Source organism: Dicentrarchus labrax, unplaced genomic scaffold (assembly GCF_905237075.1).
Source record: "Dicentrarchus labrax unplaced genomic scaffold, dlabrax2021, whole genome shotgun sequence".
NCBI lineage: Eukaryota > Metazoa > Chordata > Actinopteri > Moronidae > Dicentrarchus > Dicentrarchus labrax.
In genome coordinates this window covers 3,296,775-3,585,132 of record NW_026136718.1, presented here as the reverse complement: position 1 = coordinate 3,585,132, position 288,358 = coordinate 3,296,775, and the positions used below count along the sequence as shown (strand labels likewise).

General features: G+C 41.9%; 11 protein-coding genes and 1 long non-coding RNA gene across 16 annotated transcripts in view; 9 read left to right on the top strand and 3 right to left on the bottom strand.

The window, feature by feature from the left end:
- Positions 1-29, top strand: part of sirt5 (sirtuin 5) — a 6,573-nt gene extending 6,544 nt beyond the window's left edge. For all 3 annotated transcript variants that reach the window (XM_051377320.1, XM_051377322.1, XM_051377321.1), the window contains exon 9: positions 1-29. This exon is cut by the window's left edge and continues 820 nt beyond it. The gene's annotated coding sequence lies outside the window, so the exon portion shown is untranslated.
- Positions 30-19,104: 19,075 nt separating this feature from the next.
- LOC127350890 (adenylate cyclase type 1-like) lies at positions 19,105-70,182 on the top strand. The gene is made up of 20 exons (XM_051377942.1): positions 19,105-21,266; positions 22,875-23,024; positions 27,713-27,831; positions 32,117-32,228; positions 39,441-39,568; positions 42,000-42,158; positions 43,910-44,051; positions 45,167-45,322; positions 49,775-49,969; positions 52,996-53,093; positions 53,323-53,407; positions 55,094-55,183; positions 56,577-56,833; positions 57,024-57,150; positions 58,282-58,398; positions 63,749-63,895; positions 64,363-64,461; positions 64,929-65,043; positions 66,438-66,562; positions 67,494-70,182. Exons 1-20 carry the CDS (start codon positions 20,652-20,654, stop codon positions 67,824-67,826), a joined length of 3,369 nt encoding a protein of 1,122 aa, XP_051233902.1. The 5' UTR covers positions 19,105-20,651; the 3' UTR covers positions 67,827-70,182.
- A 12,471-nt stretch (positions 70,183-82,653) lies between these two features.
- On the top strand, positions 82,654-85,514 carry igfbp1a (insulin-like growth factor binding protein 1a). Its single transcript, XM_051377947.1, is given in 5 exon segments — positions 82,654-83,252; positions 83,421-83,590; positions 83,905-84,033; positions 84,345-84,452; positions 84,454-85,514. Coding segments are annotated over 5 exon segments (798 nt in total). The 5' UTR covers positions 82,654-82,879; the 3' UTR covers positions 84,472-85,514.
- A 533-nt stretch (positions 85,515-86,047) lies between these two features.
- igfbp3 (insulin-like growth factor binding protein 3) lies at positions 86,048-107,364 on the bottom strand. Its single transcript, XM_051377946.1, has 4 exons — positions 106,857-107,364; positions 102,570-102,814; positions 99,840-99,959; positions 86,048-90,107 (listed from the first exon to the last, which is right to left on the bottom strand). The coding sequence occupies exons 1-4, from the start codon at positions 107,206-107,208 to the stop codon at positions 89,982-89,984; spliced, it is 843 nt and encodes a 280-aa protein (XP_051233906.1). The 5' UTR covers positions 107,209-107,364; the 3' UTR covers positions 86,048-89,981.
- Positions 107,365-145,059: 37,695 nt separating this feature from the next.
- On the bottom strand, positions 145,060-192,433 carry si:ch211-191a24.3 (tensin-3). The gene is made up of 27 exons (XM_051377941.1): positions 192,310-192,433; positions 187,606-187,781; positions 187,032-187,082; positions 186,834-186,956; positions 186,676-186,740; positions 184,816-184,899; positions 184,561-184,673; positions 183,593-183,653; positions 183,416-183,491; positions 182,259-182,388; positions 181,908-181,973; positions 180,216-180,320; positions 174,706-175,614; positions 168,662-168,792; positions 166,706-166,814; positions 166,557-166,625; positions 153,316-153,472; positions 152,034-152,488; positions 150,650-150,733; positions 150,363-150,494; positions 150,103-150,195; positions 149,496-149,573; positions 148,718-148,795; positions 148,415-148,583; positions 148,263-148,331; positions 147,747-147,776; positions 145,060-146,097 (listed from the first exon to the last, which is right to left on the bottom strand). The coding sequence occupies exons 2-27, from the start codon at positions 187,753-187,755 to the stop codon at positions 145,956-145,958; spliced, it is 3,729 nt and encodes a 1,242-aa protein (XP_051233901.1). The 5' UTR covers positions 187,756-187,781; positions 192,310-192,433; the 3' UTR covers positions 145,060-145,955.
- On the top strand, positions 184,584-185,703 carry LOC127350895 (uncharacterized). Its single transcript, XR_007880666.1, has 3 exons — positions 184,584-184,692; positions 184,787-184,922; positions 185,399-185,703. It is a non-coding gene; the product is annotated as an uncharacterized LOC127350895 (long non-coding RNA).
- A 2,812-nt stretch (positions 192,434-195,245) lies between the features above and the next one.
- LOC127350888 (PH domain leucine-rich repeat-containing protein phosphatase 1-like) lies at positions 195,246-215,524 on the top strand. The gene is given in 18 exon segments (XM_051377940.1): positions 195,246-197,136; positions 202,740-202,819; positions 202,821-202,937; positions 204,070-204,195; positions 204,361-204,509; positions 206,055-206,201; positions 207,372-207,599; positions 207,826-208,028; positions 208,123-208,183; positions 208,278-208,373; positions 209,643-209,798; positions 209,907-210,107; positions 210,792-210,954; positions 211,902-212,032; positions 212,115-212,231; positions 212,510-212,704; positions 212,893-213,130; positions 213,648-215,524. Coding segments are annotated over 18 exon segments (5,133 nt in total). The 5' UTR covers positions 195,246-195,572; the 3' UTR covers positions 214,809-215,524.
- Positions 215,525-216,995: 1,471 nt separating this feature from the next.
- Positions 216,996-221,547, bottom strand: si:ch211-191a24.4 (uncharacterized protein LOC100150331 homolog). 2 transcript variants are annotated; one of them, XM_051377943.1, is made up of 4 exons: positions 221,426-221,547; positions 220,864-221,009; positions 219,824-219,942; positions 216,996-219,223 (listed from the first exon to the last, which is right to left on the bottom strand). In XM_051377943.1, the coding sequence occupies exons 2-4, from the start codon at positions 220,962-220,964 to the stop codon at positions 218,565-218,567; spliced, it is 879 nt and encodes a 292-aa protein (XP_051233903.1). In that variant the 5' UTR covers positions 220,965-221,009; positions 221,426-221,547; the 3' UTR covers positions 216,996-218,564. The 2 variants fall into 2 exon arrangements, with proteins under 2 accessions (XP_051233903.1, XP_051233904.1); XM_051377944.1 differs by having other exon boundaries at positions 220,864-220,966; positions 221,426-221,536.
- Positions 221,548-224,369: 2,822 nt separating this feature from the next.
- On the top strand, positions 224,370-227,647 carry cunh8orf82 (chromosome unknown C8orf82 homolog). The gene is made up of 3 exons (XM_051377948.1): positions 224,370-224,636; positions 224,720-224,768; positions 225,983-227,647. Exons 1-3 carry the CDS (start codon positions 224,472-224,474, stop codon positions 226,447-226,449), a joined length of 681 nt encoding a protein of 226 aa, XP_051233908.1. The 5' UTR covers positions 224,370-224,471; the 3' UTR covers positions 226,450-227,647.
- Positions 227,648-228,956: 1,309 nt separating this feature from the next.
- Positions 228,957-239,113, top strand: naprt (nicotinate phosphoribosyltransferase). 2 transcript variants are annotated; one of them, XM_051377227.1, is made up of 13 exons: positions 228,957-229,334; positions 231,348-231,475; positions 231,808-231,890; positions 233,039-233,169; positions 233,424-233,539; positions 234,216-234,412; positions 235,778-235,915; positions 236,014-236,098; positions 236,181-236,261; positions 236,381-236,483; positions 237,316-237,473; positions 237,926-238,033; positions 238,139-239,113. In XM_051377227.1, exons 1-13 carry the CDS (start codon positions 229,085-229,087, stop codon positions 238,223-238,225), a joined length of 1,665 nt encoding a protein of 554 aa, XP_051233187.1. In that variant the 5' UTR covers positions 228,957-229,084; the 3' UTR covers positions 238,226-239,113. The 2 variants fall into 2 exon arrangements, with proteins under 2 accessions (XP_051233187.1, XP_051233186.1); XM_051377226.1 differs by having other exon boundaries at positions 228,958-229,334; positions 235,775-235,915.
- A 2,417-nt stretch (positions 239,114-241,530) lies between these two features.
- On the top strand, positions 241,531-275,554 carry LOC127350513 (1-phosphatidylinositol 4,5-bisphosphate phosphodiesterase gamma-1). The gene is made up of 32 exons (XM_051377220.1): positions 241,531-242,852; positions 253,851-254,000; positions 255,136-255,229; positions 257,355-257,402; positions 259,529-259,613; positions 260,392-260,472; positions 261,535-261,569; positions 262,619-262,691; positions 262,794-262,889; positions 262,981-263,099; positions 263,534-263,619; positions 263,785-263,905; positions 264,067-264,235; positions 264,770-264,889; positions 264,985-265,092; positions 265,165-265,349; positions 266,148-266,348; positions 266,450-266,569; positions 266,692-266,875; positions 267,685-267,762; positions 268,305-268,408; positions 268,495-268,591; positions 268,683-268,749; positions 268,966-269,132; positions 269,273-269,369; positions 269,455-269,679; positions 270,505-270,650; positions 270,742-270,856; positions 270,960-271,121; positions 271,776-271,864; positions 272,040-272,224; positions 272,872-275,554. The coding sequence occupies exons 1-32, from the start codon at positions 242,582-242,584 to the stop codon at positions 272,930-272,932; spliced, it is 3,939 nt and encodes a 1,312-aa protein (XP_051233180.1). The 5' UTR covers positions 241,531-242,581; the 3' UTR covers positions 272,933-275,554.
- A 9,852-nt stretch (positions 275,555-285,406) lies between these two features.
- LOC127350641 (alanine aminotransferase 2-like) overlaps positions 285,407-288,358 on the top strand; it is a 3,828-nt gene continuing 876 nt past the window's right edge. Inside the window, exons 1-9 of the mRNA XM_051377456.1 lie at positions 285,407-285,635; positions 285,856-285,945; positions 286,177-286,285; positions 286,395-286,528; positions 286,827-287,070; positions 287,163-287,242; positions 287,328-287,464; positions 287,887-288,061; positions 288,155-288,310. Coding sequence (XP_051233416.1) covers positions 285,531-285,635; positions 285,856-285,945; positions 286,177-286,285; positions 286,395-286,528; positions 286,827-287,070; positions 287,163-287,242; positions 287,328-287,464; positions 287,887-288,061; positions 288,155-288,310 — 1,230 coding nt within the window. The 5' untranslated portion in view covers positions 285,407-285,530. The remainder of the gene's footprint in view (positions 285,636-285,855; positions 285,946-286,176; positions 286,286-286,394; positions 286,529-286,826; positions 287,071-287,162; positions 287,243-287,327; positions 287,465-287,886; positions 288,062-288,154; positions 288,311-288,358) is intronic.

Here is a 288,358-nt window from a genome sequence, read left to right as displayed (position 1 = left end):
ATTCATATGAAATAAATGTATAAAGAGTGTCTCTGCAGAGCGTCCTCGCTGTGTTTCTAAAATACTGCATGAGTTGCAAATGATGCAATCAGAAATGAGTTTATTACCGCAGTGTGTGGTAGCAGAGTGTGCATTAACTGTACAGTCCTCCATATGTTCTAGGCGGCAGTCTGCTTCAGCTGAAGATGGGATTGTGCCTGACACTTCTGTGCTTGGCCACAACCAACCCCCCACTCCTATTGTCTCAGTATAAACACACACTGCACAGGCCGTGTCCAGTCCTGTGTTCATGTGCATTATGCTGCTGTCGTTTATAGCAGTGACTCCCAACCGGGGGGTATGTGGACAGATTGTGGAGTGGCTCACCCAATTTGTAAAAATAGACCATGGTGATTATGTAATATAAAATATCCACAAATATGTGTTGGAGGATAAAAATAAACCCACAAATAGGATTACAAATTGGTGCGATGCTGATCCCTTTCATTCACACAATAACCAATAAGCTACCAAACATCCCACCAACCTCAACACGACATGCTGCTGAAAGTATTGATTATATTTGGAAGATAGCCACTTGATTGTATATTAGCTTCAGCTGAACTTCAGGACACATATTTACAAAGAGTCACTTTTACTGGAGTCGTGTTCTCTTCAAGTCCTTTGTGAACAGGAGGAATCATTACAGCGTCCATAGAGAGCTTTTTCATTGGCCAACCCGGAAGTTAGCACAGCCTTGGTTCCTTCAACGAAAAGACAATGTTTCAATTGGATTACTGCATGATAAAGTTGTGTAATAATCTGCGAGGCCCAGACCCCAGAAACAAGTAAAAAGAATATACACACTAGGTCTATATCTCAGCATTTGGTTCAATTCTGTGAAGAAAAATAAATGTAATGTCTTCTAGATGAAGGGCCAAGCATCGGGGACAAGAAAACACTGACTCTGTCAAATAAAAAAGAATCCTATTAAGTTTGTATGATTGTTAAAAATAATAAACCAAATACATAATACAGACAGAATTAATAAAAAAAAGTCCCCTGAACAGGAAAGAATCTGCTCATTCAAATCGCTAATTTTACACAAACTTATTGGGTTAATGGTACAGTATTGAATATAATATAAAATATCTATAAAATATGTCACTTAGGTTGTCAGTTTACTAAATGATAGAAAATGGGTCCTTTATTAAAGATAAAGGTTTCAGGTGGTTATAAACCAATAAAAACATGCCTATGAATGTTATATTTCTGCCAATAGAGCCTTTTAAATAGTGTTAAATATAATCCCATTTAAAATCCATCAAACAGACATATGGAGCATGACAGGGTCGACATAGGGGGTACTTTATAGGGGTACTTCATACATCTGACAGGGTTGTTGAGGCACACAAAAGGTTGGGAACCACTGCTCAATACGTTCTCTGTTATTACAGGCAATCTTCTGCTTTGGCTGAAGATCTTATTGTTCCTGACACTTCCCTGCTTGACCCCCCTCCCCCCTCCCCGACTTCATCCATCATCTCCACATAAACACAGACCGTGCTCCGGCCAAGTCCAGCTCCCTAAACGCTCATTTGCAGTGGAGTGGCGGACGTCAACAGAGGTTATTAATATTTGGCTAATCTGATCCTGGTATTCGTATCAGCTGCAGGAAATCTCATCGCACCACCTCATTCCCTCTCTTCTCCTTTCTCTTCCCTCCTCTGCTTTCTCTCGGGCTTCATTTTTGGAAGTGCTGTTTTCCCTTTTCTGCTTTCATCTGTACATCTGCCATGTGTGTGGTGTTTGAGACGCCATGCATCCCCCCCCCCCCACTACTCCCCAGCTACGCCTCCATCACCTGCTCATTAGAGAGAGGATGATGGTCCGACGGTCCCCTATGACTCTGCTCCAAAAATAACAGAGCCAATTTCCCGCCTGTTAGGCGGCGATTTCACACCAATCTGAGTTGTACTGCCAGCTAGGCCTGTCGAGAGAGAGAGAGAGAGAGAGAGAGAGGAATAAGGAGGAAAAGAAAAGCGACGCAAGGAAAAGAAAAATGTAGGTCAGAGTGTAATGTGTCTGAAAATACAAGTTCTTTATCCCATAAACACCCCGCCCTCATCAGTCAGCAGAGGTGGAACGAAGTCCATTTCTCAAGAACTCACTCGCATACAATTTTAGCTATTTTGGGAGACTGTTGCAATTTTAAAGGAATAATCCTGCACATAACCCCCCAAAGAAACACAAATTGTAGTTTTTTACACGTTGTTTTCTTGCAGCTTTTGAACAAACAAGGTACAATTTGTTGATAAGCAACTTTGAAAATTGCTGCAAGGCAAAAAAAAAAAAAAATAAATCTTCGGACAAAGCCAGGCTAGTTGTTTCCCTTTGCTTCAAGTCTTTATGCTAAGCTAAGCTAATTGGCAGCTGGATCTATCTCTCAGCAAAGACGGCAAATACACATAATTTCCTAAAAATATGGTACTATTCCTTTAATTTAGTCTATTAATTAATTTAGTTTATAATGTGTAAATTCAGTTGAATAAAATTTTGCCCCAGGACTCAGTCCATGTATGATAATCATGTACTCTGTGTTTTACTATCAGATATACTTACTTGGCAGATTATGGTTTTACATGCAAAACATATTATGATCTATTTACAAAATAAGATAAAATAAGACAGTAATTAGTTACTCTTCTAGTTATATTACTTTTCTGCTGCTCCCTACAAAATTGGTAATTGTGTCTCTTTTGTTAAAATCACAGTAATGTGAATATTTCCAGCCGCTTCCAAACTAGTTTCCTCCACAATTACAAAAATGAATCTAAGGATGTGATTGAATTGTTGGATTTCAAATCAGTAGGAGGTGACAACAAAAGTAAGGTTGAAACTAATTATTTTTTGGGGGGTAACTGTAATATTATTACTAAACTTTATCAGTGAAGAGTTACAATACTAGTTACTGGGGAAAGTAATATCATTACTGTTATATTATTACTAGTATAATAGTCCCCATCCCCAACACAACCACTAACAACCCTGATTAGTTGGACTTCTTAGTCACTTTAAAATGCAGGACTTTTACTTGTAATGGAATTTTATTTTACCTTACTGTATTTCTAAATGAAAATGATGAGGCTGAAAACCACACAGTCTGCACCTTTCTTCCACCAGGATTGTCTATAAACACTTACACCACCAAAATAACTTGCTATATGCTAGATAATTCATCACACGGTGGCTTAAATGAGGGATTTTATGTGTGTATTTCTCCCTCCTTGGTGTGTGTGTGTGCGATGTAAACCAGTGTGAATTCCTTTATAAAATGATGGCGGCCTAGAAGAAGTGTTGCAATGAAAAGAAGAATTACAGCGTCCTCTCTTCAGCCAAGGCCAGAGCGAGGTTACGGTAAATATCTCCATCAATGTCACAGTGTCACCAGTCACCACGTCAGTGCGGTTATTTCCCCACCCGCCTCACGCCACCAGTTTTATGAGCTGTGTGCCCGCATGTGACCTCTAATGGACAGGGGCTTGTGTTTGTCTGCGAGCGGCTTGGAGGATGGAAGCAGTGTAGCTGATTTCCCAGAAGTCTGTCAGCTTTATTTTGTACAAACATTTGAAAATATTTCATTAGTATTTGTTCAGAATTATCACCTCGGGCCACATGTTTGGCTTTGTGTATTTCAGTAGCCGTTAGGGTCGTTAAAAGGAGAGAAAATAAGATGCAAAGCGACAGTGGATCATGAACAAAGTTTATATAGTCTGATATTTAAAAAGCAAATGAGTGCACAGAGCATTTATGTCCTATTTTGATCAATGTAGATGTTCATATTCCCACGTCACCGGGGACGTACCGCAGCTAATGCCAACACCTTGGGATACCTCGATTAAATGTACAGTATGTGTATGTATGTGTGTGTGTGTGAGTGTGTGTGAATAATTTGTCTCCCCACAACTTCTCGTTCAGCCGACAGAAATTCCAATTAGAGAATCTTTCCCTCCTTCTTCACACACTGGAGCATCATATTTTATTCATTCGTTTGGCAAACTGTGAAAGTGAATTAACTTTTGAGCCACGATCCCACAGACGCCCCCATCCCTCCATCCACCAACACACCTGAAACTCTCAGAGCTATTGATTTTTAATTCACTCTCAAGAAAACTTATACTTTATTCATTCTGGAGAGCGAGAGAGAGAGAGATAGAGAGAGGAAAAAAACACTTTAGCCAGAGGATCTGCAGTATGACTGTGTAGGATATGTGTATATTTCTCTTCTTGTGAGGACAAAGTGGAAGGATGGTTTTATTCATCACATTGAAAACTTTAATGATTAAACAAGTTTAATGAATGAATTAGCCTCAAGGACAGTGATCAGCATGGTTTAATGTTTGTGCACAAGCAATGCTCGTATACACACGTCTGCGCTCACGTACCTGTGAGGATATTCATTGACTAAACTTCAGTGATTTTCAACCTGCTTTGTAGACTCACTAAATGCTTCGCCCAGTAGATACTGAAGACTTTCTCCTCTCTTTTGGTGCTAAAACTGTGTGGGAATAATAAGAGAGAGGAACCTGCATTGCAGAACCAATCCAAAGACAGCGGAGACACACGGACGTCGTACAATACAACATTGCTCAGGACATTTTCAATGTTTTAAAAAGCTATCCCTATGTGACAAAGCAGCTCTATTTCACTACGGGGGGAGAATGAGAGGAGAGCACTGGTTCTGGTGAGGCGTTTCCTTGAAGTAACTGGCGTATGTTTGTTAGTGGCCATTCACACCACTGTTCAAGTAACTCCCCAGAAGATGGGTGGGCTTTGTATCATTACAATGTGGGTAGTATAGGCAAATAAACAATGTTCAACTTCCCTCCAGGTTGCACCGAGCTCCCCGCTCATTTGTTCGAACTACAGATTGTACTTCTGCATTCTTACATGCCCGCTGCCAGGAAGATAAAAGTGATATATATCTTAAGTTAGCAAGTTACTTCTGATAGCTAATGTGAGCAAAATGGAAGCTATTTAGCTAACTAACAATTGATGTAGATTATCTAGCTAGTTGTGACTATATTGTATGTATCGCGTTTATCTTTTAATCTTCAATATGTGGTGTGGCCCAGTGCATTCTGGTTGTTTAAGGTTTTCTACCATTCGAGCAAAAGGGAATAACACAGCCCTTTGTCTCTGTTTTCTATGATCATGTAGGGAAAATGTAAAACATATATGCATCTTTCTACTGCAAAGACAGCCCAGTTTAACTAACTAACTAACCAGCTTTCTAGTGGTGAAATACCCCTTTAATTGTCTCCCTGGCCCTAACGCTAACCTTAACCTCCAAACAGCACTTTGCAAAGGTGAGGACAGGACAAAACCTCTTCACTCTCCAAAATGTCCTCACTATTTAAACATTTCTTTCAAAAATGTCCTTATAATATATTCAATTTCCAAACTGTCCTCTCTCTCCACAAATGTCCTCTCTCTCCACAAATGTCCTCTTTTCAAAATTGTCCTCACGTTTCAAAACCGTCCTCACTTTGAAATATACCCTTACTTTGCCAAATATTTTCCAAATGTTCTGATGATCCAAATTTTCAGAAATGTCGCTGTAGTGCAAAGACATGCATTCAAAAATGTCCCTACTCTCCAAAACTGTCCTCGCTTTTCAAAATGACCTCACTTTCAAGGTCTACTAATCAGATTGGTCCACATACAGATAGAGGTTCAGGAGCGCGCGCACACACACACACACACACACACAGAGGTTGTTTACTGGCTCTACCATGGTAGAGTTGAGCTAATGTGTTGCTGTGGGAACTAAGATGTGTGTAGCGCCTCAGCAGAAGTAAGCCTGCAGCACTGCTACTGTATACACACTTTCCACATCATTTCTCACACACTGTTGAGCAGTAAAGGGGCACATGAGCCTCTGCACGTACACTTGGACATTTATCTCCAAAATGTCAACTTTTCATCTACTGAGAAAAAAGCCTTGTTAAAGCTCTGTGATTAATGATATGAAACACAGAGTTTGTTGACTGCAGCTCTACAGACTTGAGTGCTTTGCAGGGATGTTTTCTTAATCCTGTATGTCTGACCATTACTGCCCACACCCACAAACATTCTGACCATTCGCGCCTGCACAGTAGAGATTTTGTGTCTTCTCCTGTCCTGCAGGTGTAAATACGTTATTTTACTGCGTCAGTAACAACTGAGAAATATCTCCAAATGTCAGACTTGCTTTGCTTTGCTTTTGTTTGGCGCTAGCTAAATCCCAGGAGCAGCAATCAAAACTGCCCACTCCTGTGAGATTTGCGTTGGGTCTACAGATCATTTTAGTCCCTTAAAGGTCATTGTAGTTTGGTTTTACAGCACGTTTTGTGTCTGATAAACCCACTGCACGCTACCTTCAGCGGCAGCATCAAACAGGAGTCTGAGACCAAACCAGAGCTAAAATGAGAGCGAATATCAGACATTCATCAGGAGGACACAAATTTGACACCTGGAGGATGATAATGTTGCTATGTGTCTGTAACTGTGTCGGCAACTGCTACCATTTTAGCCAAAACAACTTCATTTAGTGGCACCTAGAAGTTTCAGATTACAACTAACTGAACAAGAATGAGAGCGGGCTGTGAGGTGTGTAGGAGAAACTACGGTGGCCACAAAACTCGCAATAAACAAAGGCCCCCAATTTACAGCCAGTGTTTGATTTGTCCATTCTAGACTACTGTAGAAACACGGCGGTTCAACATGGCAGACTCCATGGAAGGCGACACGCGGCATCTGTAAATAAAAACAGCTCGTTTTAAGGTAACGAAACACATTGATTCCTATATTCAGGTGATAATACACTGATTAAAACAAACATGATAACAAAGAAAGATAAATCCTCCTCAATTTAACATACTGGACCTTTAATAAGGTGAATTTACCTCAGAGCTGCTTGTCATTACTTTAACTTTATGTTCCACCTCATAGGACAAACAATAAGCTCAAATAATTCTGACATACTAGTCTTTTTGTCAGGACATTGCGTCAGCTTGTTTTCAGGTTTTTCTGCCCCCTTGTGACCAAAAATCAGCCTTTAAAAATCACCAAATTAAGTGATTTTGTTTTCATTTTCCACCAGACAGTGACAATATATATGTGAATGTCAGCCATTTTAATGGTGAAGATGTTTCCATTGTTTTGTTTTGTACGACAACAGTTATTCTTAGCACCTCTCTCCGAGTGTGTGTGTGTGTGTTTGCTGCAGAACAGTGTTGTTTAACAAGCTTAGCAGGATCAGGTGCTGAGTAATCTGCTGGTAATGAGGCTCAGTGGTGAGTGTGTGTGTGTGTGTGTGTGTGTGTGTGTGTGGGAGAGAGAGAGAGAGAGAGAGAGAGAGAGAGAGAGAGAAAGAGAGAGTGTGTGTATAGATGCATGGTAGCATTTGAGTGTGTGTCTTTCAATTATGACAGACCAAAACACACAGCTCTACATCTGTATTAGCTCAGTCAGAGTGTACCACATCCGTTTTCCTTTCAGTCTCTATTTCTGCACTCCCCACTCATCCTGCTTGATCTTCTGCTGCTACCAGCTACACGTGTGTGTGTGTGTGTGTGTGTGTGTTTGTGTGTGTGTGTGTATGTTGCTGTATGATTGCGTGCAAACATACATACATCTATGTTATCTATCTGTGTTGGGCAGGGTTTAACTGAATTAAGATGACTGAGGCTGGTGCTCTTCCCAATCGCCCCAGATTGGGCTTTGGAGTGAAAATCCTCCAGGGAAGCACTAATCCCTGACTGTCGGGAGCAATTTTTATTCCGTAAGCAAAGCTTTCTCGCTCTCTCTCTCTCTCTCTCTCTTGCTTGCTCCCTCTCTTGCTCGATCTCTCTATTTATAGCCCTCTTAAACTGCTCTGCGTGCCACTGTTTACATTTAGTGCCCCCACTCTTTAGATTTAGAGACCCCCCCCCACTCCTCCTCATGCTCCCTGTCCTCCCTTGGTTCCCCGGCAGAAGAATTAACAGCAGGACATCTCTATTGACTAGCATGCTCACATAAAGGAGGGGACGATGATGGACAGATAGAGAGATTATGAGGAAGAGGGCCAGACAGATAGAGGTAGAGAGAAGAGGAGGAAAGACGAGGGAGATGTAAAGTGACAAGCAGATCCGAATGTGTATTCCAGGCGGTCAGGCAAGCTGTCTGTGTTTTGAGAAGACAGACTGTGATAGAGAGGGGGAAGAGGCTGTGTTTTCAAGGGAAAGGGAGGAAGATAATGTGTGTTTGGTTTAGAGGAGCAAAGAAATGGACACACAGATTATGCTGATTTTTCAAGTGACAAACCATTAATGACAAGTGTAGTTTGTGAGGGTTTTGAACAAATTGACATAGGCTATTTGCCAGGAGTTACATGTGAAGATGGATACCACTCTCACGTCTGTGCAGTAAATATCTTGAGTTATATCTTCCGTGGCTGACAAATGAAGCACGGAAATAACAAAAACTGCAGTTCCTCCAAAGGCCACTTGAGGCTGGCTGCAGAAGTGAGTCAATCTCCTTAAGGCCCCATATTAAAATGCCCAACTTTACAGCAGAAATAAACATGTTTACAACCTGGTAATAAAAAAGGTTTCAGTCTCTATAGCTAATTTCCCCGTTCGTGGCAACTGTACAGGGTTGAATTTTTACATAGCTCAATGTAATTATTAAAGCTTAAAGTTATGGATAATTAAGGGCTGCTGGATGCCGTCACAGGTGGTTGTTTTCAGTAACCAATCTGCATTCAGCCCGCCTCAGCTCCACGTCTTTGCTCATCTTTGGATTAGCCAGAAACTGGCGGTGTCAGGACTACCGAGATGGCGACAGCTAGAGCTCTCCAGCTACAACGAACGCTCTTTTTCCTGTATTTAGATAGCCTACATGCTAGGCTTGTCTACGTTAAAAAGACTTTTGAAAAAGAAGAAGTTATAAGTAAATAAGTATAAGCATGTAGTCGCATCGTAAGTCAGATAATGATAGGAAAACTTTAACTAAGCTACATTCACATGCATCAGTTTGTGTACGGAGTAAACAAATGGAGATTTTGTTACCTTTGAACAGAGCCAGGCTAGTTGTTTCCCTCTGTTTCAATTCTAAATCATATTTCCCGAACAGACGTGAGAGTGGTGTCAATCTTCTCGTCTATCTCTCGAGAAGAAAGCGAATAAGTATTTTTCAAAATGTCCAACTATTCCTTTAACAACCTCAGGAAGATTTTTAAAAAACAAAACAAAACTTTAAACTCAAGGTCCACTTACAGTTTTTTCCCGAACTCTCAAACACGTCACATTGTGTTCCTGAGGAGAAGACTGAATTTTACAAATGCAAGCAAACTGCACAAATTACAGAGGTCAGCATTTCTCCTCCAGAATCATATTCCTGGTGCTGCGGTGCGTTTAATCCACATCACCGCACGAGGAGATACAATTAGCAAATAATATAATTGATTCGTTGAATAAATAAATGTGAAAAAAATCAAATCTTTTTCTGATGGGGTTGGGCTTGGAGAGCTTGAACTCTTGACCACAGTATTTTCTAAAATCCTCTGTACTGATAAACCTCATCCATTTATTGTTTGTTTATTTGTTGGGGACAATTCTGCAGATGTTTTATTGTCAATAAATCCCATGAAAAGACCAAAAACCAGCAACGTGTTCGTCTGTCTCTTAATACTTCCTGACTGCCCGGCCCTGTCTGTGGCTCTCACTCCAAGCCCGCTGGTTGTTACTGATGTATACAATTGGGTCACAAGTATATAGTTAAACGGAAAGTAAAAACTAAATAACTTCTGGTCACTGTAGTATTTAATAAACGTTACTCAAACTGGAGGAAATAGTGCGTTTGTTGGGGACTATTTTCCGTCATTTGGTGCTCTTGTGAGTGTTTGGGGCAGCAGGGACATATATGTGGGACTGAGACAAAATAAAGTGCAGTGTGTGTGTTCATGTAATGTCACCCAGTGCGACAGTGTGGCTCATTTATGTGTATTTAATACTTTTTAACAACAGTAGAGCTCTATAGCACAGAGGAAGAAGACAGGCTTTGATACACACACAATACTTGTTGGTAGGATCAGTTCATTGTTGCTTTGAGGTCTTTTTGTGGGATTTACTGGCAATAAAGAAATATATTATAGCACCAGACTTATCCTTTAAAATGACTTTCTAAAAATAGACTTTCTTTCATAGATTTCCACCAACGTTATAAGACCACGCTGTCGTCCCGTCCTCTTCCCCCGAGCCTTCCTGTTTGTTTCTGTGGAGGTCAGCTTGCCCCCTACAGCTGAGAAGTAGCAGTTTAAGGCAGCAGCTAACATTTAGCTCATTATGTAAATGCTAATCATCAGTTGTAGCACAGACCCCCAGGGGTTTAGAGATGCTCAGACACAACTAAGGCTGGCAAACCAGCATGCTGCATTAACAATTCTAGTACATAAACAAAGCGATTTACGGATTGCGAGGCTCCACGGTGTTAATCTGTCAGTTTTGTTCCCTGCACGCAGTAAAGCAGCGGTGATGTAAACTAGTTATGTCATTTAATGTGACGGAGCAGCCTCGTCCTCTGTGTATTTTACACTCAGATGAGGCACGCTTCCACTTGTGTTTCCTGCCCAGTGTCAATAACATAATCAGATGTGGGGCTCACAGCTGCTCTACCTGTGAGTGTGTCAGTGTGTGAGTGTGAGGAAAAACAGACAGAGGAATACAGTGCTGTGTGTGGACAGTGACACATTTCTTGTTGTGTTGGCTCTATCTTCCAGCACATTGGATTTGAAATGAAACGGGGCGGGGGGGGGGCAGCGTCTGACTTTCAGTGTTTTTTTTTTACTTTGTCTCGCTGCACTGTCCAAACACAAAATGGGGTTACTGCTGTTGTTTCAGTATGGACGTACACACCCTGACACACCTTATAGATGGTTTTGTATCTTCTTACCCAGCCAGTATTCCTTTGTATAATGCTCATATTGGACGCCCAGTGCCAACATTTGGTGTTAGTGAGATAGAAAGGGTGTGGAGGTCATGTGTGGGTCATCCGACTGTCATGTGGAAAACAAAATAAAACCAAAGAAACTGTGTTTGTTAGTCTTTCTACTGTTCCAACAACCACAAACTCTTAAATCACAGATATAGATGATAAAAACTGCAGTTTCAGTCGCCCTACTCAGCTGCATATGGAGCAGTCAGGCTACGGAAACAAACCACAGAGAGGCTACGATAGTAAGGCAGAGGGAGTGTTACGCCACTATATCTTTAAATAGCTAATAGTTGTTTGCGGCTACATTAATGTATTAAATCTCATATATATATATATATAACCTTTCACTACAGTTCCTTTTCCATTACCACAATCTTTTCTTAAACATAACCACGCCGAGACAAGTTCTGCACTGTAGTTATAAGGACGTTTGTCTGTTGCGATTGAGGCATTATTTTTACTTGATTTTGGCTTGAAAAACTGGTTCTGAATTGGATTATTTTAGGGTCCCGTATGTAACATTCAGGAGGATCTATTGGCAGAAATGGAATATAGTATTCATAGGTATTTTTTCATTAGTGTATAATCACGTCAGTATGAACTTGTTATGTTTTTGTTACCTTAGAATGAGATATTGATATCAACAGACACCACGGGACACCTGTGTGGACGTTGAACCGCCAGATATCTAAAGTAGCCCAGAACGGACAAACCGAACACTGGCTCTAGATACAGAAGGGGCCTTCACGTTTTTCGCATGTCTTACGGCCACTGTAGTTTCTCCTTCATGGTGGGAAGGGTAGGGTGAAGCGACAGTTGCGATCTGCAACTGGTACTTTAGTGCAACATCCAGTGTGCAACTACACCGCTAAATCTGCAACTGCAAACTGCAACCTCACAGGCATTACAGCGATTGGAAGAATTTGGATTAATTCTTTCTTTTAGAAGATCGGTTCCTCAATAGACACATAAAGTGCTTAACAATTTGTAAGATGTGAGCTGTGTTGATGATCACAGTGCTAGTTATGAAGGTTAGATGTATCAGCACTTCTGTGTAGCTAGAGTGTATTTGCGGCTCCACAGCTCTGCTCAGCTTTCCAGTTAGCTCCCGCTCATTAGCTCCTCCTCTGCCAGCTGAGAGCTCTGATCTGCAAACATTGATTGGGCTCAATAATTCACACCGCCGCTTTAATATTTGATGTGTGGAGCTATAATCTGTCGGGGATAAGTGCCAGTGTTAAGTGTGGAACACACATACACACACAGCTCCTGGTGGTTTGTGATTATGTCTGTGGCTTTCCCTCCTCTCTGTCTCCGAGCGGTTTCAGAGTGTCACTGAGCCGCTGCTGAATATTTGATGTGTCAGGTTGATTGTGAAGTCGACCCCAGACCGCGGTCACCGAGGGTTTCTCTGTCTCTCGGCCGGTTCCTGCATTGATCAGACTGGCCACCTGCTACTCCCTCATCTGAAAATAATATAACTATTGAACCGCACTCGCAGAACAGGTAGTACAAGAGAAAATACTTTTAACTCGCGTCAACATCTGGACTGTGAGAGCTGAAACCTTCATTACAGTCTGATCTGTTCTATTAATCTTTCTAAGCCTTCTTTTTGGTTTTTAGTGAAGAGGAACATTGTCAGGATTTAGCAGGTCTGTTAAAGTTAATGTCAATTCAGATCAATGAATTTATTCCGTCAATGTATCCGCGAAGACTCTCAGGCATTCAGGTCTGAGGATATCAAGTTGTCAGTTAAAGGCAACATTTGTGCAGAAAAATGTTAAGGGAGCAGACTTATTGTGATTTTATGAAGCTCTCAGTAACTACAAAGTTTTGACATCTCGTCTTTTACTTCTACTTCCAGTTCTGAACATGTTTGCCAACGACTGAGAGAAAGGTTCTGTCGGTGCAAGACTTCACACACAGTATCACTGTCTGCTTTTCTGTATTACCAACATTTCAGCTTCACTTCTTTTCAGTTTTACCTCCACATAAAGTGGTGAAGACAATCCGGATAAACTGAATCCGAAGTTGTTCTTGTTATAGCGACATCACTATATTTCCAGATTAGCCATCACGGTACTTTGGTGAGTATAGAGCGGTAACCCATAGAAGTGATTGTTAGAGCGCACGCCGCATGGTTGCAACCATCGCTGGGGCAATTCCGGCCAGCATGTCATACTCCTTTCTCTCCCCATTTCCTGACTGCCTCTTAACCAGTAGAGGCAAAAAATGACCCCCACACCCCAAAACAAAATCATACTCTCCAAAAATGTGCGTATTCTATATAAAAGGGCTACGTGTCTAAAACAAGTCTTTTGTCACTGTCATTTGCTGATCTTGTGTCCCCACTGTGAGGATGACATTGTTTGACAGTGCTTCCCAAAACATGTGACGCAAAAAAACAATTGTGTGACTGTTTTCTGATCTTCTGCCCACTGTTAAAGTTTGATTGAGGTATTTGTACACCCAACCATCCACTAAGACCTCCTACCACTTGCAGATTGCAACCAACACAATAATAATTGCCTTCAGAAAGTACGGTGGCCGCGAAACTCGAGGAAAAACGTGAAAAGCCCTGTCCTAGAGCCAGTGTTTGGTTTGTCCATTCTGGGTTAGACATGGCAGACTCTGTGGATACAAACAGCTCATTCTAAGGTAATAAAAACACAATTATTCTTATTTTCCTGTGATTATAATGAAAACATGCCTAAGAATATTATATTCCACTTCCGCCAATAGATCCTCCTTAATCTTACCCACTGGACCTTTAACACTTATAGACTGCAGTGTAGTCAACAGTTGATACATCCAGATACTCCGTCTCTACAGAAGCGTTTGAGGAACCATTTTAATCTTCCTGTGACTCACCTTTGGGATCCTTCCCAAATGATTAACAACCATGATGCTAATAATGTGCTGGTGCATCAAGAGAGGCTTTAAAAACATTATCTATATACATATAGAGTTCATATGTTGCAGGTCCGTCATTGGACATTCAAACAGGCTATAGAGGATCTTTCATGCCACATGCACACAGTATACACCATCTGTGTGACGTGTGATTGAGACAATTGTGTTTTCAGAAGCTTTGCTGAGAATAAGAGTTTGAGCAAAATCCATTTACCTTTTACTTGAGAGAAATCCTGCGCTGTATTCCACCAGGATGACCCTAATCCTACTTTACAGTCCACAGTGGCATGGAAGAAAGTCATTAGGTCGAGACTGCTGCTCCACAGGGAATTATTATTGTCATCATCCACCGTATGGTGAAGTCTTATTTAGTGTGGCTCAGAGGTGTCGGGAGAATTAAAAGCCTGCTTTTTCTTTTAAACTTCTGCTTATAAGCGGCGAGAGAACAGTTAGTCTGTTTAATCTGTTATCACCTTCAGCATCAGATTGAAGTGTTCTTTTGTGGCTTGGCAGGGAGATTTTATCATTCATTTGGATTCATCTGGAATTGTATCAATTCAGGATCGCATTCATATTTTAATCGTGTTCATGTAAAATTCCCTCACAAGCACTCCGAGGGAAATTCATAAAAAAACACTGACAATCTGCCAGGTTTTTTTTAACTTTCAAAGACGCAACTGGTGCCATATGAAAGAGTTCTGAAACTGTATGTGTTTGTATGAGTGTGTCTGTGTGCATGCAAGCAGACGTGTGTGTATGTGTGTGTGTGTGTGTGTGTGTGTGTGTGTGTGTGTGTGTGTGTGTGTGTGTGTGTGTGTGCGCGCGCGTGCATGCGTGTGTGTGTGTGTATTTAAATGATAGTTGCTTTGGAAATGTTTTTCAGCTTCCCTCCAACATCTCTTGCTGAGGGAGATGAGAGGAGCTGACACACAGAATTAAAAATATCTCTCAATAGCACTCCCACACACACACTGCAACCCGAGAGGCCACGCACACACACACACACACACATTTACACGCGCAAACACACATTAACACACAGCCTACTGCTGAACACTCTTTTTTTCTTGTGTCTCTCTCATCTTTTTCATTTCCCCTCTTGTGCATATGGATGCATACGTGCAATCTGCTGCCTGTTGAGCTCTTTAAAAATATGTTAAAGCAACAGTATGGAGGTTGTCACAGACAGATTTAAAGGATTAACTAGAATCTTTTTTCATCCGTTTTATCTTTTGACCTAAAGTGTTTGCATTTTCATACATGCTAACATCATGTAAAGATGTAAGATTGAATCCGTTTAGCACTCCAGAGTGATTGTGTGGACAAAAAAGGTTTACGAGGTCTTTTATTGGCTGTATAAATATCAGCTTTTATGCATGAGAGCTGGTTGCTGTGTTCATCTATTCCTGTCTTGCACATGAGAAGCATGGAGCTAATTGTGTTTGTATGAATGGCAGCAAGCAGGTTTATTCATGAATGCAAACAACACTGCAGCAGCAGCGGCTTCCTCAGCCCTGGTGGAGGGCTCCTATTCATGAATGTGCTGAAGATCCCAGTCTGCTAAGTTCCCATTTATCTGTCTCTGTGTATTGCTGCCAACTGGCTCCAATCACACACACACACACACACACACACACATCACACACACACACACACACACACACACACACACACACACACACCCAAGAACAGGAAATCACCTGGCTGTGATTGCGGGAGCGGGTTACCGGACAAATCAAAGCTGCGATCTCGGGGTCACCTGGTTCGTGGCGGTGTTGGACTTTGTCTGACATTTTGAAAGTTTATTATAAATTTATGTATTTACTCACACACACACACACACACACACACACACACACACACACACACACACACACACAGCTACCATTGCATGTCTACACCGTCATGGTTGTTTTTGCGTAGTTGGTGGGAAGGGGTTTGTGTGGTTCGGTCACCTCTGAAGCTTTCATCTGCACCACCCCGTCCTTCATGTCAGAGCCTCAATTTGGAGAAATGTCAGTGAGCACAATGAGCCGGCAGGGCAGGGCGCTGTGTCACCGCGGCGCAGACAGATACAAACACATCAGCTGCACTCATCATCTCAAACCACCTGAAAGAAAGTAAAGAAGAAAAGAGAGAGGAGAGAGAGAGAGAGAGGGAGAGAGAGAAAGGGAGACAAAAGATTGAGAGAGAGAGCCAGGGTGTCAGATTGGGAAACACCTCAGCGGCATATCAGTCACAACTGCTAGCCTTACTGCCTCTGTTGCCATGGCAACGGGGGACCGTCAGGCATCCTGGAGGGAGGGATGGTCCAAAAATCTGCAGCTGTCACTTACTTCAGGAGAGAGAGAAATGGAACCTGTGTGTGTGTGTGTGTGTGTGTGTGTGTGTGTGTGTGTGTGTGTGTGTGTGTGTGTGTGTGCTGCCTGGCTGCTGTATCACTTCACTTCATGGGGAAGATGCAAAACAGGAAAGATGAGACACTTTTGAATGAGCCAGTGGGGATGTGAGATGGAAAATAATGCTGCATTTTATGTTCCAAAACAATTTAAAGCAGTTTAAGCGCTGCACCGTGGACAGGTTTATTTATACAGCACCTTCTGTACGGGGACGCAGCTCAGAGAGTTTTAGACAGAAAAATAATTAGAGAGCGGAAGCAGAGAACTTAAATGGCTATTTTAGCACATTTAGACGCACCTATAAAGTACTAAAAAAGGAAAGTTTAAATTAAAATCTGCAAAAGTGATGAGGTAGCTGAAAGCCAGGCTAAAGCTAGGTGTTTTTTTAAGAGGTGCTTAAAGGCCTCAATTGATGATTCTGTCCTCGGATCCAGAGGGAGACAATACATTTTGGTTGAAGCAGCTTCAGCAAAACTCTTGTTTACTTTTGTTCCATTTCAGCTCAAAGGCTCGTCATCTATGCACACACAACCATCATATACACCTTGTTCAAGTTCATTCCTGACCTTGGAAATCATTTGTTGTAGGAAAAAACACAGATGCTGTATAACTGAAGACTGTATAATAAAAAAAAGGCCGTTTGGAGCTTAAAATCTTCATACTAACTGTAAGTGCAGGGACTTAACAACGCGAGTATGTGAGCTCTTTTCACTCTTAGCCGGAACACCAGAAAAAATCGTATTAGTCTCCCCTCAGATGAGGCTCAGATTGTCTTTCTTCGTACTGTTGTGATCTCGACTCTGCAGCCTATTGATTTAAAAGACGCTGGACGATAGTGAATATTGACCACATAGTAATTGACCGTGTGCATGTAGAGACTTTTTGTTAGGAGGGCCCAAAGTGCTTCACATTGACATGTTCATTGATGAGCTGGTCCATTGACTTCCTCAGAGATCTTAGCGATCTGACGCACATGTGCAACAAAAAGCAAGGTCATCGGTCAGGCCACCGAGACACCTGCATTTGTCTTCTGAAGGTACGTACGTGCACTATTCGATTTTAAAAGCCTGTTATTTTGGCTTCCTGTCTGATCGGTTAAGTTGTAAGATGTAATTAGGATGTAAAACTGTGAGGAGGAAGCACCACACTATGTAAAAAACACCTACTGATACAGGAGTTTATTAATATGTGAATCCTGGTCGATTCAATCCAACTGACACGTTACATCTCCTTTGCTTGAAGCTATAAAATGCTACATTTCCACATTAAAATGTCAATAAACTCTATGTTCTATATGTAGTTGAGTTGTGCTCTTACATTACCACAAATGTTTCCAACAATGTTCAAACTCAATCTGTCATTTTATTCAGGTAACGCTGCGTTTCACCGGTCGCCTGTCGATGGCGTCATATCCCCTTTGTGCCTGCGTCAGCGTTGTGGTTGTCTGCCAGAAGCTGTCATACATTGACTGTTTATCCAGTCTGAAGCCACATTGTTACCATCCACTGTTTAGATCTTGGTGCTTTTTAACCTCTAGATTTGAACCGGATGAAGGATTTTAGTCATCGGACGTCTGGATCTTAAGTTATCAGAGAAACAAGCTGAGCTAACGTTAGCAGCAGCTCGGCTCGCAGCCCCTCCGGGACGTCCTTTGTCTGTCCAACAGCGTGGGAGAAGCAGTGATTGTTAAGGTGGAACTGCTTTATTCAGTGTGTTTAGTGGTTTTAATCAGCGGGTCTGTTTGTTTTGGAGAGGAGGAGACCTCTGTGAACCTCCTGAACCATGAACACTGAAGGAATCCTAACCAGGAGAAGCTGCTATGACGGCAATGGTGGTGAAGACAACAACTCCCATGATCCCAGACTGCTTCATCAAACTTGGTCTTCTGTTTGAGACCTCCTACTCACAGAAATGATATGTGTGTGAACTATTTCTAGATGGTAAATCGGGCAAAACAGGCGACTGCCTTTGGGTAACTTCGTAGTAATTCTGTCATTTTGTTGGGGAATAGAAGCTGATGTGATAAGGAAAGTTTATTTGATTATTTTAGCTTCAGCTGTAGTAGTTAGTAATCTTCCTGAGGTTCACACACTGAAAATGTCCAAAGTCAATCAAAATGAACAGGTTCGGTTGTGAAGAACCTTTGTTGAAATCTAGCTTTAATACTGAATATTTTTAACTGATTATATTCCTCAATAGTGTTTCATCAGATTACCACACAGCAGACCTGGGGCTGTGTAATATTCCAGCATTAGAAGTCTGTACATTATCCACAGAGATGGGGTTAGTAACATTTATTTTCTCTCTGGGCCGTTGAAACAGGTTAATCTTGCCTGGGATAGAGTGTGAATCACTGGACGGATTCCTGTAAATTGTGTTACTGTATTCAACTAAATGTTATTATTATTAATCCCATTATACAACACTGTGTTGTATAGTCTTTTATGTATTATCATTACATGTTCTCGCTGATGTATGGTGCTGTACATTGAGAAGGCTGTTTCCTGTATCGAATATACAGGTGAATTAATTTAAAGGGAACATTAACACAAGTCTCTGTATCCTCTTTATTCTCCCAACTGATTCATCAAACCATTCACTGACCCTGCCATCTGCATTTGTCACAGTTTATTCACTCATTCATTCATTCATGTTTTTCCTGTAATTTGTTGCCAATCATAAATGATGTATGAACATGTTTTCAGTTTTGGATCTACTGCAGAAAACTGTGAATATGTAGTTCTAATTCATTTCACACTTTAATAATCTTTTATTATATAATTATCTCTATATCTTTAATTACATTTTCTCCATGTTGTACTTCTGCTGCTATAATGTTTGATAGTTAGCTGTTTATCTTTCCATATTTCATGTTTATATGTCCTTCTAGATAATATTAGTTCTTTTTTTACTGAAGTGGGCTTTTATTTTGTCGCTATTTGTTGTGCAACTACCTACATTTCAAAATATGACACTCATATACGAATAAATTACATATTTACATTATTTATATTTTGTATGGCTCCTCTCAGTTTAGATTCAAGCACATTTTTGGATATCCTCAAGATCTCTGCTCGTCATATTCTTATATAACATGTTTGGTTTTTTACTTTTCTTCATGTCAATTACTTTCGACTATATTTTTTTGCTCCTGCATTTGCTGCTATTCCCCCTCATTCCCCCACATTCTGCTAAATGATTCTGGGTGTAATTGCGTATTTATATATCATTCTTTGGGCGATACTGACTCACATTTTCCAGTGAAATCATTCATTCCATCAATATTTGTTCTGCAGCGACCGAGTTTCAACTTGAAGTGAAAACTCACAATTAAACAACCGACGGTGGTAGTGCAAAGGAATGCAGGGAACTTGCAAGAATGCATGCGCAAGATATGCACGTATGCACGAAGCATGCCCTCAACCATAACAACAGTGCATCACATTTTAAGATGCACGTCATCATTCTTACATTTTCACTGTTAATTCTGGAGAGAGAGAGAGAGAGAGAGAGAGAGAGAGAGAGAGAGAGAGCTATTTTTAGTCTCCAATGAGCGACTATTACCTTCTGTCTCCAACGGTTTGTTTCGGTTCATTCTCTGTGTCAAATGAGCACTTGACTCCGCAATAAAATATATGAGGGGAAGAGATGCGGGAAAGACCAAATTGTTGCTATATTGGACCATCCACCGGTGCAGCTGCTCTATTTTTAGCTGGGAACTACATCAGACTGCAGACACTGCGAGGGGAAATCACCAGCGCTGTTCTGCTGCTGTCTTCACCCAACAACCACTGACAGTGTGTGTGTGTGTGTGTGTGTGTGTGTGTGTGTGTGTGTGTGTGTGTGTGTGTGTGTGTGCAAGAGGAGACAGAAAGTATTGTCAAATGATGGTGTGTGTGTGTGTGTGTGTGTGTGTGTGTGTGTGACTGCTTGCTGATCCTCATGGTGAGGTGTTCTGACTATCATCGAGCGCAAGCGTGAGCCTTCATGTGAGTCCTGTTAGAGCGCAGGATCACCGGTAACCCGGTCTGAGGCACCGCAGGTGGTCCGCGAGAGAGAGAGAGAGGGGGAGAGAGAGAGAGAGAGAGAGAGAGAGAGAGAGAGAGAGAGAGAGAGGCGTGCTGCACATTGGTCGGGCTACTTTTCTGACGACACACCAACAATCGTCAACCTGTGGATAGGGCGCGCGCGGTGCTCTGCTGTCTCCACTGCCACCCTCTCCCCTCTGACACCGAGCCCGACATCCAGGACGCATGAACTGGGAGAGGGTGCCGGTTCGATTCCCGAGCGGAGGAGAGGAGCCGAAAAGTTGAGGGGGTCGTGCGCCATCATCCCCGCTTCATGAATGGCCGGAACATGGAGGAGATGCCATTCGAAAGAGTCAAGACCCGGCGGAGGAAGGGTCACTGCCCGGCCGGTGCACCCCTGGGCGCCATCGCCTGCGAGGACGAGTTCAACAGCCAGGAGCTGGAGGCTCTCTTCCAGAACTACAACCTGAAGCTGGAGCAGACCGCCACCCTCAAAGCGCTGGCGGTGCTCATCGTGGCCGCGTCGTCGCTGTCCCTGGTGGAGCTGCTGTCCAGCCCGCGTCTCACCTTGTCCAAGGGCTCCTACCCGGTGCACTGCGTGGTGTTCCTGTCGCTGTTCATCGTCACCAACGTCAAATACCTGCAGGTGACGCAGCTGCAGCAGATAGCGAAGCTGGCCCTGCTGTTCAGCTTCACCTTTGCGCTGCTCTGCTGCCCGTTCCCGCTGGCGCTCGGCACGTCGGAGCTGGTGAGCGCCGGTGCCCCTGAGCAAGGCGTGTGGCAGCTCATGCTGGTCACCCTCGTGGCTTACGTGCTGCTGCCGGTGCGGACGCTGCTGGCTGTGTTGTTCGGGGTGATGCTGGCTGCATCCCACTTCATTGTCATAGCGACGTCGGTCACGGGAAGGAAACAGAGGCTGTGGAGACCGGTAAGTTCTGCACCTGCATCCCGGTCTACTGCGTCAGTTCTTCCAGTTTTTTGGGGTTGTTTTGCACTTAAGCCATCATCATATCAAACAGTTGATAGGTTGAGGCCCCCTTTACACTCAAAAACTACAGTCAAAGTACCCCTGAGCAACTGCCCCAGTGTAGGAGTGCCGGGAATCTCCCAGCTGGGCTATGAAGTAGCTGTATGAATGCAAAGCGGTGCTGAGAAACAGCAAAACAGTATATTTACTCAACCGACTTCCCCAGGAGAGGAAAGGGTTAAAAACACCCTCCAGGGATCGATTCCAGCTCCAGGAAACTGGAGCTGTAGAACTGGAAACGAGCAGAAAGTTTCACTTTAGCGCAGCGCTGATGAAGCAGACCAGGAGCTGTCCAGCTGCCGGTGCTGAAACAGGCGGCGAGGGTCCTGCAGATCAACTAGTTAGTGCTGATCCTTGACTTGTCCTTGTGCCCCAGATTGCAGAGACATAGTATTTTTAGTTTTTATGACATGTTTTGCACACACTAACATCTTCTCTAATATGGTTTCTGAGATATTTCTGGTCCTATAAGACAGCGGTTCCCGGCCTTTCTGGCTTGTGACCCCTAAAATGAAGTCTACTCCTCAGATGACAAAGATCACTGGGTAGAGACCAGTTCAACCATACACTAATTCTTTATTCTCAAATTGTTTTATTTTTATTTAGGATGTAAAATCATCTAACAATCCATTAAGATTAGGAAAAAGTCAGAAAAATAAATGTAATTTTGTGTATCTGCACTATTTTCTGCTTTTCAATCCCGTGACCCTCTCCGGGACTCAGATTAGTTCCACAGACTGACTTCAGTGGTAGTAAAGCATTAAAGATGTGGTTCCTAACATGTTTGGCTTCTAAACACACATCAGATACGATAATCTTTTTTTGTATCTTATTTTTAGAGAAAATGTTGCCCAGTAACTGAGTAGAAAAATGGAAGAAATTAGAGAGAAAAGTCTGAAAAAATAACAATTTCACAACCTTCCAGTTTTATTTCTCTCTAACACCCCTCGGTTGCAGCCCCTCTGCACTCTAGCTGGAAGAGGTTCCTTCTTTTGGCTTTGCTCATTAGTTACAGTATGAGCTGGAGTGAAGTCTGTTTACGAGGTGGTGTCATCATAAAGAGAACATGGATCATCCATCTGGCTGTGCTGGATTAGAGTGTTTCTTTGACCTTTCAACTCTGACCTTTTTAGGAATTGACGACACAGAGTGGCTGCAGAGTTCATCATCCAAATGAAGTGTCCAGCACGATCGATAGTCTCTGATCATTAACCAATAATGCACTTCAGTTAGTGTAGCTTTTGTTCTTTAAGTCACACCTATAGGATTCATGTTGTAACCACTGCTGACCTTGATGTCTGCCGTTCAATCCATCTCATGGATTAATCAAGGATTGTGAAGGTCTAATCTAGCCAGGATGTATGATTGCGCACAGAGAAAACGCACATATGGACACGTGTGTTCCTCCAGGATCACATGCCACACACACACACACACACACACACACACACACACAGATTGCAGGCGCTGCCAGCTTTGTTTGACATGTCTGTTCTTGTTTGTGTGCAGCTGGTGGCCAACACGGTGCTGTTCACCAGCGTCAACTTGTCGGGGGTGTTTGTGAGGATTCTCACCGAGCGCACCCAGAGGAAAGTCTTCCTGCAGGCCCGCAACTGCATCGAGGAGAGGCTGCGGCTGGAGGATGAGAACGAGAAGCAGGTGAGGCACAGATGGATAGAAAAACAGCAGACATCCACACATTTCACCTCGTCTCCAGCGCGTATGTTCGGGAAATCTTCACAGTCTCTTGAGAAGTTTTTTTTTTAAAGGTTTCAGGTGCCAATGTATTCTAACAACCTGCCCACAGGCACGCAGTAACTATGACAGCAGCTATTTAAGGAAAGAACAATTACTGTGGCACATGCGCCAGTGCCACACATTCCCACCCCCACTGCGCACACCTACATGTAGCGATTTAACAAAAGGAGCAATCAGGCAACTTTAACACAGAGAAACACTTTGTTATGCGCCGCACCCTCCTCACCCGCCAATGTGCACGAAAAACCCACCTACACCAGTTGTTAAACAGAGAATTAATTATCCCATGTATGTAATATGCCACTATACACGTCTCACCTTCGTTATACACAACATTCGCGAGCGCACACGCACACTTAGCACCTGTGCTTTGTAGATTAGATGATGATGTGCTGTGTTTTCCCCCAGCAGTAACAGGCTCCCTTCTGACAGGTAATTACACAAGCAGATTGCTTTCATGGCCTCCCCACTCCAGTAAAGGTCACAGTTTATCTGGGTGAGTGAAACACGCACAGACCCCCTGATTGGGATCTATCAGCAGCCGGCCAACAGCCAGCAACCAGGCCGCTGTTATGTGCCCACGAACAAACGCCTCGGATTTGAATGTTCGCCCCCCCCATCAAACGGGGCCTCCGGTTATCACTCGGGTGTTTGCTCGGGTTTTTTTTGTTGCTTTGAGCCGGATCTATAGGTTGTATTGATTCCTGAACGTGCGCAGGCTATGTGCTGTATGTCTGGGTGGTAAATTGACTTCTCAGTTCAATAGCAATCTGAGAACCCAGAAGCAGTGTGCGGGGTCCTCAAGTGACGCGTTCAGGAACGCTGTGTGCGGCAAAAAACACAGTAAAGCACAGCCTCTGCTCCAAAAACACCCAAACACCGAAACAACAAAACCATGTTCATCTCAATCCCAACACAAGCTAAACTTATTATGAAATTCCCTCAGTTGTCATGGAGACTGATCTGTTGATGAGCTCAGTGGTTGTTAGGGCTTCTTCCATAGCAAGTTGAGGGGGCTTCTTGGAAACATTTACAAGCTTGTTCCAGGGCGTTTCAGCTGCTTTTGTTCCATCTGGTACAAACTCCATGGATGAAAGCTCCAGGAAAAAAAAGGTAGTATGTGGACCTTGAGTTGGGATTGCTTTGTCAAACTACCATTTCCATTAAATCCAATGTTATTTGATTTGCTAACTTAAGGAGTGGCTAAATTAAAGCGACTAAAATGACTCGGTCAAGGATTATGGAAAGGTCAAAGGTCACATCCAACCATCCTCGTCCATCTTTCTTTCCATCAGTTTTCTACCTAGTGAGTGAACCTTAAATAAAGATATTTTCATGCTTAAAGAAAGCGGGTTAAAACAAACGTTTGAAGGGTTCGAACAAACAACCACTGCTGTCATTTCTCTGGTGAGGAATCACTCAAACATTAACCACACGGTCAAAGTTTGATACAGTTCGCGCACCCAAGCACCCAGAAACCTCAGTGACATTTGGACCAAGCAACAAGAGTATGTTTCCAGTGTTCTGTACATTTATATGTTAGTTTTCTAATGCTATTGCCAATATAAATGATGAGGAATTGGCTCCATCAGAGTTAGGTATCCTCTGGCTGCATTAAATGGGCAGTGCTGCATCACTGACTTAAGATCAGTTTTGATCTTTTAAAACTTTATTTGAAATGGTCTCGTCTCTAAGCAAAGTCTAGAGGGGATGTAAGTGATTGTCCTGCTGGTTATGTCGGGGTATTGCAGTCTGGGATCCATATGCACTGTGATAAACTCTTCATTAGCTTTATGGATAATGTGATTTATCAGTTAAAGGTGTGAGGAATTAAAAGCAGCTGTAGCTCTTCCTATTTGTGCTAGCGTTGAATAAGGGTGTGAAGGCTGTCCTATAGACCAAACTTGCCTTGAGGCAGATATGATGAGGTATGCAGTTAGAGGCGCTCCATATTGTAGTCCACACAAAGATAACAGACTACAGCTAATTGTAAAAATAACTCAATTGGATTGATTTAATTTTAAAATAAGGTATGCTTTACACGACCACCCCAATAGCCTGCTATATCTATAATAAAAACAAAATAACGGCTCCATGCACTATAATACAGAGTTTTCATATTAAGATTTTCCTAAAGAAATATAATAAAGAAAAATGTTGTCTGTTTCATTTTCTGTCTGAGAGTAAGCCAAAAGTCCTCCAGACTAAACATTTAATCATTTTCCACTTTGTACAAACAAGTTGGATTCCAAATTGTTACATTTTTGTGGGAATTTCCCCTCCTTGTTAATCTGGAGGACGGGAAACCTTCATGTTAATGTGGGAGAAAGTGAGCTGGTGGTTCATTAATAAACCACAATGAGGAGAACCGTAGTCAAACAGAGCACACAGTGAATTAAACCAGGGGCACATCAGAGAAATGGAAATCACTCCTGTGCAATTATAACATGTTCAGGGAAGAGAAATGGAAGCGATTAATAAAGCAGGTAAATAAATTATCTTATTAAAACAACCACGTCTTCACATTTTGGTTATAGTGAGTTTTACACCTGACGTGTGCGTAGAAGTGCAAAGACACAAACACATCCCGGGTTCACACTCGGCCTCCATTAGTAAGTGTGATGGCTGTTTCTAAAAGCTGCTCTCCTGTTTGGTTCTTTTTTTTCATCCGCAGGTGAGGAGCAGTTGTGTGAATGGATGTATAATGTGAAACAGTGTTGGAGGGAGACACAGGAGAGCCCCGGCTGCTTTCATAACCCTGTCTCTCAACAGCTATTCAGCAGAGCTGCCTGATGATTCATTGTGCATTCACAACCATTTGACACCTTGCTAGAGTTGTACTTTGTGCTGCTGCAACTGAGATGATTCACACACAACAAAAACACATTGATCTGTGTAGACACTACAGTACCTCGGCTGCCTGCTGCTGAAGAGATTCAGTTAATCAACCGATTTGACGGAAAATGTATTTACTTTTTATTTAATCTGTTCATGTTTTAAAGTTGTACATTCATTTGAGGACCCAGAATCCCTATTGGATTAGATGATTGTGCACTTCATGATTAACAAGTGTTTCTTTTATATAACGAGACGGGAGGTGAAGGTGTGTAAGTTAGTTGATGGGCTGGATTCATTTGGAACCAGAGTCCGACTTCCCCGCTTCACCCTCTCTTTCCAAGCACGAAGGGGGGACTACAGGGGCCCATATATAGAGCCAGTGTTTGGTTTGTCCCTTCTGGGCTACTGTAGAGTCATGGCGGACTATACTGCAACCAGCAACCACACGGGGATGGTTGAGATGGTTTGGCTTTGTGGGGATGTTGTTCTGTCTTTATATACAGTCAGTGATTGTAATGCAGAAGGGTGGAGGGTCTGCAGATAAAGTTTACTTTTTATTTACCTGTCGTTAATGTTGCCTAACATAATTTATTTGCACTAACAAGTGATCTTTAACTGCACTATAGCTGCCAGTTATTGTAGAAAGCTAGAATTTAAAAAACAATGGCACTGGATGGAGAGAAACGTAACTGAACAAAATCAAAGGTTTTTCAGAATCATTGAATATCAACATTCGTGTCTGGGTACCTTTGGGTTTTGGACTGTTGGACAAGACTTGATCTTGATCTTGATAGATTAATTACACTCCTCTCTCCATGTGGTCCAACATTTCCCAAATTCCAGTAACTTTAGTTTTTGTTGCCAAAAATAGGCCGCAGACTATTGATTATATTCATCACTGACTAATGATTTGATGAATCCATTAACTGTTTAGTCTATAAAAAAAAGTCTATGTACTATAAGTAGTCTGACGTGATCGCAACAATTAACAAATTCAACCAATACCCAGGAATTCGGCGCATTTTATTCCAAACATCGCAACTTTTTCTACAAATTGTATCAATCGTTTTAGTTTCCTGTGGAAACTGTGTTACCTGTCACTTCCTCCTTTCTAGTTGTGAAGATGCAGACATATGTGACGTGACTGTTTCACATTTACCCTCCAAACTGTGATTTATTTTGTTCTCACTGAAGCAACTGGTTTGATTTTTAATGAATTATACAAAAAACAAATAAATCCAAACTATCTACCACTTTACTCCACAATTTCATTGCAAATAAATGCCTAAAAATACTACAACACACTGAAATAAAACATTTTAGGCCACACAATTACCTAAAAAATCGGCAATATCCTGTATAGAAAACAATATTCTAGTGTAATAAAAGCCACGGTAGCGTCCTCAAATTGTTTTGTCCGACCAACAAACAAAAACCCAAAGTGATTTAGTTTATGATCAGACAAGACAAACAGCAAATCTTCACAATTAAACAGCTGGAGCCAGGTAATGTTTTGCATTTAAACTGATCGCTTTATTGATTATCAGAATAATTAGTGATTCCTTGATAAATCTTGGCAGTGAGTAATGGCTATAGCTGTAATTGAGAGTGTTGATGTTTACACCAGAGCAAAGAGTTTATATTTATTTCCTTGACTCCAAACACACACACACTGTGTACGTCTATGTCCTCCCAGTTTAAAGTTAAAGTTAACGCTGCCTCCTCTCCTGTCCTAACCCCTCCCTCCGCAGGAGCGTCTGCTAATGAGCCTACTGCCCAGAAACGTTGCCATGGAGATGAAGGAGGACTTCCTGAAGCCGCCTGAGCGGATCTTTCACAAGATCTACATCCAACGTCATGACAATGTCAGGTACGGGGGTGTCATGACAACTGTGGACCGCAGAGGTGTGCGGAGGGGCTGGAGTGTTATGATCCAGGTGTCACCTGCTGTGACGTCAAGGTCAAGAATAGAAGGGGAGCCATTAAGATCAGCCATTAAGGCAGATGCAATCAAACTACGTAAAGGTTAGAAAGAGGAGAGGGGACAGAGCACAGCAGTAGATTAGAAAATGTTCATTTCCTCTGCCTCGTCTACAACGCATGGCGTTGTTGTTTTGGAGACAAAGCAGTGACTGATGAGCCAAAAGGACGTATTCTCTTTCTATAATCGTAACTCGAGGTCCACTTACTTATCTTTCCACTCAATCTCATCAGTGGGATTATCAGCAAGATGCAGACGACTATTTCCAAGTTAAAGAATTAACTTTATTGCTCAGGTTGTGTTTTTTTATTGTGACAAAATGGTGTGACATTTGTATGTCTATGACATTTTACCAGCAAAAGTTTTCCACTTTCACTAAAACGCTCAAAGGAAACAGGCTCTTTGTGGCATTATAGTGACTTTCAACTTATTGTTTAGCCGTTAGATCACAGCTTTACTGTCTCGGTTCACGCTCCCTGCTCTCATAGCGTTGTTTTCAGCCACAGCAGAGAGAAACTTAGAGACTAGCTGGAGCATTTAGCAGCTGAAGAGCAAGATATTTCCCTCAGGAGTTAGGAGAGACCCAAAAAACCTCCTTTCCTGTTCTTAGATACGCTATCTGCTCGGGTCACCTGTGTTGACATTTTGAAGATGGTTAAATGTTATACGGTCACAAGTTAGAACAAACAATTTATACAAGCTAGTTAGCTCACATTTTGCTAATATTAGCTAGCTTACTTGAGATATGTCACTTTCATCTTTTAACAAGCTTCAAGCACAGAGCCAAAAAGGGATGGGTCAATAAATGATAATATTGTGTAATAATGTTTGTTTCTGCTGCCCCCATGAGGCCCCCAAAAAATATCTGTTATTGCAATATTAATGACAAACTCCTCCCACATGATTCTTGTTTCCTTGGATTCGTCACAAGCTAATGTCCTTTTCAGATGAGAATGACCATCTGGCCCCTTATGTTGCTATCATAACTGCAGACTCTAGATACTAACATTAGACTGGCACAAGTAGATTACTTTAGTGTGAGAAGTGTCCATAACACAGTAGAGGACTATAAAAGTTAAACTGTTGACAATGATATAAAATGTTTATTAGATAACACCTTGTGGATTAATTGGATGGTGGATTAATCAAGCAGTGCAACGATTAGTGGATTAATCGATTTCTCAGCTAATCATTTAAATGATTTAACATAAACAAAATACCAAGACTTGCTGCTTTTCTCTGTTTTAAATCATTGTAAATTGAATATTTTGGACTATTGATCAGCGTTTTGAAGACGTCACTTTGGGTTCGGGGGAATTGTGATCACCATTTATCTCTAATTCCTGACATCTTATAAATACATCGATCAATTAATCAACAATTTTGCTAATAGATTAACTGTCAATGTCATTAATAAAGAAAGGTTCTAGTTTGGCTGATTCATCCCAGTTTTTATGTCACTGTCGGTTGAATCTCTGGGTTTTTGACTGTCGATCGCACACACAAAAAAAGAAGCAATTTGAGGACGCTCCCTTTGGTTCTGAGAAGTAGTGACAGGCATTTGTTTATTTATTTTCTCCCATGCATCATTTTTTGCAGCCCTGTCCCTGGAAATGTCCTCAGCCTTTTCAGCAGCCACCTCTATTGCACTCGTAATGAAGAAAATATTACAGAGCGTGAGAACCTGGCCTGACTTTGAGCTGATTGCATTGCGACGAGGCAGTAAAGAGAAGCAGAGAGCTGTATCAGTGCAGTTGAGTGTGGGAGTGGAGGGCTAGGTAGCATGTCAACAGCACTCCTGTCAAGAGACAATCCTCTCCACTCTCGGTCTCTTTTTTTTCCCTCTCTGTCTGTCTGTCTGTCTGTCTGTCTGTCTGTCTCTCTGTCTGTCTTCTCGGCTCCCACACTCAGCCACGGCTCGGGAACATCACCGCCTGTTCGCCAGCCTCGCTGGCACTTGGCCAAACATCACGCTGCTGCACCCAGTGAGCCAGCTCCCGCCCGTCTCCAGGGAGCTGCCACAAACACACACACACAGCAGTGAAGAAAAAAAAAACACCCCAAACATCAGCTTTATTTTGCCGAGCAGGGGCGTGACATCTCCCTGATCTGGCCCCCCCTTTGATGTGGCCCCGAGAACGTTTGATCGCATACCTATTTAGCTCCGCCACCGCTCTGCTCTCCTTCTTCCCCCACACACCCCCGCCTCCTGTCTCCCCCTCTGCCCTCCTCTCGCCTTATCCTCCTCACCCACCCCACACCGGCACGACCTGCAGTACAGCGCCATTCAAAGACACATCACACAACAGAGCTCTTGAGTCGAGCAGCAGTCGTGATCCCGGCTTTACATACATCAGGCCCCTGAGCGACTATACTGCGCTGCCAAAAAAGAGCAACTCAGTCACGATGCAGAGGAAGGGCCCCCTTTGTGCAACTAGAGCTGGGTATCGAACCATACCACTTACTGGGTAATGACCAAACTGTTGACCTAGCACAGAGCGTCAAAATACTGGAAGCTGGGACTGAACGTCTGGTTGTTCTCTGATCAGAAAGCTCCTGAGTTAAAGCAAAAGTCTGACCATTTAAAACCATTTTATTGAAGTAAACTTCATGTTTAGTTGTTGGTGCGTTTACCCGACAAAGACCTCTTGTGGGCCGTGTGAATTATGACTCTTGTTCAACGGCAAAAAACCTCCCAATGGAAGACAATAAAAAGAACTTTAAAGAAGTTCAAGCTAATTAACCTTTATCTATTGTGGAGGAAGAGCAGAAAACAAGCATACAAACTGAGCAGGATTCATCATCTGGGACCTTGAATGCAGGGGTGGATCTAGGATATATTCTAAATCAGGGGCCACAAAGGGGCCAGATGTTACACAGCGGGGGCCGGCTCTTTGTTTGTGTGTGCAGTCATAGATCTTAGGGTCTCTGGTGCAGGTCCAGTGCAATAGTTTCAAGGTAGATTTCTTTGAATTGGATTTCACAGGTTAAAATCAACCAAATCAGCCAATGAAGTTCTCTGAAGTGAACAAGGGTACTTCAGGGGCCAATCAAATTTCAGCTGTGGGGCCAATGCCCCCATGGCCCCGCTCTGGATGAATGAATGTACAAATTTTCATCCAACAGCAACTTACAGACCTACAAACCCACCAGCACTTACAGACCCAGCCGAGAGCCACTAGTGTGCCTGAAAACAACCAAAAACAGCCGACTGAGCCTTAAAGTTCATTCTCTCCTCATTTTCTCCCAGAGCTTCTAACCGCATCTCACAGTCTTATAGTCTGATAGACTTGAACAGTTGTCATGGAAATGGCTCATATAGGTCAACTGGAGTATCTCCATCCGCCGAGGAAGACGATAATGTACGATAATAGTTCTGGAAAAAGCTATTAGTGAGTTAAAATGGATTATTATTTTATTTAATATGTCAAAATCCTATTAATTAACTTTAGTAGCAGACATTTATAAAGACCCTCCTAGGGACGGGACATTGGGAATTAGCTGTAGCTATAAATGATACATTGCATGGGATAATTTTGAAGTTTTTTCTATTTAAACAGAAATAAGTAACAATTTTGTTATTTTGGAAGTAAATGAGAAATAAGGAAGTTTGTTCTTAAGAGTTTTGTTACGTTTTTTTAATTAAAACATTGTATCTGTGCACTGTAACATTTTAAATGATACCCAGCTCTACACAGCGCTCCAGCTCTGATGCCTTTACTCCCCTAGGAGCTGGGATTTTTTTTTCTTTTTGGACTGAGTCAATAAGATCCATAACACCTTGTTTTGTTGCCATCTGGCCTGCCTCTAAGCAAATGAATGAGGGGCTAAGTAGCTTTCAACACCTTCCTCATCCCCACTACAGCAGCTAGCCAGCAGCAGGCAATTTAACTCTGTAATTGATTTAGTGGTTGGCCTAAAAGACGCTTTCACTTATCAGGGATTGGATTATGGCACTCGCTGCTTCGCTTTTGATCGCCATTAGCCAATTTCTCGGTGAACTGTGGGTATTTTGTGTCAGAATGGGGAGAAAAAATACTAGTCTGTGCACTTAACACCTCATCTGTTTTTGTGTAGTATGAACTGCAGAGTCCTGGAGAACACAAGGAGGCATAATATTTAAAATCATCTGTCATGACAAGTTAATAATCTGTCTTCCTCTCTCTTCTGGCAGCATCCTGTTTGCAGACATTGTGGGTTTCACCAGCTTGGCTTCTCAGTGTACTGCTCAGGAACTGGTCAAGCTGCTCAACGAACTCTTTGGGAAGTTTGATGAGCTGGCTACAGTAAGTGTTCCTCCCCTCCCCCACTGCCAACCCCCTCAGTTCACATGCTTCATAAAGAGAATGATGACCTGAAGAGATAATGTGCTCAGTGTGATCAGTCTGCATCAAAATCTTTTCTCTGTAACACAGTTTCAGTTAAATGATAATAATTGATAGGCAGATGTGGGAAGCAACTTAACTAGTACTTCATTAGCCTTTTCAGGTATCTGTACTTTACGTTTTACTTTTACCTGACACATATTTCTGATTCACTGAATGTGACAAAACGCCTGTGAATCTGGTTCTTTCCAATCATCAGATAAGCATCTCTCAGATCAATGTTCCTCTTTGGAAAAAGCATAAAAATCTACATTTAAAACTAGCTTTAAGTAGCGGTGGTTTGCCATTAGCCATGTTGTTGTTTACTAGTTTACTTATTGTTTCCAAAATCAGACACCGGCTCAGTCTGGCCTAGCATACTGCAAAGTAGATTGATTGCAAAGTACATTTTCATACTGCACAGTACTATAAAGCAGGAGGTTCTGCATACTGCATACGTCAGTAGTATGTAGTAAGCAGTTTTCATTACAGCTATTTGTTAATGTCAATATCTTGATTATAGCAGCTTTAAATGTAGGTATTAAAGAATTATGACCATGATATGTACAGGGCGAATTAAAAAACAACATGTGAGTGTTTTTTGGTGCATAAAGTATGTAATGGTAACGTCTCTAAATGACTTAAAACATAGTCTGACTCACAGGAAGTAGACTGTGGGTGTGTGACTTGTTTTTGTATCAGTTTTATCCACTAAAAAGTTATTAAAACTTAACTAAAATGTTATTGATAACTATTAAATAAGTTATAAATGAGCCTGGCGATTCAAATGAATGCAAAAAAAACATGAATATCATGCATTATAGACAGACTTTCTCTCAGCACCTTTAACTCTTCCAGTGTCCCTGTACGAGCCTGCCATTGGCACCCATTTGTAAGGGCACTGTAGCCACTCAAAACGATTGTGATTGGTGATATTGATATATATATATATATCATGTATCGGTTTGAGCTCTAGTATGTTTCGGTTTTGGTTTCAGTGAGTACACAAGATGGTGCAACTTATGAAAAGCAAATTGAGTTATTTCAGTTAGTCTACAGTGGGGGCGGCGGGCTGGCTGGAATTGACTCCAAACAGTTGGTCGAGCTCCTGTTTCCGCCTGTTGTTCCTCTGCTACACAAAAAGCCTCCAAGAAAACGAAATGTATTATTTAGTCCTGGAGCTCATTTATTATGCCAAGCCATATATTGATCCAATAGTGAAAGTAAAGCTGGAGAGGCTGACTGACATTAAGGAGGAGGAGGAGGAGGAGGAGATGAAGGTCAAGAAGGAGAAGGAACTGGAAGGACGAGAGAGGGAGAGATGAGTGAACCGATTTTTAGACGGAGGGGAGATAAGGGCTGAGGAGGCGGAGTGTTTCTGTGTGTGTGTGTGTGTGTGTGTGTGTGTGTGTGTGTGTGTGTGTGTGTGTGAGCACTACTGGGACTACTGCACTTGATAAAGAGCGAGTGTGTGTATGGTAGCATTCACTGTACGTCAGTAAGCCTGTGTAGCGTTGTTCTCAGGAAAAGAAGATTAGGTGAGTGATAGGTTATCTGCCACCAGACTACTATAATCATATTAATGCTGCATGAGACACACACACACACACACACACACACACACACACACAGACACACACACACACACACACACACACACACACTCATCAGTTTGTACTGTAGAGATTCAGTGCAGAAACTACCTCAACGTATGCTCATAAACCCGTCCCGATGTTGGGATTGCAACAAGTAACGTAAATTCAACGCATTCTACGCAACATTGCAGATTAGACCATTAGATCATTGTAGTGTCATTAATTCATATTAGTCACCCCGTGCAAAACATTGAGCCAAACTACTAGCGATTTTATTCTCACTTCGATTTTTGATAAATTATACTAAAGAAAGTGCTACTATTTTTGGGTAAACACACAGTTAAATGGCCAGTGTGCAGGATTTAGTGGCATCTACGGGTGAAGTTTGAGATTGCAACTGACTGAAAACCGCTGCTGTCTGTATTTGACAACCTGGGAATGAGAACGGGCTGTGAAGTGTGTAGGACAAACTACAGTTTGGTTTGTCCATTCTGGGCTACTGTAGAAAAATGTTGGTTCAACATGGCGGCTTCTATAGAAAGTGACCGATGGTGTCTGTAGATAAAAACGTCTCATTCAAAGGTAACAAAAACACAACGATTGAACTATATTCAGGTAATTATACACTAATAAAAAAAAACCAAAAAAATAAAATATTTTTTTAAAAAAAAACCCTTATTTAAAAAAAAATTAAAAAAAAAAAAAAAAAAAAAAAAAAAAATTTTTGAAAAAAAAAAAAAAAAAAAAAAATCATTAAAAATGCAGCTTTAAAATAAATAAGAAAAGTCCTCACACAGCTCCAATTGTTGTTACTTTACTTTTTTTATAAATGATTTGTTTTTTTTTTACGACAGATGAATAATTTAATAATAAATGGCCCAAAAGTAAGTTTAAACTATAACATTTACTATAAAGTATCCCTTTCACTCAACCCCTCAGCGTGCCATGTACCCGAACTCTCGCCAAGAGATCTCTTCGGACAGTTTACACACACACACACACACACACACACACACACACACACACACACACACACACACACACACACACACATACATATAGGCACACACAAAAAGTCACATGATCAGCAGGATTATCCCTCTTGAGTTCATTCTGCATCTCTGCAATCACTCATGGCTTAACACGGGGGGGGTACAGAGGGAGAGAAAGAGCAAAGATAGTTGACATGTGGCCTGATATCAGTGCTCCAGCACTCACAAAGCCATTATATGGAAATCTTGTGATGAGATATATTGTTTGCATGTGTGTGTGTGTATCTGCAGCTGCATCCTAATTGAGATTTATACCCTGTCGTGTTAGCGAAGGAGAAATTCACTTTCAAACAGGCTCTGTCACAGCTGCTGAGCCTGCCTCACTGCCTTATGCTACACAACACGTTTATTCCCCGGAGGCTCAACCTAAAACTTTAACCTTAACAGACAAACGCCTAACATAACCTCTGCCTTCATCTAACCACGATGAAGACAGAAATAAATCAAGGCAAACTGGGGACACCGATTTTGCCCCCAATTAGACAAACTGCCTCCGATCAGCTGGTTTAACATCCCGACTTCAATTCAATTCAATTCAATTTTATTTGTATAGCGTCAATTCATAACAGAAGTTATCTCAGGACACTTTTCAAATAGAGCAGGTCTAGACCGAACTCTTTAAAACATTATTTACAGAGACCCAACAATACCACCATGAGCAAGACCTTGGAGACAAGGGCAAGGAAAAACTGCCTGTTAAAAGGCAGAAACCTAGGACAGATCCTTCGGCTCTAGGTGGGTGGTCGTCTGTCTTGACCTAATACTAACTGTAGTATTTATTGAAGATTCATCGTTAACATGTACAAACTGCGAGCGATCTGATAAATATGACTTAAACCAGCTTAGTGCGGTTCCTTTAATGGCAATTTGATGCTCAAGTCTCTGTAAAAGAATATTATGGTCAATGGTGTCAAATGCAGCACTAAGATCTAATAATACAAGTACATAGACAAGTCCATTGTCAGAAGAAGTCAGAAGGTCATTATTAACTTTAACCAGAGCTGTCTCTGTGCTGTGATGAACTCTAAATCCTGACTGAAAATCCTCAAATAAACTATTGTTATGTAAAAAGTCACACAACTCTTTGGCGACTACTTTCTCCAGAATCTTAGAGAGGAAGGGGAGGTTAGAAATCGGTCTATAGTTGGCTAAAACCCCTGGGTCAAGAGTGGGCTTTTTAAGAAGGGGTTTAATTACAGCTACTTTAAAGGACTGTGGTACATATCCTGATAATAAAGAAAGATTAATCATATCCAGTAAAGAAGTGCCAATTAAGGGAACAACTTCTTTAAGCAGCCTAGTTGGGGAGAAAACGTTTCTTGAATTTTTTAAGAACAGCCTAAATATATATCTAGTTTTGGGTCCTGAACTTGGGCCACTATAACTGTTGATGGCAGTTGGTGATTAATTTTTTTTTTAATAAAAATTTTTTTTTTAAAAAAAAACTTATTTAAATTTTTTTTTTTTTTTTTTTTGGTTTTTTTTTTTTTTAATTCTTCTGTCAGCCTGGCTACAGTGCTGAAGAGGAACCTAGGGTTATTCTTATTTTCTTCTATTAGTGCTGAGTAATAGGCTCCTCTGGCATTACGGAGGGCCTTTCTATAATTTTTAAGATTATCTTGCCAATTTGAGCGATATTCTGATAATTTGGAAGAGCGCCATTTCCTTTCAGATTTCCTAGCTATTTGTTTTAACTGGCGGGTTTGGTGGTTATACCAAGGTGCTAGTCTCCTATGTTTTAATTATTTCCTTTTTATAGGAGCGATAGAGTCTAATGTTGATCGTAGTGAGCCTGCAGCACTATCGACAAGATTATCAATTTCAGAGGGACTAAAGTCGTTATAGGACTCAGTTGAATTCAGACATGGCATTGAATTAAACACTGAAGGAATCTCCTCCTTAAATTTAGCTACAGCACTGTCAGATAGACATCTGCTGTAGGAAATTTTGCCTAATGGCTTATAATCTAATAATATGAATTCAAAAGTTATTAAATAATGGTCAGATAGGAAAGGATTATGTGGGAAGACTATTAAATGTTCAATATCAATGCCATATGATAAAACAAGGTCAAGAGTGTGATTAAAACAATGAGTTGGTTTATTTACACTCTGACAGAAGCCAATTGAGTCTATTAATGATATAAATTCGTTACTAAGGCTGTCATTGTTAACATCCACATGAATATTAAAATCACCTACAATAATTACTTTATCTGATTTAAGGACTAAACTTGATAGAAACTCTGAGAATTCAGATATAAAATCAGAGTACGGTCCAGGAGCGCGGTACACTATAACAAATAGAACTGGCTACAGTGTTTTCCAGTTTGGGTGAGAAAGACTAAGAACAAGGCTTTCGAATGAATTATAATTTAGTTTAGGTTTAGGGTCCATCAAAACACTCGAATCATATATGGCTGCTACTCCACCTCCTCGGCCAGTGCCTCGAGGAATGTGAGTATTAATATGACTGGGGCGGGGTGGATTCATTTAGGCTAACATACTCCTCGTGGGACAACCAGGTCTCAGTAAGACAAAGTAAATCAATATCATAATCTGATATTAATTCATTCACTAAAACAGCTTTAGAGGACAGAGACCTGATATTTAACAGCCCACATTTCAATCTCTTATTTTGTGCTACTGAGGAGTTAGTTTTAATTTTTATTAGATTTTTATGTTGAACTCCTCTTGTTTTTATTTCTTTAAATAATTTAGGTGGTCGGGGGACAGACACAGTCTCTATGGGGGTTTGGGTGGGTGACTGTTCTAAAGAAAGCGCAGAGAAGTGTGTAAGACAGCAGCTCTGCTTCCTGGTCCCAACTCTGGACTTGTCTCCAAAAAACACACACAGATACCCCTCTCTCTCTCTCTCTCTCTCTTTCTCTCTCTCGACATCTCTTGCTGTCAGCTGATAATTTCTCTCTCATTTCTGCACACACACACACACACACACACACACTTTCTGTTCCTAGCGCTGGGATAATCATCCACGTTCTGAATTCTCATATCCTCCCACGCCAGAATCTTTCTGCTCCCGTGAGCAGAAAACCAGAGCACCCCGTCTCCTCTCTTCTCATCTCCGCCTCTTACCCTGCAGTTGTCATGAATCCTCTGTATGTGTGTGTGTGTGTGTTTCTGTGTGTGTGTGTGTGTCTGTGTGTGTGTGTCTGTGCATGTGTGTGTTTGTCACTCAGAGGCTGCCTGCAGGCTAAGCTTTGTAGGGTCTACCATTACGATTTTCTGATGACTGTGAGTGATACAGTGCCAAATGGAAACCCTGTGTGTGTGTGTGTGACTAAACCGAAGTACCTGTACAGTCTGTCTGCGTGCAACCATGCTGCTGTTTGGGCTCTTCTGCAGGTATGTTTGTGTGTGCGTGTGTGTGGTCATGTTGTTTTAAAAGGTGTGTGTGTGTACTGGTGTTTGTGTGCGTGTCATCGTTGCAGAGTTTGTGCACAATGTGCACTGTGACAAATAGCTGATCTGTCTGGGAATGTGTGGGCGGGATTCTACTTCAAGAGCATGTCGGAGCAATTAGAGTTGGACTCAACTACTAACACACACATGGTTGCACAAATACACACACATCTGATTTACATGAGCAGAGATGAGCATCCGAGGAGTTTCTGTACAGTCGGATCTCATGTAAAAGTACGCTGTGTCTTTCAGCTGTTCAGTGCAGGAATGCTCTACAGATGTACCCACAGTGTCTTCAGTTTTTTTTTTTGTAAGACACACAAAACTTTGAATTCTTTCCCAAGAGTCATCCAGTTTAGCTTTTTATGAGAATAAGAAAAGGTTTAAAAATAGCAATAGCTCTGTTATAATTATTAACTGCTATATAAATGATGGACTATTAAGGCTGCTGTTACAGTCTGTGCTCTTAAGCTGTGTTTTAAGCTATGTAAATACCAGAGGTGGGACCAAGTCCTTGTTTCGCAAGTCACAAGTATGCCCCAAGTCCTAAACTTTGAGTTTCGAGTCCTAAACAAGTCCTGATGCACTCTTCACCAAACATAATGCCATTTTAACGACAGAAAGAACAAAATCAAACTATCTTCAGTATCGTTAGTTCTTCGTGGTTCTCTCCTGCAACTTGACTGGATGTTGTCAGATTGGGTCAAACAAAGTGGATTTGGGGAATTAAGTTTCGACTTACTGGGAAGTTGTTAACGTAAGTAGATTCTGAAAATAAAGGGAAATTAATGGATTCGAGGCGCGCTTTTAAATAAGTAATCTCAGGGCTTGAGGGGAAGGTAAATGTTAATGCTTTTGGCCTGGTCGTCATTGTTAATGAGAATTGGTTTTCAGTTGACTTAAGGGCTCAAGTGAAGATCCAAGTCGAGTTGCAAGTGGTTCAGCTGTTGTCATGGTAACCAATGGAAACATTTCTCTAGCATGACTGGCATTGTCCATCTGTTGGACGACAGTAGGTCGATTCAGACGATCATCTGTCCGTCTCGTTTGTGTGTGTGTCTGCAGGAGAATCACTGCCGGCGGATAAAGATCCTGGGCGACTGTTACTACTGTGTGTCGGGACTGACCCAACCCAAGGCAGACCACGCCCACTGCTGTGTGGAGATGGGACTGGACATGATTGACACGATCGCGTGAGTCACACACACACACACACACACACACACACACACACACACACACACACACACACATACACCTTCTCTTTAACATGCATCAGGGCGCCCACACATCTGTGCAGGTTTCATTTCATCTGCATGAACATTCGTGACCTTAAATTATTACTCATTACTCACTGAAGTAGAAGGCTCTGCCAAGTTCGGCCAAAAGTCGAATGGCTAAATGTTATTTTTAAAGCATGTTTTATCTCGTAACCCTTAGATATGAGGAAACAGATGGTCTGGTAAATGGTAAAAAACATATATTTACTTATATTTAGACTTTAGACTCATAATGTCATGCTTCGAAACTGTTTTCATTCACCAATTATTTCCAATTTCTAATAATTTGCCATTTTTTTATCACTGTTAAGGTACTGTCACTGGATCTGAAATATTTTTTCACAGATCTTTCACACTAATAGCCTGACAGGAAGTGCCGACTTTATCTGTAACTGGAAATAATTAGTGAATAAAAAAGCATTTCTGTTAAAAAGAGAAACTGGTGGAATTAGTGCCGTGGAAATGTATATCAAACTGAATGTATGAGTTACTGTTGGCAGATGGAGGCAGGTAGTTGTTTATCTTGGGAGGCTATTGTGTTTGTTGTTCTGTTTTATTGTGGATATTTTTGTATATTATGTAAATGTTGTATTTTAATTGATCTCAATGGGGCATCCTTGTAAAATAAAGAAAGTTAAACATGGAGGGAGTTTTGAGCTTACATTAAAGAGAATTAGGAATAAAAGCCTGTTTCTATTACAATATTCCAAATACAGGCCTGGTTCTCTCAGCTATAAAAGGTAAATAAAGTAAATTAAAAGTAGAGTAAATTTCCACTATTTGAGAAGAGAGTGTGTTTTCAGTTTTTAAGAGCGATTTGGATCAGCTTAAATTAAATTGAGCATTTATTAGTCTTTTGACAGCTTGTCTCTGCATCTGCCAGCGTTCTCTCACACTGTCACAGAGCCGACTGCCAAACATTTAAAATGTACTACAACCTTAATGAAACACACATGTTGCAGTAATACCTGACATAGGAGCAAGAACTACTTTGTTTTGTTTGGACACAACAAAGAGATGTTGGAAATGTGTGTAAATCTGAATACTGACGACAGATAGATTCTGCAGACTGAGACAAAACTTTTAATTTATGACAATTTCACAACCACAAACACACTTGGTGGCACACATGCATACCCCCCCCCAACCCCACCCCACCCCCTCCCTTCCACAGATATACACACAGAGAGCCTTTAACTCATCTCCTCGTGCCTGCCACGTTCCCTTTCCCCGCTGCTCTGTCTGAGTGGATGGATGCTGCTGTAGGAGTCCTTTATCTCAGAGGACAGGTGCTGCCATACACACTCTTCTCTCCGTCTGTGTGTGTGTGTGTGTGTGTGTGTGTGTGTGAGAGAGACATCACTCCTTCAGCCTGATGGGCAGACCGACCACATTTTCTTTGCCGCCACCCTGTAAACATACACACAAACATCATCTGAAGTGTCTGACCTTTCGCTGGTGACGATGAGCTTTGTGTAGTGATTTACTGGAGAGCAGAGGCTTTGGAGAAGTCCCGCTTTATCTCCTTTGACCACAACACGAGGAAGTGAAGGTGGTCTGCACGGCTACCCGTACACGCATAAAGTCCAGTTCTCATTTTGAGACTTTTTATGTTTTTTCCTACCACTAAATAGGTCAGAAGGTCAGGTTCTCCCACAAGAGTTTTAAGAAACTACTTACAGAGTGCACATCTCTGAACACCTCTACCTAGGTGTTGCTAATAAATATATATATGTATTCTGTTCAGCATCAAAATAAGCACAGTTAAAACCTATTAATTTGAGTGTAAGAATTAATCTCAATCGCAACAATACTATAGTAGGAGTCTACTAACATGCTCTGTTCGTTGGCCCAGAGGTGCTTTGAGATAAAATCTGCATGCTAAGACGCTGACAATGAAGATGCTAAACTGCTGATGTTTGAGCAGGTATGATGTTTACCTTGTTCACCACCTTAGTTTAGTGTTGGCTAATTAGCGTTAAATATAAAGTCATTAGTTTTGCAGAACAAAGTATTGGACAAATTGAGATTTTAACCTGATTATGGATCACAAACATCAGACAGATCGATCCTCTGGGGACCGTGAATGTCCATCAGTCCAGTATTTGTTGAGATGTTTCAACATTGGATATACGACACACCTGGTACCAGATCAGCACCCTTAAACTAATACTTGTTCTCTGATCCATCGCCTCAATGTTCAAAATGTCCTAAATGGTTTTTTAGATCCTGCTAACAAACACACAGAGGAATGAATCATTACCTCCTTGGTGGAGGTTAAAATCAGATTAGTTTCAACAGTTTTAGAGGTTAACTTTCTCCCCCCCATCCCACCCTCCTGCAGGTCGGTGGTGGAGGCGACGGAGGTGGATCTGAACATGCGTGTTGGTCTGCACACAGGACGGGTGCTGTGCGGCGTGCTGGGCCTCAGGAAATGGCAGTATGACGTCTGGTCAAACGACGTCACACTGGCAAATGTGATGGAGGCCGGAGGGCTGCCTGGGTCAGTGCTGACTGTTACACCCACTCAGACTGGACTCTGAGCGGTCACGGTGCAAACACACACACACACACACACACAGACACACACACACACACACACACACACACACACACACACAGTATCCCAGCAACAGAGATTCAGCTGTATAATGTGTGCATCCAATCCCAGCAGTAACCGATAGGGAACTGTATTCTTTATGCATATGTATTTTTATAGACTTATTGATTAAACATAATGTATGACAAATCCACTGAAAAGACAACTGACGCTGGCGGTATTATGATACAGCATCTCTATTACGAGTCTTATAATTGGGAGATTTCTATCTAACACTTATGAGATCTGTATCTCATAATTATAAAGATATTTTTCCTAATTATAGATATAGACAATTAGATCCAAATCCAGATGCCTTAATTACAAGAAGAGTTAAATATGGTTGTGAACGATGCAGTAGGGATGTCATAATCATTGAGTTTTCTTATCATGAAGCATCTTGTAACTATAAGATATTTTTATGTAAGTATGAGACATAGAAGTCAAATAGTAATGTGATTTAATTAAAAAAACACATAAAGGAGTGATAACTCTGCATTAGCAGGACATATACTATATTTCTTCATCATGATAAATGTGGAGAGTGTAGTTTATAGAACCTGATGGACCAATGTTTGAGGCCAATTGAGTTACAATAATCCAAAATCAGTAAATCAGATATTAGATGTCCACTTAAATTGGCTGCAGAAGCCTCATTAGATAAAAACGTCTCATTCTAAGGTAACAAAAAGTTCCTATATTCAGGTGGTTATACACTAATGAAAACATACTGATGAATATTATATATATATAATAGATCCTCCTAAAACCCTGAGGGATAGAGGGTGATATAATATTTCTAAGCTCCAAGCAGCTAAATTTGGTAGCCAAAGTACATTTTTATTTGTAAACGTATGTAAATATAAGCAGAGACTAGTTTAGGAAACAGCTAGTTTAGGCACACACCGCAGTACGTCCTTAGATGTGTCATATTCTCCCACTTATATTCACTCCTTAAGTCCTGTTGCTGTGTTTTCATAGTCTGCCTTTAGTTTTTCAGATTCTTCTGGAAGGATCACATTAGCGAGTTTGTGAAGTAAAGTACTGTTCGCTGTTTTCACAACTAAAAGAAACAAAAGAATCGAGATGTTTAATGGCACAGAGATATAAGCTATATGAGACTTTGGCTGCACATTAGCATTAATTAATTGTTGGTCCTTTAATGCAATTTCTTAATAACAGTAAAAAGGACCAAATATAACACTATCCTTTAAGAAGTCACCTTATCTCATATTCTGTCTTAAAAAGTTAGTGGGATTTAATTATTTCGCTTTGATGCAGTTTTGTGGATTTTCTTGAAGAAAGGACAGTAACAGCAGCTTGGAATAAGGCCGAACACGAGTTTTAAATTGATGTCACTTCATTCAAGAAAAGTCATATACAGTAACAAGCTGATTTGCATTTAAAAAGCAGTGAAATGAGGTCACCTCCTTGGCACAATTTGGTCTTGTTTCAAGTGAAGTAATAAGATTTTAGAACTCGTTACCAGATTAAATGAGTCGTTAGTATGAAAATTTCTTTGCTGTGAAGAATTTTGAGCGAGCCGAGGGGCTATTAGGCCGATAAAAATAATGAGGGGGATAATGATTTGAGACCTTAGCGCCAGACTTTTATCACTAACTGCCTTGCGTCCCCTGCTCTGCTTGTGCTCTCAGCAAGGTGCACATCACAAGGACCACCCTGGAGTGTTTGAACGGGGACTACGAGGTGGAACCGGGCTTCGGCCACGAGAGACATGCCTTCCTTCAGAAACATCACATAGAGACATATTTCATCGTGCCATCACACAGACGCAAAGTACGTCAGAATAGTTTCTCTTCTGCATTTCTCTCTCTCTCTCTCTCTCTCTCTCTCTCTCTCTCTCTCTCTCTCTCTCTCTCTCTCTCTCTCATCAAGCGTGCAACTCGAGAGGTGACACATCTATCAGCGTTACAACAGTTAATCCTCCGGGTTGCCGAGAGGGAGGTAGGCCATGTGTTAAGCTGGCATACACACGGCTAGTATCACTATCTCGCACCAACTGTACATGTGAACCAGAGTGTGTGTCTGCTCTTTAAATCCGCAGCTAAAAGCTTGTGCACTTTGTTTGTGTGAGCATGAACAAACACACACACAAATAAACTGTTCACATATTCGGGTTTTCTAACATTGCTCACTTGCAGTTTACTGTAAAAATCCCACTCAGGCTCAAGCCTACTTCATTTCCATGAATGAGACCATTCTCCAAAGTCTTTTAAGGGATGTCGTCCTTGGCCTCCTCATTCTTGACTGGATAACGCTGATTTTTCTCAGGTTTATTATTCAAGAAACTGGATTTTGGTCCTCAGAGTAATAAACTGAAAGATTGTATGTAAAAAGAGATTGGAAATGAGTTTTAAAGTTTCATTTTAGAGCATAACTGCATATATTGAATTATCTGGAAGGCTTCAGAGAGTGGAAATGAATCTCATTTAGCACTAATAATAATACTAACTGATTCATCTTCTGTAAATATGTTAATAGGTGTGTTTCTATTAGTTATACACATTTATGACCAGCTTTAACCAACCATTTTTTAGATCAAATGTATTAAGTTTTAGTCTGATGTGTTGGCTTTATTAGATAAAAAAACAACTCTTTCCTGATTGGATAAAATGGAAAAGGGACACCAGAAAATATATTCTCTATTGTCTGCAGAAGAGAAGAGACTGGAAGACCCATGTTGCTGACTGACAGTGATGGCAGTCAGAGTGTGGAGCTGTTTAACACTTACTTTAACCAGTTTAATGAAGACAAAAGCCTCAAATATACAACTGTTTGAGTGATCTGTTACATTTACAGTATATCAGGAGCAGAATTTATGTACCTCTCAGTAGCCTCTAGTTCTTCCTCTCTTTACTGTTCATCTGATTCTCTTTTGTCCTCACTTCCAGATCTTTCCAGGTCTTATTCTGTCAGACATCAAACCAGCCAAGAGGATGAAGTTCAAGACAGTGTGCTACCTGCTGGTGCAGCTGATGCACTGTCGGAAGATGTTCAAGGCCGAGATCCCCTTCTCCAACGTCATGAACTGCGAGGACGACGACAAGGTGCTGAACGTGTGTGAAATAATAATGTCGACCCTTTACTGTACAAAATCAGTATGAATATTTCTGGGTTAGCTAGTAGGAAAAATCCTTTTAGTGGGTTTGTAAATGTCCATTTGTGATGGAGTGAAATCCTGCTTGGATTCATAATCGGCCGCCACACACACACACACACACACACACACACACACACACACACACACACACACACACACACACACACACAGACACTATAATCTGGATTTCTAGATTTCGCAGCATCATAAGTCCTACAGTACAGTGCATTACAACTACTTGTTGAAAAGTAAGCCTGTGGAATAGATATTATGAGCAACTTGTGACGCAAACTCACTGCTCTTAAGCTCTCTCAGTGTGTGTCTACACATGTGGATACTGTATGTGTTGATGTGTGTGTAACATGAATTTGAGCTCGTTTACACTTGTTCTCGTTATCTTAAATCGTTGTGACGCAGCGGTGAGTCAGTCACAGTGCTGCCGGTTCGTTACGAGGTCGGGCGGGGGGGGGCGGTCAGTTGGGGTTTGCTGGTTGATGATTGGTGTAGTGACATCACAGGGTCTAGCTGTCAGAAATAGCCTGCTGGCAGTAATCCGCCCGACTGTGTGAGCTCCGACCAGGCATTAGTACTTCATGATTCTGATGAGGTTGCATTATGACTGCTGGTAATCACCCACAGCCTGGTATCATCTCCTCTAATAGCATTAGCCACATTGTTACATGATTATCCAAGGTGCCAAAATCCTAGCATTGTGACATAGTTTTTATATTTTATAATGGAATTATGACACTGCAAAGTCAGTGCTGCCACTTTCTAGTGAATGTAGGTGCTCACGGTGTAAATATAGAAAGTGACGGTCAAAATAAACCCGTTTCCGTGGGAGGAAAAACAGCGGGACATACAGTGAGTGGTAAAGTTCAATCGGGAAGCTTCTGGATGGAGAGCTTAAATTTCTCTTAGCACCTCAGCATAATTTGTGCAAATGAATTATTGTACATATTTTATGAATTTAGAGCACTACACTCCAATAAATGTCCACTTTCAAGTCCTAATTGATAATTATACCAAGATATTTGTGGCATCCTGGTAGCTCACCTGGTAGACGGGCCGCTGGTGGGTTCGAGTCCGTTCTGTGGCCCTTTGCTACGTCTCTCTCCACCTCTCTTGTCTATCTTGAGCTTTACTTTCAATAAAAAGGAAAAAAAAGTTCCAGAAAAACCTAATTAATTAAGCTCAAATATCAACAATGAGGTGAAAGTGTCTCTGGTACAAATGAGCTTGTTTCGGGACGTGAAACAAAAGTGCTGCAATCAACTTTGTCTTGTTTCAAAACATGAATTATAATAATAAACTTTATTTATATTCATGAAGTGCTTTACAGGGTAAAAACAACAAGAATCATGGAGGTTTTAATCATAAACACACTAAGAATGATAGCATCATCATCAATAAGCAATATATAAAGTAAAAGCCTCTAGTAAAACACAGCAATAAATAAAAGAGAAAAAAAAATAAAAAATTAATCATAGAAGGATCACAGGAAGGTAAGACTATATTATATTAGATTATATGGAGACTGAATTGTACAGAATTCCTGAAACAAGGGATTAACGACACCAAAATTTGATTACATTACTCGTTAAGATGGATGTAGCGTAGGAGCAGAACTATATTACAAACTTTATGTTACTACCAGTGAGACTGGATGATTAAATGAGAGAGTGACTGTTTTTAATCTTCTTTTGTAGAGGCAGGTGTAAATTTGAAGAATACTATTTATAATACTGCAGTGTAGCTGTACAACTGAACTGACTGACAACCTGTCTAATCATACAGTTCAGACTGTATAATGGCTACAAATCTGAATGTACAGTTTGTTGCAGGGATAATTCTGATTATTTCCAACTTGGGAAATCGTATTAGTTTATGGCATCATGAACAGTATCTCCCCCGAAGGACCAGTGCAAACTCCATCAAACCCAGAAAGCAATTACTGTAAAACACACTTTCTGCCTGTGTTCTGATTAACTGCTGCCTCAAACTTCAGCATGTCGTGGCATTAATATTACATTAACTAGCAGCCGGCAAATAGAAACTATATCATCAGACAATAAAGTAGACTTCACTTTGCCACCAACAGTTCAAAGTGTACACTCAAGTTCATAAGATAGATATAACATTGCTGAATTCATGTGCGCTTTAGTAATAGTTTTAGCATATTACATATATACATATATACACACAGATAAAGATACCCCCCCTTTATAAATATAATCATACTTTAAAAGGAGAAAATCAGATAAAAACAAAGATTGTGTAATATAACATTCAAGCTGCTGTAATGCATTATTGATAGAAATGTACAGTTACTTTACCAGATAAAATACATTATTGAGATCCAACCTTTTCAGATGTTTTTTGAATAAACATAAGGTAGATATTGATTGTAGTGATGGAAGTAGCTTGTTCCAAAGAGACGGTCCTCTGTATTTCAATGAATATTGATTAAGGGAAGAATGACAATACAGATGATGAAAATCTTTAGGATTTAGGATTTAGGATCCTGTCTGAGGAGAGTGTAAAGAAAAGTGTGATATATGTTCACATTAAAAACTGATAGAAGTTTGTATTTTCTGAAGGGAGGAGCAGATGAGTCACATCTTTTAGAGCAGATAATCACATTTCTTTTGGATTAGCAAAATCTTATTGAGATGAGTGGGACATGTGGCGGCCCAAACTGTATTACAATACATAATATGAGGACAAATTAAGCTGACAAAGTACAGCTTATTTAAAAAGCAACCCAGAATAAGTTAAGTTAAATATACTCACATACTGTCCAGTAGGCAGTCACTGCATCCATCTCACATTGCTGTTGGTATTCTTTCGCTACGTAGTTACCAATAAACAATCAATACTTCTTTAAGGACGTCATCATACCATCTCTGTCAGAATGAGATGAGTTTTGCTGTTTTACAGGTGAACATTAGTTCAATCAGTGACTGAGCCCTCATTGGCTTTTACCATAACGAACACAGGTGTATCTGATAACATTAATCATGAATAAATTGGGTTTCAGTTAACCAATCCCAGGGCTCTGCTCATGTTCATGCTGGCTCTCTGGGACACTTAAATTAAACAGAACCATTATTAATGTTATTAATTACGCCTGGGCTTTTGCAATGTCAGCTGTGAAAAACAGATGATGTACAGATTATAAATTGTAGATAAATTATAGTGCATCTATCCATGTGCTAATATCCTAACTTCATTATAGCAACTTTGAAATCTCCCAGACTCACATTTCCCATCCGAGCTGTGCAGATGTAAGAAAAGACATCGTACACACGTCCTCGCCTCCGTGCACCTCTGTGTATTCTGTTATAATGGATTGTATGCATTTACCTCAAATACATTTAAAGATGCACATTTAGAGCACCAGCAGCCAAAACAATGGGACAGAAACAAAACAAAACTCACCAGAATTGTCTTTCCAGAGTCTTTCCAACAATTACCAACACTGGTTTGGTCAAATAAACCCTTAATTATCTGAGATAGATGATTCTTATAAAGGGCTGCAATGGTAATGTTAATCTTTGGGGACAAATGTGCTGTCAGAATCTGTCCTTTAAAAGTTCCTGTTGTTGCCACTGACAGATTGTTATTGTCAGTGTCTGACAGCATTATGGAAAGGACCCCTACAGAGATAGACCTTTAGTTTAACCAGAGACAGCGTTAATATCACTCTCCACCAGACTCCAGAGACAAAAACAGTAATTTTATCTCACAGATCATCGTAACTTCATTCAAAGTGGACAGAAACAAAATAAACCTTTGTTAGTCTTTCCACTGTTCCAATAACCATAAACTCTTAATTCACCGACGTAGATGATAAAAACAGCAGTTTCAGTCGGAGCAGACCTGCTATGGAAACAAACCACAGAGAGGCTGCGATACAACACAGGCAGAGGGAGTGAGACACCATGACTCCACTATATCTTTACATAGCAAACAGTTGTTTGCTGCCATATTAATGTTTTAAATCTCATATATATCGTAATACCTTTACGGTACACGTGTGCATCGACAAAATAAATGAGTAAATTAGATGACAATTTTTGCTACTAACTCTCAGCCAAATTTAACATTTGTGGTAACAAGGCATAAAGTTTTCTGTCCGTAATTCATTAAACAATTAAGTTTTGAGGTGTATAATGACAGTTGCAGCCTCACAGAGCCAGGATGTAGACTTTGTGCATATTGTTTCCACTGATGTTCATAATCTTAGAACAAAGTCTTGCACTGCTAAATGCTGAAATCACAACTCTCTGCATTGGTACGCTTTAACATCAGTTGGGAGCCAGTGGACTTTAACTCATCAGACAGGCTGGCCTCTGCAGAGACTGATTGTGTTGTCTTTTTTTTGCTACCACGACAGCGGAGAGCCCTGCGAACCGCGACGGAGAAGCTGAGGAATCGGACGTCCTTCTCAGCCACAGCCGTGCAGCAGTCGCCGGGAACACGAGTCAACCGCTACATCGGGCGGCTCATCGAGGCGCGGCAGACCGAGTCCGAGACATCAGACCTCAACTACATCACCCTGTTCTACAGGAGCAGAGACAGGGAGCGCAGGGTGAGAACACACACACACACACACACACACACACACACACACACACACACACACACACACACACACACACAGGAGCCAGAAACTTGTGTTTATAGTTACCAAACAACACAAAATGTAACAAATATATACTTTTCCTCATTACACATAAGGTAACATGCTTCGTGACTGCATCTTCTCCCTCCCCTCTGTCTTATTCTCTCACATACACACCCTGCACAGTCTCTAATTCTCTTTCTACCCTTTCTCCCTCTCTCCCACGCCTGTTGTCTATGATGTTGTATGCGTGTGTGTGTGTGTGTGTGTGTGTGTGTGTGAGTATGAGGAATCCACCCACCCTCTCAGGAGGGGGTGCAGATAATGATTTAGGAACGTCTGAGCGCCACACGTGATATCTTTCTCCTATGTGTGCGTGGGTAGAGCCATAAAGGAGGAGACACAGAACAGGGACTGGTTTGTGTGTGTGTGTCAGTGTCTGTGTGCAATCTAGACATCCAAACTCTTAGCAGAAGAAATAAAACCCTGTACACAGTAAAAGTAATTAATTATTATTCATTTTAACATATTGTAGAACTCAGGAAAAAGCCACCAACAGCAAAAAAAATGAAGAGACAAATTAGTATAAAGTGTTTATTTACTCCCACACAGCTACAGTAAAAAGATTTCCTTCATAGGATGCTTGTAGAGTTCAGGAAACTGCTGTTGTTCCAGAAGTTTAGCTATTCTTTGTTTCAAGATGAGTGAATCTGAATAATCAAGATTAATTTAATGTCATTTACTCAGAATAAAAAGCTTTTATCTAATGCAGAAATACAGAATACCATGTGGCAACGTCTGAACTTATGCAACATAAATACAGCAAACCTAATGTCATGTATTGTCCAGTGCAGCGCAGTTTGGTCCCGCTGACTTTATCCTTTCTCATTTTCTCCGGGAGGTCAGTTGATAGTTGGCTTGTTGGTCCGTTGGCTTGACTGTTGGTCCGTAAAATATTTTGACAGCCAAAGGATGGATTAGTCTCATATAGGAAGACCCATCTCCTCTCTTCTTTTCAGCGCCGTGCCGGTGCTGGAGAAAGGTTTCAACCTGACTTCACCAGACTGTTTGTTACAAAACCATCTGGGAAGTCGTCATTGGAAACTGTTTGGAAAAGAGAAGGCACTTTCAAAAAAGACTCAGCAGGTGACTGGATGGACCATCTGTCTATTTCCAACAATCAGATCAATGAAGTCAAAACTCTTACCGGAGCCAGTAGCCAGGGCATCTTTTCCATCCAGAAAAGCCTTCAGTGCCTTTCTTTGCTCTTCTTTCAGTAAAGAAAAATGCTCTAGTTCAGATATAACTGATGCTAGCAGCATCTACGCCATGGAACCACCATGTGTGCTGCGTCACACCTAGCACCCACCCCTGTAGCTACCAGTACTTCCTCAAAGGACGCTGACTGGTGCGGTACTCTTGTAGTCTGGCCACGGGTCCAGCTACCTTGCAAGGTTAGAAAGGTTTGGCTGAATCCATTATCACTCGGCTATAGGGTAGAACAAAACTTTTTATATGTTTAATAAATCGTCTTGGGCAAGTGCTAAGCTCAGGAAGCAGCGACGGTGCGACGTTGTACTTACAAAATAGTGTCGAAGGAGACTTGTTTTAGTGGAGCATTTGCACGTTGGGAGGCGAGCCCTGGCATTAAAATGGCTAAATCCAGAAAATCACAGAAAAACCAAGCCATCCTGCCATTTTCAGTGGATAGGTTGACTACACGGGGACTCTGAAAACAGTAACACACAGATAGAGTCCGAGCAATGGCTAGATGGATTGATTTGCAACAAAATGATGAAACAAAGACATTCATGGTTGATTTTACAACATTTCAACTTGCCGAAGTTCATGTCACGATTACTGCACAGCTTTTCTTACCTTTGTGATCAGTGCCTTTAATCTGGGACAATGACAGTTGATTCAGGATTGGAGGGTTCCCATCCTTCTATCCCTTTGGTTAGCTACTTAAGTGAGTCATTGCCCCAAGTGAAGGAGTTAAGTATCTCTGGGTTTTGTTCACAAGGATAAGGTGAAGTGTGAGAACAGCAGGTGGAATTTGGTCCCTCGGGTGGGTTATGCTTGAGGCTGAGGCTGAACTTGAAGCTTTTTCATCTGTGTTTCATGATTTTTGACAATATGGATGCAAGCAGGTGAAATTAACTTCTTTTCTGGAATATCTAAGCTGAGTTTTAGGGGGAATGGTAAGGGATAAGGAGATGGTCAGAGTGAACTGCTGTTTCTACACAGCTGAAGGTGCCAGTTCAGGTTGATTGGGCATCTTTGGAGGTATTCTGGACATGTCAAACTGTAAGGACACCCAAACCCAGGACATTCTGGACGGATTCTGTATCCCAACAAGTTCGGTCTTTTACAAACACACAGGCTTGCATAGTTGGGAGCTGAGTGTCAAAGAAGATGATTATTTGATCTGACTGCTGATGGTAATTGTGTTCGAAATGGAAAACACACTGAAATGTTATTCACCAAAATCCGTATGAATATAAAAGAAAGTAGGATCACACCAGCTGCGACGCCTGTCAACGTGCGTCTTGCACAGTGCGACGCTATAGCATTGACAGAATCTGCCCACAGACGAGCAGACACACATCTGAACACCTGACAAAGTGCTTGAAACCACTTCTGTGGTAGTTCTCACTACACTAGGTTGGTCCAGTACCACATTTTGCCACAATGTTACACACAGAGTCTCAAGGTGTAGACAATACCAGGCTTTGCTGTCACATCACAACCTTGCAACTCTTTCCCATGCATATTTACTGCAGCCAGACTGTTCAAGTCTTAATGCAAATGCTCAAGAGAGCTCAACCAGCACCTACACTCAAAATAATGGTCTTACACAATGTCACACCTGTGCGTCTGGTGTGAAAGCAGGGTGAGCATCTCTTACCTGCTCCTAAGCTCAGATAAAGATCTGGAAGGATGGATGAATGCCTCCTATGTTGACATTTTCTCTCTGCTTTGTCCTTTCTTAGTATCACCAGGTGTATGACGACCATTTCATCAGTGCGGTGGTTCTCTCCCTGATCCTCGCTGCTCTCTTTGGCCTTATCTATTTGCTAATGATCCCACAGTACGTACACACACGTACACACACACACACACACACACACACACACACACACACACACACACACACACACACACACTCTTCCACATTTGCAGCTTGTCCATTCGTGTAACGTAATTGGATCGATCTTGCTAGGGTGTAGTGAGACAATTAGAGAGGAAGGTGTTTTCACTGCAGTCAGTGGAAAACTGGGGAAGCCTTTCTCACTCCGGTCTCTCCTCTCTCCTCTCAGGGGGATGCTGGTGCTGCTGCTGCTGGTGCTGTGTGTGTGTTTCCACGTGACCTGTGTCATGTACCTGCATCTCACCAGTGTTCAGGTAGGACTCCCAGACCTCCTCCTACAGGATTCTGCTCAGAAACCTGACTCCTCTGCATAGAGGGTATGCAGTGATGCTACTTTTTCACATGATACACCCCTCTTTGACACAGCTGAGTGGCAAAACAGAGCATCAGGTGGCTGCTCTGAATGATTAGAGCTGCGATCCTGGAAAGAAAATTAATATGTTGAAAACAAATGGGACTCTACAATGATCTGCATGATGTAGTGGACAGTCAATGCATGAATGGTGGACGTTGACATGTTTCCTTGCACATAAATGAGTATTGCAGTAAGACATCATTACCCTAGGGCTGCAACTACTGTTCATTTTTTTATTGATTAATGTACCAACAATTTTCTCAACACATTAGACATTAAAAGCAACACATCCTCACATTTGAGGAGCTGGAATCAGTGAATATTTGTCATTTTTGTTTGATAAATGACTTAGTGTGTAGAAGAAACTGTGGTGGCCGTTAAACTAAAAAAAAAACACAAAGGGCCCGATGTAGAGCCAGTGTTTGTTTTGTACGTTCTGGGCTACTGTAGAAACATGGCAGTTCAACATGGTGGACTCGGAAAGGGCGGTTAAACGGTGTATTTATTTATTTTTTGCGTCACAATCCCTGCAAAATGACTTGTTTTCATATCATAATTTGATCCATTTGCTCCGATAACATTTGGAAAGTTTAATTTATCTCCATTCAAGTTAGCGGAGGGCTAAACCAGAAGTTAGTGGCTCAGCCTGCGAAGTCTCTAGTGCGCTTGCTCTATGTGGAAGTGTCGGGTTGTTTTAAACCAGGAAATCTAACCTTTTTGAGTTCATGCGCCTCTCAGCAGCTTCCACAGTAATGAATGGAGTCCCGCCTCCAACGCTGTATCCAGTTCTCCGTGTAATACATCACTGGGACTCGCTCTGTAGATAAAAAACGCCTGATTCTAACAATTTTTATTTTCAGGGATTACACATTAATGAAAACATACTGTAATATTATATTCAATTTCTGCCCACAGATCCTCCTAAATGTTACACACTGGACCCTTAATTGACTAACTCTCAACATTACATTACAGTAAACAAAGCCAGAAAGCATTCAGATGCCTAGTCACATCAAAATCACAAGGACCTTATGTGGCAAAATAATGTAAACTCAAAAGAACAATAAGTTTTTAACCCCTGTGTCCCTATAAATAAAATCAATTCATCAAAAGTAAGTAGAAAGTGTAGCTTCATCATCATCTTCTCTTTAGGCTTCAGCAGATGGTAAAAACTGCCTGATGTTGTATCTTCTGGTGCTGTTTGCTTTTACAAATTTTGTCTGATGAAGGTCGAACCGAAGTGTCCGTAATGTAAAGTAAATAAACCTTTCGCAGTTTCTGGATGTAACTTCTTTCTCTGTAAATGACTGCAGATGCTGACTGTTACAGGCTCAGACAGGTTGGAGTGACCCCGGTCACTCTGCTTCACTTTGACATCACGTTCACACCCTCCTATATGACACTGTGGCATCACGCTACATTGAGCTGTCATCATATCCTTTAAAGCGTCTCCTCTAATAGGCCCGCGCATAATGAGCCACGCCACAAAATGCACTCCTGCCTAATGATGTGTCCAAAATGCTATTGAGGTAGATAAACAGGTGTTTAATTTACTGACTCGTTCTATTTTTTCCTCCGGTTTTAGTGCCAACCGGGCTGCCTCACCATCCAGATCCGAACAGTGCTGTGCGTCTTCCTCGTTCTCCTCACCTACTCTGTCACCCAGGCCTGTGTGGTAAGTGTGAGTTTAAAATCACAACCACGATGTGGTATTACATATGTAATAATTTATTAAATTCAAGATTATTTGTCAAGTACAATTCCATACAAAGTCAATAGTGTAGTGTGGTACAAAAAAAATGCTTATAAATGCTAAATAGTGGGGTTTAAAGTATTAATATAATCATACAATGGCTTAAAGACCTGTATAAGAATAATGATGATAAAACAATATAGTACATGCTGAAAAAAAAAGCACTTGATTTTAAAACAGTGTCATCATTTCAATGTTTATCCAACAGACTTCACTGTTAGCGAGTCTCTGCAGTACATGAGTTGGCAGAGTAAAACATCACAGCCGAACAGATTGTGCTGCAGGGTCCCAGAAGAATAAAACACTTATTGTTCAAGTAAAATACCCATTAAAATATTTTTAGCGCAAATAGGTTGGTGTCAGCATCGGCCCCAGAATTCGGTCAGGCTCCGATGAGTGCGCCAGTGCGTGGGTGTGTGACTACTGTAAGTGTAAAAACACAGTAAAACAAAGGTGTAGCAACAGGGATGTAGTGAAGGGAATACCCTGCTAACTACAGCATTTGTTCATCTAATTATTGTGTGTGTGTGTTTTCTTTGTTTTGTTAATCAAGATGAACTAGCGGAAACAGACCCAAAAAAGACGTCTTAACATATTGCTTTGTGACGGTAACAGTCAGACAGCTTTAAAAAGATATATATAATATAATTATTTATTATTTTTTTTACACCTTTACAAATCTGAAAACACATTTGCAGATTCCTGTGCACATTCACAAATCTCAGTATACATATTAACACTAAGCCCTCCCAGTGGAGCTTTAAAGAGTAACTAAACCCCAAAAATGGGTATTTAGTAGTGTTGTTGATTGATTCATGTCCAAATCTGGACATTTTAGTGCATTTTTTAGTATCTGAATTCCTCATATTTTGCTATAAAAATGCATAGCAACCACTCTCTGGTTGGCTGATCTGGGGACAGGTGACGTATGTGGTGGCAGCTTTCGTCACCAACCAACCCCCTACTTATATTTTGTTACAACACAGGTAGCACACAGAAACCTTTACAAATGGCTGTAAATGTGACTGTAAAAGCTCCGGTGAACTAATTTCCTACACAGACACGGAGAGTCTAACAGCAGCTGCCCATGTCTGGTTAGCTCCGGAAGCTCTGTTAGCTCTGACTGGAAGGAAGGGAGTTACAGAATTTAGGGGTTTAGTAACACTTTAAATCCACCTTTCCAGCAGAACATACACTCCTTTATATCTTATATGTTTATGCCGTCATCATAAATAGTGTCCTGACTGATAAAAGCTTACATATGTTGGTTGTTTACAGCGTTATGTAACCCACTATGTGTCATCCTTTCCTCCAGGTGGGATGTGTTCCTTGGGGGAGAGTTGGGGCAAACTCCAGCGACGCACTGGAGGACGTTCCCCTGGACGCCAACAGCACAGCGTCGGACAGAGCCTGTCCCAACATGGCGTACGGCCTGCTGTCCTGCGTGGCCGGCACCCTCACTCTGGTCCCCTACCTCCGCGTCTCCTCGCTCCCCAAGATCTTCCTGCTCCTCCTCCTCTCTGTCACCTACACAGTCGTCATGGAGACCAGCGGCTATCGCCAAGCTGTGGGGTGAGACTGAGCTGTGTGTGATGTATCGTTTTATATGGAGGAGATGTGTGCTTGTGGTCCAGCGTGGTTTACTTTTGTTTCTGTTTGTCCTGTTTTTTATTTGTCTTTTAGTGTATTTTTATATTTGCTGTTAAAACAAAGTTAATAAAATATAAAAAGCAACCCTGTTTTGTTTGTGTGTGTCTTTCAGAGGAGGGTTTCTCCACACTCGGGGGTATGATCCTGTGCTGGCGGTCTTGCTGTTTTCTGGAGCTCTGGCTCTGCATTCGAGGCAGCTGGACCTGAAGCTGCGGCTCGACTATCTGTGGGCTACTCAGGTACGTCTGTCTGTACGTGCAGCACCTGTTACTGCTCATGCAAGCATCTGCCTTTTATTGGTTCATCCAGCACAAAGCTTCTTATCGTAAAGTAATGAATAGCGTAGTGGTTCCCAACCTGAGGGTCGCCAAAGCTTAAAAAAGAAATACACAGTAGGAATGTATCTCAGTATTTTGTTCATTTCTGTAAAGAAAACTAAATAAAGTTGTTATTTTTATGCAGTTCAAACAACAACCAGAGCTAATAGAACAAGTATCAGGAAGAAGAATACGTATATACACACACACACACATATTTATATATATATATACATATGTACATATACGTGTACAACCATTTAATCCTGCAGTGCATGTAATTTGCGTCTGGGAGAATGTAAACAGCAGCAACAAGATAGTGATGATAATATGGTTTCAGCTTCACATATAAAGTTTAGGACAAAATCCTCTCAAATTGGGGGTCCGTGGTCTAATGTGCACCTTTCATGTACTACTAAAGTTTGGTGCACCCCTGGACTATTCAGCATGACATAGACCTTGTATGTATGTTCAGGCAGGAGTATACAGATGGTGCAGATTATTATTAATGTTATATGTGAACTAGTACTCACAGATGCTCCTCACTGGGGAGAGACATATTTAAGAGCTGATGTTAAATTGTGCAACTTGTGGTTGGTTTCTCTCTCTTTTTTAATGCATTTATTCATTCTTGTTTCCAGTTGTATATTCATCTAGCTCTATTGTAATTATTGTTATTCACACAAAACAAAGATACAGACAGTAATGTTCAAGAAATTCTTGAAGCACGTTGATTTCTGATGAAAACAGGTGGAAATATTCTCCGTTTTAGGCAGAAATGGTTTTGATATAATGTGTTTTTCAGCGGGTGTTTGAATTGCATGTTTGTCTGTTTGCATTCAGTCTCAGTGGATCATGAAAGTGTTTCTATTTTAAGAATGACAGTGAGCTGTTGTTTGCAAATCATTATCTCCCTCTAGTGATAAGGATAAGCAATTACATCTGCCTTTGAGCTTTGTGCTACACTAAAGCTCCATTGTACTGAGACAATGGAGCATCAGTTTCACTTTGAATCCACCTCTCCTCCTCCACTCCTGTGTTGTGTGATTGCAGGCGGAGGAGGAGAGAGACGACATGGAGAAGGTGAAGCTGGACAACAAGAGGATCCTGTTCAACCTGCTGCCGGCTCATGTGGCTCAACACTTCCTCATGTCAAATCCCAGGAACATGGTGAGCATCCGCAGACGTGTTCAGGCTCGTCCAACGGGGATCATCCGTAGAAAGAGAGTTAACGCCCCTAAAACCAGGCAAAAGACTCAAAACCTGCCAGTGTTTCCTGATACTCCCAGGAGGTGCTGGTTTAGGGATTTGGAAGTCAAAAGGCACCGAGACGTCTGAGTTAAAACTGAGCCAGATTTGACTAAAAAGAGAATATTCTTTAGATGTCAGATGTCAGTGGTTCATGTCTCCTGACTTATTTTCCATTAGATTTTTATAAACGTGGAGAGATAAAAAATAAACTGTATTACACAAGAAAAACAAACATTTTACAAAATTAATTGCAGACTCATTAAATTCATCTTAGGACCCACAATGGAAACACTTGTAACCATTGTTTTAACTGCATATATATCAGTGTGAAGCACGCCCAAACTACAGATTGAAACATTCAGTTTACCTCTGTAGTTTCAACAGTTCTATGTACTTTAGGACCTCAAGTTTTACAGCCTTAAACTGGTCGTAATTTAAAATTCAATACTGATGACAGAGAAATATCATAGCAAACACGCAATGTGGCTCAGTGGTTAGCACTGCCGCCACAGAAAGAAGGTCCTCGGTTTGGATCCCGACTGGGGCAGGGCCTTTCTGTGTGGAGTTTCCATGTTCTCCCTGTGTTTGTGTGGGTTTCCTCGGGTTTCCCCCACCATCAGAAACATGTATGTTAGGTACTTTCTACAGTCAACGCCCCTGACCAAGGACGGTGGCTGCCCACGACTCCCAGTACTTATATATGGATATGTGGATCAATAAAGGATGACCTGACAATCAGGGTCCAAACGTTACGTCAGGCAAGTAGGTCAGAAATCTACTTCTCCAAAGTAAATTTGTACTTGCCCATATCCAAATTGTTTTATTTATTAGTGCTTTTCAAATAACAAAGACACTCTAAGCTGTCACGCAAGTGAGATGACGTCGGTTTCTTGTTACGGCAAAGGGAAACTAGACGCCCCCCCAGAAAAACAACTCTGTTTTATCCACCTTGCTCTCAAACGTGGGGAAAACTGTGCAATATCTAAACTACTAAACTTCTGTTTCCAGGATAATTGAAATGCTAGTAAACTTCCCTTTATCTGTTTGCCATTTTCTCACGAGTGCCAGGTCGATACTGAGCGTGTGAAACTCTCAACAGAGAGGAGAAGGAAGGGAGATAGCTTATTCCTACTTCCATCATCAGCTCTGGAAAAAACTCTGTGTTTTTTTCTTTTTTTACCACTTGCTGGATCGGGAAAGTGAGTTACTAGATTGACTACTAATTACATACTGGACGGCCGCCCACCTACAGTTGGGTTCTGCTTGAGGTTTCTGCCTCTTAAAAGGAAGTTTTTCCTTGCCACTGTCAGCAAGAGCTTGCTCATGGTGGGACTTTTTGGGCCTCTGTAAATCATTCTGTAAGGAGTCCAGTCTAGACCTGCTCTATATGAAAAGCCTCGTGAGAAAACCTCTGTTAATGATTTGTGGCTGATAACGTTAGTAAAGTTCCCACTCCATTTACGACATCAATCAAATAATCCATCGCCTGCTGAATTCATGAAATATATTAAGCATAATCAATAACAGATATTGTTATTCAGACTTGCTATTTTCATGCACACACATCTGGATTTTGTTGAATAATTATTGTGAAATGAGATCCCCAGACGGCCGAGTGGACACGTTTCTGTATTTTAAGATGATGAAGTGTTTCTGTCATTTATTATTTGTTTCTTTGGGATGTATTTGATTTAGACATTGCAGTTAACATAGACAGACTGAAAACAGCAATCCGATGCAAGTTTTATAGTGTTTATGGCTACACCCATCTCTAGAAGAGCTTTTATGGAAATAAGAAGTTAAAACAAGATAAAAAGATGTTAAACGGAATACAAAAGATACATAAAACACACAATTAAAGACATTTAAAAACTATACATGAGCACAGGTTTGTTGCTGGAATGCTCATGATTTAAAAGTGATGAACTTAGCAGCAGAATTCAAGTGATCTTTTACAGAATGGGACTTTGCAATCAGCAGCTGCAGTAAATTTTAACAAACGATTGTTTCGTCCGGATCTCAGGGCGATAAACTTCTGTAAACAGTTATAAATGCATGTCATCAGTCGCTGAGATGGCTGCTGCAGGTACAACCCATACACCTTTTCAGATTATACTGTCAGCCTGTGCTGCTGTGAATCTAGAGGCCTAGATGTCTAAAAACCACCAGTCACTTTTCAACCAAATGTAGCCCAGTTTGACCGAGGCATCAAGATTTCTTTTGACCCATGAATCAGTAAATCAGTCTTGGATCGTGGATCGCTTGCTTCATTTTTGTTTTCATATGCAAAACAAAACAAAAAAAAAACTTGCAATACAATTTCCTACATGCCCTGGAAGTGTTGGGGTCTTAATGCGGGAATATCCCAGCTGTTTAGGACAATGGCACTGCTTCCCCGACCATGTGTTGTAGTGTTAAAGTAGAAGTGTGAGCTGACAGCCCTGTGTGTCTGGATCCACTGATTGATGAACATCCCCTCCACTGATCTCTGTTCCTTCCTCACCCCCTTTCTAAGGAAGTGATGAAAACATACATCCTTTCAGGAAATTCATAGCCCCTCAGGAGGACAGGCTCGGTTTGTAAACACTAAAGCTGGGTCCAGATTCTTCAGGCTACATATGGGAATGTTTGTAGGTGTAACGTTAGTATCTAAATTTAGTTTGTAAAAGTTACGAGTGTGTACGGAAACATTAAGTGTGTGCTGATAACAAGTGAAAACTGTGCCATAATTCCTGTCAGGGGAAAAATTAAAGGCAACAAAGTGAAAGGAAACAAACAGCACCCTTCAATTTCTTCCTATATTGTTGTATATATTCTAATATATAATATAAATATAGGTTTGATTGATCGCAACAGACGACAGATTTAAAGCAGTTAAGTATTTCACTTTTAGAAGGGTGGTCAAAACGAATGCAGCAGCAGCCGATATATTCAAACTTTAAGTAACTAAAGTGGGTCAGGCTCCAAAAATGCAGGATCCTACATATCCCACAATGCACCTTGACAGCGTCTTTATTTCTCTTCCTGGTCTTTTAAACTCCAATGTCCCCCAGTTTGTGACTTTTAACAAGAATTAACGCAGATGGCCAGAGCCACAGAACACATTATACAACTGTAGTCTAATACTCCCCATGTCGACCAGAGGCGGCACAAGTACACACATTATTTACTCAAATAGAAGTAGAGAGACTTGTAGAAGTATTCAAATAAAGTTACTCAAGTAAAAGTGAAAATGTCTCTCGGTTTCTCCGAAGGACATTTTCTACCAGCTGTGTAAAGCTAACTGAAACTCCAGACAGGGTCGGGTCTCCCTCTCTTTGTCTGTGTCGTCTGGTTACGTTTGTCATGTGTGATATGCACCGGTATTGATTTTGGCATCGTGTGCAATGTTGCAACAACAAAAACGATAAAAGACAAGTCTGTTATTAAAATGTAAGGAGGAGAAAGCAGATATTTGTGTAAAAATGTAGTGAGTAAAAGTAAAATATTTACTTCTGTGAAATACAGAAGTAAATATAGGGCATCTTGGCCCTGCTATATGATACAATATATGAAGGAATCAAAATGTTTTTATTGCGCAAACTTCTACGTAAAAAGAACTTTAACATTGATTCCTTTTCAAAACTAAACATGTAGTTATACTACACTATAAACTGACATAAAACATTAGTATTTAAGTATTTAATGGGATATGTTCTATTACACAAGAAACAGTTGAGTTACAGCAAATTAAAACCAGTATAGCTGTTCATCCAATAGGCCTATATATTGCCTGGCACTACTATACTACTATATAAGTTCATTATTATTCTTTTAAAAGCTAATAAAAACACATAAAATAGCAATACTTGTGCACTGGGTGAACACGGTCGTTGTAGCTCTGCATTTTCTACCCCGTGCAGACGTCACTGAGCATGCTCTGCAGGACATGGCTCCACTTCTTTTGCTGGTTTGATGAGCTGAGAGGAATAAAATACATTGCACATGATATGACCCAGATGCACCAGTGTGGTTTATTTTTAATAGAAGACAGTGGAGCGCGATGGCACAGAGGCACACAGCCACACAGACTGCACTGGTTAGTAAGTTCAATTCAGTGTTGGTTTTGGTCTTGTCATGGGATTTGTTAATAATAATAAAAAGCTAAAGTAACGCCGGTCTTATCCTTTAACAATCAGCAGCCTATGCATCAGACGGTGCAGGGATCGTCTGAGGCTGAGACTAGTAAACACTGGGGGCAGGAAGTCAGGAAGTATGTTTCCGGCACATTGGTGACCCCTCGGAGTTGCAGTGTATAGAAAGGCTTCCTCTCTTTCCTCTGGGCTAAAGTTCACCCATACACTGTATTCATAACACAGCGCAGTGGGACTCTTCTGCCTGGAATTCAAAGTTTCACTGCTCCAACACAATGATTGAAAATTTGTTTTTATTACATTGAGAGCTACAGTGGTGACCAGCAAGCATGCTGCTTTGTTTGCCCTTTATACACATATATTCATTCCTGAGATTTGGGTCTAAATTGGAATCAGAAAGGTCCCAGCACTCTCCGGTTGTTTTATATCCTTATTTTCCTCATTCGGAATACAACTGTGGCTTTGCTGTTGGAGACAACATGATAATGCAGCTCTCTTGAATCTTCAATGTGAAGCAACAGCTGCAGCAACTACTGTGTGCCCCATGTGAAATCTATTTCTGTATCAAAATACACATACATCCAAGAGGAGCATACAGTGTGTGCAAGTAATTATAAAAAAAGACATGAAATGCCGTAAATTTCCATCACAGTTTGAACTTGGTGTATAATATATGGCGAAAGGACACAAATTCTTTTGTAGTCCAGTGTATGCAAGTATAATTTACAGTACAGGCTTCAGCAAAACTAACGTGACGTGTCATTAATTGGCCTACAGAGAAATTCCAATGGGAAAGACGGCCTGTGAAGGTAAGGCCGGATCCAGTCTCTTGGATAGCACTGTGCATTTATTCCAGGGTAATGTTTGGGTCTTGTTTCCATCACTGAAGGCACAAAAAAAAGTGTTTATATAATGCATATTCACCACAATATACTTACATTTTTAATTACAATACACAATAATAATCGTATGTTGTTAAATTATTATACCATTCCCAATTGCAATGTTTGTGAACTGACCCTTTAATACCTTGTGATTTCTCCTGCCCACAGTTCTTTGCCCTTTTTGTTGAAAGCCTGGTGTTTTCAGTACAGTACAGCTTGATCAGGCCACACTGTAACGTTTCTCCTCTCCAGGACCTGTACTACCAGTCCTACGCTCAGGTTGGAGTGTTGTTCGCCTCCATCGCCAACTTCAACGACTTCTACATCGAGCTGGACGGGAACAACATGGGCGTCGAGTGTCTCAGGCTGCTCAATGAGATCATCGCTGACTTTGACGAGGCGAGCAAAAAGTTTTTGTTCCGTCCTGAATATCTGCAGCTTTTATACATTCATCCTGCAGGTTTCGTGTCTGCCTGCTCGGAGACTTTGGAGGGTAGTACAACCTCCATAATGTCATTTTCAAAGATGACATTGTGGCCATGACTGAGGGTTTAAAAAATACTGTGTTTATTGATGCAATATAATAAGCAATGGTTGCGGTTGGGAAAGTTCTTCAAAATAAGGAATTACTTACAGATGACTTTTGGCCTGCTTGAATCTATAATCAGCAACATAAAGCATTCATTTACTCAACCATGCAAAAATAGTCCATTTTAAATTGCATTTGGATTTGTTTGCCAGCACAACCTATAATACATATAAACTTAAACTGACAATTTACTCCAATTTGATTTGAAATTTGTAATAGTTGTAATGCTTTCCTCCTGTTTTTATCCCTTTTTTCTTATTTTTTTCTCTCCTTCCAGTTGATGGACAAAGAGTGCTACAAGGATATTGAAAAAATCAAGACTATTGGCAGTACATACATGGCTGCAGTAGGGCTGGTTCCTACAACTGCCTCCAAGGTACACATGCAGTAGCTATATTTAGATCCGGTATAAGTTTTTGTGTGTGTTTTCAGGGTATTAGCATGTTTTGTAACTGTTCAGAAATCACACAGCATTTTTGAGAGCATTTCCAGGTTGTTCTTTTCTTGGTGTTGATATTTAGAACGCTGTCACGTTTCAATCCACAAATCCTCTGTGGGGGATTACCGGCCTCTGTGGCGTCAGCGTATTCTGCATTCATAAAGTTTCTTTAAATCCTGCAAAGCTGACAAACAAAAGAGCCCTTTCTGCAACTTCTGCAAAACTTTAACAGTCCGTCAACAGAGGTGGATTGACTTCTGTGGCGCTCGTAGATAATAATGTGCATAATCACGTCAGGGAAAGAACCGGAGGGTAATATCGCTTCCTAAATTGCATGTAAGCGTGCTTGTTGTGCATAAATCTGTCCTTTATTGGTATTTCTTCTGTGTTTTTCTGACTCACAGGCGAAGAAGTCCATCACCTCACATTTATGCACAGTGTCAGACTTCGCCATCGAGATGTTTGACGTCCTGGATGCCATCAACTACCAGTCTTACAATGACTTTGTTCTGAGAGTAGGTGAGTGAAATTACACACACACACACACACACACACACACACACACACACACACACCTAGGTCTATATAAACACTGGTTTCTGAGCGTATGACCTATTGCACTGGACACCATCTACGCTCAGTGCCGGTAAGTTTGGTGGGAAATGCATCACAGAAAGAGCGTTCCCTCTAGGAAGCTCGTCACAGCGAGACCTGAAGTTCTGGGTTCCATTGTGTTGGGTATCCTGTGGGGAGCATGCAACAGGAGCCCTTGTTTAATCCCAGTGTAGCCTGGTGTATACAGTGCCATCCTGTCTGCAGACTGTGGGGCTCCATATGTTTGTGTGCTCGGCTGAACCCTCTTTGCAGAAGCGAAACTTTTGGTAATCTGCGTAATGCTGGATTTCCAGAAAGTGCAGAAAAACAAAGTTTGTCCCGGATTTGCTTTTTCTACAACCTCTGATTTGCATTGTGGCGTAATTGGTTGACATTATTTTATTTATTTTGCACTCCTAAAGACATGCGTAGAATGACAGCAGCAGCTATGCAGGCATACAGATAGAAGTCTTGTGTTGAATATTAAAACCTGCATCAGTGTGCAATCACAGTCATTTTTATAACAATCAATCAATCAAACTGTATTTGTATAGCACCTTTCATACAGTTGAGTGCAGTTTAAAGTGCATCACAGATGACGATAATAAGAGAATGGATTAAACATTAGATAAGGTAGATTTATAAATAGAATACAAGGATAAAAATGACAGTTAAATCGATTTTACAGGTATAATGATGGTATTTAGTAAAACCTATACTGAAGATCAAATAAAATATATTAAAAAAGCAGGCAGAAGTAACAAACAAATACAATAAGAATGATTCAAGTGTGTACAATGGAATTTACAAAGGAAAAAACAGAGGATGTGATGATGAACTGGATGTGTTTATTTTGGTTATTAAAAACTCGAGACTCAAGTCACAGAAATGGATTTGGATTCTGTAAAGAATTCACATGAAACTTGAAAGCAAAAACATTCAAGTGTCAAGTTTTGACCTGACCGTGAAAGTGATAGAAACACACTTAAGAGTGTGTTATCATCAGGCCTGTGTATGAAAAGGTTATGTAAACACAGAATTGATGTCAGTTTAACCGACAGCATTCAGGGACAGAAGGTTTGTGACTTGATTAGAGCCTGCCCTGAAGGACACGAGACCCAACTCTGGTCTGACAGGGCTTGAGATTGGACTTGGACTTGGCCCAAAAAACTTAAAATCACTCTGGAGGTGATCAATGACTTCTCACAGCAAGAAATAAAACAACTTTTTGGGGCATTGGAACATCTAATACAAGTTTTAAAAAAATCAGTTCAACCCTCTGTGGGTGTGTTTCAGCTGTCTGGTTCTGTTCATTCCAGGTATCAATGTGGGACCAGTGGTGGCAGGAGTGATCGGAGCTAGAAGACCTCAGTATGACATCTGGGGAAACACGGTGAATGTAGCCAGCCGGATGGACAGCACTGGAGTACAAGGAAAGATACAGGTATGCAGACGTCGGCCTGTCACTTTATTTAATCCGATAAAATCAGACAAGACAGACCAAAGGCAGCATGAAAGCAGCATTTTATCAATAAATGCAACACAAAATAAATACCCCCAAAATACTGTTACACATGACATTAAAGAGCATAGAAAAAATAAACATATATATTGAAGGTGCACATACCAGTATTTGAATAAAAAAACAATTAGCAAATGCACAACCGTTTGTGGTTTAGATTAGTTTTAGTTTTTAGTTTAGCTTTTTCTTGGCAAACAGCAGCCGGCTGTAGCTTTCTGAAGGCTTGTTGTTATAGTAATGAAGTGAGATCCAAAACAGGTAAATCAATTCAGATACAGTCTGAGACACTCTGGTGGGTAAAGTACTGAAAACCTTTACTTAAGTAAAAGTACAATTACTCCCATAAAGTTAAAGGAAAAATTACCATTTGACAACCCACTCAAGAAAAAGTATAAAAGTACTTGGTCAATAAACTACTGTACTTTGTTATTTAAGACTGTTTAGTCTTAAAGTCCAAATAAAGTCACTTTTTGAGAAAATAAGTGTTACAACTGCTGTACATCAGTTTATAGATAGCCACTGTTGTTATTTCTAAATTTTTCTAAAGACTAAATATGCTTTTAAAAAAAGCCATAAATGGAAAGTAAAAAGATCTCTGACATCTTGTGAAAGGGTCATGCATGCTGCTTTCCAACACAGCCACCAGTGGCATAGTGTGCAGCTACTGGATCTGAGTTTGAACAACTAAACTTCAAACTAAAAAAGGTGTTTGCCGGACCAGCTCATTGAAAGGCCAGTATAAGATAAATAAGGATGATTTTAAAGATGGAATCATGCAAAGCTACTCTGGTGGAGAATTACCTCAAAGTGATAAACACTGAGAAACCTCATCCTTGTGTGTTTCTTCCTCCAGGTGACAGAGGACGTTCACCGTCTCATCACAGACCACTACAACTTCGTCTGCCGCGGACAGGTCAGCGTGAAGGGCAAAGGTCAGATGCTCACGTACTTCCTGGAAGGGCGCAGGCAGGGCAGCAGGTCGTCAAAACAAATCCAGCAGCAGCCGGGCAACGGCGAGCGACGGCCGAGCGCATTCACCCACGGCAGCGTGTGCACCAGGCTCAGCCCGGCCCCCACGGTCACCACCTACGCCACCATCAGGACCCCGAGCCCGAGCATGGTCAAACCCAACACCTCCACCAGCACCACCAGGTACCTGCCCTCGGCCCCCACGGCAATGGTGTGACGGATGCTGTCTCCATGGTGACCGTGGAAAACGAGAAAATGTGAGTGGAGGTGGGGAAATAGCACAGATGGCGGCAAGATAGCGGTAGCAGGGAGTTTATTAAAAGAGGAAGAAACAGTCTCCACTCTTCTTCTACTGTCTGTGGGACGCAGAGAGGCTGAGGCACTGATCGTCCAATGGGGAGGCCTGGACTCGGGGCCTGGACTGCGTTTAGGACTGATCACGGGAGTCCGGGGCGGCCTCGGACCTTCGCACTCTCCCTCCACACTCGAGTCCTGTTCGGTGTCGTGAACAGGATACAGGATTGCTTTAGCCACGTTCTGCTCTGTGATCAATCAAAGGCCAAGGGTGTCTCAGAGTCGACTCCCAAAACTGCGTCCACGACTTTTAAATATAGAAATAAAAACAATGCACAATTGATAGTGTAGCACGCCAACCTCTCGCAACGACCACACGCGAAAAAGTCCCTCAACAACGTTAGCTGACCCTTGTCTCTCAGTATGAAACCAAATCAGTGCTGTTGCCTTAGCGACCGCTCCTCACGACGAGTTTCTTGCCATTTGTTTTGTTGCCTTTTAGATCCTTTATTGATTTATTGGACACCAGTTCAGATGAATTGATCGGCAGGGGCATTGTAGTCCAAGAGATACACGTTTATAAAGTAGATGAAGCCAAATGTATAATTGTAAACGGCAGTTAAAGGTATAAACTTGCCAAAACGCGACAGGGCATTGCCTTCAATCATTTCCGGGTCGGTGACCCCCTACGCCACAACCCCCCCCACCCCCCCCAACACTTTAACCTTCTAACGGCACATGAGCTAAACTCTTGATTCCCTGAGCCGAGCTGCTCGGTGTCTTTAAGTGCATGATGCCACTGCTGCATTCCAGTCATGTTTGCTGTCTGTTTCCCTGTGATGCTTGACTTCCAGATTCTTCCTCGTCAAAGTGTAGCAATAACGCGGTTTGTCTCTCTATCTCAGCCTCTTCACCCTTGCATGCTGTAGCCAGCTGGATCCTATATTTTGACCTGATAGTGTATGTAGCCAATAGAGTGTGCATAGCTAGCCACACCAGTCTGTATCTCTGTGGAGTTGAAGCATGACTTAGAAATTATTTTCTGTATCGTGCGAGTGTGATTCCTTCATTTAAAAAAAAGAAAAAAAAAAGACAACCTTTTTTTCTGCGTGCTTGTTTATTAAGAAATATTTTCTATTGTTAAGATATTCTGTTCTACTATTTTTATGAACTAAAAGCTGCTTTGGTAAAGAGAAGAAAACTGCTGTTTATGAGGAGACACCCAAACCTCCGTGTCTGGCTTCCTCATACAAATCCAGATGATTTATTTTATGGTATAGCATGTTACTCACAGTACGGCTTACCACAGCCATTAACTCTCCTCTAATCTGTTCTAGCATGCACTGCCTGCAAGCCTGTGGCTCTTACATGCATGCTTTGATGAAACATTAATACAGGCCGAGCAGCGGACACACAGTGACTCTGTTTCAATGTAGTCCTCGTGCATGCGCTAAAAGGTAGCGGTCCTCTTGAATGTAAGGTGCTTTTTTGACCCGTGTCTTCTTCATGAGTTTGGTGTGCGAACCTTTTTGAGGACATTTTTTCAGGATGGTTTGACATCAGGCCGGGGGTCCCTCCTCCTCCCCGCTCCTGCTGTAGTCAACAGGTAGCTGGTTTTCAAACGTGCCAACCTATTTTCATAAACATATCAAACTTTTCTTGTCGAGCTGTAGCACAACTGAATGTGTGGCTACGGTTATTGTGGATTCTCCTTTTGTTGAATGCCTGTATTTTTACTGTTTGAGCTGTTTCCTGAACAGTTTTGTAACTCAAAGTGACGGCAAGTGTTGATTTTGGAGAGATTTATTTGGAAACCATAACCTGACTGAAATGACGTTGTTGTACTTCTTTATCATATTTAAAATAGATTTTAAAGTATATATAGTAGCTCGAATGCTTACTTTGAGTTTCTAAGAGATTAAAAATGAGGATTTTTATACACTTGCTTTAAACAGTTGATGGAAAGTTGATGGAAAGGAGTTGTACAATATTTTTTCCTGTAAATTGGATATTTTCATACTGTATGATACGGGTTTCAATTGTTATATGTAGGTATTAATAGCTATTATTGTACATTGTAGAGTCTTTTTAAGAGATATATAATGAATGATACGATATTTGTCAAGTTCTTTTGTTGAAGATGTATTTATTGAGATGTTTTATGTGAATGTAAATTTTGTTAAAGACGATATTTTATACTAAGTGTTTGCACTGCAATGATATTGACGTATTATGATTACAAAAATAAAGCCAGTGGGGACGTGTCTCCCGGAGTAAGAGCGCTCTTCCTGTGCTCATTTTCACCAACTCTCTCTCACACACACACACACACACACACACACACAGTGCATATGGAGAGGCCATCAAACTCTGTTATAAAGTTATGTAACAGCAGAAAAACAGAGTATCTGATGTAAGAAGCTACGTCGGGGTCAATGTCAGCCTGGTTCCAGCAGTGATGTTCAGAAGGAGCCTCATGCTGATGTTATGAACACGTCTGCTACCAGAAAAACACGACAGCAGGGTTAGACTGAACGATATGAGTAGATAACAATGACCATGAGAGTGATACGTTTCTGTTATTCAGTGCTCAGAAAAAGAATTTGGCAGGTGTCACGTAGCAAAAACACAATAAACTTAAGCAGAGTACACGTCATTAGGGCTGTACGAAGGTTGCTTTTATAAATCAGCAATCAATCTTCAATTCATTTTTAATTAATTTAATCATTTAGCAATAATAATGGTAGCATTTATGTGTGTAGCACTTTTCAAAACATTGTGAAAAAGAACATTAATTTAGAAAGGATGATTGGTACGATACAAAGCAGAAGTTAAGAGTTAATTAAGTAGGTTACTGTTTATCAAAATAAACTTTCACTACATCCTGGCAGAAGAACATGAGACAGATAACTGTGGAAATATCAGGTTCCTCTGGCTCCTCTTAGCGCTCCTAATGGCATCTGCAAGAATCCACCGGGCCTGAACAAGAATAGTCGAGTCGAGTCTCATTCTCATGCAGGTCAGCAACAATCAACAATCAACTATCTTCAAGCTTCCAACCCAAAGCATCTTTAAATATTTCTCAGCTCTGATCTGTTTTCTCCAGCAGGATCATTTCATTCGTGTATATTCACCTAAATATAAGAATCGTTGTGTTTTCGTTTCCTTAGAATGAGCCAGGTGGAGTCCGCCATGTTTCTACAGTAGCCCAGAAAGGACAAACCCAACACTGGAATGGGTGGGTGAGGCAAGGGGGTGGCAATCTGTGCTTCGGATGGATCACCAATGGCACATACCACAGAATTTATAGCCTGAACTAGTCCTGAGACGGGCTTTTCACACACATAAGCAAACCAAACAGCACAAAACACAAACAATGATACAATAAAAGTACCAAAAGCTCCACCTGTCTGATTCCCACCTCTGTGGTTGAAAATGACTGATGAGGACAGTGCACGAGTCAGGAGTGTGAGAAAGGTGTCAGGCCCTCAGCAAGATATACATGTTTCTGTGTCTCTCCTCACCCACCTCCTCACCCCCCAACAGAGGAATCCAACGAAGGAACGGGGGGGGGGTTTACAGGAAAAAGAAAGCAAAACAAATGCGAGGCCTTATCATTGTGTCTGTTTGTGTGCGGAGCTGAGTGCGGAGGGATGTTTCAAGTCCTGTCGCAGGAAGAACCGACTTCCAAACATTCATCAGTGATGTGAGAAGTGTGTGTGTGTGTGTGTGTGTGTGTGTGTGTGTATAGTAAAGTAGCTGGAAGTGCTGTGGCATGCGGAGCATCTTGAGTGACAGGTTGTCATGGTAACACAACAGGATCATGCCCTGACATGAAACCATCAAGGTTGTGTTTTTCAGCGAGTAAATGATAAACCATTGAGCCAACCCTCCTCCTCCTCTCTCCTATTAGCTCTGTGATTCATGCTGATTGTGTGCAATCACTGCAGAGGATGTCAATACTCCACTTTCTGTTGATAACCGAGAAATTCAAGCAGCCAGTGTGTGTGTGTGTGTGTGTGTGTGTGTGTGTGTGTGTGTGTGTGTGTGTGTGTGTTTACCACCTGCTGGACTCTCCGATATGATCAAACATACCCGGCTGAGGAGTGCCAACACAAACACTCACACACTTTGAGATAAGCCAGCGGAAATGGGTCTTTTCAGGCCTCGTTTACAGCTGTGGGGCAGCGGAACAGCCGTCTATCAGCAGCCTGAGTCAGACGCTGCTGAAGGGGAGAACGTTGCAGTGACGCAGCCGGGACACTCTGCAGGGTTAACGATAGTTTTACTGCTCCCGCCCCTCCCTCGCACTGCTTACCCAATGACCCCCGTGTGTCATAACATCCCTTACTGTAAGCCCTGCTGGAATCTGGACACTGGAGCGTGGGAGGAAAAACACAACCCCACTGCTTAAGTGCATGTTTTACTCTGGAGATGTTGTGCGTTCCTTTTTTTTTATTTATTTGCATGCATGTTTGTATATCTCTGTTTAAGTGACTGCCTTTTTGTGCGTGAGTGAGGCCAAACAAGTCGTGAACTTGCAGCTCAACATCAAAACATGTATTACGTCTGCAGCATGTACCTGAGGACAAACTGAGGCCTTTCTCGTCATGAGAATCAAGCTCCGGTCTCCCGGATCACGTAGGTCTCGAACTGCTGGTAAATCTGATGAGGTGATTTAAAAAATGGTAAAGAGGAGGAAAAGACATTTCATTTAAGATCTTTGGTACCAGTTTTGGTATCAGGTTGGACTGTTGAATAATCAATTTCTAATGACTTTTGTTTAGTTACTGAAGTTTTCTTGCTATTATATGAAACCTTGGGGGTTTTACAACCAGTTCTGGATCTGAAGTTCAGAGTGTTTGCTCCACTTTTTAGTCTCCCAAAACCGTCTCACTGTCAGCCACAGAGCACAGTTTCGAGTAAAAGCATATGCTTCACCCCGAGGGATTGCATTTTAGCTTTTATTACATCCATATGCAAGCATTAAGCTCTCAGATACTTTTAGTGTACGGTAACTGAAAATGTTCTTCCAAGAAATTTTGTGTCACAACAGAGCTTCTGCAAGGTTGTGAAACAAAACGCTTCTTAGGGGGGTTCTCAAAGAAGAGCCAAAAACACAAACTGCTCTTTTCTGATTAGTAGAGAAAAAACATCCTCCCACAAGATTGTTTTTCATCAAGGACTTCCCCGGCGCAAGACTGTTATTCTCTGTCTCTTACGTTATGTTTTCCCTGCAAGCACATCGGCACCGAAACACACAGGGTCAATGAACTCCACGTTGTGTAAGAACAGCAGTGACCCTTACTAACCTTCGCCTGCCTCTCATATGTTTGGTCTCTTCTGATCGCACACGCAGATGGAATGTGACGAGCTGAAAGAAAACACCTTAAAACCTCCAGAATGTCTCAATAACCTCCAGAGCAGAGTGGATCAGGGTGAACTGAGGTAAAACTGATGAACCCTGTGAAAAACAGATCTGGATAACAATACAGACTGACAGACACGGGACGTCCCATCACCAAAATTTCAAAAATATAAATATAAAATATTTCTTCTAAGGCTTACTGGCATCTCGCCACACAGATAGTTTTAAGTGTTTATTTCCATCCCAAGGAGGTTGTCCCTTGGAGGAAAAAGGAATTTTATTTTTGGTTCTCAAAGTACTAAAAAACAACGTTTAACAAAATTGAACAGCAGCACGTCTTTCCCGAGGAAAATATCTTGCTTTCTAAGAAACAGCCGCAGTTATTCAGAAGCTCTGTGGATTAACAGCAATAACAGGGAGCATTGTTTCTGGAGACACAAGTTGCCCTTGAAGTACGAAAAAAACACTCAATTACTACATACATTATTGTCACATTCCTTTGTCAGGGCACCAGTCTGCCTTCAGTATTTGGCAGTCTCAGCTCACTCAGCTTGTGTTGAATGCAGACAAAACCTACAGGGGAACTTTTTTACTTTCTATTTATAATAAAGAAAACATGATAGTGTTTAGAGAGGGCTCTAGGGTCTAGTGCCCGCTCTTAGGGTGCTAATCCTAACTCAGCACTTCAACCACAAATGCATCACAACTTTCTGGTACTTTTTTTATTTTCGCCACTGCTGCCACCTTTTTACCGGTTCTTGATTACGGGGATTTGTTGTGCATTAATACATCAGCACAATGTCCCCACATGTTGGCCTCAGAAACGTTGTTTATCACAGCGTGTTGAAAATTGTGACCAAATTAAAACCACTCACTCATCGTTGTGCTTTGTGTTCTGGAGTTGGCCGACGATCTGAGTATTTCTTTACTTATTGAAGCCATTCTGTCGCTTCTACAAACTTATGTCACATCTTACAGTCATCGTCGGAAATCACAAGATCCGCTGTCTGTCAATGAAGACCGGACAAAGAGCCAAGAGTTGAAATTGATGAATCTGGCAGAATTAAAGACTAAATTCTTTGGTAAACGACTTCCTTTTCTTAATTGCCTCCATTCATAGCTTATTTTAGCAATCTCGATGTTATCTGATTTTAATATTGCTGCCTGATTTTGTTTTGTTTTGTATCATTTGTGACCCTGTCTTAGCCAAGTCTTAGGAAGGCATCAGGGGTCTCAGATTCTAGCACATAAAACTGAAACAATCTACACAGCGAGACTCCATTAGAGGTGAGGGAAAATGTGTCCTTTATGGTTCATCTGAAGCTCATTATGTGCTCGTTATGATGTGTGGAAAATGTATTTTTCAGTACCAAAAATACACTTTATTCAACTGTAATTCCATGCTGCACGATTATTGGCCTCTCTTGGGTACGATGAAAGTAAAGTGGAGCCAAAGAGTGGCGACTGTACACCCCACCAGGGTTGTGTCTTCCTCACTGTATATGAGCTTTCTTTATTTACTGCTGTGGATTCTTTGATGTGGATGTTCTGGACAGGCTGTTCTATTGTAATTGAAAAAGGATCTTCAGACACAGATTTGATGGAAGGAAAGGGGAGGAGGGTGATTAAAGTAATGCTGAGTTTGGATGGAAAACATTTTCTTGCATAGGGACATAATAACAGCAAAATCCTACCAACACAGCTCCCCTGACCCATTCAGGAGATTGTTTCCAGTTAACTTTGCCAAGTGTAATCCTCTGGCTCGGACTTCCTCCTACTTCTCATTAGAGCCACAAGAGAGAGGGAAGCACTGCAGCTAAAAACACACACACACACACACACACACACACACACACACACATACACACACACAGTCATTCAGAGAGAGAGAGGAGGAAACTAAACACAATGGATGCTGGCGCATGGGAGCCTGGATTTCCTGGGTTTCCCACACACAAGTGTACAATCACAAGCTCACAAACATATACACTTATTCACACTTAGTCACACACAGACACACATGTGAACCATCATACAACATGCCAAGACGTCAGGCTCTCATGAATAAATCCATTTTCCCATTCACAATATTACAGCAGCGAGAGCGCCCCGACACTTGTCCGCCATCAATGACCCCGGCTCTGTTTCAGTGTTTTTCTCCCAGACCTCATTCTATGATCTGCGTTGCCTGTTTAATGAGACATGGATTATCCGATTAAGGAAATCTTGTGAGAAGGACAGGAGAAGAAAAAGAACAACTTTGCTGGGGATTAGCGTCATTGTGCCCACTCACATCACATTCCTGGCTGCTGATTCTCAGCCCTGAGAGAGGACGCTGGTTAACCAGACCACGCCACTGACGTGTCCTGGGACCGGAGACAACGCTGGTTCACTCACGGAGACCAGAGCTCCCATCTGCACTAGTACATCAACTCTCACAAGTGTTTTGATGTAAATTAAATCCTTTTAAGATTACATGCTGTGAACCAGGTTGTCCAACCTCCTCAGTGTCCAATCCTTGTTTTCCATTCCTAACCCAAACTGTAAAACCTGACAATACATCTTAATAAAAGTCACTCACTCACATTAATAATACACAATTAAAATTCCAAATTCCAGTTTGTTGCATTGACGTTAAAGCATTAGTGTAAGTGTAAGTAATGTGGTTTTATTTCAGCTCATTAATCATCATAAACCCAATTATGCATCCAAATAGTTCTTAATGATTCCCCGAAGTGTAAAGATTTGATGTTTGTCATAAAAAAAACCCACAGAATTAATTGGCTTATTAATTGGGCCATTTTGATAATCAATTAACTATAAATCATTTTTATCGTACGTCGGTTGTTTTGACAGGTTATGTAATAATTTGCAACTTAAGTGGTAACATTTGTATAAAGAAGATGCCTTAAAGTTACTAAACTATTTTAAATAAGTTTGGAGAAATGCTGCGTATGAGTGTAACTTCACTGAACTGAATGGAATTGGTACAATTAACTTAATTTACCCAAATTACCTTCACAATATATACTTCAGTTACTGCTACTCAAATCAAATATCTGTAATGCTTAAACAGTTTGAGTTAAACTAACTCGTCAGTTTTTACAGTGAATAAACTGCTCCTGCGAAGAGCTTTTATTCAATAATAAACCTTGTAATGCCAACATCAGTGCCACTGTCATAAACTATGACCTGCTTTGTCTCATAACTCTCTAATTCTTCAGTAATCACTTACCTGCTGGAAAAAAGCTGCAGCAACATCTGGACCAAAGTCCATTTATTGAAAACTAATTAGAAATGAATCACAACTGCAGACCTGGTGACATACAAACCTTTATTTGTGACTCACTAACATGTGCCAGATGTGTATTTTGGTCCACTGAAGTGTGGAAATATTATCAGCTAGTTAGTACTGTAACACTGCATCATATCATATAAGCATGTTTATGTAAAAAGTAAGAACAGCAAATAAATGTGGTGGAGTAAAAAGTACAAAAATACCATGGAAAATACTAAAGTACCTCAAAATTTTACTTGACTACAGTACTTGAGGTCTCTCTTGCACTGCAACCATGACGTGGTGGAGAGCCTTGCGTACTCCAGTGACCCTGAGAGCTGTGCCGGATGGGCTTTAATACCCCTGTTGCCTGTGCATGTGCACAATAACAAAATAGGCTCCCACTCATAAAAAAAATAAAATAAAAAAATAAAAATCCATAACCAAGTGTAAACCCAGAATGACGTCACCCATTGGTTTGTGGACAACTGTTTTGAAGCCTCAAGTCTGGCAGTACGGCCATTGCCATCTTGTTTTTTGGAGCCAGAAGTGACCATATTTGGACGAGAGCAGGGAGCTGCTGGGTGACCTACTGCGAGTTGGCCTGCTCTTGGTTTTGGCTCCATTTCAAGAGAAGAAAAAAAAAAGCCTGGTCTCAAACTTTCTTGTAATACAGATAAACAGGACAGTGAAATGTGTTTCTGAATACATCTGAGGAGAGAGACAGTCAACACAGTAACAGAATCTTTATTCATATTAGCACTGCCTGGTTTGCTGCATCCCGCCCTAAAGCATACCATCTATCTAACCTATTTTACTCTAAATGGGACCGTCATTTACTAAATGCACATCATGCTGTATGGAAGAAGACTGAAACTAGAGAGTGAGACCATAAACTCATTAGAATTAGGGTAATTTTGACATTAGAGTCAATATAAACTAAATTATTTTTGCAGCCACTAGAGTCGCCTCCTGCTGGCCAATAGAAACAATGCAGGGTTAAGGTACTTCTGCACTGGCTTCACTTTACAGACCCAGAAGCTCTGTGCACTGATTATATACTGTCAATGTCCATAACCTTACTAGTGGTCAAAAAGTCCAGTCTTTAATAAGTAATTAATAATATATTCAAGTTGTGCCTGAAGCAGTAAAGTCATTTTCTTTTCTTTTAAAACAGTTTATTGTAATTATGTGTGTATTCGTAGAAAAGAAAAAGTGGGGGGAGATATCCGTAGTGAGTCATTTTCTTTTATTGTTCTCATCCCATTCAAACTGAACATTTTTATGGTTTTGCTTCCTGGTATCAGTTAAACTGCTGACCGACGACTCATCATGAAGTGAGTCAGAACTTTCTAACTGTTGTATTACTGATTCAACAGGAAGAAACTCATGGCTCGGGGTTGTAAGTGTCAGTAAGTCGCTAATTAAAGGGTTCTTACTTCGCCCAGTAATCCATCAAATCTAAAGTTGCAGTTTTTTGTTGTCATTAAAGGGGCCTTTCCGATTAATCAGCATGAATAAAGCTTGAGATTTAAACTTCATGTTTGACCTTGGAAACAGCAGTTCACAAAACAATCCAACCACAGGGTCCATTTAGTAGCTGTCCTGGAGCTTTCAGTCACCTGATCTTCCTCAGCAAAAGGTTGATTTGTCCACTGCTGTAATAAACTTTCAGTCTTAACTTTTAACACAAACTAGAAGTTCTTAAACGCGGGATCTTCACCACCATCTCCGTCATTGCAGTCAGCTTCTCCCGGCTAGGATTCCCTCAGTGTTCGTGGTTCCCGCTGATTAAAAGCACTAAAAACACTGAATAAAGCAGTTCCACCTTAAAAATCACTGCTTCTCCCACGCTGTTGGACAGACAAAGGACGTCCCGGAGGGTCTGCGAGCCGAGCTGCTGCTAACGTTAGCTCAGCTTGTTTCTCTGATAACTTAAGATCCAGACGTCCGATGACTAAAATCCTTCATACGGTTCAAATCTAGAGTTAAAAAGCACCAAGATCTAAAATGTGGCTTCAGACTGGATAAACAGTCAATGCATGACAGCTTCTGGCACACAACCAGAAAGCTGACGCAGGCACAAAGGGGATATGACGCCGTTGAGTTTGAACATTGTTGGAAACATTTGGGATACTGTAAGTACACAACTCAACTACATATAGAACATAGAGTTTCTAGACATTTTAATGTGGAAATGTAGCATATTATAGCTTTAATAAACGATGAATTAAACAATAACAAGGCCTTTAGTTACAGTTTATAAACCCCTTTTAAACCCGTTTATATTAAAAAAGTGGTGGTGAGTCATAGGTGTAACATTACACCTGACTGAGTCAAACCTCTTATTCCGAGTGACGGAGGAACATATACGTTAACCTCAGAGAGCCTCTGGGTGTCGGCCTGAGTAGTATTCACACAGGTGTGCATTCTTTCTGTGGGTGTGATTTCAAACAACCCTGTTTTTCTGAGCTCATCGGTCGTACGATACCCCCCTCCTGACGCCCACCAAAGGGCAAGGTTTGAATCTCCATAAATGGAGGGTGGGTGTGTATTTGTGTGTGCTTGCATGTGTGTGTGTGTGTGTGTGTGTGGGTGTGAGCAGCTCCTGAGACAACAAGAATGTTTTTCCCGGTGCTCTTGTCAAAGGTAAACATTCCAGTCTTGGGACGTTCAATGCCAAGCGCCGTTTGATGTGCATCATGTGACATCTGAAAGAGATGGAAAAACCCCCGCTTATCATCTCGCTCCCAAACACAAACCCTGCAGCAACCATTACGAGGCCTTTGTGGTTCTGTGGCCAGGGTCTCCGGGGCTCTGATGGATCCCGCTGTGTACATGTGTTTTTGAAAAAAGTAGGTCTGTCCCTGACCTGAGATAACTCCGTTCTGTTTGACCACTCAAACAGCCTCACACAACCAGTCACCACGGGTTGCTCCTCCATGAGAATACTTAACATGTTTTAATCCCTCACGTCGCTTCGTCTTTACATCAACCTGCTAATAACATACACGATCCCCTGTTATGTTTTACTTCAGCAGTCAGCCAGCCATTCAAGGCCGTATCATAAGATGTTACAGGCCGGCTTTACTCAGGCTGTTATTGAGAAGAGTTTCATCAGAATCTGTGAGTGTTTTTGAACAATAAGGCCTGACTACCGTTCGCCTTATGTGCCACAAGTTAACTAACCTTAGCTTATGTTAATGCTATGTAACATAACGTTACATACTGGGCCTTTACGCCTATAGAAAGTAGTGCTGCACATGTGGGTGAAATGAGAATAAATGTCCTGCCATGCAGCATCCAATCCACGTTTCAGCATCTGCAATGCAAAAAGTCAAAGTACTTTTAAATGTAATGGAGAATTTAAGTGAAACACCTTGAAGTGCAGTACTCGAGTAAACGGCTTTCCGCCGCTGTAACTAGCGCTAGAGTGTTTTCATGATGAGAATGGGGCCATTTGGTTATGCATTAAAGGACTTCCTGTTCAGCGAGAGTGAGAAAAAACAAACATTAGGACATCCTGTAGGACATACTGTATGGGTTGCACATGTGCACACATCACATGTTTTATTAATAGAAAGGATTAAATGTTGCCTCTTTCCTCTTCAGCCCCCCCTCAGAGTCCCGTCAGTGGGTCAGTTATCACAAACTCACACTGTGGAGCCAAACTTTGCTCAAACCCACAAAACTTTATTCTACATTTTAACGGAGATCGCAGAAACATCAGACACACACAAAATATTTCCATTTGATGGACTGGTACAAGGCATTTATGTCAGTGTTTAAAACTGTCAGAGTTGAGTGTGGCTGAGATTATTTGTACATCATTAAAGAAACGTATGGGGAAGCAAAAGGGAGATGTTGATATTAAAGAGTAAAGATGCAATCTGTAGGGGATGAAAAAGATAAAGAAACACAGTTTTGGAACCTGATATGAGCCCAAAATTACATGACAGGTGTTAAAAACACATAAGAACTGTAGACAACAAACTAATCTCCAAAAAATAATTCATGTTTTCTGCAGATTTTTTTCTTCTTTTTCAGAATAAAAGGTTTGTAAAATGTCTCATTTTCTCAATTATCTCACCTTTAAGCATCTAATAACTGCTCTTAGTAAGCACTGGTGGAAGAAATCAACATATTCTCTACTCGAAGATCAATAATACAGCAAAGTTCAAATACTCCATTACTAGTAAAAGCCCTGCATTCAAAATGTTACTTAAAGCTGCAGTAGGTCATTTTTATAAAAGTAAAATTTTGTCACATTTGCTGAAACTTTCACTACATCCTGACAGTAGAACATGAGACAGATAATCTGTGAAAAGATCAGGTTCCTCTGGCTCCTCCTAGTGCTCCTGATGGCATCTGCAAGAAACTGAATGAAAACAACCAATCACAGCCGAGTAAGATCTCATCCCGAGATAACCTGGCAATGAATTTGACGAGATGGTGATGATATTTCTTTGCAAATATGACAAAAGAAAGTTATGTTAATAAAAGTTACTACAGCAGCTTTAAGTCAAAGCACAGTTATTATCAGCAATATGGAGACAGAGTGTGATGGGGAAAGTAAATAAAGTAAGTAAAAAATAAAAAATAAAAAAGTAAAATACTGTACTTAAGGGCTGTTTTAAGATACTTTTACTTTACTCGACCATTTCAATTGTATGCATCTGTATACAGTTACTTCACAACTGCAGTTACTAGTAATTTGCTGTAGTTAAAGTACTCATTATGCAGAGTAGCCCCTGGAAAGTAACTACATTAAGTACTGTACTTTACTGCAGGTTTAAGGTGCATTTCATGCTACTTTACACTTCAGCTCCACCACATTTCGGAGGGAAATGTTAGTGGGTCTAACGCTCTCACGCCACATCAGATTACACTAAAAGCTTTATTTAGCCTGCAGCTTTGAGGAATACAAATCTGGGCATCACGTGAGGGAGACTGTTAACACCAGTTGACAGATGATGCAATCCCATAAAGCAATTGCATGAATCCAAATGCAACAGAAAACACTGCATGAGGAGGGGGCAATTAACTACAATGTGAAAGTAGATGGGAGTCTTTCTTTGGGGGGTGAGGTGGAGGGTGGGTGACGAATTAAGAGTCTTTTTTTAGCCCTTTTGCAAATGAGAGGGGACATTATCACATGGCGGTCAGCAGTGACAGGACACCAAATGCCGCCTTCCAGAAAAGCCGTGAAAACGCGCATGTTGTCCACCGTGGGACCATCAAAGCCCCCCAGAGAGTGGCGAGGCGAGGAGGGACGTGTCTGTGGTCATGTCAGCGCCGCTCCCATTCAAAAAGCTTTTGGTCTATAATGGTCCCGGGAAACGTGTAATTACAACTGGACATCTCCTGGACTGAGCCCAAAAGCGGGCTTCAGCGCGCGCGAGGGACAGAGAGGGATCACATACCACAGAGTCCCCCCCTGCACCCCCTGCACCCCCCTCCCTCACTGCGCTGGCGTAAACGGTGACCCTCATTTGCGCTGCTATTTCTGAAAGTTGGATTTATTACCCCCCCGCCGGTGCACGGACGCTTTCTCACGTCGACTGAGCGCCGCCGGTTCGCTCTCCGCGGGCCCACGCTCTGTGCGCGCTGCGTGGGCGTGCGTAATGTGCGCTCATTAGGCCTACTACTTCCTTTTTTCCCCAAAGTTGTGTAAGAAGTTCGGAGAGGACAATTAATGGCAAAGCCTCATGAATAGACAACGTTGTTCCTCCACAAAGAGGGGAGCTTGTTTGTGTCCGTACGGCACACAGGGGGCTGGAAACCGGCTCCCGGTGACGCTCCGTGAACTTATTCTCATTACAAGTTATGGAAACAAACAAAAACAAAACCCCACTAAAGAGAGTCAGACTCGCAACCTGTGTTGTTACTGTAGTCCGGCAGTAAAGTAGTTTAGTGTTGCACCAGGGTGAGAAAAGGGGGGGGGGTCGTTGATTGCAACATCAAACACTGGTGTCGTCACTCGGCAGCGATAGGCTACGTGCAAGCACTGCCTGTTCCAAAATAAATATTGACGTTGATTGTTGTATTCAAATGAGCTGCCTGACCGGACATAGGCGGGCCAATCAGAGCCCATCGTATCATCACACCTTCTTTTCAGAAATCATTCATAACGCCGATGCGTCAAACACTCACAGAGGACCCGGCTATAAATACGGCTGCGCGCAACGCACAGTTAGACATTTTCCCAAAATCAAACGAAAGACACAACTGAGCAAGAACCGTGGGAATCCGGCTTTTACCTTTGATTATTCTCTCCACCTTGCTCTACATTTTATATTCTATATTTAGTATCCAGCTCACTGTGTTGGCCATGGGTGGATTATCTTTGAAGCACGTCGTGGTGGTGGCGGTGTGCTCCGTGCTGGCCACGGGGACGCTGGGGTCCCCGGTGGTGGGGCCAGAGCCGATCCGATGCGCCCCGTGTACTCCGGAGAAGCTGAGCCAGTGTCCTGCGGTGGCGCCCGGATGCGCCGAGGTGTTGCGGGAGCCCGGCTGTGGATGCTGCCTCGCCTGCGCCCTGACTGCTGGGGAGCTGTGCGGGATCTACACGGCGCCGTGCGGCTCCGGACTGAGGTGCACCCCGAGACCCGGCGACCCCCGACCGCTGCACTCCCTCACCCGGGGACAAGCCCTGTGCACTGAGAGCACTGAGCCCGCGGCGACCCCCGAGCCCCAGACACAAGGTAGGCCTATAACCTCCACATTTATACATCTGTCTTTTACCACATCCAGCAAATACTCATTATTACGACCCCCCCACCCCCAAAAGACACTTGACTGATCTCCTCTGGAGCCATTTACAGTTGCATCCCCTCAGCTTCGCTTAACATTCATTCAATTCCATCCTCCAGATCAGGGAGAGCCAGAGGCTGAGATGGAGAACACAGCCATTATCTCGGACCCCGGCTCCAGCCACTACCTCCCCGGCCCCAGTAAGCCCTACGACCCGAGGGCTGCCGCCGACGCTCAGGAGAGCATGAAAGCCAAACTCATCGCCATCCGCAAGAAACTGGTCGAGCAGGTGAGAGCCAGGGAAACCCTCTGAGTGCTGTGTGTTACTAAAAGTTTTTTGGGGAGGTTTTTCTTTTTTTTTCCTTCTTTTTTTTTTGAGGGGGGGTGGGAAGGGCCAGTGCACCACAAGGGGGAGCTGGTGTGCTGTTTGAAGAGATGCTGGAGAGGGGAGAGAGGGAATGGGGATGCTGCTTGTTTTTACAAGTTTTCTGTGCAGTTTGATGTCAGCCCACGTGCTTGCTGATAATAAAGCCGTGTTGATTGTGATTTCTGTGTGCTGGCACAATGCACAGCTCGCTTAACCCTAACTCATCCTCTCAGCAGGGGCCGTGCCACGTGGAGCTGCAGAGAGCCTTGGACAAGATTGCCAAATCCCAGCAGAAATTAGGAGACAAACTAACCAGATTCTACCTCCCCAACTGTGACAAACACGGGCTTTATAAACCAAAACAGGTTGGTGCCTTCTCCAAAGTGTGTGTGTGTGTGAGGGGAAGTTATGGGGATGGATTCATGACTCCACTCAGCATGAAAGAGTCTCAGCAAGTTGTATGTGTGCGTGTGTGTGTGTGTGAGAGAGAGCGTGCAGCCAAGATTATGCTTTAAAGTGCTTTGTGAGTGAGTTAGTGTTGCAGGCAGGTTGTGTTTGTGTTCTGATGTCACCCAGCGAGTGCTGCATGACCGTGCATGTGTGTGTGTGTGTGTGCATCAGGAAAATATAGGCAGCTGAATAAAATCTCATCTATGCTGTTTCTGTCCCTCTGCAGTGCGAATCCTCTCTGGACGGACAGAGGGGTCGATGCTGGTGTGTGAACTCCTGGAACGGCAAGAAGATTTTAGGTTCGACCGACCTGCCTGCAGACGCCGAGTGCCCTTAAAGAGATCAACCACTGATGCAGATCTCACAAAAAAGAAGAAGCAAGCCACTGATTTTTCCTTTTTAAAAGCTGTTTATTTATTGATCTTGTCCATGGTGGTGTTTAATTCAGGTACACTGTCATTGCGGGACTGTGGGTCCCAACCACCCTAAACCCCTCCCTCCCTCCCTCCTCTTCAAACACCCGTCCCAAAGAGAAAAAAATCTATTTTTGTTTTGCTGAGAAGAAGATTTTAATATTGATGCATTTACTTCTGCTCTTCAGCCTTATTTATTTCCATTTTATTTCATTGTATTTGTAATTATTTTATGAGTATTTATATCATTTTTTGCCTTATTGTTATTATTATATTATTATTTTTATGGGTGTATAAAGTGTATATATGTATCTTGGCCCTGAGTAACTCCACTGCTGAGTTGAGCTCGCTCTACCCTTAAGGAGTTGTCTGGAGGTTTGGTTTGGGACAAACCAAGCAAGAACAAAAAGCACTGAGTGACCAAATGTCATTTAGAAGTATTTCTAAATGTTGTTTCTATGATTCATTTTGTTGCCATTGTTATGTCTTTATGTTATTGTCCATTTTCTTTCCGGATGTGACACACGATCAGCTCTTTTTAGTGAATGCAAAACTCTCAGTCGGGAATCCTTAAACAGTCTCAGAAAACATTTCCCATGCTTCCATGGGGCTACAGATAGCATGACAGGCGGCGCCTCCCTGTGTCGCCTCTCAGACGGGTATTTCTACATTAACCTACCTCCAATATTTATGTGTCTGCTGTCAGTTGTGTTGATGTATATGTCGAAAGAAGACTCGCTATTTTACTTTACACATTGCTGTTCTCTCTGACCAAGAACACATGACCACAAAGAGCGAGTCCCGCAGCGAACCGTGACGCCTCTGCTCTACCTACATGCTGCTGTTGGAGGGGGAATTATTGTTTATGTGAGTCTATTCCAAAGTGACTAACTGCTCACTCGTGTGTGTATGTACACTTTTTTTGTAATTGAGATGTAATGGAAGAAAAAAAGGTGATATATTTAATAAAAACATTAACCTCAGCTATGTGCTCCTTGGCCTCTCTTTCACCTCAGGCGCACAGACATCCATAACATGAGAATCACAACAGCTTCATTAGGGCGTGATTATGAAAGTCTGCGTGTATAGATGCACTCCTGGACCACATTTTCTATATTGGGCGTGTTTGTGTGCAGTGTTATCACCATGATCTAAAGTGGAGGCCCTTGTCTAACTTTAGACAGTTCGCGGGGACATGCAGCTCTGCGCTGCCTTTGACCCGCTCTCTGTTTGCCTTGGTTGGGGCACAGGAATTTGCCTCAACCTCTCGTGCCCACTGCCAGCCTGCCTGGCACCACCAGATTTATTTTTATTCTTTACAAATTGAACCTTTGCTTTATCCTTATTGACACATTCCAAGACTGAGGGGAGCCTGATTGCATTCAAGGGCTTCAACAGGAGCCAATCTGTGGCCCCGATTGCCTGCAGGAATGAAGCAGAGCAGATGATCGGGCTGTGAGCTGCTGATGACAACAAGCCTCCCAGTGATATAAAGTCAAACAGCAGAGACAGCGTCTTAAAATGTGTTCACTTTTTATTTTAAAAAAAGACATTAAATACAAATTATACTTTGAATCAAAATCATTTCCTTTTCTCAGAGAAAATAATAGCTGTGTGATTTCTAGTTTAGTATCATGAAAAGCTGAAAAACTCTTTAAAGGATAAACTTAGAATGAAAAACAAAAATAATTTTTTACCCGTGAACAGAGATTCTTAACGTGACCAGCAGGGAAAAAAATGATAATACAAAATAAAAAGTGACGTTACAGAGGTGTGACCCTGGCTCTGCACTAACAGACTGAGGCGGGATGGCTGGGTGTGCATGGAGAGAAGCGACGGACTGAGAGGTGAGAGGTTCACTGGCTTCGAGAAGCAGTGAACTAAGATGACCAGAGACCTGAGTGACTGACTGACACAGATTTCGCCCGAGGCCTTAAACTCGCCCGCTGGGCACGGAGCTTACAAATGACACTGCTGAGCAACAGCAGGAAAAGTTCATTAAAAAATAAAACATTCATTAGTGATTATATTCCCCAAAATACACTGAATCATATAGACTTTTCTGTGCAATCGGTGAGTCACTGAATTGTTCATGAGAAAACCTAGTTTGGATCAGCTTATAATTCTTTCTTAGATAAATAATTTTCATTTTTAAGTACTGTACATGATGTCTAGTCAGACACGTAGCTGGCCAGGAAATAATAATAATAATAATAATAATAATAATAATATATATATATATATATATATAAAAAGACACACTTACAAATATTAGGGAGGGAATAGCTTAAACATATTTGTATGTATGTTCCTCCCCTTTACATCAAGTCTTTGAGTAGATGGGATATAGCACCAACAGGCTGGTTGTAAGTTGCTGCTGTCTATTAAAGGAAGTGTACAGCCGATTTCATGCTACCAAGCTACTGGGCAAGCATTCTTTGTCGGCACTCTCTCCACTTTTCAAGTCTTTACACAGGATGTGGGAGAGCATCGGGCAGGAAGCTCGTCGGGGAGGACCCTGCCTCCTCCCTCAGACCCCCTACCACTTGTGTGAATGCATATTTGGTGCTGTGTCCACCTTGTGGAGATTTGTTGGCATACGATCATAAAAGCATTTTTCAAAGAAACAAAAACAACAACAACAAAAAGAAAATAGTTTTGCATTGAATGGAAAATGTCTGAGGGGTGTTCGCTAGGTTCGCTGTCAGAAGTCCTGGTGTAGCTTCGTTTTTTTCTCTCTCTCTCTTTCTTTTTTCTCCTCCTCCCTGGGTTATTATTGTTTTCTTACAGTATCTCACTGTTTCATCTGACATTACCTCGTAGGAAAGGTATGCAGATGCACATAGGTCCAATTGTCTTTAACTGCATGCATTGAAGAGTAGCGGCGCAGCTAAAGTGCTTTAAGTGCTTGTGCTTGGGCTTGAAGCATAGGGGCAGCCGGTCACACCGGGCTCGCCCCGTTCAAACAAGCCTACACCAGGTTGCACCACTGACAGGAAGAGGACCGGAGGTGGGCAGGGTGCTGGGGTGGGGAGTAACACTCGGGTCAGTGGGTTGGAGACGGGATCAGGCACACAGACAAGGACAAAGTTTTAGACAGGAGGGGGGAAGGGGGTCGGGGTGGATGGACCTCAGCACCGGAGCTGCATGACGGACAAGTTGTGGTAAAGGGACGTGGACAGGAACAGCAGGTGGCGGGAAAGAGACAGAGAACAAACTAGTCTAACTAACTGATCCCTAAGACTGCAGGGCGGCATGTGAGCGCCTCAAAATAATACCACCACAAATCTGTCTTTTGAGTGTTAAATACCCGCCTCGGGGCAGCTTGGAGAGTGGCTCATGACTTGCTCTTTCACTGAGGATGGCAGCTTGGATTCACAGCTGTTACAGTGGATTCCCTTTACAACCCAGAGTCACAGAAAAGCATCAAAATGTTGGCTAAAAAGCGGCAAACCTCAACAGCTAACCCTGCTCGCGGGAATGGAAGCTGTGTTTTTAGCCATGTTTGGGATCTTCAGACTGAATTGCTGTTTCACGTTTGCTTAGTCATTCAACCTGATGTGTTCATGTTAGCTGTTATTTGGGGGTTTTCTGCACAGAACAATTAGCAGCAAGTTGCATGGACACTGTGTAAGCAGATGCTGGGAAGAGTAACAGTAAAGTTGTTATTTTTTGTAAATTTGTGGAGGTGTATAGCTCACTTGTGTGTCCACACTTGTGGCTATTTTCTGGCTACTGCACAAGAACATGACGTCTCTGATCGGGTAAACAGCCATCAGAACAACATGAGACTAGGCCGATATTGGCCTATCGCAGACATATCGGTATCGATCGGTCATCCGATATGAAAACTGTTTTTTTTATAATGCAGACAAAAATGTTTGTGTTAATATATTGGTGTCCCTGCAAAGCTTATCCAGCAGAGTGCGCTGCCATTTACAATACTGTGGCAAGCAGTCAGAGAGAAAGAGGCAGCTCTCAGCAAGGTTAACAAGAATTATTAAATTATTTAACATGTTAATTTAACTTAAATATTCCTTAATAAAGTTGTTTGAGAAAGCAGCCTTCGGAGTACCTTTGAATAGTCTTATCGGTGCAAAATCAGCCACCATATTGGTAATCGGTAATCTCTAAAATTGGTATTGGCCTCAAAAATCCTGTATCAGTCGGGTTCTACATGAGACCTGTTTGAACCGCTGCTTATATCAGGGATGTAGGCAGCAATTCAGAGGTTTGGACCTAACAATTTGACACCTTAATCTGCACCTCCACTGTTGATTGATTCCCTCAGCACGATCCAAACACTCTCCAGAATACAGCTAAACACACAACCTCCACTTCCCGCTCTCGCCGCCCCACAGCTCAGACCTTTTAATGCTGTTTTTGCAGCCTTCAGATCTACTGGAGCTGTTGTGAATCCAAACTCCAGTAACTACAGCTGCTGTCCTCAGCGACAGTGTAAGCCACACGTTTCAGACATGTAGTTGACACTCGAAATGTAGATTTTTCAGTGACGTACTCCTTTAATCGAGGACTACGGAGGGTGAAGGGGAGGCATGGAAAAGTCTGTTTTTTAAGGCACTGTAACTGCACGGTTCACCTCCGTTCCCTTCCCAACAGCAGGGAGAGGAACACTGGATGAGAAGTTAAAGCCCTGCCATCCCATAATTCTTCACTTCAAAATGGACCCTGAGCCAGAGAGTGTTTTTCTTTTCTTTTCTGCATTGTTTAATGGAGCCGGGGCCGGGGATGGGCAGCCTGACGTCTTCTACACTGAGCTTAGTGACATACAGTATTTACACAAATAAACACTTTTGGGAGAGCGCCATCTTGAACGGACATGCAGCTGTGCACACGTATGTTACGCAGGTGCTCACACATTAAGACACACACACACACACACACACACACGGACTCGCGGTTACACACTCACAGACAGACACACACATTAGAAATGGTTGGTGGTGCGGTTTTTCGGGTCACAGTCACAAACAAGTCCTCTTTAAAGTGAGTGGAAAATTCCCTCCTTTCTCTCTCTAAAAGAATAGTGCAGATGGTAGGATTCTCTCTTTCTTCCCCTTCTCTCTCAGCTTTCAGCTTAATATCTTTTTTTTTTTTTTTTTTTTAAAAGAAAGGATAGAGGTTCCCTAAGCACGGGACAGATAGCTGTGATGGACAGGAGGCTCAGCCGCTCGCAGAGGCTGTGCTTCACCCCCTTTCTCCCTCCCCTCCCCCTTCTCTCCCTAACTCTCCGACAGAAATCAGACCTGAAATCAAAAGGTCCAGAGCCCCCTTCAAATGTTTACATAAAACTACATACAAGAACAAAGTTGGCTCGCTTTCTCTTCTCTCTCTTGTCTTCCTCCCTTCTCCCCCCTCCCTCCCCCCTTAATTCTCTGTCCTCCTCTCTCCGTCCACTCTCCGTTCACTCGTCGTCCCTCTCCGTCCTCTCATTTGCTTTCCAGGTTGTAGCACTGCGTCTCGCCCCGCTCCCTGGCGTTGAAGCCGGGCAGAGGCTGCCCGTATTTGTCCACGCACCAGCAGTAGCCCCGCCTCCTGCCTTTGGATGGACGGCACTGCAAACAGAGGTAGAGAGAGAGGGAGGGGGGGAGACAAAGATTAGTATGGTGCTTGTTTGCTTTTACTAAACACTATGAGAAGATTAACGTGTGCAGCCTTCAACGAGAAGGATTGCACAGGTGGCACCAACGGGGCATGGACAAACATCACTCAACTCGCTCTGACTTCCATCAGAGGAAAAGACGGGAAGGCGGCGGAGGACTTATCACTTTGAGACACACTGTGAAAACAGATTAGCGTTTCCAAGGTGAGGAATTACCCTGACACAGCTTTATCAACACCACCTTTGCCGTTCGTGCGTGTATTATAATAAGACTCTATCTTGCTCTGTTGGCTTTTAGGTTTTGGATGCTTTTCAGGAGGCCAAGTCATGCCTCAGCAGAACTCTAATAAGACAAACATCTCATCGATCATGCAGAGGAATGCCCTGCTGTCTGGAGCCGTCTCAGAGTTTTTATGTGCACAAAGTATCAGAGATAAACACAGCAGATGATGCAGCTGCTCGCCTTGTGAAAGACGTAGGTGTCGAGATCAGAGCGTGGAGAGCCTCGATCTGCAGCCAGCGTGGTGTTGAGTCTGTCCCATCTATGAGTTTATTTATCAGGCTCATGCATGCTCCTGACCAGTGGGGGTAAAAAAAGTAGATTATTTTCGATGGGGGGGTGGGGGGACAGGAATGAGGAACGCACTGACTGAGTGAGAGTGAAGGAGTGTGAAGGTAAACATGGAGTTGCTAAAATATTTGCCAAGGCCAGTTGGAGGGCTGCAAGGAAACCAGCGCTGCTATTCTGGGAAGCTGGCAGACACTCAAAATCATCTGGAGCTGATTATGGCCCGCGCGTGCACGAGCACACGCATAAACACACATCAGCAAACATGAAGGTGCACACAAACAGGAGTCGTATGTACCGAACGTATACATACCCCCCACCTGCTCACATACACACACATACACACAGTAATATCAGATGTCCCCCAGGGGGCCGGGCTTTGTAGAGTGGCAACTTTATGAGCTCCATTTGGGGTACACATGAAACGACACAATCAGTCAGGCTAGGCTGAACCCTGGCTCAGAATAATCCTCCTCCTACCCATCATCTCGCCCCTGAGGGGAGTGGTGACAGAGCAGCGAGGTGACCAGCCAGGGCCGAGACACGCCTGTCTGTCTCTCTGCCCATCTGTCTCGCTGGCAGTGCAGTCCAAAAGTAGCAGACGGTATATTCGGTGTGTGTATATGTAGAACACTGGCTTTCAATTGAAACAACGGCTCTGATGCTGAACTTTGAGCTTCACTTCGAGCATTTTGTAGCCTATTTACTAAAAACTTTACAGGAGAAATTTGAAGGGTTAACAAGATAAAACCCTAACCCTATGAGAATTGCATTCCATTTCTGCCAATAGATCCTTCTAAATGTTACACAGTGGACCTTTAAAGAGTTCGATGTCCAGTGGCAGGTGGCGCTCAGTAAAACACCTCGGTGTTATGAGTCTCCTTTCCTGAAGATGCTTCTCTTCTCATCCAGCATGTCTTGGAGGGAAGTTCAGGATGAACTTGGACAGCATCCTCCCAGAGAGTCCAGCACAACTTGTCCTCCGATCACTGAGTCGGCCTTTCTAACTAGCTTATTAGCTTCTCTCGACTAGAAGCAAGGAGACACAGCTAGCCAGTCTAATTCCAAAGTTTAACACCAACTAACACCTCTAAAGCTCACTAAACTTGTTTTCTCAAATGAAAAGGCGACAATTTGTGCTTCTAGTTGTGTGCTGTAACAATTCCTTGGGGAACGACACAGGAGCGACTCCCCTTCTACTTCCAGCAGGGCTGTGCAGTGGATAAACAGTTGTTTGGTTATAAAAAGTTCAAGTTTAACCATTACCACAACTTCCAAAACCTTAATCAACTAGTTTTATGTACCTAGACTATGACTAAACCATACAAATGGCATATCAAGTGCTAAAGAATGAGATTTTGTACATCTTGGGTGAACTGTGTAGGATTCATAGCACTTTTCAGCCTCAGAAGACAGCTTAAAAACAGCTATAATTTCTACACAGCTTATTAGATGTGGATGTAAACGCCCTCGAATTAAAGCTGAAAATCTGCACTTTCATCTAAAAGTCATTGTTTCATTTAAATTCCAACACCCAGGAGTGCAGAGCCAAAACAAAACTATCCTAATACTTACGCACTGCATTGTAGGCAGACAGACACACAGGCAGACAGACAGACAGGCTTTAGAGTGTGACCAGGTGTCTGTTTCCGGCGTAGTCAACATCCACGTGCAGCCTGAGTGCATGATCAAAGGCAGCTTTATAGAGACAGAGGCCCATTAAAATACCAACAACTACTGCAGCAGTCTGGGGGCAAGTACGCAGCCCAACACGCCCCATTCTCACACACTAACATCATCGAAGGATTCTTTTTGTTGAACTCAGCTTCCCTCTTTCCTACCTACCTCTCTTCCTCCTCCTCCTCTTCTGTCTCTCTCTCTCTCTCTCTCTCCTCTCTGCTCCCTCCATTCCCCCTCACGGTGCCATCGTCTGAGTCTGCGGCCAGCTTCTATTTTAGCCCTGACCCAGTGGACGAGACTGCGGAGAGGAGCTTAACATTGTGTTCCTCTGCGCTGGTTAATGATGATGGAGTCCTGCATGTGCGTGGTGAATGTGTGTGTGTGTGTGTGTGTGTGTGTGTGTGTGTGTGTGTGTGTGTGTGTGTGTGTGTGTGTGTGTGAGAGAGAGAGAGTGTGTTTGTGTGTATGGGAGGGTTGAAAAGCCAAAGGAGAGGCGGAAGGGAGAGGAAGAGCAAAATGTGCATGTGTGCATTCCCCTGTTGCTTGGCTACCTTTGAATTTCCGCTCAGTCTCTCTTTCATCTGTGAACTATTAGCAGTCATCTCAAGCAATCCTTTCTTTACTGCTTCAATCTACACACACACACACACACACACACACACACACACACACACACACACACACTGTAGGAGAATGGCGAAGACAGCCGTCCACTGAGGACTGGATGTCACTTTACTGCCTCAGAAGGACTGAAAGTTTTCAGGTTTTTACTCAACTTTTTGTTTCAAAAATACAACAAAATACAAACTAATGCTGGTAGCTTTAAGGAATACTCCATTGAATACCACCTGTAGGCTCAAAAAAACTTTGTAGCTACCTTTGATTCATGATGGCAACAATAGATTCCAACAATGATCCAATTTTGCAGCGGAAACAAAGAATAAAAACATTAATAGAAACTTTTCAAACTATTCACTATTTAGGTGAAAGGCATTTGTTGCTAGCATTGGCTGGCTGTTAGTGTTTGTTATTGATGCGCTGTGGAAGCAAGCATAGTCACAAAGGACAGATGTAAACAGCTAACTGTGTTTGCAACACACAGAAACTGTGTGAGTTATATTTTAGTGAGAATTTAAATGTTTGGAAAATGAGCCTGGATGAGTAGAGTAATATATTATTCATAAGTATGTTTTCATTAGTGTATAATCACCTGAAAATAGGAGTCGTGTTTCAGTTAGCTTAGAATGAGCCGTTTTTATCTACAGAGGGAGTGGTTTCTTTTTTATGGCGGGTCCGCCATCTTGAACTGCCATGTTTCTACAGATACTATTTTCGGCATTTCACGTTTTTTAATGGCAACCATAGTTTCTCTTACATATGTGGAAGGCATCGTAGGTTGGTTGCAATCTGCAACCAACTGCTAGATGCCACTAAATCCCACACACTGGTCCTTTAAATAAAAATAAATATGTCAGTAATGGAGACACTGTTTCTAAATGACGTCAGACGTTATCTTTGGAATTACAATTTCCTGCTGTATCCATCTTGAGTCAACGCTGACTATGTTTCTCAATGAAGAAAGGAGCTACAAACCTTTCAGGGCACCTTTCAAGCACAGTGAGGTGAGTATTTCATAATCAAAACATAGTTTTTTTGGAGGTGTGTTTCTTTAAGGTGATCACTAATCCTTTCACCCTGAACCTCAGCTCAGAGGTCAGACCTCGTGCCCCATATTCTCAGCCCTACAGCCCCGACCCCGGCCCTGCATGGTCCACATGGCCATCACTAAAAAAAGCACACTTCATCCACCTCACACGTTCATAATGCTACCTTTATGGGGTGTGTATGCGTGTGTGTTGTGCGTATGAATGCGTGCTCTTGTGATGCCGGTCTTTATAGCTAATAGCAGCGCCGCTGGGCTTCACGGACATTAAAAAGAGCCTGGACCGACCACAGGATAAACACAAGCCCATAAAATGCAGTGTGTGTGTGTGTATAGGGGCGCACGTATGTATTTGTGTAAATGAGGGTGCATCTTGTGTGTGTGTGTGTGTGTTTGCAAGTGCATTGGGAGTGGCTGCATTAAACTGCAGATTGATTTGTGTTTGTTTTAGAAGAATGGATCCACACAAACTTTAAAACAGGAGCCTAAATAATCAATAGAAGTAATGAGGGCATATTTGAGTTGACTTATGACCTTTGAAATAGTTGTGTGTTAAAGCGTCTCTAATGTAAGCGACTTTAGTGCATTTCATATTTTTTTAATTGAATACCTTCGACTTTCTCAACTGTGGGACAGACAAAAAAAGTGGGGAAAAAAGCTATTTGAAGACATCAATTTAGGATCTGCTAACTTGTGTCAAGCATTATTTCTGACATTTTAGAGACTACAGGGCCAAATACACATCCATAACAGATGCTACATTTAGTGTCTGCATACAGAGCAGGTAGCAGCTGCTTATCTAGGGTACTGATAACTGCCCCTTGAGGGACAAATACAGTATTTTGAAGTGAATATTTAAAAAATACAGGACATATTTTGTTAAATTATAAAATAAAAAAAAAAAACCTTCTGTTTTAATTCTTTTAAGGGTCATTGTAACTGTTAATAATACAGTTCTCTTCAGGAAGTTGCGATGATCTTGCAATTTCGTCCAATCACTGTAACTTCTCTGCATATTTGATCGTAGTTTCCCGCTGGAACAAGTTATCTATATATACTATAATAATATAGTAATAATAACTGTGTAATACTGTGAAACTGTTCTCACATGATTAGTGCGCAAAGTACGAAGCCTTGTTGAAATTGTTCGATAAAAAATAAACAGACAAAAATAAAAGTCTATTATCATCAATAATGAAGAGGATGATTAGCTGAAGCCCTAAAGGGAGGCACTTCAATACTTACTCAATATACACTAAAATACAAGTGTAAAATCAAGTATTGAACAGTATCATAAGCTGACATTAAATACTTTCAGATATCTAAACAGTTTATTGTTTAAGTGCTTGCATTATACACGGATGCATTAACATTTCTAAATTAAATGCAAGATGTTCTCAAACTAAGTTATTGACAAAGTATAGTTTTGTTATCAGTACTGCAGTCAGGTAGTGTATCGGCGATCACTCTGCTCTACATATCACTCAACAGCCAAGGCGGAAAAATGACTCCATATCCCCCAGCGAGAGGGAAGGCGAGGTGGATTATAAATCCAGGGAGGGAACAGAACGAGGGAGAGAGACAGAGTGAAAATAGCTGTCTGGGTCCCCGAAGGTTGGCCAGTTATTATAAAGCCATTGTGGTCGGTCTGTACGTTTCCACAGATCCTTCTGAGTCACGCTCAATAAGTCAACCCTTATGGGCCCTGGCACTGTCAGGACCCAGCGAGGGAGGAGGGATAAGGGTACGCAGACACCTGGCTCACATCCTCAACCCACTGCCTCTTCCTCCTCCTCCTCCTCTTCCTCTCAACACACACACACTAAACTCTGAAAGAGTACACAGAGAGACGCGGAGACACTGTCGTCCCATTCACAACCCTCTGCGGGGTGATTCCTGGCCAAACAAGGAAGGAAAAGCCAGGTGGGCGGAAGGGCAGGATGGACAGAATGATGGAGCGGGCAGGGAGAACAAAAGAGGGGTGGATGACTGTAGGCAGGGCACAATGGGGGTAATGATGGGTGGGTGAAATAATGAATAAGAGAGAGAGAGAGCCTGAGAGAGGGGGAAAGTGAGAGCGAGACTTTGAGGGGTGTAATGAGTGGGTCAGTGTTGGGCATGCATGGCCTGAACTGGGATACTGGGCCAATTCATATAACTGCAGCTAAAAATAGGTTTCTCTGTAGCCGAGGTAGGGCTACCACTGGTCAAACGTCTCCCACTGCGCCGGGGCACTCATGTTACCAGCAACATATACACTGGAAACCACACATGCATATACTGTACATGCTTATGACTTCTCATGATAGCTGAGCCTTAAAACATTACTCTACCCCATTCTGGTATCAAAACTCACAAACAGCATGCTCCTACTTTTTTTCACTTTGTCTACTTATCTATATTGTTTATCTATTTATGTGTTTGACTCAGTTTTTTTACTTCAGTGGTTCGCAACCTTAAGGGACCCATTTTCTATCATTGAGTAAACTGGCAAACACTGACTAAGTGGTCTATTTTATGGAGTTTATGAAAAACAGGCAATTTGGCCATTAACCAGGTGTGTGGAGGTGACAAAGTATGCAGGATTTGAACTTTAATCATCAGTGTGGCCGTTCTTAACAGCTATAAACACTTCCTTCCACTTTACTTCAGACACATGGTACAAACTACTTTGTTTCATCCACTTTCACACAATGTGTTGGAGCAGTCATCGTTTACCCCATATTTTGGCTTATTTTTTAACATACTGAGCATAGAATGTGCGGTGGACAGCGATGAAGCAAATATGCTGGCAGAGCGGTTTCAGAAGTTTCTATACGACTTTGATCTTTGTCCTCGGCTGTGTAAATCCATCACCACTGGAATCCATCTGAACCGACATTAATCTTATCTGAACACAGTTACTGTTTTCTATTAGACTTTTCGCGGACCCCAGAAACCTTTCTAGGAACCATTTTTGCTTTATTTCACCCAGATGAACCTTCCAGTCCTTTCTGGCGGCCGTGCAACTATTGCTATAGAGTCTGCAGTACTTCATATCATCTACGGGTCGCTGTACTCAAACACAAGCCTCAAAACTGATTCAACTTCTGAACTCTATTCATTTATTGTAAAAGAAAGAAACAGGCGGTTGCTAATATAATCATTTGCAATAGCCTAAAAACAAGCTCAAGATTTAGTAAACAAATAACTGCATGCAAGCTGTATGAAATAAACAGAAAAAGCACTCAGAAGATCTTCGGTACTTTGACAACCAGCATCCTCTCTGGCCTTTCTAACCTTCCTTCCACCACTGCAAATCTCCTTAATGGCAATATCATTGTTCAGCATGAGAGAGTAGACAACAAAGACAACATGTGTGCAGCGGTAGTTGCCGGTGTTGGGGCATACATGGGATTACATTGCTTGCCGACCGCCACCACCGTCGTTGTGCTTCCATCAACACGTCAGACGATGGACGCTACAATTATAAACCGTCTGCTCTGTACAGCAGCAGGGTCACGTGTCGAGAGTTGACCAACAAGACGAGGGCAGAGGATTCGGTGTCAAAGTGAAAAGCAAAAGCGTCTATTTGCAGATTTCTAGCAGATTTTCAACAGAGATACTTCTTGTAAAACTCAACATGTTAACACGTCTCCATCCTCTTCTGCATGTGTGTGACAGTTGTCTGTTTTCAGTCAGCCTGCTTGAGGTAGTTTTAATATATTGTGTATGCTTAGTTTTGGCTCAAAAACAATCTTTGTTATCTTAAATAAATATTTTTTATTACATTACAAGCAAAAAAAAAAACATTCCACAGATTCACCGCTGAAAACTCGTCGAATCAGGAGCCTGATAACGTCATTGAGACAATATGTAAACTTTGTTTTATGAAGGTGGCAGCATGGAGGCAACAAACGTAATCTACACACACATCTTCAAGCTCCGACAGTGAGGCTGCTGATAATAATCTAAGTAAACGCTCTACAGAGATGACTCTTGTTGGGAAGCTTTTATTGCACTTACAGTAACTCAGCTCATTATCTTGACTTCACCCGAAGTTTATTAACCGATGTGGGAAAATCAGCCTTTTGTGGTTCTCCAGAAACAGCTGAAACTTAAAAAACAAATGTGCTGAAGTAGGTCTCCTTTTCCACTCCTTCATTTCTCTCATTGTGTTTTATCAACTGTTATCTAATCCGCTATCGGTCTAAATGGCCTAATCCTCGCGGTTCTTTAGGTGACAGCACAAACAGGAATGCACATACAGGATTTATGGGCTGTATAGTTGTTAGTTTTGTTCCTGTTGATCCTTTATTCCTGGAATTACCTGGCTGTGTTACTTCCTGGAACTGTTTGGTGGAAATGCTCCGTATGAAAGATGAAACTTTTCAGCTTTCATCAGTTCGGGAGTATTTGATATTAAAAGATTTATCACTTTAACACTCTGAGACAGATTGCGTATCATGTGTATAGTTATGCCCCTGTTTTCCTCTGCTCAGTTCTTCACCCATCCACCCCCTTTCACCTACCTCCCTCCCTCCCCCTCTTGCTCCCTTCTTTTCACAGTATTGTCACCCTAGACGGTTCACACGGTCTCCTCTTCGCTGCGTTTCCGGTGATAAATCTCCGCAACGCACCGTGAAGGCACATCCCCTTGGGTGGATTTAACACAACACCCTGCACCCCACCAGCCCTCTAAGAAAAAGGCCGACAAGGGCTGGCACACTGCTGCACACGCACACACACACACACACACACACACACACTTAAACCAGAGCTGCCACTTTCCTGGTAGATATTTGTTGATGAAAATCCAGGAAAAGACCAAGGAAGAGTCTGATTTTAATAAAAGTAACAATGGAACCGCACTTTGGAGACTTTGGGGAAAGAGTGAGGTAAGAATCTGAGAGGGTGATTTTTATTCTGTGTGTGTGTGTGTGTGTGTGTTATGGCTCGAGTTGGTCTCTGACTCACAGTGCTTGTGGGGGGTTTTTTCTTTTTGGTGACTCATGCGTTTCTCAGAACGGGCTCCAGGTCCGTGGAATCCCTCCGATAAGGCTCCCAAACCTCAGGAAATTGGATGGTGGCCATTCAGGTCTCAGCAATGCCACCACCGCCCTCCCCTCCAACTTTTTCCTGATCTCGCCCCTCCCTCCCTTCAGGTTAGCGCGTCGCCCCAACGACTTTTCAGGCCTTTTTCCCGTCTTACGAAACGAGCAGGCCATGGGTGGCCCAAGTCTGCTGTACCACGGACAAGAAAAACTAAACCAGTGACAGCCTGTTTGTTTTTTTTACCTCACCAACAGCACCCCACACCTACACACCCTCACCAAAACTACCACCATCAAACAAGCGCCATACATACACTCCCCTGCCGCCACATCTACCGTGCCACACACACTCCCAGACCACATTCTTACATCCCTACCCCCCACACTTTCCCACACCACACACCCACAAACACACCTGACCGACTTCATTTCCTGTGGGGCATGAGTCAGACGGCTGCAGTGCATTTACCGGAGTAATACATAGTTATTAGCCATTCTGATAATATAGTGTTGATGTGGCTGTCAAGGAAACCCAAGCTGGTAAAAAAAAAAAGAAAAGAAAAAGGGGGGGGATTGTGCATGTCTGGGTGGGTGGGATGAGTCGGTGAGGATTCTTTGGAGGTGTTCAGGCATGCGGTGGGTCTATTTTGCATATCCGCAGGTGTGTGTGTGTGTGTCTGTGTGTGTGTTTGTGTGAGAGAGAGAAAAAGAGATGAAGAGACAGCAGGGTGAGCCATTCACCTGTTTTTTCTTGTAGAAGCCCTTTCTGTCACAGTTGGGTATGCGGAAGCCTCTCGGGTTGAGCACGTTGCTGATTTTAAGACTGCTCAGGATGCTCTCCATCTCCCGCCGACACGGCCCCTGTGGCAACACACGGCAAACACACACCCCAACAACGCCAGCGTTACACGCTCGTCCAATCACAGACCTGAAGAACATGCGAGGAGTGTTCGTGCAATTACATACATTTGTGGTAAACGTCTATAAAAGTCCTGAACCGCAAATAACTTTCCCCTTAAAGCAGTTTTAAAGTTGGAACAATAATTTTCTGTATGATAACATATTTAATTCTGGTCATTAAATCATTGGTTCATGCCGTTTTAGAGATGTATGATCCCTAATAATTATTCGTTTTTCATAATCTGAGCACGGCGGGCAGAGTGACACTGGAAAAAAGAAGCAGGAAATCAGTAAATTAAGGAAACTTGTAATCTTTTATGCATTTTAACAATACAATACAATAAAATAGGCATTTGCTTTTCATCATTAAGTGTTAAGTTTGGGCCCCCCCCCTGCTTTAAACTGCACTATATGATGCTTTTATTAAGAGATACAGTACTACATAATAATAATAATAATAAATAATCTTAATGTCTTGTACGTCTTTTTATACAAAAGTCCTCAATCTTCAGTTTAATATTTTTTGGGGTTTGAATTTAAATGTTTTTTCTGCAAAAAAAACCCCATCGAGTTGCGGCGATGATCCCACTGTTGGGTTCAGGTTGAAGAGGTCCAAAATTAGACATCAGCATTCTGGAAAAAGTAGTACCGTCTCTTAACAAACTGTTTCATCTTCCCATATAACCAGACATTATGCCGTTTAAATTACAGTATGTAACTTATAGGCACCCCGCGGAGTGTCTCACCACAAATTGCTCTGTAGATCAATGTTTTGAGGAGCGCATACTGTTTGTATCCTGTGTTTTTTCCTGCACGTGCACACCACCTACTACAGGTTGACAGCGATACGCATTCTTGCATCCATCCACGTGCCATGGAGAGCAGCAGCAGCCTTTAGGGTTTAATTCCAACAAATTACCTCAGCAGGTGATTTCACTGATGAGTTTTCCCGCCTTTACTAGGATTGTTAATCAGTGGGTGGAGTCTGCAGACTGATTTAGCCCTTAGCTCGCTCTGTCTCCCATGACTTCCTGTCATTTCTCTTCAATAAAGGCGCAGAATGGCCAAAAAAAAACACATTTTGAAAAGGTTGCAGACTGCTGTCTCTCCATGGCATATGGTGATGAATCGACAGAGGTTGGTGGCAATAAGAGAACAAAAGATATAAGACAGTCTGCAGTAATTTAGAGAATTGACTGGGCTGATGTTAAGCTTGGAAAATGTGTTATGAAATAGAAAATGTATTCAATATGTTTGTTTTAAGACCTTTAAGAATACATACAAGGTGCTAAATGTAAAAACCTATAACAATTACAATTGAAATACTACCGGGTACCTTTTGAAATACGATAACATTAGTAAAATGTTAGACTTCAACAGTGGATGTTTTATACGTTTTCAGAGAAATGTCACGCAGTGGATGGATTATCGTACATTTTTGTCAGTTCAAAAAGGATGCTAACAGCTAACAGTTGTGTTTTTGAAAGGGTAAAACTTTGGTAACAAACCAGAACTAACCCAAAGGTAAACGCTAAAGTACAAGCTAGACTCTTTTTGTTATGTGTGCTTCGTAATGTCGTACACTTTTGAAAAGGGCCAAAAATATTAGTTTCAAATCAAAATTTTCACCAAATTTGTTAATTACTTGAAGCCTCCGAGCTAACTAGCAACCAAACAACGAAAATTGATGGTTTTCTGTTTTTTAAAGGCCAATTTTATTAATGTCACATTTTCGTTGTCTAAAATATTTCATACAAAACACAAGGTGGCTAGAGAGTATAACTCGAGAGTATAACTATTCTCATTAAGACGCTACAAATTATATTTAGCTACAGAAAAAAGGGTTGTTGCTATGGAGACGATATACACTGTCTCGTCTAGTTGCATTGTCGTAAACTGGTTTCAAAATTGGACGTTCTAACTCGCTATAACGACATCCAACTGGGTGTGTACAATGTCAGTTTTTGAATGGCCAACTTTATCAATTTAAAATTGTGCTTTTGTTAAATATTGTGTTAATAACGTTACAACAAAATACAACGTAAGTAGAGAGCAAGTTAACGATTTCCAGCCCTCTTCTTTCCCCCGGGTACGTTTGATTTATGGGATTCAGAAACTGTGGTTGGTAGCGTAAATGACAGCATTTAATGTAAAAATCAGGTAATTTATTTTATTTAGTGCTAAGTTTGTCCAGTACTATATATTGTGGACACAAAACAAAGTAGCTTGAGTATTAATTAATAAGCAAAAAAAAAAAACCTAGCAAGCTAACGGTTTCCAGCCGCTCATTGACAGACTCTCATCTTCCCTCCGGGTACGTTTGATTCATGACGTTCAAAAACTGTGGTTGGCAGCACGATGACAGCATTTTATGTCGAAATCAGATCATTTATTTTATTTAGTGGTAACGGCTGTGGAAGATGTTAAACATAAATTGTTGCCATCTGTTGTCATCCGCAGTCGTAGCAGGGTCACGGTCAGCAACCGTCTGCTTCAACCTCGACTATTACTGCTTTTCCACCAAATAGCAACACCATAACATTTTTAACTTTCTCTCTGGGTGTGACTTACATACTCAGTCTCCCTCTTGTTCTCCAGGGAGAAGTTGTGAATGTCCATATTGGCTCCTCCTGACACTGGTTCCACCCAGTAGCTTTGAGTCTTCTTGTTCTGATCTTTCTGGATCAGTCTGTTGTGCAGAGAAGGCCTGGTGTCCACAGATCCACGGCTGTGCCCGCCCTTCACGGTTGCCACGCCGGGCGACACCGTCACTGTCGCCGTCGCGTTGGCACAGCCCTCTTCTACCTGATTTGTATCTGTATGGGTAAAAAAAGGTGAGTCATCAGTTTTCAGATGTTTCATACTTTCTGAAAAAGGCGCTGTCTGAATCGTAGCTTCTGTTTCAGGGGTTAACTGGATTATGAAATTTGGAGGCAGATTATCCGTTTTTTCCCCAGAACTGCACCATTAATTGAAATTGTAACATGGCCAAACAACGAAAAAGGTCAAATGGTTGATCTCTGGATGTAAGACATGGCCTCAACAAATGTCACATCATTGTGATTTTCTTTCAGTGAAAATGAAAATGATAATTCCTACTTATCGCTTAAAGTTGTAAAAATGATTTTATATTGTATTAAAATCTTTGTGGCTGTTTAAAAACCCACTTACAGACTTGTAAACAAGCAATTTCACTACTTCAAGAACAGGTCTAGATCAAAAACCACTATAACTACACTCGTCAAATTTGGACTAAATAGACTCCTGGTGGTTTCCACAGGGCTGTTTTTGGATGCGAAGGGTTGCGCCACTTCCCAGAATTTACCGCTTGTAGTCACAAAATGCTACAAACCTCCTACAACCACGCAAACAAACTTTCTCTCATATTACAAAACTGAATCTGAAAAGATTTAAAGCGAGAAATATGCCACGCAGTTGCTGAACGTCTGTATTTTAGATCAACAACGGTTAGTTTTAAACATTTTTCGTGAGTTTCCAGAGGGTGGCTAGTCGCGTTGCTGGAGGCTCCTGATTTGCATAAAGCAGCCCTAGACCTATTTTATTTATGCAAATGAGTAGTAGCAGATGTGATGCCCCGTCTCCCAAAACATGCCGCGATGCTACCACAATGCATTGCAACCTGTTGACACATACATTGAGAGCTCTTATTTGTCTTATGTGATTTTAATACAGAAAAAGCAGTAAACCCAGTATTTTTTGTATTTTTTTACAAACTGAATTAAGGTTTTACAAATCTGAAACAGTCTCTACAGATTATCAAGTAGTCTACATGTTAGTCTAGTCCAGGTTTGACAAGTGCAGAGACCGTTAAATTAGATCTGGTCTTATGTGGTCTGGATGTAGTTGTCCCATCTAGCTACTTGCTCCAGTTTCTGTGACTTTTCATGGACAGAATAAATGTTTCACAGCCTTAATGACATCTAACAATAACTTTTTCTTCTCTGTTTGGTGCAAAAATGGGGAATCAGCTCCCAAAATAAATATCATCCTTTATTTTTCCCCTCAACTCCCCCCGGAAGCTACCAATCAGAAGCTCACTTCAGCATCACAGAGTCGTTTCTAGTTTACAATACTGATGATGAATGCCTGCTTCTCTTAATCCAGCAGAGGATTCTTGACTGTCTTAGAGAGGCCTGTTTTTAAAAGAGACAAAATAAAGTTAGCTCATTGCCTTGTGGGCTGTTTGGAGCCAGCGACGAAGCCAAGTAATAAACAGAAACATGACGATTTCATATCCACAAATTTCCACAGCATGCAGACCAAGAGATAGAGCCACAGAGAGGAACTGAGTGTAAACAAGACTTTTTAAGGACGCTGTGAAGAAGAAAATGTTGTGTATGTGTTTATACTTGTAGGGTGGGGGGGTGGGTAGGGGGATTGGGGCTAAAAGAGGAGGAGGTTAGGGCAGTAAGGGGTAAAGTGAGAGATGAGGGAGCGGTTATATTAATAGCCCGTGGTGCTGGCAAAGATTCCTGTCAAATCGTTAAAGACGGAGTGGTGACCATCTGACCGAGAGGAAGAGGAGGAGGGGGCTCCAAACACTCCTCCCTAATATAGGAGAGGACCAAACTGGCCGCCATGTGCCACCCGGTCGGCCACACTGGCCACCAGGCCACAGTCGAGAGGAGCTGAGTGAGCTCAGAGAAGTCCGCCAAGAGGCAGAGGGATGATGGGAACACACATGCAGCTGCTCCCACACACACACACACACACACACACACACACACACACACACACACACACACACACAAACAGTTTTAAACCGTTAACTCAAAGCAGATTTTGTGTTCGAGAGCTGCGGTGAGGGCGGCGGACGGGCATGTAGGGGTGTAGCTCGTGTGGGCAGGCAGGCTGGCAGCCCACCCTTTCTCCGTAGCCACCTGATCAATTAGTGACGTGGTGGGGCTCTACAATCTCCCAGGCTCTCCAGAACTTAGAATAACAACACGGATGTCAACAACGGCATCAGCTGGAGGGCGGCAGATGCTCTTTGACCTGATGCAGCCTGCAGAAGTGTCCATAAATGTCCATAACCAAGGACAGAAATATTGAGCCCTTTTTAAGATTCCTGCAAGCATTAATTTTTATTGTCAATATAAACTTTTATATAACCTTTCTAGGAAGTCTGGGGCGTTTTAGATAAACACATTACGCAATTTGTTTGTATAATGGCACAGGGGTAAACAGCACAAACTGCGGTGAGGAGAACTTGTTAATGTCTGGGAGGAGAGGCTGCTCTGGAGCTGGGGACTGATGGCGGTGGAAACCACTGGGCTGCACTTACACACTCTGACCAACAGGGGCGCTTGGGATCATTTCCCACCTTCTTTTTTTCTCTTTCTCCCCATCTCAAATAGTGGAGATACTGTAAATAAGAACTGATACAGTCTCACTGCTGTTGTTTATTGTGTTCTGCTCTACAAGCCCATGAGATGGATTTATTTGCTCCCACGTGGGAAATAAAGTTAGTTTTATCTTAAATCAGAGGCTGCAGAGCGATAAACAAATATAAAATGACGCAGAGACAGATAAGCGCCAGGAAGTGAAAAAGTAAAACTAGTTAAACAGTTTCAGCAAGTGTGTGTGTGCATGCTGGAGGATGCATTGCATGTGTGTGAGTGTGTGTACGACAATGTGACTGCTGAGTGCACACCACACATTACTGTGGCCAAACCAAATAACCAGTAAGAAGAAAACACACACACAGGCTCCTGGAGGCCTGACGTCAGCAGTGCCTAAACACACAACAGTGTGTATTCACATGGTGGTGGCATGTGTGCCGTTTCACCAGTGTGAGCAGCGGTGCATCCATTCACACTAAACACTGTGCAGATGTAAGACCTTTGGATATGAGCATGCAGAAGGGGGAGATATGCAGCTTTAGGCTCACTGATAATGGCTTGTGAGCACCTATATGAGTGTGTTTTGGTTGCTTAAAAGAAAACTCAGAGAAATGAACCCCCCCCTTCCTTCGCCACACACCCGAGATGTTTTGGCTCCCATCCTGGACCAGGAAAGCAGCAGCACATATTTTCATGCTGTGTACAAAAATCCATGAGCTTTACTTGAAGGAAAATGAGGACATTACAGAAGACAAGGACATGGTCTGCCCTCAGCCTCAGCTAAATACTGTATACTTACAGTATGTATGTGGCATTCCTTAACTATTGGTTTGAGGGAGCCAGGCTCTCTCTCTCTGTGTGTTTGTGTGTGTTTGTGTTGTGTGTGTGTGTGTGTGTGTGTGTTAGAGAGAAAGGAGCAGTGTTGCCCTTTTCTTAAAATCAACCATCTGCAAACCCCAAAACGACAATCTCTTCATGTCTTAAATGTCATTGTGCATTTTACGCATGATTGGTCCAAAGCTGTGCGCACATGGAAAAAGTGGCCGCCTGGTGGGAAAGCAGCGATTAATTGCTGCGTAAACCTCCCAACCCATAGCTGGTGTTATCCACTCAAACTTTCAGGAGCCTATGGGATTTGTTTAACCAGCGCGAACACATCACTGTGCAATGTCAAGCCTCCCCTCTAAAACCCAGCGGCTTGGAAGGGTGTTTTACATTGTGTCAGGCTGGGAAACAGCCCCAGAGAATGGATTTTGCGCACGTTTCTTTGCGCCTTACATATCTGCAGTAGATCCGTCTCAGCATCTTTATCTCCCCCCACTATCAATACAACACTGAATCGGTGTTTTTACATGAGCAGGGAACTCCCCAAACCTGGTCAGCACAGAGCAACACCTCACGGGCGAGACAGCGCCTGTCACAGCCGCCAAACAACAACACACACGTACAAACAACAAGGTGTCTACGAGCACAAATTAAAAACACTGCGTCTTACCTTGGTTTTGCGGCGGTATGTGAATGCGAATGAGTTTTCTGGAGCACACTCCGCGTCCCTCCAGCAGAGCTTGCAGCGGTCGGCTCTCCCCCGGCTGGTGCTGGCAGGTCAAGCCGGAGCCGCAGCGCGCCGTGTACACTCCACACGCCTGTCCCTCACCGAGGGCGCACGTCATGCAGCAGCCGCAGCCGGGCTCCCTCACCCGCTCTGCGCAGTCCTTCGGGAGCGGCTTGCACAGCAGGAGCGCCCCGGCGTCGCACGGCTCGCATCGGACCACCGGCCCCACGGTGCCGGCGAGCCGGACGAACGCAGCCAGCGCGGCGGCGAGACAAAGCACACAGAGACCGGGCATTCTGCCGATTAAGCTGGTCACAAAGGGACAGTATGTGAGTTGTCACGTAGGCTTAAGGGGACTCTCTGTGACACAGCGAGCCGGCTAGCCTTCTCCATCTGTATTTTCTTTTACGCGAACTTCTCGTTTTATACAGGCGGAAAAAAGAGCCAACAAGTCACACCCTCCTCCGTATGAATAATGTAAACGGAGAGCCCCGATATGAGGGACCGCTACATCCAGTGTGAGGACAGAGCTGCTCAAACATACAGCTCTTTTAATCCCTAATAATAATTTACAGAGGACTGTTCATCTGCAGGGCTTTCATGCTCTCCCTGTTCTGAATTTAAAAAAAAAAGGCAAAGGTGTTTGTTTCCATGTGGAAATTTGGCCTCTTGTCACAAGACAGGCAAGTAAAGTAAGCTGCACGTTACGGTGTTGCTTACATTTCTCTTCACCCTCCAGTAATATAAATATCTTTGTATGTTACAGATAAGATGCCCATCTAGAGAGAAATAAGCAGCACCGGGGAAGGTTTCTTCTGTGTTGACTGTTCCCAAACCTCTGGAGGTTTCCACACCACTGGCCACATCCCCTGCTGGCATCAATGGTATGTGAGTGAATGCCATTGGTGGTACCCCCCACATGCTATACTGATAAACATTCCTCTGGGCAGGTGTGTAGGTGGCCTCCATATTAACCCACTAAAATAATAATTTCTTTTGCATATAACCTCTGCGTGTGTGTGACCACATGCTCAGTGGTGGGTGCAGCCAGAGAGATATTGCTTTACTGTTTCTGGGTTGCAGAAGCTGAAGTTTTGGGATGCACATGTCAGTCAGAACACCAGCCGCTGCTAAGACACACATGCAGACCAGACTGCATACCTGACCCCCTTTTTCGCCCAAACAGCTTCAGCGCTCACCTTTCACATACCCTGAGCAGACCTGGTGATCTGGCACTTTGTACGAGCCCCACCGGCAAGCATCCAGACCCCCTGCACCTTTCCCTCCTGTATTCCCCCCCACCACCCCTCTCACTCGACCCCACAGGATTTAAAATTATTAGAAAGAAAATGTTCAGATTCTGCAGGCTCAGCATTGCCCCCCTGTCCGGCATATCCTCCTGTTCTGCAATAACAAACGCGAGAGGGGGGTACACACTGAGAAAATAAAGCAATCAGTATCGGCCATTGTGTGATTTCCACCACAGAAGCAGAAAAAGTGTTGAGACTGCATTATGAAAAACAAGCAGAGGGTAAGGAAACACCCCCGGAATAGCAAGAAAACGTCTCTGGCTAAGATTAGTTTTCTTATTACTTGACTTTTTTTTTCTCTTTCTGCATTGTTTCATGTCTGAAATATTCAGCGTCTGACCTTTGGCTTGTTTATTGTCTGTCCGTCCGTCCAGGGTCTGATCTACCTAAAGCAGCCTTACCATTTAAACAAATTCAGCACAAAGACACTTTTGGGAAACTGTGCCCCCTTTGTGTGAACACAGTCTATTTCGTCGTACTGTAACGGTGACAGGGTTTATCCTGATGAGCTCTTGTTGTTTCCCCCAGCTGCCTTCACATAAACAACCTAATTTAATATGACAAGTTTTATGTCATCTTTGCTTGATCAGATATGCAGTGCAGAGGAGATAGTGGAGATGTGGCCCCTGTCCTGCACATCCACTGGGATCCTCCAGATTTCCTAGATTCGACAGCCAGAACGGAGCGTGTGGTAATTTGCCTCGGGACAGTTTGGGTATAATAAAAAGATAAATCAAACAACTGCTGGCACAAACCCACACGTCTCATTTCCCAAACCATATGTTCAAGCCGTCTGTGTTGCAGTCTCAGCGAACTGCAATAAGAGACACTATTTGTCTTACTCAACGGTCTTGTCTTCATCTTCTGTATGCACCTTTGTCTTTCACCCTCTCTGTCCTCTCCGCCTCAAGGAAACTGATATTCTCTCGTTATTAATCTCTCCTTTGTTACGGCGTCTCTGTCCTAGTCAACATTCCTCTGCGTTACATTCCCACAATGCAGCACATTGCAGGCCATAAATCATTAATTGGAAACTCAAAGTCGATGACGGTCCTCAGCAACACTGGCACAATGCGCTTTATAATTTGAGGTTTTGTGGGGAATGAAAGGATCTGGACAGATTTATTTGTTTCCTTCTTCCGCATGTGATTGGAGCAGCAAATCTTCTTGCTGTCAACACGCGCTGTCTTCATATGAGAGCTATACGATCAGCACACGCTGCACTCGCTGACCACGTTGTGACCTGCATTTCACTTGGTACAAAAAGCAGACATTTTACATGCTACGCGTCATGGATCATGTTGACAGCACTGTTATTTGTCAGTTGGACGCCTTTCCAGTTCATGACAATGTGCAATTGGTCAGGATGCTTAAAGCGTGTCTTGTTTTCCACCGTCACAGTAACAGTTGTTACCTCAGTGTGAGGGTCAACTGAACGGTTGGTGGTTGTGAGGTTTTATTAAAGGTCTGCTGTGTGTAGGTTAGGTTACAATCTGTCTGATCACCTGACTACATCTTTAAGGGACGCCACTGTGTTCCCAAATCTTAGCGTTTACTTTCGTGAGGGTTGTTGCGTTTTGTTTGAAGTATCTGATCCGTAATCATCTGCTTGAATTAAACATTTTCAGTGTGTCAATCTGATTGAACTCTACGAGAGTCGAGCAAGGCAAGGTCAATTTGCGGCTAGCAGCAACATGTCTCGCCCGTCTGTGGCTGTTCCTGCAGCCACAAACCTTTTAAAGATAGGTTTCATTTCTCAAAATCCCCAAATCTTTTAGGCTTTTTAAATTACTTCAGCTGTCACTTTCCCTCATTCTGTCTGACTGGTCTAGAAAATGGAGCTATGGAGCAAAGGTTCTATTACTGGGGGAAATATTCGGGAAAGGTTCACTCTAACATTGTCCTGGGGGGTTGTTGTCTTGTGTGTGTCGTGTTTCATTCAGTCGTGTCACCTCAATGAGCAAGCTAGCTAGCTAACTAGCTTAGGGACCATGGACACAACAAAGCTAAACATTCATTCTGTCCTACTCATCCCTACCTATGTTAAAAATAACAACAGACAATGTTTTTGCCTCCTTACAGGTGACAGGAGTGAAAACGAGTCATCCTCACCATTTGTTGTGTTATGGTTTCAGGATGATGAACACAGTTGGAGAACAACTAGATGTAGGCTCTACAGGCTGTGTTTTTCCTCCTGGGCAACTGTCGTGTTTTTCTCAAATGAGGTGCAGATTTTTAGGCATTTTATTATGTAAAATGGCTTGAAAAATAATGCATATAGCTGCCATAAATGGGGAATAAAATGTCCCTGGGGGAGCGTGCCCCTGGACCCCCGTAGGTTTAGGTTAAGCCCTGAATGTTTACAACGTCTGGCTCCGCCCCCGATTCAAATGAAATTGAACAAGTGCTTGTTTGTTGGAACTTTTGTATTTTTTTAAGACAGTGACAAAGTTCTTTTGTAATAAAGTTGTAATAAACCGATTTGATAATGAAAACTAAAGTCAAATCACAGAGGAGAGCAGAGCAAATCACTAAAATGTGTCTAAACTTTTCCATTTGCAATCCGCTGTTCATCAGGGTTTTTTGAAATTAATCGACTGCTTCCTCACATGTTTTGTTTTAAAAACAATTTCTTACAGGATTCAGCACATTCCAAGTTGCTTACAGATTTGCAATTAATTAGGCATTCCTCTAAGCAGCCAAACGAAGGCCTCACTTATCAACAGAATCCATTTCAACTTGATAAACATCCGCATAACACAGGCCAAATGTTTTAAGATCAGCTTTTGTGTCGCACTGCTTTTACTGTACTGCTCAGCCAACACAGCCATTTTCAACCCTAACCCTCTCTCTCTCCTATCAGGAGAATGATTAAAATGTGATTTGGTTGAAAGATGTTGACTGTGGCTTACGTGGGGGAAAAAAGCATAAATAACGTACACTGCCAGCTCCGTGTTGAGGAAAATCATTTGGTGCTCCTTAACTCAGCTGAGGTGCTGACAGCGAAGACAGCCCTCTTCAGTCATGGGGAAACATGAAGATCGGCTAATGAAGCGGGGTTTATTTCTGCAGGCTGATAATTGCATCTGGGATGTTTTCGGGGCCTTTAAACGACAAGAATGTTGTAAAATCTGGTAAACTTGCAGTACAAAAATGTAAGGATTCATTGATGGATGTTGGAAATCTGCTAGTTCCATCATAATCAGAATTGACATCCAGCATTACCACTTAATGCTTTTAACCTTTTCTTACTATAGAAGAGCACAGAAGATGGGCTATAACTGTACGTAAGATGCCAACTTGGGTGGCAGACATCTGCCTTTGTTAACCACCATCCTCAGACCCCATTAATTTGGCTGTTTTGAGGTTGGGACTGACAGTTGAATCGTTTTCCAGAAAGTTCAAGGGCCTGTAGTTGTTGTTGTTGCAACTGTATCTGAAATACTCTGAATTTCTCTTTATGGTTTCTGCGGATAGGAAGCAGGTAAATAACTGTGTCAATACAGTCCTGTTTAGTTTTTATGTGTTTTCCAACTTGGATAATCCTGAAAGTTTCCACATATTCCACAGCGGCCGTCACAGTGACTTTCTTGGAAAGCACAGGACTGACTTTTGACTACATGTTCCAGAAATTATAAGTGTTCTCATTATAACATTTGAGACTTTTATAGCACAAGTTGTCACCCTTTTTCTAAAGATAATAGTGCAGTTTTTATTGAAATCTATCAAAAGCCATGCACGCTTTTAAAACCAGCCATTCTTTATTGATTGCTGTAATGGGGGCTGCTCTACAGGAATGAACTCTTCCTGTTATATCTGTTTTCAATAAATTGGTGGAATGAACACAGCATGACCGCTCTCTGTCACTGTCTGCATGACATGGTTAGAGAAACATCTGGAGGCAAGGAGAGGAAGACAAAAAGAGGAATGTGCGGTGCTAGAAAGGTGAAGGGAGAACCAAAAAAAAAAAAAAAGTTAACTAGCTGAAGGTTTTTAATCATGGCAGCTGCATGTGGGAGCAAAGAGAAGCAAAGAGGTTAGGGTTCGAGCATGTGTTATGATGTGTTTGTGGTAAAGTCTGTGCCGTTTGTTTGGGCTGCAGTTAGATATGCCTGGCAGCTCTCAGCAGGAGGTCTGAGTCCTGCCCAGCAGAGGCTCAGTCTAATTGGTCAAACAGGCAGTGTGGCACCTTGGATTGAACTCATGCCTGTAGGGAGGCATGGTACAGCATACTTAGCAGCATACTGAGGAAAGATCACAGTCATGTGCTCGCAGCCACCGACTGTCTTTAGGTCAGCAGTCCTCCCACGGCTGGCCGGGCGGAGGAGGAGTCTGCTATGGGAAGGAGATACAAGGCTAGACAATCTCGCCTGGCGCTCTCAGGTTGACCAACTCAAGTGACACTTTCCTGAGAGTGGGCCAATTCCAGGCTGCTAAGAGGATCAGTTTCCCCTTCCTGTCCTGACACACATACCCAGCTAGCGCCACTCAGAAGTCTTCAGGCTTGCTGCTCACCAGGCACAGCCTCTTCAAACACTCTTCCACGCTTTCTAAAAGCCACACAGCCCCGCAAGCGTGGACGGGATCAGAGTTTCGCTGCAAAGACAAAGTCGTCACTAAGAGGATTGAGATCTTAAACCTAACTCACACAAAGTCTAACTGTAACCACAGGTAGGCAGCAGGCAAAAGGCCAGCACTGCAGTTCATATGACTTCAAACAGACCAGAATAAAGTAGAAGAAAATAATTTTAACGGAATATATTGGAGGATGAGAAAAAGACTGAAGGAAGAAGAGCAGACAGAGGAAAACCATGACACAGTGGGGGAGAGAGACACAGAGAGGTGTCTAATCTTGGATCTTGGAGAGGCGAGGCTTGTGCCGAGTCACATGTAGTGATGTCACCTCCGGAGAGCCGGTGTGCATGTGTGCCAGGTCAATAGATCCTGTCCAATAGTCTAAGAACGGATGCTTGGGAGAGATTGTTGAGAGGGAGGAATGAAGCCATTTGCTAAAAGAGTCGATTCACTCAAATAAAAAACAAAAAACGTTAAAAACAAAAATGTTCTCTCTCACTTTAGTGGTGTCCAGCCATGCAAAGCTGTCAGGTTTCATTAATAATATTTTCCAATCAGAACCTTTAAATTAGAGATATATTGAATAAAAAAAACACAAATTAAATGCCATTCACGTGGAAGTGAAGTGGCAGACAGAGCTGTAGACTTGAGATTTGGACAGTTATTCTGCTCCACATGCTGCTGAGTAGTTGGTGAATTAAGTTTTTATATACACCAAACTGAAGTTGGTGATTTTTGAAACAGTGGAAAGACTAACAAAGATGGTTTTGGTGAGTTTTATTCTGTTTCTGTCACATTGCTTTGGTCAGAGATGCTGGTGCTCTATTACAACATCCAGTGGCATGTGAATTTCATATGTATAACATCTAGGACTTGACTGACTGTAGAATTGAAAAAGTTTGTACCTGGCAAACCCCTGGAAAAACACAATTGGCATCTTGCGAGTGAAGACTTGACTTCAACATATCTGCCAAAAGGCTTAAAAACAGCTCTGCAAACAATCTCAATAGGTTTTTTTTTTTCATAATTTGGATGAACTGCCTCTTTAAAATGTCATTACAGGGAGAAATCAAAAGATGAAAGCCAAAAAAACCTAACTTTCTCCCAGATAAAGGAACAGGTGTTAGCGCCGCAGAGTGCTGCCAAAAAGGCCAGAGTACAGCCCATTATGTATGAATGTAACCCCTGTATATTTTGACACATGTTGGAGCCTGACCTGACACTGAGCAGGTGTGTGCCAGAATGGGCTAAAAGGCAGCATGTCCTGCACACCAGCTGCAGAGTGGCTCTGGCTGAACCCCGCCGCCCGCTAAACCTGTGCGCCTGACATGCTGTTTGGATTGCGGGTGACTGATTAGGTCGTGATGTGGAGCCCTAACACCACAACGCGTCATAGCTGCTGCACTCAGGCGGCTAACAGCTGCTCTGAGCAGCACCTAGCTGTGGCCTAATGGATGGCTTCCATGTTGGACATGTGGAGGGGCTGACAGGCTGTATAGGAAAGTTTAGGTGTGACCATGATGTTCGACATTTATGATGGTGCACGGAGCTACCTCTCAGACCCCCAATGTATCAGATTCTGCTGCGATAAAAACCGTATGAACAGGGCTGCAGCTAATACTGTCGATTAATCTATAACTGTCGATTAATCTATAACATTTCAATAGTTCCTAGAGCCTAAGCTAATTGAAATTGTTTGTTTTATTCAACTAACAGTACGGTATTCACTGTACTATGGCACAAAACTGACTGAAGCAGCAGGAACTCTCACTTGAGAAGCAAAAGCCAGTAAATGGTTGTCAGTTAGATTTAGTTAGTTAGTTAGTTGTCTATCAACAGATTCATTAATCATTTCTGCACCAGTTTCGAGAACCCAATACTTTACTCCTTGTGGCTTTAAAAAAGTTGACTCAGTCATGCAAAATAAAAAAAGAGCATCAAAACCGTATAATCCAGTTCTTCACTATCTCTCTGAATGCTCAGTATAAATATTATAAAACTGATCAAATGTGGCAAACACACAGCGTCTGCTCCGTCACTAGCGAGGTTACACATTTAGCTGTATTGGTTGCAGTTTATTTTGATCAGAAAGTTAGCTGAAGTTTGGCGAAATATGCAAAATACTCTACATTGTACATATATGTTTGGAACATCATAATTGTACAGTTTCCATTTGTCACTATCATGTTTAGCTGTCTGTTGTTTACAACTAGCTAGTAGATACAGTAATACAACAGGGCTTGAATCCATCGTAACTGCTGTCAGCTCGTCCTCCGTTAAGGAGCTAAAAACTTTTCAGAGATGCTTTTTGGTGTCTGAAGACTGAAAAATAGGCAGATTGTTCCTTTAGATTACCCAATGTATGTGTGTGCTAATGCATACTTGGACACATGCAACTGTGCTCCTCGCATCAGTGATTCTGTAAAGGGCATGTTGAGCTCTGCACATTGTTTAAGTGAAGGGAGAGAGAGTCAGGATGTGTGTGGGGGGGCAGGGAAAATTAATGGTTCCCCCCCTGCTTATCGCTTAGCAGAGGAGTTGGGGGAGTGCGGTGGTGGTGGGGGAAGTGGCAGTAAAGTAGCTTGGTAAAGTAAATACTATGTGCTCCTCTGTCAGCAGTCGACAGAGAGAGAAGAATGAAAATGTAATCTCAGTCCAGCTTTTAAATCTGTCTCCCCTGCGAGACCTTGAGAACAACACGTTTCCCATCAAACAGCAGATTAATCTCGTGTAACTCATGCACGGTCACATCCCGGTCGCAGTGCTGGGAAGCCTGTATGGGAGTCCGGCAGCTGAGGGATGCCGGGAAGACGGGAGGAAGGGCTCAGCACGAGCATCATAGCGTCTGATTTGTGGGGAGTGTTGGGGGGGCTGTCGGAGAGCAATAATAAAGATGCCGAGAGTGAAAGCAATATTGTCGTCTCAGCCAACATCTCTCTGAAGAGCTGCCTCCTATAGGTCGTGTTTCCTTCCACCTGCTCTTCATTACAAGGCTGCAGAGCTGCTGACAAGGATCGTCTGTTGGCCGGCAAAGCTTGTGAAAGAAACAGATTATATGAGAATGAGATATCAATGCTGGCAGATCACGGGCAAACTAATTGCTTCATATTAGTTTACAGGGATGTGATTGGTACAAAAACACAGCGGGGGAAACTTCCAAAGCATGACAATGAATGGTGTCAAGATTAATGTCCAGTCCAAACAATGATCAAATCATTAATATATTGTTTCTGACACCATGAAACATCCAGTTCATCCTGTTTCTAATTTCCAATTTCTAATCTTTCACAGTCAAAGTAAATCTGATGTGTATACTTGAACTTTTTGTCTGATTAATGGAAGAACTGCCCCCGAAAAACTTGATGACTCAAATCATCAGTCGGGAAAACCCGAGTCGACTTGAATGTCAGCACTTTTATTTTTTGTCTGCGTCATTGCACACAGAGCGACAGCATGAAAGGCTGTAAACTTTACAAAGCCAGTTTCAAAAGACCACAAAACTAAGATAGTTAAAGTTTGTTTTCACATCACAGATGATGAAGAAAGACATAAAAACATAAATATGAGACTTGTGTGGCCGCGTTTACACCGCAGGAACTGCTGATAGGAGTTTAGTGTGGCACTGAACTGGGAAAAAAAATGAGTCTTCAAATCTTCGTATTGAACAGCCAAATCCACTTCAACATTCTGAGTCGCCTACAACCCTAATTTATGGTCTGCCTTTCATCCTGTTGAAAGCAATAACAGACAATTTTATGCTCACCCATGCTGACAATTCACCACCAAGTACATTAACATTCACTATCAGTACCAAAAGGCCTCAGTATGCTTCAAACAAACTAGATCAATGTGTACACAATGTTGTACAAAATACAGTAACAGCCACTCACAGTTGCCGCCCCAAGCCTGCTATCAGCCCGATATATTCATTCCTTCCATGTGGGTAAGCATGGGCTCGTCATGGACCAGCCCGCAAGTCTAGTTAGTTGGATCGGTATGTGATGTGTACAATATGTGTGTGACACGTGTTAATCATCATTTCGCACAATGGGGTGCATCCTTCGAGAGAGTCTCTCCTCGAAGGACTTCATTGTTGCCGACACGAAGAGCGAGAAGAAAGAGTTGTTGTGTGAAGAATAAAATGTAAAATGATTGAGGATAGGCATTGTAGAAAGCAGCCGCCGCACCACTTTCAGCCTTGTTGAAAGGGAGTTTCAGACACAAGTGCTTCAAGGCAACATATGTTCATTCTTTTTTTTCTCTGTTTCAAATAGAAAGGCACTCTAACAGCGCAGACCTCCACCAAGGTCAACAGTCCGGTCTTATGCAAATCCGTACATCATTCAGTCAAATATGACAGGTCTGCCCCGCCGTGATGAATTCAGTTCATTCTGCCATGGACACCAAAATAATTACGAGTATCCGCCCTGCGATTTGGATCTTGGGTCCTTACACCCTTCCGCCAAGTTTCATAAAAATCAGGCCTGTCATTTGTGCGTAATTCTGCTGACAGTAAAACTAACAAACAGCACCAAAACATAACCTCCTTGGCGGAGTCAGTGAGTGAAAACGTATTGGTCATTGGGGGCAGCAAACACACCTCGAGCAACAGATGGAGAACAACCTGTTTATGTGTTTACAATGTAGAGAATTCATCATAGTGCGTTGCTTCAATAAAGCAGGCGGACAGAAACAATGTTGTAACACTGAAGTCAAACGCATAATCATCTTCCACATTAAGTAACACATGCATATGTTCTGACTTCACATCCTGTGCGTGTGTGCATTAAATTTAAGCAATTTACGATCGATTAGAGTCGACTTGGAAGATCCTAAAAGCTAATAAAGTAAAGCCCCAGTAAACAAAAACTGGAGTAAAACTTTCCCGATTAGAAATCCGCTTGCAGCTGAGGTGACACGGGGATAACTACTCAGAGTGCTTCTTTTCACTCTGAACAACTTGTACATGTCAGATTCATATTTCCTGACCATATAGTCTAATGTATTTTTGCCACGACCACCTGCGAAATTCCTCATGTGAACTTTATTTCTGACACAAAATATTTGGGAGCTACTTGACATAATGAAGAAGAGAAAGTGAGCGAGAGAGAGAGAGAGAGAGAGAAAAAAAAAACACTGTCATGCACGCACATGGACTCATCAAGACTTACACATGCACACATGCACACACAGACACACATGCACATGTATATCCTTTCTTGGAAAGCCACAAGTTTCTAATTATATCCTGGGTTTCAAATAAAAAGCGTTTACAGCCAATTCGTTTGCGTAAATGCCATTCCTGTCCGTGTGGAGAGATGTAACCATTTCTACCCCCGAGACAATAAATAGTTTATTGCTTTTATTTGTCATGGCTTTATGTTGTATTGCCAAGCCCTCAAAAGAATAGAAAAAAAGCATATTTTCCCACTAATGACTGTGTGTGATTTATAGAGTCTGTCTTTGACATGGGGGTGTCTGTGCTTTCAAACCGAGCATAATTAGACCTCTGGAGCGGCATGCAGCGCAAAACACATTGGACAGAAACGCTGTGCTTCCCAGAGAGGCTCGGCTGTGTGCGGTTTGGGTATGATGCTGAGCGGCCGGTGCATGAGAAAAAATGCCTGGAGGTTTCCCCTCCAAACACACGCACGGATACGCATGTGCACAGAGGTCAATGATATCTGAAACAAACATAATGATTGGCTTTGACACACTTTCAGAATCAGATACAAGGGGAGAAGAAAGAGCATATAGATTGGCTCAGTGGGGATCCAAAGAGTTAGTCGAGCATGAGCTGTTCCCTCCCGAGCGGAGAAAGAACAGATTCTCCTCCCTCCTTCGTCCTCGCTGACCCTGAATGCTCACAGAGTGATTTTAACAGGTCACAAAGGAGCAGGAGTTCACACTTTTTTTGACACCCCTCACCCCCCACTCTCACTCCTCCTCCTCTTCTTTTCTCCTTCTTCCTGTCTCTCTTTGTCTCTCTTTTTCCTCTCTGCGTGGATGAGAGCAAAAAGAGTAAGGAGAGCTGTTTCTGTTTTGGGTCCCCGTCAAGTGATTTCTAATGACACACTGCTCTCGTCCCCACAACATGTATTTTAGAGTAAATGAATCAGGCAGTACATGGCCTCATTAAGTTGAAAGTGCCGCTCGCTGCCGCAAAAGTACATGGTGCTTTCGGAGCCGGGCCGTTCACACCGAGAGGCAGAGCTGCAACGCCAACATCACACACACATGCAAACAGAAAGTGTCTGTGTGTGTTTGGATAGGCTGGAAGTGTGTGTGAGTTTTGAGCAATTGGGTAATGTTATTTCAGATTTTCACTTTATTTTCACATTTATTTGATGGGCTGCGTTCAACAGTGCAAACATTGCAGACTTTAGCAGCCCTTTCGAAACCGGACCAGCCACCAAGCCGATAGTCGCGTGAGCGTCTGTGGTCGACCGTCACTTGAAGTTCTTGTTCTCGTGATGACTTCGCCTGTAGCTGGCTCGTACAACTGCGTGTTTGGTTGATGATGTTGCTGAGAATGAGGCGTCTGATTTGCTGATTTACGTATTTTGTGTGGTTTTTTACTTTGTTCCTTTGACCTGTCATTTCTTTTTCCGCAAGCAAGAAGACGATGTGCTGAAAGTACAAAAAAAGCACAAAGGAAGAAATGACTGCATCAGTTGCAAGTTTTTATCAAACATTTTTGCAAAAGAACGACACAAAGGCACACAATGTGCAGGGTTATCAGCAGTCAGCTGGACAGCTCGGATGTTTGGTCTAAATCGTCTTCAAGTGCAGAAGACATGAGACATTTAATCTACCTGTGGTTAACTTTTGTCCGCACTGAGTTGTGTTGTGAGTTGCAGATTCCAACACCCTCGCCTCACCCTCCCGTTCCAAGCGTGGCTGGGAAACTAAAAATTTGAAACATCCTGTCTAGAGCCATTGTTTGGTTTGTCCGTTTTGGGCTACTGTAGAAACATGGCGGACTCCGTAGAGAGGACCCGCTCCCTCTGTAGAGAAGAACAGCTCATTCTAATGTAATGAAAATACGATCCATACATTCATGAAAACATACCTATGAATATTATATTTCTGCCAATATAGCCTCCTAAATGTTACACAGTAAAGCTTTAAATCAAATTTTTGGTCTAACTTAGACTTAGAATCATGGTTCTCAAAATAGACACACATCTTTAAGGAGAACAGTGTTTGCAGACGCGCACACCTCCCAAATGTTAATGCATCATTCAGCGGCCCCGACCAGCACTCTGACTCTGGACACGACAACGACCCAGCGAGGACAGACCGGGACAGGAGAGGAGTCAGCGGGAGGTTCGGCACCCGAGAGGCAGCGACCGTGCGTAGAGCCAGAATACTTTCACATCCAACTCGGTTAAACACCAGAGTTGGTGATTGTTGGAACAGTGGGAAGACTTACAGCACACTCACCGGTTGTTGGACAGTTGGAAAACTTGGACACTCTCCTGTATAGAGGGAGGACTGACGCTGCTGCTCTGCTAACGTGATGCGCTCACTACACAGGGTGTGTAGGCTGGTTGATCCAAGTCCTGACGGGAGTTGAGCTCGTAATGGAAAAGAAACAAAACGTCATACTCAGAATCAGTACAAGCATGGATGTGCAGCCTGGAGACGCATGTCCCAGCCTGAACTGTCCACTCCTCTTAGCTAAACATGTTTAAGATGTGCTGCATCCCTCTATCACTTCAATAATGCTGGTGAGTTAAATATAAAAAATAAGATCAGGTTATACAAAGAGACTTTATCTTTATCTCGGGATACAACCCCTTAAGATGAGTCAAACATGATAGAATAAGAAGTGTGTGTGTGTGTGTGTGTCAGTGGAGAAGGGGATAAACAATACATCAGCACTGACTAACAGATGTCTAAGTGTGATAAAACATTGTCTATGTTGTGCAAGAAACCACAACCTGTGCAGAACCAGGATGTGATAAAGGACGGATCACGTCACCCAGACACACACACATACACAAATTCATATACACACACCCCAAAACAGGTGGAGAAGTCATTGTGTTCATTTCCCAAAACAACATTATTCAGAGGGTACTTTTGCTTCAAAGGACTTAATTTTGCTGACAAAAAGACAAGAAAGGAGAAAGAACGTCAAATGAGGACGTTTGTGAGCCAGATTGAAACTAGAGATGTCACAAACCTGCACTTTATGCCTCAGCAGTGCTTTGTACTGCTCATATCTGTCCAATAATAGTCACAAAGATCCAGTGCTTATGAGGCCAAGAGTTAAAAGCAAACAAAATCTCGTTTAAAACAGCTCATAACCCCCTCGATCCCCAAACGACCTCATGATAAATCTAATCTGCAATAAACCACAAACAAGCAACAGGAGGTGAAATTAGGCTTTTTTTTTTCTAAAGGAGAGACAATTTATTGCATTGATACATTTCAGCTCCCCATTAGCGGTGGTCCTGCTGATTGTCACAGCAGATTGATAACATTGATTTTGCAAGCGAGTCACAGTCACCTGACTGGCGAGGACTGGTGGAGACGGATCAGGAGGTTTCAGCAGCCAATCACAGCTCGGCCGTGCAGCCTGTCAATCATCTCACCGCAACCAATGGCTCAGTCTGCAGCTGGGCTGAAGCCCTGCCTCCTGAGCTGTGCAGTCAAGGGGTTAAAAATAAATTCACTATGGTCAAATCATCTGGTAGCTTAATCGAAAGGAACAGAAAACAGCCAGGCTTGCTTCATTCCTCTGTTCTGTCTGATGTTTCCACTGGCACCATGCATCGTAGATACTAGGTATTTATTTCATCTGTTTGACCTTTATTTCACTAGGGTGGTCACACGAGATCTACTGGGTCTCTTTCCTGAGAGAATACAGACACTAAAAAGAAGAAGAGGAAAACGTTTATTTAAATGTAGTTTTTCTAAATATAGCATTAATTTATCTGACAATACATTTTCACCAGAATAGTCTATTGTGATACAAATCCCTTTTTAAGGAGACAAAATGAAGAAGAAAAAGGAAAAGCCTTGTAAAGAATGGGAGTCAATGGCTGCCTGAATGGTAGGAAAAAGGTGGGGGTTCAAGTAAAAAACAAACAAACCCACTAGCATTTATTTATTTGACTATATATTTTATGACAAATGAACCGATACCAACTGTAAATAAAGAAGAAATAAAGGAAATAAAAACCGACAGCTGCCTGGAATGGTTGGAAAGTTGCATTTGAATTTGTGAAACTCATTGATATTTATTTATTTAACAATACATTTAAACTAAGCAATGTAATGTTTTACTGCTCAGCACAATTATGTTGCATGAATCAATACAGACTCTGTACACTAGTAGAAAATATATTAAATGAGGAAAAAAAGAATTGAATGGTATCAGTGGAAATCAATGGCTACCTGCAAGGGTAGGAACAGTAGTTTAATGTTTCTAAAATGCAGTAGCATTCATGTATTGAACCATAAATTTAACTAGGGTGGTCTCTTGTGATCTCATCCATCCTGGCAAAAAAACAAAAACAAACACTACCACACGTAAAAAACCGCACATGAAACAAAAACGAAGGATAAAAAAAACCCCAAGAAGAAATATTTAAAACGTGTAAAGTAGAGGCTTACAGATACATCTCCCAGTTCATTGTTCCAGTTCTCCCAGTGAGGGGACAGCTGAGGACATGGCTCTGAGCTCTGATAAGATGATGCAACTCCCCCCACGCTCTTACATCAGGCACAGCACCTACCTGCGGCTGCGGCCACTGAAGGGTTAACCCCTCCTAGCCTGAGCATATACATTAGCAGCAATGCACAGATCATTACACACGTTGGCCACGCATGCAGTTAGCTCATCCTGCAACCTCCATGTTCTTTACATGTTTTTATTTTAATACCTCCCCCCTCCTCCCCTTCCTCCCTGCTCCACAACCCCCACCTCTAACCTAAGTGGCAGGTGGGACATAAAATGTTGGGAGGTCTCGAGCTCAGGACATCAAAAGGATGCATCATGGGTGAGTCACCCCACAGGCTCCACATCGCTGCCCTGCATCATGAAAACAGAGCGGCTCTGCATAAAAACGCTCGTTGGCGGCGAGGAGAATGGAAAGTGGGCTACGACCGGTCACAGAGGAATGTAATCAAAGTGCATTTTATTATGTTTCGCAGCAGGGCCACAGGACACTGCGGCCCTTACCTCACACGTCATTCCACTCAGTCACTGTATGTGTGATGTCTGCCTGCTTTGATTTTATGTGTGTGTGTGTGTGTTCAGATGAGTGTGCATGCATTCCTCTCATTGGTTACATGAGTGTGTGCTGCATGTCTGCATACTTTTGAATGTTTTTCATTGAGAGAACGTATGGACTGTCGTTTGTAGCGTTTGTCATAACTAAAAAGGAGTGTACCAGTGTGTATTCAAGTTTTAATTCTGTAACTGAACGTGTACAGAGAGCCAGAGTTAAAGCTAAACTTACAGTTTCTTTACCAGAAATAAGAAAAAGCTCATAATAAGAACGTTTGTAATAGCGCAAATTAATAAAAAAAATCCCCCAAATATCTAACTTTTAAAATAACAAAATGTTTGTAGTGGCCTTTAAAGGATCAATGTGTAGCATTTAGTGGCATCTAGTGGTGTAGTTGCAGATTGCAGCTCCCTCGCGTCACCTTCCTCTTCCAAGAACAAAGGACAGATTACAGGGATCATAAAACACACAAAAATGTTACAGGCCCTATCTAGAGCCACAGTTTGGTTTGTCTGTTCAAGTCTACTGTAGAAACATGGCGGACTCCATGGAAGGCAACTGGTGGCGTCTGTAGATTCAAACGTCTCATTCAGGTATCAAAGACACTTCTTATATTCAGGTGGTTATACACTAATAAAAACATACCTATGGATATTATATTCAATTTCTGCCAATAGATCCTCCTAAATGTTACACACTGGACCTTTAAAAACACCATTTGCTATGAGCCCAAGACTGTAAGCCCATAAGGTATGCTTGTAGTATGACCACAAAATAAACATGTCTGCTCAACCAATTGGGACGAGCATCATAACAAATGGACACCATAAACCATAATTTGTTTTAAACTCAAATTATTTTATTTAAAAATAATGCCATTTATTAACAGAAACTATGGGAGTCTGGAGGTCTGGCCAGAAAGAACAAAAGGACTGAGGAAGTCTGGACCAGCCAACAAAGTGGGCCGTAGGACCCAGAGCTCCCCCACCTAAACTATCAAAATCATTGTAACAAAGAAACACAGAACCAAAAACTGGACTACCAGACCTCCAACCTCAACTAATGAAACACAAGAATAAGGAGTAATAGAAGCTAATTGATGGGATCAAAAGGCTGCTCAGTGTGGGAAAGAGAGCTCCTGCTTCTCTAACCTCCCTTAATTAACGGGGCAGGGCCACCAACCAATCATCTTCAATGAGGAGCACCTGAGAATGTAAAGAGAAAGGAGCTGAGGAACAACACAAGGAGGGAGCATGTAACAGCTTGAAAATAACTCCTTATGTAATCTGATTGTGTGTTTGAAAGTGTTTACACTATCAGTCTCACCTCAAAGGCATCCATGGTGCTGTGGCAAAAAGTTGTGTGAAGAACAAAGTAAAAAGAAAGCTTGAGAGAGTTGAAACTGTTGGACCTCCTTTCTATTCTGACATCAAAAAGGTATTAGGGGAGGTGTTTTCAGATGCTCTTCAATGAACAGGCACACCTTTCACTTATACAGATATGACTATACTTGCTCAGGATAATTGCACACATAACTGTAATACACACATTGTGTAACACACACTCGTGGTTCGTATTTAGCATTCTTCAATGAGTTAATTAAAAGATCTGATAGTGCAGGGAGATTATTTTAGTGTGTCTAAAGTCAGTCAATTATCACAGCACTGGCAGATTTTATCAATATTCATGAGAAAATTAGAGTCACTCTTATCACTTATGTTTTTGCTGCTGTTAGCTGGTTTGTCTATCAGCAGGATTGTGGATAAACTATTGATCCAATTTTCATGATATTTGGTTGGGGGATGTAGAGCATGGTCTAAGGGAGAACCTATTAATATTTGAAGCGGATCTAAATCACAGGGCAGATACGGCATGATATGGCAAAATAAACTAAATTCAAAGGTCTGTGCTCTCTGAGTGCCATCATAACTTTAACTAAATTTAATCACTGTAATGGATTAATCAACTCCAGCAAGAGTCTGCTGAATGATTTTGCACAGATGAACAGAAATTAATGGAAACTAATGACTGCCTGGAGTGGAGAGTAATAACAAAAGTTTTTAATTTGTTGAATGATAAGCTATGATGATGAAGGAATAGCCTACATGGTTTCTAAAAAATATACACCACCTAAAAGCACTGGTAGTCCTTTAGGATGTACATCTGAGTATGACATGTTTTGGATTAGCACAGTTGAAATTCATTATCCCACTCTCATACAGCCTGGATCAATTTTGTCAAGCAGAATCACTTTTTGTTCAGTTCATCCAACTGGAAGCAAAGGTCTTGGCCAAACCTTGGACCATCCTTATTCCATTTTTTCCCCCCATCACATTTGGGATTCGTGTAATGGTGTAATAGAGCCTTTGAGATAACAGAGGATATGAATCACATACATGTGACACGCCCGTCTCTGATATTCATTAAGGATGGTTAAGCATTTTTTCCACCCTCATCGTCCAAGATGTTAGTCACACAACAAAGACGAAACAGTTCAGGATGAGAAAAGACAGGGAAAGGGTGACTGACAGCCTTACCAACTCCTCTGCGGAATAACCTTCATATTCGGAGTTTGAAGTGTTTCATGGGAACATTTCAGTAGTAGAGGGTGACAGGGTGCCGGTCACCTTTCACGCCAAGCTGGGGGTTTGAGGAGGAAAGTGGGAAAGCTCTACCAAGTGAAAGAATGAGGGGAAGTTGGAGGCTTATATGGTCGGAATCCAAAAAAGCCCAAACATTTAAAAGGTCTACCATGACTAAATGCCTGCACCACTTTGACACAACACCTCACTGCCTCTGCATATCCACAGTAGACAGACTGTTTCAGGCATGCACATACTCATACCCTTCCACAAATGCCATGAACTGCCAGGGAGAGAGGAGGAGGGCGACAAAGCAGGAGAGAGAGAGAGAGAGAGAGAGAGAGCAAGTATAGGGGTTTAGACAGTGCCATTTATAAAGCATGGCCCTCTGCCTGCCTCATAAACTGTGCATTATTCTGGGAAAGCAGGAAACCGGCTGGACTTCAGGAGAGAGGGAGACAGAGTGAGAGAAAAAGAAAAAAATATATATAGCTGTTTCTTCTCTTTCCAGTGTTCCCTTTCTCACCCACCTTCAGTGCCTTCACCATCATTTCTCTTTTAAACCTACACAGAAGACATACAACACCAGAGTATAGCCAATGCCAATGATTGCAATCGCAGACACAAAATGCATGCAGTGCAAAAAGTAATTTGCTACTATCCAGCAAACAAATCTGCCAATGGGCTGTAAACCTGACTTGATGGAATGCTCTGAATTAGCATAATTTTCTGATTTAAAATTACTAAAAGACTTAATGTAGGCGGTACATATTTAGACCTACAAGATAAAAGGTCTTGAAACTATATTATTTATATTATAAACTTGGTTAGACTTGGTTGGACAACACTTTGAAACATACCCCCAGCCTTGAGGAAGCTTCATGTTAGAGGTTTTCTGAGGTGAACTCCCCAGAGCATGCTGCAGATACTATATGTCCCATATGCATTTGGAACATCTAGGGATCTCCAAGATAATCTGCAGGAAATGGCTGATTAGAGGACGTCTGGGCTATCTACTTATTGGCGTCAGTATACTCCCAACAAAATGAACGGTCAAACAGTATCTTAAACCCTGTTCCCCTCAGTCCTGTTGGCTGTCAGAATTGCAGGAACTGCTTCCTATAATTTCTGTAACTTGCTTAGACATGATAGGAAGATACCTTGTACAAACTAGTCATTCAAGCATACCATCAGCCTTGAGGAGGCTTCACGTTAGAGGTTTTCTGGGCACATCCCAATGGGCGGACCCAGAGTACGCTACAGAGACTATATATCTCATCTGGGATTGGAACATTTTAGGATCCTCCAAGATAAACTTGAGGCCATGGCTGTTGAGAAGGACGTCTGGGCTGTCCACTTACAGGCATCAGTACTCCAACAAAAATACATGTTGGCTGGTCGTTCAAGCATACCCCAACCTTAAGGATCATTCACTTTAGAGGATTTCTGGGCTGTCCAAATGGGAGGACACCTGAGAACCCTCTGCGGAGACTACACATCCCATCTGGGTTGGGAACATCTAGGAATCCCCCAAGATAATCTCAAGGACGTGGCTGTTGAGAAGGATGTCTGGTCTGTCTATCTACTCCAAAAAAAGTACATGTGGGATGGTCGAAAGGATTTATGGCAGTGCTAACCCTAACCCTGACTTTATCTAACACGCCCCACAATGCAATTTTTATAAATGACAATGAGGCGACTAATAAAGGATCATAGTTTAGTTTTAGTGAAATAAAGGTAGAAGTACAATAGTGTTGGTAAACTTGTTTCATTTCCCTACATAATGGTTAATCATTCAACTTTGTTCCACTCCATATTTTTCCCCTGGTCATCCACACACCCCCCTCCACAGGGGCTCTATGCCACCTCTGCCCCAGCGGAGACTGTGTCCGCCAATTTCTGTAACTTTATGAAGCCGATAATCCTGCCCATGCAGTGATTGGCCAGGTTTAAGGAGGTGAAAAAGTAAACAGGGTTTTCTCTCAAGCTTTGTTTTTTCACAACTGTTTCTGGCACTTACTGTGTACAAATGAGGGCAAAAGAATGCCTCAGAGGAGTCTGTGAAAGACTATGAAAATGTGTGCTGTTATCCTCAAATTACAATGATTGCGTCATGCTCTTCTATGATGGACTTGAAACCCCACAAGTTGTGGGCATCAGTACTCCAACAAAAATACATGTTGGCTGGTCGTTCAAGCATACCCCGACCTTAAGGATCATTCACTTTAGAGGATTTCTGGGCTGTCCAAATGGGAGGACACCTGAGAACCCTCTGCGGAGACTACACATCCCATCTGGGTTGGGAACATCTAGGAATCCCCCAAGATAATCTCAAGGACGTGGCTGTTGAGAAGGATGTCTGGTCTGTCTATCTACTCCTTGTGCTTTACCTATAAACACTTCTACCTTTAGACATGGTGGGGTGACCAGTTCTTTTTGAGTATACCCTGGCATTAAGGCGGCTGCCACCATAATCCAGACCCAGATAAGTGGCCAAAAGTCAATTTATGGATTGATGATTGCCTTTTTTTTGTAGAGCAGGACCTTCTCTGAGCCCTAAAGGTTGTATTTCCTTAAAATAGTCTGATACCTAAACAATGAGTTTGACCCATTCAATGCTAACTTTCAGTATTTGGACAGCTTGTGTTACCCAGTGTTTTGGTTGGTAAAGATAAGCTGTGAAACACACATTCTGATAAGGTCGAGTGAACGTATGAACAACGATAGAGTGGCAGGGACGGAGAAAGACAGCTGATCTCTCCTTATTCTGTCTTTCCCGTTTTCTTTCGTTCCATGCCAGTTTCCTTCGTCTTCCCCCAGTCCACCAGGAGGTCTATGTTTAGACAGGGTAGAGTTCTGCAGGGCCAACATGGGTAAAGCTCTGTCTCGTCTCTGCATGGTGAATGTGTCAGTGGAGAGAGTTATAAGCCCTGCGCTCTCCACCACCCCCACCTACTCCTTGGCAAGTGGCAGTCAGTCAGCTGATTTGTGCTGCTGAGGGGATTTGGTGTTCCACGTAGGCTATTTAAAAAGCACCAACACCTCTCGCTCCCTCTCTCTCTCTCTCTTTTCCACTCTCTCACTTTTTCACTATCTTTTGCACTGGCTCTTTTACAACCACATAACATACCCCTCACCCATTCCCCTGTATTGCTCTCTGCACTCCCTTCCCCCATCCCCCTTCTTTTCAATCTGTCCTTTTTTTCTGCTCCCTCCTGCCTCGATGTCTATTGCTGCATTTATTCCCTCTACTGTATCCAGTACTTATGTTTCACAACATCTTCAGATGGGGGTTATTGACAATTTGAAGTGCCAGGTTGAAAGGAAGATGTACGCCTCTCTGTCGTATGGAGCTAAAGGAATCGAGGGATGTTCAGTCAAGGATTCAGCTGACTGATTGTCAAAGACAACCTCGTATCTAAATGACAATGTAGGTTCAGTGACTGCTTCCTAGGTCTACTCATGAGCATTTTCTGATCTGATCTGCTTAGCATCTGGTTGCATGTAAAGGTCCAGTGTGTAGGATTTAGTGGCATCTGCAGATTGCAACTAACTGAACACCGCTGGTGTATGTATTTGATGACCTGGGAATGAGAACGTACTGTGGAGTGAGTAGGAATAACTACAGTGGCTGTATAACACGTAAAAGTCCCTATCAACAACTCTCTATCTATCTAGGTTTGTCTGTTCTGGGCTACTGCAGAAACGTGTATTTATAGAGCTATAGAGCCTCCTGAATGTTACACACTGGGCATTTAACAGACTAAAACTACTTGGTTAAGGTTAGAGAAGATTGTATTTATGTTTAAAATAAACTGTTAGTAGTAGAATGGTAAGAAATGGCAAATTAACCACAATCTCACTTGTGAAAGTTTCACATTTATCCACAAAAGTGAGCCACTCATCAGCCGTGTTGTGGACCAGTGTGTTGAAGCACCCTGGACATATACAGAAGAAGTGTAGCCAGGGTGACTGATTCAAGGAGCAAATGTTATGTTATGTATGTATGTTATGTACTACTTGTTGATTTTCTTGAGAATGAATGCACATTGATGCTGGGAAAGAAGACAGTGGTCCATCCAAAAAAGTTGGCGTCAATCCACGATGATCCGCATCAAAATCCTGTTTGTGTACGGAGGTTTTATAGAAACCATCATGGGTGTGGGTATTTTGATAAATGTCATACCCTGCTGGTGTGTGTTCTTATGACAGTGGTACAAGTGAATGTTCAGACTGCTTCAAAAGACACATCCTCTTCATTTATTTTAATTCATTTCAATTCAGTTTTATTTGTATAGCAACAAAACATAAATGATCTCAGGACACTTTTCAAATAGAGCAGGTCTAGACAGTACTCGTTATAAAATTATTTACAGAGACCCAACAGTTCCCACCATGAGCAAGACCTTGGTGACAGCGGCATTTCAATGACACCACTACACACAGAGGTTTCACTAAAATGTGCACGGCTGCCTGGAAAAACTTGAAACTGGCTTAACTTTAACTCACAACACAATCAAATATTAAGAAAGAAAGCACTGTGTTGGCCACTCAAGTACATGCAAACGCACATTCCTGGATTGCTCTGTAATATTATTGCCCCATTTCTACCGTTGCCTCGCAATCGCAGCAACCAAAGATAAAATAATTGACATCATGGTTGCAAAATCCGGTCTCATAGTGTTATAAACAGTGATCTGATGTTTGATAAGGCTTCAAACTCATGCATCTATTACTCAAATCCTCCTCACATCCTGAATTGTATTTACTGTAATCTCCTCATCTGTACTTGTAGCCACATGCCCACATCAGTGCAGCCTCAGTGCTATTTTCCATCTGACCATTCGCCAACAACATTACATTATTTCCGCCTTTCTTACAGTTAAAAGGATAATCATTGTTATGAGCACAAGATGCTGCTTGTCAGGAATATGTAAACGTATGTTGTTTTAAGCTTTTAAACAACCAACCAATGCCATCATTCTAACAGCCTAGTACCATCAAAACACTAGATGTACGTGTCATACATTATCGTAACCTCATCAAGTTGCATCAATACAAGAAAACAAGAAGCCCACTCTCTTCATAACCCTGAAATGTAGTTATATTTCTGAGGAGGTGCACGTCAGCTCCTGTAGCCTCCGCCACACCCTGGTCCAGAAATACAGATCTGTTTTAAGATGCAGAGATGCACATACCTAAATGATGCTAACAGGTATATTTCTGAGATCTAAGTTAGTTTCCCAATGTGAGTGTGTTTTAATTTGCATAGCACACAGGCATGCACGCAGACAAACTGACACACACACACACACACACACACAGATATAGATACATCACACACACACTGTAACGCATACCCTTTCCAACCAGTGAGTGTAACCATGCAATACTGCAGGCTTTACATTCTGGGAGTGCCTCCAGTGCCTGGACTCCTCTGTCAGCAGCGGTTGCATTTACCCTGTTACATTTACAACGGAAACAAAAACATGGCCTTGGGACTTCATGGTAATATATGACACAGGAGTGTGGGTATGTGTGTGTGTGTGTGTGTGTGTGTGTGTGTGTGTTTGCCTTCTCTGAATGCATGTTTATAGGTGTGTGTGAATTTTAAGGAAAAAGGCAGTAAGGGCTATCTGTTATTCCTAAAAGTTAGTGCAGATTCCTTAGAGTGAGACGTACAAAAACAAGGCTGGGCAATAAGAGGAGATACCAAAAATGGACTAAGAAAACAAGACAGAACACCAGTGGCAGAGGTAGAGATTGGCAACATGAGTTTTAAACATTAGATTTAAAACACCAATAAGCTCACTAGTAGAGAATAGTTAACTCTTTCCATCAATGAAAGATCCTTCTTAAATGCATTGAAAACTCAGGGTTATGTTCACTGTGTCCTTATAAGGTACAGGCTGCGCCGTGTGGAACTGTGTGCAGGGGTGTGGTGAAGTTTATCATGTGTTTTAGCTACTGGCAAAAGCTTTCTGCATCTGACTCAAGTCACATATTTGATGACTGCAGACGTGACAGAATCAAAAAAAGACTTGATGACTCATGACTTTACTTGGATGTGTCTCATGACTTCAAAGATGTGATATACTCCCCGAGCCCAAAGAAGAGGAATCTCGGCTGGTGCCAGCAGCATGCACAGACTGAGCAGTAGGGGTGTGTGAAAGAATCGATTTATGTAGGAACGTTAATGTTATTATGACAGAATAAAAAGGTGGAATACTATTGCAAGCACCAAGACAATGTACAACACAAACCCCATCACATCACGGAATGAGACTAAACAATCGACTGTCTTTAACCTGCCAACCCAAAGTGTCTCTCCATCTTTCTCGGCTCTGATTGGTTGTTTTCATTCACGCCCGGTAGATTCCTGCAAATGTCATCATGAGCACTAGGAGGAGCCACAGATTACAGATTTTCTGTATATTTTCCTAAAAGTTACCTACTGCAGCTTTAATCCGTCATCCGATTAAATTCTTTATGCACAGAAACCTTGCACACTGAGTCCGATGCATTTTATTATTCTATTACTATGGTATTTTACAAAATAAGCAAAGTATAAAACAAACTACTGTACTGAACTACTCTAGCAGATCTTTTAGAGAAACTAGCATGTACCCTCTCTGGTACGAGCCAAGTCCGCCCCACACTCACTGTGTCCCCTGCTCTTGGGAACACTTGCTCTGAGGGTCTATAAGATCATTTTTGCTAAATTGGCCTGCATTGGCAGCTGGTCCCTCTTTTGCCACCAAGACAGGATAGAAGCCAATGAGCTCAAAACTGCTGGGATACACCTGTACATCTTTCTTAGCCTCTTCAGGGTTTGGAAGGCCGCGGATGTCCGCTATCACAGTTTCGGCAGGGCCTGGTCTTCATAATTGAAGAACTCCCGCCTGTCTTATGTTGTGGTGAAAAGTGGAAAAGGCCTTCATCAAGCATTGTAAAATTAATAATAGAACTATATGGCAAATACTGTGCTGGTGTTAACCCATCCTCCTCCCCCAGATGCTGCAGCAGTTCTTCTTTTTCTCCTCCACAAACACAAGTGAATGAACTACATACTGTGCATGTACCTCTCAGGTACCGAAATTTGGCACTGATCATGATGTGAATCAATAGACTGCTCAGAAGTACCGACGTAATTCTGATGGTAGACCTAGCCTTAAAAGTGCCTAGTTTGGTACCCAACACTACTTACACAGGATAGGCTGACATCATTGGTTGAAGGTAGCCAGTTAACGTCCCTTAATAACATTATTACCACTGCAAAAGGTTATCAATACTTTAAAACTCCAAGGCCACCTTGTTAGGTAGGACTAGTGCCACTTTGGGTCTGGAACTACTGCGTCTAGAACTCTCCAGCTCTGCAGGGGATGTTTCTTAGATTTCTCAAGAACCGCTTATCCAAACCACTTCACACTCAACACTGCACTTCCTTCAGTCCTCAGAAATACACCTCTCAAGTGTGACGTCCATCAGATGAACGGTTGTCAGACAGACAGCTGCCTTCCAGTACAGTTGGGTATGACTCAGATGTGTGTTAATAATCTGCTGTATTGTTTGATATACTGAGCATTAGAGGAATGAACGCAACTCATTTCTCACACTTGAACACACACCTGTGCGTAAGTGGGTCAGATCTGTGTCCCCTCCCCCTCCGTCAGTCTCTTCTTTTCCTCACATTTTTGTCCCTTTTCCGCTCTTCTTGTTTCCTTTTTTCTTCCACGATTCTCTTCTCATCCTCCCCCCTTTTGCAGTTTCTTTCACTCTCACTCTTCAGTTGTCTTCTCTCCTTTTGTTTTCTTCCCATTTTACTTCCCCGTCCACTTAATTCTTCTCTTTTTCTACTATTTTGTCCTGTTCTCTACTCAACATTTCATTCTCTTATAAACATTTTTGTTCTCTTCCACTGTTCTCTCTTTCGCCATTCTTGCCGTTTTCTTCCACTTTTATTCGTTAATTTACTTAATTTTCCTCTTTTTCTTCCATTATTCTGTCATCATGTTTCTCTCCAATTGTCTTCTCTTCTTCCCTTTTTTCTTCCCATTTCACTCATCTGTTCTACCTCCCATTTTTTCTTTCTCAGATTTTTTCTCCTCCTTTATTTCCCTGTTTCTCACTCTTCTCTTCACTTGTCTTCTCTGCTCTTCTCTTCCTTCCTCGCCCTCTCCTCCTTCACTTCTAGTCATCTTCCTACTGTTTTCATTCTCCTCTCATCTCTCTTCTTTGTTTCTTCCTCTTTCCCCCCTCCTCTACTTCCCTTTTCTCCTGCTTATCTTCTTTGTCAGTTTTCCCTTTTCTTCCATTTTTCCAATACTTCTTTTTCCAATGTTCACCCCTCCCACTCTCTTCTTCTCTCTTCCCTTTTTCCAGGTCTTTCTTCTCTTCTGTTTCTCCCTCTTCCTCCGGCTTACTTCCACTCTTCTCTTATTCACATGATCCTGTCATCTCTTCCCCACCCCCCATTCTTCCATTCTTCTCTTCATTTTTTATTCCCTTCTTTACACTTTCATCCTCATCCACTTTACTCAATTCCTCCCCCTCGTCTTTGACTTTCTCCTGCACTCATCTCTCTTCTCTTCTTCTCCTTTGTCTCTTTCCCCCTTTCTTTCCTTTAACTTCAACTCTTCTTCCTCCCATTTTCACTCCTCACTCTTCTACACTCTTCCCTTTTTCCTTCCAGTTTTCTTTTTTCTTCTCCCTATACTTCCACTCTTCTTTTCTCTTGCCATTTTCTTCCACTTTCCTTCTCTCTTCTTCCCATGTTCCTCCCTTGTTCATTTCTTGTCTTATCCTTTACATCTGGCTTCTTCCCCTTCCATCCCCTTTTCTTCAACTCTTCTTCCCATTTGTGTCTCCTCCCACTTTTCCCTTCTCTCTCTTCCAATCATTTCTTCCTCCCATTTTTCCTTCTATCTTCTCTTATGTCTCTTTTCTTTCTCTCTTTACCATTTCTTCACTCTTCTTTCTCTTCTGTCATCATTGTAGTGTGGTTGTTGGCTTTACAAATGAATCTAAACATTTAATACAAAGAACAATACATTGATAGTTTTCATCCCCTCCCACCGTCTGTCTCTCTTTTATTTCTCCCTCTCACTGTTTAACTTTGTGTGTGTGTGTGTGTGTGTGTGTGTGTGTGTGTGTGTGTGTGTGTGTGTGTGTCTGGTCGTCTCTCTGGGGCTGTGGGACAGCCACTGGCTCCGTCCTCCATCGTTGTGCTGGGCAGAGCAGTTGAATAAGCTCATTGTCAGTGAGTGCAGGTGCACCTCTTCTTTTTCACCTCCGACCCTCGGCCCTCGACCCCACAAAGCCCTTTGTGAACTCTATTTACTGGCGACTCCAATGAAACTGCAGTCCATTACCAACATCTCCTCTCTCCCTTTCTCTTCCCATTTTCTACTCCTCTCAAGAAACCAATTAGCGACAATACAAGTAGGTTAGACTCTCTATTCAGAGTGGGCATTGTTGAACACAATACCAGGAAGCATTGTGAGCTAACAATTAGTGGCAATGGGGCAGTGTAGAGTGTCACTGACATTGTTGGGAGTTGCACAAGGCTGGGTTTGTTCCCAAAGAGGGAGTTAGACAGGGGTGGAGGACGAAAGCGGAGGGGTTCCCAGGTGCTGAATTAGCCCAAACTCAGCCCATGTGTCCCAGTCACACAAGATGCTTATCAGTGGCTGGGCTTAGGATACAGGAATGTGTCCCCAAGAGGGTGTGTTGCTTTCTTTGGGTGTAGTTGTTTATGTTAGACGTAACCTGACCTGGATGGGATTTTGCGTGCAAGCATGCATTCCTGTATCCGTGTTTGAATCAGGTTTCTTATGTTTTTCTGTCCGTCTTTCTTGTTTTCGTTTTTTTGGTGCAGAAATGCAGTGGATTGGGCGTTGGGCGCAGGTGTGTGAGAGCAGTCGGTGAAGGAGGTGTCGGCTCGGGGTCTTCCCCTGACCTTCTGTCCTCGAGGCCAGGATCCCGGGTTATTAGCCCATGCTAATGCTAACAGCAGGCTAGTCGCCACGTGAGGGGTCTGCCCCCCCTGCAGAAAAGAGGTTTCACCCGGCTGGTGACTCCGTGCTAGAAGGTCACGACCAGAAGGTCAAGGGTTCAGCCATCATTGTTATCCTGCCCCCGCATTTTCCACCACCAACACTCCAAACACACCCACAACCACACCCCCGAACACACCCCCGCTGCAGCATGACATCATAGCACACACAGTCGGGGAGTCTGGAGGAGGAGGGCCGGGCCGGCAGCGTGGAGACAGAGCCGCTGACAGCTGACACTGGCTGGGCTCGGCCTCAATACTCGCCTCTGTTCAGTAATGAGAAAAGTAAGACGAGCGGCGAGATTTCATCAGTCCTGTCTGACACAATTAGCTGTCCCAGGTAAAAACTAGAAGGTAGATTTCTCAGTAGAGGTCAGAGAGAGAGAGATGAGCTTTAATGCAGTAGCCTCGTATGAGACTCCTGAGACAAATTAGCCATTTCAGGAACACATCTGGTAATTATCATGGTAAACCTCAGTAAACTCAACGTTCCAGAGCAGCTGACAGCAGAATAAGGACACCCTCACGCCGTAGTTTGTTTTGTTTGATTTGAATCATGCCAGAGGCCCGTCTCACAAGGCAGGATTATTAAGTTAGCAGGATAAATGTGGTGAGTGAAACCCAGACAAGCTATTTTTACTTCAGAAGACAAAAATATCATAAATTATCTTGATCTTTTAGTAACGCTAAACTTAGTAATCCTAAATTTGTGAGATAAGCTGCAGTTTACGAACCATCATGTGAACTGACAACTAACCCAATCACTTGATTATTTTTGGGTTATTTTGGTGAACTGCCATCCTGAGTACAACATCGGCTGACCTTTCAGGGGGAAATCTAAACGAATTAACAGATCACGCTGCACTTATCTGTACTCTTACTACATTTTCTTTCATGGTTGCATCCGAAATAAACCTAATGAATATGCGCATCAGCTGAGACTGTTGCTGGACCTGCAGCCTCAGCTGATGCTCAGAAGGAGTCTCCACGGTCGCATGGCGAGGGACACGGTAGCCATGATCAGAGGATTTCTCCAGCTTATAGCTGTAGAATTAAAACTGGTGCTTGAGACAATGCACATCCGGCCAGTGCACCGTACTCTGTGCACAGTCCTGTTCATAAATCTCTCTTCTGTTAAAAACATTTTGATGGATCCACTTGTTGCAACATCAACAACGCTCTCCTGTTCAGATGCCGGTAAGGCAGCAGGCATGGCGGGAAAGTGATAACGAATCCAACTGTCCAACTGTAATAAGATAATTTGGTCACTACCCATTTCACTGGCTTTAACAAAGTTTACTATTTGCACTGTAGTGTCCAAAATGTCCTGTGCAGTGTACCCAAATGGTGTCGGGAGCAACTGCTCACACATGCATTACCTCTCCACTATGTCTCCCTGTCATGGCCTTTGCACGTCTGTACAGATGCCAACTCATTTTGATCAGGAAGGAAGTTTTCCTTCTTTCCAGTAGTTTACAGAAGAGCACGTCCACTCTTTATGAATGTACCAGACAAACACCGGGAGCTGTGCCAGGCCGGCTACATCTGTTAGTAGTAGTAGTAGTAGTAACTGTTTCCTTCCTTGTCACTGATTGTTGGATGATGGTCTGTATAGTTTGGCCTTTTCCCCCAGCATTGTCACAGCCATATCCGTGGTAGCTGGGAGAATTAAATAGTGCAGGGCTTGCCAAGCACACCATATTGGACGCTTCTAGCCCCCTTCCTATTAATGATATCTGTTTCCCTTAGGCTGGTCAAGTCTTACCGGTGGTGTGTAGGATTTAGTGGCATCTTACGGCAAATCTTCAATAGATCCTTCTAAATGTTACACAATGGCCCTTTAATTCTCCCTCAAAAAACTGTGATTTATTTTTCAATGTCTGATCACTTCCCAACAGAAACTAAGTCTCACTGAGGAGTTGAACATCATTCCTCAACAGCATCCTGGCGTAATAATGTTCCTCAAGACGGTCAGACAGTGCATGCTGTTGGGGGCAGTCGGATGCCTTTCAGCCCCTTTGTGTCCCTTTGTTACTCCGGGCAACCCCTGGTTAAATTTGAGGGGTGTGACAGGAGAGATGTGGGGCAGTGAGTGCAGATCTGGAGACTCTCCACACTGGTGTCCATTGTGCAGCGATCCCAAACAACCCTGTTCTATTTCTAGCTGCCCTTCTCATTTTGTCTCTCGCTCTCACCTTCTTTCCCTCCTTTTAGAGTATATTTGTTATTTCTTGCTCTTTTCCTTTCTTCAATTAATGAGTGCATTGATTTTTATTTCTTGAGTTGACTCCCGAGTCCCCCCTCCGTCCCAGCCCCCTTTTTAAGGCTCTTCTTTCTTCCCTTGACAGCAGAGAGAAAGAAATCTGGGTCATGGCATCCAAAAACTCACGAGGTAGAAATGCTGAATGAGAATACTGACAGGGCAAAAAAAGAAAGAGGAAAAGAAAGATGGATGCAGTGGGCCAAACAGGACAGGCAAGCATGTGTCTTTCTCCGCAGGAGACACACGTCCACTCTCTACTTTGTTCCCACATTCTGTAAAAGTTTTTAAGTGCACAGAAGAAGCCAAATAAAAGACAGGAAATAAAAGAGAAAAGGAGAAAGAATGAGGCTGAAACTGAAGATGGAAAAAAACATAGTTGAAACGTGAACCAGAGGTACATCGAGTCTAATAAAACACTGTGGAGAGAGGCAGGAAACAGCACAAAGAAACACACAAAAACACCATTCCACTGACTTTCCTCACACAAAACAGCACAAACATTGTGTAATCTTAAAGGAAAACTACAGTTTATTGCAACTCTGGTCTAATTTTCATGTTCTGTCTTTCATTCCTCACATCAGTTATGAAAACGTTATACTCACCAAAGTAAATTGTGATACAGTAGTGGTTTTTCACTCCCGTCACAGGCCCTGACACACTAAACCAACGTCAAAGGTCCAGCAGCAACACAAGACGACTGTTGCGCCGCCTCACTTTGCCTGTGTCAGGGCCAAAAAGTGACACAAGAACACGCCACACCGACTACAGCAAACAGCCAACTAGCACGTACGTTCTGCGCCTGCGCGAGAGTCAATGGCTCTCCATACCAGCAGGTGGCAGAAGTCCACATTCGTCATTCAAAAAAGAACACCGGAAGACAAAAGCATGCATGGATGTAGGTTTGCCCATTCTTGGTCAGACTGTTTTGTAAAACAGCTGCTGCTAATCAAGCAATAGAAGTGTATTTTAGTGATCTGATGAGATAAAGTTAAAAAATGAGACGATCCTTTCATGCATGCTCTCTTGAAGAAGTCGCAGTCAAGGGCCAACGAGTGTTGAGTGAGAGTAAAGTGAGAACCAGCAGAATGCATGAAGCAGTGACTTAAACCCATGACAACATTAGAAGAGGGTGCCATGCCACTGTACCGAAAGCCCATTTATCTGAAGGTCCGTTTTTCTTTTTAGTGCAGGGCAGGTGGTGTACACAAGGAAACTTTGATGAGACGTGGTGAGAGTGAACCGAAACGGTAAAGTTGTGGAAAAAAACGGCTGAAAGATGCTAAAAAGCTGATATAGTCTTCAGATCCGTTGTTGATATGAAAATATTAAAGCTTTAAGGCGGCAGAACGTATGTTAAGATGCGTCTGACCCCAAACAGCTGAACGCGCACTGAATCAGCAAAAGTGAGTCATTGCATTTAATTAGTGATGCAATGGCATGAGAGCCTACACACACACACACACACACACACACACACACACATAATCCCTCCCTCATTAGGTGTATTGTGGGGATGCTGATGTAATGCAAGTTAATCTGTTGGCCTCTGGTTGGCTCGGTGGCCCAGCGGGAGCTCTTTGTGTGGGACATTACCCCGGCCCCGCCCCCTGGAGACAGGTTCATTAAGACTGACGCTGATACCCAAGTACCCAGGCCTTTTGTGTGTGTGTGTGTGTGTGTGTGTGTGTGTGTGTGTGTGAAACAATGTGTTTTAGTCAGTTATACCAGAGACAATGCGATGAAGAGGCCAGCCATAAAGGCACTGCTTTCTCAGCATGTGCCTGAGAGCACGTAGGCTAGAAATCTTGATCGGCATGAGAGTGTGTGTGTGTGTGTGTGTGTGTGTGTGTGTGTGTGTGTAGTTCATATAGTTGGCGTAAGGCATATCTGTGTGTGAACTTTGCACTCACAAACTATGCGAGTGTGTGAGTGTGTGATGCCTCGGTGTATTAGAACCGTATTTCTGCGGTGCGTTCGCTGTTGTTTGAAGTGTCAAACAAAACAAGCTGTTCCTCTGTGATGTTGAGGAAGACTGATTTCCAGCCCATAGAAGTGTATCTGTGTGTTCAATAGTCGGGCCATATGTTGAGAGAGGAATGTCTTTTTGTCTAAATACCTGACAAACCTGACCTGTAGAACCGATGTAACCTTTCACAGCAACGTTTAACGAAAGGTTCTGTGGGTTGAGAAGACGTTCAGCTGCGCAGTTTCAGTTTGTACTGACCGACTCAGCAGCTGGGGTGGAGCTGAAGAGGCTATGAGACCTTTGCAGTATAGCAGTATAATGCAGTCGGGGGCTGGTCAAGTGCAGGAAACACAGAAGAATCAGACATGAAAAAGGGGCATGTCATATAAAAATGTATTTACATTTGTGCACTTCTTTGAGAGAAGCTTGAAAACTTGCAGCAGTGCAAATGTCTACTCTACAATAGTTGGTATTTTCTGTATTATATACAGTATTTACATTTCAATTCATAAAGCGCTGTCATAAATATGGACAGCTGCACACATACATTTGTAATGATTAAAACGACAAGACATAGCAAGCCTGCTAATATCACTTACTAATCCAACAGCGAGGAGACCAGCTCGCCGTCTGTCAGCAGACTTCTACTTCACGAAGCTCTCGCCAACGAGTCCGAGATTTACTCTCGTCCGCCGGCCTCTTGTGCAGTCACTCTCTCTTTCTGTCTCCTTAGCTTCCGCCATCAACGTCCTGTGTTGTTCAAAGCTCTTGAGCTAGAATGCAAACACCAACGCTCCCCCGATGCTTTGAATTTGTTGATAGTACTACGGCAAATGTTAACACGTGAATATAATTCGTTACTTTTAGTAACACAATAACTATTACATCTGTGTTTAAAATCTTTAATCATTACATTAGACGTGTACATACGGAGGAAACTCACTTCGAGTTACGGCGGAGCGGTCGGAGGACGTCCAGAAGATATTTTCTCCATAAAATATGATCCAATTTCACCAAAATCAGTGTGCGACTTGGTGGCATAAAGCGTTTCACACTTGTCCCAACAGGAGCAAGACAAAGGCATCATTCTTCCTATTACAACTCATGAACTGGAATATGAAATCAACCTTTTCTGTATGAAATAGTTGAGAAGTTAACTACAATACTTGAGTAAATGTGTGTGTTCCAGCTGTGATAAACAAGATAACACTACCGCTAAATATCATCATATCACTAAAAGCTAATCACACACTAACCACCTAACAAATAGAACGAAAATCACCAAGTCCGTCTGCCTGGTCGCAGTCCGCCCTGCAGGCTGTATCCCTTCAGCCCACCAAATTAAAAATAGGAGAGGGATTATTTGTGGGCCGGTGTGGTTTTAGTGTGTGAGATGGAGTGTGTGTTTGCTCCCCTGTGTAGCCAGAGCTGCAGCAGCAGCGCACTTAGCATGGGCTTTAAATAGCTAACTCAAATAAAGTGAGAGGAGGCCGGGGATCAGAGGCTGAGAGGGACTCTGTGAGGGAGGCATTCCCGAACGGAAGCCGGCCTTTGGATTTCCAAACAGCATTCGGAGCGAGCAATGCCAGGAATGTGATGTCGTCCAGCAGCAGCGGCGGTGGCGGCGGCGGCGGCAGCAGCTGTGAAAACCACCGGGCCGCCAGGTGCTGGTGGGCCGCCTGACAGGAAGTGCAGCAGCAAGTGCAAGCAGAGGTCCAGCTGGGGGACAAAATGGCTGCAGGTGACTCAGCAGAGAAGAGCACAGGAGCTGGCCGGAGGTTGCGACCGTGCAGAAGCAGAACTCCTATCAACCCCGAAATCTCTGAACCGCTAAAAAAAGGGAAGACGACTCCCCCTCCGAAAGAGCCTCATTCTCATCGACTAACCGCTCTCCTGCACTTTGCCTCCTTTTTTACACACTGTGTTAAATTTCTATTCTTTCTCATCCTTTTTACCTTTTGACGGCCTTCTTTGTGTGCAGGCTGTGGGAAAGTTTCCCGTAATGGTGAGGTCATCCACCACCGAGAACCCCCCCCCCCCCACTCCACACACACACACACACTATCCCTGCACACCCCCCATCCTTCACGCTGTCCCTCTCTCTCCAGGACTGCAGGACTGTGATGTGTCCCCATGTCTCTGTCCAACTTCCAGTTCCTCAGCTCCCTCCACAGAGACCACTAACCTGAATAGAGCCTCATTCAAAACTGGTATCTGATGATCTGGCCTCCTCGAAAGTGTCAACCAACACACAGAAGCTGGAGACAGACAGATCAGCAGATCTATGAGTCACCTGGACCCTGACAGTGCCAAGTTTATTCAAGAGAGGGTGCTTCTCCCTGCCTGCATGTGAGGATCTGCTCAGCTCCATCTGCAACTGATTCTCGGAATAAAACTATAGTGATTATAAAAGTGAGAAGAGAGACAGAGAGAACAACATTTTCCATCCAGAAACTTTGTGTTTGTGAAATACCTTCAGGTTCTGTGCATTGTAGTGAGAACTCATCCAGACTTGGATTCAGCGTGCAGTGTGTGTGTGTGTGTGTGTGTGTGATGTGGTGGCTGATTACTGCCATCTATTGGCAAAACTGTGAACTACAACTGTAGAGTTTAAAGGTTCAGTTCACCCCATATTACCCCCATATAATCTATACATGCAGATAGTTTTGGTTCCAGGTTCATTTGTGGTGCTCAGAGTGAAATGAAGGATGACTTGATCTCATCAAATCCAGCAAAAAAAGACAAAAACCAACTATGAATGGATCCTGCTAACAAGTATTGTATTAACAACACACCAATGAGCCACACTGTTGTTCCTCCATCACCATGAACACACACACTGCAGTCCCACATACACACTACAGCACTGGTTCCCAACCTTCAAAACATGTTGTAAGGGGTGTAAGAAAACGTATAAATAAAATAAACTATACACAGTAGGCGTATATCTGAGCATTTCATTCATTTCTTTAAAGAGAATTAAATGAAATAGTATTTTCTTTAAGTTTAGATAGTTTAGATAGTATTTATGATTGTTGGAAAATAGAAAATATACAATACAGACAGAGAATTGTATAAAGAATTACTAAAAATATCAATAAAACAAACTTCCTGCAGTTATTCTGTTCACTGTTTGGGTTCATTGTACAGTTTATCAGTTGTTCTCTGCTGTTATTGTTATACATTGAATATAATATGAAATATCCACACAATAGAAAAGGGGTCCCTAAAGGAAACAGGTTGGGAACCACTAATGTACTTCTGGAACTGGAAGTGAGTAAGAAAATGTGTTTCTTTATGTGATTTGTGTGCACCAACACTTTAATAAGGTGTCCGGGTTAGAGATGGTAACTGATCGACGCTCATTTACACATCAACAAAACAAGATCTGATGACTCGAGGAAGCTGTGAATGGAACAAAAAAGACTAAACTGTTTCTCACAGTGACTGTATTTGATCTCTTATTAGAGGAAATCTGAATGACTTTATCGTAACACAACAACTGTACATACATCTGTATTATGGTGTTACTGTAAAAGGGAACATATTGACATCTATATTAGTGATACAAGTATACCTGGGCAGCTTGTGTAGTATCTTACTGCTACATAAAATTCCACATTTATTCTTCCTACTACAATATGTATACATTCTGAGGTTCACTGCCTTCCCACTGTACAGTATGTGTTAATATACACATACTGTACACACACCCCACCCTTCACGCTGTCCCTCTCTCTCCAGGACTGCAGGACTGTGATGTGTCCCCATGTCTCTGTCCAACTTCCAGTTCCTCAGCTCCCTCCACAGAGACCACTAACCTGAATAGAGCCTCATTCAAAACTGGTATCTGATGATCTGGCCTCCTCGAAAGTGTCAACCAACACACAGAAGCTGGAGACAGACAGATCAGCAGATCTATGAGTCACCTGGAAGCCCATCAGGCATTCAAACAACCTTTCTCCGCTGTGTGTACAACCCTCTAGTGCTCTCTTTCTCAAACACATAACCTTGGGCACACTTTGACATTGCCAAGTTCATTCAAGAGAGGGTGCTTCTCCCTGCCTGCATGTGAGGATCTGCTCAGCTCCATCTGCAACTGATTCTCGGATTAAAACTATAGTGATTATAAAAGTGAGAAGAGAGACAGAGAGAACAACATTTTCCATCCAGAAACTTTGTGTTTGTGAAATACCTTCAGGTTCTGTGCATTGTAGTGAGAACTCATCCAGACTTGGATTCAGCGTGCAGTGTGTGTGTGTGTGATGTGGTGGCTGATTACTGCCATCTATTGGCAAAACTGTGAACTACAACTGTAGAGTTTAAAGGTTCAGTTCACCCCATATTACCCCCATATAATCTATACATGCAGATAGCTTTGGTTCCAGGTTCATTTGTGGAGCTCAGAGTGAAATGAAGGATGACTTGATCTCATCAAATCCAGAAAAAAAAAATTAAAAAAAAAAACAAAAAAAAAAAAAAAAAAAAAAAAAAAAAAAAAAAAAAAAAAAAAAAATTATAAAAAAAAAAAAAAATTGTATTTTTCTTTAAGTTTAGATAGTTTAGATAGTATTTATGATTGTTGGAAAATAGAAAATATACAATACAGACAGAGAATTGTATAAAAAGTCACTAAAAATATCAATAAAACTCATCTCTGATCAATATTTACAGGAAATAATAATCTGCTCAAAATTCATCCAAATCCCTCATTATACACAAACCTCCTGCAGTTATTCTGTTCACTGTTTGGGTTCATTGTACAGTTTATCAGTTGTTCTCTGCTGTTATTGTTATACATTGAATATAATATGAAATATCCACACAATAGAAAAGGGGTCCCTAAAGGAAACAGGTTGGGAACCACTAATGTAACGAGTAATAATACTGTGTCACTGATAATACGGGGAGGGTTTGGTAGGTTTGTTATAAATAAAAATCACAGCAATAAAACCACAATTATCTGCATAGTCGGATACTTCTGGAACTGGAAGTGAGTAAGAAAATGTGTTTCTTTATGTGATTTGTGTGCACCAACACTTTAATAAGGTGTCCGGGTTAGAGATGGTAACTGATCGACGCTCATTTACACATCAGCAAAACAAGATCTGATGACTCGAGGAAGCTGTGAATGGAACAAAAAAGACTAAACTGTTTCTCACAGTGACTGTATTTGATCTCTTATTAGAGGAAATCTGAATGACTTTATCGTAACACAACAACTGTACATACATCTGTATTACGGTGTTACTGTAAAAGGGAACATATTGACATCTATATTAGTGATACAAGTATACCTGGGCAGCTTGTGTAGTATCTTACTGCTACATAAAATACCACATATATTCTTCCTACTACAATATGTATACATTCTGAGGTTCACTGCCTTCCTACTGTACAGTATGTGTTAATATACAAAAATATATGACAAGTATATTTAAGAAAAAAGAAAGACTTTTACACATCTGTAAAAAGGGATAAATACTATAAACACAACACAATAAATCCATCTTCAGTACAAGGCAACCACATTACTGGCTTTGTCACGTGACAGTTTCGTTGTTCTGTGGTTTGCACAAAAGTGATGTTGAAACCTGATTTATGCATTTTTACCTAAAACCAAAAAATATGTGTTCGTGTGCAGAATATGTGACATTCTCCAGGTTTAATCAGAAGTAAATGTGTTATATTCGTCAGCTGCGACCGTGAGAAACAAGCAGAGACAGTGTGATATGGTTCTTTTAGAGAGTCTGAAGGTACAGGTCAGATAAATGTGACAACAGTTTCATACTAGATCCTGTGGGTTATGATTTTATACACATTTCATACACATTTCCAAAGGACGCATCATAAAGTAGTCACAGCCTCCCGCTCAGGAGTTTTAAATCTATACATGACAGTCGTGGCTCCCTCTGGTGGCGGCATCCTGCAGTGCAAAAAGTCAGTACAAAATACACAAGTTTATTGTGCAGGATGGACCAACGGGAGCGGCTGCTGAAGTGTCTGGGTTCATCGATTTTTTGGCTCTTGGGATGAAACTGTTTCTTCTTACTTCTTATGTGACCCAATCATGACTTTTGAGACAAAGTTGACGATGGCGCTCGCCGGCTGCTCGGGGTCGTGTTCGGCGAACAGATGGCACATGTTTTCTGTCTCACTCTGAGATTTCCTGGCTACAAATCCAAAGATCCTGGAAGAAACAGACACACAGAGAGAGAGAAGGAGAGAGAGGATTATTTAAACAAGAGCAGGGAGACTTTAGAGCTTAAAGGGATAGTTCACCCCAAAATCATAAATACACATTTTTACCTTTTACCTGTTGTGCTGTTTATCCATCTAGATTGTTTTGTTGTGAGTTGCTGAGTTCTGGAGATATCTGCTTTCTCTCCAGTATAATGGAACCAGATGGCACTGGGCTCAAAGTGTACAATTACAAATACATTTGAAAAGCTCAACAGCAATACCTCTTTCTAGAAATCAAGACCCGGTTACTCAAGATAATACACAGACTTTGTTGTGAGCACTTTCATGTAGGAACTATTTTCTTACTACGTATCACTGCCCTGAAGGAAACGTGCATCTACTCACAGACCAGAGGCTCGTGCTCATGAACGTTCACCTAACATCACTGAGAAAGCTAACATTCAGCTACATTTTCGTGGGTTTAGTTCGGTAGAAAGAAAATAGTTCCTTCATGAAAGTGCTGACAAAGTGTGTGGATCTTGAGTAACCAGGTCTTGAGCTCTTGAATGAGAAACAATGTTGGCGCTTTTAGCACCACAAGACGAGTGCCGTCTGGTTCAATCATACTGGAGAGAAGGCAGATGTCTCCAAAGCTCAGCAACTCACACCAGAGCAGTCTAGATGGATAAACAGTGCAACAGGTAAGAGGAAAAATATGTAGTTTTGATTTTGAGGTGAACTGTCCCTTAAACTACATTTTACAAATTACAATAAAAAGCAGGTAGAAGTTCAGTGTTTTGCTTAAAGTAATCCAAAACCTGTCCTTTTGGTATCAGTTGTATCAATCAGTATGTTGCGAAGGCATCTTTTAGCAGAAGAGCAGCTAAATGTTCTAAAGGTTTTTGTTTTTGAGGCATCCTGGTGGCCACAAACGCCTCCGCCCCTTCGTCGTACTACCTCTTTCTTAATTCCCAGTGACCACTTTATTCCTAGTTTTTGATTCCCGCCTGTTTGCTGACTCTTTTTGCCTTGTTGGATTGATTGCCTCCCCCGTGACCGCTCACCTGTGTACTGAACCTCCTTCTGGCAGGTAAAGACTTGTGGTTTTGAACTAAGAACTGTATGTTTGAGTCATGCATTTGACATCCTGTTCTTTGTGGTCACCAGTCGGAACAGCTATGTTTAATAAAAGCAAAAAATGCCCAAAATAGAAAATTAGAGCTTTCGAGGAGAGCAGTAACTTGTCCTGTGCTGGCATTAAAACTTGGAACATGTATTGTAATTGATATTAATTCAAGGTAATCACGGCTGTACTTGATAAAGAAATAAATTACAATCTTTCTACAGCAACCTTTCAGCTGTGTGGGGTGTTTGATGTTTAAGGACAGATTTTGGATGGAGGCCACCTACAGAAGACACAGTTAGGCTCTTGAGATCCTGCTGAACATTATCAAACAGTGTTACTGATTTCCATGAAACTATGGTATATTTACATTTTTCTAATTATAAAATGCAACCCCCTGAGCAGACCTCAGGCCTTGAATGATCAGATTTATCAGTGAATGAAGATGAAATTCATGTAGACTTTTTACTGTTTAAGAGAAACTGTAAGAGCAGTGCATCAGAAGAGACGTACAGTAAATAAAAGGGACTTACTTTGCAGTAGAACCACTGTCTCTTGTCCATCTGTGTGGGACAGAACAACAAAATAAAGTCAGTTACTGACCATCAAATGTGCTGTATTCATTTATAAATCACATTTATGTAAAGTCTTTGTTCTGACTCTGCTTTTGTGGACTATGATAAAGACAAAACTCTAAATATGACGGCATATAAACTAAACAAAAAGTCTGAAGATTTCTGTTGAAATGAAAGTTCAGTATAATACGACTCCTTACTAGTATTTAGCACTTTTGTGGTATTTGAGGAGGCTCATATCCAATATCTGAATCTAAATTCTCATTTATTGTTACAAAGGGAACAACAACTTCACTGCACCACCATAGATGGACAGAAACTAATGCTGAATACTTGTTTTCCCATAAAATGCCAACTCAGTTCTGAGTTTTAGGACTCACTCCTGCAGTCTAGGGGTGAGATGTGATTTGTCTAGAGCTTTCCAAGAAAATATACTCAAATAACGACACCAGCGTCACGAGTCATGATACTCACTTCCTGCCCTGTGGGTCCAGAGAACAGAAGATGACGGTGTTGACGGCGTAATGCCTCCTGAAGAACAACCTGCAGGAACAAACAGGTGTGATCAGAATCCACATGTTCACATCTGTCTCTGTGTTTTGGACTGTGCACGTATGAACACTCACTTCCTCTGGTTGTCAGTGAGCGTGATCCCCTGCGCCGACACTTTGAAGTGGACGACAGTGGACGCCGGCGGCGGGTCCATGGCGAGCGTCAGCGTGGTCGCCTTCTGCACCGCCTGATGTCCCGTCAGAGACTCCAACGCCACAGAGCCCAGGTACCACACGTTACACGCTGCACAGTGACCACAAAACTAAAAGTTAAACTCATCATCTTCTGGTTTTATGTCAGGGAGTGTTTGCGTGTTTCGTAGCGGATATGAAAGGAAGTTTGAGCTCATGCAGGGTGTGTGTGTGTTTGTCCCGTACCTGCTCCCTGTTTGAGGAGCTCCGCAGCGGAGTTTGTCGATGTCTGTGCAGACGAGTCGCTCAGCTCCTCCACCGGGTCTGCAGGCAAAAACACACACAGAGACAAGAATTTACTGACCAAGAAACACACAAACTGCATCTAGGCACCGCTCTGATTCAGGCTGCGTTTCGTAACAGTAATGTTACGTAGCTGTCGATGTTCAATGAACCCAAACAGTGAACTCAGTAACTGCAAGAAGTTGTCCTGTTTAGGGAACTTTTTACACTTTTTATCTGTATTATGTATTTTTAACAATGATTTTATGTGTTTTATGATTTCAAAAGTCATACAGACTTAACAGGCTTCTTTTATTTTTATTTTTTTACAAATTCAGTGTTTTCTTGTCCTAGAGCTCGACCATTATTTTATTAGACAATTTACTTTACTTCACAAAAGTTACAAATGCTGAGATATGGATCTACTGTGTATATTTTATTCATATAATTAAGTTTTATAACACCATCAACAAGCTTTGGTAATCCCTAGTGGGGGCTGTTCAAGAACTAAAAAGTGTATAACATTTATTTAAATGAATTAATTAACATAAAACAGAGTAATAGAGTTCAGTGTGAAGTATTTAATTGTGTAATAGAAACCAAAATCTCACCATGGATTTAATGGCATTTTTTAGTTGGTCAAGACTACAAAAGGACTCCTTGATATCAGCTGTAATTCTGACACACACACACACGCACACACACACACACACACACACACACACACACACACACAGTTTACCTCGGTCAGGCAGGATGAGTTTACAGGGCAGAGCCAGAGGGGTGATTGAGTGCTGACACACCAGAGCTGTGAGACTTCCTGAGAGGAAAACAAAAAATACATCAGTGACTATTAGTGTTTGTGTGAAAGAGCGAAAGAGTGCTGCACCTCTTCGTACTGACCAGCAGAGGGTGGCAGAGGAAACACATTATAGTCCTGCACTAGAATAACCTCAGTGAGTCCATCCCGGTGGAGTATTAACAGATAGATTGGAGGAAGCTTTGATGGTATTTTCATTTTCTTTTCCTCAACGTTTATTGGTTACACTTTATTTTACAGATCAATAACATCCTGATAATTACAGACCAGTAAAATAAAGCTCCATTTATGTCACTGCAGTAATTACTACTCACTTTGCTGATAAACATTTTATAGAACATGTGATTACTGCAGCAGATTAAACTACTCAAAAGGTTTCATTTAACTCCTGGAGCAGCTTCAACATTAGAATTATCACTAACAACTTTACATCCATTGTGAAGAATTAGATTTAGATATTTACATAAATCAGCATTAAATGTGTGAGTAAAAGTCTGAGACGCTCGATTTAAAGCTTCAATATTCTCACCGAAGTACGGCTCGTTGGGGCAGCCTTTCAGTCGGACTCCTTTCTGCGTGCACTCTATCAGGAAGTGTCTCACCAGCTCATTGGACAGGTCTCCTACGGCGGACACACAGAAAAGTAAAGTACGTCTTTTGTATATTTCAGTATATTCGCACATGGTGTTACTCACTGGTATCTTATTTCACAGTCAATCCCATTGTATAACAAAGAAAACACCACTGAAAGATGACTTATAATGCAGAAGGAAGCACTTTCCAGCCTACCTTTCTTACTCTGCTGTAACACAGACGGAGGGGGCGTGGCCACCTTCATGGCCAATCCGTACGCCCCGCGAAAAGAGTGACTGTCTCTGACGATGAACGAGCCGGGCTCCTTGTCCTTCAGCACGGCGATGGCTTGTTCAACAGAGGGAGGAAACACACACAGTCGAGCTAAAGTTAGAATCATCGTGTTCAAACCGTACAAGGAGCAAAAAAAAAAACTTTGCACAAGGGCGTATTATCAGCCTGGAAGTGGCCGTGAGGTTCTCCTGTCCAAGACCAATATTTACCTTGGTCTCTGGAAATGTCGGGCTTGTACCAGAACTTGGAAGTGTCCTGAACAAACTTCACAGTGTCCTGCTTACTGCCACAGTCTGCAAGACACAGATTAAGGCTCCACGTTAGGTTTGAGACTGGCTCTGGACCAAATGTGACGAGGCAGCAGACTTAAAGGGTCAGTACACCCAAATGACAACCAGATATATTCTCACTTATATTTCTGTCCTCAACAGTGAATTAAATTAAGTTTTTGGTTCTAAAAGTGAAATAAATGTTTAAAGACTCAATTTATAGTTACAGTAACAATGTCTCTGTCACTCACCATAATCTACAATCATCATCAATACTGTGGCATATTGGGTTTTCCCCCAAAATATTAAAACTATTACGCAGTTATTCTAAAAATAACTCTTGTAGAATTATGACACTATTTTTATTACAGCTTTTCCTCAAAATCTCAGATTTGTTTTATTCCCAAATGTTTAATACCTTAATACTCTTAATGAAGAAATATTCTACTAACAGCATTTTTTTTTTTTGGGGGGGTTGCAGAGTGACTGTTTAATTTCAATGTCTTGATCAGCAGAAGTAAGATTGCATTTATCTCCATTGTTTTGAGGAAAGGTTTTACCATTTAGTCTAAACACCTGTACAGTCCCTCCAGGAGAGGTTCTGTAATCACAGCAGCCTTAAAATGACTGACTGATCACCTGATCAAATAAACTTCTGTTTTATATTGTAGCTGCTAGTCTGCAGGAAGCCAGCCGGGAATGCACGCAAGTGAGGTTTCTGTTCTTACCCTAAATCAACTCTATGAGGTATTAGAGATAATTCATTTATGGTAACTTTTTAAAAATGCTCAGTTGAAGATTGGTTGGAGCGATATAGCTCAAATGTCAACCAGAGATTTTGTTTTTTTATTTGACGTTGGCAAAAAAGTGTTTCTGGATTAGATTATTTTCACAATTTAGAATGAGACGTTCATTCTTCTATGGAGGCCACCATGTTGAGCCGCCATGTTTCTACAGTAGCCCAGAACAGACAGACTGAACACCGGCTCTAGACGGGGCCTTTAATCATTTCCGTAAGTTTCACAGCCACCGTAGTTTCTCCTACACGCTTTGTGGGGCGAGTTTTTCAGTCTGAAATCTCACCGGCTAGATGCCACTTAATCGTACACACTGGACCTTTTTAAATAAACCTTAAAAAAAAGAAGCAATTCTTGCAATTTATCATGAATTTTGAGGGACAGACTTAGGTTGAGTGATAAAATATATATCGACGACGACTGTGAGATGTGGTTGAAAGTGCTGGAAAAAGTTAAACTGATCAGTGCTCAGTGTTTTCTTGTGATTTTGATTAGCTGTATTAATGAGAGAGACGGAGACTGTCTACCTGCTCCGGGTGACTGGGTTCCACTGAGTCCTCTGAGGGGGTCGGGGGTCATCGGGGATGAGAATGGGATACTGAGACTGCTGCCACTGTGAGGGCTGGAAAACCCGCTTAGAGAGGGCGAACAGGAGCCGAGTTCTCCCCCCTCACCCAACCTCCTCTTCTCAGGCAGCAGTGGAGGGAGGCCCCGGTCTCCCCCGAGGTTCAGACTCCCAAGGCCCTCCATGGCCTCCAGCAGGCTGTGCTCCAGGCCCCCGTTCCCCAACAACAGCGAGGACAAGTCTGTGCTGTCTGTCTCCCTGCGGACCCCCAGACCTCCATCCAGGCCCCTCAGAACCCCCCTGGGAGAGCTGTGGGCATTGGGAGTGCTGAGGGAGAGAGGGGGTGAGGGCTGGGAGTGATACGGGGAGTTCAGGGAGTTTGGAGTCCGGTCGTGCCACACAGGAGGAGGAGTGGAGCTGCAGGGAGAAATGGGGAGGGTTAGAGGCGGAAAGAAAGTGTCCGAATCATCTAAGTGCTAGCCCTGTCTATGTAGATTTACAGGAAATGAGAAGGTTGACCGCGCCTCCAGAAGGGGCGGGGCCTAGGGAAGGTTTAATTGGTGTTTTCTTAAAAACACGATAAAATGAGAGCATGAAAACTCTACTATACTATATTTTGGGGGGCTTTAATTGATAGTGACAGCCGAAGTGTGGCGAGAGAAGTGATGACACGCAGCGAAGGGCTACGGGTCGCAGTCGGACCCATGGAAGGACTCACCCTCAGTACGCGGGTTGCCGGCTCTACCTGGTGAGCTACCAGGGCGCCCGGTTGCACTGTGAGACTGAGCTCAAGAGATTCCTGCTTTGTGCCATGAAGCGATAACCCTTTGTGCTGCACAGCATTTAAGCTGATTTCCAGCAGAAAGAGCAAACTGGGCACGTGCACCCGGGCCCTGAAGTCAAGGAGGCTCTCGGCCTTGCAGTTGGTTTGGGTATTTCGCAAAAGCCAAATAAATCACTTGCTGTCAAATGTGACTTCAACAAGTAGAAACACATTCCTCCTGCGTCTGCAAAGGTAAAGAGCTGTAATGGAGCAAGTCATTTATGATATGCATAGTTGGAGCTAAAACGTGGTTATTGTAATGTTAGGGTCATACAGTGTGTGCAGGTTACGGGTAGGTCGTCCTGTGCGATGGGGGAAGGGGCACGTAGCACAAAATGACTTACAACAGTCTCATTATGGCTTTTTATTGATTTATTGATTGGTATAATGATGCAGCATGCAGTACCATCGGCATGTTTACCTGTCTGTGTGCGGGAGGGGGCTGTCTGATGACACCGAGCACATGGAGCCAAAGATCCTCTGACAGGAAGCAGGAGTGACCGACACGTCTGACCTGAACAGCTCTCCCTCTGTGGAGCCGCCGGTGTGGTTCATGCTGTCCAGGAAACTCCGGGTATCTGGCGAAGACAACAAAAGAGGAATAATGTCCGTTTTAGTACGTTGCTCTCAAACAGGGTGTGACACCAACTGTAATAACCACCTGCTACTGTAACTGCTTTGTGTTTGCTGTCGTTGGGACCTTTTGTTTGAATTATACAGCCACCGACATGTGTCAGCAGAGCAGGAAGTCAACGCTCATTTTTGACAGAAATTTGGCAATTTGTTTATTCAGGCTGGATTTAGGATTCAGGATTGAGGCCTGGTGGTTAGTGGAAAATACCTTTACATCATATTCTCACAGCTCATGTCAACTTCTTTAACCTCTTGTCTACTTCAGTGTACAATGATTATGACTTTATATTTATAACACTAGGACTTTTTCAAACTATTTTCTCTACTTTTTTTACTTTTTTCTACATAAAAGTAAGAAATCTTTAAATTTTTCCCAAAATAATAATAGTTTCTTTAATCGAGACCTTGCACAACCTGCATTAACAGTACCTACATCCCTGCTTCTCAAACTATGGTACATATGGTAGGTGGCCAAATCCCTTTTTTTATTAAATAAATTAACTTTCTTTTATGTTCTAATGTTTTTATTATGAATAAACTTCCTGTGTGCAACGTCTGTAGCTTTTAACATCAGTCACAATGCTAGTACTCTATAGTTCCTGAGGTGGTTGCTGCTCTGCGTCATTATAACTAAGCCAATAAAGCAGATTTTAATGTAAATGTGAGCGAAGCCGAGACTGACAGCGTACAATAGACGCCAAGGTGTGTGTGTGTGTGTGTGTGTGTGTGTGTGTGTGTGTGTGTGTGTGTGTGTGTGTGATGTTGGGGGGGGGGCACTCCAAACATCCCAACATGACATTCTGACAGCACAGTGTGTCATTCAGTAAGCACGAGGGCAGGCCTCCTCAGGCCACAGACAGGCCTGTGAAGTACGATGAGTCACCATGTAAAGAGTCAATCAATATAAAGAGCTCCTTGTTCGGCCCGGCTGCCACCCTCCCTCCCTTATACCTCCCTCCCCTCCTCTCTTCCGCTCCTTCCCTCCATTCAAGCACTCTGAGATGGAGGAATTTGGGCTCGACCTCCAGCTTTGTTTGTGATCATACTGGACGCGTTGCATCATCTCGATTATATAATCACACATGTTCCCTTTAATGAATTTAGAAGAATGAAGTGGGGATGTATTTAATACTGTCTGTGACAGGAAGAGGTGGAAGATACATTTACTCACAGTTTTGAGTTACTTTTTTTTTTCAATGTATGCCACGTTATACTTATTAGAAATCTGTTGCACTGTAACTTGTTTTTTTACATATAAAAGCTTTGATCTTAGACAGTTTACAGTATAAAAGTAATTCAAACTAGCTCCATCTCGACTTACTACAACATTAAAATGCTGTTTAACAAATCTGTTTATTTTACATTTACATTACTTTCTGAGTTTTAACATTGTTGGAAACATTTGGGATAATGTAAGAACATTACTCTAGAGTTTAGAGACATTTTTAATTCAGAAATGTTACATATTATCGCTTTAATGCAGGACTTTTATTTAAATTAAGGATCTGAATACTTCTGCCAGGAGTTTAGGGTTTACCATTACTTTCCCACAGCTGAATGTTTCCCACACAGATTTTTACAGTGCCAACATTATGTATGGTGTATCAGATGTCCATAAGTGAGAATGTACTGGCAGCTGCTGTGAGCAGGAGTCATTAAACATACCGAGAGTTATGTTTGTTATGTTCAGTATCTATCTGCCTGTCAGCTCATCAATTTATCTACTATAGGAGTGAACAATAAGTAGGTTGTTTTAACAGCTAATTCAGAACATAACGAAGTATATTTATTCAGAATTTGGAGGTACTCAACTTGAGGATTTCAGTTTTATCATATTTTTTTGTACTTTTTATTCCACTTTATCCACTGCCTGTCATTCTTGCTTCAGTCCCACAATGCAAAGTGTCACATTATAAACCTTTCACGTGTCTGAACTCAGTCAGCAAACATCTTAATCCATGATTTTACATCAATGATGTTAAATCCAGCATGGATGACGCTGACACACCAAACATAGGTAGTCAACTTAACTTGAACTCTTTGGGGTTAAAGGTCAAGAGCACAGAGCAGCTGATACCCAAACCTCTCATCGGTGTCACACATACGCCTGAGCTTGCTCACGCACAGCTCCGAATTCAGAGATGATTAAAGTAGTTAAAGTCGCAGTAATAGTTAAAGTTGTCGCTGCGTGAGGAAAACAAACACGCTGAGGGGAACGCACTGAGGGCAGCAGGATTCCTCAAACATTCCCACAGTCCCTGTCAGTCTCTCTCTCTTGGGATGATTCCCAGAAAGCAGCGGAGCTTCGTCTCCTCCTGTTCCCACGGCTGATTCTCCTCACTGCGGTTTGTCACATCTGCTGCTCCAAAGCTCGTCCCAGCTCATCCAGTTAATTACAGAACAGACCAAACAGTGGCAGCAACCTGCTGACCCTACCCTGACCTCTGACCCCAGACCAGACTCTGCTCTGCAGGGCTCTACTGGTCGTTATTACACCTTTCACCTCCTGTATCCATGCTGCACAGTATCCATAGCTACTCACTTCAGTGAGACCTTTAAGTTATCAGAGAAACAAGCTGAGCTGACATTAGCTGCAGCTCGGCTCGCAGCCCCTCCAACAGCGTGGGAGAAGCAGTGGTTTTTAAGGTGGAACTGCTTTATTCAGCGGGTCTGTTTGTTTTGGATAGGAGGAGACCTCTGTGGATCATTGGGCTCCCGGTAGAAACCTCCTGAACCACGAACACTGAAGGAATCCTAACCGGGAGAAGCTGACTGCAATGACGGCAATGGTGGCGAAGAACTCCCATAATCCCACACTGCTTCACAACGTCATCAGACTTTGACTTTTGTTGTTGTTTTGATGTGAGAGGCCTCCCAGCAGGAAAAAGTAACATATTGTACGTCCAATGCCCAAAATATTATGAAGTAAAAGATGACATTTTCCTGTCCATACATACATATACAGACTTGTGACAAACTTTATTTTTTGAATACACTCAAATATTTTGAGTGTATTCCGCCTTTTAGTTTTTTCAACAGTGTGTTTTCTGTCCATTGTTTTCTCCTCACTTGTGCAGCTTCGAGCGAGCACAAAGCCTCCTCAGTTTGGGCCGAACCGTGCAAAAACTAATTCCAGATGGCACAGACCCACGTGGGCACGACTGCCAACCTCCACCAGCCAATAGTCCAATAACACACACATACACACACACACACACACACACACTTTCCTGATCACAGAGAGTGACGGTTATACGGCTCAGACTGAAAATGTGTGCATACCTTCATGCTTGGTACGCAGATAATCCCATTAATCAATAAAACCACAGCGAGGTTATCTGGAGCTAATATTTCTCTTCATGTTTTCCACGTCAGACCACCGTTGCATAAGCAGGGTGGTATGAAAACATAAGGCAGACATAACCAATGCAGAAAGATATACAGCTGTCACATGTTTAGTGCAGCTAAAGAGCTCCTGTGTTGTGTTGCGACAAAGAAACGCTTCTCCTCGTCTTCCTTTTTGTTTCTTCCACTCACGCGTTCAAACATTTACTCTCTGAGCAGCATCGCAGTGGACAGAAGGGGAGAGCCTACACACATGCATAAACACAATGATGCACACAGAGTTATGCAGGACAACAGTGGGTTTGCAGACTCCCTGCTGACCACAGGAATGTGAGTCAGTATGACACACACACACACACACACACACACACACACACACACACACACAGTGAGGATGACAGGTCTGAGGGTCTGTGGCATGTCACAGCTGTTCACAGCGATCACAGGCTGCAGCTTTCAGGGAGATGAAGGGAAAAGGGAGTGAAAGAGCAGGTCGAAGAAGAATGAGGCGGAAGACACTTGCTGTGATCCTGAGGCCCACTGAAAGTCCATATTACTGACTGACAATCATTAGATTTTTAAAATTGATTCAGGGTAAAATATAGCTACTACTGATGCTTTAATAATCTGTTCTGTTAAATGTATATAAAATGCTGAGGGAAGCTTAATCTAGAGTTGAAATTGCATGTGTAATTTGATGATTCATCAAGATTAAGTGCGCACACTGTACACATACAATATAGATGAACATATCTGAGATCAGGGGTACAAGTTTGGGTACCAAAACCTCCAGGACAACTTTAGTGCCAATATTTGAGGAAGAAGTACCAAAACTTCATGTTTGTAAAGTTGGTTCAGAGTAGAGTTAACGGAGCTTGGTGCTAGGCAGGTAGTGTACAGACGGCTTTATGAGAGTGCTGATACTGAACTAAATGTGAAATAAGACCAAAACGTGGAGCTAAAAGAGGCTTAAAAGCTCAGTTTGTGACAATTCCCCCCTCTCACATAACAGGTAGTTATCTGATTCTTTGATAATAAAAATATTAATTAGATCTTTAAGAATTATTGAGTGATTTGAGGCGGAGGACATGCGTCTCTCTCCTTGGTATCACTTGGCGCTGCATCAGAATGCGATCGGTCGTCTACCCCGGCCCTCCCTTCGTCAGTAAAAATCAATCAACCTCAGACCCCGCTGTTCTTTCCCTCCTCCTCCTATTCAGAAGCGCTCCGAGAGTCCGAGCTGAGCATTTTTCTGCAGAGGGGACAAACTGGTGGGCGGTCGTCTGTAAATCAGATTCCACTGCTCTTTCTGGGTGTTCGGACGGACGGCTTTATCGACTCAGTGAAGTGGCAGAGGAGAGGAAGCAGAGGAGGGAGTGAAGAATAGCAACACTACAAACAAGTGGAGGGAGAGAAAGAGGGTGAAGGGTAACTGCAAACAAGGCAGTGTTAAAAGGGAAAGGTTATGGGAGAGAATACTGTCAACACAGAGGACGTGTTTATTGGTGTCTGAAGCATTCTGATAGTGAGTTGAGGACTTTGTAAACCGCAGTCAGAGATACTGTTGACTTATGAAGATTTTGAGATACGTGCTGGCCATGTGATGGTACTTGGTTACATTTTCCTCAAGCTCAAAATGAATATCAATGTCATTTATGTATAAAAGAAGTCTGAACTGCAGAAATGTCCCAGATATTTGATCATGTTTTGAAGACGAAGTGAAATTCCTCAGACTTTACCCATCTGGGGAAGTGATCATGGGCCATAAGTAGTTCTCCTGGTGGGTTCATACATGTCGGTAGTTATAACATGCCACTGTGCATGCAGGAAGCAACTATGGAAAGTTATTTCCATAGGCTTCACTCTGCGGACAGTAATATGATACACAAAGTTTGTTTTTGTTTTCATGACTCTTTTTATGACCCTCATCATCAAAGTCTGAAACTGCCAAGATTTGGGTGAAAAGTGAAAGTTTTCAGGCATCCAGTTTACATTTCCATAACTTTCTTTTAAGAGGTAGTTGGGACCTGCGTCACATTAAATATACTCACTTAAATGCTGCTGTAATAATGTCTAAATGTAATCCCAATGTCTTTAAATCTAAACTAATTTTGCCCAGTGTATAGTCAATGTATATCTTTATTAGTGGACTAAGCTAAGACTATGTTGCTAATATTCTTCTCCATTAGAATACAGATTGTTATAGTTTAAAATAGGTGATAATAAGGCCGTTTTAGGACGCATGTGGAGATAAAAGATTTTTTTTGGACAACATGGTCCTAACAATATATGGAGAAGTCATAGGAAGTTGGGATCAGTACAAGTTTTGACCGTGCTATGTAAAATGACTGATTTCACAGCAGGTTTTCTAAAAAACTGGATGCATGTTGCAATGTTTTTAGGCATTTTCTTTGCAAATTTGTGGAAAAGTTGTGGTGAATTCACAAGGATTGGTTGAATTTGCGTTAATTGTTGCGATTCCAACTTCCAGGAGGGACTGAGTAACGTTTGAGATGTATGACTGAGTTTGGATCACCTGTTGTGACGCTTTAATATTTCTATTAACCCTTGTTCAAGTTTCCCTGCCTCAGAAATAACAAGAAGTAAGGAAGAAATTAAGTAAGATGAACAGGATGAATTAAAGAAAATAATTTAAATGGTAATTCAGTCTGGTTATCAGGGCACCACAGCACAGTCAACACAGTCCCGTGGGCACATTTAAAGTATAATAGGGCAGGTATCATTGTGCTGATTCTACTGTTTACCTCACCGGTTTGGAGGTAGAGTTGTAAAATTGTGCCCAGTTGTGTCTGGCATCTCATCATGAAGGCGTCCTCTGCCCATTTTTCTTCTTCAAACTACATTTTCCTCTTACAGAGAACACGTCCCATTGTCCAGATCCAACACATGTTGTTTTATACTCGATACCAGACACCATTACATCATCACATGTAGCACCATCGATGTTCTGGTACGTCTCACACTGGCTGGGCTTGTGACACTGCAGACCGCTCGTTGATTAATGCTCTGAGGAACACAATCCTTGTTTCCTTCGTTCCATTTTGGTCCCTGCACCCTGAACTGGCCTTCTGTCCACTGTGTTGTCAACATTTTCCGTCCTTGTGGCTTCCATTTTCTGCCTCTTTGCCCTTCATTTCCTGCAGTCCTGTGAAAGCCAGAATGTTTCTCACACAGCAGCCGTCTGTACAGTGTCTCCCAACAACGCTCGTCAATAACTTTGTCCTTCAAACTCACATGTGGAAGCTAATGTCTTCAACCTGCTTTCCACCCTGGCCAAATATTACTGTTGTGTTCAGGGGGCCGCATGTGTTTCATTATCATCATTATTGTCTCAGGTTTGTGTTCTGAGGTCATTTCTTGTTCTTTTCCATTTCTCCATACTCAGACTGTTTCTGTTCACCTGTTTCAGTTTGGAGTACTAAGGGCAAGAATCTGTCGTATTCACTCTTGATAACATCCAAGAAGCTCCTTATCTCAGCTGCATTTGTTCAGACCTGCAATAGTACATGCATCAAAACACAGCCTCCTCGTTCATTGCAGTAAGACCGCTGGCTCGCTGGACTCTCGCCACAGTGCTATCCTGCTTCCAGACGCCTGAATTGACGCCCTCGTTCCGTATGTGAAAGTTTCAGTAAATATGACAGTTATGTTTAAAAACTTTACCTACTGCAGCTTTAATTGGAATGAATCACCAGAAAATGAATTGAACACAGTGTCGGTTTTACCTTTTGTTTACCTATCAAATGTATTTTTCCAAGAACTTCTCTGGAAGACACTGGGAAAATACCCGAATGTTACCCAACCTGCTGCGGTCCGAGGTGTTGCAGCATATTCTGACACATGAGAAGCTGGAACTTGAGGATGTGTGACATTTAAGTTTGATAAATGACTTGAATGATTAATGGATTATCATAATAGCTGCTGATCATGTGGCGTTCTGTTGTTTCTGCTCCAGTTGTGTTTGCTCTCTGCAAAACCACGTGTGTCCTGTTGGGCACATTTAACACACAAGTGTAAAGGTTGAGGAATTTCAAGCAGCATCGAGCACAAATTCACTTCAATACGTGAGGAAAATCTGACTTCCAAAGTTCTTTTTGTATGAAACCACCGCACAAGTTTGAAACTAGTCAACTTGTGGCTCAGCAAGATGTTGTTTTATCGCGACATCCCTGGAAGCACCCCAACAAAAAACCCAAATCTTCAAAGACTTTTCGGTTGAGCTCGGATCAGTAGTGCAGGGAAAAAAAGGGGGAAACGGCCTCCCTCGGTTAACCACAAATACATCAGACTTCCAAGACTGCACGATGGAGGCCATTTAACAGGATGAGATCATGAACGCAGCAGTGGAACAAACCATCTCATCATCCCACCAAGAGCGCGATGTCAGAGGGGCTGCAGATGCTGCTGTTCACAATACAAGGAAGTCTTTTCATGCACAAAGAGACGCAGAGATGATGTTAGGACGGGACGGGACGGGACGGGGGTTGGAAAAGGTATCAGAAATTCCAGAAGCTGTTTGCAAATACCAGCAGCCTGGAGGAGAGAGGGGAAGTGTTTCTGTGCATGTGTGCCCTCCTTAAAATTTCCCAGGAGGGACAGAGGCAGAGATAACGGAGTATAAATAAGAGACAGAATGAGCAGAAAACAGAGGAAACACTTGGCGAGAGGAGGAGAAAAACTGGAGAATGAAAGGAGAAAAGAAAAAAGATGCTAAAGTGCTTGGAAAGATGGAGATGGAAATGGAGGTTTTTACACACACACACACACACATCATTCTCTCTTTCAAGCTTTCTGACACGTGTGTGCATGCTCGTACATACCGAGAGACGCAGTCATGGTGTGACACTCTCTGAAGTATCCCGTTATTTGTCGGTTTCCTGTTTATGCCACACTTTAGGATCACTCCTTCACCTTCCTGCTCCAAAGTCTCTATCTCTCTCTCTCGCTCTGTTGGTATGTTCTCTCCTTCCTCCCCAGCCTGAATGAAACTCTCCCAATTACCAGAACCTCCTCCTCTTCTCTCTTTCACTCCACTCTCTCTCGCTAAAAAGCAATCTGAGCCCGACTCGCCGGAGCTTTCTTTCTTTCTTTTTTCTTTTTTCTTCAGGGGCTGGATCGTTGCGCCGCCATGCCCAATTCCTTTCGTCCCCGAGATGGAAAACTAAGCTCCCCGTTTGTTCCTGGCTTGTTGTGACACCCGCTCGACTTCTGGGTTTGTATGGAGGGAGGGATAAGAGGTAGAGAATTTCTCCCCCCACCCCTCCACTCCCCTCCATGCATGTCTACATACCCTCCCTCCTCTTCCTCTCACTGACCACTGAGCATTGTTCACTGCTGGGCCACTGCGAGCACTTTCACCCAATCAGAATGGATTCCACTGGGGTCAGAGGTCGTATGTGGCCTTTCATGGAGCAGAGAGAGGGGGTGGGTGGTGGTGAAGTGGTGGTGGTGGTGGTGGTGGTGGGGGGGTTGATCTGGGGGTTTCTATGGCCTCTCTGTCAGGGCATGTGTGTCCACTCCCACCATCTGCTCGCCACAAACACAAGAGACAAAGGCATGCAGACACACACTGACCGTGTCTCCTGCCATGTGTCTAATCTTAGCACGTCATAAATAACACCATAAAGCTCCTGATTGAATTATGTTGAGTTTACTTTTGTTCCAGTGGAGGCATGTGCTGCGTACCTTATTTTAACCTCTGTGTCACAGGAAATGAGCTGGAATGGACATCAGCTCAGTCCATCTGTGTCGCTCATTTATCAGTTTAAAGTTTAAATGTCTAACTTTTACTCATTAAAGTTTGTAAACTCTATCTTCTTCGTGTGGCTGAGTCATTTTATTCAGGTAACGCTGTGTTTCACCGTTCGGCGGATACAGGGGGAAAGAGCTATCCTGGCCAATGTTATATCTTGATTGTTTGACGAGTAAAACTGAAGCACAGGTGCATTTTGTTACCTTTTTAAAGAGAGCCATATTCATTATTATTGATTTTCATGCCTTTATTTACTGATTGATTGATTAATGTTATGTATTTATAAGATTGTAATCTATAAATAGATTCACTTATAACTTATAATGAAAGTATTTGTCTTATTGATGAAAAATCAGTGTTTGTTTATTGATCATTATTGACATTACGGGTTTTCTAGAATAAATAATGTCAAATAACATTTAACTGGATCAGAAAACATTAATAACTAAGAATGAATTGATGCAGCGATCACTCATAGTTTTGACAACAGAACTGTTTGTAATTAGACTCTGAATCATCTCTCTGCTCAAAACCTGAAGATCAACAACGGCACTCGAAACTCGTTCATCTTTAACCACAAATTCAATCATCTGAAGGAGAAGGAGAGGTCCCCTCCATTACTTTCTCCTGACCTTTGACCCCTGAGGTTCAGACAGTCAAGTGTCTGAACGGACCATCTGCCTTTGCTAAACCTCAGCTCATAACAACATCTGCATTCCTTCGGCTGAAACCTGCTTCCGCTGGCGGAGAGCTTCTGTATATATATCGCAGTTTATTTTGATTTGGCCACAAGTACACAAAGGAAAAGTTATTGCATAACGTTTCAGAGCTGCGTGTTGCCGTCACGAGGAAATGAAAGTGCACAGAGACAGTCAGAGTTCATCTTTGGGTTGATCCTTGGCAAAGCGCTGTGATGTTTGCCAAGGCTAAAGTATGGGGAAGACGTAAGGAATGTCATCAATCTGTTGCCATGAGCTGAAATCTTTATATAACATTATGTATGTATAACATTACATTGTATTTATTTAGCTGTATAATTTAGTTGATTTGCACATTCTGGTTTTCCTGATCAAGACCACAGAGACTTCAAGCTAACAACAGGGTGGTTTCTCAAATGTCACCCAACAGCCCCAAAACATTCAGTGCATGTGACAGATCATTGTTATTTAAAGGGGTAGTTTGGATTTTTTTTAAAGTGGGGGGGCTGTGTGGGTCAGTGGTGATTTTCCAGGTGGCGCAGTTGGACTTATGTGTAGGAATACAGGAGTTTATGGTTAATGCCAAATAAAAAGAATTAATATTCTTAAGACAGTGTACTCTTAAACCGATATTAACTAGTTTTTAGATGGGCTGAAATACATTGTTCTGCTTTTTTTTTTTGCTGTCCCCAAGTGGACATTAGTGTTTTTACTATGTACAACAACACTGAATAAGTGAGTTATATAAAGATTCACACCCTGTATAGTTGTCATGAACGGGGAAATTAGCTAAAAAGAGACTGTGAACACGTTTATTTCTGCTGTAAAGTCGGACATTTTAATACGGGCCTTGTGGAGATGTTACTTGTTGGCTTCAATTGTTAGCTATGCTATCTATGTACTCGCTCTGCACTTCGCACACAGACACATCAATCTTCTAATATTACTTTTTAAGCACGAAAGCAAACCAAAATGTCAAGCTGGTCCGTTAAAGTTCATGTTTTTATAATTTTGAAGTCAATAAATTAGCCTAGAAATCTAATTAAAACTACATTTGTTTGAAAAGTGAAATATAATCTAGATTTATGAGATTTAAACTTAAATGTTTTGGATGTTTTTTAACCTCAAATCACCAAATCCAACTCTGGACCAGCACACACAACAGACCAGAGTTCCCAGTGTGACTGGCCTGCAGATAACACAGTGGCTCAGCTGCAGGGTTCACATGGCTGACTGAGTGAACCGCTGTTGTTTTGGAGCTGTCTGCTGCTGCCCGCTGTAATAACTCCCCACATTACAGTAGCCTCGGGTCAAACTGTGATTACAGTAATGACTCCAAACATTAAATCAAAATAATTTAAATTGGGGAATCTGACTGTTCTTTCCCGACGTGGCCAATTGTTTCCCAGACTATCGTCTGCCTTTAACGTGGGAAACAGGAAACCCTCGTCTGTCCCCCAAAATGGGAGCGAGCAACAGATATTCTGTGTCCTTTGTTAATTCTTTAGTCCATCCAGCGGAGAGAGAGAGAGAGAGAGAGAGAGAGAGAATCAGGTGTTTTTCTAAAAACAAATCATAATTACTCTTTCGTCGGCTCCTTTCCCATCCTGCCACCGCCGCTCTGTTCTGACAAACATGTTTACAATAAACAGGCAGACCTTTAAAAGAATGAACTGATCCGTCCGCAGCACAGCAAAATGCCAATCGTAAATATTACGTTGGTTTTGTTAACAATATGAGGATAGCAATAAGCCGAGGTCACGTTATCGTCTGATTCATCTGCAGTAGAAGAGAAACTGTATGAAGGGTGCGACTCATAACTGTGAACTGATAATAAACAGACATTGTTGCCATTCAATTATAATTTAATTTGATTAAAAACAGAAACAATAGAGCCAAACACATACTTGAGGTATATGCAGTAAAATCACTTAATTTGTACTTAATTTGCAACTTGCTGTGTAACAATACGTTGTTCTTGTTGTTTAACTTATTCATACTTACTTACATAGTTGTATCAGCAATGTTTTTCCTATTTTGAGTGGACTGGGATATCATCTGTCTTGTGCACACAATCAGTCTCTCCTGCATTTGAATTATAGAAGTTTACACGTTTGCCATGACAACACCAATCCAGCGTGTAATAAGACATCATCACGTAGAAGTCCGAGACAGACGGAGGCCAGTTTGACGGCAGTGGTACCGAGGTGATTTACAGAGTTTCCAGATGGAGAGAGAAGCTAACTGTTGCCACGGTAATGTTAGATACCGTCCCTCCTTTGCTGCCTGTTTCTACAGGCAATCCGTAAATATGTGGAAGCAAATAGCACTCTGATTTCCGTTTGCTGTGGACTCTAAAGCATTTATTGGTTGACGAGATATTTCGGTCCTTTCTGTTTTGTTGTGAAAACTCAAGAATTCAAACTGAACTCAGCAGCTGTTCATCCTAAAGCAACGAGAAACGCTCAGCTTCCAAGCATCCCTGGGAGTATTCAATGAGTTTATCAGTGCCGGCATACTTTCGTTTTTTATCAGTAAACTACCTCTCGTAAATATGATTCACACGGTCACATCATCTCTGTTCCCTCTGAGGAAAAAGCACAACCGGTCACTACAACAGGAACTCTACAGCCACTAACATCAGATATGAGTCGCAGCCACTTTTTGGACACTACAGTAAATTCCTTCTGCAGCTGTGTGGTACATATCTTCTCAGGCAGGATGTCCCAGCAACAAAAGACCCTCCCCTCTCCTCCCATCCCCTCCCAGAACAGGACGTGAGTGGACATCCTGCCAGCAGCGGTCTCTTCCTCTGTTACCGTTGGCTATTATTAGCGGACAGCCAGTATCAGCTGTCCTGCATGGGCCTGAAAAGAGAGGATATCCCAGTCCACTTTATCAGCTCCCACAACCGCTTTTTACCTCAAACCTAAAAATAATAAACACAAAAGTCCAGAAACGAGCCATCTGTCTGCTTCTAGCCAGACGAGACTTACCAAAAACAGAGCCATGCCCACGTATCCAGCCAATAGCAACAGAGCACAGGCCAGGTGTGTGTATGTGTGTGTGTTTTTGGTATATTATGCCAGGAGGACATTCCAGCTGGCTCATCAACCCTGTCCGGCAGCAATCAGACACACACACACACACATATATATATATATATATATATATAGGCATATGGTCACACACACACACTTGGGGAAAGTTTACCTTGTGTCCAGTTGTGTTGCTCCCACTGCCCGCCTGTCCTGAGCTGGGATAACTCTGAGAAATGTTTCACTGGGAAGAGAAAACAGACACTGATAAGCTTCCGAAATGCAGACCCATCCACTGACGTCCATTTTGAGATTATCTCTTACCGTAGGGCGTTGGGGGAGACACGGGGAAGGCCGGAGTGGGCGGGACGACGTTGGAGTTATCTGTGTGTCCTTGAAAGTCCACACTGTTGGTTTTGTAGAGATGGCCGTGCTTTAAAAACGAACAGAATAAAATAAGTAAGAAGAAGTCAGTGACATTTCTAAGTCTTATGGGGAAACGAGCCCACACACACACACACACACACACACACACACACGCACACCAGCAGACATCAGTCTTGTGATCTGTGTGTGGCTACAGCCTGTGTTTTGGTGTAAACAGTCGGGGCCATTCATGCCACCCAGCCATAAGAATGAGTGCAAGAAACCTCAACCTCTTTAAAAACAGAAAAGAGAGACAAAGGGAGGGAGGGAAGGAGGGAGAGAGGGAGGAAAGATACAGAGTTACATAACAACAATCTCAACAGGGATCCTTTTAACTTTGTGTTATCTTTTTTCTTTACAGGGTTCCCGCTCTTTTTAACAAATCATTTCCCAGGAACTTTCCAGGACATTTTGCAGGAGTTACAGCACTCATATCATTTCCCAGTAGGCCTAGCATTGACACAATTAACCCCAGTGTTATCCCTCCTTCATGAATCGTCTCAGGTTCGTTAGAGATCGGTGGTTCAGCGTTTTCGGGACAATCCACTTTTTCCGCTGTGGACTCAGTCAAATCTGAAACCACGCACCCAGGTTCTGAATGAGGGGCTCAAATACAATTTAAAAATTTCCAGGATAACGTCGATTATTTTCAGCATATGGGATCATTTTAATCAATTTCCAGGTGTTTCCATGACTGGAAAACTAGTCCCTAAAATGTCCAGGTTTTCCAGGGTTAGGGCATTAAAACCCTGCTTTAATGTCATTCAGTAACACATAAAGTCTTGGATTTGGGAGGTGTGTCACTGAACACAAAATAAAGTGGTAAAATCTGATCAGGGCTTTTGTCAAGACCCTTTAAATCCAGTCTGACATAAGCGAACCCGCTCAGTTTCGACCTAGAGTCTATTGAGCGCTGAGTCCGATTCAAGACTGACGTTAAACAAGCTCGAGACCAAACAAATAAATGAAATACAGTCATACAATAGCGGCCAACAAATTAAAATGCTATTAAAAAAAGTTGCTTTAGTTGCTAAAATTGTTAGAAATGAAATATTCCTGAGCAAAATATCAAAAGTTACTCACAGACTCGTTCATTTCAATGCAGCTAACGTTAGTGCACTTGTGGCAGAAGAGGCGAAAGGGCTGTCGGTCCTTATACAACTTTATTCATTGATTTTGGTGAAACTGGATGGTGAAAATGTTTTCTGGTTTTCCCTCTGATGTCCTCCAGCTGCTCTGCCTCAAACTCTCTGTGATTTCCTGCTAACTGCTACTTATTGTAAATTTAAGATTCAAGAGGTTTACTGTCATATGCACGGTAAGAAACACAGTGGCTTGTATCATACAATCTGAAAATCTGACTTTGCCCGACTCCCTTTACACAACAGTACAATAATAAGACAAACACAAATAGAAAAATAGAATAAAATTAAAATATAACTCAAAGGGCTGAACAGTGTACAGTAAACCTGAGTTTAATAAGGTGCTCTGTGCCTCACAGTGAAGGTCCCAAGTGACATTTACATCACAGTGGGAGTGATAGAGTGTGGGGGAGGGTGGTGTGGGCTGTATTCTTTAAGAAGCTGCCGCTAGCAGAGTTAGCTCTACAGCTAGTGGTGCTATTAGCTGAGCCCAGTTCCCCGCGACGAGCGTGAACCAAGACAGTAAAATTATGGACCAGACAGCTAAAGAATTAACCGAAACTCATACGAAGCTCCATAAAACTGAAGGGAGCTGCTGATAATCCTCTGTGGTTCATCACTACGAGCTCCTGTCACGTAAAAAGTGATTATAATTTAAATTAAACAGCTTTTATGGATGAAGGTCGACTGAACGGGGAGAAACTGTGTTTACCTGAGTTTGTGAGAAGGAGGGACTATAGAGCGGGGAGCCCCTGAAGCTCTGAGCACTGCCCCCTCTCCATCCTGGACTATGGAGACCAGCGTAGTCCACCACATCGCTGACCTGCTTCTGCTGTCTCCAACCTGATCAGGACCAGACAGATAAACAGAGAAGGGTGAGGGAGGGAGGCAAAAAAGGGAGAGGCAGACAGACAGTCAGACAGATTATGATCTGAAATATAATCAACCAAAGAATCAAACTCACGTGTACCTCTGTGAAATGAAACATCCACAAACAGTTATGTCTACTCCTGTTATTATTATTGAGGCTTACGACCAGAGGCCATCTCGCCAATAAAAGGTGATGACAGTGGTGCATGTTTTGCGTGTTTGTGTCTGACAAAAGCGTCTATCAGCGTGTTCATCAGCAGCGCGGAGCTCCTGTCATCAGGGCTGAGACTGTGTGACTAAGCAAGACTTCACTGGGACCAGATGGTGGAAACATCTGCTGGAACAATCTGTTGTTTTCAGATGCGAGCGGATCATCAGCAAAGAAAGAGAGACTTAATTTGACAACCGCACATTTCAGTTTGATCCAGTTGGTTTAAAAAAAGATCAAATTGATAAGCAAGGTAATTGGAGTTCTATACTATTTAGCTTTAATGGATCAGTATCTTTATGTCGGGCGATAAATTACAAGAAATTACCACTTTTGTCTACTAGAGAGCGCCAACAAGTTCAAAATGTGGCACTCATTACAGCTTGTTCACAATTGATTAATAACATTTAAGGAATCCTTGTCAGAAATGTTTGGTTATGTTCCTGTTCATGTTAAAAACTGAATATTGGCTGGTGTGTCGTTTAAATCGGGGGTGCCCAAACATTTTACCTTGGATGGACAAAACTGAAATGTAATGGTGGGCCAAAAGCAAACACCTCTTGCATTGTATTGTATTGTATTAATAAGATGTAAAATGGTCCAAAGAGCCCAAGTCCCCTTTTAATTGACTGTCTTCCTGCGTAAAGTATCACTTAACCTGCTGTGCTCAGATTCAAAAAAGTAATTAATAGTTATAAATAATAATATAAAAAATATCTATATGTGTATCTGCTTTAAAAATCTAGTTTTGGTCAGATTCTGCAAAGTAGTAACATAAACCTTCAGTTTGTCGAAGCACTGAAATAATATAGCTACTGTAGTTATACACGGGGTACAGAATATATATTATATTATATTATATTATATTTATATAATATAAAATGTGTCATTGTACTCGATGCCCCCACAATGTACATTCCCCTCATGAGCAAAGCATGTAAAAACATAAATTTGTGCACATGTTGGGGTAAATCCCCTATTCTATCATTTTTCACTGCCTCTGCCAAATAATGTTCCCTACCGGTTCAAGCAAGCACAGCTCTGGATCTCTGCCTTGGCTGTCAGCAAAGGTGCAGACTTTAAATTATGTTTTTCTGAGAGTTTTAATATGTTTGAGTACTTAAAGGGGGCATGTTCAAACTGAAAACTGTTATATCGTTACAACAGCCAAAGGTTGTTTTGATATTTATACACAGGAAACTAAAATTAGTAGTAATATGGTAGAATTTACTTTATTCTACATAAAATTCATCTTCTATGAAGTGAAAGTGTCTGTCGCACGTACAGTTAACATCGCCGTGAATGTATTTATCGGCCTCAACAACAAATTTGATCATTAATAGGCTGTATGCATGTAGATACGACCGTCTACATCATTTCCACTGGATCTGTCGGAGAATTCGGTTCACAGCTACGGACAAATTAAGACTTGAAAGCAAAAAGAAGTCTGCTTCGCATGCGGTAATACTTAGGTACCAAAATATAATAAAACAATTCCAGGTCAATGTAGGTTATTTCCATGATAATTGGTAATTTTAATACATTTACAGGCGTTTCCATGGTCCAGGTTTTCCAGGGTGCGTGGGAATCTTGTCTTTACGTCATATTTCCTTTGTATTGTCACACAATGTACTGTGTTTGTGTTTTGCAATTTTATTTTCAAATTCATTCAAACAAATATCGTGTCATTCATTCAAACATGAAAATATACGGTGAAACCGAGTATATGGGACCACACTCAGTTGTCCATATCACCTATAAACAGCAGTGTGGGACATTGTGAGCTCAGCTTTCACTGTGAGCATCCATCATCTCCAAAAAGCACATGAAAAGGCCGAGCTAGTCCAACTGAAACTAATCCAGTTACCCTGCCACACCAGAGGGCCCGCTGAGGGTGCTTCCACAGACAGTGCCGAGGATCACTTTGATACCCACTGTATTTTTGAAGGAGGGTGGTAGCGGGGGGGGTTGCTATTCTCTTTTTGAGGACTTGCTACTCAAAGATCCTTAGAGGGAGGAGGAGGGCATGATGCAAACACACTGGGGAAGCAAAGTGTTTGTGTCAAACTTCAAAAGCATTCCTGATCGCTTACAAATTCCTGCCTCAAAACATCACCTCGGAAAACACACGTTACAAACAGACACTTCTGGCACACACACACACACACACACACACACACACACTAACTACGCGGTGAAATATTACTGTTACCGCTTCAATTATGCCCTTGGGGGAAATATCAGCCTTCTGCCAAACTCGCTGACCTGCATACATACATACAAACACACATGCTCCATTTCCTGTGCTCAGATCAGGAGAAGAACCACAAGACCTCTCGCTGACCTGATGAAAACACAGGGTCAGAGGTTAAATGTCAGCAGTAATGTAACCCTGTGTGGCACACACCCATAACCAGAGCAGAGACCTTGACAGACATGATTCAGGAGCTGTCATGGCCGTTCTGCTGGGAGCTCCCACGTGAACCGCCGGGCCACACCGAGGTTAGCTTTGATGGAAGCAGCTGCTCTGTATGCAAAGAGCTCGGAAGTGATGACGCCACTCGTACACCTACAACCCGTGCGGTCCTCAAACGTAAAATGAAATCGGGGTGGAGGTCGCAGCAGAAATGCGCCTCTTCCTCCAGGCTGCGTCCCAGTGGAGGTAATTAATCTTTCAATCGGTGAAGAGGAGGCAACACTGAGACACATGGGTCAGGAAAGGAGGCCCCATCGATGTGATGTGTTCAGGTTCAAGCTTTAAAGTTTAGCTGCAACGATTAGTTGATGGGAAGAAAGTTAATCGCCAATTAGTCTGATACTCCAATAATAGTTGAAGTTATTTTTCAAGCAAAAACATAAAAACATGTTCTGGTTCCAGCTTACTTCAATGTAACAATTATCTGCTTTTCTTTGTCAAATATGATTGGAAATGAAGATTCTTCGTGTTTTGAACTGTTGGTTGGACAAAAGAAGATTTTTAATTGAAAAGACGTCACTTTAAGAGCTCAGCAGCTGCCCCGCCTGTAACGGTACATCTCTGTGTGATAGGCCCCTTACACAGACCCCACAATTCTCCCCATTAGCAAGCACTTGGCGGCAGTGGCAGGGAAAAACTTCCATTTAAGAGAGGGAACACGGCTCTAGACGGACGGCTGTCGGCCTGACCCGGTTGGGGAGCTCATTGTTGGAGTCAAAAGAGCAAATTTTAAAATCTATGTTTGCATGATGCCAATTTGCAGTGATATAGAGGCCATTGTGGAGAGTGGAAGCAGACATTTCCCAATTTCACCAAAACTGCTCCCAGAGCACAAAGGTAAGACCCACAAAACTTAATCAGCTGCAATCTCTGCCTGGCCATCAAACCCTTTGTGCCCAGGTTTATAGACTTGGTTACGCAATAAAGATGTGAAATATGGGAGATTAGATATCTGACTATAAGAAGTTTCCTCCACACAGCCGTTCCAAAGATCAAACCGTTTTTTACCTTTATCAAAATACATATAATAATAAGAGAGAGACAAAAGCTGTTTGTTCCACTTGTAAAGCTGCTAGGCTGTAAACTGTGGGCTGAACTAGTGATAGTCTTCAACTTTTATCACAAGTGAACTTTGACATCAGCGTAGTTTTCGGTTTATTGTAGCCTCCAGGCAGAGATTGCAGGAGATAAGCGGATAAGCCTGTATCATTCTGAAAATCTACAACTATTCTAAATCTGCTGTGTTGTTTTTTTTTTAGTTAAATTTCATTGTGCATTAGTCCAGCGGGCTCCCTGTGAGTGCTGCTGTTGATGGATAAGACGTATCTGAGCTGCAAATTTCTGGATAAATGGATTTTTGATGAATGAAGTGGATTTGTGGACCAATGTGGGGCCAGTGCATGTGGGGCTTCCCTTCGCGTCACCATCAGGCACCAGCTGTTGCTTCTGGGGGGGCTTGAATACCGTAATATTTTTACAAGAGATCCTTCCTGATACTGCTTCCGAGACCTAAACTTTGCATACGGCCTGATACTGAGCATCGATTCGATAGAAGTACGCAGTGCTGCAGTCAACTGGACCAGACCAGGACCAGTGGAGACCAAATCAAGAGGAGGTTTAAATCCTAGTTCAGTCTGAGTCCAAATGAGAGAGACAGAGTCAAGACTGAGACAGAAAGTAAAGAATGCTTTTGACATTACCAATGAGATGAGTTTTGGCAGCCAACAAGTGTTCTAGATGGATTTTGAATTAAACCGATTTCTGCTCGCTACTCAAGCTCGCTTTAGTGTTAAAATACAATCTTTGCTGGACTCAGTTGAGACCAACTAGAATCTGATCTGCTGTTGTTTAATCAGAAGTTACACAATGGATCAAAATCTGCTAAAGCTTTGAGCTCTTTCCTGTTATCAGCTGATGAGAAGCTTATTACCAATATCCCCGTTTAACAGCGTTTCGCAGTGTCAGACATCCTCGACTGAATCTTTGCTGATAAGATGGAACTCATTTAATCCCATTCAGCTGCTTAAAACTGTAAGTTCTGTAATAATGTCACTGGATCACTTCATCCTGACTCAGATTGGATTGATTGTCTTCGCACATATTTTTACTTCTGTAACCGTTTCTTCCAGCTCAGTATATTTCCATTCAAATAAGACAGACTGGAGGGTAAACACATCATTGTGTGTGGACCAGAGGTTTTGATTTTTATACTGGAAATATCCACCAACTGTTTAACCAAACGCTTCCACCCTTTCAGCAAACACCACGCGCACTAACAAACACACCTTCTGTAACAAACACAGATGTATTCCTCTCTCTCAGGTGGAGCTTTCCACAATCACGCAGCGCTTCGTTCCTTCAGTCTGGGTTATAAATGCTTCTCTGTGTGTGCAGGCTGAACTGGGCTCCACAATATAACAAGTTCAACCTACACGCTTCATCTGCCCGCCAGCTTGTTGGCACATGTGTATTTGCTTTAGCGTGGCATTTGAGCCAGTCATAATGTGACAGTGGAGTGTTTTATGTCTCTCCACGAGTGGAGTTGTGCAAAGGTTCTGTGCACTGTTATAATTAACCAGGCTAAAGGGTCAGTTTACCCAAAATACATACATTTCTAATCATAGTGGTATTTAGCAAAGCAGAAAATGTTGCTTTTAGAGGCTGAGGTTTTGTAATATCGGCCTCTTTAACATCTGCATCCTGAATCGACGGCCATGCTAGCGCCTCTGTGGCTCTGCGTTTGAGCTAAATGCTAACGTAATTATTCTGACAAGGACAATCTCTTACAACTGAATGTAAGAATCACTTCAGTCCTACAACAATGATAAATCTAAATGTTAAAAACGAACCGTTATTCATTTACATATCATTTTGTTAAAGCCACAGGGAGCCACTGGAGAGGAGAGGAAGAGCTGCAGGTTGGCTACCCAAATCTCACTCCAAGCCAGCAGGCTTCATCCTGTGAGGACCATGAAGGTCAGTAGAACATTTCACAGCAAATGATCAATAATTGACCACAGTGATCCAACGACCAGCATCACCTTCCCTAGAGCCACGCTGCTAGCAATGTGACTCTTTACACTGTTGAACAATTCCACCTTAAAGGGCCTGTGTGTATTTTGTAGCTTCTAGTGGTGAAGTTGTAGACTGCAAACAACTGAATACAGCTCAGCCTTCAATAGGGAATTTTAATTGGTCTTACCTGACTGATTGGTATTTCCCTTGTGGCTGAGGCCGTTGGTGTGGAGGGAGGCAGAGCGGCTCAAGGGGGCACAGCGGGTAGGAACAGGAACAAAGGTGGGGTCCAAATCCAAAATCAGCTGGTTCAGCTGCTCTATGGACTCATCAATGTCTGTGTTCAATGATGCCAAATCCTCTTCTTGGCAAGATGAAGCAAGCGTAGTACTGACAGACTGACCGTTGTGCGTGCCGTCATCGTCTCCCGGTCCTCGCTGCACCGCCTCCCTGCTGCTCATTCCTCGAAGTGGCGTGTCAGGAGCGACTAAAGGTGGCGGCCTCTCTTTTCTCCCCCTCTTCAACCTCGCTCCACCATCCACCTCAAGGTAGTTGTCTGTGACGACCTCAACCATCTGCTGCTGCTGAACCCAGGAGCGCGTGGAGTACTCAGTTTGAGTTCCAGGCAGGCTCTCGGAGGAGAGGGAGCAGATGCTGCTGGAGCTCGGCATGTCTAGACCCGAAGCTGCTACTTCATCCTCGTCATCTAGTATATCAGTTTCCCTCTCGCTGGACGAAGCCTCTCCATTGATGGTAAGTCCCAACCCAGACTCATCTCCAGCCACCTCCCCCTCCCCTCCGCTGGCGGCAAGCTCAGTCATGACTTCCAGAAGAGGCTGAGCAATCTCAAAGTCCACCCCAGCGACCAGCTTCCCTGCCAGGGTACTCTTGTCCCCTGCAGCCCCTCTCTTGTGTCCGGCTCCGGCGCGCCCCTGTGAAGCGACGGACAGACCCGAATCGCTGCTGCCTGATGGAGCTCGGTCACTGCAGCTGGGGCTGCTGGTGGTCAGGGAGAACAAAGCTCCTTCCTCACTGCTCTTCTTCCTCACTCTGGAATACAAACTGCCATTTCCAGGGTCCAGGACCAGAGGTGGAGCTGTGAAGACAACATCACTGTGGTCAGTGAAAGGTTTATAACAGATGCTAACATGGTCTACTGAACCAAGAGTATAGGTTTGATGAAATCAGAGTTCCTCAGCCACAAAAAAACAAACATATATATATATATATATATATATATATATAATATTCAATCATTGTTATATTTATGTTCTTTTCTGCCTTCTCCCTTCTATTGATATTCAATTCTAGCGTCCACTGTACATCAGAATATAAATTAGGGCTGCAACTATTTTCTTTCTCAATTAATCATTTGGTCTACAAAATGTAAGAAAAATAAATCATTTATTTTTTGGCATTTCTTTCTCTGGCATTTCTTTCTCTTTAAAAAAATTATTTAAATGATAAATTCATTATCAGAACTGTTTCCAATGAATTTCTTCTTTCCATCGACTATTCATATCTAGTTTCTAATTCATTACAATTAATTTTTCACCAAAAGTTGTGCAACAATTCCACCGAGCAGTGGTAATGGCAGAACCTTGGAAGCAAAAACACGGTGGAAAAGGTTTCACAATCACAAAGCAGTGACCTCATGGTTACACTTGAAGGTGATGTAGACGAGTACACCAACATTTTTTTCTATTAACTCCTGTTTTCTCTAGAAAGTTCAACTAAAACTAGAAATCCCAGCTTTGTATTGAAGATATTCGTGTTACATGTGACCCTCTACCTGCAGCACTACTGTATCTGATTCACTAAGACAGACACACACACACACACACACACACACACACATGCAACACCTGTTGGACCAGAGCCATCCCTCCAGACACACTCCATGTAGATAACACAGAGCCTCTTTGTGCAGGCTGGCGGATGCATACGTGTGTATGTGCGTGTGTCACGCAAAGGACGTGTCTGTCACAGCGCTGAGGTCAGATAAAGCTGATTACACACTCTCTCTCACACACACAAACACACATCTGTTATACTTTAACTGTCTGCAACAACAAGCGTCTGACAGCAAGTTAGTTAGTTAGACAGAAAATAAATCTGCAACAATTCTGATAATGATTTTAACTGTTTAAGTGATTTTATAAAAGCAAAAATGTGAAATCTTTCCCTTATTTGAGCTTCATTATTGGAAGATTCGCTGCTTTTTGGTCATATATGTTAGTAAACTGAATATATTTGGCTTTTGGACTCATATTTTCAGACATTTTATGGACCAGATCATTAGACTTTATCGTGTTATAACAAACAGAGCAACTTGTTTTCTGATAAAGCTTGTTAGATTCAGATGAGATAAGACTGCCTCGTACAGTGACTGCAACAATACATACAGTGCATGCATACCAGAGCTGTATGAGCACAGCCTCTTAAGTCCAGAGAGGCAATAAAACTCAAATACCAGACATGCATGGTAAAACCTCACAGCTGGTGTATAAGGTCTCTCACACACAGATGCACAGAGCGTTCGCAAACTCACAAATACTGTAAAACAAAACAAAAAACCTGCAGAATGAACAGAACTTGCGATAAAAAGACACACAAACTAGCATTAAAAAAAAAAAGCTGCTTACTGCTTCACCGGCACTCAGGAGCAAAACTTTCACTGTTCCCACTGCAGGCTAGAAACAGGATGGAAACGCTTGCTGAAGGAGTCAGAGAAAGAGGAAAAGAGAAACAGATGACAAGCTGAAAGGAGAAGAGGGGCAAGGACGAGGGCAGAATGAAAGGGATGAGGGGAAAGAGGGAAAAGGGAGGCTTAAAAGATTCAGACCCAGCTTGAGTTGAAGTCTCTCCTCTTGCTGTCGTCCTCTCTGTCTCTCAGGCTGCCACAGGAAGACAAGCAAAGAACATTCTTTCTCTTAAGGTGCTAACAGCCCCCCGTGTCCCCCCCTCCTACCGCTCTCTCTCTCTCTCTCTCTCTCTCTCTCTCTCTCCCCTCTCTCATGTCACTGCTTCCCCGCCTGCCCCGTCCCTGCACTATGAATCCCCGCCTTCACCGTCACTATGAAACTAGCCTCACTCTTCCTCCTCCTCCTCCTCCTCCTCCCCCCACCCCTCTGCATCCTGTCCCGGCTGACACAGGTAGGCAACGCCGTGGAGAGAGTGAGTGCGGTCATGCGTTTCTAATGTCCGACTTAGGGGTGGGCGGTGTGTGTGTGTGGGGGGGGGGACAGCAGCTGAAGGAAACTGAAGGGGGAGGATCAGTCACTGTGAGAGCACATACGTGCATACAGGTGGAGGAGTTTGTGCAACACTCATAATGCACTTTCAAGAAAGGAAAGCACAAGGACCTTGAGCTGGCCAAATATGGAGAGGGGAATGTAAACATGGGGGCGGGCTCTGGAGGGACTTGTGTGCAGAAAGGGGGGATGGGGACATATTGGACACATTGCAACTTGAACCTGAAAGCAGCAGCTACAGGAAAAAAAGGAGAGACAGAAGAGCAGATAAAGGGAAGAAAAGAAGAAGATGGGGAGATGGAGTGATACAAGTAGCATAAGGTAGAGGGGGGGGGGATGTGAGTGGGCTGAGAGCGTAAAGTAGAACCACCTGTGGTTGAAAACAACATTCTTGTGACTGGCTGCGTTGCTAACTGGCGGGCACCCCTCATTATGCTCATGTGCATGCGTGTGTGCTGGTGGTTAAACGTAATGGTAATGGCCATGTGTGCTCGAGTCCAATGGCAGCGACTGTGTGTGTGTGTGTGTGTGTGTGTGTGTGTGTGCCTTTACGTGCCCCAACGATCGGTCTATCTAAATTACATGGCTGGTAGAGCATATTTAGCAATGGCATAAAACAGCTGGAACTGGAACCTCAACCGCTTTAAGTGATTGTTTCAGCTGTCTGGATGTGTGTGTTTTTGTGTTGGTTGTTTTTTTTTCTGTGTGTGTGTGTGTGTGTGTGTGTGTGTGTGTTGTACGCTTATTCTAACCAAATGGAAACTCTTTTGTAAAACAGCCGCCTCCAAATAGGTCTGGCGGCTGTCTAGATTGTCGTTACACCCATTCCCAGGAACGTGAAAGAGGCCTTTGTGACCACAACAGTTGTAAGCTGTCACACCGATGACCAGACAGTTATCCACAGCACTGACCACTGCGAAGGCCAGAGTCCAGAGACCTTCTCAGAGACTGAATCAGCGCCCACAGAGCAGCCAGAGATACAATAAGTCAATACATTTCCGGTCACTTGGGGGCAGAAAAACTAAAAACAAACCCTGACATATCCATGACATAACAGAGCGGCGTGATCATTTATTTCGGGTCGTGTTTGTGTCCACCTGATGGATTATTCGCTCTCCTTTTAACTCTGTTTATGGTCTCCACCAACTCCAGAGGACAAGATGTCTCTCTTTAGCTAATAGATGTTGCACTGTCTTCACCAGCTTGTTGCTGACTGTGTATATCTGCTGTTTGGTGCTGAGCAGGTAGCGTACAGTGCGATTGACTGGAACTGGACAGTAAATGTGTCGTCAAACCAAAACTTTCTGCTAAAAGAGGCAAAAAAGTTCAGCCGAGCTGCAGAGTTGATGATTACATTCAGTCTTTTGATCCATTTGATATAAACTCAACACTTACTGAAGATTTTCCAGAGCTTTCAAGCTACTTCTCATGGCTGTCGTCAGCGGACTTATGTAATGAACTGCACGTGTGCAGTAACGAGACAAAACTAACCCAACTGTCTTAAAACAGACACGTTTCTAAATCAGAACAACAAAATAAAGAATTATTACTGAACACAGTGTAGAAACAGACGACTCTAAGCTAAGTTTGACGTCTGTTTTGCAACTATCAGAAAAACATGGCATCGATAAAAGGGATTAATAAACTCTTCTCAACTGGAAACGGTTCTCGATTCCCATTCCTGGACGCAGGCAGGAAATTTGCATGAAGGTCAACACAAACAAACATGGAGGTCAGCGAATGTGACACAGAACGGGGTAATTATGAACAGGAGATAGTCCAGCATTGTTTTGTTGTTGATCACTCTTACTGTTGTCTGCAACTGTTGTTAGAAGATGTTTTCTATTACTATTCTATACTATGAATCTCTTTTTAAAAGGAGAATCAGTTGAGTATCTGATTCAAAATCTAATAGGAATTAGGTCAATTTATATATTTACCATTTTTTTCATTGAATTTAGAGAAAATGTGCTATATTGTTAAATGTATTCTGCATATGACTCAAACTTCTAGTATTTCAGAGTCGACTTCACAGATTTTCAGTTGCTAATTGCAGGAAAAACCCATTCAAATATCTGAAACTATACAGCAGACTTTGCCAAATTTCCAGCAGAAATGTAAAATACACATCAGTTATTGTTAATGAGGTAAAATAAATCTCTGATTGGGTCTTTTAAAAGTCAGAACCAAACAGCTCTGGACTCTGGTTTTCCCAAGAATGCCACACTCAGACAACTGAAGGTCACTGTTATGTTATGTTATATTTATCTCCCCCTAATGTGCTGTATCTTCAAATATCTGATCTTTATCTCAAATCCTGTCTGATAATGAAATCAGAGACACCGCAGGAATTCAAAACAACAGGAAAAGAAAGTAAAACAGAAGGAAAAGTGTGTGCGTGGGGGGGAATTCCTGATTTTAAAAACCTTAAAAAGCACCTCACCTGTTTCAGGAGGAGACGTGTCTTGATATGAATCCCGTCTCACCAAAGGGTCCAAGGTGTCGTAGTCCACCGTGACGCCGTGTCCGTTGTGCCACAGCTCTCTGCCTACACGTGGAAATGACAAACAGACCAGCAGACAAAGAGGCAGCGCTGGTCAGGAGTCAGTTAAACAACAACACTCACACACACACACACACACACACAGTCACCTACGTGTGAACACACAACAACAGCAGCTGATTCTAGATCTCATTTCAAATTGGATTTAAGGAATAATGCAGGCTTTAATTTCCCGTCAGTGTCTGTGTGTGTGTTTGTGTGCCCTGGTTTTCCCCCGCCTGCCTGTTTCCCCCCTGTGTACAGTATCTGCAATCTGAATTCCTGTCAGATGTGTGTGTGTGATAACCCCGCATATTACTTCCTGTTGAGAGGCGAGGAGTGTGATTGTTGGTGCTGAGGGCCAGTTTTGGCTCTTGGGTCCTCTTGCTGGTGTCCAACACTGCCCCCACCTGGGTGACTGTTTGTTGAACTCGATGAATGTGTTTTTCATTCATGAGTTTGTGTGTGTGTGTGTGTGTGTGTGTGTGTGTGTGTGTGTGTGTGTGTGTGTGTGTTCAAACTGAGTCATTTCTGTCTCTTCTGCTTGAACGAGGAGACACAGTGAATCTTGGTGCGCTCTCAGTTCATCATCAGCACCTGTAGCCCAAATAATGTGTCTGTGTGTCCAGGTGTTTGAATGCATCAGTTAGAAAGTTGGGGGTGATAACTCCCACTCATACTGTAGATACAGACAGGATTCCCACTCATCTTAAGAAATCATTTTCCAGGATCTTCTGGATGTTACAGGACAGCACTTGTTCACAATGGTAGTCATTGTTCTGGGCTGTTCTCACCACAATTGATTATTCCACTAAAATATTTTAAGGAAAAAGTATTTTTTTGGGGGGGGAAAGGTCAAATCTTTTTGGATAAAGTCATTTTTTTAGGAAAAAGTCAAATTTGTGAGGGAAAAGGTCAGATTGTTTGGAAAAAAGTCAAATCTATAACATATATATATTTGTTTACTCTTTTATTCTGAGGGCGGATATAATAAGCTCAGTGCCTCAAAGTTAACCTTCTGAATAACCTCTTCCACTGGGAAGAGGTTATTCACTCTCTTACACTCCATGTTGCCTGTTCAGAGCCTGCAGCACAAATCCGAATTGACTTCAGTTTTCCGGAAACTGTAACATGGATTTGGCCGCAGCAGAAACTAAAATACAATTAACATTTTCCAGGTAATTTTAATCAATTTCCAGGTGTTTTTTTCACAAGGGGCTGGAAGTAGACATTTCCTAATTGAATGAATGAATCCTAAGCCAAAAAAGTTAGGAACCTAGAGAACGCAGAGTTTGTAGCATTTTGTATACTGATCCTTAGAAACCTTCTGTTTTGAGCTTTATTCTACCTGCTAAACATCAGCATGTTAGTGTGTTAGCATGTAGCTCAAAACAACCAGAGCTGTAGACTCTTGTTTCCTTTGAATAATAAAAGTATGAAAGCTTATGCTGCAGATCCCGGATCAAAGCCTCTGAAAAACACCTGCATATTTATTCTCTTATTCTGACATCCAGTTCACTGTTTGCTGGCTCTGTGTTTGTGTAAGATTCATTTTTTTAAAGAAAAATCATCTTTTTCTGGGAGAAAGTTTACCTCTAATCTTTTCAGGGCTGTCAGAAAGCAGCAGCTCAACTTTTCCATCTTCTGGGAACCGAGGATCTGGAATATTAACAAACAAAATCAGACATCTGGACAGTTAACTTGGCCCATTGGACATATTTCCATGTGTACTTCACACCGGTGCTCCAGCACAGCTGATAAAGGATAAAGGGTCCAAGGTCAGTTCAGGTAGGTGATATTTACATTGGAGGGGGAGGAGGAGGAGGAGGAGGAGGAGGAGGAGGGCAGTAAAGGATTTATCGGTTACAGATTAAGGTTGATACCGTGGCAGAGTGGTGGTATCTGAAACAGCAGTTGGCAGTGATGGCAGCAGCTCATAAATACCTTCACTGGCACAGTCGAGGTCCGCCTTGAAGAAAGTGAGAGCGTGTCCGTGAACGAGGCCCGTGTGAAACTGGAGGCGGAAGACGACCTGACGGCTGTCCGACTGGCTGTTTTTATCATAACAAACCACCTAAAATCAGAGAGACAATGATGCTCCATGATGTCTGTTACATTCAGTCTATAAAGTCTATCAAATTTACAGATTTTAGATCAACTTTGAGTTGCGAAACATGATTTTGATGAGTTGTGTTGACATAAATAACGTGGAAAACTAGTTGGAACAAGTAAAATTTTCATGTCTTAAAAACTTGTTTATGCTTCTAATTATTAACTAAGTGGTTATTAAAAACACCTTTTTGATTGTAGAGGAAACATCAACATTAATTCATGAAGTTACCAAAAGTGCATCAGTATATTAAAGTTAAATTACTAAGAATAGATTTTTTTCCATATTTAATTTTATATTTAGAATTTATTTGTATTATTATTGATTTATATACACAATATTTAGATTTTTCAAAAATATATTTTGTGGTTTATATTGTTATTTGTGTTTTATAACTTTTCAACATTTAAGACATTAAAAAAGAACAAACAGATGGTAACACTTTATTTTAATGGTCCACTTCTGAGTAATTTTGTGAATTATTTCCAAATATATTCTGGAAAGAATTATTAAATTTGGTGCTAAATATGGGAAAAAATAAAAAAGATTAATTACAAGACATTTTTGCACATCAGGTCATTCAAAAGTGTGGAATTTGTCTGTAAGCAAGCTTTTACTTCAATATATATGGAGAATAATTTCTAATAATATATCAATAAATTATATTTACTGTATTTTACTTGGAGTTCCTATTTTTCTTACTTTACTACCAAATTATATAGGAAAACTCTTGGAAAATTATGAGGAAATATGGAACAGATCCGTAAAATAAAACATTATAAATATGGGGAAAACAAAAAAGAACAAAGGAGAAGAAACTAGGAGGATAAAAAAATTTCTTTTGTTAGTAAAATAATTTATATATTCATAAAAAGGCAAGTAAATGGTGCAAGGTTAGCATCTAATGGCTCCTTACAGGATAAATAAATATAAATTAATTAATAAATAATGTGTCAGTAGTAAACCTCATAAAATGTACTTTCCCACTCACCATGATGTCCCCCTTGAGCAGCTGAGCCGGCTGCAGCACAAAGTAGAGCTGGTCTGTCTGGGCTGCATTAACATGGCTGTGACGGATATACACACACATTAACGGCTGTATTTTATTCTGAAAACTTCCCACCATGTTTAGATTTTATTATGCGACTTATCTGATGCAATTTCTTACTAGACGGCCGATGTGCAAACAGTTTGTAGACTCTGGTAGACTCTCAGGAAGAGACAACATCCTGGGAAGAAGACAGTATTTAATTATTAGTTAATTCATTAATTAAGAAATGTTCAAAATGGTTTAAGATGTATAAACTTCTGACATTTTTCCGGTTCCAGCCCTGACAGGTCTCATCATTTATTTTATATCTGACATTGTGGCCACGATTTTATTAGACCCATCTCCAGTAATGGAAGAAGTACTCATATATTGTACTTATTAAGTTAAGTTAAAGCTATTCATTCAATTTTTTACTTAATTTGAGTCTAAAATCAAAGTAATTTTTACTCTGATTTCAAGAGAACTCACAGATGGTCTTCATATAAAGGCATCAGTATTAAAGGTCCCATATGTATGATTATGAAGCCTATTCTATGTCATTTTGTTTTATTAATCACTCTATTTATTGCCAATGTGTAAATCGTACAAAAATCTGAACTTGCCCACTTTCTTGGTTGACTTCCCTACAGTGTGCAACACGAGCCAACGTTAGCTCATAAAAGTCCTAAAAGTCAAAGCTAACATTACTTAAACAAACTGGACTATATTGTGTTATTGTGGTTTTATTGCAAAGCAAATTGATTACTAGCTTCATCTTATAAAAAAAAGCTGATCTGGTCCCAGATAACGTTGTGAAGCGTGGCTAGGTTGCAGTCAGCTGGCTAACCTCAGCTTCCTTTTTTGCTAACGTTATCGTTATAGTAATATTATCTGAGTGGATACGTTAGTGGGCCAACGTTATATAAGTTATACCAACTTATATATTATGAGGAACGGTGTTGATTTAAGCCAACAATAACTGATTTCAAGTATTAATCTGGTAAACACCCCAAAACAGTATTAATACGTGACTTTAAGACTAGAAATATAAGCATCTTCTTCCTTTAATAAGATGAACAGATGAAGACAGCAGGCTTCCTCCCTACCTCCATCTGGTCTTATTTTGGGAAGACCGTGGAGAACAACACAGAGGAGGAAGGACGGAGACGGACACATCCTCAGTCCTCCCTTCAACATGCTGCCCAGCATCCACACATACCTGCAGGGCACAGAGAAAGGTATTAATATCACTTTATAAAAGGGATATATACCGTACTGTAGCTTTATTATGGTACTGAGAAGGTAAACCGGAGTTGACCTTTTGACCTGCAGTGATCCTGCTCAGTCCACGTTGGTCTTACCGTTTCTGTGAGGGCGTCATCAGAGCGGAGAGCTTGTCATTGTAGAACCTCCTCATGGCGAAGTGGTCGAGAGAAAGGTCTGCACTGAGAGAGACGCAGATATTCAGGTGATGATGCATGAAGCTCCCATGATGTAAACTTTCCCAGCCTCACACTCTTTGTGACAAATCATTTTCCAGGACTTTTTCCAGGACTTTTTTCCTTGACAATATAGGACAGCACTTGCTCACAAACGGTCTTAAAAGCTGCGTTTTTGGGGCGAGTGCGCACATTAATTTGGCCACAAGCTCATAAGAAACAGTCCAAAATCAAGTAGAAGTTTATATATTTGTTTTACAGTGATCACTGTGCATGTATTGATCAACCACAGCAACTGGAAAGATCTTGCTGTATGTAGATGTGAGACCTTTGCTTGCAGTTCGGAAAAAAATAGACTTGATAAGATGGCTGCAAGTCTTCTTTGCATCTGGTATATCTGAGTGAGGCAGGACCAGGACAACATACTGTTTCCAGAATATTTGGCCATTTTATTAAATTTCCAGGTGCTTTATGACTGAAAAACAAAATTTTCTAGCTTTTCCAGGTTTTCCAGGACATGTGGGAACCCTGAGAAAGCTCCAGAACAGCTACTACTATAAACAGACTCGTGGTGAGATTGATTCATCTCCGTTATATTTGAGTTGCAGCAGAAATCTCTGAAGCAAAAACTGGTCAAATAAAACTATCTGCACGACGAGATACAACTGAAGGTACATTTTTTTCTTTTGTAATTTGCGTGAATTGACACACCTTTGCATACCTGCACTTGCTCACACAAGCACACAGATCATTCCCAGAGAGGACGGACAATGGTCACAATCAGATATTTCTCAACACTCAGTCAGCTGTTCGGCCATGAACGACGTGCACACACACACACACGTGTACACCAACAGTGCCGAAACCCACCTGATCTTCCTCTTTTCTCTATTTTCACTGGCCTCAAACTGACCTTTCCCATCATCTCCCATTGTTAGAAATACTGTGTGGCCACATAAACCACAAACTCTGCTTTAAAAAAAAAAAGGCTTTTGGCTGAATTTAACACTGTTTTTGTGTCTTCTAGACTCAGACTCTGGCGTGCAGGTAAATTAAGAGTAGATAAATTCACTTGTGTCCAACAGCAACAGGCTCCCGGCCCTGAAAATCAAACAACAGTCTAGTTCAAAGTCTCTTCAATCAGCCGTCCTGCCCTTTGGCTGCTGGAGACGTACAGTAGATCAGCCTCTGTTCACTCTGTCTATTGTTCTGTCAGCGCTCTTTGATCTGCAAACACTTCCAGTTAATGTCAATACTGCGTCTGACTTTTACAGTTCCCACAAAGGAATGATTATGTGTGCATGGAAAGAACAAGTTATTAATTAATTTATCAATCAAACCAAAAGTGTGTTTCTTTCTACGGAAAAGTTCAGATTTCTGATGTTATTAGTGGAAAGTTTGGCCCTGCTGCTTCACTAGATGAAAGGTCTGTGTGAAGTCACACTAACGGCAGTGATAAGGCACCATTTTCTAATTTACAATGAAAATAAATTGATTTACTCTGGGATTTTTTATGTTTTCTTCATACAAACTAGTAAATATATATAATCATTTTATCTGATAAATATTATTAATATTTGTTTATTAACTGGCTCCGAGCCCCCTTTTATTTTTACAAAAGTGCTCTGCGGGATGGTAATTGGTAATCTATTAGTTTGATGAACACTGAAATATTTTGATAAATACCACATGGATTTACGCCAAATTTGTTTGGGACATTCGCGTTCCTGTCGTCCTCCCCTGTGTACCACTTGAAACAAACTCACATGGGGTCAGTGTTACCTGGCGGACATGTTGCTGAAGTGGATGTAAGAAGCCACCAGAACCCCGAGCCGGCCTTTACCTCCCTGTGGAGGACAGCCTCAGAGTCAGGATACATACATTGACAGATCAATTTAAAGATGTCAGCGTGTGCAGAGGAAATCAGTGCTGTCGTTTACCCGGCAGTGTAGCACCAGGACGTGCTTCGGATGGCTCTGCAGCCAGTTCTCCATCATTGTGCACACGCTGAAGATCTGATCCAGGTTGGGAGCCAAGAGATCCACCCAACCCGTGTCCAAAACCTGACAGATAAACCACAGAATACTGTAACAGACATCACACTGCGACATTTAACCTCTCAGATGGGCCGTCGTTACCTTGTGGTTCATTTGGGTGAGAGTGTCATTCTTCTGTGAGAGGTTGATGAGCTGAAGGAGAAAGAGTTGTTATCATACAACTGGTTTGGGAAGTGGTAATACACACAAAACTACCATATTGTGTCACAGCAAAAAAATCCAATGTATTGTAATACTGTATAACATTAAGAATTTCCTAAATCCATTCATACGTTATTATTTTGTGGCAATGTGGGAAAATACTCTGCATATAAATCTGATTTTCATACTTCAAAACATAGCACATACGTATTGTAAATAAAACTAGAGATTAAAACTAACACATTTAATAAATTTAATTTGGAATTTGTCAAGATTTTCAAAATAAATGTCTCCTGGAGAGAGGATTTTTGTGGAGTTTATCTGAATGAAAAGGGGGTTTATGGGTACCCATGACTCTCCTCTTTACAGACACTTTATGCTAATCCCAAGCATTTTTTTGCATGTGGTATAAATGTGTTTTATATGAGTACTTACTCATTCTGTTACTTTAAGCAGTATTTCTACATTGTGGTATTTCTACTTTTACTTAAGGCTTCTTCCACCACCGTCTCACCATGTAGCTGTGTCCATGCTTGGACTGCAGCATGTGAATAATCTCCTGCAGGTTCTGCAGGTAGATCTCCTCCGGACTCCCGGGGGGGCAGAATATGGTGATGATGCGTTCAGTGATGTAGGTCAGATCGACCCGCTGCGGCTTCTCCATGGCTGGGTTTCTGTCACATGGGCGCCCTGCGAAAGGAAGTGAAATGCCGGCTGTGAGAATGAAAGTCGTGGAAATTTTTTGAGGGAAGTGAGAAAATTCTCACTGCGGGTCAGCAGATGTTTGCGGAGCATTTATCTGAGCTTGTGTCGTATCAGCTGGAACTCCCAGCCAGGCAAATGTTTTCGGCCCACACAGATATGCGAGTTCAAGCCCGGTCAGCCTTATTAATCCTCAAATCCTTTTTACAGGATGTGATGTTAAAACAAAGTGGGGTCAGGGCCAAAAAAAAAAAAATTAGGAACTGAACCAAAAAGCTGAGTCACTGGAGCCCCTCACTGAACCTGTGACTGAAGGGGAGGTCACGATGAGTCACAAGAATAACGCTTTCCAAAAACACCAGATTGTAACCTCATTACTCACCCGCACAAAAACCACTGAAGAGAGTCTGACCAGGACAGAACATTGTGACCTTAGATCTGACTGCTTATTGTATTAATGGTCCTATAATTAGACAGAAAGGTTCATTCTTCTATAAAGCAGAAACATATCTGGTGTCAAGGACCCCCAAACTGATACACATCAGACTCGTATTTAATGAGACGTAGCTTCAGGAATCCCTGTCTGATAAGATTTAGTTATTCCTGGCAGTGAAGAGTGTGAAACCTATGTACAGAAAAGTCATTATTACCTTCTTTCATCACTTTTATCTAATGAAATTATTGTGAAATTATAATATTCCCCATTTTTGTGATGTTGAAAACCACTTTAAGTTTCAACTATGAAGCCGAGAGAACGAACCGAGTTCTGCCTCCTGATGAGGTTATTATCTGTGATGAGGTTAAAGGATCATGAAACTGCTCAACTGGAGATTTTAAAAACCTCAGAATTGATCATTTTATCAAAGGCTTTGTTCATGATATTGATACAAATGTCAGATAAGTTTTTTTTATCTTGTCTGACTTTTACTCTTAGCTACCACGCTAGCAGCTAGAGTGAGTGTGACTGTGTCAGAGGTGACAGTAATCTCTTTCTCTTTCTGGTTTAAAGTCAGATGAGAAGATTGATATCGCTTTCGTTTCATATGTATATCAATATAAATCAAATATTCAATACACGTGTAATAGCATTTGATGTGTTTTGTACGAAGCATAATGTGAAATTATGGAATTATGGAAATTATAAGGTTTCAAATTAATACATAAATCCATTTATTTTATTAAATGTAATTATTTATGTGCATACATATCAACCATTGGTCAAATGGGTCGTTTCTTATTGTTGAGCTGAGCCAAATGATCTGGCTCACAAAAAAAAAAGAGCCCGGGGGGAAAAGAATTCCCGTCAAGCACGATGCTCCTAACTGTTTCTTTCCACCAGCTGACACAGTGATGACAGTGATTCGATTCAGAGCTCAGACACTGACACAGAGATTACTCTGGAGGAGGAGAGGAGGTTAAAAAAACTAATTTGCAAGCATTAAAGAAGCCAGAAAGAAGAGCGGAGGGAGGGACAATGGCACACAGACACAAAAACATCTAACTAGCCTCACCAGTTCCATCAAATGTGCTGAATCTGTGGTTTCTTTTTTAAGAAATGAAAACTTGCTTTTATAGGTTTTATAAACGCTCTCTCTTTGCCTTTGTTTACTGCGTACTGTGCATATGTGTGTATGAATATATACGTACAGTGTGTATGTTCACTTGTATTTTATATGCGTACAATATTTGTTTTATCCAATATGTGAAGCACTTTGTAACCGTGTGTTTAAATAAAGTGCTACAGAAGTAAATTATTATTATTATTGTTATTATTTCTGGAACTTTTTAACTGTTTTAAATGGCAGATCGGTCATTGAATGTATTTTATATGACCAAAAAGCTATTATTTTGACCTTTTAACTCCCTGAAGAATGTGACATGCTGCCACATTCCTCTGTTAATCTTGGAGTGGATCGTTCTGTGGTATCTGGGCTCTGTGTTACCATATGGGCTGGGGGCAATTACATGCATGTCATAGAGCATGTCTATGGGAGACAGAGGACGGTGCGCAGTGAGCTGTGGTTAACCTCGCCTTCACCCTGACCGTGTGACCGCAGCAGAGTAAACAGTGATAAAAACCATTTTCACCAGAAGAACATACGAGAATAACCTATATGGGAACCACTGCAGCATGAATGAAAACACACTCCAGGTTTAATCCTGTCGAAGGTTCACACCTCCAGCCTCCAGAACGGGGTCAAAGAACTGATATATGGTCTTCTTAAAGTCACAGTCAAGATCATCTGATTATTATAACTCTTTGATATGAGTCATTATGTTGGTGACCCATTGTGGGTGCTGATACAGTGAATTAAAAACCCTGTGAACTGTGTTTTAACGGCTCATAATGTTTGTTTGAACACATAGAAAGTTGCTTTCCAGTCAGACAGAGGTCCATATATATGTTAATACAATAGTGCATAGTGCAGTGTGTGTATAAAGAATAATAAAGGATGCAGGATCCTTGGGTTAGATAAGTTATTGATTTTCATAATCCAGAGAAGAGACTATGAGTCAGAGTCATAAGAGTCAAAAATTATGATCAAAGTTGACTTTCAAGGTTCAAAATTTCATTTAAATCAATAGAAATGTTTTATTTATTCATATTAAGTCCTCTCTCTTCTAGCAGAATTATACATTTTGGAGTATAAATACATATCGCTGTGTATGTAAATAGGTGTATCAGGTGACAATCAGTATGAGTAATATCAAACAGTTATGAGTTAATTTGTTATTATCTATATCAGCACTGGCACTTCGATTCTGTGACCATGTCTTATATTTAAATGGGTTTAAATATGAGTTTCTGCTTTGTTTTTTTAAGGCAATATTTCACTAATGATAGGTGTTTATCAATAGTAAATAATAAATGTTTATAGAGTGCACTATAACGCATGTTATAGAGGCCGTTTTGCATGGATATGAATACAGATGTGCTTTGATATTTTGGCACAAAACGTTTTAAAAAAACGATGTCCATAAATCACCAAAATGTACCAATAATCAATAGTTTACTTATTAGGAAATATTCCAGTAACCATTATGCTGCTTTTTTTTTAAATTCCTCCTTTTTCTTTCATTTTTAGGAGGAAAGACAAGTGATAACAGAACAATCAATTGAACCCACAAAAATGACCATGACCTGATCCCTCACTGGCTTCCCACCGGCACTCGATGGAGCCCCAGGCCAGAAGCTGCCGAGGGCTGAACCCCCGGGAATCTACCCGGGAACCTCAATCGACACCTTACTGACTGAACAGCACCTTTAATTGAGGCCGAATTGGTACAAACTGCGAGTAACCAGCACATGTATGGTGGTTGAAGTGGTGCACGTGTGGTGTGCGGGCCTGTTGTGGTACATGTGTGAGAATCTTCTCCCTTTTTCTGTACAAACACGTGCTCCTCCTGTACTTCTGTTTTCGAGTGTTTCCTCTCTGAAACCGTTGCCAGGGTTGGGCAAACAATCTTAATGAGCGACTCACTCTCCAATTATATATTTCTGGCATGTTTTTTCAGCATTTTTAGACTTGCTGCGATCTAAATTTGTCGGAGCTCCGCCTGAGGAACCAAAACAAACGGAAGTGTGTGACTCAACCACACACACACACACACACACACACACACACACACACACGTTGCTATAGGGAGAGCTGCTCAGCAGAGTCCTTGAGCTCAAACTAGCCACATCTAATTATAGTCTCTATTTCCCATTTTAAAGGAAGGCATTCTGAAATGGATTAGCCATTTTTGTTTCTGTCTTTTCTCTGCTGTTGGCAGTGAAAAACATCCCCTGCCTTCTTGAGTGCAGCAGTAAGCAGCCGTCGATCAGTCGGTAATTCAGCTGTCTTGTCCATTTAGATCCTCCTCTCCTCTGTTCCTGAAAGCTTTTTATTAGAGCAGTAAACTAATCTCCATTCAGTCCACCTGATCCCCACTGAGGCTCCTGATCGAGTTACACAATCTCATTTTTTCATACAGAAATCCACCAGCACGGTGAGGTAATCTCATTTTATTCTGCTTGTTTCAAAAGTATGTCAATCAATTAGTGCCCATGTCACTTGATTCAAGGCATTTTTTTTGTTGCAGGAAGTTCATTTGCATTGGTAATGAGTGTAATTATCACACCCCCCACTGGCAGAGGGTTTCACTTGTCCCAAGAAAAGTAAGCTTTTAAGACTTAATGCGAGATTAAATGAGCCCTTAAAATGGACTGAATCCCAGTGGAAAACACGTCTCCTGGGGATCAGTGGGCTAATCTCCCCCCTCTCAGTGCATCTGCAGAGACCATTAATCCCCACTGAGATCCATCACATGTTCCTTTTTCTTTTACTGAAAGTGGTGGTCTGCACTAACACTTCAGAAGGAAAGAGAAACAATACGTCCAGTTTGTCCTACTTGAATGAAGTGGCTGAAAAAAAGTGAGCAGCCTCGTGGGAGGAGATTATAACTGTACTGTAAATCAGCAGCAGGAGACATATTAGACTTTTCAGACAACAGGAGGAGGAAATGGTCTTACCTTTGCTGATGGTGCAATAAGCCAGAAGTGAAAATCAGAGCAATTTGAAGTCTGATGAGTGAAAGTCTGTGTGTGTGACTGGTATAGAAAACAAGGTGGAGACTCGACAGGGGGAGGGAGGAAGAGAAAGAGAGTAAGAGAGAGAGCATGATCGACTGTACTGTCACAGAGCAGCTTGCACTTTGCCCTCTGTTGGCCTGCAGTGTGACAGCCCGGCATGTGAGACAGCTATACTGATCATACACTACCTCTCCTCTTATAAAAACACTCATTAGCACTTTAGTTTGCCCGCTACTCGATCTGTGCTCCACCACAAAGGGTTCACCAACTTTTTAATATCAAGGATGCAAATTCTTGTAGGTTTTTTTTTTATATCACAGACTTTAATCTGATAAGAGAGAGTAACTACACTGAGTCATATAAATCATTTATTATTATATTACTGTTCGGACTACACTCTTAGAAGTAGAAGAGTCTTGAGGAACCTCATAGTGTCGGTTCAGAGGGGCTTCACCTTCTAAAGATTTTCTTCAGCAAGGTTACGCCAGCTGTTATGAACTAAACATTGATGTGAGAATAGAACTGGTTTGAGGAACCAGCCCCTAAAACTGACCCTGCTTTGTTTGAGGGTTCAATTTTGAACTCAAATTATCATTTTTATTATTAAAATTCATATTGTTATTATGACTATATATTATTGGCTGCTCTTTGCCTTTATTGGACAGTTGCAGATGGATGGGGAAGGGGGGGGAGAGAGAGAGAGAGGGGGGGTGGGTGACATGCAGCAAGGACTCAGCCTTGGTTCATGCTGACACACAGATGTTTTATTTAAGTAGAATATAGAGCGATAATGCATACAATTCATTGCTGAAATAAATTCATTTATAGAATATTACCAATACAACTCACAAGTCAGGAATATGATACAAAGCAACAATCATAAAATATGTCATAACAATATTAGTAGTAGACGTTATAGTGGAAGTAATATGAGTAAATATGTTGAATTCAGTTACTCCTAACACCTCACTGTGGGGAAACTGTCGTACTTCTATGTGGATTAAGGTTTTATGTACAAAAGGTGTGGTCATCAGATAACATTTGAGGCTTTGTTATGGATTAAACTACGAAATAAAGTTGTTTAAATGATCTTCACTGTTACCCAAAAAATGCTGTCTATGCAGTAACACCTTATGTATAACAAAAAGTAATTAATAAATAAAAGTATAACACTGACATTTAATTTTACTTATGATACTTAAAGCAGGACTTTTACTTGTAATAGAGTATATTTGTATTTTCTTTTTTTCTTCTTTTACTTTGAATACTTCTTCCACCACTGACCCGTAGAGATAATATAATAATAAACTGTTCCTGAATCTCACTCCCACAGTGAGTTACTGGGCTCCAGGTGATGCAGCCTTTCAGCCACTAGGTGGCGCTAGAAGACGAGTTACAGCGACTCTGTGCTTCTGGTGCAGTGAACAGTGAACTATCGATAAAACATGATCAGATCATTGAACATATTCTTAGTTTTATCTTAAAATGTGACAGGTTGAGTCCAATAAACAACTAACTGAAGTTTTGTGATGCCTTCACAGGCTCATTTAAGCTCGTACTTTGTAGCTCCTGTAGTTGGAAGAAATACTGTTTTATTTATTTTTCTTTCTCCACAAGACTTTTTTTTTTAATTTAATCCTTCATTCGAGAGATTTATTAATTTGTTATATTTAAAAGGAGATCCAGAATCTGGCGTTCGGGTCATAAAAGTGAGTTTTCCTTTCTTACTGTGCTCTGGCGCAGATTAACAGGAAACAACACGTGTGTGTGTGTGTGTGAGGCTGATTATGCTGTGTGGGAAATATCCACAGGCAGTTTAAATATCCAAATACTGCATCCTAGCTTTACTTATTCAGGAAATGAACGTACTTCCCTGGTTGTGGTACTGGGTAGTTACAACTGTCACCGTGCGTAAAAGCGAGATCTGCTGTGCGTAAAAGCGCACACCGGTCAACAGAGTGAGAGCGCATCCTGCACACAGCTTTCCATCTCTCTTCCGCACACCAGTAAGCCCAGGACCTTAAGTTACTGACGGTATTAACGTTGATGTTATTACTTTGGAACAGAAATCTGATCTCGTAGCCTTCATATTAGGCTACAACATCATCTCATTCATATTTATTTTAGGCTATTTGTTGTAATAACGTTTGGGTTGGAAATATTATGGCACTCAGCAACCAAACAGCTGGAGCACAGCAACTCCTTATTCAGAAGTAGTGTCCAACGAAAATATGAATAATGGGAAATGAAATCATCAGATCCAGTTAACCCATTAAAATTTACCAAAGCCTGAATCGTCATATTCCACTTAATTTTTTTTTATCCAACCAACACCAAAATGTTTTAAATACCCATTTTTAAGAGGCTAAAACTGTGAATTGATTGATTAAAATAGATAACAAAGAATAAAACATCTATAAGTAAACATTTGTAGGAAAATAAAAATATATTAAAAAATAGACATCTGACACTTTGTACAATATAAAGCAGTCCATACACGGTTCTGACCCCTCTTGGACATCCGTGTCACCAGTCCAGTCCAGTATCTTATTGTCAGAAACATAAGATATTAAATGTTATTTATCTCAAAATAGAAAGTTTGTGTGATAATAAGTTATTATTTTCAGATACTAAGTCAAAATATTAAGACATTTTCTCATTATAATGACTTACAGAATCCCTTTTCCCCCGTCATATTGGCGGAAAAGTGCTTCCATATTATTCATGTGCTGTTTTCAGTTTGTTTATTTGACAGGCGCCACACAACTAAAGTTGAGTATACAAAAATCCGAGCTTTCTGCAGCGCTTGAACGCGTCATAATTCATATCCAATGAGACCCCGCCCTCTTGCATCGTCACTCTCCTCGGTGTGAACGGCAGCAGCTCGCGCCCACTCCCCGCGTTAGCTTCCATGGCGACCAGCTAGAAAGAACATTATTCGGACCCCGCCGGTTCGCCGCCGTGAGCGAGCTAACGGGCGCACAGTGAAACGGGATGATGTAGCGGAACAACTCCTTCGGACGAACAGCACAACTATACCTTTTCTTTTTTTTTTTTTTTTCTTTTTTTGCTTCTTTTTTTTAAAAAAAAAAGCAACATGCTAAGCTAACGCAGAGCCGTTGGCTCGGGAGAAAGTAACGGCTGCGAGCTAACGCAGGCTAGCGTTCACCTGCAGGCTGTTGTTGCTGGTGTACGCCGACAGGATGGAGAGTGTGAAGGAAAACGGGGCGCTTTCAACTTCGCCAACGCCACAGGGGATGCTCGACTCCGGCAGCGACGGTACCTCCGTGAAGCCGAGCGGATTAACGCCGCTCTCCGCGGGGAAGAGACCCTCCATCGGGGAGGATGACGGCGGCGGCGGCGGCGGCGGCGCAGAGGCGAAACTCTTCGGGAAGGGACTCGCAGCCACCTCCCTCCTCCAGATTGCGATCAGGAACGGGATCTATCAAAACCAAGTTGCCAACGCTATCGGCGCGGCCAAAAACATAAACATCCCCGCCAACATTTACAGCCTGACATCGGCCAGCAGCACCGCTTCTGTCAACTCTTTGCTGAGCCGGAGGCGGCAGAGACACAAGCGGAATCTGTCGCTCGGGGCTCCGCCGACCTGCGGCTCGCCCGGCGGGTCCTCCGTGGAGGCGGCCGGTCCCGCTCCCTCGGTCTCGCCGCTGAGCACCCTCAGCCTGGACAGGAGGACTTTTCTGCGGCAGAAGCAGTCAAAGCAGCTCCAGGCCTCGGATAAGACTTGGGTGAGGTCGGACCTCCGGCGGGGATGCATTCACGTCCACGACTGGCTCACGCCCTCCTACCCGCGGCCGGTGCTCTGCACGGCGGACACCACTGCTAAAGAGGTAGCCGGTAAGCTGGAAGGGAGCAAAGCCGGGGCTGTGTTGAGAATTAACTACAAAACTAGTGCTTTAGTTGACTTAAACGATAACTGTAAAGATATTAGTGGACAGACTGAGGACATTGACAGTCTCAGTGACCCCAAAGCAGAAGACAGTGAGCACACAAAGCAGTATTATCCTGATACTAAACTGTCCAATAACTTGTTGGATGATAAACCCGCCAGCAACTCCTCATCTGAGGTCTATCTGAACGACATCGGAGTGGATTTGAGCCTGAGTGTGGCAGACTGTTATGGGGTCTACTCTGGTTCAGATATGGAGAGCAGCACCTGTGAGGACTTCAGCCCAGGTGGGCCCAGAAGCACGGAGCTCAGTGATGGACCGGGCGTGGGCACCGACTCCTCAGTGTTGAGCCCCAACTGTGACAGTGCCACGGAGGGACCCGACCCGTTTGAGAGCTCCTCAGATGAAGTGGACCTCACCTCCTCTCCGACGCATTCAACGGGCCCCTCCGCCGCAGACCCCTGCAGTGCTTCCAGCCAAGCCACCACCACCACCACACCGGATGACACTGAAGGTGGAGCCGGCGACACCGTAGATGCCCCCAAATTAATCAAACCTCCCTCCAAGTGCTCCAGCAGCTCTCAGACTCGGCCCCTGACCAGCCAAGCATCTGTCCAGCCTGACCCGGAGGCCCCCGGGGAGGGGGGCAGGGGATGGCCGGAGCCCATCAACACCAGTCCGACCCCGGCTCTCTTCGTCCAGCTGCACGGTGGAGCTGTACGGCGGCTGGGAGATGACGAGAGGCCTCTGCAGATATTAAACGAGTACCTCACTAATCTGGGGTATGAAGACCCGTGGAGGGTGCAGGGCGAGGGGATGAATCCAGAAATCGGCTGCCTGATACGCTTCTACTTTGGTGAGTAGATATTTTGTTGTAGAAGTTGTAGAAAAATCCAACAATTTTTCACAGGTTTAATGATCGTTTATCTGCACACACACTGTATGTTTACAACAACATCTGGATCTAGTTTTTATTATACTTCTTTCCCCCAATACGCCGTCCGAGAGCCACTAGCTGCTGGTTACACCTCGCCACTTTCACTCACAGTCATTCGTTGTCCATCCATTCTCAGTGTACCGTGAGCGCTGTCATTGTGTTTGGTCAGTCGGACTGTTAAACAAGTGTATTCAATTGTCCTGGCGGAGGACAATGCCCAGTGTTTTTAGCCCTGTAAACCCACCCAACCCCTCTGTAGGGAGACACATCTGGAGGTAACAGGTGTGCTCTCTCGGGCACGCCACCCACCGAACTCATGAGGCATTATGGATCCTGTTTCTCTTCTTCCTCTGCTGCTGTTGTTGTTGTTGCTGCTGCTGCTGTTGTTGTTGTTATTGATGATGAAGATCCTGTTTTGCTGACGAGCAGGGTAAGAGGATGGAAAAAAAACAGCCATGATCTCTTATGGGGGGGATTAGCACAACTGGATATTGTTTTTGACCTTGTTTTTTTTTTTAACACCATCAGCACAGACAGTGGGGGATAAAGAGTGGTGGTGTGATGAGGGAGGAAGAAACTGAACATCAGATTGACTAAAATTAAGTTAATTTAACTCATATTAAGGTTTTCACGCATCCTGGAAAACCTGGAACTTTAGAAAGTATTTTGAAACACCTGGAAATGTACTATAATGACAAAATATCCTGGAAATAATCTGATGTTGTCCTTGAAATTATTCATTGTAATTTTCTCAGATCGCCCACCTAAACCTAAAGTATTACCAGACACGATGCAGACTTGCAGCAATCTTTCTTCCCGGTCATATGTACACGCGTGCAGCCTTTTAATGATCAGATTTGTTGTTGTGGTTGATGATTACATGCACATCGATATTAACCGTAGATGCAACCAACACGTTCACTTCCTAGAAGATGAATTTACTGTAAAATAAAGTAAATTCTAGCGGAGGGCTGCCGGTAAACGTGCTGGAAATGCTTTGTTAAAAAGAGAGTTTTTGGGCGTGTCTCTGAAGGCTCATTCAAGAATTCTCTGTTCTCACTTTGTTATTTTTTTAGTTTTATACAAGAAGTCCACAATAAACCACTTATACTCCCACACACACCAACAACCCCAGAGGTACAACTCAAGTCACAGTACAAATCAAAGGCTTTCCTCGACCCTGAAAATGTTGCACGGAAAGCTGCACACATTCCCCCTTGCCTTGCCCTGCGTCCGTCCGTCCCCCCCCCTCACTCACACACTTGGCTCCCACAGTAACATGACAGACGAACAAAAGCATGACGTAGCGCCAGGCCGCTGAGAGCGCACGGGGGGGGGCCCTTCCAGCTACAGCAGACAAACCCACACAGCCATGAAACAAGCAGCGAGAGGCTGCTGTGGCAGGAGAGTGGAAGTGCTACTGGCGCGGCATGCTGGGGACGGTTACTGAAGAGAAGTGGCGTGGCGATGTGGAGTGATTGCAGAATTCATGATGAAGTTAGATTGGTTCACCACAAGTCAGCCACTGTAAACAAAGCAATGTTAAGTTCTCAGAGTGCCAGGAGAAGTAAAACTGTACATTCATTCACAAGAACATATTTTTGTTTTTTGTGTTTTAATGCACGTGTATCGGATTGGGGCTCGGTATCGGCCGAAGTTCAGGTATCAGGGAGGAAGAACTGGTATGAGAACAAGGGATTGGAGGAATGTGTCGGTTATTGGTGGTTGTTTTTGGGTGATTTTTGTCATTTTATTTAGCTAATTTGGAGAATTAGAGCAGCTGTTCAGCGGCGCAGTCACACAGAATGAGTTGAAGAACAAGAAAAGCTGTTGAAACAGAATATTTTCACATCTAGCTGCGGTGAATTGAGGTTTTTTTCTCAACTAGTTTGTCAACCGGGAAAACCGCAACAAGAGGCTCCAACCAAGACTCTGAAGGAGGAAGAAGCTGGGCATCAAATCAAACTCTGTAAGACGGTTAGACAGCAGAGTTGGTGATTGTTGGAACAGTAGAGAGACTAATAAAGGCGGTTTGGTGAGTTTTATGACAGCTTAACAAGCTCTTAGGTCGGTATAAGAGTGAATTTAAAAGGTGTCTGGTTGTATTTTATAGGTGTTTTTCCTCCTATTTGAAGAGTTTCTTTTGTTAGTCAAAGCTGGTGCAGCACACACACACACACACACACACACACACACACGTGGGCAAATATATCTGCAATTGCCGGTTGTTGGACTGACGGTGACCGGTTGGAAATGTTCACATACTCCCCAACCCTAATCTGACGCAGCCCCACTCCTCACCGTCCTGTCCTCTTGGTGCGTCCGGTGCAAATCGTTTGTTAATGTTGATTTTCAGAGCCAAAGGAGTTTGACTCAGCATAATCCCTGTGGCAAAATGCACATTGCCAAGTATTCTCTTACACACACACACACACACACACACACACACACACACACACACACACACACACACAGACACACACACACACACACACACACACACACACACAGACACAGTCAATGTGCTGACAGTAAGAGAAAAGTGACCTTAGTGGAACTCAGATTTCACCTCCTCAGTGTTTCGGATCTCCCTGAGACGGTTCGCAGCAGCAGACGCAGGACTGCAGTACCCAGAGGTCACTGCTTTACTTTACAAGGTTAGAGACTCACCTTATCAAACTTATCTGATACCTCTGCCCCAAAACTCACCAAATACCTGCAGACTGTGAATGCAGACGTCGTATGTTGACCACGTGGTGCGGATTGATCGGCAAACGATTGATATTAGCTCAAAGCAGTTCGATCGGTTACTCCCTGTAAAGATCGGAAGAGCCAATAAAGTTGCATTCAAATGGTGAAATAAGAAATAGAAAATAGAAATATGTTATACCCCCTCCCTCCATCCACAGTTACAGTCGTCTATAGAGTATACAGTGTGTTTGTTAAGCTCTAAGCTGCTCCCAATAACCAGTGTGGGCTGTTTATGGTTTAAGTTGTCTCTAAGGCAGAGAGAGTGGAATATGTTGCCTGCCAATAAATAAACAGTTTTCAGTTCTCGGGCTGCACAATTAATCGCAATATATATACATGGCCAAGTGCAATATGCAAATTTCAGGAGCTGCAATTTTTTGATAGAAGCATTATAATGAAGAGCTGTAGAGCTGCAGAGATTCACTGGTCTACACATCCTGTGTAAGAAAACAAAACATTTCACATCATTTCATCAATTTGTGATGCAAAAATGATCATTCCCACACTAATAGTGAATCATATCTGTCCAAATAATCACAGTATGATGTTTTTACTGTATCGTGCAGCCGTAGTCAGTTCAGCTGAGCTTTCTCATCTCTTAATTTTAGTGCTTAATGTGCAATGTTTGTTAAATAGTTGGATTAAAAAAGTCTACACAATAAACAGAAGGCTTCAGATAGACCCAGTGATCAGTGATCAGTATCAGACACCAGCTGCACCGCTCTGATGCTGCTTCACATTTCAACCCGGCATCCAAAATCCAGCTCCAAGCAAAGTCTTGTAACTGCTGCTAATCAGAGATGGATGGAAGTGGTCGATGACTCGGTGCGTTCGGGGACACCGAGCCCTTTCGGGGACAAGATGCACCAAAAAAAAAAAGTTTGGTTGTAGCACGGACAGGAAATGGCTTTTGGCTGCTCGATGAGAGACAGGATGTTCCCCATCCACAGAAATAGACGGAAGGAAAGGGTATGTATGTGTGTGTGTGTGTGTGTGTGTATATGAACACACTACGTCTCGCCCGCACCGCCCCGGGAAGGGTGGACCCACACAATACGCATTCCACGTTATTGTTTAGTTTAAAATGGAGTCTGTTTGAAAGAGTCAGATTGATCTGCTCCCTGAGTTGTATCGTACGTTTACGTCACATTCAAACATCTGGGAGCTGGAGCTGTAAGAAGGCGTGTGATATCATCGGGGTGATTGTTCACTTAACATCAATAATGACTGGAAATACACACTCTGACTAAAGTTTGGCTTCGACTGTGAATCTATGAGACACGAGATTGTGTTTGTGAGTTTATCTTGAATTGTTGGTCATATCTTTGGTTGTGTTTACTGACATCATCGGTGTCTGCACATCCACGACTCCCTGTTCCTGTTAGAACCGAGAGTACGTACAGAACCTGGGAAATACAAAAAAGGGAGTTCACGTTGGCAAGTGAAGCTACAAAAAGCTCTGATGTTATGGATGGCAGTCGCACAAAGTGCAGTCATAATGATGTTCAAGAAACTGAACAAATACTTCTGTCTGACTTTTCTGTTTGTTGGATCTGTGTTTGTAACGTAACTGTGCTCAAGATTTAAAACCATAAGCTTGAGTTTTGTGATATTTTGTGATATCGTACTGATATTTGTGTCTAACCTCTTACCATGTATGTAAAATTACCTAAAAACGCCTAAAAACAACATACCCAAAGTAAATTAAAGCTGTTTTCAACCTGCTATATGCTTGGTCTATTTAAAAGATAACACTGATACTGATAGATCTACCAGATAAATCTTACTGGAGTGGATATATTGGACCTTTGGCAATGAAACAGGACTGTTTTTGTTGGATTATTACTGGTTCCAGGATTACAGTGAGGCTTCTTGGGTGAGTTGGCTCAATTTTATGACCGCTTGCTCGCTAGTTTGAGGCGCCGATTGTGCCTGCTGTTGTGATTGTATCACAAAACCGTTTTGATCGATAAATAGACGAGATTCTAAGCTTTCCAATGATGTGATCGATAAATAGACGAGATTCTAAGCTTTCCAATGATGTACTAAATCCAACATCACGGTATGTCAACGGCCCGCATCCAACCCGTTGTAAATGTAAACTGAGGGCTATGATGTTGGATTGCTACTTATATATAGTTCTAGTTACTCCCCCCCTTAGATTTTATGCCTGTGGTGTCAGCTATGATAGTTTCCCTAAAGAAATCGCAATATATCACCTTGCATATGCGATAAATTGAATGGTAACCCGTATCGTATCGCCAGGTTTTTGCCAATACACAGTCCTACTCAGTAATTCAAGAAAATAAGGACATAAGGATAAAAACCCAGTTTTATAAGCGGACATACACTCTCAATCAGTTTCTAGTTGGTTTCATTGTGTTTGAACGCACTGGTAACGCAGGGGAACTCCATGTTTGTGGCCAATCCCCGGCGTCGCCCCGCAGCTGTAACTGAACTGAGGCTGCTTTTTTGTGTGAGCAAGGGGTTAACGTAACAAATCACGCCTGAGTGACTGCTCACTCTCTCAGCCCACGGGGCTATTAGCCACAATTCACTTACATAACCGCACTGTCGCTCCCGCTTTCTGAAAGAGAAACCCAGCATGAGAGAGAGTTGATTCACAAAATCCCCAGACGGCTAAAAATATCATGTTCTTATTAGGAAAAATGAAATCAGTGTGTGTGTGTAATAGTCACTACACTGGAGCTCATCAGCAATCTAGCTTTGTCTCATAACCAGTCTCTCTCTCTCTCTCCCTCTCTCTCCAGGTAAGCCTCGCAGTGTGGGTGGTTCTGAGCGTGTGCAGCTTTCTGGGGTGTTCAACGTGCGGAAAGGGAAACTGGCGCTGCCCGGTGAACCGCTGGTCGAAGCGCCAGGTCACGCTGTGTGGAACCTGCCTCATTGTCTCATCTGTGAAACACGCCCACACCGGCAAGATGCACATCCTCCCTCTGATCGGAGGAAAGGTACTTTTCTGAAGCGCTCTCATGTCTGCAACTTGTTGATTACCACTCTGGCTCGGTACCTGTTTATCTGCCGTGAAGAATTCCTCTCGGTGGTTTTTTGAGCAGCGGTACAAAACATTTTTGTTTTGGAGCTCAGGGGTTGTTTACTGCTCCTGTAGCTGTGTGCTCCTGCTGCACTCCCACATTGCTGCACCAGGTTCTGCTTCATCTCCTGCAGCCACAAAATTCCCAGCTGCAATTAGTCTTCACTGGGAGACAAGTCAGTATTATTGTTGTGCAGCATAAATATCCCATGTCTTATGTCTGTGCAGCAAATATGATCCTAGAACCAAGAGACGTTAGCATGAACACTGGAAACGGGTAGAAAAGGCTTAAAAACATATAGAAAATCTGCCTACCAGCACCTTTAAAGCTCACTTATTGTTGTTTCTCATTTTCTATAATCCATACAAATACTGTAATGTAAACTTTGTATGGTGATTTATTTGCTGGACCATTTCTTGGATGGGTGCAGTGACTTCTTAGACTTTCAGCTGATTGCCTGGCAACCTCGATGACAAGAGTCCTGGAGGTCACTGCACCCGGCCGTGAAGTAGTTCCAGCACAAGCTCATTAAAAAGAAAACCCACACATTGTCAGTTTTAAAAAAGCACATAAACATATTTCGCAATATGTCAAATTATGCCTTTAAGGAAAGGGGGAACATAGAAGCAGAGATGTGGAGGAGGCACTTAAAATGCATTTGTAGAGTTCATCTTTAGCCAAAATTAAAACACATCCCACAACTCTATAAGTCACATTGCTGGTAATCAGAGATCAGAATTAACTTCTGATAAAGGCGAGAGGCAAGATAGGCGGCTGAAAATGTTGAATGGTGAATAAAGCGTGGTACATTTGATAAGAGCTGTGCAACGTGGGTTCATCTTGGATTCATTTTAAAGCTCACACTCCTCTTCACCTCGGTTTGTGTGCGTTCTCAAAGTTAGAATGTGTCCTTACCCAGCAGAAAAAGATTTGGGCTGCATCAGCCGTTTCCAAAAGAAAAAAACAACATACATTTCTGGACTATCTGATATAGTTTTGAATCTTATTTGAAACCTCAGTCATTAAATCATTATGTTCTGTGCTGCAGGTGGAGGAAGTGAGGAGACACAGCCACTGTCTGGCTTTCAGCTCAGCTGGTCCTCAGAGTCAGACTTACTACATCAGCTACGAGTCCTACACAGAGCACCTCCGCTGGCACAGGACGGCCTCAAAGGTACTTCAAGTGTGTTATATGTGTGTATTTGTGTCTATAGTAATAGTTAATGAAAACGTATACACATAAATTCAGGGTGGTTCTGTGATGATGGCAGGATTTTACACATCTTTACTGCCTCAGGTGTCATTGTCACAAGTGGTTCATCCCTCTCTCTTTTGTCAGATTGCGTCACAGAGGGTGAACTCAGTTGACCTGTCGTGCTGCAGCCTGGAGGAGCTGCCTGCTCAGCTCTTTTACAGCCAGGACCTCACACACCTCAATCTCAAAAACAACTTCATTTCGCTGCACAAAGGAGTTCCAGCGCTCACCAGGTGAGTTTCTGTCACCAAGCACTCCCACACTGAGACAGACTCTGCTTCCATCCAGAGCGTTCAGGAACAAAGCAGGAGGAGGAGCCGGCAGATGAAAAGCAGCACTTTCCTCCTTGTTATTTTTTCTTTTGGATGTGAAATGTCCCTGAGTGGTTTTTACTGTCTTTGGGTGCTACCATATGGTCTGAAGAGGAAGCAGCTTAGATCAAATTACAGATGACGTGAACGTGGGCGGCTGTGTGGTTCAGATGATTAAAAGAGAGCGGTACACTGGTGATGAGAGATTTGACATCCAGCCACTTGACCTCTGGGGCAGCTGGGGCTTTTCTCATGGAGCAATTGTAAAGACTTTTCTTTCATCATCTACTATGGAAGAAGTGTTCCATCAAAATACTTGAGTACGCTTACAGGAGTAAAATCCACCACAACATGTAGCTACTAAAGCCCTTTTTAACAACAACATCTAAGCATATGGTTAAAAAAAAGAAATGAACACATTGTTTCTTCCCGAGCTGATGATGGAAGTAGGTAAGGAGTGAGCCTTCTCGCACATGCTCAGTACCGTTCGGGCACTCGGGAGAAAACGGCGGGTAAAGACAAAGTTTATGAGCCGAAGCGAGCCCTTCAGTTGTCCTGGAAACAGGAGTTTAGTTGGGTGGCGTTAGAGGATGTGGGTGAAACTCCAACTTTGTATTGTAGTGCAGTTTTCCGCGAGTTTCTGAAAAGCGTCACTCAGGGATGGGAATTGACAACCGGTTCCAAATTGTCCGATCCATCGGAATCGTATTCAAATTAAATTGAAAGTCATGTGACCTGACTAGCTGGGTTACGTTATCTAAACACACATGTTGAGAAGCATTTATGTGAACATCTATATACATCTCGCAGTATATACCGTGTTTTTATATACAGCTAGATGTTCACACACACCAGAGTCAGTGCAGCGTTTACTGTTTTTATCTTACAACAATTTCTGTTCCTCTCAGTTTTGGCGTCTTTGCCGCCACTTTATGTCAAGAGAACATTACGTTTAATACATTCACTTGATGGAAATAAATACACTGACTGTATATACGCAGCCATTGTTTCTCCATAAACACATGCTTCCCAGGCGGTGTTTTAAGGAATGTGTTTTTTTCCCGTGGTCTGCCTGTGACTTTCCCCTCGGAAGGATGTGGGTCCAGCTCAGCCTCTCACCCTGACCCCTCTGTGAACTGGATTAGGTTTGGCTAAGAAAAAACCAGGGACGACACAAACACACGCAGGCTTCCTACCTGAACCACACGCTGTTGCATTGTTATGCTGAAAGCTTTTTGAGTGGTGTAAACATTCAGCTTTAAATAGCATGTGTACTGTAAGTGTTACGGTGCTGTGTCCTTGAGCCTTGTGCAGGCTTCTTCTACTGTAATTCTCCTTGTTTATGAGGCTGGTGTTGTGTAACTAAAAAAAAAAAGTTTGTTAGAGGCTCTGTTCAGAAGAAACTCTGATTATAGCACTAAATGATTATTTTCTTGTCCCTCTTTCTCTCTCTCCAACTCTCTCTAGGTTTTGTAAACTGAGAAGCCTCAGTCTGTCAAATAACGCTCTGTCAGAGTTTCCTCTGGCCTTGTGTGACATGTCCTCGCTTACGGAGCTAAACGTGTCTGGAAATCGTCTCTCGTTGCTGCCCGCAGAAGTCGGAACCATGCACAAGTAAGTGGGCTGAAAGAAGGCGATGACGATAGGGGCTGCGGTTATTAATCATAACGGTGATGATGATTTGCCCCGAAAGCAGAGTTTATCCTCAGCGACCTGCACTCTGCTGACAGAGACATCAGACGGGAGTTGTTTGTCATTGTGGTTCCATCAGTGCAGATTAATCCGGCTCTGTATTAAGTGAACAACTGGCTGTGCACCAGACTTCTGTCCTGACGGTGCAGAGGTTTTTGTCCAGGTGATCAGAGTGCAGAGTCATGCTGATGCTGTCTCTGCATTACAGGGGAATTGGGGGGCAAGCGTCCAGCAGCAAACTGTGTGTGCGCGTTTGTACACTTGTGTTTGAGCGTATGCGATGTTGCTGAGTCAGTTGCAAATAAGGGTTGCACTATTATATCACTATTGATTCATTTTCTCGATTAGTTGTTTGGAGAGGACTAAAGAAAGCAGAAAATATTCACATTTAAGAAGCTGAAATCACAGAATTTGAACATTTTATAATGAAAAATGACTCAAAACGTTGAATTGATTATTAAAATAGTTGCAGACTAATTTAGAAGTTGACAACTAATAAATTAGAGTTGCAGCTCTAATTGGAAACATCAGATTTCTTAGCACATGATGTAAATAAATCCAGTGTCAGAATTTGAATTGCGTATAATACATATAAACTATAAAAGCACTGCAGCCATTTCGCATTTTTCAAACGAGGATAAAACTGCTGTGTGGAAACAGTAAAAAGCTACTTGGTGGGCGTTTCCAGTGGCAGCGGGCGTTGCTAGGAGACATGCTGTCAACTCCTGTGGGTCGCTGTTGAATGGAGCACGTCTTTACAGCGTATGAACATTTTTTCCAACAAGCCCAAATATCACCGGGCTGGTTATGTGCAGTTTATATGTACTGCGATTTAAGACATGTCCCTTTACAAGAGTGAGCGTTTGGGAGGACCCGCCCTGCTGTTAGGTTTGTATTGCACTCAGAAAGTGGAAGCCACATAGCGTAGCTTGCTAACGTTAGCAGTGATTCCCATTAAAGGTAATGTGAGTAACATTTAGGAAGATCTGTTGGCAGGAAAAGAGTGTAATATTCATAGGTATATTTTCATTAGTGTATAATCGCTATGAAATTAAACAAATCCCCTCCCCTCTTCTCTCGTTGTGTGTCCAGCCTGCAGACTCTCCTCCTGGATGGTAACTGTCTGAGTTCTCTGCCCGTGGAGCTGGGCTCTCTGGAGGGCCTGACCTACCTTGGCTTGTCCTTCAACTGTTTCAGCTGCGTCCCCTCCGTCCTGGAGAAGCTCAGAGGCATGGAGAGACTCTGTCTGGCAGGGAACCAGCTCTCCGTCCTGGATATAGCCGGACTGCAGTGGCTGCCTGCTCGCCACATAGATCTCAGGTAAACACATCCACACAGGGCTCTGACATTTATAGACGCAACGCTGAAACAAAAGCTCATCCGAAATCTAACACTTCCCAAGATGCTGCAGGAAAAGTCTGCTCTGTTATTTCTGCATCATGTTGTCCTGTTGATTTGGAAATCTTAACACCAAATAGTTAAAGTGTGGTTTATTTTTGCAGGCAAAATAATGTATTTACCCGGTTTTCCACCCTCTTGTTCTCAGGCTAAACCGGCTTCAAAAGGTGACAGTTGGAGAGTCGGAGCAGCTGGTTCACATCGTCCAGCTGGACCTGAGGGACACTGGTTTACAGGAGCTGGATGTCAGGCCTCTCTGTAGGCTGGAGCTCCTCCGCTGTGACAGAAACGCTCTCTCCCTCCTCAGAGTCAGCGGCCACGCCCTCAAGAGCCTGCACGCTGCACACAACGGTACTAAGATCTCCTGTGTGTTGTAGAGATGTTGAACAGCAGATATAACATTCACACTCAGACTATAAAGAATTGTGCACGTTTGTGTTTGTAGAGCTGAAGCTGCTGGAGGTGCAGCCGGTGCCAGAGAACCTGACTGTTCTGGATTTGTCCTGGTACGAGTACTTCAATGTCCTATTTACTGTGTGGAAAAAAGAAGGCTGTGTGCTTGTTCAAAGTGGGACGCTGACTGTATTTGTTTTATTAAAGGAACAAGCTAGGATGTGTCCCTGAGTGGGTGTGTGAGAGCAGCAAGCTGGAGGTGTTGGACATCAACCATAATTGTGTTACAGAGCTCTCCGTACAGTGAGTATCACACGAACACCTGCAGCATAGACTCGTTGTTCACAAGTAAGCTGTTGCAGAAGGAGAGAAGGTGGGAAAAAAATCTGTGTTTCTTCTTGTTCTTACAGTGTGCTGTTCGAATGATGTCTGTGCAGAGTTTGACACTAGAACGATGTTTTCACATTCATCTGCTGAGAGTGGAAAGTTTATCTTCTCTTCTACGAGTGTGACAGTGCACATACACCAAGACCAGACTTTACACACACTATTGTTCCAAGCAGATTATTGTATATATGTCTTAACACGCGTCTGGAGGGGATCTTTAACGGCTCATATAGCACAGACAGACATTAGCACTGTGTCAAAAAATACATCCCCCTCATTCATTACTGAGACATCATGCGTCGGTACAGTGGGAGTACTGACGCAGAAGGCTGAGGTTTAAAAGAAAGATAAAACACTGTTACAGCAACGCAGTGCAACATTGATTAAACTGAATTTAAACTTAATTGTCCATAGAAGTCCATAATGTCAAGATAGTACAGCTTCTCAGAAACTGAGGGGAAAGGTAAAAGTATGTAACTATGTCACTAACAGTGAAGGCTATAATGTGCAGCAAGTACAATGCAAACTGTACATACATATAACAGTGCTGATGAGTCTTTAAAGATCCCTTCCAGACATTTATTAAGACATACTGTGCATACAAGTAGTTGTTTTTCCACAAAGAATCCTTAAAAATGCATCTACTCCTTCTACCTCATTAACTGTGCACTGGTAGATCACACTGTATAAACTGACTAATGCTTGACTTACAAACTATTTGTGATGTGACAAATCATGCTCGTAGGCCCCGCCCCTTAAAAATCACACTTTAAATGAGAGAAACTTTCCACTCTCAGCAGATGAATGTGAAAACATTCTTCTAGTGTCAAACTCTGTACAGACATCATTCAAACATCACAGTGTAGGTACAAGGAGAAACACTGATTTCTGAGCGGAGGAGGCCTTTAAGGGAATAGATGTATTATTCTAAAAGGTTTCATCGGTACCTGTAGCAACACGCCCACACAGATGCAGTGCTATTTTCAGTCTGCGTACAGCCTGTGGCAGTAATTACAAACACGCACTGCTGCCTTAAGAGCATCAGATCTTACATTCCAACTGAACGTCAAGCCCTCATACATTTCCTCTCCTCCTATCATGATTCAAGAGTTAGTCCATCATAAGGTGAACTTATTTGGTACACAAAATACCGTTCTGTGTCCTCATCATGTTTGTGTGTTGTAGGCTGATGTCCAGCGGGAGCCTGAGAAAGCTGCTGGCAGGCTGGAACGAAGTGTGTCGGCTGGCTGAGAGGCTGGAGAGATCACAGCTAGAGGTCCTGGACCTCCAACACAACCATCTGACTGAGCTCCCACACAACCTGTTCATCAAAGCACAGAGGTGCACGCAGCAACATCCTTCTTTCTGTCTCTCGCTCTCTATTTTTTTTGTCCCTTCTCCATGTGTTCAAGTATTAAGTTTGTCTCCTCTCTTGGGATTTCGTCACAGCTTGCGGTACCTGAATGTGTCGGCCAATAAGCTGGAGAGCCTCCCAGCAGCCAGCCTATCGGAGGACAGCTTCAGCAGCCTGGAGGAGCTCTATGTGACTAATAACAGCCTGACAGACAAGTGTGTCCCTCTGCTGACTGGACACGGACACCTCAGGGTGCTTCACCTCGCCTACAACCAGCTACAGACCTTCACCGCCAGGTACGATACACAACTGCACATGAACTGAGCTTTTTCAGAGTTAATCAGTGTCTGACAACCACATTTAAGCAGCAGTAGAGCTCAACAGCGACGTTCCAGGAGTAGAAATCTCTTTCTTATAAATCAACACACATACATACTGAACCTTCCCCCAGTTTGAACATGCAACAGCAAATAAAATAATAATGGACATACATAGGAACTTACAATGAAAAGTCAGTAATAAATAAATAGAATAAAAATGCAAATAAAACAATCAATTGGTATTTGTAAGGTTTTCTTTTACCGCATAAAATTAAGAAGGCTTTGTTATCTCCAGGTTGGTGGTTGCCAAAGGTAGTTCCTTCACTCTTAAAATAATAAAATAATTATGTACAGTCTTTAAACTCTATATAAGCGTTTTCTTCAAGTGAATGAATGGGCAAATTCACTTCCGGACCTCTAGGTTTTACTGAAAAAGGAATTTCAGGAGGTCTAGGTTGGGTTGCAGAACATTGTTGTGCACCTTAATGGTGGCATTAACTCACATTCCTAATTCTAGAAACATTATCATCCAGTCTAAAATCAGAGCCTTGCTTCAGAATCAGGTTAAGGTCACAAGGGAGCTGAGTCTGATAAATGTGGATCCCAAAAATAAAGTTTGCAGTGCCAGCGCTCTTGATAAAACCGTCCCCCCCCCCGCAGTAAACTGGCACGCCTGGAGCAGCTGGAGGAGCTGGACCTGAGCGGCAACAGACTGAGGGCAGTGCCCACCACCATCCTCAGCTGCCAGCGTATGCACACACTCTCCGCCCACTCCAACTGCATCAACGCGTTCCCAGAGGTGCTCCAGCTGCCTGAGATCAAGGTTAGTCTGACACACGCAGGTATTTTAGGCTCCGTTTCCATCCATTCATTCAGCTCTGGAGCCTGAAAACATGAACATGTATATTATCTTTCTTCTAATCTAATCAGTGTTCTCAGACTCTGGTGCCTTGTGGGAAATTAAAGAAAATCAACGTCGTTCTACTCTGATGACAAAATCCTGACCTCCCTTTTTTTTTTTTTAATCTGTGTGTCTGTCTACCTCTGTGTTCATCTTTATTGGGTTAGGCCAGATCAGGAAATCCTTTGTAATCTCCCAGTAACTCGTTAATCTCTGAATCCTTTCTCTGAACCCAAATGACGGTTCCATACTCCTGTCTGTGCCTGAGTGAGTGAGTGTGTGTGAGTGTGTGTGAAGTTAAGGGTGGGGACCGTATTACACATCATGATTACCCTGAATGAGTCTGAATTGATGCACAAAACGTCTGAATTTTTGTGATATGAAGCTCATTATGAAACAGTAGCTACAAAAGAGAATGAATATAAACATTTAAAGTCAACTCTCTAATCTCAACATCCTTTTTCACAGCAGACACTTTAACTTATCATAACAAGAGAAGCACTGATGGCTCTGTTCCATTAAGTGTCTCAGGAAATCTCTCCAGGAAGGGAGTGCAACACAGAACCCTGGAAACTGGCTCAACTAACGGAATAGCTCTCATTAATGAGATTAATGGGACTTCAGTATTCCCTGAAAAAGACCCGTAGAGGAGAAGAGTTAAAGAGATAGTTTGGGTATTTTGGGGTGGGGTTGTATAAGGCGTTATCTACAGCAGATGAAGGTTAATGTTGTATGGGATTTTAATCTGAGTCTACAGTCTGAGTTATAAATATATGTATAGAAAACACACTGAGATCAGGATCCGTCTGGAATCGTAGTTCTGGGTTGAGAGGTATCTAGAACTGACCCTCCGTCTGTCTCTTCCTCAGTGTGTCGACCTGAGCTGCAACGAGCTGACCGAGGTGACTCTGCCAGAGACGCTCCCTCCGAAGCTTCAGGAGCTGGACCTCACAGGGAATCCTCGTCTCAACCTGGACCACAAGAGCCTGGAGCTCCTCAAGTACGGACCTGACAGACACTGCAGTATCTGGAGTAAAATACAACTGGCTGTTCTTTTGACCTTTTCTGTCTTCTCTCTGCAGCAATATCAGATGTTTCAGGGTGGATCCATCACCTTCAGCTCCGTGTGTGAATGAGAGCCACGGGGCCCCTGCAGTCTGGAGCCACGGCTACACAGAGGCCTCTGGAGTCAAAAACAAGTCAGTCCTCCTCCCACCTCTTCCTCTCTCTGTCCATCTCCTCTCAGGCATCTTTTCCTCTGGAATTAATGTTTTATCGATCTCTCAAAGTCAGTAAGAACACAATTAAGTGAGTAAACTTTATTTAGATTATGTAGCACTTTTCCATACCACAGTTCAAAAGTGCTTTCAGAAAATACACAAACTAATAAAGTGAAATACAATGACGGTGGTAATGAAATGTTCAATAAAGCATTTAAGAAAGCACAGACTCAGCTGACTGTCGATCCTCCTCTCAGGCTGTGTGTGGCTGCTCTGGCTCTGGACAGTTTCTGTGGGATTCGAGAAGCCCTGTACGGAGTCTTTGACGGAGACAGAAACGTCGAGGTGCCTTACCTGCTGCAGTGCACCATGGGAGACGTGCTGGCAGAGGAGCTGCACAGGGGCCAGAGGCAGGAAGACTACATGACTAACACTTTCCTCACCATGCAAAGGTAAACAAACACACACACACACACACACGCCTCAGTACTTCCACTGCTCGTTGCAGTCACCGTGAATACACACACACACACACACACACACACACACACACACACACACACACACACACACACACTCTTGAACTCATTTTGTGTGTGTGTGTGTGTGTGTGTGTGTGTGTGTCCCCTCCCTCCTGCAGGAAACTGGGCACAGCGGGCCAGAGGATGGGCGGCTCGGCGGCTTTATGTCACATCAGACACGACCCGGTGGCTCCCGGTGAGCACGGCGGCTGCTTCACCCTGAAGGCCGCCAACGTCGGCAGGTGCCAGGCCGTTCTGTGCCGCGACGGCAAAGCTATGCAACTCTCCACCACACACAGCGTCAAAGAGGAGCCGGAGTACGAGCGGGTCCGGCAGCATAACGCTATCATCACCGAGGTAAAGGAGCTTAAAGCCTTCAAATGTCTTCAGTATGACTGGATTTAATGAAGTTAATGTTACTTGTATAAAGCTGCATTTTCTCAGTCTCACTTTTAAATGTTATTGTTTATTACTAAACAAAACTGATTTCCCTTCAAATTCTTTGTGCTTTTTTTTTACAATTTTCTTAGATGCTAAACAAAAAGATTAAAATTAGATCTGATTAATAAATTAGCTAATTATTTCCACTATTGCTGCACATTATATTGACTAACTGATTAAGCAATGAATCAAACAAATAATCTTTTATCAATTAATGGTTTAGTCTGTAAAATGGAAGAAAATAGTGGAATCCAGTTAATATCTTTAAGTTTCTGCTGTTGTTTGATCGATGGGACAAAACTGCTAAGTCATGTTTCCCTTAATGAATGTGATGAATCACTAATAACCAGAATTGTTGCCAGTTAATTTTCCGTCAGTTGATTGATTGAGCACTCTAACAGATTAACTGATGACCGCCGTTTATCCTCTGCAGGACAACAAAGTCAGCGGTGTAACCGACTCCACCAGGATTATGGGTTACTCCTTCCTGTGCCCGTCTGTGACCCCCAGGCCCCATGTCTCCACGGTGACCCTCACCCCGCAGGACGAGTTCTTTCTCTTGGGCAGCCGGGGCTTGTGGGACTTGCTGTCTCCCAGCGAGGCGGTGGAGGCGGTCAGGAACGTGCCGGACGCTCTGGCTGCCGCGAAGAAGCTGGTGACTCTGGCTCAGAGCTACGGCTGCTCCGACAGCCTGAGCGCCGTGGTCGTCCAGCTCAGTATCACGGAGGACTGCTGCTGTTTCTGCGAGCCGCCACCTCCACCCCCCAGCCCCGGCCTGGGCGCGCACACCGGCACGCACCCCTACTCGGCGAGCGGCGACGGCGGCATACCGCTGCCGCCGGCCTCCTCTGGAACGGTGAGCGAGCTGAGCAGCGAGTTCAGCACCTCCGAGATGAGCAGCGACGTGGGATCCACGGCGTCCTCAGAGGAGCCGCCGCCACAGACCGAGCCCCTGACGTCCCACCTCAACCTGCCGGGACGAGCCGGCGTGCGAAGGCCCGCCTGTGGAGGTGGGAGCTTCCAGAGGCAGTTCTCCGGAGCGCTGTCCGACAACGGGGTGGACAGCGAGGACGAGGAGCCCATCGCCGGCGTCTTCTCTAACGGCAGCCGCGTGGAAGTGGAGGCCGACGTCCACTGCCTGCTCCGCCACCACGACGCGGCACCCCAAACACACGGCCACACTCAACAAAGCACAAACATCCCTCCCACTGTCGCCTCGCATCACGAGCCTTCACCTCCCCCCTTCTGCTCCCCGTCTCCCTCCCCCGTCCCTCCCTCCTCTCCCTGCCTCAGCAGGGAGGCTCTGTCAGGGACTCTGGGCCGCAGGGCTCGAGCTAACGGCTCCGTGGCCTGCCAAGGAAGGAACCAGGACCTCATAGAGGAGGCGGCCGACGCCCCGTCAGAAAGCCAGGGGGGCTACTTCAACGCTCCCGCCCAGCCGGACCCCGACGACCAGCTCATCATCCCGCCAGAGCTGGAGGAGGAAGTCCGACAGATCATCCAGCAGCAGCAGCAGCAGGAACAGATCCAAACACACAACCAGCAAGCACACAGCTACCAGAAACCTGCTGACTATTTCATCACTCCCCTCTAACTTCTGCCCCCCCGCCAATCCACAAGCTCTCATCCAGGGTTTCAGGGATGGAGGACTGTGGAATCAGGACTGTCGGTCTTGATGCTCTGCTCTGCATTAAGTCGTACCGCTCAGATTCTGAACGTGCTTACGGACCAGAGACTGTTTGTTTTTGTTATTTACTTTATTTTCTACTGTTCACTCTTTGCCCCTCGAAAACGCAATGCAACTTTTATAACACTTTATGTTGATTAAATCTTCACATGTAATTGATTTTTACCATATCTTTAATTTGAAGAAGCACTTTGAGTGCTTTTTATTCGACCTTTTAGGTGAACTCTATGTTTAAATGGTACTTTTTGCGATTTGGACCATTCAGTTTTTTGTGTTGTAGCAGACATTTCCCCCCCGTTGTGTCGCGGCTGATGGCCTTACAGTTGTCGGGAGTTAGTAAAACTGTTAAACTAACTCCTAGGAGTTTAATACTTAAACGTGACCTAGTCACAGTGAAACGTACTAATATTCTCTGAGAGAAAAAGACGATTATTCCAGGTGTGTGGAGAGTTCAGAGTGGTGCTGCAGTGGTGAGTAAATGCTGAACGGGGGGGGGGATCCTACAGTTGTTACCAGCTCAATGAATGTTCTCGGAACAGTGTTACAGACTTTTTGACAACAGCGAATCGCACAAGAGAGCTACTTTTGCTATATAATAAATGAAAGTTTCCAAATAATCTCAACATGTTGACTCTGACTTCTTCTTCTGGACTCACTCATTTTGTTTGTCTGGAGCTTCGATCATCACAGCACGCAAGTTACATAAAATGATATTATAAGATGATGTGATATTTCCATGTTGGTTTGGAGCCACGCAGGAAGTTTTACGTGATAAGAATTAGAGATATAAGTACAGTGGAGGTCAGTGGGGTTTGGTTTCATGTGCTCAAGACACTGAAACATTATATTTTTATCTCCTAAAAACAATCTCTTAGAACAATTAAATTCTATTCTAAAGCTGAAACCACTTAAAGTTATTATTTATTTATTTTTAGTAAAACTTTCTGATCCCAGCTTCTCAAATATGAATATTTACTGCCTCTCTGTATATTTGTATCATTTTATATCATCATTTTTATATATTCTGGCAATAAATATTTGGAGACGTCGCCTTAAGTTTTAGGAAATTGTGATGAGCCTTTTTTTTTTTTTTTTTTTTTACTTTTGTGACATTTTATATACAAAACAATTAATAGAGACAATCATCAGATTTATTTAGGCCTTCAAATAAAGATTAAGTGAAGAATACCAGAACTACTTGAGGGCCAGTGTGTGGGATTTAGTTACAGATTTTAACCATTTAAATACAGCTGTGTGTCGGAGAAACTACGGTGGACGCAAAACATACAAAAGACGTCTCTTTGTAAGGTAACGTTTCTTATTTTCAGGTGATTATACACTGATGAAAACATACCTATGAATATTATACTCCATCTGTGCCAGTAGATCCTCCTGAATGTTACACACTGGACCTTTTTAAGTCCAAGTTGATGCCTTCAGATAGCTTTTTGTGTTCGACCAACCTTTCAAAAAACCTCAAACTGTCATTTTTTTAATCACATACAACAAAGAAAAGCACCAATAATAACAATTAAAAAGCTGTAACAAGAGAATGTTTCTGCATTAAATATTAGTCCTTTAATTTTCTGTGTATATTAACTGATCTTTTCGGCTCAAGATGAATTAATAATGAAACTAAATCTCTAGTGCTGCTAAATCTTTTAAAGGTTTTAAAAAGACGAAATGTATAAAGAGTTGCACAACAACAAGCAACGACCTCGCACTCGTTTGTGCTGCTGGGTTACAATCGCCGCATTGTGTTTATCGGACAGGGTAAAATTAGAACTTGGGGGTAATTACCTCAACTCTGGAGAATTTCTTTTGTTGCTAATTAAGTTTTCACCGAAACAGTCCCCACGGTTACATCACTGCTGTGCCCTTCTGTGTATGTGTGGCCCCCATTGTGTGACAGCACAGAGGGGACGGGCAGCAGTGATGTCATGGCTGGCAGGAAGCCTCTGGAGGGGACACGGACGGGGACAATCGCGGGGACAACCGCGGGGACCATGGAGGGGACCACGGCAGAGTTCTGCTGCCTCCTTCTGGCTGGTTTGTTTATCAGACTTCAGACTCAGAAACAGAAACAGTCTCGAATAGAATCACATTGCTGGAGGTTTAATTAAGAGTGGATACATTCATGTATCAAAATTGCATTATAAAGACAAAAACTCTGATATAAAAATACATTAATTAAAACTAGTAAACAGTTAAAAACATTAATCCCTTTTGAGTTCACACAAATCCAACATACAGTTCAGACCTGTATCACAAAGCAAGTTAGTGATTAACTGGTTATTAACTGGTTATGAACCGGTTCAGTTTACTGATCCAACCACGAGCACAGTCACAGAATATAATATATATGTTATATAGAATATAACAGCACCATGAGTGGAGTATTTAACGTCTCAGTGATACCCACAGGCGGCAATAACTTGTGTTCAACCAGGTAAAGTCACACAACTAACCTGTGATACACTTAAAGAAGGGACAGTGCGGTGCGGCTGTTATTGCTGCTGAATATAATTAATAATTAAAGTAATTAAAAAGGTCCAGTGTGTCACATTCAGTGGCAGGAATGGAATATAATGTTTTCATTATTACTAAAATATAACTTAAAATACAGAGGCGGAGTCTGCCATGTTTCTACAGTAGCCCAGAAGGGACAAACCAAACTGTGATTCTAGATAAGGTTTGTGTTTTTTGCATGTTTCGAGGCCACCGTAGTTTCTCCTTCGCGCTCGGAAGCGGAGGGTGAAGCGAGGAAGTTGCAGGACTGAATACAGATCAGCCTTCCACGCGTGTGGGGGGAAACTACGGCGGCCTAATTTAGAGCCAGTGTTTGGTTTGTCCCTTCTGGGCCACTGTAGATAAAAACGTCTCATTCTCAGGTAACAAATAAAAACATACCTACGAATGTTATATTCCATTTCTGCCCACAGCTCCTCCTCAGTGTCGCACACCGGACCTTGAACAGTTCATGTGGACCCGCAATAAGAGAACAATGATCAACACTGTCAGGAACAGAAGAAAGTTAAAGGCAGCTTTTCTTTGTTTTTTTACAAGTCTGTTTTAAACCCAGGCTGGAAACGTGGTTGTGCAAAAAAAAATGGTTCTTCTATCTGACAGACACAGAAACTGTGGATGTGTGACTTCAATATTAGCTGCAGCACAAAGCCCGAAGCCTCAAACCACCGACCCAAAGCGGTTTGATGACCAGAGAACGAGACAATCAACTGCTTCTTGTTTTTGTTCAGATATAGTGGAAACAAAAGTGAATCTTTATAAAAGTCACCTACTGCTACTTTTATGTCCATAAATGTTGTTGTTGTAAAGGTTGCTTAAAATATCTCCAAACTGCTGACACTGCGTCTCCTCCGCCGACCCGCTCAACTACCGAGAGGTTACAGGAGAGATATCAGAGTAGTTTACTGATTATGAGTCACTGACACATCATTTATTATACATCCATGTATGGATCAAAGTATTGGAAATCAATGCAAGTGTTCCCTTTCAGGGGCTCCGTAGTGGGAATCATATAAAAATGTCATATTCTTGTAAACTCACTCCTTTTGTCCACATCAGGCTCCTGTAGGAATGATTACTGTGCTCTTTTCGTGATGCTCTGAACATTAACCAGCTGATGTTCACCCCCCCCCCCCCTCACACAGCGGTGGTTTCCGCCCTCAGCGGCGCTCTCTGCGGGCGGCCTCGGGCCTGCTGTTTCTCTTCCGCTCTGCGTTTTCGCTCCTGCAGGTAGCGCCTCACTCTCCGGATGGTCTGGATGGTGAGCACCGTGCCGGCGCCGTACAGGATGGCGGTGATGAGCCCGAACAGAGCCACGCCCGCGTCCGCCCCGCCCACGTCGCAGTTCATCCAGGTGTAGCCGGACCGCGCGTACAGCCGCTCCCGCTCCTGACACACGTCCGTGGAGTTGACCTTGATGATGAAGTGCAGGTAGAGCCCCACGGCCACCACGTACGCCACCGCGCCCACCGCCTGGAACACCAGCGCTCCGAACAGAAGCTTCCGGGACATCAGGTGAGGCGGTTTGTTCCCAGCGACCACAAACAGCAGCGACAGGACCCCGAGGGTCAGGCTGAAGGCGATGCCGCCGTAGATGCCCGGCGCCCTCATCTGGCTGTACTGGCTGTCCAACCTTCGCGCCTTCTCCAGTTCGGTGCCCTGCAGGTTAAAGTTGGAGTTGATGTCGAAGCCGCCCATGGCGCTCGCCGACGACATGCCCGATGACACCAGCTGAGCTGCGACCACGCAGATCAGGACCAGAGCGTTGGTCAGGACGGAGCAGATCAGCACGATGCCTGCGGGAGTCGACGAGGGATGAGATCACAAAATCAGATGGAGGTCCAGGCACAGTTAGTTTTTATTCTCTCCACATGAGGAGGTTGTTACAGAGAAAGAAACTGTTCATTCAGTGTCTCAGTGACAATAAAGAATCAATCCAGTGCAAAAAATATATAAAAACTTCAAACTCTGTAATTGATTTATTCTATTCTTAAATCAAAAGACTGCAATTAATAGTTATTTTAACAAACAATTCATCTTTAAACTCAAATAAATGACATTAACACTGATATGAAAACAGCACAAAGTGAATCCATTTGAGAAGCTGGAGCTAAATCTTGATAAATAATTAAAATAGTTGTTGTTCTAATACTGTGTTATTAACATTCCAGAGGATCAGCTCTATTGTTCCTGCAGCAGGTACATGAGAGTGGTCAGGAGCAGCTTTCTCCTCCGTCAGTGTTACTCTGAGGGAAAAGAGGCGTGCACCGTAAACACAGTGAAACCGGTTTGTCCGGTGTTCGCAGAAGGAAGGATTGAGCTGCAGTGAAACCAAAGTCCAGCCCCCCCGCCCCCGTGACGCAGTAAGAGATACTTCCACTCTGAGCCCGACTCACCTCTCCTGGAGCAGACGTTGGAGCATTTGGACTCCTGGTGCTCCACTCGAGGGGTTTCCCGCACATGTTTGGGAGGGGAGTCGGCCTCTCTGGGGTAGTATGGGGGTCGAGAGGAAGACCTGGGACATAGAAACACAAACACAATGAGGAAGTTATTTAACACTTATATAGCTGGTGTTTCATCATAATGTGGAACGACTGAACATTTTCCATGTTTTAGTTTGTATTCTTTACTGAAAATGATTCAACATGGACTCTGGGTGCTGCTGCTGATGCACAGATATCAGTACCAGGTCTAATACTGAGCTCATGAACTCTCCAATTCCACTTTACAGCAACTGTTTTAGTAGAACTTGTTAATTACACCTGCAAAATATTATATTCTTAAAACAAAATGGTCCGAAGCTCAAGGACATTTTTGCCACTTGCTATGATTTTGAGTGTTATTACAATGCTGGAGGTGCTGAGGACTGAAACAAACTCTGAAAAGTCACTCATCTACTCCAAAAAGCAATAAAAAAAGTAATAAACAAGATACAATGACAGCAGTTCATGAATTTAAGATACACTCCTACAATATGACCTGTGACAGTAATACACTTTATATTAGTGGTGCTGGATTAATATAAACTGTATATTCATATGACACCTATTTATGTATTATAAGACTCTATTTACTGTTTATGTAACCAGTTAACAACACTTATTACATACATATATACATATAATTCCTTAAACATGATTATGAATAACTCTTTAACTCTATTATTTTATATTTTCATTACATCTTTATTTATTTAATGTGTACTTTCTTATGTATTGTGTTGTATCTGGAGCTGCTGCAGTATCTTAACATTATTTATTATGTTATTAAGGAATACAACGTTACACATTTCAATGTCTTTATGGATATTTATTTTATTTACATCATTTAAAAGAAAACTATTAAAGATTATTAAATATAAATACATATATTATATTTCCCCTACATTCATTTATGAACTCAGGACACATTTAATGATCTTTAATATTAAACTCACCTGTCGGGTGATGCCCGTCGGTCATCCGGTGAGTCTCGGTAGTGTCGGTGGTCTCCGTTCCTCTCCCGGTGGCCCCGGTTTGAACGGGGCGGCTGACTCATACCTACCGACCGAAACCGACAGTTTGGACTCAGAAAGAAAACGACCTTTGGACGACACAGACACGGTTCAAGTTAAAAACTACAAATCAACAGTTTGAACTACAAACAGGTGTTTAAATAATTTTAGCTTCTTTTTTTTTTTTCTTTTTACGTCAACGTAAGTGTCCTCGAGGAGAAACCGTTGACGTTCGCTTCACGTAAAAACGTTAAACAGCATAAATCGCGTTATTAACAGCATTAAAGACCGGTTTTTAATGAAAAACAAAACAAAAAGACACTTTTCTTAACAAGAATGATCTATAAACCTAATGTCGGAGCAGGTTTGTAGTTTAAAAAGTGATTAAAAAACTGAGAGAAACGTCGCTCCGTAGCCTTCATGGTACGTTAGCTCATTAATTAGCGTTTGTCTAACGTTAGTGCGCAGACTCAGTTCGAGCGTCAACAGTCAAATATGAACTTACGGTGAATATAAGTCGATGAAAACGCTCCAAAGTCTAAAAGTATAACGCCATTATTGACTCACTCCGGTGTGTGTGAGTGTTTGTGTGTGTGTGAGTGCAGGTAGAAACAGCTCCACCCTACCTGGAGGAGGAGGAGGAGGAGGAAGGAGAAACAGGTTGAGGTAGGTGGATCGTTCAGAGCTGTGGATGGAATTCAACTCATTATTCTATGGAAGCCCATTTGTGACAATATGACGGTGGAAAAAAAAAAAGATTGTGTAAGTATTTATAATGAAAATCTTTATCAAAATATTCTTTTAGTATCTCAAAATAATAATGAAGTAGCTCAGTGTTGTGAATTAGTATCTCAAAATAATGACTTTATCAGTATTTTTGACTTTTTGGGTGAAGTAGAAGTCATTAAATATGGAAGCCCATTTGTGCCAATATGACGAGAAAAAAAAATTGTTCAAGTCGTTATAATGAGAAATATTATCAAAATATTGACTTAGTATCTCAAAATAGTAAGAAAGTTACTTAATATTTTGAATTAGTGTCACAAAATAATCACTTAATATCACAAAGTTATTATTTTCAAGTCATTTCTCTACGGAAGCCTATTCCTGCCAATATTACAGGGGAGAAAACATCATATGAGTCATTATAATGAGAAACCCTCATAAAATCTTGAATTAGTATCTCAAAATATTTTTTTAAGTATAATATAGATATAATATAATGACTTACAGAATCTTTTTTATTTTTCTTTCATTGGCAGAAACGAGCTTCTGTAATTAGCAGCTGGTCTGAATCAGCCGCTTTGTGTGTTGTCAGTCCCAAAGAAGAAGCCTCTGTTTGCACCGTTTTAGGGGGTGTTGGCCTTTTTAACATGAGCAGCAGCAGCAGCCTGTCTGTCTCTCCGTCTGTCTGTCTGTCGCTGTGTTGTAGAGGAATGTTGTTGTTTATGTGCTTCTTTTATCAGCCGAGAGATTTACATGAGGCTCCCTGAAGAGCCCCGTTGTGTTCACTCGACAATATATCTCTCTCTCTGCTTGGAATTAACTCTCGCACAATAAAACATGTAGGCTGCTCTCACTGTTTATAGCTCACCAAGTCGCAGGCCTGTGATATTATATTATAATATATGAGCTCCAGCAGCTGGTTGATTAAACAAACATTCGACTGAAAAATTAATTATTTTAATAAATGATTAATAGTTTAGTCTTTATTTAAAAATCCTGACCCTTTTTTTTAATATTAAGAATCTAAGTTGAGGCCTAATAATCTTTATTGTCCTTTTTTACTACAGGTTGGTGTAAATAACAATACAAACAATAATAAATAACACATCATGTTGCACATGTATGTAAATAAAGACTTTTTGTACCATCCAGTATTTACTTTTTATTATATTTTTGTTTTTATTAAGGCTAAATTAATATTAGTAAAGCAGGTTAAAGGTCCAGCGTGCAGGATTTAACGCAGGGAAAAACACGAACACTCCTATCTTGAGCCAGTGTGTGGTTTGTCCCTTCTGGGCTGCTGTAGAAACACAGCGGACTCCATGGAAGTCGATCCAAAAACGTCTCACTCTAGGGTACAAAAAACACAATATTCAGGTGATTATACTCCATTATACTCCATCTTATGCTCCATTTCTCCTAAATGTTACACATTGAACCTTTTTAAATACATTTTAATTTATATACATGTTTAATAGCAGAGTTTTTTTGTTGCAGGATGTTTTCGTATGTGTTCTTGTTTGTATTGTATTATGTGGAGAGGGAATATTAATGTTGGTCTGCTTTGGGAGGATAATCCATCCTTGTTAGTAGCATGTTAATTAAACAAAATCTTAAATTATTGGTGAATAATTAAACACACAGCTCCAGTATATAGTTGGAAAACTCAGGTTTATTCCACTCTGTCTGACAGTGAATATAATTAATATTGTGTATAAGTTTGTTCCAGTTATTCTCTGAAGCTTTATGTTAACATTGAGGGACGTATTCAATCCCTAAGACCTCTTTTTTTTATGGCTGCACAATTACATCAAATGGAAATAATATTCCAGATATACACTTTGCCTGATATTTGGTATCTTTGGAACATAAAGTTCTGTTTGTACAAACAATTTCTACTTCTTAATGCACTTTGGTAACAGTTTGCACTTTAATAAAGTATATATTTGATCATAAATGAGGACAATTGGCCAATTTGTTGCATTGAGTGGAATATCTACTAATCAGTAAGAACAAAAGTGGGAGAGGGGAGATCATTTTGTTTTCCGTAAAATCATTTATCACTGATTTCATCTTGTTGAAATGTGACAGTTGGACACCTTGTCTTGAAACATATTGATAAATGATCCAACATCTATGATAATACATACATTTAGCCAGATTGTGTCACTAAACAGAGATCTGTATCAGTCTGACTGCATAACATTTTATTTAATAAGGATGGCAGGAATGTCTCCAATCGCCTATCAATAAATACAAACATCATCACCACTTTTTATGCTTTAGGTGAAAAAAAAATAACATCAAAAGGTTCCCACATGTCCTGGAAACAATTTATTAAAACGGCCAAATATCCTGGAAATAATCTATGTTGTCCTGGTAAATATTAGTTGTATTTTAGGTTCAGAAAAGTGTAGTAAACTGTTGTCGAATCACCCGAAACACTGCATAAAACAATCCTCTGTAGTGAGAACAGTGTCCCATAAACACTGACCCACCACCTGTAATGAACCTGATGAAAACAGGACGAATAAAACTGTCTCTTCAAAAGAGTTGTATGTAAACCCTGAACTCTTATCATTTTACATTATTATTATTATTTGTTCATTTTTAATCTTTTTCCACCTTTTTAATGCTCTGTAATGGATGTAAGTACCACCAGTGTCCACCAGGCGGCGGTAGTCAGAAACCGACGCTGGTGCCACACTGAAACTCTTCCGGGTTCTTCCTCTGATGCGGCTGTAAACAATAACATGAGGACACAGCTGAAGTTGTGTCACTCGCTCGTGTAATAGAAACTGTTTGTTCCGGAACAACCGTCGCCCATGTTGTTTCTCCGGACCGCGGCGCTCAGCTGCAGAGCTGTGGCCGCTCTGCGCTGCCTGCCCGCCGGCCACACCGCCTCCAGAACCACCGCTACATACATCCAGGGCCAGAGCCCGGAACCGCGCATCCGAGAGTACTTCTACTACATTGACCACCAAGGACAGGTGAGTGTATGAGCTCACACAGGTATCAGTGTAAAGTTCTGCTGCTGGTGTTAACATGTTCATTGTTTGTGCTCAACTTGCAGCTTTTCCTCGATGACACCAAAGTGAAGAACTTTGTCACCTGCTTCAAAGGTAAAAGTGTTTGTCAGGTGGAGTTACAGTTATTATATATAATAATAATAATATTATATGTTATACAACATTTAAAAGCTAAAATTAGGTGTGAAAAAAACATTTTAGTGAACTGAAATAAAAGTACAAACCAAACAAAACATTATAAACAACTATATTGTGTGTTACAAAACTAAAATATAATACAAATATACACAAAAGCTGCACAATTAGTTGAGATATTCATATCAAATGCATATAAATACATAAAATGACCTTATAATGAAGCACTGTAGCTCCAACAGATGTCACATCATCATGATTTTAAAAGTTTTTTTCAGTGAAAATGAAAGTTGTGACGTGAAAATGATCATTTCCACTAACCGTGAATCACAATGTCGGATAAAATCCAAACTTTGTCAACAAAACAAACATAAGGAGTTACTGGTGCGTATGTTCATTGAGACTGGGATGTGTTAATGTGTTTGTACTGTGAATACTCCTCATTTTATAATAAGAAACTCAACTGAAACGAACAAACTCACTCTGTAAACCAACTGAAACTAAACTGGATTAACAAACAGAAATTAAAAACAGTGATCAGTGGTTAGAAATAACTGACTGCTCTTAATACACCACTGGACAGTTTTATACGTGTATTAAACAAACAGTGTAGTACGACGGCCTCAATAATCCTCTCCTGGAATATTAAGCATCAGGTTTGCTGTGTGATAACTTGAATGCACCACATAATCTTAATCAACCGCCAGTAAATCAATATTATTAAGGCTTTAAAACTGCATTTGACACTCTGTAAAGATGAGGTTGTTGTCAATGAGAGACTAGAGCTGCAACTAGTGGTGATTAATCCTTTTCTCAGTTAATGGATTAGAGTTGTTTGGTCCATAAAATGTCAGAAAATTGTGAAAAATGTCCCAAAAGTCCAAAGGTGACGTCTTCAGATATCTTCATCACATTTGAGAAGATGAAATCAGAGAATTTGGACATTTTTTTGTCTTGAGAAATGACTCAAAACGATGAATCGATTAATCAAAATACTCGGTGATTAACGTAACAGTTGACAGCTAATCGACTGATCGTTGCAGCTCTGTCTCTGTGGCTCTCAGCTTGGTTGCTAACAGAAGACAGAAATCTTGGTGTATAATCCCAAACAAATATTTCATTGTCTGTTGTTGCTCAGCAGCTCCTCTTCATCCCTGTTTCTCTATCACCAGACAAAAAGTTCCTGGTCTTCTTCTTCAGTCGGCTGCGTTCGAATCAGAGCGGTCGTTACGAGGACGACTTCCCCTACTTGTCCCTGTGCGGCAGGGAGAGGAACTTCCTGCGCTGCGACGACCGTCCCGTGGTCTTCACCCACCTGCTGGGAGACCAGGAGCTGCTGTCGTACTGCGGCGGGGCGGAGCAGCTGTCCGTCCCCTTCCTCCCGGAGGCGCTGTACATGCATCCTGTCAGCGGGCGGGTTTACCACCCCTGCTCAGAGCGAGGAGGCGGGGTCGGCCTGGTCAGGTCGGCCCTGGCCATCGAGCTCAGCCCGTTCTTCGTTTACGCTCAGGAGGACGGCCAATCGGGACAGCCCACGCACTTTCTCTGGGGGGGACGGAAGCACACGCTGACCAATGAGCTCGCAGGATGCTTCCCCACTGTGGTGGAGGGCGGCGAGCAGCAGGGAGAACCGGGATAATCACCTCTACTGTACGGATCCTCTGATGTGTCCAGATGTGTCCAGATGTGTCCAGATGAGCCGGTGAGGAGAGACGAGTGCTTTAGAGTTGTTCCGATACCGATGCCTGACTAAAACGTTGTCTGTGCACCGACCCGATTCCACGTAATACACGAGCCCCGAAACAGGACCCTGCTACTACCCAGCACTGTCCCTCACGGGCTTAGTAGCCTACGGTTGTTAATACGGGTCGGTACTCAGCATCACTCATACACAAAGTTCTGGTATCGGATCGTCTCTACTCCTGTTTGAAGCCTGGGCCGATGTGTCCTCCTGTCCTCCTTCATTAGCTTCATATTTATGGTCCTGAAGAGGTTTAACTATAAAGTTTGTCACAATAAAAAAAGCAAAGATTAGGGAAAAGTCTGAAAGGATTAACACATTAAAGCGTAAACATAAAGTGGTTGAGAGACAATAGAACCTGTTGCTGTAAATACCAGTGTAAACGACCACCGTGGCTCATTCAAACACGGAGGAGCTCTTTTGTAGTGGAAATGCGTCCGATTACCTGCAAAGATAAGCAGCAGGTGTTTGTGAACACACTGTTTCAACTAATATCCCCAGACTCCCTTAGAATATCACACAGGTTTGAGAGTTACTGAGTGAGGAGAAACTTTATACACTTTGTGAGACGCCGACTGCTACAGATTCTTTATTATTTGGGCCTTCTTGTAAATTCAGCAAACGTTACACGTGAAGGGATTTCTGTTCTCGTCTAGGGGTCACCAAAGCTTTACTGCTTTATCGTAACATGTCATTCATTTCTGTGAAGAAAACTGAATTAATCTGTTATTTTAAAGTCTGGATTATTGAAAATATCCATTCAGGGGACGTCGGTTTACTCAGGAGAAAGGTTGGAAACCACTGAGATATATCATATTTATAAAAACACAACTACAGTGTTTCCTTTACTAAATATACAGCAGAGTGAAATACAGAGTTCGGCTCTTTACATAATTAAATCTGCAGAATAAATGAACTGGTGTGCTTGCATAGAAAATAGTATTTAATGTTTCTGAAATACAAGAGAAAGAAAACAACTACAAGAGTAAAAGGTAAAGTAAAATAATACTTAACTCTTTCTGGAAAACTTGAACACAAAACTCATAACAATAATTTACTGAATGTGAGATTGTTGAATAAAGAGAAATATTCTGAATGTTTGTTCTGTTGCTTTATTGACCTTTTATTAAAGTATATTTACTCAAATATTCTACTTTTTATTACATTTATACTTTTACTCCTTTACATTTATCAGACTGATACATCACCTCATGATTGTTTAAATGATCGAACTAATTAACCAATTAACTGAATTAGGTTCGCAAAGACATTTTCTGCAAGTGGTGGAATGTAACTAAGTACATTTACTACATTAAGTATATTAAGTACTGAAAAAAATGTGAGTATTTCCATGTTATACCACCTTATACTTGTACTCCGTCACATCTCAGAGGCAAATATTGAACTACTTAACGACAGCTTTAGTTAAATTCAGTTCAGAATACTCTTCATCCCTCGAGCGAGTGTGCAAACAGAAGCACACACACATTTACATACTTGTATGGCATATGTTCGAAGATACACAAGGGTTAGGATAAAGTTCAGATGCATCTGTTTATAAAAGTAACTGAACATGTCTTGTACTGTGACTGTTCTCAGATTATAATTGTTCATCCTCTTCCTGTCAAATGAGAACAATTTATCTCCAAATCTGGTGATTCTGAATTGTTCATAGGACAAAACTCCCATTTAACTTTTGAATATATTGGTGAAAATATTAAAAAGTTTCATCCTAGTATTTTCGTTTTATGATTTAACACATTTAGGATCCAGCACCCAGTCTTTACAGTCTTCATAAACTTAAATAAACTGTTTAAAACTCCACTTTTTATAAGTTTATGAAGATGTTTTAGAGAAACTTTCTCTCACAGGACAGCTACTGCTGATTAAAGTACCCAACAGTGTATAAAGTAGTGTTTCTTCTTGTTCCTACAGTGTGCTGTTTGAATGATGTTTGTACAGAGTTTAATACTAGAAGGATGTTTTCATTCATCTGCTGAGTGGAAAGTTTGTGCTCACAGAAAATCAGATTTGAATCAGGTGGAATAAGTAGATTAGACTTTTTAAGGATTTTAATGTGGAAATTATAGTTAAAAAAATAAGAATATATGTCTTCATACATGTCTGGAGGGGATCTACAGCAGTCAAATGCAACAAACACTTGTAGCTGATAATACTTAAGTAAGGATTTAAAGGCAGGACTTTTATTAGTGGAGTATGTTCACATTGTGGTAGTATTTGTGCTTATGTAAAGGAACTCTTCCTCCCCCATCACAAGACAACATGAGCATCTGTCCCTGGAGAAAGGTAAAAGTAAGTGGACTACAAATGAAGTGTGGATCTGAAACTGGAACTGCAGCTCCAGCACACGCCTCCTCTCTCTCTCTCTCTCTCTCTCTCTCTCTCTCTCTGCTCTGTGGGGGAGTTTGTCTCTCCTCCAGTAGGTGAAGGAGTCAGTGGGGCTTTTGGAGAACTGCAAGTCCCAGAGATCTCGGCATCAGTGAACCTGGAAACCCAAGAGGTCTTGAATAACATGGCAGCGCCGTCCAGCAGCGACACATGCGGGGTCATGGAGCGGTCTATCCGGGAGCGGGTGCCGCCGCTGCTCACGGACCTGTACCAGTTCACCATGGCGTACGCGTACTGGCGGGCCGGCCGGCACCAGGAGCCCGCCGCCTTCGAGCTCTTCTTCAGGGACAACCCGTTCGGCGGCGGCTTCTCGCTGTTCGCCGGGCTGCACGACTGCCTGCTGTTCGTGCGCAGCTTTCGCTTCACAGACGAAGGTGAGTGAGTGAGTCCTCCCCCCCGTCCTCGCTATTTAAACACCAGCAGAGCTCTGAAAAACTTCACAACATGTTATTTTTCCATCACGGTCAACTTGACATTGTTTGACTCCGAACTCATTTTACGCATTCCGGCCCGTGCTTGCGCAATAGTCCACCGCGCAACCTCCTCCTGTCAGGGTTCAGGGAGTAAACGTGAGTGCAGGAGGAGGATTTCAGCGAACTTTGACGTTTAGTTGTGAACTTCAGCACTCAGGGAATAATCCGTAATCTCCTGTGTGCTGTAAGGATCAGCACATGAAGCAACACGGCACACACTGCGTACAGAGGAGGGTCATACAGCTGCATGGCACAGAGGGTTGGAACAGTGCAACAGGTTGGAAACACATGTTTTCAACGGTTGTTGTGACCGGTGGTGGGCTGGTTATTCAAAAAAGTTTACTTTTAAAAAGTAATATTACTTTCCTGATTACTCCCTGCCAACAGTAATTAGTTACACTACTAGTTATATAACTTTTCTGCTGCTCCTCACCCAGTTTGTGCCTCTTCTCCCCTAAAATAAAGACTTATATATATTATATAATATCAATATATAATATAATATATAATATTACAGAATTAATCCAAGGATGGGATTGGATAGTGGAGTGCAAACAAAAGTAATGTTGTAACTAATTATTCTTTGGAGGGCTAAGTAACTAGTTACTGGGGGAAGTAATATTATTACTTGTAATGAGTTACTGCCTGACGCATTATGTGCAGAATTATCTTTTGTAATGAAATTTTTGTATATTGAATGTGCAGATTATAGTTATCAGATAAATGTTGTGGAGTAATAAAGTACATTTGCCTCAGAAATGAGGTAAAGTTACAAGTATAAAGCTACAAAAACTGGAAATACTCAACTACCTCTACGAAATAGCAGTGTATAAATTCCACGTTAAAACCTTTAAAAGACATCTACTCATTCAAAAGTCCCAGAATCATTAAATATGTAAATGTTGTTCATCTCTAAAGTTTTCCTGCTGCACACTGTAAAGTCCATCCTCAGTGTCTGAGCACTGGTGGCTTCATGTTTCTACACTTGTATAAGTTACATACTGGACCAGGACTAACCTCTAAACTATTTGTTATGTCACAAATCATGCTCGTAGGCCCCGCCCCCTTAAAATCTGATTCTCAATGAGCTCAGAGAAACTTTCCACTCTCAGCAGATTCATGAAAACATCCTTCTAGTGTCAAACTCTGTACAGACATCATTCAAACATCACACTGTAGGTACACACACACACACCTTATGTACAGAAACAGTGAAAGGCTACTGATCCATCAGTGATATTACTCTAATAACTTAATGTATAATATATCTCTGAGGGGACATTTCTCTGCAGACTGAGTACTTTTACTTTTCAATGAAGGACTTTTACTTCTAATGGAGTATTTTTAAACAGTTTTATTGGTATTTTACCTCAATTAAGGGATCTTAAAATACTCAAGTAAAGACTTATTTCTATGATGGTATTGATCATCCAACAACTACACAATGAAACCAACATGGAACCAATATCCATTTCCCTTCAAATCCCTCATACTTTTTTTGGCAGTATGGATGTAGAATAAGCTTTAAATTGCATTCATAAAGTTCTTTAAACGTCTTAAAAAGAAACCCTGAAACTAAACTGTACTTCAGTAAAGTAATTAGTTACTTTCCAGAACTGTATTCGGCAAGTTGTCTAAACTTTAACGCAGTCACATCGGAGCAGTCTGTTGGTAGCTGTCGGATTAGATTAACTGTCCAGAAAGTTATTAGATTTAGCTCTTAATGTGTGTGTGTGTGTGTGTGTGTGTGTGTGTGTGTGTGTGTGTGTGTGTGTGTGTGTGGAGCCATGTGAGGGAGGGGGGGAGGGGGAGGATTGTGTAAGAGCACATGTGTTGTAGGTTGAAGGATGCCCTCTGTTGTCGGGCTCGCTGACAGCGTTCCAGCTGTTAACTCTTGTGTTTTTGTGGATCCAGATGTGGAGTTCCTGCGCTCAGTCCTGCCCCCGGCCACCGAACCCGCCTTCTTCCAGTTCCTGCGAGGCCTCGACTGCTCGGGCGTCATGCTCCGCTCCGTCCCAGAGGGCACGGTGGTGTTTGCCAGGGTGAGCTGCAGGGCTGAAGGTCAAAGGTCAAGGGCGCTGTGTGTAGGGAGGGGGTGGAGTAACCTGAGCGAGTACGGCTAACAGATGTTCATTTTAGCCTGAAATTGATATGGTTTGATCAGAAGTTGAACAGAAAACTATTCACAGAACAGCCTCTGAATTGATCTTCAGACAATGTTTTGATCCCAGTAGTAAGAGAACTACTTACAGAACAAGTTCCTTTTACTAATGTTGGTTTATTTACACATATTGACACATTTTACTAACGGGACAATCGTTTCGTCCGAGATATCGCTCATTCCTGTTGTGCTACGTGTCCAACACATCTACAGGTGCCTCTGATGGAGGTGGCAGGTCCGCTGGCTGTGGTTCAGCTGCTGGAGACCAGTTTACTGTGTCTGGTCAACTACGCCAGGTAACAGCCAACACACCTATGATTCATTCATGATTCAAGGTTGTTTTGAATCACAGGGTTGTGGAATGAAATGTTGATATAGTTCCCTTTGTGACATTTTCGGGACCAGTGTTGAATGTTACTACTCTTTCTCCTGTTGTCTAACTTTACTGTACGCTGTCCATGCTGTAAAATATTATCTTAAAAAATCAATTACAATAATATTAAACAAACAAAAGTGTGTAGGAGAAACTTCTGTGGCTGCAAAACTTGCGGAAAGCACAAAAGGCTAGATTTGAATCCTTTGGTCGACTAATCAATGAATTAAAATCATTTTAGTGCTCTATATTTGGTATTTCATGGTCCACAGCTACTGTTGGACTCATGTCCTTCCTTTGTAATGGAGTATTATCTGTCTGGTGTTGTTTTCACCTGTGAGTCTGTGTTTGTGCTCCTGGAGGCTGAGCACCGCTGAGGTCATGGTCTGTACTTTAGCAGGTGTTTGATTGTCTGTGGAGAGATCTTGAGTTTGAAGATGGGTGTGGGCTGACCCACGAGTACTCAGTAGTTATTACTACATTATGATATAACAAGTGAAGTGAAACCAACTGTAAAGTGTCTTAAACCTGCATTCTGTGTATTGACCAGCAGGGGGAAGCTCCATTGGTTGCAATAAAACACTGATACCATTCAGTCTTATGGAGAAATGAGCTGACAGTAAACAGTTTCCTAATGAGTTTATGGTCTCAGTCTCTAGTTTCATACAGCATGATGTTCATTTAGTAAATGATGGTCATAAAATAAATGACCTCTTGTGTTGATGCTGCTCAGTGTAAGTATCTTGTACTGTAGCAAGAAACAATACTGTTGTACAGTGTGTAAAAAAGGGTTTTCTACATATGAAGAATGCACATTTAAAGAGGTTATTAAAGAAGGGAATTCAATATGAACCTGTGTGTTTGAAATCAAGTTAAACTGAATCAAATTATTAAGGTTTTCTCAAAATTAAAGACCCACATTAAAGTTACAGCAGTGCCGTATTTCACATTGGCTTCAATCCTGACTCAGCTTTCAGCCCAGACTGTGCATTTTATAACACTGTTATAACAAAAGTTTGGCTCCAGACACACAACAGCCTGTTTCTGTTCTGCCTCTCCTCTGTTTTCCAGTCTGGTGTGCAGTAATGCTGCCCGTTTCCGCCTGGCGGCCGGCCCCAGGAGGAAGCTGCTGGAAATGGGCCTCCGGAGGGCTCAGGGACCAGATGGGGGGCTCACCGCCTCACGATACACACACATCGGAGGTGAATGCTGAGTGGTCTGTCAAACAGTCATGTTCTTTCCACACATTTGTGGTTGTGTGAGCTACAAGTAGCTAATCATTTTATACGGTACATGTTTGCTTGTGGTGACGGGTTAAGAAGAGGATGTATAAGATTTCCAAATTCCCCAAAATGAACTGCATTCAGGTGTGTTTCCTCAGGCTGAGTTTGTCCTGAATTTGCACGTTGATAATGTCGAACCCAGCCACAGACTGACACTGCAATCTGCCCTCCAGGGTTTGATCTCACCAGTAACGTTCAGGCTGGTTTCCTGTTTGGGGTCCCCGTCGCAGGGACCATGGCGCACTCATATGTCACTTCCTTTACCTCCCTGGAGGAGGTCTGGCCACAAGTGAGTATGTGTTGTCTCCTCCAGTCATCCTTAAAGGACCGGACCAGCTGTTTGTGCACAGTATTATCGATCATTATCCACCACTGTGAACATTTTACAGCCTTTATGTCTTTATCAGTTATGTTGTCATGTTATTGTAGGAGAAACTACCACAGAGAACTTTTCATACAAGCAAATGTATTAAATTCATTTCAATTTTATTTGTATAGCACCAATTCATGACAGAAGTTATCTCAGGACACTTTTCAAATAGAGCAGGTCGAGACCGAACTTCACACGTTAAAACCGGAGGCAGGATGAGGAAAAGATAAAAACTAAGAATAAGAAAAGGATATAGCAAGTAATAAAACAGATACAAATGTATAAATAAGTAGACAAAGTAAACAGTGTAACAAAAAAGACTAAAATATATATAAACAGACTAGAAAAAGAAAGCAATAAAACTGATTTTTTTTTTTTTTATAAATGAATGATAAAAATAAAAACATAAATAAATAAGTAAATAAAAATCTATTGAAAGCCAGACTAAAAAGGTGGGTCTTTAACACTTTCTGCTGCCCGTTTGTTATTGATAAGAACTGCAGTTTCAAGTATACTGTTTGTAAAACTCTCTCCGTTGGTGCATTCAAAGACACTTTCTTCCCGATGTTAATTTCCATTCTCCGTTTCCACTCAGACTCTCGTGGCAGTAAACGGGGACCCCGATCCAGTCGACTTCATCTCGTTGACGAAGGGCTGGTTGACTCGTGTGTGTGAGCTTCTGCGGGCGGAGCATGGGAAGATCCGTGAGGGCGAGTTGGCCGCCTTTCTGTCCTACGCCATCGCCTACCCTCAGAACTTCCTCCCTGTGATCGACAGCTACAGTGTTGGCTGGTAAGTAGCGACGTTACGTTTGATACTGAAGATGTAGCTATTAAGGCTTTTATCATGTGAACAAACATCTGCCCGACCCAGACGTTTGATAACCACTAACAGTGTATAAAGTAGTTCAAACTAACTCCTCCACATGCTTCAGTATTAATGTAATTTATGTATTGAACTATATCAGCCAACAGTGCTGATTTCCCCTTCTACTTTTAATACTTAAAGTGAACTTTGAACTTTAAATTTTGATGCTGATACTTTTGCACACTTCTATTAGTATTTCTACACTGTGGTTTTGCTTTACTAAAGTAAATTATATAAGTACTTCTTCCACCACAGCAGCAGCAGCACACGAGTTTTAGGATTTTGCTGCACTAGATCGATTCTACCAGCAGGTGTCACTAGTGCACACTGAGTTCAATCAGGTTTGGAGCAACGAGTCTATTAGTGACAGTTCGTTGGAAGGTTTTAGTTCTTCAGAAATCTTAATTTCATCATCACTATTCATAACTGAACCAACACTTTTCACAATGACGTTGCTATAAAGTCCGTGAACTCCGGCTGGGGCTGCAACCATCAAACACCTTCACTGTTGATCATTATTCTTTTAATCAATAACAGGAAATGTTTTATTAAAGGTTTTATATTCTAAATTCACCTCCCACTGGATGTCGCACCAGAGAATCAGCATCTCAGACCAAAACAATGCTACGGCCAACCAGACCCCACTAATAAAACCAATAATTTTACCTTGCTAAGCATAAAACACACTTCAAACTGGAAAAAAACAACAACAAAAACTCACCAACACAATCTTTGTTTGTCTTTCAAACAATCATCAACACTGTTTTGGTTGTAATAAACTTAATTAGAGTTAAATGTGTAAATATTTTAATGAAAAGGGCTACAACCTAAGCTAACGTTAATTAAAGAGGACAAAGTCCACTGACAGTAGTAGTTTCTGCCACTGACAGACTCAGATTGTTATTGACAGTGTCTGACAGCATTATGGAAAGGATCCCTCCAGAGATAGACCTTTAGTTTAACCACAAACAGCCGTAATATCACTATCACTCTCCACCAGACTCCAGAGACAGAAACACTCATTTTACCTTCAGATCATCGTAACTTCATTAAAGTGAACAGAAACAGAATAAAACTCATTAAAACTGTCTTTGTTAGTCTTTCCAACAATCACCAACTCTGGTTTGGTGGAAATAAATCCTATATTGTGCTATATGCTATATTAATGTTTTAAATCTCTAATATATAACCTTTGATATCGTATGCTGAATTGTGTGTGTGTGTGTGTGTGTGTGTGTTGTGTGTGTGTGTGTGTGTGTGTGTGTGTGTGTGTGTGTCTGGTTTCAGTAGCGGTCTGTTGAACTTTTGCGCTGTGGCCTTGGCGCTGTGTGAACTGGGCTACCGGCCTGTAGGAGTTCGTCTGGACAGCGGGGACCTGTGCAGGCAGTCGGTTGATGTCCGTCGTGTCTTCAGACTCTGCAGCGAGCAGTGAGTGAGGTGCCACGCCGTTTGTGTGTGTGCGCATCAGCACGTCTTTAAAAGCTACAGCGAGAACATTTGTCCGGTTCTAATCTCCCTCTCTGCAGGTTCTCCATCTCCGCCTTCGATTCACTGATCATCGTTGGGACCAATAACATCTCAGAGCAAAGCATGGCTGAGCTTAACAAGAAGGTAGGTTGTTTATGATGAACAAGAAGCTCATTTTATTGTCTGCCATCTTTCCTGACTTCATGGACGTTCTGGGTTGTTTCAGGAGAATGAGATCGATGTGGTCGGTGTTGGGACTCATCTGGTCACCTGCACCAAACAGCCCTCGCTGGGCTGCGTTTATAAGGTAACGATTAAGAGAAAAAGTGCAATTAACTGCCTCTCCAAGTGCCCTGATCTCATGTTCTGTGTGGTGCCATTGTGTGTGTGTGTGTGTGTGTGTGTGTGTGTGTGTGTGTGTGTTAGCTGGTGGAGGTGAGGGGGAGGCCCAGGATGAAGATCAGCGAGGACCCAGAGAAGAGCACCGTCCCCGGGAGGAAACATGTCTACAGGCTGATAGACGCTGAGGGTGAGAACTCATCCTCACTACTTAAACGCTTATTTCTCTCTCTGTTCTTCTGTCACTATCGTACTTTAACGCGTAAACACTCCGGTGGTGCATGCTAACAAAAGGGTTGGTGATAAACCGAAAAACTTTTATTTAAATTAAATTATAGTCATTATGTAATAACACTAACGGCATTGAACTGCAAGTTAAAGTTTAGTGAGAAACAAGCGTTTGAGCTTCACTGAGGATCTTAATGTTTAGGTTGCACTGAAAACAGAAATATTGAATACAAAATATTATTTATCAAACATACATTTACATTTTCTATTGCACTCTTCTTATTGAATAATTAACATAATATGTACCCCCTGCAGTACTCCAAAGTCCCCCTAGAGGTACACATACCCCAGTTTGGGAAACACTTTTTAACCATTGTTGGAAAAATCCAATTCAATGAGTGGGACTGCTTTATGGCAATATTAACTTTAATGAATGATCTTTGCAGATGAGATGAAGTACCTTGATTGTTTTTAGGCGTTCAATTAGCTGAATTACCCCAATACAGAAATCAAATCTGCAAAAAATCTTAATCCATTAACAATTTTCTGTTGTTTTTGTAGACAACAAATAAGCCCAAATGTCCTAAAAAAGTCACAGTTTGCTAAATAAACCCTTTGGATTTAGGTAACACAATAGCCTTTCTACTGGCACCACCCCCATCAAAATGTTTCCATTATTTTCTTTACAAGTGGTAAGAAACTGTAAGAACAGAAACATCTCTCTTGGTGTCTCCCGGGGCTGCTGGTGAGCCTGTAAACGTTTTCACAGCTTCCCTCCCTTCACTCCTCTGCAGGCCATCCTTTCCTGGACCTGCAGTGTCTCGCCGTGGAGCCTCCTCCAGAGGCAGGAGTCTCTCTGAGTTGTTACCCTCTGGGGTGCGATAACTCCTCTGTGTCCGTCACTCCAGCTCAGGTCGTCTGCCTGCGCCAGGAAGTGTTTACCAAAGGACAGGTGAGGCTGGGCCGCGCCACGTCGTTTCCTTTCCGTCAGCTCGTCCATATTTTCGTGTTTTCCTCTGAGAAAAGTCTGGTGGGTTTTACACCAGAAGTGGACTGGAAGTCTGGATAGAGTGTGGACTTATTGGACACACTGGACTTCATGGGGAGGACACACCCATAAAGTCTGCAATTTGAATTCAGCCTCTTTCTCTCTCTATGCTTGTAAGCCACATCACAAAGCAGCGAGTTCGGGGATGTTCAGGATAAAGTATTACTGTCCACAGCATCAAAAATAACAGCAATAAGATCTATTATCCTGCTTCTAAAACCATAAAGGATCACATTTAAATACTAGTTTTAATGATAAAGTAAGTTTTGGAAGGCGTTGAACAGTAGAAAATAAGACAATACTGCAGGACTGTGTAGGAGTTAAGTGTTTCTGAATGTGTCTCCCACTGTTTCTAGGTCACACACCCTCTGTGCAGCGCTGCAGAAACTAGAGCAAAGGTCCAGAGCTCCCTCCAGACTCTGCACCCTCGACACAAGAGGCTGCAGGAGCCAGACTCTTACACAGTGAGTGTCGCACACAGAATCTGCATCCAAATCTGTACAGGATGCATTAAACACAGAGGCCCCACATCACAAACTCATCTTCTCTATGGCGTTCTCTCCCACCAGGTGGCGCTGTCAGAGAAGCTCCATAACCTGGTCACAGAGATTCGAAGAGGAAACTCCAACAACAGCAACTTTCTCCTGGCCAACTAAAGAGAATCCTTCTTCTGTGGTCATCTCCTGTTTTTATTTTATATTTTTATTGAAACTCTTTCTCAAAAGTGCCTCTCAGTAAATGTTTGTTTGAACCCTGACAGTGTTAACACCGCACTGTGCTGCAGCCTGCGTCATTCAAAGCTAATGTCTATAAAACAGAGTTAAAGGTCCAGTGTGTGACATTCAGGAGGATCTGTTGGCAGAAACGGAATTTAATATCCATAGGTATGTTTTCATTAGTGTATAATCACCTGAAAATATGAATCATTGTGTTTTTGTAACCTTATAATGAGACGTTTTTATCTACGGAGGGAGCCACGTTGAACAGACAAACCGTAGTTTACTCTATACACTGGTCCTTTAAATGAACAGAACTTTACAAGGTGTTTTACTTTGGAAATCCCACATGAAAGCAAATGAGCGTCTGTCTAACTTAAAGATCCCCTCCAGACATATATTAATACATATATTAACGCATATATACAAATAGTCTGATTGGAACAATAATGTGTGTCTGGTTTGTTTCTTCCGGGCGTCGTGGTAGAGCTGGTGCACCGAGCTCATCACCTCTCTCCCTCCCAAAGACAAATCATACTATAAAAGTATAATTTCCATATTAAAAAGTCATCTCCTTCTTCTACCTCATTACGAACTCCAGAATCTCTGAATATGTAAATGTTCATTCCTAAAGTTTTCCTGCTGGACACAAGATGTCTCCATCCTCAGTGTGTGTGCACTCGTGGATCTCACTGTAGAAGTTGGTCACCTGATGGTTTCAACAAGCGAGCAGTTAAAAGTGATGGATGATGTAACAGTCGGTCACTCTCTACGCTGACGGAGCGACGTGGACGTTTAAATAAGCTATTAAAGGGTCCTGAGCTTTTATTCTCTCTCTCCTTTGTTTGGTTAATGTCTGTGATCCAAAATGTCTCACTTCTAAAAATCAGATACGATTTTCTCTCGAAGATTCCTTAATTACTTAAAAATATTCAAAATATGTTATTTATTTATTTATTCATTTTCTAACTTTAATCAGGACTGTGCTACTTTTTTTGAAAATCAGTTCAAAACTTAGAAAAATATTACATTTGCAGTGAAATAAGTGATAAAGTCTGCAAATCTTTATAAACGACTGAAACAACTCATCATCTAATAGACTTTAATGTTTCCCTCTGAAATGAAGCGGAGAAGAAATATAAAGTAGTAGAAACTGGAAACACCATCTAAGTCTCTCTCACACTTCTTCAAATTCTTTTATATTTGTGGACAAATGTCCTCCTGATGAGTATGAAACCGTCCTCCTGAAGCTCAGAGGGATTCAAACTCACAACCTCTCTGTTCCAGGTGTGTTTTCTTTTGACACTGAGCAGTATTTACTCCTATGTGTGTCCAATCATTCCCTCCTCTTCATCCTCTCATGAACAACTCTTTCCTGCGATGGTCTCTCCCCCCCTGCTCACCCTCCTCACCCTCAGGCCTCCCCGCTGCAGGACATGTGAGAAGCGTTCTCCTCGGCCCGTGATTGGCTGCCTGCTGGCCGGCGGCGGTGCACCCGGCACACACATGGAGCCCATTAGACACGGAGGGGCTGTGATGTCATCCATCGCCGCGGTGGTCGACACTCGGGTGAATCTCACACTCAGAGCAGATGTGGATCTCTGATATCAGCAAACTGTTAGTGATACTGCAGCCAGTCTGTGGAGGAACAACCTTTCTGTGCAACGTTATACTCAAACTGCAGATGTTGTGTTTCATCCACTTCCTGTCGGGGGAAACTCTCGTATCTCCAGATGTGTTGATTCTGAATGTTTGTGAAGAACTGACTGAATTCATTCAACCTCTCCACCTTCGTCTCCGTCCTCCTCTCTCTGAACTGAACTGAAAGCTCCAGAGATCATCGAGGGGTGACGCTCGTTTACAGTGACATCGAGTTTGTTTACAGAAATAAAGAAAAACAAACGACTAATATATATATGTAAATATAAACAGTGTAAAGAGTAACTGAGTGCACTGACTGTCACCACTTAAAGAAATGTATGTTTGCAAGATAAAACACTAATTTATTGATTTGGATAAAAGCTGCAAACATTGTTTTGATGAGTTGTGTTGACATAAATAATGAGTAACCTAATCAATAAGTGGTTATTAAATATACAATATATAAAATATATTTGATTGTAGAGGAACTCAGTGTATTACATTTGTTGAACATAATTTCATTAGAAGTTGCCACAACTCAAAAAGATTGATGGAAACTGTTCTTTTGTTGAAACATTTGTTTTAAGAGTGAGATTTTTCCACAATTAGCTAATAGAAACCTAATTAATATATTTAAATCTTTCTGATTTATATTGATAAATTTAGAAAATGTAAATAAATACGGTTGTGTAAAAGAGAAGCTAAGAGTTTGAGGTTGATCTGAAGATATAAAATGATGTAAAATAATAACAAGGTATTGATTTTATGTTCCCAGTTCAGAGCTGACTAACATGAAGAGACAAACAGAATGACTCTGATAAATCTGAGCGAGGAAGCCAATTATGGATCAATAAATAAAAAGATACCAGTCAGTAAATAACACACACAACAGCGACGCTACAAACACGTGATGATCTTATAGAATTTGATGTATTTCTGTGGATTTTAACTAGCAAACTAAAATGAAACAGTAATGCAGAATTAATATTAATCCAGAAACATCAGATATAATAATAAAACTCTGACCGGAAACATTTGACTTTTTTATACTTTTTGTGAGATAAAATATTCCTTTATTGATCCCTGTGGGAGAAATTCAAGAATAAATGTAGGTGACAATACTTAATAATATACTTTTACTGGCAGTGAGTATAAAGAGTATTTTCACAGTTTATTAGTACTTTAACTTATTTATTATTATTAATTAGTATAATGCTACACAGCGTATATATATATATATATATATACTCTTATTTTCTATTTCTGTTAGGCTACATCTTGTATTTTTCTATATTCACTGTTTTGTGTAAATGTTAATATTTGTCATTGGAAACAAAAGAAAACAGAAAAGGGTTAATTTGTGTAATTTTTACATTTAATTACTATTATAATAATAATAATAATAATAATAATAATAATAATAATACATTCTAATGTAAATGTAACCAGCAGAAAGTAAACCCCGGTATTTCTTTCGGCTCTGACTCGTCGGTGACCTTTGCAATCTGAACCACACTTGACCTTTGAACTCGACTCATCACCCCCAGAGAGAAACTTTTTCTCTTCCGTCCTCCATAGCTGCAGATCTCCTGGAGGCCCGCGGAGGTCGCTCTGCTCTCTGCCGATCCTCTCCTTCCTCCTCCTCCTCCTCCTCCTCCTCCCCTCATCCTCCCTCAGATATACTACAGCATAGGAACAAAAAAAAAATCTGATCAAGCTTTTCCGGTCTGCTAGCCCTAATTTCCTCTGAAGACCTCTGGCGTTGGAGCTGAGGGGACGCGCAGGCAGAGAGATCCTGGACGCGGAGCAGCGAGGAGGAGACACCGGTGGGGGGGAGGCAATTAACGCGTATCGCCACAACCCCGCACGCCTCTGCTAACGGGAGCCCGCGCACGGTAATGCCTCCTGTCGGTGTAATGTGCCCGGGGAGGAGGAGGAGTGTGTGAAAGGGAGAGCAGGAATGGTTCGGCGGATGGGAGCGCACACGGTTCTCGCCGCGGCCGCTCCGTGCCGTCTCCCGTCCGCGCGTCTCTCCGTGAAGCCGCCTCAGAGCGCACACCGATGCCCGTCCTCTCCTCCGCCGTCCTGCTGCGCCCACCTCCGGGTATTTGTCCGACTCGTCGTTACATAACGCAGCGTCTTTGTCGCTTTTGACTGACTGCATTTCCCCAGAGCCAGGAGCGGGGGACAGACACAGAACCGCCCCGGCAGCAGGAGCAGCGAGCGGCGGCAGGCGGCTGGAGCAAGAGCCGGGCTGTGCCGCCTTTGCTGTCGTGGACTGGAGGACTAGCAGGAGGATACAGAGAGGGTGGAAACCTGAGTCCAGCGGTGATGAGAGCTCACTCCGAGTGGATTTCGCTGGTGTGCTGCCAGAAGCATCTGGAAAGGATAACACAGGGATACACTCCCCCTCCAGAGGACCAGAGGATAATTCACATCTCAGACATTTCACTGTTCCAGCTCTGAAGTCTCTTTAGCTCGTGTTTATATGTGAGATTGGCAGAATTTGGGTTCACAACCAGATTTCCCTCTTTGCACCAGCGGTTTGGACATGTTGGATAACCGGTGCAGTCAGTAAGTGATTGAAGGACGAGCATCCTCACCCAGAAACAAATACACATTCCTGCAAGGCGTCCTCGGAGCTATGCAGTGAAGATGTGTGCAGCCAGGTTCAGCGGCTGCCTCAACGGCTGTGCCGAGGAGGCCCCCGGTGGCGCCTCGGGGGCTCCTGGTCCCGTCACGGCCTCCAGGATGCTGGACTGGACAGAAGCCGGTCCCCGCATCCTCCACAGCCTGGAGATGGGGACGGTGATGACCGTCTTCTACCAGAAGAAGTCCCAGCGGCCTGAGAGGAGAACCTTCCAGATAAAGCAGGACACGCGGCAGATAGTGTGGAGCCGAAACCCCGACAAAGTAGAAGGAGAGAGTGAGTATGGCCAGAAAAGCATGAATTTATTACTGAGTGGGCCGACTGGGCACTGGCCCCTGGACCCCTTGGGCCCCTTTGCCTCTGTGTGAAGTGACTGTTATCATTTCTTGTTGGAAAGTTAGAGTTAGAGTACAGTTAAAAGTAGATTTGTCCTGATCTCTTATTACTGATATCTGCCAACTAAATCCAATATTTGTGTCTCATCACGCTGAAGCTGCAGTAGAAGTTCATTAACATACAGTAACATTAATAATCAGAGCAGCAGATGTATGGTTTCCTACATTGTGCTGTAGTAATTAATCCGTCTGTGCAGAGTCAGAGTGGATCTGTTGTGGCAGGAAGCGTTAAACGGGAGTCAGACGGCGACTCTTCATCTGCAGCGAGAACTAAATACTGAAGTTCAGCAGAAACACCCGAGAGGCCTCAGTCAGAACGACCACAAAGAGACAAAAAGAGACGCATAGTAACAACACAGAGACACCATAACCACAAAGAGACTCAAAGGAACCACAAAGAGAGGTTCAGGAGCTTTTACATTATCAGTAAGAATATATCATAAACTGTATGTGCACGAAATACAAAGTACTGACTAGAGCTGCACAATTAATTGAAATATTATCTAAATCTTATTGTGCTGTTTGTTTTTGTTCTACAGACCTCAACAGATCAGTCACATTATCCTGATTTTAACAGTTTATTTATAGTTATAGTTGTTGTATTTTACCGTATCCTGCAGCTGTAGTCCGACTACACGTTGTGTCACATGCACAGATTTTGATTCATTTTAATTTGACTTTATTCCGGTTCATTTTAGCTGAATGAGATCACCTGTTGCAGGGTCATCAAACAGTGACTGAGAGCAGCATTCCCCTCTTTGCATTGGGTGTGACGACGCCCCTTTAGGGCATGAGAAAGGCCAGAAACTCGGGTCTTCAGACCCTGTTGAGATTTCTTTGCCGTCTCTTTTGTTTTCTGAGTGAATATCGAAGAACTCCTCTCCTCTAAGTTACCTGCTACCTAGATCATAGTGCCATTCGTGTTGCTAACCTAATGATTGATTACCTGCTGCCTGCGTGCCAACCCCTTAATACCCAATGTTTACTTTCTGAAGTGGCATTATGTCATTGTGGACGTACGTACTTGTGAGATTTGTTTCTCTGAGTGGATATTTTCTTGTATTATGCAGTTGGGAACTGGTTCTCAGGCTCCTTCCCTTCCCAGCTGGGATCTGTGGGATCGGTACCGCCTCAGTGTCTGCTCACAGATTCTGTATCAGAAGACGATGAAATGTCAGTTGAGGCTAAAGTGTCTGAAAACACGCTGACAAACGCAGAAACAGAACACCAGGGACAGATTTTTCTTCTGTGTGTGCAACTTCTAAAGTTGTTGTTTCCAACCTTTTGGCTTGTGACCCTTTTTTAAATGAAGCACTGTCTACTGGTTACCCGACATCATTGCGGGTTGGAGTGACCGAAGAGAGATGTTCCTCCTCTTTCGTTCTTCGGTCCCATAAACTTTAGTGGCCTTTCCAGAGAAATGGTGGCGATTGAGATTTGGTTTGTGGTGCTCAGAGAGTTGAAACATTTGAAACCAAACACCACCGTCTCTTTGTAAGAACAATCTTCTGTTGTCTGAGGATCATCCACGGCCCTCGACGTCAGCAGTTTTCATTCATTGTTTCAGGAAGTTTAAATGTCATTTTCTAATATTGTCCGCACCACAAACTAAACTCCATTGACGCCTAATGTCTTAGTGCGGCTGCAGACATTTGACACTACAGCACGACCCATATGTTTTCCTGAGATTGATACTGATTTTTAGATGGGAAAAACTCACAGATTAGCAACAAGGCGGGCTGATATAGTGAATATTTGAGCTGGAATTGGACTGATTTTGCACCAAATATGACTCAGCAAAGGTTGTCAGGGGGTTGCTTAACTTTATGAAAGGAAACTACAAGCTTTTTGCATTGTATACCCGGAAGAAGAACAGTTTACAGTACCGTTACGATACCGATGTGTCAACAATAGGCCAATATTAGCTGATGATACCAACCGATATATTGGTCGTGCTCTAATCAACAAATTAAATTAAATTTGTCTGCATTGTTGGACACCGTTAGGGGTCAGTGAGGAAATGCGTCTTTTTGTTATTTGTGTGAACTGACCCTTTAATAATGGAAGTGCTGGAAAGAATTGGATATAAACTTTATGACTTTGTGTGCGTTAGACAAAATGGCTGCTTGAGTTTGGACATTTTATATTTAAGAACTTAAACTTCTCAAGATTCATCCAATCCCTGTGAATTCTGCACGACCTCGCAAATCTTGTCCCATCCTTGAAGAAACGTTGAGCTATACGTCACCAAACTACCAGTGATTTTATTGTCACAGGGACAGGTTGCCTTCAGTTTCTTTTCATGAATTATACAAAAAGAAATGCCTGAAAGCACTGCAACATGCGTCACAATTTCTTTTAGAAAAGCTACCTCAAAATCAGACATTTTAAAGCTTGTGAGGGACTGAGATACTGTCAGAGCTTTCAGCCACATGATAACTGAGCAATTTCTCTGATGAAGACCGTAAGATGTATTTAAAAGCGCCAGAAAAAATATAAAAATTATATATTTCAAGGTCAAACATGAACTTTACGCTCAAAGAAAGGTCTTGTGTTGGTACTGAAACTCAGGGATCATATCAGTGTCTAAAGTCAGAGATCTCAAACCCTCAGCACCTAAAACCAAAACTGTCTCCGAGGTCTCTTAGGCTGGTAGACAAACGTGTTTTTATATGAACTGACCCTTTTTTAAAAATGAAGGTTTGCTGCTTTGTCTCCTCTCTGTGTCCGTAAAGGTGCAGGGTCGAGTATCTCTGCTTGTGACATTGTTGTGGTAGGCGGCCCCCCTTCCCCTCCCCTCCCCTCCCCTCTCATCCTGACCCGAACTTGCAGCTGAGGCGCTGTCGCGGTCTCCTCAGCGGACAGACGCGTCGCGACCCTCTGACCTCTGCTTCCTCCATGTCAGCCTCCCAGTAACTCTCCAGACAGAATAGCATTCATGCTGCTGCCACATGGATCCTGAGTCCTCGCCCTGTGCCGAGCTTCCTGTCAGTCTCACTCCCTGACTGACTGGCTGACTGACTGGCTGACTGACTGGCTGTGGGTTGAGGCGAGGCAGCCTGCTGGAGTGGAGTCAAGTGGCAGTGGTGGAGTTAAGGCTGTTGTTGAGCCGTTGAATCGGCCTGTTGGAGCACCGTTCTGCCTGTCTGGGGTGTGGAGGCTATTGTCTGCGCCCTGGATTTTGTGGCCTGGGGGAGGATTTGTTACAGTGTCTGTTAGCAACGAGGAAACTTACGGCATTCACAACTGGCATGATAGAGTTTCCTTCTGTCTGCCATGTGTTATTCTAACTCTCAGACTTTATGGTAAAAAAAAAAGACTCCTCCCCTTTGAGATAGAAAGGTTTACTGAGAGGTTTTCTATCACACAGCTGAAGGTGATTATTTTTTTGTTAAGAAAACACATAATAGAAGAAACCGTCTTCATACATTTGAGCAAATTCAGAAATAAGTTCACCAGGTTGACAACAAAAACAAACTGAAATGATGTTTCCAACTGTCGAACACGCCCCGACAAACAAGTTGTTGCCAGTTTTCAGCTGACTATGCCAATGCTGCTTTCATTAGTGCATAATCACCTGACAGTGAGAATTGTTGTGCTTTTGGTCCTCCTTTGGCGGATTGCGCCGCCGTGTTGAACCACCATGTTCCTACAGCAGCCCAGAATGGAACCAAACACTGACTGTAGATCGATTCGGAGATTGGATTCCTCAAAACCAAAACTCTCTGCGTGGCTTGGTTTGTGTGTTCGGTTGTGTTTTCTGTACTTTGGAGGATTTGGAGAGTTTGCAGTGTGTTTCTGCATGTGTTGTCAATTTGGTGAAGATGTTTTCTTCATTTCCTTGTTGTGTTTTATCTCTTCGCCTGTGTGTTTTGAGGTTATTGTGCCCGCAGCTCTTAGGGCCACTGCCACTAATGGCCGCCGCCGCCGCTGCTGCCAGCACTCGTGTCGGTGTTGTTTCTGCTCAGGGAGCCTCGTCGATTACTGATCCATAATCATAAACCACAGGACAACAGCTAGGAGTCTGAGCGTGCACAGAAACCACGGCGAACACCTACCATCACTCCATCAGGCCAGATCTGCACAAACCCTCGCCGACACACACACACACACACACACACACACACACAAACACACTTTCATAACCCACAAACGCTCCCTTCACAAACAACCTCCCTCCGGACAAACCCACCAGCACATTCCAGGAACTCAGCGGGTCTCTCCTTCACTTTATCTCCCACAGCTTTATCTCTCAGCCCCTCCTCCTCCTCCTCCTCCTCCTCCTCCTCCTCCTCTCACTTCTCCATTTTCCTCCTCCAGCTGTCCCTTTCCCAATTTCCCTAAACACTCATTTTCAAGGTTTTTCAGTCTGTTTTCTTTCACTTTCTTTTTGAATTTCGAGGTCTTTCCTCTAATGTTTTGATTTTTTTCTTCTCACTCATATTTTATCTCCCCTCTCCTCCCTCTTCTCTCCCGCTTTTCCTTCCTATGTTTTTGTTGCCTGCTACTTTTTTTTCTACTGTTTGCTTCAAAATAAAGTTTCTCTGTCCGCTTTGCTACACACACACACACACACACACACACACACACACACACACACACACACACACACACACACACACACACACACACACACACACACGTGAGAAACCAGTTTTCCTTTTAGATGAGCGCTTTGGCAAACAGTGGAGGTATTAAATCCTGAGGCACAGGAAGTGTGGGGTTATCAGGGAGTGTCTCGCTTCCTGTCTCAGATTGAAGGACCGGCTCACTGCGGGAAAACAAAAGGTCAAGCATCTTCTGCAGGAAGCAGAGACATGGACCACAAATGAGGCGCTGAGATACTCATTGATATACCCAATAAGGAGTCATTTAAAGCACAATTGGGGTCAAACCAGATATCAGGTAAACATGGCTGAAAATGTTAAAAACATCTGGATTTAAAATAAGTTGTGTTCTTTGTAAAACCGTTATTTTATTTAGAGCAAAGATAAATGTCACAGTAATACTTGGAAAGAATAACCTCATGATAGATAAAAAAATAAAAAATAAAATAAATAAAAATAAATAAATAATAATAATAATAATAATAGGAGGGAAGTTAGCCACGGGAACGTCCACAGAGATAATGAGTTTATGTAGAACAGGAACACCCAGTAGCCACAGACACTTTCCTCCTCCACTTAAAAATTAAACTTTTTTTTTTGCTTTGTATAACACACGTTTAACAACTCAAAATGTGTGTAATTGTCAATCTCAGGACTGATCAAACAGGACTGAAAGTAACAGTCTTTAACAAATACACGAAATGTAGCCACACATCAATGCTAATAGCACTGAGCACCTTCAGCTGGTTCAACTAAACTACTAAAAAAAACATAACGAAATAATTTAGGACTGTATTTTGAGATCTCGGTTATACTTAAAATATGATCATAAGAGTGAGAGAAGTTACTTTTGGTCGTCCCATCGCCTTCAGAAAACTCAAATGATGCTACTTCGTGTTGATCATGTGACTTTTTAAATTTCCCAAAGGGAGCGAAAACCTTCAGGATACGACTAAAATGTGTATTTTAACTAACATATTATGAATTTCTGCTGAAAAATTGTTTTATTATTAAAAAACCCTGGGTTGGGAACCACTGGCCTGTTATACAGAAAGTGAATAGAAACCAGTGGTGGCCTAAAACAGGAGTAATAATGCACCCGAAAATAGAAAAAAAACTGTCTGGCATGCAAAATGTATGTTCTAATCTTCTTATACGGTCTTTATGTGGTCTTTAAAGGACCATATCAGTCTTATTAATCATTGAACAAACCGTGACCGCCCTAATTCAGCTTTTATTAGCTTGTTATTTCACCACTGTTCAACAAGCGTCCTCATCTCTCCGTTCGTTTATCCGTTTTATAACCTTCCCTCCGCTTGGACTTCATCCTCGTCTCCCACCGTTTGCTTCCCTTTAATTTATAATCTCCGAGCAGACCTCTGCCATCTGGTACGGAGTGATGTCACCAGCTGTACCAGGAAGTGCACTGCAATTATCGACGGCTGGTGGTTTCAGGTCAGCAGTGCACGGCGGCCTCGCGGTGGTGCGTTCAGGAACTTTCATGCAGTCCAGTTTGAGAAAAGCAAAGAGAGTTTACGAGATTCTTCTTGACGATAAAACGCAAGATAGCGCCACGTCGTCCCATAATGGAGCGATTACAGTGTGTTATATTTCTGTGAGAGTGTTGACAGTGTGTTATACTCTGATGTATCTCCAGTTGGCCCACTGTGTGATCTCCCTCACCTCTCCCTCCTGTTATGTTCATCAGAGTTTACATCAGACCAAAAGAGTGTGTGTGTGTCTTTATCACAACCATGTTTACAGCCTGGACCAGGATTAAAGGCCACAGTGGGAGGAATTATACTCTGTGTGTGTGTGTGTGTACTTTCCTTGTGTGTGTGTGTGTGTGTGTGTGTGTGTGTGTGTGCGTGTGTTGGAGTGAGACAGGCAGGGCGTGTGTTAACAGTCATGGTGAGCGAAGTGTGACGTTTGGCGAGCCATGCATCTGTTTGCCTTATTGTCCAACGTCCAGACTAAATGGCAGGAAGTAATAAAGGGAAAGACCAGAGGAAAACAAACACCAGGTTTTTTGGGGGGGTATTTTTTTTTTTTTTTTTTTTAATGGTTTGGGAGGAAAATTAGTCAACTTTGACTGCGAGGTGCATTGTGCTCACGAATGTAAAAGCTATAAAAAAGATATTGTTTGAAAGTGGTACCAGTGTCAGTGTGATGTCAGTACGCTGAAACAAAACTGGAACAAAATCTCAGCCACCAGGTTGGATTCCCCTTGAAATCAATGAAACAAGGTGGTAGAAACACTACTAGTTTTGTCCACAGGGGGCCGCCAGTATCAATACAAAATTTAACGTCCTTGTTGCTGCTTTAAGTTGAGTCTAAAAGTCTAAAAACCACCGCAATTATTGAGCTTCAAAGTTTATTGTTGCCTTTTAAAAACAGAAACTTTACATTCTGAAGAGTCACCCGCTGAGGAAAAAACAACTAACTTTAAGGAATCAAGGAAAGGTTGCGTAACAAATTTAAAGTTTGTAGTCTAAGTCTTAATAATTAGATATAATTAGAGAATAAATAGAGTATAAATAAAACAATAGTTATTTATATACACGTAGACACACTGGAAATAATTCTGCTACAACAATTCAGTTCTCCTGAACAACTTTGAAACACTTGTAGACTACAAAATTATAAAGTTAGATAAAGAATCTGATCAAAATATGAGTGAACAAGAATCAGAGTAAATATTTGATGTCAGTATCGAGGCTTTGCAGGTTTTCTCCAGAAGGTCAGTGGTCTAATGAACCGTTTGGTTGGTGTTTCTTTATATTTTGCTTATTGCCGTGGAAAGACTGAATCATAGGGCTGTACCCGATTATCAGTCGAATTTAATTTGGAAGTTCAATACGACGGTTTGACTATTTGTTACTTTATTTCAGTTTAACGCCACACTGAACTCTTATATCAGCACTTCCTCCGGTTTCAGGAAGACGTTAGAAAGTAGTTTGGTTATAAAATCCCAGCTCACCGCCGAGCGTCTCTCCTGCCAGGCTGCTGCAGTGCTGTCGGGCCAAGAGTCAGTCACAGTGGACGACTGAAGTAGAGGTCGGATCCCCGCTACCCGCCATCATGCTGCCCTCCTTTTACTGTCTCTCTTTTCTGCTTCCATCACAGTTAGTTTTATGGTTTGTGGTCATTTCGAGACTGTTTAACCAGATGCATCATCAGTGACCTGTGGAATGTGACACGCCCACTTTGGTTTCCAAGGAAAACCTGATATTTATTGCTCCCAACTGGGAACAAACTTTTCAGGTTGTGAACCAATTTATTTTTGGTTAAAATAATAGACGCTAGTTTCCTGTAACAGCTGCTCACTGTAGTTTTTAAAAATTACTGCAACAGGGAGATTTGTTGGGGACTATTTTCAGGGGTGGATGAATCCACATTTGGCGCTCTAGTATTTGGGGCAGCAGGACGGTGTATGTAGGCTTGAGTTAAAATAAACTACAGTGTGTGTGTTCACTTTAATGAAGGAACACCTCAACCAGAGCAACAGTGTGGCTCATTGATGTGTTTTTAAGTCGTTTTTGGAAACAATAGAGCTCTATGGCACAGAGCAGGAAGATATATCAGGCTCTGATACACAGATAATACTTGTTCGGATCAGTTCACTGTTGGTTTTGCTTGTTTTTTTTTAATTTATTGGGATTTTGTTGATAATAAGAAAAATACAGAACTTTGTCAGACGTATCCTTTAATTCAGGAGGCAGTTATCGTGCTGTGCGACAGGAATGCCTTGGAATGATTTTTTCCTCTAAAAACAGAAAAGAGAAATAAAAGAGCAGGTCATCCGTGGGTAAGAGCTCTGAACCTCCCTCCCTATAAAGTACCGACACATTTCCATCTGAGAATAATGGACCTCTCTCTTAATCTCATGCCAAACGTGCTCCCTGTCATCTCCACATGCAGGAGGCTCAGATAGGAACCAGATTTCTCCTCTTGGCTGTTTGACTGTGAGGATTATATACAACATGCTGAGGGCGGCTCACTCTGGCCCGATAAAGACCAGCAGACCAGGATTGGCCTTTTCCTCTGTGTCCCCCTACCTGTTGTCCTAACGGGAGGTTTTGATATGATATTTGATATATGTTTTTTTTTATTCAGTTGAGGTGGAAAAAAGCGTGTGTGTGTGTGTGTGCGTGTGTGTGTGTGTGTGTGTGTGTGTGTGTGCGTGTGCGTGTGTGTGTATCTGTGCGTGCGTGTTATAGTAGGCCTGTGTTTGAATGCCAGAGCATCTATGAGTGTATGTTTATGTGTGTTTGCACAAGACATCTGCTATGTCAATAAGCCGGCGTGGTTTTCTTTGTGGGTGTGTCGACTGCTGCAAGTGTCAAAGTAAGAGTCTAGAGTTTACATCATACGCTGTGGTCAGTTCGCCTTGACTGCGTCGCTCTGTTAACCCTTCTGCTGCAACATGTGAGCGTTCAACAACCGTTCATTTGTGCACAGATTGTTTATTAGATGTAGAAATAAGTGTCGATTTTAGAGGTCCAGTGTGTAACATTTAGGAGGATCTATTGTTAGAAGTGTAATATAATGTTCATAAGTATGTTTTCATTAGTGTATAATCCCCTGAAAATAAGAATCAGTGTGTTTTACGTTACGTTATTCTAAGGCTTAGAATGAGCTGTTTTTATCTACACGCAGTCCGTGGACAAACCAAACTGTCTTTCTTGCACATTTTGCAGCCACTGTAGTTTCTCCTGAACACCTCACAGCCCGTTCTCCTTCCCAGGTTGTCCAATACAGACGCGAGCAGTGTTCAGTTAGTTGCAATCTGCAACTTCACCGCTAGATGTCACTAAATCCTCCACACTGTTAACCCTCAGTAAGAAGAAAACCAAAATGATGAATGCTGAGTTTTTGGTGGAAATACTTGTGTTAAAGGATTTAGTGACATCTATCGCTCCGCTTCCAAGAATGTAGGAGAAACTACGGTGGCTGTGAAACTTGTGGAAAATATGAAAGACCCTATCTAGAGCCAGTGTTTGGTTTGTCCGTTCTGGGCTACTGTAGAAACATGGTGGTTCAACAAGTTGACCTCTGTAGATAAAAACAGCTCATTCTAAGGTAACAAAACCTTTACAGGTATTATTTACAGGTGATTATAGACTAATGAAAACAAACCTATAAACTGATGAATTATAAGTCTAATATAATCTATAATAATCTAGTACTTCGGACAAATATCCCTGAACAAACTTTAACATCTCTTAATCTTCCTGTAGTCTGTATACTTATATAATAATTGTAGTTCCTTACTATCTGATTTCTATCATTTCCCTCAAATTGCAGCTGTTTTTGTACCATCTGGATGGTTTCCACCGACGGAAAGTTAGGCTGTCAGAGAGTTTATAAATCAGCCCTCCTCTCCTCGAGGTGACACTGACAGAGTTCAGTGAGCTCGGATGACTGATGACTGACAAAAACAAATATATATATCTACTCTTATGATGGCTGGGTGGGTTCTGGGCTCTGATTGGATCACTTTTTCAAGTACAATCAGGCAAAACCGTTTCCCATCAGCCCCAGCTGTACTTGTGTGTTTAGTGCTGATTAGCAAATGTTAAAGTAAGATTATGAGCACAGTACATTGTTATTGTGACTGTGTTAGCATTTAGCATAGCAGCAAGCATACTCTTCCAGATGTACAGAAGAGTGTTTGAGGAATCTGGAAATACCTTTAAAACTGTGCTACATGTTGTTTAATGACCTTCGAGGTATTTTAAAGATTGTATTTCATTTTCAGAAAAACTGCAACATTTTTGTTACTTGAGTGTAATAAAAATATCTTTATTTATCTTTAATTAGTAAAACTAAGTCATTAAAACCCTAAATCATTAATGTAAGAACAGACTGAAGAGCTTAAGCAAACGTTTTAAGGGCTTCAGTTCTTTTACCACTTAAACTGATTTCTTCCAGCGGAGGTTTAAGGGAACTGTGAGCTTTACGGTTTGGGTTTCTTTCTGTGTTTGTTTGGCTGCTGCTGTTAAAAACCTCTGAAGACTTTTGGAGCATCCTGCCACCGACAGCTGAAATGTTGTCTGTTTTTTTGGACTCACTCACACACACACACACACACACACACACACACACACACACACACACACACTCTGTACATTTGTTAAGCTCTCCGGCAGCAGATTTCTGTGTGTTTGGCAGGGAAACGAACAACGTGCCAAACTGTGATTTATGGTTGTGCATATTTGTCTTCATGCAACACTATCCTTCCTTCCTTCCTTCCTTCCTCCCTCCTCCAGTCGACATACGAGAGATTCGGGAGCTGCGGTTGGGGAAGGGCTCCCGTGATTTCGAGCGCTATCCTGAAGAGGCCCGGAAGCTGGACTCCACCCACTGCTTCATCGTGCTCTACGGGCTGGAGTTTCGCCTCAGGACGCTCAGTGTGGCTGGTCAGTGTGTATATACTCTGTGTGTGTGTGTGTGTGTGTGTGTGTGTGTGTGTGTGTGTGTGTGTGTGTGTGTGTGTGTGTGTGTGTGTGTGTGTGTTTAACAGTTAGTGGGTTTATTTGGAGATTTCAACTCAACTCCGTAAAAGGTCACATACATTCGTTTTTATTTGGTCTAGTTCTGGATGACCAAAACATTTGATCTGTATTTAAGATATTTGCAGTTTCAGGATATATGACCATATTTAAGTTTTCTATTATTTCTAGTTATTCTTAGAATAGAATATGAAAACATTTTAATGTCATCATGAAGACAACTTTTGACTTTTACCCTGCTACAGTTTTACACACACATTTGTGCTTTCTACTCTCTACATTTTCAAAACAAGCTTGTTACTTTATTTTTAATGCATTTTAATGGAATTATCAATAACTATAAATTTTTTTGCATCATTGCAAGCCTTCCCAACATCAAGACTGGTGACCGATGACATTACAGAGTTTATTTCAGAGCCTCTATTTTTTAAGAACTTGTTTACTTTTGTCACCTCTGATTGTCGCATCTCTCAAATTATATGTTTTTCTTTGTAGAAAGTATTTTTTATTGACTCTCACTGCTTTTTAAATGTTTATTTAAAGAACAAATTTGGTTTATTTCACCTCTAATGTCTCAGTAATTAATAACATTGTAGTCTTGGAACACAGTAACCTCTCTGTTCTGGGTCAAGTAAAACAAGCAGTCATATATAATAATATTTTAATAATTATAATTATTATAGACCCACATTGTCCATCCACAGTTTACAGAGTTTGTGGTTTCAGTTTAACCTACAGTGTTTTCCTGGGGAATGAGGGATTATTACCGTTACTTCAGGAGCATTGCCGGTTGCTTTTACCTCCAAATTGTGGTTTATGAGCTGGATAAACTGTTTAATTTCCAACTTCCAACTGATTGAATTTGATGTTTCTGTGTTTCCAGACTTCATTTATTACTTTAATGAGTTCAGTGAAATCATAAAACAACAAAAATAAGACCTAATATCCAATAAAACATTAATTTTAGCTGATTGTTCCGTTAAACTTCCGATATTTTTAGACTTTTCTTCCCAGTGTCTTGTGTTTCTTTGTGTGTTTGCAGCCTTCAGTGAGGAGGAGGTCAACATGTGGATCACTGGTCTCAACTGGCTGATGACTGACACTCAGAGAGCGCCCGCACCGCAGCAGATAGACAGGTACGTATGGATGAGAGAGAGAGAGTGGGTAAGACTTTATCATGAGGGTACGAATCGTATAGTTAATTAATCCTCTACTAATGTCTGATTCATGATGTATCATGAATTCCTGTTGCTTACCAGTATAATTAGTTCACACTTAATGGATCATCGGTTGAGGACTGAATACATAAAAATACATAATGTTAATATTTCTATGAGAATAGACCCAGTGGTATTTGTGACATAGTGGGTGGAACATACGTTTTTAAGTCATAGTGACGTGTTGGGGGTGAGAAGTGTTGTGTAGTAGTAAAAATATTACTTTCCCCAGTAAGTAGTAGTGAAACTAATTACTGATACATTTCACTACAAATACCCCGTCAACAATAATTAGTTTCAACCTTACTTTTGTTGTCCCCTCCGTCTGATTTGAACAATCCAATCACATCCTTTCAGGACTCAGTTTGTGGAGGAAACTAGTTTTCACATTATTCAGTATATTCACATTACTTTGATTTTAACAAACAAAACTAAATTTTTAATCATCATAAGTCTGAATTATGGGGAGAAGGGACACAATTACCAATTTTGTGGGGAGTAGCTGAAAAGTAATATAACTAGTAGTGCAACTAATCCCTGTTGGAAGGAAGTAATAAGTAAAGTAATAAAGAGTAATTAGTAATAAATTATAAACTTGAGTAACTAGAGCAACACTGGTGGTGAGCAACAGCAAATCATAATTCATCCTGCATTAATTAATGTACTGATCATCATGAGTCAATTATTAGTAAAATATTTATTATTATTATTATTATTATTATTATTATTATTATTATTATTATATCTAAATGAATGTGCCCTTATTATAAACTGTTACCTGAAAATGACTTAAAGGAATACTTCAGAGGTAAAAACTCACCCAATGTACGGACTCTTAAGTAGTTTGTAACTTGACCTGGCGCTTTCAGTTTATTGTGTCAGAAAGGTATTGATTAGTTTTATCATTAACACGGATCACTGGAATATTTGTGTGTTTGTAAAGCCGATTGCGGCGCCCTCGGTGTGAGTGATAAAGTGATATCTGCTCACATCAAAAGACGCAGTGACCTGGACGGGAAAGGGAGGTGCTGGTTGGAGGACAGGACAAATATTTGTTTTGGGATGAAAATATTTACTCCAGATGAATGTGCGGAGGCCGCTGTGGCTCCTGCGGTGCGAGCCGGAGGACAGAGAGAGGCTGTGAGGATGTGCAGGGGGAGTTTTGTTCATGTGAGCCGTTTGGAAAATGGTCGGAGGAAATGAAATTGCTAATTTTGTCTGTTTATGACAGTTGTGTAAACTGTTTGGGGAGTAGATTCAGACTGTGTGTTTGACATGGACAGTTCAAACTCTCTCTCTCTACCTACAACTTGTTGCTTAAAGTGCGAAGTGTACGGAAATATCAACTGTGATCATACTACAGATGTTGTGCATCGTACATTTTGTGGATATATTCATGGAAGCTTCAAGCCTGTAGGTTGAATTTCATAATTATATCTTTGACTGTTCAGTCCACTGTCAAACCTCTCTGCCCACAGAGGAAGGAAACTAACTTTACTCATTATTTTCACTTTCTCAGAACAGTTTTCCATTCAGAGAACCGGTTTTTATGTGATTATAGCCGTAGTTTCGTCTACATTTTCAAAATAAACTCATTACTTTATTTTTAATGCATTTGAGGGGAGTTATCGATTTTTATATTATATATTTTTTGCATCATTGCTCGCCTTCCTAACCTCAAGACTGTAGGAAAAATAAAAAAATATACACAGTCAGTCTATATCCCAGCATTGGTTCTGTAAAGAAGAATGTAAATGTAGTAAATTGTGGCAAAGCTTCAGGTACAAGAAAACACTGAATTTGTCCAAAAAGTCTGTATGATTGTTAAGAATGATTAAAAAATACATTATACAGACTTATTATATTATGCAAATTGTATAAAACGTCACATAAACAGGAAATAGTCTGCTCAAAATGTATCCAAATCACTCGTTTTACAGAAATGTGGCCACCGTAGTTTCTCCCTGGTGCTTGGAAGGGGAGGTTGAAGCGAGACTTTTATTCTTGTAATAAATGTTTTCTTCCTGCATCCCTCCCTCTGTAGGTGGCTGAGGAAACAGTTTGAAGTCATGGACAGGAACCACGAGGGCAGGTGGGTGACTCGCCACAAACACGTCAACACCCAATCGTAGCTTTTACAGCGGCCTGTGATGGATGCTTATCAGCCGGTCTGTCGCAGCAGGTGGAGCGTGGAGGCAAAACCAGATCCAGATGTCATCAAAGAGAGCGGTGCACCCCCCCCCCCCGTAGGGGATCTGCCCTGACCTTTAACCTCCACACGCATCTACTACCCGAGAGTCCACGTTGTCGCTCACACATTCTCTCCGTCGTCTTCTCTCTCTCGCTCTCATTAATGCGTCCAGTGCTTCTGTTTGGGTGGAAGCCGCTCCAGGACAAACAGCCTGCCACCGCCTGATAAGCTGCGGGAAGTGATGCGTTGGGCTGGGAGAGGGCAACTTCCTGTCTCCTGTGAAAATAGTAACAGTAACAGTAACAGTAGCTAGACAGAGGGAAGTGGGTGGAGAGACGAATCAGACCTGGCAGTGACGGTGGTCATTGACCTCAAAAGATCCTCCCTGCCTCGGAGCACTGACCTGGATTTTCTCTTTCTCTACCTGCTCCTCTGGCTTCCTTCCTCGCTCCGATACCGGCGGCTGATGGTTGCATGTGTTTTGTTAATCAGTGAGAGTGATTATCCATGTGCTGTTTGTCCTAGGAAAAAAAAAGGTGTAGAGGTAAAGATATCAGCAAATCGACAGAAGCAACAACCTTCTGTGCAAACACACTTTTATTGATGACAATAACGATTTATAGCTGTTATATTACCTATTGTTCATCAGCAGATAGTTTCCTCACTTGTCATTCGGATTGTAGATGTTCGCATTTCCATTTCTTTGGAGCATTTCCAGTCATGCTTAAAGCTGCAGTAAGTCACACAGTGTCAAACACATGACATTCCTGCAATTGAAGCTCATGTTGTTTAGAAAGACGTTTCAGCATATTGCTTGAAATGTATCAGACATCACAACTATCCCAGAAATGAAATGAAGCCACGCTTTGGGACATTTCTTTCTCTCCGCCATGACTCCTGGTTGTTGCAAGTTTCCAGCTGTGTATGTGCGTGAGTTTTGTCACACATTGTCAATACCGGCAAAAATAATTGATAAGGGCGTAGGATTCCGATGGGTCCAACGATTCCCATCCCTAGCTCCAGTGCTCCAGGTCCCAGGACCGAGCACAGCAGGTTCCAGAGGCAGCTGCGGGGCGGGATGAGAGGATGGTCCGGGAAAGAAACAGTAGAGATTTCTCCAGGAGCAGCGCAGTGTGTTATTAGACTGTCACACCGACCTCTAATAGCACGGAAAAGGAAATGCTTCGTGCCAGTGAAAGCCGCACGGCTAGTAGCCAATGTTACACACACACACACACACACACACACACACCAGCTCCCCCGCTAACGCTGTTTGTCATCAGGCCTCTTTTGCCACTTGCAAGTACAAAGATTGACACAGTGTTAGAGGCTACTTAACACAGGTATTAACACAGATATTACACATATAGGCTAACATGGACGAGAACGTGCTCAGAAAACTATGGAAATTTGAATATTTGCAACTCCATCTGCTGTTGAAGACTGTGTGTGATTATTAAAATGAATCAGTGTCACACTGATACACCGGGCAAAACTTTCCTTCAGTACCATGAACACTGTATTGTCACATTGTCCGGCTACAGCACCATATCTGTATTAATCTGCCACTGAAAATAGTCCCTAACAAATGCACTGGTTTCTTCTTTTTAGTAACTACAGTTAGTAGGGCAGTCAGAAATGATTGAGATAGACTAACACAGACTACTATACAATAACTAAAGGAGAGAACAATGCCAGCCTTGTATAGTCTAAGTGTATAAATATGTACGCAGCCTTTACCTCTATGTCCTCTAGGACACGTCAGCTTCACGCCATTCCTTCTGAGCCTAAACAATGAAAACTTTACATACAGGAATCCTCCCTCTCAGCCTGGAAATGTCTCTCGCTCTTCAAACCAAACAGCGCCATCTCCTGGTGAAAGCTCACTTTATATCTCTGGGTCTTTTATGAGAGGATCTCTAACTATTGTGTGTTTTTAGGATTATCCAGTAAACCTCAGCGTGTAGAGATGGACTGTCCTGACTTCGTGAGTCTAATGTACACTTCCTCTCTTGTGTCTTTGTCAGCATCACAGTGAAGGATGTGAAAGCTCTGCTGCCTCAGGTCAACTACAGAGTCCCCAACATGCGCTTTCTCAAAGACAAACTACAGGTCAGAGCAGAATATAAGGCTGATATGTCTCTTTGAATGTCCCCTCCTGAGTGTTAAAGCTGTAATATGTAACATTTCTGTAGATAATCTGACGCATGCATCTGTGTTTTAAACCACATTTATTTATATATATATATACTTTTTATATCTTGGTATTTTTTAACATATATTTTAACTGAAACCAAGGCAACAAGTACTAGCCAATCAGAGGCAGAGTAAGGCGGGTCTGATTGGCTAGTACTTGTTGCCTTCATTGTTTTGGTTTAGGCATGAGGAGTGAGATTGTTAAGGGTAAGATTTGTCAGGGTAAGCCAATCAGAGGCAGAGGACATGACTTTGCCATCTTGGGAAAAAAATATTATTATTAAATAAAATGATTGCCTCTGGGACGTCCTTTGTCTGCCACACAACATGGGAGAAACAGTGATTTTTAAGGTGGAACTGCTTTATTTAGTGATTGTACTGCTTTTAATCATTGGGTCCGTTTGTTTTGGAGAGGAAGAGACCTCTGTGGATAATTTGGCTCCTGGGAGAAACCTCTGGAAGGTCTGGATCTTAAATAAGACTGGACAATTAATCGAAATATTATCGGAATCGCAATATGATATGTTACCATCCCCATATCGTGCAAACCTAACCTCGCAATGACCGTAGCTCCCATGAACCCTCACTACTTCATAACGTCATCAAACCATGTTCTTTTGTTCCTGTTTTGATGTGAGAGAGCAGCAGCAGTTACATATTGTGTGTTTAACTCACATCCTCCCTGCTCACACAGGAGGTGGAGGCCAGGAGCGATCTGTCATACCCAAACTTCGCACAGCTCTACAGAACGCTGATGTTCGACACACAGAAGAGTGTGAGTGTCAGTTTTGGATTTTCACACAAACACACACTCAGTACAGTCGTGGATGAAGTACTCAAATCCTTTACATCCATAAAAGTAGTTATATTACAATGGAAGAAAGTAAGTTATGCTTTCAGATTTTCCAGGTATCTAATGAAGGAATAAAGGTATATATATTAGAATTATTGCAAGGGAAAGTTCCTTAATTACAAATCACATACACTTTACATTTGCTTACCATTTCCAAACTCAACAATTTATTTCCATTTGGCATTAAAATCAAGTGACAGACTCTAGATATTTGTTAGTCTTCTGGTTGAACCATCAAGGCTGCATTTAATTCTGTCAAAGTTGCATTTTCTCTGCAGAATAAAGCAATTAAACTGCGTTAAGAAGCTGCGATAATGAAGCATAGACTTGATGTTCACCGCTGTTTCAAGAGTCTGCTAATATTATTACTATCTCAGCATTTTGTTCCTTTCTGGAAGAAATGAAAATGTTATTTTTGAAGTTTAGTTAGATTATTATTTAGAATCTAAACTTTGAAGACTTGAAAGCACACTATATTCACAGAGCCTTCACTCTCTCATCAACAGCCTCATCCTGCATTAGAGAAGTTTAAACAACCAAAGAGCTGATAGAACAATGAGAAAGAAACACTGAATTTGCCAAGAAAAAAGAAGCCTAGTAAGTGTGTATGATTGGTAGAATTTAAAATACATAATACAGACAAAGAATTGTATGAAAAATCCTAAAAATATCTTATCTTTTTTTACACAAACTTCCTGCAGTTACTATGTTAACTCTTCTAAATATCGTGGCATTGAGCTGCAGCAGCATACTGTTTTTCAGAAATGTCTTTAAAGATAGAACACAACCCTTCACATCAGCCATCAGATATCATTTCCCTCTGAAAGTAGAATAGTAACATTAAGTGAATTTTGGGTGGAATAATGGATAATGTATTTGAGTACTTCTGCACTCGTACCACGCTCACTTTGTCCTTTACTGTTTATGCTTCACCCGGCTCCCTCCCACCCGTCTGTCACCTGGTTCCTTCCCTTCTGTTCCCAGATTATTGAGCAGCTGGAGCTCTCCTTCCCTCTGCGGTGAGTCCCTGCACCTTCACCTCCTCCTCTTCCTCCACTCCCTTGTCCTCACGTCCCTCACTGTTGTCTTCCTGCCTGTCCAGTTTCTCTTTAAAAACACTTATCAGTGTTCCAAGGTTTTCAGGAAAGTGAAACATTTTCCATGTGTTGTTGCCACTTCAATGGTACTTCAATGTTTTTTTTTTCTTGGCTCTATGGATGTGAAACATTTTTTAACGTTATGGAACATTAACCTAAAAAATGGCATAATGTGAATTGGCACTGGTAGAGTAATGAGGTTGGTTTCCAGACAGACATTTTTGTGTTAATGTATCATATCTCCTCTCTCATTTATTGAAGTTTTCTTTAAAGGGACAGTTCACCCCAAAATCAAAAAATACCCATATTCCCTCTTACTTGTTGTGTTATTTATGCATCGAGATCGTTTTGGTGTGAGTTGTTGAGCTTCGGAGATGTCAGCCTTCTCTCCAATTTATTGGGACCAGATGACACTGGGCTTGTGGTGCTCAAAGTGCCAAAAAAAATTAATTTGAAAAACTATACTATAGATAATCCAGACCTTGTTGTGAGCAGTTTCTTGTAGGAACTATTTTCTTTCTAAATATCACTGCACAGAAGGAAACGCCATCTACTTGTGGATGAGAGGCTTGTGACAGTGCAGGATGTAAACATTAATGCCGTCCTCTCTGGCTGAACTGTAATGTTTCCTTCCTTGTGCACAGTGATACCGTTGGTGGGTGTAATACGGTAGAAATCAAACAAGGTCACAAGGATTCTGGATTATCCTGAGTAACCAGGTCTTGATTTCTAGACATTGCTCGAGTTTTTCAAATGTATTTTTTTGGCGCTTTGACCACCACTAGATGAGTGTCGTCTGTTTCCATTAAATTGGAGAGAAGGCCGACATCTCCAAAGCTCAACAACTCACACCAGAACAATCTAGATGGATAAATAACGCAACAGGTAAGAGGTTTTTTGATTTTGGGGGAATCTGTCCCTTTAACTTTCCCTCCTCTACTGTCTGACATCTTGACAATCGTTGTTTGTAGGAATGTCGACAGACCAGAGCTTTGTCAGATCTCCCTCTACGACTTCCAGAAGTTTTTACAGATGGACCAGAAGGTACCGAACAAACACAACACACACAAACACAACACACGCTAACACAACACAGAGAATGCCTTCTTTCTGCTTTGTGCTCACTTGCTCACTCAATTGTCTCAGGACTCCTGGGCATCGGATCTGAGTCGTGTCAGAGAGTTCCTCATGGGGTACATGAGGGGTGGACCACAGCCTGAGCCCATGCTACAACTTGACGAGGTGAAACCTGATAAAGACACAAATGTGCACAAAACTTTAAATAAACTGTCGATATCTTCCTACCATCTGATCATATTTCTTTGTTTTCTAGTTCCTGACATTCCTGTTCTCTAAAGAGAATTCCATATATGATCCTCGACTTTCGACTGTTGTTCCTGATGACATGAAAAGGCCGCTGTCTCAGTATTGGATCTCCTCTTCACACAACACGTAGGTCTCAACACTCGTGTCTCAAATGCTCCTAAATGTTCATAGTTTGGACCCCCATAAAGACACATGTAAAGAGTTGGTCTCAGGAATCCTCATACTGTGTAAGAAGACTGTGTTATTGTATTGAAAGGCGCTTTCTGGCATTCATTGTAGTTTTTTTTAGGCAGGAATAAATATAATATTTATAGGTATGTTTCCATTAGCCATCAATCAATTAAAAATGATAAATATTCTCTGATTCCAGCTTTTCAAATGTGAGGATTTGTTGCTGTTTTCTGTTTTTATTTTTTTTATCATTGTAAATGTGAAAATGTTTATCAGTGCTAGACCATTTTGTTATGGCAGCTCTTGAATGCACATAACTCTAACTCTCAGTAGTAAGGCAGCAAATAATCAAATTTATGAACCGTTCTCCATGTTTTTGTTTTCCTCAGCTACCTGACAGGTGACCAGTTTTCCAGTGAATCCTCTCTAGAAGCCTACGCCCGCTGCCTGAGGATGGGCTGCCGCTGCATCGAACGTAACAGTCTCCAACTTTTGATTTTATCTTGCATGAAAATTAAATTGATTTAAGCAATTCACATATGGAATGGCAGTGTTGTTTTGTGTTCAGATTTCTGTTTTGTTCTAGTCTTTTCTGGATTCAATGAGGGTTTATACCTAAATCTGTGTTTCCTGATCTTAGTGGACTGCTGGGACGGACCTGACGACCTACCGATCATCTACCACGGCCACACTTTAACTTCCAAAATCAAATTCCTGGATGTGCTGCACACCATCAAAGAACACGCCTTCGTCACATCCGAGTAAGTGGTAATCACCCCTGTTGAGTTGGTTTTATAGGACGGAGGTTGGTTGGTGACAAAAGCTGCCACCATATACGTCGCCTGTCTCCAGATCAGCCAGTAGCGAAATTCAATTGCAGTAGCCGGGTTTCAAGCAGTAGAGGGCTGTTGTGTTTGTGCAGGTATCCTGTGATCTTGTCCATTGAAGACCACTGCAGCGTGGTCCAACAGAGAAACATGGCCACACACTTTAAGAAGGTGTTTGGAGATCTGCTGCTCACCAAGCCAGTTGACAACAACGCAGAGGAGCTTCCCTCACCCCACCAGCTCCGCAGGAAGATCCTCATCAAGGTACACAGACAAACACACCTACGTTGCATATCAAATCAGAGAGTGCATCCCTCAAAGTCAGCAGTATAATACCTTTTTGTCATTCCAGATTTTGGTTCAAGTAGGTCCTGTGTGTTTCACTGCCCCTCTCTTGGTGTCAGTTTCAGGCCTGTTGCATCACTAATGACTGTGGGTAGATGTGTTGAAAAGTGTGCTTTGTAACACCTGTAACCACCTGTAAGAACTTCAAGCTTGTTGTAAGTTTCAGGCCGATTTAAGCGCTGAATTAGGATGCAGCCCATTTGTAGTTTATCTGTAATGTGGCCTACAACCAAACATCACTCACAAGACTGAAGTTGAAGTTACATCCTTGAGAAAAGGATCCCTGACCTCCATTAAAACTCAGTGGTTGAGACAGTTGTTTCGAAGTGGTGTTAACTTTTTGGACCTGTCACAAGTCCAAACATAATATACACATGCAGTAAAATGCTCCCACGTTGTCTTACTGATCACAAAGCCAAACTGTGTCTTATGTTTTTACCATTTTTGTTACAGCACAAGAAACTGGTGGAAGGCACGCTTTATGAAGAAGTGTCCTCAGCCAGCTACTCTGAAAACGACATCAGCAACTCTCTGAAGAACGGCATCCTTTACCTCGAGGACCCCATCGACCACGTGCGTGTCTAAGTGCTTCAGTGCCAGCGGTTATGCATAAAACACACTGTCTTATACAGCATTATTGATATGTATTTTTTTTGTGTGACATGCAGACGTGGACTCCACACTATTTTGTCCTGACCAGTAATAAGATTTATTACTCAGAAGAGACGTCTCATTACCAGACAGCTGATGAAGAGGAGGACGATGAAGGAAAAGAGGTAGGGAGATGATGATTATGAGAGCTGTTGATGATGCAGTCAGGTTCCTCACTCTTTCCTGTAATTCCTTAGGAGTGTAACAACAACGAGCAGCACTGTGCAGAGCGCTGGTTCCACGGGAAGCTGGGTGGAGGTCGCGATGGTCGGCAGGTGGCTGAGAAGCTCCTGCAGGAGTACTGCGAGGGCGGGGCCAAAGACGGCACCTTCCTGGTCCGGGAGAGCGAGACGTTTGTGGGAGACTACACCCTCTCGTTCTGGTCGGTAACACCAAACAGGACATGAGCTTCTCCTCTTTGCTCTTTTTTTTCCAGTGGAGAAAAGTTAAAGGGAATGTAGAAACACATTTATAAGACAGCTGTGAGTTGAGGAACAAAATTTGGTCATAGCTGCAAACAGTTCTATTACGAAATCACTTAAAAATCAATCAATTTTCCAATATTGTAAATTTCAACAGAAAGAGAGTCATCCACTACATCTGTCTCTGGTCTGGCAACTTATTTTACCAGTGAATCAGCAGATAAATATTGTTTGACAAAAATATTCTTGAAGCTTTTATCCTGTGGCTTTTACTCAGTGGATAGAGTTTCTCAGTTGTCATTAAGATGGTTTACTGTTACCATATGATATAAGTAGGGAGTTTCAGTCACATGCTAAGGTCACAAGATGTGATTGAAATGTCCAGAAACTAGTTGGATCTTACGTTAAATGGAGTGTTTGTGTGGTCTTAAATATGATTTTGACAGCTCTTAAAAATTGAGTGGACTTGAGTTACTTGTATAAAGTTGTTTTTGAGAATTATTTTTATTGCTCATCCTGTAATTATAATATAAAACCAACTTGAAACCAATAAAAATTTTCCTTCACATCCTTTGCACTTTTTTGCCAGTATGGACATAAAATAGGTCCTAAATTGCATTCGTAATGGTCACGCAGATTAAAGCTGCTGTTCCCAAGCTAAAGAATGAGCCTTAAGAAGTACGGCAGCATGAGGAATTTTGTATTGCAATGTGGGTGAAATTTGAACCAATTATTATTAATTAGTCCTCCTCCTCTAGGCGGTCTGGTCGAGTCCAGCACTGCCGGATCCATTCACGTCAGGAGTCTGGCTCCACTCGCTTCTACCTGACTGACAACCTGGTGTTTGACACCCTCTACCGCCTCATCTGCCACTACAGAGACACGCCTCTGCGCTGCAATGAGTTCGAGATGAGGCTGGGCAGCCCCGTACCTCAGCCCAACGCACACGAGAGCAGAGAGTGAGCGATTAATGTCTGCAAAGATGTCATAGGTCTTTTTGATTTGTGTGAAAAGTTGAACAGGTGATATGTTTGTTTTAAAATAGTTGTCTGTTTTCCAGGTGGTACCACTCCAGTCTGTCCCGCGTTCAGGCTGAACACATGCTGATGCGAGTTCCCAGAGACGGAGCTTTCTTGGTGCGAAAACGCAGCGAACACAACTCCTACGCCATCTCCTTCAGGTAGAAGAACAACGCTCGCTCACGGATGATCATCGGTTTTCTTCTCAATATGAACATTTTAAAACCACCAAAATGATCTTCTCGCTCTTCCCTTCCCTCTGTTCGTGTCCATCTGTCTGTAGGGCGGAGGGAAAGATCAAACACTGTCGTATCCAGCAGGAAGGCCGTCTCTTCATGTTGGGCAGCTCAGCAGAGTTTGAGAGTCTGGTCGACCTTGTGAGCTACTACGAGAAACATCCTCTGTATCGCAAGATGAGGCTCCGGTACCCCATCAATGAGGACACTCTGGACCGGATGGGCACCACTGTTAGTCACACACAGCTCACAGTTTTTAGTCTATTTAATAAGAATCACATCACTTTCCTCCCATACTGCCTAAAAGAAATCTTTTTCTAAACCACATGTATCGAATCGTGCTTTAGATAGTTCCCACCTTCCAGACAGCCAACGGTTTCCATTCATTTTCGTATGATATTAAAAGTCCACAAACTTAAAACCTTTTGTTTTTGTTCAGGGCTACTGCTTATGGTTACTTTCAGTACTAGCAGTATCTGTTGATAGTTTTTTTTTTTCAATTAACCATACAATCCACAAAATAGTAAATAGAAAACAGTAAAAAATGGCACGATTTCCAAAGCACAAGGCAAAGTCTTGCTTAAAGACTTGGACTGATTAATTGTCACAATTTTAACATTAAATTATGACTTTCAGTTACATTATTGTTGTGACAATGCAGTGCAGACTTTTCTAATCCATCTGCAGCTTTAAACTGAATTACGATGCAATAACAATGTCGCTAATGATATTAAAGTCATGTGGTTTTCACTGTCATGGCTCACATAATACATTTTTTCTACCACTTTGAAATGAATAGAACGGAAACCAGTGTCTGACTGGAAAGTAGTACCTGTCAGCAGTTATATATATATATATATATATATATATATATATATATATATATATATATATATATATATATATATATGGCAGTATTTTTTACTTTCATTGTTGTATAATCATTTTCATACATTTAGAAATCAAATCAATGTGGGAAAAGTAAACAGTTATGAGTTTAATAGCAGCATTAACTACAAAAGTATTTGATTATTTCTCAGGAGCTTGACTACGGGGCACTGTATGAGGTCCGAACTCCTCATTTCTATGTGGAGGCCAATAAGATGCCCACAGCACGGGTAAGTGAGACCGTTTGTACTATGGACCTCCAGTTTAATCCCTGTATGATTATTTAATGATTGTCATATCTTATCACATTATTTAATAAATGATTAGCAGATGCAATTACCATTAAAGCTGATATGGGTAGACTTTTCTATCGTTATCAGCAGTTAAAATAAATACCAAGTACACAACCTGTAGCAGCAGCACAAGTACAGGAAATATTTGTATTGAGTTTTGTGATGTAGATGTACATGTAGAAGTATTGGCAGTGCAATGTACTAGTTTGATAACTTTTAATACTGAAGAGAAGAGTTTTTGAGAGATTTGTGTGCTTTCAGATTAGTTTAAAGAAGAAATACCGAAAATTAGGAAAGAGACATTAAAGGAGGAAAGACCTGTTTGAAGGACAGGAAAAACAAAGAAAGAAGACATAGAAAACATAAGGAAAACATTATTTGGATTATTGGAAGTGTGTGGAAATGGACACTGGACTTTGGCACCCCCCAGCGGTCGTATCTAAAAGTGACTGATGGTGTTTCTTGCGGCTGTGTTTCAGTGTACGGTCAAAGCTCTGTATGACTATCGAGCTCAGAGGGAAGACGAGCTCTGTTTCCCCAAACAGGCGCTCATCCTCAACGTGGACAAACAGGAGGGCGGCTGGTGAGTGTATCTCAGCGTACATGTGTCCGTGTCCGTTAACGCCACGTAACATCCTACACGTCACAAACCTGTGTGTCGTCTTTAAGGTGGCGAGGTGACTACGGAGGAAAGAAACAGCTGTGGTTTCCTGCAAACTACGTGGAGGAGGTTCCCAGTTCTCCCACCAGAGAGCTGGATGAAGCAGTGAGTTCTGAGTCTTACACGGAGTCAAACGATCAGCTTGCTTTTCCGATCATAATCAATCTCTTGTTTTCCTATTGTTCCAATGTCTCAGTCCACAGAGAACAGTCCCCTTGGAACATTTCTCAAGGGCTTCATTGATGTACCCACCTGTCATGTAGGTGAGTCAGATAAACAAACAGAGGTGATAACTTTCATTTAGTTATATTCAGATGATAAGGGAGGGACTGATCAGATTAAGTGTGACTAGCCAATGTATTTATCCCTCAAACTACCCAAAGGCTAACATGTAATTACCAATAGACAAAAAGTGACTGCCTTCTCACACTAAACTCACTCTCTGCCTCGAACCTCTTCCTCCCATCACCTCTGTCCAGTGGTGCACAAGGATGGGAAGAACTCGCGGCCCTACGTATGCACGATCCACTCCCAGCACCTGTCCTCGCACCCAGTCCAGACTCTGGATGTGGCGGCCGACACTCTGGAGGACCTAACCGGTTGGGTCAGCAAGATCAGAGAGGCTACGCAGAACGCTGATGCACGGGTCAGTACGAACTTCCATTCATCATAAAATTAAATAAAAGTTTTGAACAAATGGTAAAACTTTAACTTGTTCACCAATATCTAAAAGGAGTTTTATATTGTTGTAGTAACAGTATGGTTGGCTTATCTCCATGGTAACAGATGCAGGAGGAGAAGCAAATGGAGAGGAGGAAGAAGATCGCGGTGGAGCTGTCCGAGCTAGTGGTCTACTGCAGACCTGTCCCCTTCAACGAGGACAGTAAGGATCAAACTGTTCTCTGTTCTTCTCTTGTCTCACAGTAAAAGTTTCTGTGTGTAACTTTATGATTTGCTGCTGCTTCCAGAGATCGGGACGGAGAGGGCGTGTTACCGGGACATGTCCTCCTTCCCAGAGACAAAGGCAGAGAAGTTTGCGACTCGCGGCAGAGGGAAACGCTTCCTGCAGTACAACCGCCGTCAGCTTTCCAGAGTTTATCCCCGAGGACAGAGGCTGGACTCGTCCAACTACGACCCACTGCCCATGTGGCTCTGTGGCTCCCAGCTGGTCGCACTCAATTTCCAGACCCCAGGTCGGTGCTCAAGTATACATTATGTGTATGTTTAGACGAGGTCAAAGCAAACAGGTACACAGAAATTTGTACTTTTCACACGTATTGTAGAGTTTTAGAGGTGCAGATGTTCATTCAGCAGTGAATTTGTCTTCTTGCTTCAGACACAAATTCATGAAACTGAAAGAAGAGAAGAGAAAAAATAAATCAATTAAATAAGATACTATTAAAAAGAAACACCCCGACATGATTGTTGTAGTTCAGTTTAATTGAAATGTAGCTTCTTTGTGCGAGTTGTAATACTGACATTTGCAACTAGCAGTGTTAGTTAAACAGCTAAAATTAGTAAATTGTTAAACACTCAGTAGCAATCTCTTATTCATTGAACAATTTTTTCTACACTTTGTAACTTAAAGATGCAATTAGTTTTATAAATTACAAGCAGTGTAACATGCTCAGATTGCGTAACTACTTAGTTTTGCTGTTCAACTAATCTGTTGTTTAGTTACGTTTGCAAATAATCAATCTGTTACCATATTTCCGTGGTCCTTTTATCACTTGGTGCGTAGCTGCGTACGAGTGGAACATAGCTAATCCTACGGTTGTGTCAGTGTGTATGTGTAGCTCAGCTAGCGAGATGGCAGAGAGGAAAGCCTGTACATTGTGAAAGTGTTTGCATTACTTTGTGGGTTTGTTTGTCAGAAAGTTTAATTGTGTTAAATGCTTTTAAAGGAGTACCACATCCTACAAAGGTTGCAGCAGCAGTTTCCTAACACTGAGGATGTCCGCTATAAGAGAAACCTCGTGCACTGAATAAATATTAAATTGACTGTGTGTGTGTTGTAGACAAACCCATGCAGCTGAACCAGGCCCTGTTCATGCTCGGAGGCGGCAGCGGCTACGTTCCCCAGCCTGACATCATGAGAGACGACGCCTTTGACCCTTTTGACAAGGACACCTTACACGTGGAGCCAATCACCATCCAGTTACAGGTCAGCTGACGTCATAGAGAGAACTCCTGGACTGATTCATTTTGTCAGTGTTGTACCTGCTTTTCACGTCCTTCCGCTCTTCCTGCTTTAGGTCCTGGGGGCCCGTCATCTGCCTAAAAATGGCCGCAGCATCGTCTGTCCCTTTGTGGAGGTGGAGATCTGTGCAGCTGATTACGACAGCTGTAAGTGCAAGACAGACGTTGTAGGTAAGACAGCTTCTCGCGGTCACTGTGATGTGAAACCTCCACATCGTTCCCTGATCGGCTCACTGGCTGTGTACTAACGGTCTCTTCCTCCTGACCCTCCCAGCTGATAACGGTCTGAATCCTGTGTGGGTGCAGAAGCAGTTTGTGTTTGACATCCACAACCCCACCTTCTCCTTTCTGCGCTTCACCGTCTACGAGGAGGACATGTTCAGTGATCCTAACTTCCTGGCTCAGGCGACCTACCCGGTCCGTCTGCTACGAACAGGTGAATGTGGAATAAGTGACACTGATTAACTGCAAACCCAGTTTACATTAAATGCAAATGACATGTTTTTTTAAAAGTGTTTTCAAAAGCCAACAGCAAAGCCTAACTGAGAGAATAAAATCATTAAAAGTGAAAAATCACAACTGAAAGAAGGAGAAACAGATTTGCAGTCTACAGTGCAAACAGACTAACATTTCAACACTACTGTGTCTTTATCATAGTGGAAGGAAAATATATGAATCAATAATATATACACAAGTTAACCTAGAACAGGTGTACAATTTACCCTTTCTAAGTCCCGCCCCTTTTTGCTCTGTGCTCCAATAACAGTTGAGCAAACCTTGGTCAGCTTTCTCCTTTCCTGCACTTGGTTAAAAGATAAAAAGCAACATGTATACATTCGCTTACATTTCGCTAATATTAGTTAACTTAAGATGTGACTATCTTGAATTTCCCTCGGGATAAATAAAGTATCTATCTATATGTTGCTTTTATCCAAGTACAGGAATGGAAAAGGCCGACTGAAGCTTGCTCAAGCACAGAGCAAACAGAGGCGGGACTTAGGAAGGGTTAATTGTTTGAATGTTTTGATCATAAATATCTGTCTTTATTCTGTGTATTTATTATGTTATTATGTATATTGTGCCGTCACAGGCTACAGGAGCGTCCCTCTGAAAAACAGCTACAGTGAAGAACTGGAGTTGTCTTCACTTCTGGTCCACATAGAGATCGTCAATGCAAAGGTGACGCTGTTTTTCTTTCTCTTGCTTTCAGCAACATGGATGACAACCAGGGGTCCCCAGAAAAATGTGCAATATTTCAAATTTAAATTGAATTAACAAACTCTCTCTTGGTCAACCTTTCATACGCACATCCGTACACAAGCTGTAACTTACACTTTCCTCCTCGTGGCTGCAGGAGGAAGACGATGAGAACCTGTACATGTCCATCCAGCGGCTGCGGGATCGAACCAGCGAACTGTCGAACCAGGTTTCCCTCCTGGAGAGGTCGGGCTCAGGGGATCTCAGCTACCAGCAGAGTCTGGAGGAGCTCAGAGCGGCTCAGGACCAGCTGAGTGAGCTGGTGGAGGCTCGAAACCGCAGGTGACTGATTATACAACACACACACACACACACACACACACACACACACACACACACACACACACACACACACACACACACAGGAAAAAGATTTAGAGAAGCATGGGTTAATTGATTTGTGTAGACACCTCTTTTACATTTTTTATTGGTACTGAAACGATAAATCGATGCAATAAGTTCCCAGTATGTTTTCTGATTTCTCTCAATTGTGAGGATTTGCTGTTTTATGTTATTATTAACTTGATTAAATTATCAATTATAAATCCGTAATTCATAATGAAACTAATCATCAGCCCTTTTTGCTATTTTTTCATGAGAGTACAACTAGCAATTATTTTCTTTAATTGTTTGATCTCTGTTTTCTCTAATTTTAAATTTTTTGCAAAAACTAGTATTTTATACATGTATTCAATTTATACTTTATATGGCAGAATATTTTAGTTTTTAGGACTAGTTATTTTTCATTACTTCAGAGTGTAGAATCTCCAAGTTGCTCACTAATTGCTCATTACTGATTTGATCTAAATTCCCGTCTCTCCCGTTGCAGTTAACTTTAAACCACAAACATATATATGATGATATATGAAAGCACGCACACATATATAAAACACTTCTCACACAAAATAATGTTCTTTCTGCTTTTTCAGGCTGATGGAGAAGAAGAGGAGGGAGAAGCTGAGGCAGCAGGTCGCAGCAAAGCGCAGCTAATCTTCCCGTCCACCAGAGAGCGCTCAAGTCCAACACAAACGGTGCCTGACAGCCTGAGGAGACAACAGGCTCTCAATCCATTTATAACTGGAAACAAAAAGCTGTTAAGTACCGTGTTGTACTGACAGCGGAGGAAAAAAGTGACAGAAACATCTCATGGACTAAAAAATAAACCTCACAAAACTAAGCTACAAACACAATCATGGACTGAAGGCTGAAACACATTAAGAGTATTGTAATTATTATTGTAGATGGGTTTTCTTCTGATGTTTTCATGGAAACAAAAGAGACAGGAGAGGTGAAGGGTCAAAAGACAGATTTCTGAATTTCAATATCCTGATTAGAAATGAAATTATTAGGGGAAATCAATCTAGATCTAATTTTGATAACTGATTCAGCCATTTTGCAAGAAAAAAAATCAGCGATGTTTGCAGGTTCCTGCGTCTCTAACGCACTAAAATCCCAAGACAGTAAACTCACTATCGGGTTAAATTAATGTTACATTGCAAACAATAAATCTGTGTTAAAATCCTAGAACTAAACCAAAAATCACAATCTTAATCATCGCCATCACACTGTCGACGATGACCGATGATGCTTTACCGTCCAGAGAACTTGCCGTGTTGCATTCATAGAAATAAACCAACATTTTCTTATCATCTACGGATACATCTCATGCAATACAAGAACCCGTGTTCTTCCCTGAATTATTAGTGAAAAGAAAACGTTCTAAAAACGCCACCAAAGGATCAAACATATTGCTGACAAACGACTGCACAAAGAGCTATATTTTCTGCCCCTAAATTTACCTCTGATGAGTTTTCAGATGTATTTACAACATATAACTATTATGGAATATAACCATAATCATATCCATATAAAAAACACATTATATTGGGGACCCACTAAAAGACCTCCAGTGGGACTCACTACATTGAAGACTATTAAGATCAATGAAAAAACACCAAACATTTGCTGGTTCAAGCTCAAGAATTCTTTGTGTTATCTGATCATAAATTGTTCATTTTCAGGACTATTAATTGGACAAACAAGCTATTTGAAGTTGCCAGCTGGAGCTTAAGGAAATAATAACAGGCATTCACCATTTTATGGACAAAAAACTTACGCGATCAATTGAGAGAATTAACGTTATTTGCACTAATCATGATGAGTGAGTCTGGCAGAGTTTTAGACTTCTCACGTAGTGAATGTCAGCTAATTATAATAAATATGCTGCTGGCCAAATGCCACCACAACAAAAAGTCAAAAATAAATGAATGCTGTCCAACAGAATAAAGATTACAACCCCCACCCCCTCACACACACACACACTTATATAACAAAATCTGGCCAGGCTGCTTCTTGACACACGTTTTAGTGCAGCTGGTGATACAACAAACACGAAAAGCCTTTTGGAAATTTAAGTTTTAAGCTCTTTCTGTGTTTTGGTCTTCAGCAAGAGGAAATAAGGGAGAAGAAAAACTCAGGTTACACCGATGGATGGAATTAAATAAGCTCAGATATCTGGATGGAAAAAAGGGAGTAGTGGGCACACGTAGCAAAAAAAATAAATATCATGTATGTGCCTTTTGACGTGGAGAATAATTAGTCGAGTGTTTAACAAAAGACTGCTTTCTGTACAACTGGAAGAGTGGCTCTTTAAGGGAAACCTAACAAACTGGGAGGAGGAATATCGCTCGCTTGGCTCGGACCACTACTCATGAAATGGGTTTTAAAAAGGGATTTAAAAGACTTAAGTCTGTTCCTCCTCAGTTTTTTTTTTTTTTTTTGGGGGGGGGGTGATCACGTGGACTCTGCCCTCAGGTGGGTGGGGCTCCTGTCACAGATGTTCCTGTTCTACCTGGGAGAGCACAAACTGGAATGTCCAAATCCAATCCAAACCACACCGAGAAGGTCTTTTAATACTTCTTCAAAAAGGGCTCTAAATAAATCTATACTACCTTAAGAGGCACGAGGAGAGCAAACAAGGGCTATCACAGAAAACTAGCAGAGCACTCTGTCACCTGCCTGTTCAGATGTATCGCCTCACGTCTGAACCACAGGACCAGGATCAGTTCCCATCGTCTGGCTCTAATCAACAGCTGTGGCTCAACTGGTCCTGGATCTGCTAAAAAAACGGCTTCAATTCGACCCCACTGCATGGCTTCATATCTAATAATGCCCCCCCTCCCCTCCCCTCCCCTCTGTAGCTACTTCACCTTCCCATCAGCCCCCCCTGTCTGATTTCTTACTGTATATAACTTCTTTTATTTATCAAACGGGTGTAAATCCTGTTTCAATAGATGAAAGAACATACTAGAAGAATGATAATGGACTTCAGATTGAAGATGCTGTAACTTTATGTAGAAATTAATATCGTGTACCTGGAGCTCCCTTTAAAATGTCCCCGTAGACACAAACCTCTCTTTCTCCCTGCGCTGCACTCGCACTGGGTAGGGACTTCTATGCAAAGGTCGTCTTCTCGGCCAATAGACGTCGTGTATTAGGCGATTTGACTCAAGTTGTGTTTCCTCTCCGTATCTATGCTAACTGTGTCCAGTATTATTACTCTGCATTACAAATCCTGTGCAAGTTTCCATTTAATAAAAGCTCTTTCATGTACTCCTGTGTGCACTCTTTTTGAAGCATTATGTAAAAGGTAAAAAAAAAGGCCATTTCTTTAAACAGATAAATGGAAATTTTACTGCTCTTTGTCTTACAGGGGCCTAAACGTTTAAGAAATTGGGCAGAATATTAAATTGTTTGTGCCTTTGATGTTTTCTTGGCTGGGATACTTCTACACATCCACACAGAGTATATGAGGCAATCAAGGCAGTTTAATTATAAAACCAGAATCAATATAATGACCAACATAGGGTTACAACACCTAATGGTCTAAAGTCTTCAGACAGTACTGTGTGTGTGTGTGGTAAACATTCAAAAAAGACACATGGTTGAAAATCAGCTGTAGACTTTGAGAAAGGATATCAGATAAAGATTTTCTAAGTTACAGAAATCTAAAAAAAAGGAACAAACTGATCTCCATTAAAATAAAGATTAAATTAAAAATGCACCAGTCCAACCAACACAATAGCACTAAAGCTAATGTTTGACTTTTATTACAGTATATTCAGTAGCTTTAAAGGGGAATGAGCAGTCACTGTGATTAAAAGTGGACATGCTGAACCCTAAGCTGAAGCTATATTTAATGTCATATCCATTGTTTGACGTCTTACTGATATGAATGCAGATATAAAAAACGGTTCCAGCTTACTGATATAAAACCTGCTTGTTGTGGCTTTAGTAAATTATTTGTATTCCAAGAACACGGAGAGCTGAAAATTAACTTCAGATTGTGTGTGTCAGAGTACTATGGAGTATTAGGGCCATACTAAGAGGAAAAATAAATAAATAAACTTTTTGGGAAATTACGAGAATAATATACAAAAGAAGCAATTTCTTCCAAGTCCGTGTGGTTCTTTCTTTGAAATAGACACAGTCGTTTGCACAATGATACTGATAATAATTTGATGCTGATGAGCCAAAAGATTAAGTATTTCCTTATTTGTGAAACCGATACCAAAGGATAACTTCACAAAATGCTCAACATTCCTCGTTTTAACGCAGCGGGAAGAGTTCTCATAAAATTATGACTTTATTCTCGTAATTTCCCTAACACTCCGTCGTAGTATAAATAAATGAAAGACCAAGAAATTATAAACATCAGCAACTTTATAAGAACTTTATGGGTACCGTAAAACATAAATTCAAAGCAGGGTCCCAATTAGAGGCCGGTCTCTTTTACTAGCCTACACATCGTTAGATCAGTTAGATTCTCAAGTAATATTCATACTGGTTTAAATAAAAAAATAAGTTGATTTCCCATCTTTGCTGAGCAAGAGGAATTAGTCCCATATAGAGGCCTGTTCCAAATAAAGGCTTGGGCTATTAATTAATGTTTTAGGGTATTTACTTTATTTAAAGGGGTGAAATCATAGGATGAAAAAGATTAGTGAAGATTTTATAATTTCTCAGAACCCAAAGTGACAGTCCAACAAACCCAAATATATTCAGTATATAATGATAAAAAGCAAAGAAACGCAGCAGATGGTCACACTGGAAAAGCTAAAAACAGAGAATATTTGAAGGTTTTTGAAGACAAACCAATTAATTTTTGATTAATTTTCTGTCTATCTACTAAACTAACAGCTGCAGCTGTAGTTCAGGTTCAGCCTTGGTCACGCTACATGACTTACACAGTTGTCAGTGTCAATGCACTGTTCACACTATGTGACTGATCACCAACAGGAGGTCACACACTACAAGATCTATTTACAAGGAGTAATTTATAAACAGGCACATCATGTTTAATTAGGAAAGTAGAAAAAGGGGCAACCATTTAGAGCATACGGTACAATCAGCTAATCAATACACACATCATTAAACCATTAATCAGCCTCATAACTAACAGCAGTCAATGTAAGACAACCTTATCATCCTTTAGCAGTTACCTTGTGTTTCTGCAGTAGTGACAAAACCTTAAATATTTTACATATTAGCTGTTTGGATTCAACTAAAATCTCCCTGCTCCAAACTCCCATAAAGAAATATTACATTTTAACAATTCCTCACAACATGTAACTATACAAACTCGAGGTAAACTGCCTCATTTAAAGACAGTATTCTTCATTTCGGCATCAATATAATCCATAAAGATAAACTGTATTCCCTACAAACTTCACATTTTGCCGCCTCGAGTAAAGCAGACCTACTGTATACAAGTCCTACAAGTGTCTGAGCTGAAAGCGCTGTTTTCAGTTAAATATCAATGAGCGACGCTCTACTTCTAAAAGCTATTTATTCACTTTGTGCTACCATTGACTGACTAGGTTGTACATGTATGTGTCCGACACCCTGAGTCATTGTCACTAAACTGGACCCTTGAAATGTTACTCTGGTGCAATATGCAAATCGTTAAGAGCCGTAATGAGAAAACAGGATCATAATAAAGTGTTGTAGCTCTGCAGAGTCAAATCTTGTTTTTCAGATCTTAAGAAAACATGTTTATTTGGTACAGACCCCAACAAATTTCAAATCATCATGATTTTAATTGTTTTTTGTGGGGTTAAAATTCAATTTGTGATACAGAAAATATTATTCTCACAATATCTGTTAAAATAATCACAATATGATGTGTTTACCAAATCGTGCAGCCCTACTCATTACTATTCACTCATAACATCTGTCATATACTTCAGCATACACTTTATTTACTTTGTATATAGGCTCTTACTATCTTATTATATCTCTTAGGCTCTTATTAAATCTCTATTTTATTTTTTACTTTTATACATTCATTTGTATTCCATATATTGTGTTAGATATTGTATACAAGTACTATTTCTTACTGCAGTCAAGCCAGCAGACCCAGTTTTTTGCTGTACGTGATTATAGTAGCTTTACGGTAATAGCGTCTCAGAACTGGTTTCAAAATAAAAGCCCGTCAAAGTGTCAAATATGAGACTAATTACATATGATTTGGGATTCAATTTAAAAGGAAACGCCCTGTCATCACAGAATAATTCCACTTCAGGGTTATAGTATACGACCCCATAGTGTGACCCAGTAAGTTTCAAAACATTCTGATAGATGTATATTTTTTAAACCCTATCCGCGTAAAGATTTCTGATGTAAAGCATGTTCTATGTATTATTAAAAATTCCTGTTTGATGTCACATTTTTCCTTTTGGCCCTATTCCTCTAGCAAGTGGGCGTCATTGCTGTTCACGTGTCTCCTGTTTAAATATTCTAACCATCAATATTTTGCTTTACATTGAAAGTTAATCTTTTCTCATTGTATGATCACAGTGGAGGAGAATAATACGGTCTTGCAAGTATAGGAATTGTAATGGAAAATGTTAATACACTATATGTAACCTCGTGCTTATGAACTACTGTGTGTGCAAAAATGTCAATCTGTTCCAAGGTTGCTCTCAGCACCTGGTAATTCTCCCACACGATAAAGACTAACAGTCAACCCGTGGTTACAATGTCTCTGTTATTGAGGGAGGAGAGGCTGAACCCGGTGGAGACTGGCTCCAGGCATCTCCTATGAATACAAGGTCATGATGCTCGTTAGCATGACTAGCTGTTACCTACTTTGTACCTCCTGTTTTTGCTTCTTCAGTAAATGAGGGTGCAGCCCTGAGAAGAGAGACCTTTTCATGCTGTCAAGCTGAGAGGCTCGCTCTGCGCAGAGCTACACCCGGGGAAAAAGACTGATTGACTGACTGACTTTTAATTCTTGCATCTCACATGAATGGGCTGAATTGAATTTCCACCACAGAATCCTAATTTTGATGACTAAGACAAAGTTCGGGGCCGCCTGAGCTCCATTACTCTACAGTCCAGCCCCACCTGAAAGCAGAAACCATTTCACCCCACCAGGAGTTCCACCATTGAACCTTGGTGACTGTATAACGACACTTTTGATGCATCATTGTAACTTTTATGTGTTTTGAATGTGTCTTTTGTTGATTAGTTTTGCGTAGTTCCGAATAGGTTCTTTTCTTTGGTATAACTTTAGTGTTTGGAGTCTGGTTTGTGTTTTAGTAACAGCTGACTGTATTCATGTTTTCTTAGGTATGTTCATTGTTCTGTTAATTGATTATGAGTCCTGTGGTTATGTGATTGGATTATGAGTTAATATGAGATATGTGTGGGATATTTGATTTCTTCATAAAATGAATGACACTTTGGACTACAAAACCTGAATATGTGTGCATTCACTTTTAGAGGCTGTAGTTTACTTGAATGGGTTTGATTGCATTTAACTACGTAACAAAACTAACAATCTCATATAAAGAAAAGAGAAAAATGACAACAAACCTGAACCATTGAGTATTCCAAGTGCAACCTTAGTCCTTGCATTAGCCATCTCCTTCTTGGATGTCCCAAAGGACATGAGTGGCAATGCAGGAAATGCTTCCATCACTGCCTTCGCCATCTACACCAACATACAGAATGAAGCTTGTAATCTTTGAAACATTGTTTTTGAACAAAAATGCAATGAATGCTAATAGACTTATACAATACATGGGTTTTGTCAACAATCTTCCCTCACTTCAATCACATTAACATCAATCATAAAAAGAATAACTTTTAGTGTGAATTCACTATTTGGACATTGATGAGTTGTTATAGTTTTTTATCATGTACAACAATTATTGTTTGTCATAACTGTAATTTATGATATATTCGTCATCTTATTTGACTTTAAATTATGTACTGTATATATTTAAATGACTCAATGTTTGCTGCATAGTTATACATTCATATTTGTTTTTACATTGAATCAAGACACTGCCTGCCCCACTGAATATCTGACATGAAAGGTATTAAACACAGGTAATTTTGGACATGCAGTGAAAGAACAATGCAGCATTGTTCCTTTCCCCCATGGAAACCATGTTAAAATGATGGACGTCCTGTCAATCACCATCTCAGTAGAGCAACAATTGTCTTTATTAGAGAAACTGGTATTATGTATCATTCATCCATTAGGATATGTCCTTGTGACTTTATTCTTTGAATATAGAAAAAATATTTCAATTGCTTTACCAATTTAGCCAATACTTCGAAAGACTTAAAATTTCCATCAGTGTTTCATTCCTGGTGATAATTGTTATTTAGCCATTTTCAGATAAACCATGTTTTTCCTACTGACTTTGATAGAGATTGAGATCACACATGTTCTTTACCATGGTGAAGACGACCCCACAACTATTGCTGTCCTGTTGAACAGGATGGGGCATGATTGCTCCTCTCCACTTTATAGTCCCCCAGTCATTCTTTGAATGGCAGATATTTCTCATCTTCAGGTATTCCCTTGGTAAAAACACATGGTACATGGTATCAAACCCAAATCTCAATGTCAGGTTTAAAAAATAATAATAACCTTCCAATCAGTAAAGCCAAATAACTGCTTTAATTGACAGCTTTTTAGGACCTCTGTCTTATTCTGTTAATTTAAACATTTTAAGTAAAATAAAGTTGCAAGATATGATACCAGATGCTAGTGTCATCTTTGAAAATGTGTTAATTATTTTACACTGATTTCTTCAGGCAAATCTACAAAAATGTAAAATAAAACCTTATGACAAAGTTGATGACCTACCGTATTCTTTTTGCAGCATTTGTGGAATCCACTTGCTCAGATGTATTTGCAATAGGATCCACCAAAAACACTGAACATGTGGCAGGAACTATGTACTAAAAAAAGAGTTGTTATTTAAAACGACATCACATACAGTAACACAAATGGATTTCAGACCAGCAGCCTAGAATCACTGACCAGTAATTTCCAATGTACTCCGCCAACATTCACAAAGGAGATTATCGCTTTGTACGGGCTGAAGTCAGTCTGTAATGAAAAATATATATACATATCATTTTCAGTTGAAGTTTGTTATGTTTTCTCTTATCACTAATTAAAGGCCTTCTTTTGAAAAAAATTAATGAATGAATGTGATGTATTCAAATCCTTAAATTTGATAAAACAAAACCTTCATGCCTTTTTTTTTTTTAGATCCGGACAGGGGACTGAAAACAAGCATTACCCTTGGTAAGCTGCGTTCTCTCATTCTGTCTCGTTTGAGAGTATTACACCTGCTGTGTAATGGTTCAGAATGTAAATACTCTGTCCATGTTTACACTGGTTGACATAGAGATGGAAGAGGCCCTCCATAACCTAAATTAAAAAACATAGATAAAGACAGAAGAAGACAAAAGAAATAGAGTGGATTACACAATAATCACAGGTTTAACTAAACAATGTAAAAATACAATCCTATTGGTATGGAAAGTTATTCTTTTTTTTTTCAGAACTTGGAATACTTTTCTCAATAAAGTTTACATAACAAGTTTATTTTTGATATTTTATTGTATTGTGGGTAATGTTAGACCAACCAAATACCTCGCCTGTCAGCCATCGGTGAGGTCTCAGCGAGCACAGTTCCCTGTGATGGATCACAGGTCCACTGTGATGGACCTGGTTGTGTGAGGGCCGGGATCACAGCAACTACAGCTTCTGTGCTCTTCCTCTCCCACAGTGACTTTAGCTTAAAAACAAATTTACACATTTATACAGTCCCAATAATATCCCTCATATTAATGATACATTAAACAAAACTCTATATAATCAATCTCAAATACTGTAAGTTAAATTCCATTAACTTATGTAAAACTCATAAATGAGCTATGTCAACGTAACACCAGTCGAAAAAACAACAATACAAAAATACCTGTAATATGGTACATCCTCAGGTAATGAACCTATCACTAAATATATATTCAAAGTACATGCAAGAATGATGTGCTCATAGGGCAATGACTGAAGTAATTTCTGTTGAATATTCAAATACAGTTTAAGAATACTGCTATCAGTCATGAAGATGAATCCTACCCGCTTTTCTTCCACTTCTGACATCTTCAGGTTGTCTTCCAAAGGGGGAGGTGAAAGTATCTGAGTACATGCTCTTTTCATCTCCTTGACTGATGGTTCGTCATGGTTCACAAGGTGAACTATGAGGTTTGGTGTTTTTAATGTATTCTTCTCATGGAAGTCCTTGACTGTGGCCACTATGACGTCAGCACACAATGGTAGGGGCATGTTGAAGAGTCCAGAGCTAATGGCTGGAATGGCGACTGACTTGAAATGGTGTTTTGAGACTTGTTTTAGTATACTGTGTATGGCTTTTCTTTTTGCATTGTACAGTGCCTTTGGGGATGGATTCAGATTGAGTTGTGGGCCGACAGCATGAATTAATTTTTGTACAGGGAAGATCACCAGCGCCTGTTACAATGGCCTCTCCCGTTTTTAATTTTCCAAACTTCCCAATGTGGAGGTCACTCTCTGCTTGTATCCTTGGCCCTCCAGCTTCGCTTAATGCCAGTGCAAGCCCGCCTTTGTGTCGCAGGTCCTCATTTGCAGCAATGCTGTTGGATCGACCTTCCAGACACATAGTTCCATTTTTTGAGAAAGTTTAACTGAAAACCTCTTCACTTGTTGAACCGGAGCCGGTTTTTGTCTTGGAGACTGCAGCGGTGGTGGTGGTGGTGGTGCATCTTCCACCAAAGTGTCACTGTCTGCGACGATAGTTACCTCTCTATCAATCTGTAAACATGTTATGTATCAGGTTATATAAATATTTTGTCCTTTAGAAGTCTTGCTTTTTTACCTTTTTGAGAATTTTTAACATACACAGAAATGTAATTCTTTGTTTAGCCATAAGCCATAAGTTAGTTACAACAGTACATTTACTATAGCTTCTCCTTTGATTTTTGGAAGGTGAATGGCTGGCGGTTTGGAGTTACATATCTCCCCCTCTTTTTCTGTTGCCGTTCCTTCCATTTCTCAGTATCCACTCTGAATGTCTTCACAAATAAGTATACTATCCAAAATCATATGTAATTTGTCTCATATATGACATTTTGACAGGGTTTTATTTTGAAACTATACATCAGAATGTCTTGATACTTACTGGGTCACACTATGGGGTCGTATACTATAACCCTGAAGTGGAATTATTCTTTGATAACAGGGCGTTTCCTTTTAAATTGAATCCCAAATCATATGTAACTTAGTCTCATGTTTGACACTTTGACAGGCTTTTATTTTGAAACCAGTTCTGAGCCGGTATTACCGTAATGCTACTATAATCACGTACAGCAAAAAACTGGGTCTGCTGTAAAGAACAAATTTCCCCCAAGGATCAATAAAGTACTTCTCTATAAATATTGTTATATATTGTACTATAATGTACATACTTACTCTTATAAGTATATAGGTATATATATTATTATTTTTTCTTATTTTCTGTACATACTTATATTTTAATGTTTTATATAATTTTTACATAATTATATATAGAATCAATTCTATATTATTATTATTATTCTTTAATTTTGTGTGAGCACCTTGAGTAACTATAAAGAAACAAATTCCAAGATCAATTAAGAAAAAATAAAAACACAAGTTCAATGTTAGCCAGTACTATGTTAACGACGCTAGCTCGTTAACACAGAAACTTCTAACGTTACAAAATGTATTGATACGGTAACGTTACGGTATTAACAATCCCAAACTTACATACTTACATCCTTTACGTCCTCGACAAGGTGAAACATCTGTTTTAACCTAAAATAATGGAAATATTCACTGACTTTGTACAAACAGCGGTCAGCTAAGTCCCGCCCCCTTACCTGGACACTGACCGGTGATTGGACAGGAGGTTAATGACAACCGATAGGCTACAGAGGATGTATAATTAATATGCTCTTTATTTTAGACAAACTTTACATTAAATTACATTTTTGAATTAGTTACAATTTAAACCAACATATCTGAACATATAGGCTTCAAACACTTTCACATTTAAAATCTTGGAACAAAAAAATTAACTACTAATTTTTTGCCCTTTTGTGATTAATGTTTTTTTTCTTTCTTTTAACACTTATTTTGTAATTGCCAAAAAAAGAGAAGTTTTTTTCAATAAAAGTTAAAAAATGGGGGAAAAAAAACAATCTTTATTTGACTTAACTTTATTGATAACAGACAAATTTAAATATATAACATATTTAAAGAACAAAAAGGAAACAAAGTGGGAATTCAGTTATGAAATAAAGAAAAAGAAACAAATCACTTTCATTTTATTGTAAATTGTAACCAAAAATAGACAACTATGAAACATTTGCATTGTATTACATTATTTCAATTCAGTAATGAGATTCCTTCTCCAATCTGATTACTGGGTTCTTTTGAGTCTTTAGTTTCTTTTTAATGCATTAGGTATTTGGGCGTAACTCCCAGCCCTGGATCCATTACCTAACAGATCTGAAATCCTCTTCCACCAAGTATCTAACTAACTGTACACCTGTTCCAGACTGAATATATATTGCCTTATGTTTTTTGTCCACTCTGAGGAAGACACTGTTCCAGACCCCCACCCTTACCCCATAATAAATGTTCACTTGTGATTGTGTGACTTTTAATTATTTGTTTTTTCATTTTAATATTTAAGTCTATAGAAGAATCCTTTATTTCAAACAAAAAAACATTTTAGAGCTAATTTAATCCTCCGTATTTCATTTTTGACTTATTATGAAATCATCTTGCTTCTTTTAACAGTTTATTGTGGCTATTTTTATCTAATTCCAACAGTTTTCATTTAAAAATGTACAAAGTATTTCAAATCTTCCATGTTTATCGAAGTCTTTTAGTATCACAGTGCCTCAGTAGAGGAGCATTTTACACCTTCATTGAGTTTCTGGAGGAATGGGAAGTTCTGTGTGTACAAAGTTCACCGTAGAGGTCAGGTTTTTGTACTGAAGCAGAAAATGGAACACAAAGGATTACTCATAAAACTGGATGAAACTAGCATTTCCAGACAGGCCGGCGAGTTAGCCATTACTGCACTGTACCTCTCTCTGGTGCGTATGAGAGTTTTGTGTGTGAAGAAGTGTCTGTCTGACCGAGCTCCATCAGATTTTAGGTAGTAGTTTTAAGGGAATAGTTTCCAAATAATTCAGCAAAAAGACAATGACTTCCTTGCAACACGTGAATCTCAGAGTGAGGGGGATCAGAGACTCACCACACAGTAGACTGCAGAGTCTGGCTGCAGATATCACACAACAGATCGCACTGGTAAGTAAAGATTCATTCAGATTTACAAGCTCTTTAATCAAGTGCAAGTAAAGGGATGCAATTTAATTTCCTTTGATTAAATAAAGACAAGAGAGAAATCCCTTTATCAGGCCACAAAGAGGAACAAAGTAAAAACCCCAGTCAGTAATGTTGTTTTAACAGACTCCGATCTGAGTTAGAAGTCTTATGTTCACACTTGTGATCCTTTCCTCTCCTGCAGGGGGCGCAGAAACCCTTCAAAGAGGTGATCGATGTCAGCTCAGGTGATCCCCACAATGCAGGAATGAAGCCCGTCTCATTAGTTCGCCAGGTTGGTTTTGTTATTTGCGTTTTTATGTGATTCAGTGCACTTCAGTTGGAAAACTCTTGATAATTTGGAGGCTAGGCGATCTAGCTGTCAGTGTTTCAAGAATATTTTTTCTTCAGTTGTAATTTTAGGATATATCGGTGATCATCTGAACTGTCTGTGTTATGGTTTTATTTATTCATTACCTGGTTAAACACAGTTGTTCTTCTTATTGTCCTAAATCTGGCCTGTCAGGTCTTGGCAGTGTGTCTGTACCCTCAGCTGCTGAAAGACAACAATCTTCCTCTGGATGTCAGGCAGAGGGCTCAGAGGCTCCTGGAGGTCTGTGATGGAGGAAGTGTGGGTAAGGACTGGAAACAAAGGTCTTTTCTGTACAATGTGTCTCACTCGTGAACCCTGACAGACATTGAAAGGCATTTCAATTCGCAAAATGTACAATGATCGATCTACAGGTTCCTATACAGACTCCTCTGGCATGCCTCACGTCAAACAAAGCATCGCTGAGTTCATCATGAGACGAGACGGTGGAGTGCCTTCACACGCCAAAGACGTCTTCATTTCTGCCGGTTCTCAAAGGGCCCTGACGGTATAAAGAGTGTCATTATTACTGTATGTCATACTATAGTATAAATAAATAAGAGCTGTACAGTCATTGTAACTTTTTTCTGAGATGTTTATTGTACTGTGAATATCTCACACTGTTGCAAACCTAGTAGTGATGCACTTGAATGTGTAGGAAAATGTTTAATTTATTTTGCCATTTCAACATATGTAAAATAAAATAAAAAAGAGTTCACAAGTTAAAAGCCCAGAATGTGAAACATGGAACAATTAAGCAGTCGTTGAATCAATATACAGTAAGTTTAGTATATTGATCTGTTAAGGTGGGTGTGAAGTTGCTGGCCAGTGGCGAGGGGGAGACTCCGACAGGCGTGCTGACCCCAACGCCCTGCCCGCACACCCTGCCCATGCTGCTGGACGAGGCCGGGGTGACGCCGGTGCCGTACCAGCTGATGGAGGACCGAGGCTGGGCTTTAGACCTGGACGAGCTGCACCGAGCTTTGAAGACCTCCAGAGGGCGCTGTAAGCCCAGAGCCATTTACATCAGCAACCCAGGAAACCCCACAGGTAAACCACATACAGTAGCTACATTAAAGCCACCTGTTTAAACTTCCGTACGTATGTCATCACTCTTTGTCTGCTGCTGTTTGTCCCCCTAGGTCATGTGCAGGACAGGAAGTCGATACAGGAAGTGATTCAGTTTGCAGCAGCTGAGAGGCTCTTACTGTTGGTTGATGAGGTGATCACGAACCGTACCTTCAGATTGGGATTTCATTCAGTAACTGTCTTTCATTACCTATACATTCCTTTCCTCTGCACTCCAGGTGTACCAGGACAGCGTGTATGGACGGGGCAGAGAGTTTAAGTCCTATAAGAAAGTCCTGTTTGAGATGGACAAAGAGTTCTCAGAGACAGTGGAGATGATCTCCTTCCACTCTCTATCCAGCGCCTGCGTGGGAGAGTGAGTTCTGTCTCTTAAACTCATCAGCAGATGTTAATCTCTTTCATTTTGTTGTTGTGTGTTTGCTGACAGGATCATACAACAGGTAGCTTCAACCACTCATACACAGTGCATGCTACAGGGATCACAGTGATTCCTATAAAACCCAATGCTGGTATTATTCTGGATTTTGCTTGCTGAAAATAATACCATATAGTCCATCTCTCAATATAACCTCCCAATCCTGGCTGTGGCTCTCAGCTTCAAGCCCAACTGGTTCCAACTGAAGACGAAGACCAGTGTTGTACTAATATATAATACATATTAACTCACCACTCTTCAGCACCATGGGTGACCCTTGAATGACAAATCTCTTCCATAAAAGCAACCACGAAAACAATGGAGCTATCTATGTACTGAATTCTGTACCTTCTGTGTCCCAGGTGTGGTCTGAGGGCAGGATACATGGAGGTGGTCAACATGGACCCAGAGGTGATGCATTTTGTCGACACTATGCTGTGCAGCGATATCAGTGCTCCAGTCACAGGACAACTTGCTCTGGATATCATGGTCAACCCACCGAAACCTGGAGACCCTTCCTATGGCACGTACACACAGGTGACACATCTGCAGAACATTACTTCATTACATTATTAAAAAGTCCTGCTTCAAGACGTCCTACTGTCCCCTCTGTTGTTCTCTTTTACGAAGGAGATTCTCCTCACGCGGGCCTCTTTGTCCCAGAATGCTCAGCGGGCTCAGGAGTTCCTGAGCGATCTACCAGGGATGAGCTGTCAGCCGGTGATGGCGGGAATCTACCTGTATCCCCGCCTGCATTTACCATCTGAGATTATAGAGCAGGCCAAGGTGGGAAAATATTACAAAAACCTTCATATGTGTAAGAAAATGTGGCAG

Bases quoted from the DNA above. Each gene is read 5' to 3' on its own strand.
- cunh8orf82 (XM_051377948.1), top strand. From the start codon at position 224,472: ATGTTGTTTCTCCGGACCGCGGCGCTCAGCTGCAGAGCTGTGGCCGCT. The intron at 224,637-224,719 runs GTGAGTGTATGA...CTCAACTTGCAG, and splicing joins ACATTGACCACCAAGGACAG to CTTTTCCTCGATGACACCAA. The intron at 224,769-225,982 runs GTAAAAGTGTTT...CTCTATCACCAG, and splicing joins CTTTGTCACCTGCTTCAAAG to ACAAAAAGTTCCTGGTCTTC.
- si:ch211-191a24.3 (XM_051377941.1), bottom strand. From the start codon at position 187,755: ATGGAGAAGCCGCAGCGGGTCGATCTGACCTACATCACTGAACGCATC. The intron at 166,626-166,705 runs GTAAGAGATAAT...TTCTCTTCCCAG, and splicing joins GTCTCCCCCAACGCCCTACG to TGAAACATTTCTCAGAGTTA. The intron at 148,584-148,717 runs GTACGGGACAAA...GTCACTGTGCAG, and splicing joins GCTCCTCAAACAGGGAGCAG to CGTGTAACGTGTGGTACCTG.
- si:ch211-191a24.4 (XM_051377943.1), bottom strand. From the start codon at position 220,964: ATGAGTCAGCCGCCCCGTTCAAACCGGGGCCACCGGGAGAGGAACGGA. The intron at 219,943-220,863 runs GTGAGTTTAATA...TCTATGTCCCAG, and splicing joins CGACGGGCATCACCCGACAG to GTCTTCCTCTCGACCCCCAT. The intron at 219,224-219,823 runs GTGAGTCGGGCT...CGACTCCCGCAG, and splicing joins CAACGTCTGCTCCAGGAGAG to GCATCGTGCTGATCTGCTCC.
- LOC127350513 (XM_051377220.1), top strand. From the start codon at position 242,582: ATGTGTGCAGCCAGGTTCAGCGGCTGCCTCAACGGCTGTGCCGAGGAG. The intron at 257,403-259,528 runs GTGGGTGACTCG...TGTCTTTGTCAG, and splicing joins GACAGGAACCACGAGGGCAG to CATCACAGTGAAGGATGTGA. The intron at 261,570-262,618 runs GTGAGTCCCTGC...CGTTGTTTGTAG, and splicing joins GAGCTCTCCTTCCCTCTGCG to GAATGTCGACAGACCAGAGC.
- LOC127350890 (XM_051377942.1), top strand. From the start codon at position 20,652: ATGAATGGCCGGAACATGGAGGAGATGCCATTCGAAAGAGTCAAGACC. The intron at 39,569-41,999 runs GTGAGTCACACA...ACCCTCCTGCAG, and splicing joins GACATGATTGACACGATCGC to GTCGGTGGTGGAGGCGACGG. The intron at 44,052-45,166 runs GTACGTCAGAAT...CCTCACTTCCAG, and splicing joins TGCCATCACACAGACGCAAA to ATCTTTCCAGGTCTTATTCT.
- naprt (XM_051377226.1), top strand. From the start codon at position 229,085: ATGGCAGCGCCGTCCAGCAGCGACACATGCGGGGTCATGGAGCGGTCT. The intron at 233,540-234,215 runs GTGAGTATGTGT...GTTTCCACTCAG, and splicing joins TGGAGGAGGTCTGGCCACAA to ACTCTCGTGGCAGTAAACGG. The intron at 234,413-235,774 runs GTAAGTAGCGAC...GTCTGGTTTCAG, and splicing joins GACAGCTACAGTGTTGGCTG to TAGCGGTCTGTTGAACTTTT.
- igfbp3 (XM_051377946.1), bottom strand. From the start codon at position 107,208: ATGCCCGGTCTCTGTGTGCTTTGTCTCGCCGCCGCGCTGGCTGCGTTC. The intron at 102,815-106,856 runs GTAAGACGCAGT...TTACCCATACAG, and splicing joins CATACCGCCGCAAAACCAAG to ATACAAATCAGGTAGAAGAG. The intron at 99,960-102,569 runs GTAAGTCACACC...GTGTTGCCACAG, and splicing joins ACAAGAGGGAGACTGAGTAT to GGGCCGTGTCGGCGGGAGAT.